Genomic DNA, 288,358 nt, shown 5'->3' on the forward strand with positions numbered 1-288,358 from the left:
TTATTAGAATTTGTATAATGAGCATTCAAACTTAAACTTCTTTAAATGGGATGAAAGCGAGTGAAAATCAAGAAGTTGGAGGTGTTCATCTCTAATGCATAGCTAAAGATCCTTTGTAAGAACATACTGCTAAAGACAAAAGTGTGTGTGTGTGTGTGTGTATAACAGAGAAATTGTCGATAATAGCAATCATTTTCTTTGTCTCTTGTGTCATATCTTCCAAAAATCTTAAAGTAATTGATGAAAAAGTGGATATACCACTTTATCTTCTTTATAGCACTACTGGCCAATATGAGTTAAAGCATTAAAAGGTCGTGAACGCGGATGCTTGACGAGCGAGTGTTTACTTGTTAATTTTTTTAGAAGGAATCTGGAAAAGAATAAAGTCATCTATTTCACTTTGGGACACCATTCCTCACCTCTCCCCGCCCGAGCTCTCTCCCTCGCTCCCTCTTCCGCCTCTCGGAAACCGCCGCATCCATTAAGGCTTCAGATTTCTGCCAGGTGCTTCCTTTTCTATCATGCTTTTGTTTTTAAAATTTATGGGTGTTTTCATTTATTTTATTGTAATTATTATTCAGAGACAGAAATCCATTTTAATAAGTAAATAAAAAAAAACAAATAATCGATCCGATGAAATCTCTGCTAGTGAACGCAATTCGATTTTAATAAGTAAATTAAAAAAGTATATAATCGGATCCGATGAAATCGCTGCTCGTGAACGCAATTCAAAGAAACGCACAATCAGCCGATTCTAATATTTTCTTTTTCAACCCCACCCTAATTTACATGATATTATCCGATTTTTCTCACAGTTATTGTTGTAATAATCAAGCCCTGAATTCTTGAACCCAAATTTATTTTATTTTATTTTTTAGTTTTATTTTTAAGTGGAGAATAGAAATCAATTCAAATCTTTTAGGCTCGATCGATAATTTGTTAATTAGTTTATGCAGCAGCTGGAGTGGAAGGGATATTACTGCCGGAATGGCCGAAAAATGAGCTGTTTGGTTGATTCTTCTTTTTTGGAATTTACTGAATTCTTCAAAATTATTGTGTTTTTAACAACAATACGATATCCTTGGGTTTCATGCTCGCTCACACATGGAAAAAAGAAAGAAAGAAAAGAACATCCTAGACAATCTCTTTGGGATGGGTTATTGTTTGTGGCCTCTTCATGTTCTATTTGCTGGGGTATTTAGACTGCTGATATTCATCGGGGGATTGAAAAGCCTTGTTTTATGACTTTGTTTTGTTTTCTTCTTCTTTCTTTATTCTTTTGGGGATGTGGTGTTCTCGGCTTTCTATTTACACTATTTGCTCCCTACAACATTTAGTCTTTCAGAAAAGTTAATACATGCATAAATAACAAGAACAGGAGGGGAGGGGGAGTGGGTTTGACTGTATGTATTTGCTTGCGAGTAAAAATTGGTAAGCACCTGAAAAAGGTCCTGTGCTGAATCTAAATTGGTAAGATGTGATATACTGATATCTAGAAAGATAACTTAATCTATCTATTGAAGTAAAGCATTTAAATGCGTATACAATGTTTTTGGAACATTAAATATCTATTTGATCAGAATCTGTGAACCTAAAACCACAATGAATACATATGCATCAATGATGCATCACGAGTGTTGCTAGAAAACGTCAAGTTAAAATTGAAGCACCATGAGTTTCTCTATGGCTTGGTTTACCAACACTCACCATCTGTTGGTGCGGCAAGTTATGAACTAGCTGGCTAGTTTTTTGCTTCCTTGGTTTTAGAAGCACCATGAAGATTCAGGCCCAAATCTTGCTTATAATACCTGAATACCCGAATACCCAAGATCCTAGCACCTTGCCCTGAATGGTCGTGTATATTTGTTATGGCTGTTCAGATTTTATGCATCCATATTTGGTAGAATTCTTTAATAAAGTACATGCTATTAGATGGAAGTTCTTTTTTAAATCTATTCAAGTCTTGAATAAACTGATACTCTAATTTTCATGACTTTGATGTGCTCTTGCTCTTCTGCTGTTCCTGACTTTCTTTTTAGGGTCTATTCTAACGTGCAATATAATTAATTTTTTTTGTGGTGATAGAAGTGATTTTTTTTGGTTGGCCAAAACCCCATGGATGCCAATAATTGGAGGCCCACTGCCCCAGGCGGAGAACCTGTGATGGACACAGGTGATTGGAGAACTCAATTGCAGCCTGACTCACGGCAAAGAATAGTCAACAAAATGTAAGTATCTGTTTCCTAATATGTGCTAGTGCTGCAAAATAGTATATCTTGTATTTAAATGAAAGAAAAAGAGAAGGGCAAAAGGTTAATTAAAATCAACAGGACTGCCATGAGGCAACCTCAAGTATCATACACCTCTGTTTTTGTCTTTTTCATTTTTCGCTTGTTTCTCACAAGAAGTGAACTTGAGGGAATAAAAAGTGCTGGGAAGTAATTTTTGTTGGAACTTCTTGTGTAACATCTTCTTTTGATGATGACCTATTGGATGGCTGCATGAAGCTTGTTCCGCTTTAAATTTCAAGGTTAATCTATTGCTATGAGCATTGGTGTTTCAATTTCAACCTTGAGTTGCAACTGAACTTAAATGAATAGTGTTGGATTTGGGCCTTCTATTTGCTTTAACTTCTACAGGATTGAAATGATAGTGATCTTAAAGTAGAAAAGCAGTAGACAAAAATCAATTAGCCACAATAGTGTATGGTTTCCTAGTTTCTCAATATAAAGTTGAATGTTTTGGTGATATCTCCACATCCAAAATCTTATAGACAGCTACTGGTGGCACTTGCAGTAGCCAATGAGCACTGTAGAGTATATATATTGCAGCGTGAGATAAGGTTAACTCATTGCATTTTCATAATTAAAGGGATTTCTCTTCTTTTCTTTGTCAATTACAGTGCATGTATAAAAGTTTTCTTACTCAGAGTAAATGCTATTGTAATGTTTTCACAGAGTTCCCCTGGTTTGCAACTAATGCACTTATATATCTTGGAGCATAGCCATAGCCATAAATGGAAGGTTCTTCTGGTTCAAGAAAATTAACCATGAAGCTCGTAACTAGAATTTTAGACAGAAGGGTGGCCAAGTAAACTCTTACCTCTGGAATAATACGGGGAAAGGAAGTAAAAATAGATGTCTGTATTTTGATGCCATATATTACTTGACTAACACTCGGCTATATCATTATTTGTTTTTACTTTTTGCTAATGATTCTGTTGTATACATTTCTGATATTAGTGTGGTGTATGAGTTCACAGTTCTTTCTCACTACTGCTAACTTCTCTATACCTGCCTTGTCATTAAAAATTAAATGCAATGTTTTACATGTGCAGAATGGAGACATTAAAGAGGCATCTTCCGTTTTCTGGTCAGGAGGGATTACAAGAACTCAAGAAAATTGCCGTACGGTTTGAGGAAAAGATTTATACTGCAGCCACCAATCAGGTATTCGGCTAATGCTAGGTTCAATAATTTTGATATTCTCTAGACATGAATATACACATGCATAAGTTTGTGGATTTATGCATGTACATGTGTGTGTAGTGTGTCCACACTTCCTCACTGGTCATTCTGTAGAAGTTCTTATCTTTCCGTTAATTCTCTTGATAAGTGTTTTATTTAGAGTGACCAAGGTCCTTTTCAAGTACAAGGGAAGTGTGCAAAAAGCAAATAACGAATCAATACATAAATAATTAAATAAAAAGAGGGGACACAGAAGTATATCCTCACAGAAGATGCAAATACAGAAAGCCTAGCATATTAGAAAGAGCATATATCTCTTTTCCCCCTCCTCTTGTAACATGGACTGCTCAGAGATCTAATGTTTTGTTATTGATATCTGATTTCAGTCTGATTATCTGCGTAAAATATCTCTGAAGATGCTTACAATGGAGACCAAGTCTCAAAATACCATACCCACTGGCAATGGTAACAAACCCCTGGATCCAGGAGGTAATAATGCAGCCAAGCATTGAATTTCTAAACATCCTTACCTTTTTTGCATTGTTATCAAACTCTTTTACATTTTATTGCTGCATATTGCTATGTACATACCATGCTTTAATAAAAAAATTGAGTAATTGATGAATGTTCAAAAAAATTACAGATTATTTTTGCCCCCCCCAGCCCCAAAATTGTCAAATGGCACTTTTATGCTTTGAGTCAAAACCACCTTAATTATTTCCCTCATAACTTTATGTGTGAACTGTCAATGTTTCATTTGTTTTTCTTGTTCAATGCCTTCTTTTTTTCCTTTGACATGGTTATCCTTTTTGCCTTTTATCTTGAACAGCATCTCATAGTATGCCGCCTCAAGTTCACAACCAAGGGCAATCGCTCCCTATCTCATTGTCCAGTAATCAGCCTCAAGCACGTCAGCAGTTATCACAAAACATGCAGAATAGTATGTCATCTAATGGAGTTCAAAGTTCTGCTGGTTTACAATCAGCAATGCCTTCTGTCTCCAGTTTAACCCAGACTATCGCAAACACTGTTGGACAGAATGCTAACATGCAGAGTATCTCTGGTGTTTCACAGAACCCAGTTGGGAATTTAATGGGACAAGGGACTCCCTCCAATATGTTTGTCAATTCTCAGAGACAAATGCCAGGCAGGCAGCAGGTTGTTCCTCCACAGCAACAGCAGCTGTCCCAAAATCCTCAGCAGTATCTTTATCAGCAGCAGATACAACAACAGCTTTTAAAGCAGAAGCTTCAACAGGGAAATCATCCACACTCACTTGTGCAATCTCACATCCAGCAGCAGCAGCAGCAGCAAAACTTGTTACAGCCAAATCAGTTGCAATCTGGTTTGCAAACATCAACTGTTATGCAGCCTTCAATGATGCAAACCGTCTCTGGTCTTCAACAGAACCAACCATCTTCTGTTCAACAGTCAACACAACCAATGCTCCAGCAACATCCACAATCAGTCCTCAGGCAGCAGCAACAACCTCAACAGTCTGCTGGTATTCATCAGCAGCAAACACCAATGATGCAGCAGCCACTATTGCCTCCACAACAGCAGCTAATGGGGCAACAATCAAATACCACTAACATGTCGCAAAATCAGTTAATTGGACAGCAAAACATTGTTGGGGACTTGCAGCAGCAGCAGCTAGGGCAGCAGAATAACCTTCAAAATCTGCAGCAGCGGCAGTTAATGGCTCAACAAAATAACCTCTCAAGCATGCATCAGCAGCAGTTGGGCCCTCAAAGTAATGTCACTGGTTTACAGCAGCAGCAGTTGCTTGGAGCTCAGCCTGGTAACTCAAGCATGTTATAGGGTCTCTCTGTCTGTTTGAATGATTGCATAACGTCGAGATGGAGTTCCTAGTACTCCAAGTCCAAAAAGGACTTGTATTCCTATGTAGGAAAATACTAATGGTCCTATCTAGGATAGGGAAAACCTAATAACGCTCCTTATTCTTTAGGAACAATAAAATACTAAATAGAAATAAAACCAAGACCTACAGCATTGCATTCCATAATTTTCAGCAAGTGTGAAAATTACAGAAAGACCCTTGTGTGCGGAAAACATTAAAAAAATACATGAATTCTAATCTTTTTTTTGCCTGCATCAAAATTTTTGTAGCATCCCTAGATTCTACAGCAGAGATTGGACATGCAAATGGTGCTGATTGGCAAGAGGAGATCTACCAAAAGGTAATTTCTGTGGTTTACTGTTCATTAGACGAAGTTCATGTATGTCACAGTCTTGCAAGATTTCAATGGAAAAGATCTCCTGGAATTTGGTACAAGGGAGTTTTATTCAGCTATGGTTGCGATTAGTTAGGAAGCATTGTAAGTTCCATGATTGCAGCAACTAAGAAACGATAAATTACTGATAAGATGATTAAAGGTAAAATATTCAGATTTCTAGGTCAAGAGGGTTATTTTCTTGGTACTGAGACAACAATTTTTTCTATTGCAAATCTCTCCCTTTCGATTTTTTCCCTGTATTTCCATACATTTATTGTGTGGTGAATTATTATTTTATTATTTCCAACAAGTCCAATTGACAATACTTCTTACTGTAATAGACAGACTTGAAAACAAGAGTGAACTGTTTCTGAATAGTCATCATTATATTTGGTTAAGTGAACAGTTATTTTCAGGATTACAATCAAATTGTTCTGAAACATGTGACAATGGAAGAAAGGAAAATAAGTGGACCTAATCCATTGAATCATGATCATGTCCAGTATTGTTGAATTTTTTAGAAACCGAGGCTGAAATTCTGAATCGTTTAATGGCTGTAGTTGCAATTCATAACTGCATATTTGATGAAGTCAATTTTTTTGTGTCTGGGAGGGTACTAAAACGGGAATAGGAGTGGTTGTTGATAATTAGGATATAAGGGTTATAAATCGAAAGTTATAAAGCTAAGAAGTGTTTACCAAGGTCGTGGCATCCATTGACTTGAGTTAGAACAATGGAAAACAATGGTGATTGTAGTTTGCCGTGAGACAAAGTAACTGAACTTGACCAACCCCTGAATCTTGTCTGAAGTGGTAACTACACAATCCTTTGCGTCTTTGCATGCAATCAATAACGATATTCTCTTTTGAGTTTTCAGCATTGATTCCACTCTGCTATTTTTATCTCAAACAATATATGCTGTCCTCTGCCATTTTGTTTATTTATTTATTATCAATTCTCTCAAGTTTGCTTATGTTTCTTTCTGACCCTGGCACGTGAAGAAATCAAGCATATGATTGATAATGTCTTGCTGGTTATATGTACTTCCTAGATCAAAGTTATGAAGGAAACGTATTTGCCTGAAATAAATGAAATGTACCAGAGAATTGCTACCAAGTTACAGCAGGTAAATTGTCTCTGTAATTTTCTCCGATTTATTTGCCCACACATGATTCATAAACCCCCACAGTTGAGCTTTTGTATTAATTTGTTTTCCCATCAACATTGCTTGTCACTGTATCATCTGCACTAATTACCTCCCCCACCCCTACCACCCCACAACCATGCATTGACACAGAAGAATTGAAATAGAAACATTTTTTTCACTAATGTTTTACTAGTTTTGCTAGAAAGGGTCAATGCAATTTTTAATTCTCGTGTATGTTAACTTTGCTTTCCAGCATGACCCTCTTCCGCAACAACCAAAGTCAGAACAGCTTGAAAAGCTGAAGGTATTGAAGGTCATGTTGGAGCGCATGATAACATTCTTACAGGTCTCTAAAAACAACATCACACCTAATTTCAAGGAGAAATTGGGTTTCTATGAGAAGCAGATTGTAGGTTTTCTAAACCCAAGCAGATACAGGAAGCCTATTCCTAATCTACAGCAAGGACAACCTCCCCAACCTCGTATTCAACCTATGCAGCAACCCCAATCTCAAGTTCCTCAATTGCAGTCCCATGAAAATCAACTGATTCCCCAGTTGCAATCAATGAATACGCAAGGTTCTGTACCACAGATTCTACAAACACAACAGCTTAAACGATTGCAGCAACGCCAGAATTTAATGCAGAATCAACAGATGCAGCAGCAGCAATTACACCAGCAAGCTCCATCTCCTATGCCAGGAGATTCTGACAAACCAGTTTCTGGTATTTCCTCACTCTTAAATACTGGAAATATTGTACACCAACCATCTGTTGCACAAGCACTGGCTCCATCCCTTGCAATTGGCACTCCTGGGATATCTGCATCACCTTTGCTTGCAGAGTTTACCAGTCCTGATGGTGCTCATGGCGGTGCTTTGACAACTGTTTCTGGAAAGTCAAATGTTACAGAGCAATCACTTGAGTGCTTGATTAAAGCGGTTAGTGATGCTCTCCTTTTGGTTTTACTCCACCCCACCCTTATTTTGGAGGTTTCTGAAAAAGAAAGAAACTTCTTTGTGAATGAGATGGTGATGCTGCAATTTTTTTTCCCAGGTGAAATCTCTGTCTCCCAAAGCACTTAGTGCATCTGTCGGTGACATTGGCTCCGTTGTCAGTATGATTGACAGAATTGCTGGTTCTGCAGCTGGTAATGGATCTAGAGCTGCAGCTGGTGAGGATTTGGTAGCAATGACAGGATGTCATCTTCTTTCGTTTTTGTCTTTTTTATTTTTCACGTGTTTCTCACAAGAAGGGAACTCGAGGGAATAAAAAGTGCTGGGAAGTAATTTTTGTTGGAACTTCTTGTGTAACATCTTCGTTCGATGATGACCTCTTGGATTGCTGCATGAAGCTTGTTCCGCTTTAAATTTCAAGGTAATCTATTGCTATGAGCACTGGTGTTTCATATGTTCGATGATGACCTCTTGTAATGTTTTCACAGAGACTCCCCTGTTTTGCAACTAATTCACTTATATATATAAACAAAGAGTAAGGCATCTTCTGAAGAAACAAAGAAATTTAATACCCCAAACTAAGCAGCAGGTAGAAGGCAAAAACTGAGCACAAATTTTCAGGAAGGGACAAGCGAAAAAAACCAAAAAAGAAAGTAGAGAAAATACAGACTCAAATTCACAACACCCATTTTCTTTCCAGTGGAACACTTTAAATTTATAATGATCTGATTTCTACGCATATAAAAAAATCAACTTAATGATCAATTCTCTATAATTTAAAAACATCCAAACTAATAAACTATTAGTTATTTTAGTCATTTTAATAAACATTTTAATTATGAATTCACAAAATATTTTCAACAATTCATATTGATGAATTAACATTTAAATTTTAGATTTTGTGGCTTATTAGTTTCTTCGTGAATTACTTCTAAAGCATTCTATATATCTCTAAACTAATAAATTATTAGTTATTTTAGTCATTTTAATAAACATTTTAGTTATGAATTTACTAAATATTTTAGTCAATTTTAGATTTTTTGACTTATCAGTTCCTTCATAAGATACTTGTAAAGCATTCTATATATTTCTAAGCATTTTTATAGAATATATTCTATCAAATTCACTTTTACCCAATGCATAATATAAAATATTCATGGCTTTAACATCTATAAAAAATAACTTTTTATCATTGTCCGTATATTCACTTCTAATTTTAGAAATCTCAATACCATTTTTAATTTGATAGGTCTAAGAGATCTATTTTGTATGGATAGCCACAAATTAAAATCAATAGATTAACAATAAATTATCATAAAACGATTTATTACTTGCTTTTTGGTAATAGCAGTATGATTGTAATATTATTTTGTATGGATAGTTTTATCCATCTATTATCTCAATAACAAGATTAACTTTGCACTTATATATCACACTTATATAATCTCAAATAATATTAATTAAAATGAATCACAAAAATTTAACACACTAATTCTGCCAAAAAAAAAAAAACAATTTAATAAACAATTTAACTTTGCAATTATGTTTTTATTTATTTGTTTTTCTATGAGACACAATGGAATTTTCAATAGAAACTATAACTATACAAATAATTACAAATATTTTTCTTTTGACATCAACATAAAAAACATTATGCACTTATCTAAAGTTATGATAAAAACAAATTTGATTGATACTTACGTAATTCTAGGATTAAAGCAACAATAGCATCTAAGGGAGTTAATTAGGTGTTGCACTAATTATGTCAAATAATGCAAATAAACACACTAAACACATATAATACAATAATCAACAATATAATTAAAGTGTTTAAAGTAAATAGATAAGGAAATAGATATTGCAAACTCGTTTTTTAATGTGATTCGGTAAGCTTACATCCACACTTCAAGTACTAACCGTACTTGAATATTGTACTCTTTTACTAATCCAAGTGAAATATACAATGCCTTGATGATCACCGAGAAATTATACCACTTGAAGATTTTTTTCTTGGTAACAATAGATCACTAATACACACAACAAATATATTAAGAAATAAATTGTTTTAAGATTGATAGAACACCTTAAATAGTTCATAAAATTATTGTTCCATTTTACTATAATAATCAAGTTTCCACATAATATAAAACATGCATATAAATTAATAACCGAAATAAAAATTAAATTAAGGCAACAATCAATTCTTTAGCTTTAAATCGATTTATTTTTTGCTTTCTAGTGATAGAATTGAGAAGGCCCGCCACAGACCAAGAGGACAGCTTCAATGAAGCCATCCCAGCCGATGCAGGTGATTACCCGTCGGCTGACATCTCCTCGCGCGCCTAGCACCAGCCAAACCGCATCAATCTGAACATGCACCAGACAAAGTCGATGAAAAGACGCCAGGGAGCCTCAGCAGCCGAGAAGAAAGCGCGGGAACACCCACCGCGCGAGAAGAAACGTGAAAAACAAACGGAGCACGGTAAAGACTGTGAAGCCACAGGATTCACACACAGTGCACCGTGTTTTAATGAGCACTCTTATATATATATATATATATATATATATATATATATATATATATATAATTCCTTTAGTTTTAGTTTGTCAGTTATGAACAGCGAAGCAGCACAAGAATACAGTTCTTTTAGTTCGTTAGCGAATCTGGAAAAGAATAAAGTCATCTGTCAAGCTCTGTTCACTTTGGTTCGACATTCCTCACCTCTCCCACTTGAGCTCTCTCTCTTTCCCTCCTCCGCTTTAGGAAACCGCCGGCTCCGCCGCCACCTCAACCAATAAGGCTTCAAATCTCCACCAGGTGCTTCCTTTTCTATCATGTTTTTTATTTTAAAAATTTACGTCTGCGTTTTCATTTATTTAATTGAAAAGCCTTGTTTTATGACTTTGTTTTGTTTTCTTCTTCTTTCTTTATTCTTTTGGGGATGTGGTGTTCTCGGCTTTCTATTTACACTATTTGCTCCCTACAACATTTATTCTTTCAGAAAAGTTAATACATACATAAATAACAAGAACAGCAGGGGAGGGGGAGGGGTTTGACAGTGAAAGAAATGATAGTGATGTTAATGGACCCATGAAAGGGATATCTTGCAGAAACATTGGATCTTTAATGCCTATTAGGTTCTGATTCAATCGAATTGGAGCCGATCAAAATTGTAATGACCCAGTTTCTTTTATGACCTGGACTGGGCTTTACATGCCCTTGATTATGCCCAAGAAGAAAACTAAAGAAATATTTCTTCTGGTATGTAAGAAGAAATATTATGTATTTTCAGCATATTACATAGATTGGGTATAGAGTGTATCCTCTGGGATCGCTAGGGATACAAGATTTGCAGCCAAAAATATGACCTGACATGTTGAGGAAACAGAAAGGAGGTGTTTCTTTAAACACAAGGCAGATTTTTATGATTTTCTTCCTTTTGGTCATTAAATTTTTTTAAAAGCGGCTTTGGTTCGATTCTTACAAGCTACGGGCAAATCTTCAGCGTTTCGACAAGCAGCCTCATGAGCAAAGGAAAGACAATCTGCGACCACTCCAAGCTTCTCGTTGCTCCCCTGTTCCGATTAGAAACAGAGATTCAAGAAGCTATGCCACTGTCTTGAGACAGGAGTTCGAATGAAATCTACTGTAAGTTCCCAAGACACTCTTTTTCCAGAAAATCATTCATCTGCTTTGCATAAAGTGATCCATGAATCTATAGAAGAGGAATCTGTATGGTTAGGATATAGTCTTGTTGGGTCAATTAAAGAGGGTGTGAATTAACGTAGGCCCTGTTTCACTGTGCAATAGAGACATTGAAGATAAATCAGGAAGAGGAAAAGAAGCCTCAATCACTCTCAACATGAGTGTTTGAAGTGGCTCGACTCAAAGAAACCAAATTCAGTTGTTTATATTTGCTTTGGAAGCATGGCAAACTTCACTGCCTCTCAGCTTAAGGAGATTGTAGCAGGTCTCGAAGCTTTTGGGCATCAATTTATCTGGGTAGTTAGAAGAAACGAAAAGAGTCAGGAAGACAAGGGAGATTGTTACCTGAAGGATTTGAGGAAAGAATGGAAGGCAAAGGGCACTCCAAGTTTTGATTCTTGATCATAAAGCAATAGGTGCATTTGTGACTCATTGAGGATGGAACTCAACTCTTGAAGGCATAAGGCCAATATTTGCTGAGCAATTCTACAATGAAATGTTGGTGACTGATGCTTTAAAAACTGGAGTTAAGGAATGGCTTAGAGTGCATGGAGATCATGTTAAAAGGGAAGCTGTAGAGAAGGCAATCACTCAAATTATGATGGGTGAAGAAGCAGAGGAAATGAGGAATCCTGAGCTCTTTCATAGTCTTAAAAGGTAATATATAGATAGTTGAACCATCATCAACCAAAATATAATTCATCATCTTTTCATCAACATATCTTTTAATTAAAAAGGCTGATTATAAGGTTTTAATCTAAGTAATAGGTCTTCATCGTTAAAGGATATCTTCATGGTGCATACATCATGAGACAAGTTTGAAGAGTTATCATAACTTTCCTTCATGACATGCTCAATAAGAGTTTTCTCTTCATCAACATAATATCAAACAACAAATATATTTTTCATCTTTCTCACCTCTTTTGGTATGTATTCATTCAGATTAACAGGCTTTCTTGAACTTTGAGCTAGAAAAACCTCTTTTCTAAATAGTATGGACTTCCATTGAATCTTTCGGTGTATTGACTCATTAATTAGATTTCTCACCATCGAAGATTCTTATTATAGTTGGCTTTGTCATCTGCATGCTCTTCTTCCTACCTCTTGATTGTCCTATAGAATGATTTGCTTCAATCCCAGAGGCCATTGAGGATATTCGTTAAGGAAAGATTCATCCTCTTGATTTATTATGTAATTTTGTGGGTCTAGCTAGTATGCTTAGGCATAACGGTCATGTATTGGTATTTTTTTAACAAAATATATTAAATTTAAATAACTACTTGGTGATATAATATCATGAATGATGATGATAAGAAAAAAAAGAAGAAAAGAAATCTAATATAGATCAAATAGTATAAAACAATATTCATGGTTAATGCTCGTCGTTTTCTTCTTCATTTTCCTAGATTAAAACATCCTAGACAATCTCATTGGGATGGGTTATTGTTTGTGGCGTCTTCATGTTCTATTTGCTGGGGTATTTAGAGTACTGCTGATTGAAAAGCCTTGTTTTATGACTTTGTTTTGTTTTCTTCTTCTCTCTTTATTCTTTTGGGGATGTGGTGTTCTCCTCTTTCTATTTACACTATTTGCTCCCTACAACATTTATTTTTGCAGAAAAGATAATACATACATAAATAACAAGAACAGCAGGGGAGGGGGAGGGGGTTTGTCAGTGAAAGAAATGATAGTGATGTTAATGGACCCATGAAAGGGATATCTTGCAGAAACATTGGATCTTTAATCTTGCTTTCTTTTTTGGTTCTTAAAATAACCGATCAAACGAATGTTGATTATTTCTATTCTTTTCTTTTCTTATTTCGATCACAATTCACAGTGAGTCAGAAGGATGAACATGAAGCATATTTGAAGTTTAAAGACGAGGATGGCCAAGTGTGGACATTTCGTTGTAGAGTCCCACCAGGAGGGCGTTCGAAACCAGCCCTTTCTGGGGATTGGTTTTCATTTGTTCGTTCAATCACAATACACAATCAAGATCAAGAAAACAACTTCAACAACTCGGAACTAGTCCGTTCCATTTACATGCAGAATCTTGTGAGCCCATGAAAGAATAAATTTTAAATCAATTGCAGGTCTCTTGAAAAATTAGTGTCAGTTACAGTTGTGCGTTCGAGTTTTCATCTTCAAATTGATTGCCTGGAAAATAGATGTTCTTGGCAGTTAACAGGTCCAGATGGTATTCAGTGCATCAAAACAATGGACACCAAAATGGTTTAATTTCTTCTGATAGTAATGATTGTCCCCATAACGGGAACAGTATATTAGTTAGTTCCACACCATGATGAGTGGTCTTCGTTTTCATTTTAGTTGCTGCGGAAACACACGTTGACAGAGAAGATGCAACTAAACACGTCTTCTTCAAATTCAAACATGCCCTAATCTATCTATTGAAGATGTGATATACTGATATCTAGAGAGATAACTTAATCTATCTATTGAAGTAATGCATTTAAATGCGTATACAATGTTTTTGGAACATTAAATATCTTTTATATAAAATTCATTAGAGTTATATATATATATATATATATATACAAATACATATTCATACAATAAAAATAACAAACATCAACTGTTAAAGATTCACAACACAACACTTTATCTTATCCTTCTTAAACCCATTTTCTCCCTTGTTCTACTACTCTGATGGGGGCAATAGGCGATGCAGGCATAAACTAGAAAGTCAGCAAACAAACACAAAGAAAATAGATTTATTAAACTCTAAATTTGCAATTTATTATTTTTTAAAAAAATCTAATGATGTTTGCCTCTCAAAGAGGTTTCTAAAACATTTAAATATACTAGAAAACCTATCCCTATTGGAAAACAAAATCAGAACCCAAAAGCATAAACAAAAATATATAAAATCTTAAATAAAACAATACATTCAAAAAAATCAAGAAAAAATAACAAAATTAAATCAAACAGGATCTTATGAACCTAATTTCAGAGGATCCGAACATCGGGTGATTAACAAAATATGTTTTCATTTAGATGGGTCTCGAGAATTTTCAATAAAAATTTAAGATGGATCCAATAGTTAATTTTTTTTTATAGCCTCTTTTAGTCACTACTCTAGTATAGCATATCCAAGAGGACCTCAACTTATTATAATAATTCATAAAAAAAAATCTACTAAATCATCCACACAAAAAATCTTCAGTAATAAATTCTCATACTCTGTACCTTTAGTTTTCACAAGTGTAATTGCATCAATAGGCCTCTAAAAGTCAGTTTATTACTATGTAATAGTGTAACATGGACATACTATGTATTTTTTAATAATTTATTTTGGTTCTTGAAATTTTATTTTGTGTGATTTAATCCTAATTAAAAGTCAAATACATCTTAATTCTTAGTCAATAGTGAAATTGAAAGAAGGAAGATCAAAATGAAAAAGACACTAAACATGGATGGCGTGCTAGAGATTACATAAAAAATACACTTAGATATTCGATCTTTAAAAATAATGCAATGTATAAAATTTAGATCTTCTTAGATTTTAAAAAATAAATTTTGGTATAAAAATTGATTTTTTTTTAATCCCTAGTTAGATATAAGGGTTGCTACATTCTAGTGATGAGAAAGAAAGTTATCAGTCATTCTAGTTTTGGCCACCAAAATAGGTTTTATTGGTGTCCATGGATTCCATGAGATGAGAAGGGCTTCATGATGGTTGTTTAGAGCCTTGATGTTGCATAAAAAACTAGATATGAGCCGAGAGAGCCAAAATAAAACTGATTTGATTTTGGATTTTCTGACCATTTTTTGGGTATTTGGAGTTTGTGAGATGGTTTGTGAGAGAGAAGTTGTTGGATTCCAGTGTTGAGAGAAAGGCGTCGATCATTTCATTTTCAGCCACCAAAATAAGTTCTATTGATGTCCACAGGTTCCATGAGATAAGAGAGGCTTCATGGTGGTTGTTTAGAATGTCCATGTTACATGAAAAACCATACATGAGATTTGAGAGCTAAAACTATACCGATTTGATTTTGGATTTTTGGACCACTTTTTAGGTATTTGGAGTTGATGGAATGATTTGTGGGTGTTATAAAGGTATTTATGAGGTTTTCTTGGGTTGAAATAGTTGAAATTATATTTTTAACTATATGAGAAAAAAATAGATGATAAAAAAGTCAAGTTTAATTAAAAAAAAAGAGACATCCTCATCAAACTCGTAAACCAGGGCAACTTAGGTTACCCTAGTAAACCCATAAACCATGTTAACCTTATAGAAATGTAAAATAAAAATAAACAAATTAGAAAGCTAAATTCCTAATCATCTCAATATTAAAAAATAAAATCGACAAAAATAAATTTGAAAAAAAAATCATAATAAAAATTCAAAAACAAAAAGAAGAATGAAAGAAAGTAAAATACTATAGATTACTATTGTCATTAACAGTGCAATGTGTGTAGGTGAACAATGAACTATATAAGAAAAAAATAGACTATAAAAAAAAAATCAAGTTCAGTTTTTTTTTAAATACAACCCACAAAACTCGTAAACCGAGGCAACTTAGATGACTTTAGCAAACCCATAAACTATACTAATCTCATATAAAGTAAAATCAAAAGAAACAAATTATGAATCTCAATTTTAAAAGATAAAATTGACAAAAATAGATTTGAAAAAAAATCATAGCAAAAATTCAAAAAGAAAGCAAAACATGGTGGATTACTATTGTAATCCACAGTGTAATGAGTGTTAGGTGAATAATGATTTCCACCACATCCTTTAATTTTTGTTATTTCATAAAATTTAATAACATGGTTTTTCTATAAAATTGTTTTTTTTTAACAATATGAGAACAAAAATATACTATAAAAAACCAAGTTCAATTTAAAAAACCTTATCAAATTCATAAATTAAGGCAACTCGAATTACTCAATAAACTCACAAACACATAAAAGGAAAAAAAATATAAAGTTAAATTCTCAACCATCTTAATATTAAAAATAAAATCGAAAAAAATCATAAATAAAAAAAATAAATAAAATAAAAAATCATGTGTTTTAAAAAAAATAATGTAAGAAAATATTGTAGCAATAGTGTTTTTTGTGAGAAAAATTGCAAGTATCTGTTCCCTAATATGTGCAAGTGCTGCAAAATATTAAATATTGTATTTAAATGAAAGAAAAAGAGAAGGCAAAAGACTGCCATGAGGCAACCTCAAGTAGCATACACCTCTGTTTTTGTCTTTTTCATTTTTCACGTGTTTCTCACAAGAAGTGAACTTGAGGGAATAAAAAGCGCTGGGAAGTAATTTTTTGTTGCAGCGCGAGTTGAGGTTAACTCATTGCATTTTCATAAATTAAAAGGGATTTCTCTTCTTTTCTTTGTCAATTAAAGTGCATGATGTATAAAAGTTTTCTTACTCAGAGTAAATGCTATCGTAATGTTTTCACTTGTATATCTTGGAGCATAGCCATAGCCATAAATGGAAGGTTCTTCCAGTTCAAGAAAATTAACCATGAAGCTCTGGTAACTAGAATTTAGTGTGACCTCTGGTAACTAGAATTTAGTGTGACCAAGGTCTTTTTCAAGAACAAGGGAAGTGTGCAAAATGCAAATAACGAATCAATACATAAATAATTAAATAAAAAGAGAGGACACAGAAGTATATCCTCAGACGATGAAAATACAGAAAGCCTAGCATATTAGAAAGAGCATTTATCGCTCTCCCCCCTTCTCTTGTAACTTGGACTGCTAAGAGATATAATGTTTTGTTATTGATATCTGATTTCAGTCTGATCAAGTCTCAAAATACCATACCCACTGGCAATGGTAACAAACCCCTGGATCGAGAATTGACAAATTAATACAATGCTGTAGCCAAATTAATACAATCACCAACGACCCATCAAAAGGGAAATGATGTTTGCTAGAGTAATGGATGTCTGGTGCAGCAGCTGCTCCAGATGGTCCTAGCAGTTTATCGAGATTGTTTTCAGGGACATTTTTAAAGACATTGGAAACGACAATATGGCAGCGATTAATGCCAAGTATGAACACGTCAAATCTAAGCTAAGAAATCATGGTTTTGTTGAGCTTTGCTATCATCAGAGGCTTGATGATGGAAGGATTAATGTACTCTCTTACAAACATATAATGCTGTGCTGATGAGCCAGAGAAGTTCTCCATAGACTTCCTAACTAAGAGGAAGTTGCCATCTATTTCTAACTCAACAAGGAAAAGAGTCTGGGGCAAGTGAAACATGAATTTTGACCAGTTAGGAAACCAATGGCTGCCCATGTTGTAGCTCAAATCAAAACCGTGGGGGCTGGCATGTTTTTGGGTGTTTTCTTTTTGGTTTTCTGAGAGCCATAACTGGCATTTTTGTTCTCTCATCAAGAGCAGACGACACCAAAGGCAGAATACTCTGGTGTTCTTGAAAATTCGAAACATTTTTTTTCTGAGGATTAGGTGAATGTGGTTCATTCTATGCCATAAGTACGTCAAGCTACCATTATTTTTTTTTATTCTTTTTTAAACAGTAACAAAATACATTAATTTAGGAAAGGGCAAAGCCCAGATAACAAATAACATCCACAGTTGCAAGGATTTATTTGTCAGGGATATTGATTTGTTTGTATCCTATCTCTTTGAAAAAAAATGTGGATTAATTAATCTATGCTCAGTATAGTATTTCCAGGACTATTCTTTCTTTAATATGTTAATTAACACCTCGAGCCTGCCCAGTTATTTTTTTTTTTTTTTGTAGTTTGCTAATGTGATGTAGAATTATATATAAATCAATCTCATCAGAAGATGCAAATATGGGCATAAAAGATATGGTGGGAACTTCAATTTAGTCTCTGAAATATACATAACTTCATAAAAATTGAATTCGCGAATGTAAAGAAAGAAATACAATACAAAATAGCAGACGATACATTACATTCAGGTAAGAATTCACATCCATGCCCATATATATTAAAGCACTACTATCTTTGTGCTAAGCTGCCATCTGCATTCATTTTCTTTCTTTCTGACAAATATACTTATTAAGTTACATTGCATACAAGTAAGAATTCATATCCATTCCCATATTAAGCTCTATTATTTTTGTGATAAGCTGCCAGCTTCGTCCATTTTCTTGATTTCTGACGAGTATATTTATCTGCGAAAGACAACAGAAAACTGTGCAGGTCACACGTTTATCCACAATCCAGCAAGACAATTACTATTCTGCAGAAGCTTTAAATGACCAATCCATGGCTTTCTTCAGTGCTCTTGGAGGTTCTACTGCATGTACAATTGTTAAAAGAGCCAATTTGTTATTAGTCTTGGAAAGAAAAACAATACTAAACTACAAAATGCAGAATGGAATCGTTGAAAATTAGTGCACAAATCAAGTGTTCAGGGGTTCAAACATGAGCCATTGTGAGCTGGAGACTTGGATTATCGACATTTAGTTTCAACCATCCTTGAGTTATTATTAAATGTATACAATAAATTATTAGGCGATTTTTCCCCAACAATTAAAGTAAAAGTCTAATAACATTTTAAATCTCGATTTCATGATTATAATTTTTTAATTTTAACTAATTATCATTAAATACGTATTTATATGAAAGCAAGTTTTATTAATTGGTTAATCTTAAGATTTAGCGATTTGTTTTAAGTATCATAATTGTAAAAGGTGCACATAAAGTTGATGATTTTAAAATAAATAATAGTAAATAGATAAAGCAAATATTTGTAATGTATGGAAACAATCTTTATAAATATAAGTTAAATTATTTTGTAAAAAAGATATTAGAATGATGATTGAAAAGATGTTGGATGGCTATTGATTTTATCATTGATAAGAATATATTTTGATACATAGTAAAAGCTAATTAATAATGTCATGTGATAGTGTCCGTCCTATACCACATAATCAAATTAATTTAGGTTGTAATAGAAAAAGCAAATAAGCATCTCTTTTATTGCAATAATAATCTCTTTTAATTATCATAATAATAAAATAATTGATTAAATTATTTTATGCATAGAAAAGTAATTCAATCATGAAAAAATATATATATTTTTTATTAACATGAGTGTCCAAGCCAGCTTGCGCACCTCGACTAATCCTACGGGCTTTAAAGTTAATGACTATGTAAGCCTCCAGTGGCCCTAAAATTTATGAAATTCAAACTGTTGATCTCTAGAAAACAAACCTAAAGCATGATTAACTGAGCTATACCTCTCAAAATTATGAAAATGTAATTTTGGTGGGTAATAATGTGAGGTGATAGTGTACAGAATCGAATTTAGGTTAAAATAGGAAAAACAAATAATCATTTATTTTATAAAATGTTTTAAATTAAATAAAATAAACCATTTTAAAAGAATGAAGTGTAATTGTTTTCATTAATTTGAAAACATTAATTGGTTCTCCTCCTCTGCATACAAAGTACCATAAAAATTTAATCTTAATCCCAACTTACCTGTACACGTGTACCCTCTACGATGATTGATGGGATATGAGAAATCTTGGGCCACTCGGAGCCATTCTCCTTTCTACAATTTTCTGATAGAAGTGGGCATTCTGAAATCCCCAATTCCTTTAATTTGGAGAGGCGTTGAATGGCTGTTGAGCTTGGCATATACTTGAGATTCTTGCAATCCCAAATCCAGAGAGATCGAAGAGAAGAAAGGTTGGCCAACCATTCTGGCAATGCTTCCTCAAATTCCTCTCCCCTGAAATCACATATCCACAGTGACTCAAGGGCAGTGAGGTGTTGTAGTTCGTGTGGTACACTCTTCAGTTTATCCCATCCCCGTATCCATAGTCTTTCAAGGGACCCACTGAAGTTGAGGTGTTGGATTGAGTTTAAAACTCCGGCAGGAAAAGCCTCCAGCTTCTCTGAGTAGCCACCGATGCTCAATTCCTTCAGTTGGGTGAAGCCGCCCAAGCAATCCTCCTCTGGGAAATGACTCAAACTCCGACACCCACTGATTTCTAAAAGAACAAGAGAAGGTAATTGTCGTAAGCCATGCCAATCAAAACTGATGAGCTTATCACAACCTCTAATCACTAATCTTCGAAGCGAAGACAATTCTTGCAAATCACTGATATGGATAAGCTCTTTGCAATACTCTATCCGCAATTCCTCTAGAGATGCGCAACATTGTAGTCCGCTTGGAAGAGCTCCCATTTTACATCTATAAATAAACAATTTCTTCAAAGAATATTTCAATTGTCGGAAATCACCAGGAATTGAGATCAACTCAGGGCAGTTCCATATGATCAATTCCACCAGAGCTGTGGAGTGTTGTACGCTTGGAATGGATGCCAGCTTCTCACAATTAATTATCATCAAAATTCGAAGAGATGTGAAGCCATGAAATTCACCACATAAATATCTCAGTTCATCACATTTTCGAATTACAAATTGCACAAGAGATGAAGGGTGACATATCGGAATGCTTTTCAACTTGCTACACCCCTCAATGCACAACTTTTCAAGACAAGGGAATACTTGATCACCTTCTCCACCTGGTACCATCCATTCTTCAAGACCATCCATACTGGATAGAGTGAGTTCTTCCAGTGCTGGAAACAGTACTGCTGCACTGCCACTACTACTATAGAACTCATTGCCTAGACATTTCACGCTAGGCATTCCAGTTATGTGAAGAATCTTAAGGCGAGGAAGACATCCAAGTGTTGGGAGTTGTCTGCTCTTGCTGCAACCGTTCAACGTTAGGACCGTCAGATTATTGAGTTGCAATGTAGACATCCATGATGGGAAATATTCACCACAGTAACCCTTAATTGTCAAGCTTCTTATGTCTGGGTGAGGTTGCAGGCCTTCCAGTGCATCCTCGCTGTTAACACTATTGTTACCATTATCACTCCATTCAAACACCAATTTGTTCATTCTTTTTTCACGCAGTTTTGCCTTCTCAGCTTCTTCTTTGTCTCTAACTTGCTCAAGCTTGCATATCTTCAATGCTCCTCTTAGTTCATTCAAACATCCCAGCTCTTCTACAATATGATTTGGACCCACAACAAAAAAAGGCAGAGTTTGAATGCGTGTTAAGAGTCCCACCTCAGCTGGCACTAACTTTGGATCATCAAAATGAAGATGTCTCAAGCTGACTAAATTTCTCATTTTCTTGGGAAGCTTTTCTAGTGACTTGCAATCAGTGAATCTTAATGTTTCCGAAAGGTAGAGCTTGGTGATGGATTCTGGCAATATTCTAATAGCAGTATCGGAGACATCAAGATATCTCAAATGTCTCAGCTTGCAAATTGAATCTGGTGAATTTGAGAGTTCTCAACCTGTTGAATTTCCAAGACCCATTTAATACATCAATCATTGAGAAAACAGTACGCAATTTTCTAGCATCACCCACTGGAAAAACAGTAAGCAATTTTCTAGCATAACCCGCTTTTAATGCTGACTCAACATCCCCACAAGAAATGAGATTGAGATGACGAATATGAGATGCGCTATCTACAGCCGAATCCGCCTCCAGATTTAACGTTTTGAGACCTCCAATGCAAGGTCATGCACAAGATCATGCATCTTGCAACTTGTTACGATCTCATACGCATTCCTTTCAACATCTTGGAAAAAGGAATTTGCAAGCAAGTCATTGAAACACTTGTTGCCTTCGTCTTCCATCCTCCCATTTGATGGCCTTAGAAAACCTTCAGCCATCCAAAGTTGAATTAGCTCTTCCCTTTCAATTTCAAAATCTTTAGGAAAAATGGAACAGTATGCAAAACATTTTTTCAATATTGGCGATGACAAGTAATCTAAACTTAATCTCAATACGCGGAAAGCTTTATTTCCATCATGAGAATCCCAAATTCTACTGTTTAGAATTGACTTCCACTCCTGTGTCTCCTTTTGCCGCAGCGTTCCTCCCAAAACAGTAGCAAGCAACGGAAGCCCTCCACATTTCTTTGCAATATCTTATCCAATAGACTCCAAGTCTGAAGCTATTGTTTCTCGTCCACCCCTGCTCACCTTTTGCTTGATAATGGACCAACATTGATCAGCTGATAGTCTCCCTGGCTCATGCTGAATCCCAGGAGAAGTCTCCATCATGTCTGCTACTTTCTTACTGCGGGTTGTAACAACAGCATTCCCATTCTTGCTGTTAATTTTTAACAGTTGCTCCTTCAAATCATCCCACTTATCATGGTCTTCATTCCACACATCATCAAGAACAAGAAAAAATGTCTTCTTTTCCAGCTTTTTCTCAAGGTTTTCCATAATTGCATTTAGGTTGCTCAACCCACCCGTAGTTTTGTCAATCATTTGCAACATTGCTCCTAAAATCTTCACTTTATTAAAATCATTAGAAACGCAAACCCATAGAGTCACATCAAAATGTTTTCTCTCCCTCACTGCTTCACAAACGTTTTTTGCTACAGTAGTCTTTCCAAGGCCAACCATCCCCACTATAGGGACAACCGAAAGGACATGGTGTTTGGTCAAGCTAGTCAACATATCCATAACTATAGAGACATCATCCTTCCTTCCTACAATTTCTGAGCTGTCAAGGAAGGAATCTGTCTCTCGATCTGGACCCCAACTAACTTCATGAGCACTATCTACAGGTAGAGATGTCAATCCAAGCCCAAATCCGGATGCATCTTTCCGGATTTCATCCAGGGCTTCATTGATCTTCTTAACTTTTTGACCCATAATTAAACGGAATGCAACGGGGTTGTGAAGTGAAAAGCAGTCACGTACCTTTCCCTTCTTTTGTTCTTTTCGGAGAATCTCATACGCAAACTCGTCTAGAACATCTTCAGCATCATAAGCTACAACCTGTAGGTTCTGCAGCCAACGCTTCACAGACTCCTCTGTTACTGCTCTTCTGGCTGCGTCTTGGAGCACATCTTTGATCATGGTCAAGGACTGGTTGAGCTTTCGCAGCTGGCCCTCCAATCCCCAAGCAAGTCTGATCCCTTCAGCAGCAATGGAACTCAGCCTTTTCAAAGTCTCCTCCATGGCAAACGTAAGAAGAAGCTCTGCTGCCATTTGTTATTTTTTTTGGGGGAATCAAAGAAGATATTTTGAGCAGAAAAGAGAGAGAAGTATGGTGTGAAATAATAAAAGATGAAACGAAGAGTGTTTTGAAATGATGAGATACATTCAATTTTAGAGCATAGTTGCATGAGGGTCCCTTCCTCCCCAATTGATTGATGGTTGCTGGCAGCATCTTCCACGAACCACTACTGTCAAGTTGTCATACCAAATACCATGCCGACAGGAGGAACTGATTCAAAGCTATTAATCATGAACATGAGGAACAGATTCAAAGCTGAATACTAACGTTATCAACAGGAGGATATGACTTCATTAAGTGGGAGAACACCTCCTTCCTAGGATCTCCCCATTCCTGCAGTAAACAAAAAGTGATAAGCAAGTACTAGCATCTAGCCACCGACACCTAATATAGTTGCAGGCGAACCCATAAATGTACCCCACAGTAAACAAAGAAGTGAAAATCAAGTTCCACTGAAAGCCAGATTTAAAGGTGGATACAGTTCAAATTTCATATCTTTACAAGGGAAACAAGGCTTACCTCCCACTCTGAAGTTGTAAGCGGGATGGTTGGATCAAGCATTGTAGTCAAAGCTTCTACAAAAGGTACTCCAGCAAAAGCAACTTTAAACAAATCAGGCCTCATATTAAGGACGGAGCCGATAAGCAACCCCCCTGCATTCCTTCCTTCAATGCACAGTTTTTCCTTTGGACAGAACCTCTGTTCTATTCAATACTCAGCACAAGCAATAATATCTGTGAAAGTATTCTTTTTCTTTAAGTACTTCCGATTCTCGTACCACTGCCTTCCCATTCCATCACCTCCACGAATATAAAACCACGATCTAGTAAAGATAACCTTGATGCCTTGAACGAGGGATCTATGCATACCTACTCCCGATAAAAGATTCGATGATAGCATCAAGCATTTCAAGTTTAACTTTAAAATACAAGTGAGGAATGAGAAATACTTAAATCTTTAGACTCCACATTGTTAATGACATTACTGTTGAAGTCTGTTACCAAAGTTGTAGCAGGATTACTTAGTAGTAATCTACTGCATTGCTATCTATCTGTTAGCTAATAGCATTATCTAAATTAGGATGTTTCTTTCAATTCATTTGTTTAAGTTTATATAGGATTAGACTAGCTTGTTATCCAACTTCTTAGATAAAGGAGATCATAGCTAGCACGTTTTTTCAATTTTTCATAATTCTGTAATGTTTGTTTCTTTCTATAAATAAAACATTGGGGATGACAATAACCTATCGAGACATTTTCTGCTCCTTGTTCTTTCAACTGAAAAGACTTTGTTCTTTGTTTTTTTTCTTAGTTCATCAACAATAATCTATTCTTTATATATCAATTTTACAACAATTAATATCAGAGGTCCTCTGATCGTTGAAGGGTTTGTGAGTGAAAACAAGAGAGAACATAGAGGATAAAACAAAGCTTTCTGCTTTGAAAGTTGGTGAGTGAAAACACAAGAGATTAAGTGAATTTTTTTTTAAATGGATTCTGCAAATTTTCCAATAAAAACACCAGTGTTCACAGGGCAGAACTATGGTGTGTCGGCTGTGAAAATGGTAACCTATCTCAAAGCTTTTGATTTGTAGGAGATAATGGAGAGTGATAGGCAACCTACTCCCATAGGAAACAATCCTACAATTGCACAAATGAAATTTTTCAATGAAGAAAAAGCAAAATGATTCAAAGCTCTTTCTTGTCTTCATAATGCTGTTAGTGAAGACATCTTCACAAGGATCATGACATGTAAATCTGCCAAAGAAACATGGGATAAATTAAAAGCAGAATTTCATGGTGATGAGAAGTCAAGGAAGATGCAGATTTTAAATCTTAGAAGACAGTTTGAAGGTTTGAAGATGAAAGAAACTGAAACCATCAAAGACTTCTCTTCTCAAATTTCAAAACTTGTGAATCAAGTGAGATTTTTGGGAGAAGATTTTCCAGATTCAAGAATAGTAGAGAAAGTTCTGGTAAGTCTACCAGAAAAATTTGAACATAAAATTTGTTTTTTAGAAGATTCTAAAGATTTCTTTGAAATGAGCTTGCAAGAGCTGGTAAATGCATTGCAAGCTGTGGAGCAAAGAAAAGCTTATAGACAAGAAGAATAAAGTGAAGGAGCTCTTGTTGCAGTTTACAAGGAGAAGAGCCGGGCTAAGAATATTTACAGAAACAATCAAGAAGGAGAAAGAGAAAAAGGGAGAGGCTGGCAATCTAATAATTGGGAACAGAACAATAACATCTTCACTAGAGGGAAAAAGAAGAAAGAACATTTTCCTACTTGCAAATTCTGTTAGAAAACAAATCATCTTGAAGCTTGGTGTTGGCTCAAGAATGCACAATGTCGAAACTGCAAGCAATTTGGTCACATCCAAAGATTCTGCAAAAACAAAGCAGAAACTGTAAAACAAGCTCAAGTAGCCGAGAGTTCAGAAGTGGAGGAAGATCTTTTATTCATGGCACAATATAGGAGATGTGTAACATAGCCAAGGCAAACGACTCATCATGGCTTATTGATAGTGGCTGCACAAATCACATGACTGTAGATATGAGCTTATTCAAAGATTTGGATAAAAGCTATCTATCTAGAGTCAGAATTGGGAATGAAGCCTATGTGAAGTGTTGTTACTCAATTTTGGACCCCACGTGCTGGAGACGCTGTATACCTCTTTTGAACAGAGTATAGGAGTTTAGCTCATATTCGCCAGAAGATTGACAAAAGCACAGAAATAAATATTTTGTTTTTTTGAAACCTTGTTTGAGCTATTTTCTGCTCTTTTTATCCTTCCCCTTTGCAACCAAAATCATCAGGTTTTCTTAGGTTGATCAAGAGTCTTCATAATACTAAATTCGTTCCTTTTTATCTGGTCTTCAAGGTTGAATAAATCCCTCAGAATTTGCACTAAAAAAAATGGTTCTGTTGTTGTCGCAATTTTTTGTTCCAACTTAGGCTCCAATTCTGACTCGGTTTCGTACGATATCTCACCATCCTAGGTATATTTTTTCACTCATGACATGTTGAAAAATTGACATACATCTTTATTAGGTCCTAGGGATCATTGTTCTTAGGGCAGATTCTCAGTCAGATTTGGATGCTCGACATTGTCAAATCAAAACTTTTTTGACCAACGAGATTACTGCCAGATTCTGTTCTTTAAAACGATTTTATCTCCTTTCAACTCCTTCATCAAAGTTGTAGTCCTAGACGCGTAGATAAATTTGGGCTTTTGAATCACTTGATTTCGATATTAGAAGCTCAAGATATTCCCGTTTGAATATCTAGTGTGAAAGCAGGGATTCCTGCCACAAGAAGGATTTTTTACCCAAGTTCACGGGACTGATTCGAAGGATTTTTTTTGGACCAAGGACTGAATTGAAAAGTGCTAAAATGAGGGATTTAATTGAAGAAGGATATTAGAAGCTGGAGAGGGGGTTGGATCATCATAAATGACGGGATTTCTATCACACTGAATAAGGAAAATCACGTTTTTGTGCAGCTATAATTCATAGGAAACAGCAGCTTTTGACAGCTGCAAAATGCCATGAAGAGAAGAACCTCACCATCATCTAATGACTGGGATTTTATCCCTAGCATAGATGGCTGGGATGATGACTTAATGTTGGAAAGAAATCATTAGAATCAGCACGTAATAAATGAGGATATTGTAGTTTCCTCGTTTGCATTATTTGGCTGCAAATCAGCTGGGATTTGTATCCAAGATTAATGCATTGAATCTTTCCTAATAAAGAGATGTGATTAGGCTATATAAACCCTCTACTGACCTTGCGAAAAAGAGGAGAGAAAGAGAAGGAAAAAAAGAGAGACGGAGGCAAAACAAGGAGAAAGAAAGGAGGCTTTTCTTTGATACTAAAAAACCTTCACTGGAATGTGAAAGAAAGAAAAAAGGATACAGAGCAGAGAAGAAGAAAAGTGAAAGATGGTAGAAAAGAAAAGAAAAAAAAGACAGAAAAGAGGAGAAAAACGGGAGAGACAGAGAAGACCAAAACAGAGAGAGGAGAAAGGAAAGAGAAGGAGTCTTTCTGTGGTCACCAGAGGCGAGAATGCAGAAGCTTTGCCCATCGCCTGGTACGTCATCTTTGGCATTCAGAACAAGCAGGATTTGCAGGTATAAGTTTTAGTTTCTCCTTCCTTGCAATATTTCAAAGCTGGTGTCTGCTGATTGTTCTTTCAAAAAACCTGTTTCTGCTCTTGTCTGGGACGTACCTTTTTTTTCTGTTTTGGCAACAAGTTGTACGCTTGCTCATTTGTTTTTTCATACATGCTGAGTTTAGATAGTTTGTCTATATTAGAGTTATGCGTCTCTTCCCCCTCCCTTGTTTTTTGTAAGAGACTGTGAGGCTTAAAGGCCTTCACCAGCTCTAGTCCCCTTTGTCCAGTACCTCTCGGTCTTATAATGCTGCATAAGAGAAGTTCTGTTTCTAAACAAAGCTTTGGCCAAAGGAGAAAGTAAATAACGCAAGAGAATGTTCCATGGAGAAAGTAAAAGGCATGAGAAGAGTCCCTTTACAGTCAAGGTAGTCTTTTGGCAGACTTTTGGTTCACGTTTTCATTTCTGTTATTTTCTTTTGAAAACAAGAGAGAGGTGGCCTTTGGTTTGTGTTGTTAGTTTTTAATTGTTTAATATAAGGGTGCTGCTCAATTTTTTTCTTTATGCATGAAACAAGCATGGCAGTATTAAAAGATTGAAAAAAGGAATTGGTGAGTTATGGTTCCTGTTATGGTTTCGGTCTCCGAATCTTAGTCTTCTGGTGCATAAGGATTTTTTTTATAGGATTTGGGTTTAAGTACCGACTGAATCTTATGTGAGTAAAATTTAGCTTGGGAAAATTTATTTTTATATATATCAGTGTTTTGAGTTCTTTTTTACAAATTTTGGAATGGATGTGTATGGTTTTTTACCAACTGACTCTCATGTTTTTCGTGTTTTTTTTTGAAAAAAGAAAAGTTTTCTTGTGTGTTGCATACGGCCAATACCCTAACATATTTTGAACGTTTTTTTTATATACAAAAAATATTGGAAGTTTTGAAAATGTGTTTTCGCATGGATTTCTTAAACACAACAAAAAAATTGTTTTCTTGCATGTTTGTAAAACTCCAAAGGGTATTGGCCAATATTCCAAAAAATATAAAAATCTTATTTGGGGGGAATTCATCTATTATTCACCGCTAATGTTTGGATAAAGAAATCCTTAAAGGACGAATATCCAAAATATTATTGGGAATAATTTGTTATTATTCACTGTTAATATTTGGATAAAGAAACCCGAAGTGGTAAATATCCAAAATAATTTTCTAGAAATAATAAATCCGCACACATCCTTGAAAAAAGCCTTGATTATAATCGAGGACATTTCAATTTTTTTACTCCACGGTTTACGAGCCGTGAGAGTATAAAACACTAAGGCAAAAATAGGCTTTTAAAGCGCTCTAGATTTCTAAATTTTTTGTCCCTCCTCGCGATTTACGAGTCGCAAACTCTTGAAATACCAAGGGAAAAATGAGCCTTCAAAGCACATGGGATCTCCTTGGATTTCTATCCTAATAAATTTTATTTGAATCAAACCTAGAAAAACTGATGGGATTAGAAAAAACCAACACCATAGCAATTATAAAGCAAACCAAACACCAAGCAGCTTACCTTAGGTAGGGCGTACTAGGGGTGCTAATACCTTCCCTTTACGCAACCAGTCCCTTGCCTTAGAATCTCTGAAAGACCAGTTAGGGTTCCTAGTGACCAAAATACTAGGTGGCGACTCCCTTTTACACAAAAAAAAACAAAAAGACCCCGAAATCAATCGAGGATCGCCACGAAGCCGCGCTCCGCTCGCGAGGGTGCGACAGGATGGCGACTTTGCTAGGGACCCTAGGACTAAGCTTGGTAATTGTTTTTTTATTATGCTATGTGTTGTTGTTTTTTTTTTTCTCTATGAATGATATTTTGTTTAAAAGCTTTAACATGCATCTTTACATTCTGTCATACATGGTATAGTCATGCATCACTTTATTATTATTATCTTTTTTAGGTCACAAGCTTTTAACTTTAAGTTAAGTGGGGAACTAGCAGCTTGCCTTATGACTTGAGTCAAGGTTTAAGTTTGTGTAAACCCCAACTCTTTGCTGAGTGTTTAAACTGATAGTGATTGGTACACGTGCCATCCCACTATCTCCTGAACTCCCATATTGCCTTTACGAGGGTGATCACTAGGATAGCAAGAGACCCTTTTTTAGAGACCAAGTAGTAAACCTACCATATGTCTCACGTAAAGGAACTAGAACCTATCCTTAGGTTGTATGCTCCATCATATCTTTTGCATCAAAACAAGTCTAACCCTAAGGCATTTTGAATTGTAGGACTTGTGAACAAAATGGCCACCATTGCTAAATTTTCCATCATAGAATGGGAAAAATTCTGAACTGTCACAATTGATTGAAGGAGACTGCCTTAGAAGCGATGCTAAAAAGCTGTCACCAATCAAGAACCTGAATTGCATTATGAATGAGGTGAACAAGTTAACGACTCACTTTCAGAATGTAGATAAGGATGCATTTTTTTAGGAAATACGGATGTTTGGTGGAAATTGCGAGGGTAGAAGTTTTAAGCCTAGCTGTGCGAGCCTTAGTTCATTTTTGGGATCCAAACTACTGTTGTTTTTCTTTTGGAAGCATAGACCTATGTCCCACTATGGAGGAATATGGGATGTTGACTGAGTTTCCAAACAATCTGTATAAGATTTATTTTCCTTTAAGATCTGACAAGATCATCCCCGAACTGTCAAAACTGCTCAGAATCTCCAACTTGGAAAAGTTTTTGGAAAAGAATGCTACCGGTTTGAAATGGAGGATGCTAGAAATTGAACAGGAAAAGAAGTCAGGATTAGAAAAAGAGAGATTGATTGCCTTGGGCATATTTGGCCTTGTGTTGTTCCCAAGTCAGACGGGTGTAGTGAGTTTGGAGGTCGCTGCTGCTTATGTAGAGTATGAGAATACACAAATCAATCCAGTGACTGCTATTTTAGCCGAAACCATCTTGACACTTAACCATTGTAGGAGGACCGGAAAAGGAGCAATGATATGTTGCATGCAATTGTTGTATATCTAGATGGTTAGCTATATCGAAAACTTGTCTTCAATAATTTTTGGTGGTTCACCCAAAGACCCCTGAAGTTGGTAGAAGAAGAAGAATGGGGAGATCTAGACAACCAAGGTTGGGTTGACAAATTAGAAGGTTTGCCTAATAGTGATTTCAAGTGGAGAGCCCCATAGGTAACGATAGTGAAAGTCTTAATGAGTTATGGACAGAGATGTTGGGTGCCATTGGTGGGGATTACAGGCTATGTGAGTTATGCTCCTGCCCTGGTCGTAAGGCAACTTGGGGGCATGTAGTTTGTTCAAAGGACTATGGGAATTGCACAGTTCTTTGGTTTGTTCAAAGATCCCATTACACAAGTTTTGGAGATCATCAAACAAGATTGGAAGCATCTGGTTTTGGTTGACATAGAAGGTTTAAAGGATCCAAGTGCAAGTGAAGGATATGCAAGGTGGAGAGACTTAGCAGCTTCAGCCATGCCTTGTGTAGGAGTCAAATCTCCCCAAACTGTAGAAGAGCCTATTAAGAGGAAAAGGGTCAATAATGAAGTGGGGTTGAGAAGACAAGTTGAAAAACTTCGAATAGAGTTGAGCAAAAGCAGAAAAGACAAGGCAATGTTGGAAGAAATGATGCTAAAAGAAGATAAAAGGAGAGCATTTCTAAATGAGCAAATACAATCTAGAGATGCACGAATAACAAAGCTTGAGTTAAAGTTGGGTGAGGAGAAGATTGCTAGGGAAAGAAGTGAGAAGGAGCTAAGAGGGATGAGTTTGGATTGGATGCAAAGTTGCTCTGAACTTGAAGTAATGGAGATTGACTTTAACGATTGCCAAGGAAGTACAAAATATTTCCAAGAAAAATTTGCACAAGGCCAGTTCGAACTGATGGATAGAATTGGGAAGTATGAGGATTTGAACAAGAAATATATGGAGTTGGAAAGCCATTCGATGGGGATTGCAAAAGAAGAAAGTAAAAGGAAAGGTTTTGAGGCTATTGAAACAGAATTAGCCGTTAAGAAGAATGAGATAAAATTTATGAGGATAAACCTTGACAAGGAACGTGAAAAGGTGAAGTATTTGGACGAGAAGCTAGCAGCAATGGAAAAACACAAGGATCAAACTGCTTTAAACAGAACCAATATGTTGCTCATAGAAAAGATGACCAAGATAGATGAGCAAATGGACGAAGCTGCTGCACATGCTCGAATTATTAGAATCAATGCGCGAAATATGGGAGGGGACATCATTCGCTATCGCCGAAGCCTAGCTGAAACCGATGCCTTTCTAGGGAAGATTGAGAACCACGGCTTTGCCTTTTTACCTTTGGCTAGAGAGTTTGTGGAGGAAAGGGATTAATATGTTGTATTTTCTTTTTCATTTATAAATGTAATAAACTTATCAAGCATTAATGAAAAGGGCGTTGACCCATCTTCTTATGCAAAATCTGTCTCTTGGTGAATATGATTCAAGCAAACGACTTGAAAGGCAGTACTCCTAGCAATGTGACAAGAGAATCTATGTTTCTATTTATAAGATGGTGGCTATTATTCGTTCACAAGAAGGCTGCATCCATACCCAATATACAAATGCATTCTTATCACAATCATGCATTATATCATGCATTTTCTTATACATCTATACACGCATATGCATATCTAGAAACATAGGTCCCCCTTCTAGAATCCATAACAATTGACTAAGGAAAATGATGAAAGGTCACACCTAGTGCCAAAAAGAGCTTGAAGGAATTCAGAATGATGATGCACACCTAATCGGTTTGCTCGAACAAATGTTTTGAGACAACTTTTTCCCTTTAATGAGATCATGCATTTTCAAAAGTTCATCTTGATGTTTTTACACATCACTTTCCGTTTTCAAAGTGGATCTTCCAAAATAAACACCTGAACTTTATACTGAGAATGAATGGCCAAACTTTAAAGAATACATAGTAGCTGTAGAAGAGGAAGAATGGGATAAAAATAGGACAACATGAACAAGCTTGGAAACCCACTAAAGAGGAACTTGAAACCATAAATGTGGGTAATGAAGAAATCAAGAGAGAGCTGAAGATGTTTTTGCTCACTCCTAAAGAAACCATAAATGTGGGTAATGAAGAAACCATAATGTGGGTAATGAAGAAACCATAAATGTGGGATTTTGATCACTCCTAAAGAAAGAGAAGAGTTGGTTACTTCGAGATTATATAGATGTTTTTGCTTGGTCCTATGAGGATATGTCTGGCTTAGATACGGATATTGTAGTACAAAGGGTACTGTTGGTAGAAGGATGCAAATCAGTTAAGGAAAAGTTGAGAAGAATCCATTCGGATGTCTTAATCAAAGTAAAGGTAGAAATTGAAAAGCAGTGGAACATCGATTTTCTAGAAGTAGTCAAATATCCACAATGGGTGTCCAATATAGTGGTTGTACCAAAAAAGGAAGATAAAATTAGAGTTTGTCTACCATACATAGATATGTTTGACAAATGCAACATGTATCTCCACATATTCTTTTATGGATGGATTTTCGGGCTATAATCAGATAAAAATAGCGTAAGAGGATAAGAAGAAGACAACATTTGTAACACCATGGGGAACCTTTTGTTACAAGGTCATGCCATTTGGGTCGAAGAATATTGGGGCCACCTACCAAAGGGCCATGGTAACTCTATTTCACGACATGATACACGAATAGTGAAGTATACATGGATGACATGATTGCTAAATCTAGGGAGGGAGAGATTCATGTCCAAATATTGAAGGAATTGTTTGAAAGACCAAGGAAGTACAAGTTGAGGCTTAACCATGCAAGGTGTTCATTCGGGGTGAAATCTGGGAAGTTGTTGGGATTTAGGATGAGTGACAATAGGATAGAAGTGGACCTTGGTTAAGTAAAGGCTATTCAATCTATGCCAACTCCCAAGGATGAGAAGGATGTAAAAAAGTTCTTAGAAAGGTTGAATTACATTGCTCGGTTTATATCCCAATTAACCATGACTTGTGACCCAATCTTCGATTAATAAGGAAGAAGAATCTCAGAATTTGGAATAAGAGTGTGAAGAAGCTTTCGAGAAAACCAAGCAGTACCTCTTGATGAAGATGTGTTTTCAGTTGAGGAGGAAAATTAGATTGGTGGACTATGTACTTTGATGGTGTTAAACGTATGTGGTAATAGAGCTGATGCAATGATAATCTCTCCTAATAAAAAGTAGTATTCGATTTTAGTTAAGTTGCAGTTTGGGTGCAATAACAACATAGGAGTATAAAGCTTGCATTCTTGTTTTAGAGGCGGCATTGGAGTTGAATATTAGAAAGATAGATATGTATGGAGACTCGATTTTGATTAGTGAAAGGAAAATGGCAAATCAAGGATGAGAAGTTGAGACCTTACCAAGAATAACTGTCTAAATTGGCTAGAGAATTTGAGGAAATAAAGTTCACCAATTTAGGAAGGGAAGGAAACCATTTTGTTGATGCTTTGGTCACGTTAGCTTCTATGGCTAGAATAGACTTTGGGCACAAGGTACAGTCGGTACACATTGATATTAGAAATAACCCAGCTCATTATTGCTCAGTTGAGAGAGAAATAGATGGAAACTCTTGGTACTATGATATCAAGAATTTCATCCAAAAAGCAGACATATCCCATGGGGGCATCTAAAATCGACAAGAAGACTTTGAGGAGGTTGGCAATGGATATCTATCTTGATAGGGAAACTTTGTATAAGAAATCATCTGACGGAACTTTGTTTAGATGTTTGGATGACATGGAGGTAAAAAGTGGTGAAGAAATTTATGGAAAGAGATTTGATCTGTCGATATGGTCCACTAGAAAAGATTATGACTAATAATGCCCAGAATTTCAATGGCAAGATGATAATAGAACTCTTCGCTAAATGGAAAATCAAGCATTCCAATTCCTCACCATATAGGCCAAAGATGAATGGTATGGTAGAAGCTGCTAACGAAAATGTCAAGAAGATTATTTAGAAGATGGTAGTCACCTATAAGGATTGACATAAGATGTTGCCATTTGCCCTTCACACATACCGCACTGCAATCCGAACCTCAATAGGAGCCACCCAGTAGACGTTGGTATATGGAATGGAGGCAGTTGCCTTTAGAAATGGAAATCCCCTCATTGAGAGTATTGATAGACTTTAAGCTAGAATGGGCAAAGGTTAGATATGAACAGCTGAATCTGATTAGTGAAAAGAGGATAGCCGCAATCTGTCATCATCAACTTTACCAAAGAAGGATGGCCAAATCATACGACAAAAAGGTTCGACTTGAGGATTCCACGAAGGAGATCTTGTACTGAAGAAAATATTGCCTTTACCAAGAGAAGATCAGAGTAAATGAGCGCCGAACTATAAGGGCCCTTACGTGGTAAAGAAAGCATTCTCGGGAGGAGCTTTGCTGTTATCTAGAATGGATGGAGAAGATCTAGTTAGGCCAGTGAATTCTAACTCTGTAAGGAAATATTACGCTTGATGTATTCTGTAATCTCCCAATCAAAAAAATAAGGTTTGGCCATGAATTTTCTCTATAAAAAACCTTTCTTCATAAAAAGCATGATCTCATAGCATTTGAAATCTTTTACTTAAACAAACTCTTTTCTTACACATGACTAAGGAAATGACTCCATCAATTGGAGGGAACCAAATCAAATCTAAACTTGGCATATTTATGCACACCACACTGGGCAAAAGTGTACAAAGTGCACATAGGGGTCCATAGTGAACCAAAGCCCAAAGGGGTATCATTATAAAAACTTCTAAAAAAGAATCTTTTATAAGAATTGCCAATTGCATTGAAAGTTTCAGTTTTCATGAACAAAACCAAATCTTTTGAGTTTTTCTTTTAAAATAATAATAAAAGACAGTACTCAATGGAGCAAGAAAGGGCCCCATAAGGAACCAAAGATCTCTTCACCAAGAGGATAGGAAGTATAACGCGTGGAGCATATTCTGTTTTGAGAGGACAAGTCAGACAAACAAATGGAAACAAGAGCTCAATAAGTCTACAAAAGAAAGGAGGACATATGTTTCCAAAATAGGTAACAAAAAAAACATGCATGCTATATTGTCATAACACTAACCTGGCAGGAGAAGGTGTGACGAAGGCCAAAATAGTTCCAAGTTTTTGGGAAAACCGCTGAGGTCCAAAATCTCAGGTCAACGGAACTACGGAAAAGGATAGGAATTGTGAACCAGCACTGCTTTATTTCCTCGAGGTAAGATGTTTTCTTTTGAAGTTTTAGATGGGCAGGTCACCCGATATTGAGACCATTCCTTAGAAAAGCATGGAGTTTTCTAAAGAATTTTAAGAGGGGCCGGTTACCTGATATTGAGACCGTTTCTTAGAAAAGTGTGGAGTTTTCTAAGAATTTTAAGATGGGCTGGTCACATGATATTGAGACTGTTTCTTAGAAAAGCGTGGAGTTTTCTAAGAATCTTAAGATGGGCTGGTCACCCGATATTGAGACCATTCCTTAGAAAAGCATGAAGTTTTCTAAAGAATTTTAAGAGGGGCCGGTTACCTGATATTGAAACCGTTTCTTAGAAAAGCGTGGAGTTTTCTAAGAATTTTAAGATGGGCCGGTCACCTGATATTGAGACCGTTTCTTAGAAAAGCATGGAGTTTTCTAAGAATCTTAATATGAGCAGGTCACCCGATATTGAGACCGTTTCTTAGAAGACCGTGGAGTTTTCTAAAGAATTTTAAGAGGGGCCTGTCACCTGATATTGAAACCGTTTCTTAGAAAAGTGTGGAGTTTCTTAGAAAAGCGTGGAGTTTTCTAAGAATCTTAAGATGGGCCGGTCACCTGATATTGAGACCGTTTCTTAGAAAAGCGTGGAGTTTTCTAAGAATTTTAAGATGGGCAGGTCACCCCATATTGAGACCATTCCTTAGAAAAGCGTGGAGTTTTCTAAAGAATCTTAAGATGGGCCGGTCACCTGATATTGAGACCGTTTCTTAGAAAAGCGTGGAGTTTTCTAAGAATTTTAAGATGGGCCGGTCACCTGATATTGAGACCGTTTCTTAGAAGACCGTGGAGTTTTCTAAGAATCTTAAGATGGGCAGGTCACCCCATATTGAGACCATTCCTTAGAAAAGTGTGGAGTTTTCTAAAGAATTTTAAGAGGAGTCGGTCACCTGATATTGAAACCGTTTCTTAGAAAAGTGTGGAGTTTCTTAGAAAAGCGTGGAGTTTTCTAAGAATCTTAAGATGGGCCAGTCACCTGATATTGAGACCGTTTCTTAGAAAAGCGTGGAGTTTTCTAAGAATCTTAAGATGGGCAGGTCACCCCATATTGAGACCATTCCTTAGAAAAGCGTGGAGTTTTCTAAAGAATCTTAAGATGGGCCGGTCACCTGATATTGAGACCATTTCTTAGAAAAGAGTGGAGTTTTCTAAGAATCTTAAAATGGGCAGGTCATCCCATATTGAGACCATTCCTTAGAAAAGCATGGAGTTTTCTAAAGAATTTTAAAAGGGGCCGGTTACCTGATATTGAAACCATTTCTTAGAAAAGCGTGGAGTTTTCTAAGAATTTTAAGATGGGCTGGTCACCTAATATTGAGACTGTTTCTTAGAAAAACGTGGAATTTTCTAAGAATCTTAAGATGAGCAGGTCACCCGATATTGAGGCCATTCCTTAGAAAAGCGTGGAGTTTTCTAAAGAATTTTAAGAGGGGCCGGTTACCTGATATTGAGACCGTTTCTTAGAAAAGCGTGGAGTTTTCTAAGAATTTTAAGATGGGCTGGTCACCTGATATTGAGACTGTTTCTTAGAAAAGCGTGGAGTTTTCTAAGAATCTTAAGATGGGCAGGTCACCCGATATTGAGGCCCTTCCTTAGAAAAGCATGGAGTTTTCTAAAGAATTTTAAGAGGGGCCGGTTACCTGATATTGAAACCGTTTCTTAGAAAAGCGTGGAGTTTTCTAAGAATTTTAAGATGAGCCGGTCACTTGATATTGAGACCATTTCTTAGAAAAGCATGGAGTTTTCTAAGAATCTTAAGATGGGTAGGTCACCCCATATTGAGACCATTCCTTAGAAAAGCATGAAGTTTTCTAAAAAATTTTAAGAGGGGCTGGTTACCTGATATTGAAATCGTTTCTTAGAAAAGCATGGAGTTTTCTAAGAATTTTAAGATGGGCCGGTCACCTGATATTGAGACCATTTCTTAGGAAAGCGTGGAGTTTTCAAAGAATTTTAGGATGAGTAAGTCACCCGATAATCGGACCATTTCAAAAAAAAAAATTCTAGAAATCTTAAATAGGCATCTGATAGGGAGACCATTGTTTAGGAAAAGCAGTGAGATTTAGCAGGATCAAACGATTTATCTTTACAACACTTACTACGCGAAGCGCTTGACAAGTTTTGCTTCGTAAGCATTGTAAAGAGGGGGCAATTGTTGTTACTCAATTTTAGACCCCACGTGCTGGAGACGGTGTATACCTCTTTTGAACAGAGTATAGGAGTTTAGCTCATATTCGCCAGAAGATTGACAAAAGCACAGAAAGAAATATTTTGTTTTTTTGAAACCTTGTTTGAGTTCTTTTCTGCTCTTTTTATCCTTCCCCTTTGCTACTAAAATCATCAGGTTTTCTTAGGTTGATCAGGAGTCTTCATAATACTAAATTCGTTCCTTTTTATCTGGTCTTCAAGGTTGAATAAATCCCTCAGAATTTGCACTAAAAAAATGGTTTTGTTGCTGTCGCAATTTTTTTGTTCCAACTTAGGCTCCGATTCTGACTCGGTTTCGTACGATATCTCACCATCCTAGGTATATTCTGTCACTCATGACATGTTGAAAAATTGACATACACCTTTATTAGGTCCTAGGGATCATTTTTCTTAGGGCAGATTCTCAGTCAGATTTGGATGCTTGGCATTGTCAAATCAAAACCTTTTTGACCAACGAGATTACTGCCAGATTCTGTTCTTTAAAATGATTTTATCTCCCTTCGACTCCTTCATCAAAGTTGTAGTCCGAGACGCGTAGATAAATTTAGGCTTTTGAATCACTTGATTTCGATATTAGAAGCTCAAGATATTCCCGTTTGAATATCTAGTGTGAAAGCAAGGATTCCTGCCGCAAGAAGGATTTTTTACCCAAGTTCGCGAGACTGATTTGAAGGATTTTTTTTGGACCAAGGACTGAATTGAAAAGTGCTAAAATGAGGGATTTAATTGAAGAAGGATATTAGAAGCTGGAGAGGGGGCTGGATCATCATAAATGACGGGATTTCTATCACACTGAATAAGGAAAATCATGTTTTTGTGCAGCTATAATTCATAGGAAACAGCAGCTTTTGACAGCTGCAAAATGCCATGAAGAGAAGAACCTCACCATCATCTAATGACTGGGATTTTATCCCTAGCATAGATGGTTGGGATGATGACTTAATGTTGGAAAGAAATCACTAGAATCAGCACGTAATAAATGAGGATATTGTAGTTTCCTCGTTTGCATTATTTGGCTGCAAATCAGTTGGGATTTGTATCCAAGATTAATGCATTGAATCTTTCCTAATAAAGAGATGTGATTAGGCTATATAAACCCTCGACTGACCTTGCGAAAAAGAGGAGAGAAAGAGGAGAGAAAGAGAAGGAAAAAAAAGAGAGACGGGGGCAAAACAAGGAGAAAGAAAGGAGGCTTTTCTTTGATACTAAAAAACCTTCACTAGAATGTGAAAGAAAGAAAAAAGGATACAAAGCAGAGAAGAAGAAAAGTGAAAGACGGTAGAAAAGAAAAGAAAAAAAAGACAGAAAAGAGGAGAAAAACGGGAGAGACAGAGAAGACCAAAACAGAGAGAGGAGAAAGGAAAGAGAAGGAGTCTTTCTGTGGTCACCAGAGGCGAGAATGCAGAAGCTTTGCCCATCGCCTGGTACGTCATCTTTGGCATTCAGAACAAGCAGGATTTGCAGGTATAAGTTTTAGTTTCTCCTTCCTTGCAATATTTCAAAGCTGGTGTCTGCTGATTGTTCTTTCAAAAAACCTGTTTCTGCTCTTGTCTGGGACGTACCTTTTTTTTCTGTTTTGGCAACAAGTTGTACGCTTGCTCATTTGTTTTTTCATACATGCTGAGTTTAGATAGTTTGTCTATATTAGAGTTATGCGTCTCTTCCCCCTCCCTTGTTTTTTGTAAGAGACTGTGAGGCTTAAAGGCCTTCACCAGCTCTAGTCCCCTTTGTCCAGTACCTCTCGGTCTTACAATGCTGCATAAGAGAAGTTCTGTTTCTACACAAAGCTTTGGCCAAAGGAGAAAGTAAATAACGCAAGAGAATGTTCCATGGAGAAAGTAAAAGGCATGAGAAGAGTCCCTTTACAGTCAAGGTAGTCTTTTGGCAGACTTTTGGTTCACGTTTTCATTTCTGTTATTTTCTTTTGAAAACAAGAGAGAGGTGGCCTTTGGTTTGTGTTGTTAGTTTTTAATTGTTTAATATAAGGGTGCTGCTCAATTTTTTTCTTTATGCATGAAACAAGCATGGCAGTTGATGCAACCATATTATTCAATAGTTTCACCCACATTTAACTAGTGTTTTGCCTATGTTTTATATATAAAATGTCTTGATATTCTTTGTTTTATGTTTTGAAGGCACTTTTGGATGAAAGATGCAAAAAGGAGTAAATTGGAGATAATTGGCAGATTTGACCTTCAGTTGATGTTTTGTGCAGAGCGTGAGCTCTAGAGGTTGAAATGAAGTGATTCCAGTGGAATTAAAAAGGTAACATCCATACCTTTCTGGACATCTAAGGCAAGAAAATAAAATAAGGAAGAGAATGGAAATCGCAGCCTTCAAAGTCAAATCTCGCAATCTGCCAGTGTTGACCTTCGGCCATTCCAACTTGAATATCTAGAGCTACAGAAGTCCAATTGATGCAAACTCAATTGTTTTGGATTCATGACTCAAATTTATATAAACGCTCAACATTTTAGCCAAAAACGATGTCATATGAGGGAGATATGATTTTTCAAAGATGACATCTGAATTGTGCCAGCAAAAAGGTTTCGTGAAGAAACGAGTCCAAATTACGTTCCGAAGCATCTAAACCAATATCCAAGTTTTTATTTCAGCAATTTAGCTCCTCTAAGTCAAAGCTTGAAGATTTCATGCAAGGCTATTTCTTCTTTTTTAGGAAAATAGTTATTGAAGTACTTAAATGTAAACAGTCTACTTAATGGAGGACTATTTTGTAAAATAGAGACCTAGGGTTTCCTAGGATATAAAAAGAATGAGAGAAGAGAAGTGGGGCAACCAGCCAAGGAGAGAAAAACACCCCCTTCCTCTAAGAAACCCTAAATTATGCATTCTTCCTTCTTTTTGATTAGTTGTTCAACAAACATGCAAGGCTAAACACTTTTTCTTGGTTGCAAGGACACGGAAACCTTCGGATTTCAAGAACTGTGAGATTTATTTTACCTTTTCTTTTTAGTTTATATGATGAATATGTTTGTTCTCCTATGCTTATTTTTCCTATGATTGTTTATTTTAATTGCTAAAGCGGACTCTAAGTTATTATTGTAGACAATCTATTGTTAAGTTTGATATCAAAACCGGAGTTGTGGTATATGAACTTATGAAGCAACTGAGTTTAATAATTGTGGCGGATCTACGTTATTAATCTTAGGGAGAACATTCAATCAAATCAAACATAGACTGCAGACAGTTATGTTTTCTTGATTAATCAACTTATCTAGTTCTTAAGGCTGCCATTGAATTAAATTACTAGTGTGGACACTGTGGATGTTTGATGGTTAGGGCTAGTTATACGGCGGATCCGTTAACTAACCAATGTTAAGAAGAGATAAATATTCAGAATATAAACTGATGTTTCGTTTCCATGATCAGTTCTGATTTCTGTAGGTGGATGTGTGCTTGTGACTGCTTGACCGCTTTTTATGTTCGGCTTGTTTTAACTCGCAAGTGCACGAGTGTGCGATGTAGCAATTAACTCGGTAAGATCGAGGTCATATCCACAGAGAGCTAGATCTGGAAATTAAGCTAGGTAACAAAAAAAACTCAAGAGAAATTAAATTAACAATAACTTGGTTGAAAATGATTGATGGATTTGTTTTCAAAGATGAAAAAGTGTAAATAGATTTTAAATGACAAGAAAAAGTAAGTCTTGGTCCAAATCAATTTTAATGGTGATGTATTGGTGATTCCTTCAACATATATAAGATAACTCAACCTAATATCAACGATGGTGATATTAGATCGGAAGATATTACAATGAAGTTTAAAAAGATGAAGATTGATTATTGCTTAAGAATGAACAAGTACTTTCATATTAAGTAAGACATTGAATCAAGCAATCTCTATACCAAAACTAAGGTTTGTGCATAAAAATTCAAGATTATAACATTACCTAAATGATTTCTAAAATTTCTTTGCAATAATAAACATTCATGAAGAAAATGAAAAGATAGACATTAAGATTCATTCATATCTTAAAGAACTCACCTCAACCACCATCATCCTTGATTTGGATCCAAGAAGGAGATTAGCCAACCATGATTATATGTAATAACACTTTAATAAATATGAAATAACTTAAATCAAACTGAAATAATAAGTTTTACAATCTAAAGAATCGAAATCTATAAAGAAGAACACAACACAATTGTAGTAAAAATTCGGACACAAATCTGACTCTAACTTTGGACAGCAATTCGACCCTCTTAGAAGCCTCCTCTGGAGATGGCTATTAGAGACATATTTATTGGCCATTCTGTTAGCTTTCTAGATCATTAAAGAACAGCTCATTTGGACATCTAAGTCAAAAGGTATGGACAAAACACCGAAAGGTGTTCTGGAAAATCAAACCAGGCCAGCTTGGAGAACACTTTGGTGCACGTTTTTCTTCCTCCTTTATGAGTTGTCTCTTTCTTCTTTTGACCCAAAATAATGTCACAATGTCCCCTCCAGCTTTCCATCCATGTGCTTGCCCTCTTGGATCAATGAATTACCCAAATAAATCAAATGTTATTTATTGTGTGGACATGTAGGATCATGGATTGTGTTTGGGCTGATTTGGAGGGTGATTTGGGGCTGAATTTAAGCATCAAATAAGGATACAAATGTACCTATTATTTGGGCTAAGATTGACTTTGAAACCTTGAGTGTTTGATGGTTGAAGTTTGCACACAACATAAGGCATGTTTGGGCTTGAAATAAATCATATGATATTCTTTTCTAGAATTGGACTAGAATTGATTTTTGGGGCAAATTTGGAGCACTTATTTGAACCAAGATTTGCTTCAATCTTCAACTAAATTTCTCTTCAATTCTTTGTTCCGAATTCCGACGTTGAATTTTCTGAAATAATTCATTTAAGCTCCAAAAACCTATCGAGACATTAAAAGAAACTTCATTACTAAAAAGCACATCAATTATTATAAAAAACCCAAATAAAAATAATAAATACATATGTAAAATAAGAGACTTAATGATACTTTTGATGCACAATCACACCCCCCAACTTAGATTTTGCTAGTCCTCAAGCAAAACAAAACATAAAACCTTTGAAATAAAAAGAATAATAATAACATAATTAGGCTTGACTCATCACACTTAAAGGACCTATCATGCAAACATTGATATCTTTAACTTAGTGTACACAATAACAAATAAAGAAAAATAAGCATACTCACATTCTCTAAATCAAACATCCATACAAAATTTCAAATTCAATCGTATTTATCATGCAACCAACATAATTGATTCACGCGAAAACTCAACTTGTACTCTTCCCTTCTCACTACTACAAACAAGGTAGCAAACTAGAGAAATATCTATATATATATTTTTTTCTTTTCTTCTTTTTTTTTGATGATATTATTTATTCTTTTTCTTTAAGTGGTCACTTCCCTTTTGACGCGAATACAAACATTTGTGATGAATGCACCCGGTTACTCACAAAGTCACAAACTTAAAGTGCTTTGCATACTCATATTTCAAGCTGCCGTTTGACGTAAAGATAAACATTTGTGATGAATACCCCTAGTTACTGAGCAACTCAAAACATTGGAGTAGATAGAACTTTGTACACATTTGTGTAATAATGATTACTCTATTTACTTAAACCTTGTTTAGGACTAGATCAAAAGGGATGATCACAAGTAAAGCATCACACTCATCTTTCATGCATAATCACACAACTCACACAACTTTTACAAGGAAAGATGTACTTCAATAATCTTAAGAAAAAAAATATGCTATATCTTGCTTTATAAGATATTATCTATCCCAAATTAAAGCATGCAATGTTCAACACAATAATGAATCCAAAAATGTAATGTTGATCCTAAACAAGTCTCATTCACATACGAATGCAAGTTTTTTTTTTTTTTTAACAAGCATGGTTATCTCAAGCATTCAACATAATCAAATATCTAAAATTAAATTTTTCATTATCCTCAATGTAAAAAAGAAAGAGAAGAAAAGTATAAAGATTAGAAAACTGTTACTCCCCTTTTGTTCTCAACGATGAATGTTTGATTGAATTGGACATGAGAAGTAATGCATGAACAAGAAAATATAAGAGATGGAAGAAAAAGAAAAAAATAAAAATAAAAATGAAAAAATAAAAATAAAAACTCATTACTTCTGATACCACAATGGTATTGGATCTTCAAGATCCAATATCTCAACTTCAGCCACAAAGTTTTCAAGATAAGGTTTCAATCGATGACCATTTACTTTGAAAACATTTCCATTCTTAGGATTTTCTACCTCAAATGCACCATGCTCAGATATGGATTTAATCACAAATGGACCAATCCATTTTGTCCTCAACTTCCCAGGAAAGAGATGTAATCGTGAATTATACAAAAGAACCTTTTGACCAACATGAAAGGATTTTCTAAGAATATGTTTATCATGCAAGGTTTTCATCTTATGTTTTGAAATTTTTGCATTTTCAAATGCATCATTTCTTAGTTCATCTAATTCATCCAATTGAAGCTTTCTATTTTTGCCAACCTCGTTTTCATTATCATTGAATTGCCGGATGGCCCAATATGCACGGTGCTCAATCTCAACAGGGAGATGACAAGGCTTTCCATAAACTAGCCTATAAGGAGACATTCCTAAAGAGGTCTTGTAAGCAGTGCGATATGCCCACAAAGCATCAACTAGTCGTAGGGACCAATCTTTACGGTTTGGATTGACTGTTTTCTCTAGAATGTTCTTGATCTCCCTATTTGCCAACTCAGCTTGGCCACTAGTTTGTGGATGATAGGGGGTACTGACCTTGTGAATTACACCATATTTTCTCATCAAAATCCCAACGGGCTTGTTACAAAAATGCTTACCACCATCACTAATCATAGCCCGGGGCATGCCAAAACGAGAGAAAATGTTTTCTTTCAAGAATTTGACCACAACTCGATGGTCATTAGTTCGAGATGCAATGGCCTCCACCCATTTAGACACATAATCAACAACTACAAGGATGAATTGGTAACCAAATGAACTTGGAAAAGGTCCCATGAAATCAATCCCCCAACAATCAAATATTTCCAAAACAAGAATGGGGTTTAGGGGTATCATGTTACGCCTAGTAAGGTTACCTAGTCGTTGGCATCAGTCACATGCAACACAGAAGGCATGGACATCTTTGAACATGGTGGGCCAATAAAAACCACACTGCAAGATCTTGGCAGTGGTTTTCTTGGAAGAGAAATGCCCACCACAAGCTAATGCATGACAAAAATTAATTACACTTGGAATTTCATGATCAGGGATGCACCGCCTAACAATTTGGTCAGGGCAGTATTTAAATAGGTAGGGGTCATCCCAAAAAAAGGTACGTACGTTGCGCAAGAATTTTTGTTTGTCAAGTTTAGACCAATGAGAAGGAATCTGACTTGTGGCTAGGTAATTTGCTATGTCGGCATACCATGGAGAGCCAATGTAGGAAACAGTACCTGCACAAAACAAATTTTCATCAGCAAAAAATTCATTTATTGGAGATTCATCAATTATGGTCTCATAGCTTGAAAGACGGGACAAATGATCAGCCACTACATTCTCTACTCCCTTTTTATCTCGAATTTCAAGGTTAAACTCTTGGAGTAGGAGGATCCATCGAATCAAACGTGGCTTGGCATCTTGTTTTGTGAGCAAGTATTTCAATGCTGCATGATCAGTGAAAACAATAACAAGAGATCCAACCAAATAAGACCGAAACTTGTCCAATGCAAAGACCACAGCTAAAAGTTCTTTTTCAGTTGTAGTGTAATTCAATTGAGCATCATTCAAAGTCTTGCTAGCATAATAAATGACATGAGGTTTCTTATCTTTTCTTTGCCCTAAAACAGCCCCTACCGCAAAATCGCTAGCATCACACATCAGTTCAAATGGTACAGACCAATCAGGAGCTTGCATGATTGGTGTAGTGGTCAACAACTCTTTAAGCTTTTCAAAAGCTTCTTGACATTTTGATGTCCAATCAAATTGAACATCTTGTGACAACAAGTTACACAATGGTTTGGCAATGGTACTAAAAGAATGAATGAATCTTCGATAAAAACCAGCGTGTCCTAAAAAGGATCTCACATCTTTCACACTCCGAGGGGTAGGTAATTTTTGAATGACTTCAACCTTTGACTTATCTACCTCTATCCCTTTTGAAGAGACAATGTGACCTAAGACAATGCCATGTGTCACCATAAAATGACATTTCTCCCAATTAAGTACAAGATTCCTCTCTTCACACCTTTCAAGAACTTTTTCTAAATGCATTAAACACAACTCATAAGAATCCCCATAAACTGAAAAATCATCCATGAAAACTTCCAAAAAATTTTCCACCATGTCACTAAAGATACTCATCATACACCTTTGAAAAGTTGCTGGTGCATTACACAAGCCAAAAGGCATTCTTCTATAAGCATAGGTACCAAAAGGACAAGTGAAAGTGGTTTTTTCTTGGTCTTCTAAAGAAATCTCAATTTGGTTGTAACCTGAGTATCCATCAAGAAAACAATAGAAAGCTCTTCCGGCTACTCTTTCAAGCACTTGGTCTAAAAATGGAAGTGGAAAATGGTCCTTCCTAGTCACCATGTTCAACTTACGATAATCAATGCACATACGCCATCCAGTTTGGATTCTAGTTGGTACTAGCTCATTATTTTCATTCTTCACTACCGTGACTCCAGATTTTTTAGGGACAACTTGGGTTGGACTAACCCATTTTGAGTTTGCAATGGGGTAAATGATACCCGCATCAAGTAGCTTAAGCACTTCACATCTTACTACTTCCTTCATGTTTGGGTTCAATCGTCTTTGCATTTGCCTCACAGTTTTAGCCTCTTCTTCAAGATAGATTATATATGTGCATAAAAGAGGGCTAATTCCTTTCAAGTCAGTAATAGTCCACCCAATTGCTTTCTTGTGTTTTCTCACCACTCTCAAAAGTTCTTGTTCCTGCTTTATGCTAAGTTTTGATGAAATCACAATAGGATATGATTCATCTTCCCCTAGAAATGCATACTTAATATCACTCGGTAAAGGCTTCCTTTCTGGTTTATAAGGTTGGACAAGAGATGCCTCAGCTTTCACTTGCGGTGAAATCAAAGGCTCAAACGTTGGGGTCCATTGACCTATTGACATAATAGGCATTGGATCTAAATAAGTCTCGAGTTCTTTTACTTCCTCATCAACACATTCCAAAGAACAAAATCTTTCATCATGAATTAAAGTTCTCTCCAATGGATCCTTGATCCACTCTCTCTCAAAGTGTTCTTGACAAACTGTTTGGATCAAATCTACCTCTCTAATGTCCTCATGTTCACCAATTTGTTTAGAGACATTAAATATGTTCATCTCCACAGTCATGTTCCCAAAAGACAATTTCATCACCCCATTCCTACATTTGATTAAAGCATTAGATGTAGCTAGGAAAGGTCTACCTAAGATGACTGGGATGGGAGCATTAGAACCTTCAATAGGTGCGGTGTCTAGCACTACAAAATCAACAGGAAAGTAGAATTTATCTACTTGGACCAACACATCCTCAACAATACCCCTGGGAATCTTGATTGACCTATCAGCTAATTGAAGGGTGATTCGAGTAGGCTTGATTTCTCCTAAACCTAACTGTTCATAAACAGTGTAGGGTATCAAATTCACACTTGCTCCTAAATCCAACAAAGCTTGGTTTATCTTATGACTTCCAATAATGCATGAAACGGTAGGGCAACCAGGATCTTTGTATTTGGGAGGGGTCTTAAACTGGATGATAGCACTAGCATGTTCAGTTAGAAAGGCTTTTTCTTTCACATTCAATCTCCTTTTGACTGTGCATAAGTCCTTGAGGAACTTTGCATAAGAAGGGACTTGTTTAATTGCATCAAGGAGTGGAATGTTGACTTTCACTTGTTTGAACAATTCATAGATTTCTGAGTTCATAAGATCATGTTTAGGTTTCCCTAACCTTTGTGGAAATGGTGCTCTAGGAACAAATTCTAAATCACTCACTTTGACTCCAATTTTTCTTGAATCATCTCCTTTCTCACTCATCTCTTTCTCATTTATCTCACCTTCTTTGTCACTCAAGCTCTCATTTGTCACTTGTGTTTTGATTTCCTCTTCACTTTCCTTAGATTTCTCCTTCACAATACCTCTAAGAATCTCAAAACCTATAGCTTTGTCAACAATCTTTCCATTTCTAAGGGTAGTGATGGCTTGGACTTGTTCATGGTTTGAAGGTTCACTAGATGAGGATTCACTCATGTGTACCTGACCTCTAGGATTTGGCATTGGTTGAGCTGGGATCTTTCCCTTCTCTTGAATGCTTAGTGATTGAGTCAACTTGGTTAGTTGACTTCGAATGTCATCTAAGGTCCTATTGGTCTGGTCTTGAAATTTGTAAGCTTGGTTGTTGATTCCTCCTTGTGTTTGCATGAATTGTTGAAGAGTATCCTCTAGGGATCTCTTATGTGGTGGTTGGTATGTATTATGTGTGGGAGCATGAAATGGTTGGGGTGGAGGTTGAAATGTTTGAGGTACTGAAGGGCCCTCATTTCTCCATCCAAAATTTGGGTGGTTCCTCCATCCAGGATTGTAGGTCTCGGAGTAGGGATTGCCTACTTGGTTTGAAAATGGCTTTCTAGCATTACTTGAATCAGAAGTTTGGCCATATAGCACTTCCTTGAAGGCTGGAATGATAGGACACTCAGTTGTCCTATGCCCTTTGCTCTCACAAACAACACAACTTTCCTCTTGTTGTTCACTCATGACATGCACTTTTTTAATCTCAAGAGACTCTACTTTCCAGGCCAATGAGGCTAATCTAGCATTAAGGTCATCAGTCTCTTTCAATTGGAACTTCCCACTTGAATGAGAAATGGTGTTTCTAGACTCAACATGAAGTGGGAGAGAAGTCTCCCATTGCTTTGTGTTTTCAGCCAATTGATCAAAGAAATCAAAGGCTTCACTTGGTTCTTTGTCATAAAACTCACCATTACACATGGTTGACACTAGCTTTTTAAAATATGCGGTAAGAGAGTCGTAGAAGAAACTCACTAACCTCCACATCTCAAAACCATGGTGAGGGCATGCATTTAACAAGTCCTTGAACCTTTCCCAAGCTTGGTGAAATGACTCATTTGGACTACAAGAAAAATTCATCATTTGACGTTGTAAGGCTGCCGTCCTATGAGTGGGGAAGTATTTTTTCAAAAATTCAGCTTGCATTTCTCTCCATGTACCTATAGACCTAGGACGCAAGGAGTTTAGCCAAAGCTTGGCTTTATCCTTTAGAGAGAATGGGAACAATTTAAGACGAATAGATTCCTCGGTGCATGTTCTATCAATAAAAGTATTACATACCTCTTCAAAGTCCTTAATGTGTATGTATGGATTTTCAGAATCCATACCGTGAAATGTGGGAAGAAGTTGAATCATGCCCGGTTTCAAATTGAAAGCTTGTTGGTTAAGAGGTAAGATAATACACGAAGGTGTACTTTGTCTAGCCGGGTGAAGATACTCTCTAAGAGTTCGAAAATTAGGTTGATCATTGAATTGTGGAGGTCCATTACCTTGAACACTCCCTTCACCCTCTACATCTTCAACATTAGCCATGATAAAAAAATAATAATATAACAATTATATGAATACGAAAGGAAAGGAAAAGAAAAAGAAAAATAATAATAAAAAAAAAATTGCAAATAAAAGTAAATGAAACGTAAAAGATAAAGTAATAGCTCAAAAATAAAAATACAACAAATTAAGAAATTCACTCTCTAACTAATAAGCAATATTAAAAACAATAAATATTAAAAGATAATTATAACAAGCATGAATAAAAAGGCGGTAATACCGGCCAAGCACTTCAAACAATAAATATAAGAAAAATAACAACAATAAACAACAAAATAAAATAAAATGAACAAAAGGCGGTAGTACCGACCAAGCACTTCAGACAATAAATATAAGAAAAATAACAACAATAAACAACAAAATAAAATAAAATAAACAAGAGGCGGTAAAACCAGCCTTATAATATAAACAATAAATATTAGAAACTAATTAGAATAAACAATAAAAGAAAAATGGTTGAACCAACCAAAATCCAACAATTAATAGTCTAGTCCACAGTCCAATATCCAAAAAGTTGAGGTGAATTTTTTTTTTTTTTAGGCGGTAAAACCAGCCATTTGATTTTTTATTTTTATGTATTTTTTTTCCAATAATCAAATAGAAATTTGTTACCTTTGCTTGCTAGCTCCCCGGCAACGGCGCCAAAATTGCTTGACCGCTTTTTATGTTCGGCTTGTTTTAACTCGCAAGTGCACGAGTGTGCGATGTAGCAATTAACTCGGTAAGATCGAGGTCATATCCACAGAGAGCTAGATCTGGAAATTAAGCTAGGTAACAAAAAAAACTCAAGAGAAATTAAATTAACAATAACTTGGTTGAAAATGATTGATGGATTTGTTTTCAAAGATGAAAAAGTGTAAATAGATTTTAAATGACAAGAAAAAGTAAGTTTTGGTCCAAATCAATTTTAATGGTGATGTATTGGTGATTCCTTCAACATATATAAGATAACTCAACCTAATATCAACGATGGTGATATTAGATCGGAAGATATTACAATGAAGTTTAAAAAGATGAAGATTGATTATTGCTTAAGAATGAACAAGTACTTTCATATTAAGTAAGACATTGAATCAAGCAATCTCTATACCAAAACTAAGGTTTGTGCATAAAAATTCAAGATTATAACATTACCTAAATGATTTCTAAAATTTCTTTGCAATAATAAACATTCATGAAGAAAATGAAAAGATAGACATTAAGATTCATTCATATCTTAAAGAACTCACCTCAACCACCATCATCCTTGATTTGGATCCAAGAAGGAGATTAGCCAACCATGATTATATGTAATAACACTTTAATAAATATGAAATAACTTAAATCAAACTGAAATAATAAGTTTTACAATCTAAAGAATCGAAATCTATAAAGAAGAACACAACACAATTGCAGTAAAAATTCGGACACAAATCTGACTCTAACTTTGGACAGCAATTCGACCCTCTTAGAAGCCTCCTCTGGAGATGGCTATTAGAGACATATTTATTGGCCATTCTGTTAGCTTTCCAGATCATTAAAGAACAGCTCATTTGGACATCTAAGTCAAAAGGTATGGACAAAACACCGAAAGGTGTTCTGGAAAATCAAACCAGGCCAGCTTGGAGAACACTTTGGTGCACGTTTTTCTTCCTCCTTTATGAGTTGTCTCTTTCTTCTTTTGACCCAAAATAATGTCACAATGTCCCCTCCAGCTTTCCATCCATGTGCTTGCCCTCTTGGATCAATGAATTACCCAAATAAATCAAATGTTATTTATTGTGTGGACATGTAGGATCATGGATTGTGTTTGGGCTGATTTGGAGGGTGATTTGGGGCTGAATTTAAGCATCAAATAAGGATACAAATGTACCTATTATTTGGGCTAAGATTGACTTTGAAACCTTGAGTGTTTGATGGTTGAAGTTTGCACACAACATAAGGCATGTTTGGGCTTGAAATAAATCATATGATATTCTTTTCTAGAATTGGACTAGAATTGATTTTTGGGGCAAATTTGGAGCACTTATTTGAACCAAGATTTGCTTCAATCTTCAACTAAATTTCTCTTCAATTCTTTGTTCCGAATTCCGACGTTGAATTTTCTGAAATAATTCATTTAAGCTCCAAAAACCTATCGAGACATTAAAAGAAACTTCATTACTAAAAAGCACATCAATTATTATAAAAAACCCAAATAAAAATAATAAATACATATGTAAAATAAGAGACTTAATGATACTTTTGATGCACAATCAGTGACCAAGGTTTGTTCTCTTGATAATTTTCTGATTTTATTAAATTTAGTTTGATAGTTTTCTGTTTTCTTTTGCTTTAGCCTAGATAACGTCCAAACCCCCCCAAATTACATAAAAATCTAACTTGAATCTTCCTCGTGGGATCGACCCCTTGCTTGTTCTATACTATCTTGTGTGTTGTGTTTGAAGCTAGGGTAATTAATTTGTGTGACCGCGATATCGCATCAGCAGTATTAAAAGATTGAAAAAAGGAATTGGTGAGTTATGGTTCCTGTTATGGTTTCGGTCTCCGAATCTTAGTCTTCTGGTGCATAAGGATTTTTTTTATAGGATTTGGGTTTTAGTACCGACTGAATCTTATGTGAGTAAAATTTAGCTTGGGAAAATTTATTTTTATATATATCAGTGTTTTGAGTTCTTTTTTACAAATTTTGGAATGGATGTGTATGGTTTTTTACCAACTGACTCTCATGTTTTTCGTGTTTTTTTTTGAAAAAAAAAAGTTTTCTTGTGTGTTGCATACGGCCAATACCCTAACATATTTTGAATGTTTTTTTTATATACAAAAAATATTGGAAGTTTTGAAAATGTGTTTTCGCATGGATTTCTTAAACACAACAAAAAAATTGTTTTCTTGCATTTATGGATTTTACAACATATTTGTAAAACTCCAAAGGATATTGGCCAACATTCCAAAAAATATAAAAATCTTATTTGGGGGGAATTCATCTATTATTCACCGCTAATGTTTGAATAAAGAAATTCTTAAAGGACGAATATCCAAAATATTATTGGGAATAATTTGTTATTATTCACTGTTAATATTTGGATAAAGAAACCCGGAGTGGTAAATATCCAAAATAATTTTCTAGAAATAATAAATCTGCACACATCCTTGAAAGAAGCCTTGATTATAATCGAGGATATTTCAATTTTTTTACTCCACGGTTTACGAGCTGTGAGAGTATAAAACACTAAGGCAAAAATAGGCTTTTAAAGCGCCCTAGATTTCTAAATTTTTTGTCCCTCCTCGCGATTTACGAGTCGCAAACTCTTGAAATACCAAGGGAAAAATGAGCCTTCAAAGCACATGGAATCTCCTTGGATTTCTATCCTAATAAATTTTATTTGAATCAAACCTAGAAAAACTGATGGGATTAGAAAAAACCAACACCATAGCAATTATAAAGCAAACCAAACACCAAGCAGCTTACCTTAGGTAGAGCGTACTAGGGGTGCTAATACCTTCCCTTTACGCAACCAGTCCCTTGCCTTTGAATCTCTGAAAGACCAGTTAGGGTTCCTAATGACCAAAATACTAGGTGGCGACTCCCTTTTACACAAAAAAACAAAAAGACCCCGAAATCAATCAAGGATCGCTGCGACGTCGCGCTCCACTCGCGAGGGTGCGACATGAAGGTTGAAGGAAAATGAGCAATTGAAGTAGAAACAATGCCAGGTACAAAAACTCTAAAAATTGTGTTTAATATACCTAAGATTAATCAGAATCTAGTTAGTGTGGGACAATTAATTGAATCCGGTTATTCAATATTCTTTAATGATGGAGTGTATGACATTAAAGATAAAAGGAGTGTTATTGCTCTCTGCTAAAATGATGAACATAAGTTTTAATGTTGATTTGAAAGAAGTATGTTTGAGTGCTAACACTTGTGAAGATAATGAGTCTGTTCTTTGGCACAAAAGTTGGGACACTTCAATTATGCAACTTTAAAAAGGATAGCTGACCTGCTTATAACTTACGATTTACAAGATATACAAGAACAAAAGAATATTTGTGAAGCTTGTCAATTAGAAAAGCAGACTAGAGTTGTTTTTCCTGACAATGTATTCAGAGCATTGTCAAAACTACAGCTGATACATACAGATATGTGTGGGTCGATGCATAATGAATCTTTGAATGGTTCAAAGTATTTTCTTCTATTTGTTGATGATTATAGTAGGTTTTGCTGGGTTTACTTTCTAAAATCAAAAACTGATGGGAAAGCTTATAGGAGTTTAGTTGGGAGTTTGTTGTATTTAACTGCCACACGTCCAGATATTTTGTTTGTTGTCAACTACCTCTCCAGGTTCATGCAAGATCCAAGTCAAATATATTTTGTGGAGTCTAGCTCTGTCAATCTTGTTGGTTTTTTTGACAACACTAGGGTGGAAGTGATGAAGGAATAATGAGCACCTCAGGTTATTGTTTTGCTTTGGGAAAGAGTATGTTTTGTTGGAATTCAAAGAAGCAGTCAGTGGTGGCACACTCCACGGTAGAGGCTGAATACATAGCTACATATGTGGCAGCAAAACAATTAATTTGGCTAAGGAAGATGCTAAGTGATCTAGACTACAATCAACAAAATCCCACAGAATTGTTCTGTGACAATACGTCAGCTATAACTATTTCAAAAAATTCTTTCTTTCATGACAGAACCAAGCAAATAAAGATCAAATTTCATGTTGTTAGGCAGTTTAAGTAAGAAGGGTACTAGAGTTACGTTACTGCACCTCTAAAGAACAGCTAGCAGACTTGTTTACCAAGCCGTTAGCCAAAAACAAGTTTGAAGATCTGAGGGGAAGAATTGGAATGTGTAGCTTTAGAACCAAGGAGGAGTGTTGAAGCCTGGTACCAAAGCTGGAACATGATTATCTATTAGCTAATAGCATTATCTAGATTAAGATGTTTCTTTCAATTCATTTGTTTAAGTTTATCTATGATTAAACTAGCTTGTTATACAACTCCTTAAATAAAGGAGATCATAGTTGGTATGTTTCTTCAGTTTTTCATAATTCTATAATATTTGTTTCCTTCTATAAATAAAACATTGGGGATGACAGTAACCTATCAAGACATTTTTTGCTCCTTGTTTTTTCAACTGAAAAGAAGGTAGAGTAAAATGCAGACTCAAATTCACAACACCCATTTTCTTTCCATTAGAACACTTTAAATAGTTTATTAAATTTATAATGATCTGATTACTATGTGTCGCGGGGTGCGCGACGTCGCGGCGATCGTCCACCCTCGAATGTGTGATGGGGGGTATATATCTAGTAAATATGGTGAGACAAGGAGTTCTTTGTCTCTTAGCAGTAAAAAAAGGTGTGGGAGTCGCCACCTAGTATCTTGGTCACTAGGAACCCTAACTGGTCTCAGAGATCGGGCACGGGGACTGGTTGCGTAAAGGGAAGGTATTAGCACCCCAAATATGCCCTACCTAAGGTAAGCTGCATTGTTTATTTGTCTGATAAAATTCAAGGTCTCGTTGTGTTTCCTAGTTGTTGGGTCGTCCATGGTTCAAGAAAAGTCCTCCTCAATAAGGAGGTCCTTATCTTATCGGGTAAAAACCTAACCGTTCTAATGTCTATGTATGTTGGTCCGTCTATGGTTCAAGAAAAGTCCTCCTCAATAAGGAGGTCCTTATCTTATCGGGTAAAACCTAACCGTCCTAATGTCTATGTAAAAAAGCTATATTTTTAATATCAGGAATACATTTTACATATAAATTCTTAATCCCAAATACTAAAAGAAGACAAAAAGATTTTTTTAGAATTTTTGAAATATTGACCTAGTTCTCATGGCTTGAATAAACTGGTTATTAAAGCCAAAATGCATGCTAATACATATATTGATTTTTGAAATTTCCTTTGTTGTGTGAAAATATGTTGTTATAATATTTATATATATATATTGGAGAGACTAGGCCGTATGCATGAAAACAAAACATTTTTTTTTTTGTAATTATGTATTTTTTGATGTTTTGACGCAAATCGGGTATTTTAATACTGGGTTTGTATTCTTACAGTATAAAAATATAACCAAATATTAATCCACTTTGATAAAACAAATGCAGAAAAATCAACAATATTTTTAAAGATATTTTTTTAGAAAATTTTTGAAAGCAAAAGACATTTTTTGCTTTGAAAATCTTTGATGTTTTGATGAAAACCGGGTATTTTAAAACTGGATTTTGTATCTTTACGGTATAAAAATACAAACCAACATTAAACCACTTTGATAAAAATATGCAAAAAAATCAACCATATTTTTTTTTAGATTTTTCCAAATATATATATATTTTTAATTATCATATTTTATATATATATATATATATATACACATATATACACATAACATATTATAATATATAATATATAATATAAAAACAAATCGGGCTGGGACGGACCAAATAAATGGGCCGGACTCAGCCCAACAAAGAAAGGTTGGGCCGATCTCGGCCCAGACTGGTTGGGCCGATCTCGGCCCAACAGGCCATCATGCTTCTTTTGTGACGGGATACTGTACACAACAGTGACTGAGATACTGTGCACAAATAGTGACCGGGTACTGTGCACAAATAGTGACCGAGGTACTGTGCATAAGCACAGTAACCCGTTAATTAAGTAGGTGGCTACTGTGCACCTGTTAATTAATTAGACCTGCATAGTAACCGGGGGAATTAATTAGCCGGTTACTGTGCCCCTGCACAGTAACCAGCTAATTAATTTCTTGCTTGCAGAACGTGCACAGTGCACGTTCTGCATGCAAGAAGATGAACAGGGGAAGAGTTACCTGCGACGATGAGCTTGGGTAGAGGAGCTGACAGTGGTGCTGGTGGTGGTTTTGCTGGTGGTTGCTGACCGAAGGTTGGCTCTTCTTCTTCTCTACTGCTTCTGTGTTATTTCTCCTCTCCTCTCTCTCTTCTTTTTTTTTTTTTTTCTCCTTTGTGTCTGTTCTCTTCTCTATTTATAGGAAAAAATGGAGCAGGTGCGCCTTCAATCACGCAACGGCTGGTCGGCCAGTGACCCGTTCGGTGGTCTAAAGGTGTGGGGCTTCGGTGGGGACGAGGAGAGAGAGGCGGGATGGTTTTTTTGAAAATGGTTTTTGTCTTCTGTTGTTGTTTGACGGGGGAAGGAGGAAGATGAACAGTGTCGTTCAAAACGACACCGTTCTGGCCTTCCTCTTTTTTTTTTTTTTTTTTTTTTGTTTTTTTTTTGTTTTTTTTTTTTTTTTTTTTTAATGAAACGATGTCGTTTTGGATAAAACGCGTCGTTTCATTTAAATGAGCCAAACTTCAAATCAGTCCTCTATCATTTCTTGTTCATTTCAATTGTATCCCTACCAAATTCGATCTCCGCCCCCATAGTTGGCCGCGTTTTTCACTTTAGTCCTTGGCCTCTGATTTATGCAATTAAGCCCTCAATTGATCAATAAACTTCCAAATAAAACAGCCCCCTCTATTTACCCGGTTTTTCCAAATTGGTCCCTGGTTTCGGTTTTTTCAATTAAACCCCTAATTGATCATTAAACTTCAATATTTATTCAATTAAACCCCTGATTTGACCCAATAAATTCCTAAAAAATATATTTTGGCCCCAGAACTTAAATTTCTTTCAATTAAAGCCTAAATTGACTTAAAAAACAATTTTCTTGCAATCAAATCCCCTATAAAATTAATTAAAAATCCAATTAAGTCTATAAACATCCAAACTTGGGCTTTTTTTCCTCAAAATTCAAATTTCCTTCTTAACATGGCTCTCATCCTTCAAGAATATACTGTCAAAAATCCAATCTTTGTATTTTTAACCTCCTTGACCGATTTTTCTGACCATCTGCTGAGCGCTTCTGCCTCCTGTTATTTTTCTAACCTCCTTTGGCTATTTATTTTATTTCATTTATTTGGGGACCCAAAAATGGGTTACAACAGATGCCCCCTCTTTATAAAGCTTACGGAGCAGAGGTTCTGCGCAGTAAGTTTTATAAAGATAAACCAAAACTGAGCTCCCGAAACTGATTTAGTCGGAGCTCGATTGCTCTAAAACTTTGTCCTTACAACAATCCTCCTTAACCCAAAAACTATGATCAAAATTTAGTCATCTCGAGATCCCTTCTGGTGATCTCCTTTAACCCCAAAAACTTGGAATCTCATCTGGCGATTCCTTTACCCATAACCAAATACAAAAACACGTATGTGGTCTCATTATGACGGGTGACCTGCCCGAATGGGAAAAGGAAAGAGTGGTCTCATTATTATGGGTGACCTACCCAGGAAAAAATGATGGTCTCATTGTATGGGTGACCTACCCAAGAAAAATGATGGTCTCATTGTATGGGTGACGAACCCAAGAAAATGATGGTCTCATTGTATGGGTGACGAACCCAAGAAAAATGATGGTCTCATTGTATGGGTGACGAACCCAAGAAAATGATGGTCTCATTGTATGGGTGACGAACCCAAGAAAAATGATGGTCTCATTGTATGGGTGACGAACCCAAGAAAAATGATGGTCTCATTGTATGGGTGACCTACCCAAGAAAAATAATGGTCTCATTGTATGGGTGACCTACCCAAGAAAAATAATGGTCTCATTGTATGGGTGACCTACCCAAGGGGAAGAATTCTTAGTAAACTCCATGCTTTTCTAAGAAATAGTTTCAATACGAGGTCCCTTCTAGCGACCTTCCTTGATGAATGTTGAAGTACGAGATCCTTTCTGGTGATCTCAAATAACTTGAAATCCCATCGGGCAATTCCTTTTACCAAAGCTAAAACATGAAGTTCCTTCTGGCGACCTTCATCGAAATACAAAATCCCTTCTTGCGATCTCCTTTATCCAAACAACTTGGAATCCCATCTGGCGATTCCTTTTATACAAAAGCTGAAATTTAAGGTCCCTTCTGGCGACCTCCATCGAAATACGAGATCCCTTCTGGCGATCTCAACAACTTGGAATCCCATTTGGCGATTCCTTTTTACCGAATGCTATCGATGTCTTTCTTCCTGCTGGCATGGTTTGAAAACCATTATCTTCTCTTCTTATTGTTCTAGAATCAACTCAATGATTCTTTCTTCGTCCATAATCTTGTTGGAATGCGCTAAGATCTCCTTCTGTAACGATCCAAAAAAAAACATACATGTAATGATTTATGATTAGATGCAATGCATGCATTCGTACCTGGTTTTGAAACATAGGCCCCATCCTCTTCTTCTAGTTCATGAGACTCCCTCTTAACATGAACTTTACTTTTGAAGTCGTATGCTGAATTCATCTCTCGTGTTGCCTATCATATTCTTGGAGAAGAAGTCTTTGACTTTCTTCAAGTAGTCCTTTTCTCAAAATGTATGACTTGTATTTGCCTCTTTGTCATGCTTTTGTCAAATGCTTTAGCTTGATTTTCAAAACTATGGGCTTCCCACCAATTTTAAACACGTAAAACTTTTCAAAAAACAACTCGTTTTGCCCCCAGTGTAGGGGTGTGATCCTAGTCTGGGCTTTTATTCATTCAGCCAATGATAAACTTTTTTAGTGCGTGAAGGGATAATGATGATTTTTTTTTCAAAATGCACATTGTTATGGTTGATAAAGACAATTACAGATGATTATAAAGTGACCACTTAATCATTTATCCATTCATTACGCTATCAGAGGTAGGGATGTACTTCAGGGTTAGCTTTTCTTAAATTTCATATTAAACCATTTTATGATATAACCACTCAAACTTGTTCAAAAAGTGCATAATCTCATCATTTATTAAAAAAGGTAGGCTCAAAGACAAACATAAAATCTGGCTGAAAACATGAGCCCTGATTGCTAAATAGAGAAAATAAAAGCAATGACAAAAGCAAATGACAAAAACATGCTAAGGCAAATAAAGTTGTTTTACATTTTGAAAACTACGAGAAGTTATTGGGTCAACCCGTTCTGGAAAGTCAACCGAGGCAATGCTTCATCTTCCTTCCCCACTTGCGTTTCCTTGTCTTCTCCTTCGATCTCGCCTTCTTCATTATTGACGATTCTTGACCAAGGTTTTCCAACCCTTTATCCCCTATTACTTTTGTCATGACCAGGCAATGGATTTGAATTGATATTGGGTGTGTCTTCAAACGACACCCATCCTATCTTGATGAGCTTCAACAACATGTTCTTGAAAGCGTAGCACGTTTCAAGACAATGTCCGGGAATACCAGCATGGTACTCGCAAGTCAACTCGGGCTTATACCAGATGGGGAATGGTGGTTGTAGTGGTAATGTAGGGATAGGAGCTATTTGTCCAATGCTCAGTAGTTTGGCATACATTTCCTTCAAAGGCATGGGTAATGGCGGTAGTTGTTCTGCAATGTACCTTGTATTTGGTCTTTGGTAGTTGTTTTGGTTGTTTGACTGGTTATTTGCTCGATTAGAGGAAAATGGTTTGTTAAAGTTTATGTGGGCAACATGAGAGGTAGGTATTTGTGGGTTGAGTGAATCCACTATATTGCCCTTGGACCCACCTTCAAAGTCGTAAATGTGACCTTCCATTTTTCTTCCAATAAAACCCTTCGCCTCCAATGGCTCAACTATACGTCCAGCTTTAATCCCTTGCTCTATTCTTTCAGCTATGCGTACTGCATCGTAGAAATGCTGAGATGAGCTACCCATTAGGTGCTCATAATATGGTGTTTTAAAGGTATTGGCAAACAAGGTCACCATCTCCGTTTCTATCAAAGGGGGTTGGACATGCATTGCCTCATCCCTCCACCTTTGCGCATAGGCCCTTACCGACTCTTGGCTCCTTTTCTCCATTGACATTAGACTTGTTCGATCAGGAGCGATTTCCATGTTAAACTTGTACTGCTTAAGGAAAGCCTCCATCAAGTCTCTCTAGCTCCTGATCCTGACACTGTCTAACCTCATGTACCAGCTCAAAGCGGATCCTGTTAGGCTATCTTGAAAGAAATAGATTAGCAATTTATCGTTATGGATTACTTCTGCCATTTTATTGCAGTAGGAACGAAGGTGGGTGTTTGGACATTCCAAACCAGTGTACTTAATGAACTCTGGTATCCTGAAATCTTTTGGTACCACGATGTTTGGTACCAGACACACTTCAGCTGCTCGCATAGGGTCAAACCAATCATTACCCTCAACTGCCCTTAATCTTTCTTCCAAAGCAAATAACTTGTTCTGGTCCATCAGACTGGGAGACCTATTATCTGGGGTTCCTTCCGCTGTTAAGTCAACAGTGACTGGAGCATGAGTTGGTAGAATAGGAGTAATAGGTACAAACTGCTGCCCATTGGCCGAGTTTGCCCCCTGATTTTGAGATGTTTGAGGAATGTGAACTGCTGGTACTCCTTCAAGCTGTTGTGCTGATGTTCCCTCCCCATTCTTAGCTCTTAGAAGTTGCTCCAGTAAGTCGGTTAGCCGAGAAACTTCATTCTTTACGGACTCCAACTCGGTCTGATAATGTGACTCTAAGTGAGCTCTCTCTTCGTTCTCCATTCTTGCTCGAGACCGGGTGTTGTGGATTTTGGATGTGGGACCTATGTTTCACGGTCTGGGATGTATGGAGAAATGTAAATGAATGTATGATAAAGAAACAATGTATGAATGCATATGAATTTTTTTCAAAAAAAACGATCGATGGCCAACATTCCTCTTGTATAATGGGCATGGACTCTTTTTGTCGCATTCCTTATCAGGAGTAATTTCTGCTATAGCTGCTGCTTTGGTAGGCTTATATATTTTTTTACAAAAGATGGGTCAAAGCCCCTTTTCATTAATATTGGCTAATACATCTCTTAAAAAGATGGTACAAAATAACAAAGAAAAATACATCAATCTTCCTCTTCATTCATATCTCTAGCCACTGGTAGAAAAGCGAGACCTCGATTCTCAATTTTCTCTAAGAAGGTGTCCGTCTCAGCCAAGCTTCGTCGATAACGAAAAATGTCCCTTCCTACCCTTCGAGCATTGGCTCTAATAATCCGTGCGTGAATGGCAGCTTCATCCATTTGCTCATCTACTTTGGCCATCTTCTCTATAAGTAACATGTTGTTACGATTCAAGGTATGGTTGTTGGTGTCGATCTGTTCTTTATGTTTTTCTGAAACTTCCAACTTTTTGGTCAACTGTTTCACCTTTTCTCGTTCTTTGTCAAACTTCATCTTCAGCGTTCTAATTTCAATTTTCTTAGCTGCCAAATCTGCCTTCAAAACCTCCTCTTCATTCCCCTTTCTTCCGAACTCTTGTAATTCAGCTAGGTGACTCTCTCTCATCACGTATTTCTTGTTTAACTCATCATACTTCTCAATTCGGTCCAACAACTCTGCTTGAACATGCAAGAATTTGTCCTCAACATTCTCTTGATATCCGTTGAAGTCGGCTTTCAATGCTTCTAATTCAGAGCTACTTTGCATCCAATCTAAAATCAGTTTTCCTTTTTCTTTCTCAGATTCTTCTATTACAGCCTTTCTTTTGCTCAATTGCAACTCCAACACCCCTATTTTCGCATCTCTGGATTCGAGCTGTTCGTTTAGAAACACTCTGCTTTTATCTCCTTCCATCATCATCCTTTCTAATGCTGCTTTATCTCCCTTGCTCTTTCCCAATTCTATTTGGAGCCTTTCTAATTGCTCCATAAGGTCTTCCTCATTACTGACCTTTTTTCTTTTCAATGTCCCTTCTTCAATTCGTGAAGACCCATCTTCTGGACATGGCTTTTTCGGAGCGGCAATCGGGGTCAAATTCCTCCACCTTTCATATCCTTCACTTGAGCTCGGGTCTCTCAAACTTTCTGACTCCTTTTGAATCATAGTCAAATGGCACCAATCTTGTTTGATGGTTTCAAGAACTTCTCTCGCGGATTGATCCTTGAAAAACCCACAAAATTCAGCAAGTCCCACAGTTCTTGGGATGTGTTGTATGCCACCTAACTGTCTTATTACCAGAGCCGGAGCGTAGCTGACATAACCTGTGATCCCAATTAAAGGTACCCAACATTTTTGTCCACAACTTACTATGACATCAACTGATTTAACCCAAGGGGCCTTCCAACTAAAGCTGCTACTAGGTAACTCTTGCAGTTTTTCCATCCAACCTTGATCACCCAGGATTCCCCATTCTTCTTCCTCCACTATCTTCAAGGGTTTTTGGTTAAACCACCAAAAATTATTAAAGATCGGCTTCTTGGTTTCAACATGGCTCACCATCCAGATGTATAATAACTGAGTACAACATCTTACTGCGCCTTTCCCTGTCTTTCTAAAATGGTTGAGGGTCAGCAAAGTCTCAGCTAATATGGCAGTTGTAGGGTTGACATGAGTATTTTCATATTCCACGAATGCAGCAGCAGCTTCTAGACTTATAACCCCTTTTAAGCTTGGAAACAAACACAAGACCATAGATCCCCAGAGCGATTAACCTGTCTCTTTCCAGCACTGAGTCGTATTGTTCTTTTTTCCTTTCTAATTCAACTTCCAAAAATTTCCACTTTAAACCGCTGCCATTCTTCTCTAAAAATCTGCTCATATGTGGAATCTTCAATAATTTCGACAATTCAGGAATCACCTTGTCATTTCTCAAAGGAAAGTAAACCCGGTGTAGGTGTTTGGGAAACTCCATCAACATTCCATACTCCTCTATAGTGGGACATAAATCCACATTTCCAAAGGAAAAACATCTGTAATCGGGATCCCAAAAATTAATCAAGGCTTTGATTGCTGGGTTCAATACTTCTATCCTTGCAATTTCTAACAATCGCCCATACTTCCCAAAAAATGCTGCCTCATCAATGTTCTGACTATGGCCTAGTATTTTCTTCATCTCATATGCTATGCAATTCAGATCTTTGACTACTGGAAGCTTCCTTGCATCATATCTAGAGCAGTTTCCTTCTGATAGTTGTGACAATTCAGAATTCTGCCCATATTCCACAGTAGAAAATTTGGTAATGATGGCCATCTTTTCGTTTCAAAAGACCTGAAAACCAAATGCTTTATGGTTTAGATGGTTTTATGCAAAATGCATTTTGTGGAGCATACACCCTATAGTCAGTTCTAAAATTTTTTTTTTTTTTTTTTTTGTGCTTTGACGAGGGTAGGTTGGCTATTCAGTCTCTAAAAAGGGTCTCTTGCTGTCCCAGTGATTGCCCTCGTGGAGGCAATATGGGGGCTTGTAGGCAATGAGATGGCACATGTACCAACCATTACCAGTCTAAGCACTCAGCGAAGAGTTGGGGTTTACACAAACTTAAACCTTTACTAAAAGTCGTAAGGTAAGCTGCTAGTCCCCCACTTAACTTAAAGTTTGTGTGTGCTCTCAATAATCAAAATATGTGATGCATGTGACAGTTCTATACAAATGCATGAAACAGTTCTATACAAATGTATGAACAATATTGCGTAAAAATATTTAAAGCATATAAGCAAATAACCAAAGGAAAGGTAAATTAACAATAACACATGAAGACACAAATAAATCAGACAAAAAAACAAAGCTTAGTCCACTTTGTCCCCAGTGGAGTCGCCATTCTGTCGCGGGGTGCGCGACGTCGCGGCGATCGTCCACCCTCGAATGTGTGATGGGGGGTATATATCTAGTAAATATGGTGAGACAAGGAGTTCTTTGTCTCTTAGCAGTAAAAAAAGGTGTGGGAGTCGCCACCTAGTATCTTGGTCACTAGGAACCCTAACTGGTCTCAGAGATCGGGCACGGGGACTGGTTGCGTAAAGGGAAGGTATTAGCACCCCAAATACGCCCTACCTAAGGTAAGCTGCATTGTTTATTTGTCTGATAAAATTCAAGGTCTCGTTGTGTTTCCTAGTTGTTGGGTCGTCCATGGTTCAAGAAAAGTCCTCCTCAATAAGGAGGTCCTTATCTTATCGGGTAAAAACCTAACCGTTCTAATGTCTATGTATGTTGGTCCGTCTATGGTTCAAGAAAAGTCCTCCTCAATAAGGAGGTCCTTATCTTATCGGGTAAAACCTAACCGTCCTAATGTCTATGTAAAAAAGCTATATTTTTAATATCAGGAATACATTTTACATATAAATTCTTAATCCCAAATACTAAAAGAAGACAAAAAGATTTTTTTAGAATTTTTGAAATATTGACCTAGTTCTCATGGCTTGAATAAACTGGTTATTAAAGCCAAAATGCATGCTAATACATATATTGATTTTTGAAATTTCCTTTGTTGTGTGAAAATATGTTGTTATAATATTTATATATATATATTGGAGAGACTAGGCCGTATGCATGAAAACAAAACATTTTTTTTTTTGTAATTATGTATTTTTTGATGTTTTGACGCAAATCGGGTATTTTAATACTGGGTTTGTATTCTTACAGTATAAAAATATAACCAAATATTAATCCACTTTGATAAAACAAATGCAGAAAAATCAACAATATTTTTAAAGATATTTTTTTAGAAAATTTTTGAAAGCAAAAGACATTTTTTGCTTTGAAAATCTTTGATGTTTTGATGAAAACCGGGTATTTTAAAACTGGATTTTGTATCTTTACGGTATAAAAATACAAACCAACATTAAACCACTTTGATAAAAATATGCAAAAAAATCAACCATATTTTTTTTTAGATTTTTCCAAATATATATATATTTTTAATTATCATATTTTATATATATATATATATATACACATATATACACATAACATATTATAATATATAATATATAATATAAAAACAAATCGGGCTGGGACGGACCAAATAAATGGGCCGGACTCAGCCCAACAAAGAAAGGTTGGGCCGATCTCGGCCCAGACTGGTTGGGCCGATCTCGGCCCAACAGGCCATCATGCTTCTTTTGTGACGGGATACTGTACACAACAGTGACTGAGATACTGTGCACAAATAGTGACCGGGTACTGTGCACAAATAGTGACCGAGGTACTGTGCATAAGCACAGTAACCCGTTAATTAAGTAGGTGGCTACTGTGCACCTGTTAATTAATTAGACCTGCATAGTAACCGGGGGAATTAATTAGCCGGTTACTGTGCCCCTGCACAGTAACCAGCTAATTAATTTCTTGCTTGCAGAACGTGCACAGTGCACGTTCTGCATGCAAGAAGATGAACAGGGGAAGAGTTACCTGCGACGATGAGCTTGGGTAGAGGAGCTGACAGTGGTGCTGGTGGTGGTTTTGCTGGTGGTTGCTGACCGAAGGTTGGCTCTTCTTCTTCTCTACTGCTTCTGTGTTATTTCTCCTCTCCTCTCTCTCTTCTTTTTTTTTTTTTTTCTCCTTTGTGTCTGTTCTCTTCTCTATTTATAGGAAAAAATGGAGCAGGTGCGCCTTCAATCACGCAACGGCTGGTCGGCCAGTGACCCGTTCGGTGGTCTAAAGGTGTGGGGCTTCGGTGGGGACGAGGAGAGAGAGGCGGGATGGTTTTTTTGAAAATGGTTTTTGTCTTCTGTTGTTGTTTGACGGGGGAAGGAGGAAGATGAACAGTGTCGTTCAAAACGACACCGTTCTGGCCTTCCTCTTTTTTTTTTTTTTTTTTGTTTTTTTTTTGTTTTTTTTTTTTTTTTTTTTTTAATGAAACGATGTCGTTTTGGATAAAACGCGTCGTTTCATTTAAATGAGCCAAACTTCAAATCAGTCCTCTATCATTTCTTGTTCATTTCAATTGTATCCCTACCAAATTCGATCTCCGCCCCCATAGTTGGCCGCGTTTTTCACTTTAGTCCTTGGCCTCTGATTTATGCAATTAAGCCCTCAATTGATCAATAAACTTCCAAATAAAACAGCCCCCTCTATTTACCCGGTTTTTCCAAATTGGTCCCTGGTTTCGGTTTTTTCAATTAAACCCCTAATTGATCATTAAACTTCAATATTTATTCAATTAAACCCCTGATTTGACCCAATAAATTCCTAAAAAATATATTTTGGCCCCAGAACTTAAATTTCTTTCAATTAAAGCCTAAATTGACTTAAAAAACAATTTTCTTGCAATCAAATCCCCTATAAAATCAATTAAAAATCCAATTAAGTCTATAAACATCCAAACTTGGGCTTTTTTTTCTCAAAATTCAAATTTCCTTCTTAACATGGCTCTCATCCTTCAAGAATATACTGTCAAAAATCCAATCTTTGTATTTTTAACCTCCTTGACCGATTTTTCTGACCATCTGCTGAGCGCTTCTGCCTCCTGTTATTTTTCTAACCTCCTTTGGCTATTTATTTTATTTCATTTATTTGGGGACCCAAAAATGGGTTACAACACTATGCATATATAAAAATCAAGTTAATGATCAATTCTCTATAATTTCAGCATGACTAAAAACATCCAAACTAATAAACTATTAATTATTTTAGTCATTTTAATAAACATTTTAGTTATGAAGTCACCAAACATTTTGAACAATTCATATTGATGAATTACCATGTAATTTTAGATTTTTTAACTTATTAGTTTCTTTATGAGTTACTTATTGTAAAGCATGCTATATATCTCTAAGAATTTTTATTTAATATAATTATGTCAAATTCATTTTTGCCTAATGTATAATATAAAATATTCATGGCTTTAACATCTATAAAAGTAACTTTTTATTGTTATCCGCATATTTACTTATAGTTTTAGAAATTTCAATACCATTTTCAATTTTTATAGGTCTATGAGATCTATTTTGTATGGATAGCTACAAATTAAAATAAATAGATTCATGATAAATTATCATAAAACAATTTATTAACTACTCCTTGGTGCTAGCAATGTAATTGTAATAGTATTTTTCAAGGTTACTCAATCTCTGATTCTTGATAGCACAACCAAGAATAAATGACGAACTAAAATTTTTATGTTACTCTCTGTAAGAATTTTGAGTTAAGAAATGTAAAAGAGAAGAGTTTTAAAAATATTAGAAGTTTTCTTCATTATCAAAACCATGTCAAAATTGTCTCTTTTTATAAGTAATTTTGACATTTAATTTTAACATAACTTTTAAGACAAAAGATTACAACTTTTTAGTTTAAAGTATACGATTATATTTCAAGTAGAGTTTTAACAAACACAACTTTTTATTCACACCCTAACAATCCCTCCACATGATAAAATAAAATATGAAGTAGACACGAAAATAAAGTACAAAGTAGATACGAAAATAGAAAGTAGGAGCGAAAAGTCATTGCATTGAGCAAAGTCATTGGATTCACTCGGCTAACCAGCAATTATGATGTCTTGAGTTGTTTAGCCGTTTGTGTGAAACCAAATAATAAAGATTACACAATTCATTTTCTTACAATTTTGGTTCTCACGGTTGTATTCATTTTGGCCTTGAATGCGTCTTGATTTCAAAGAGCATTAGCGAATTTGCATTTTCAATTCTCATAGAAGTGGCCTCGTTTAAAACTCACATATGTGATTCTTATTAAGAGTATCATGTAATATCTCACTTGAATTTCTCAAGCTATAAAAGTCATTAAAAGCTTAGTTTATCCTATTTTTGCTGCTAATAGCACTTTATATAATATAAAATGGGTAAGAGGGATACTATTTAATTGATATATGATTTGGTTGTCTATTTAAACCTAGAACTTGGAATCTCCAGTAAACTAGGTTGGGTTACTATCATGACAATTCATTGAACTGTATCTTAATCTCATTCTCCTTAATGATTATCGACTTGCTCTATTGTTAAGTATTTTATTAGCGAATCCATGATATTATCATTTAACTTTACAATATTGGTCAATAAAAATAATCTTATTTTAGATCAACTATCTTACAATATTGACAATTGTGTCAATATATATATATATTATGCCCTTTCAATTTCAAATTAGCTATTGAAAAATTACAATATTATTTCTTGATTTACTCAATATTTTATTTTTAATATTACATCCAAAAATAAATAATAAACCAGAATTTATCTGATATTTTCTATAAAAAATTGGATTAAAAAAATATAATATAAAAGAGTTTATAAAAACAAAAACAATGTCTCCGTTAGAATATTTTTTTCATTAATGAGAAGGCCCGCCACAGATCAAAGGACATCTTCAATGAAGCCATCCCAGCCGATGCAGGTGATTACCCGTCGGCCGACATCTCCTCGCGCGCCTAGCACCAGCCAAACCGCCTTAATCTGAACATGCACCAGACAAAGTCGATGAAAAGATGCCAATGAGCCTCAGCAGCCGAGAACAAAACGCGGGAACACCTACTGCACAAGAAGAAACGCGAAAAACAGAGACGGAGCGCGGTAAAGACTGTGAAGCCACAGGATTCACACACAGTGCGCCGTGTTTTAATGAGTACTCTTAGTTTATTATATATATATATATATATATATATATATATATATATATATATAATTCTCTTAGTTTTGTTTTAGTTTGTTAGTTATGAACAGTGAAGTAGCACCAAAATACAATTCTTTTAGTTTGTTTTAGTTTGTTAGTTATGAACAGTGAAGCAGCACCAGAATACAATTCTTTTAGTTTGTTAGTGAATTTGGAAAAGAATAAAGTCATTTGTCAAGCTCTGTTCACTTTGGTTCGACATTCTTCACCTCTCCCCACCTGAGCTCTCTCTCTTTCCCTTCTCCGCTCTAGGAAGCCGTCGCCTCAACCAATAAGGCTTCAAATCTCCACCAGGTGCTTCCCTTTCTATCATGTTTTTTATTTTTAAAATTTACGTCTGCGTTTTCATTTATTTAACTGAAATTCTTATCCAGACAGATAAATTCGATTTTAATAAGTAATTTAAAAAGATATATAATCGGATTGATGAAATCGCTGCTCGTGAACGCAACTCGAAGAAAGGCACGATCAGCCGATTCTACTGTGGGTGGAGCACTTAGTATGGTCAGGGTTATTGTGTTGTATATTCAAAGAAAGACGTGCTTGTAAATTTGTTAAGTTGATTCTTATCAGTCTGCTTTTTAGAGTTGATGATAACATGAAATATTCATTGTTAATGCTCGTTGTTTTCTTCTTCTTTTTCCTAGATTAAAACATCCTAGACAATCTCTTTGGGATGGTTTAGTGTTTCTGGTCTCTTCATCTTCTATTTGTGCTGTGGTATTTAGTCTGCTGATATTCATTGGGGATTGAAAGGCCTCGTTTTATGAATTTGTTTTGTATTCTTCTTATTTCTTTTAAAAAAAATCCATTGCTGATATTTTGTATTTTCCTCTTTCTATTTACACTATTTGCTTTGAATGGCCGAATACCAGGATCCTAGCACCTTGGCCTGAATGTTTGTGTATATTTGTTATGCATCCATATTTGGCTGAATTCTTTAATAAAGTACATGATATTAGACTGAATAAACTGATATTCTATTTTTCATGTTCTTGATGTGCTTTTGTCGTTCCTGACTTTCTTTTTAGGGTTTATTCTAACATGCATTGGTTGGCCCACTGTCCTAGGCAGAGAACCTGTCATGGACACGAGTGATTGGAGAATTCAATTGCGGCCTGACTCACGGAAAAGAATAGTCGACAAAATGTATGTGCAAGTGCTGCAAAATAGTAAATTTTTTGTTTATGTTGCTATTCAATTTTTTACTCACATTTTAATAAATTTTTTAAAAATTAAAAAATTAAATAACTAAATAATAATAATAATAAAAATAAAAATTTACATGTAATGATAACATAAAAAATTAAAATTAATATTAAAAAAGCAATGTATAAAGGACATAATTATTGAATCATATATAATTACTGCTGCAATATATAAGTAACCCTTGGCTTCTTCTCCCTCAGCCGCCAGCCACAACCTTTCCTTTCCTTGCTCACCAGCCTTTCCCCCCCGAGCCAAGGAGAAGCTGCCCCCTTCCTTTGAAAGCCGACCACAACACCACCCTCTCCTGGCCGCTCTCTCCTGTTTCGCCAAGAGGAGCGGCCTCCTTCTCTGAAACAAAACGCGATCTCCCCCCACAAAACAGTCGCACTTCCCAGCTGGCCACATACCCATCGGTCCCCGTCTCTTCCACCATCGTCAACCACAACAGGTCTTCCCTCATCTGCCCCGACCAGCCTCCACCAAAACCAACTCCGTGTGAAGCCACCACTTAATTAATTGGTGGAAGACAAATATTAGTGGAGTTGTTGGCATAATTAGGTGCCATGATTTATGGCATAATTTGTGGCATAATTGGTGCCATGATTTATGGCATTTGTCCCCTCACTCTTGCCTATAAATAGGCAATGCCTTCAAGCTTATTTTACACACCAAGTTAGAGAAGAAGAAGAGAGAGTGAAGAGAGAGTAATCCCACAAAGTTGTGAGGTATTTGTGAGAGAGTAAGTGAGGTGTTTTCTCCTAGTAATAGAGAGATTCTTAGTTGTTCTCCTATTATTTGAGAGAGGTTGTAATTCCCACATTACTTAGTAAAATCCTTCTATACTTGCCCGTGGACGTAGCCAAATTGGGTGAACCACGTAAATTCTTGTGTGTCTCATTTCTCATTTTATCCTATCTCTTGCCTTTTATCTTGTCGGGTTTGCATGCCAGTATCCTAACAGTGGTATCAGAGCCTTCTTGGTTGGTGTTGTTAATACACAAAAGTCATTCGTGTATACGGTTACTATTCACGTCTACGACACTATTCACCTATACAGCACTATTCATCCATACGATACTGTTTACATACGATACTGTTGGCGCTATAGAAAATCAGTGCGGTAAATAAATACAGGCTAGGAAGTTCTGTCTAAGGAGATTGGGTTTTAAGCGGGACCATTTGTGACCCCTCCAATCTTTCCTGGGAACTTACTTAGTGAAGTATTATTTACACGATACTAGTTCTATATACGTTACAGATCGGTGAAACGGTGATAGCTGAATAGATCACGGTGAATAAAATGGCAGCAAAGTACGAGATTGAGAGGTTCAAGGGGAGCAATTTTTCATTGTGGAAAATGAGAATCAAGGCAATCTTAAGGAAAGACAATTGCTTGGCAGCAATTGGGGATCGACCCGCGGAGATCACTGATAATGCAAAATGGAATGAGATGGATGGCAATGCTATTGCTAACATACATTTAGCATTAGCTGATGAAGTATTATCAAGTGTGGCGGAGAAGAAAACAGCTAAGGAGATATGGGAGACTCTAACAAAGCTATGTGAGTCCAAGTCTTTGCACAATAAGATTTTCTTAAAGCGGAGACTTTATACCCTTCGAATGGCAGAAACCACGGCGGTGACTGACCACATCAACACAATAAGGACTCTATTTTCACAACTCACTACGTTGGGTCAACAAATAGAGGAAAGTGAACGTGCAGAGCTTCTACTTCAAAGTCTTCCAGATTCGTATGATCAGCTCATTATCAACTTGACCAATAATATCCTCACAGACTATTTAGTCTTTGATGATGTTGCAGCCGCCATCTTGGAAGAAGAAAATAGGCGCAAAAATAAAGGAGACAGAAATAGTTCAAACCAAGGAGAGGCATTATTGGTGTCAAGAGGGAGATCAACGGAGCGTGGCTCCAGTGGGAGTCAAAGGCAAGGGAGGTCCAAATCAAGAAGTAAGAAGACTGTGAAATGCTACAACTGTGGCAGAAAAGGGCACTTCAAAAGGGATTGTTGGTTTAAAAAGGGTATAGAGAACACTGCAGAGTCATCAAAACCTCAAGGATGTGTTGCGAGCACCTCAGAAGATGGGGAGGTTTTATATAGTGAAGCAGCGACAATCTCTACAGATAAAGAAGAGCTTACTGACGTCTGGCTAATGGATTCAGGAGCAACATGGCATATGACTCCTAATCGAGATTGGTTCCATACATATGAACCCATCTCTGGAGGCAAAGTGTTCATGGGTGATAATCATGCTGTAGAGATTGATGGCATTGGCACCATCAAATTGAAGATGTATGATGGCTTGATTCGCACTATTTCAGGAGTGCGGCATGTGAAAGACTTGAAGAAGAATCTTTTGTCCGTAGGACAATTTGATAGTCTTGGCTGTAAGATCCGAACAGACAATGGAATAATGAAAATTGTCAAAGGAGCGCTGGTGGTTTTAAAGGCAAGAAAAACAGTTGCAAACATGTTTGTATTAATGGGAGAAACACATCATGGGGCAGAAGCGTCAATCGCATCAGCCAGTCCTGCAGAAGAGAAGACGATGATGTGGCATAAAAAACTAGGCCATATGTCAGAGAAAGGTTTGAAAGTTCTCTCTGATCAGAAATTACTCCCTGGGCTTACAAAGGTTACTTTACCCTTTTGTGAGCATTGTGTTACAAGCAAACAGCACAGGTTGAAGTTTGGCACATCAACAACTAAGAGCAAATGCATCTTAGACCTGATTCACTCTGATGTTTGGCAAGCACCGGTTGTATCCTTGGGAGGAGCAAGATACTTTGTATCATTCATAGATGACTTCTCCAGGAGATGTTGGGTGTATCCAATTAGAAGGAAGGCAGATGTGTTCGCAATCTTTAAAACTTTCAAAGCGCGGGTGGAACTTGAATCTGAAAAGAAGATCAAGTGTTTGAGGACTGACAATGGAGGAGAATATACCAGTGATGAATTTGATAACTTCTGTCAACATGAAGGTATCAAAAGGCAGTTCACAACAGCATACACTCCACAACAAAATGGAGTGGCAGAGCGGATGAACAGAACTCTATTAGAAAGAACAAGAGCAATGTTGAAGGCTGCAGGTCTAGGAAAGTCATTCTGGGCAGAAGCAGTCAATACCGCCTGTTATGTGATAAATCGATCTCCATCAACTGCAATTGAGCTGAAGACACCGATGGAGATGTGGACTGGGAAGCCAGCTGATTATTCTCGATTGCATATATTTGGAAGTCCTGTGTACGTGATGTACAATACACAAGAAGTTAGCAAGCTGGATTCAAAATCCAGAAAATGTGTATTCTTGGGATATGCTGATGGAGTGAAGGGGTATCGCTTGTGGGATCCCACTGCCCACAAAGTAGTCATCAGCAGAGATGTCATATTTGCAGAAGGTAAAATGCAAATGGAAGAACATAATAGCATTTTAAAGGAGACTACAGCAGTCCAGATTGAAAATACTCAGAATCATACTTCTTCTGAAGATGCACCAGAGCATGAAGAGCAAGAACAAATAGAGTCTGAAACTCCTGAAGTTCGGCGGTCGACTCGTGAAAGAAGACCACCGGCTTGGCACTCAGAATATAGTACTGAGAGCAATATTGCATATTGTCTTCTAACAGAGGATGGAGAGCCATCAACTTTCCATGAGGCTATCAAAAGCACAGATGTATCTATGTGGATGACAGCAATGCAAGAGGAGATTGAAGCTCTGCACAAGAATAACACTTGGGATCTTGTTCCGCTACCACAAGGAAGAAAGGCCATTGGCAACAAATGGGTTTACAAGATAAAACGTGATGGCAATGATCAAGTGGAGCGGTATCGTGCAAGATTGGTGGTGAAAGGATATGCTCAGAAAGAAGGAATAGACTTCAATGAGATATTTTCTCCGGTGGTACGACTTACTACAATCAGAGTAGTCTTGGCAATGTGTGCTATATTTGATCTTCACCTAGAGCAGTTAGATGTGAAAACTGCATTTCTTCATGGAGAACTTGAAGAAGAAATTTATATGCTCCAACCAGAGGGTTTTGCTGAAACAGGCAAGGAGAACTTGGTTTGCAGGTTGAACAAATCTCTATACGGTCTCAAACAGGCGCCGAGGTGTTGGTACAAGAGATTTGATTCCTTCATAATTAGCCTTGGGTACAACAGACTCAGTTCAGACCATTGTACGTATTACAAGAGGTTTGAAGAAGATGATGTTTTCATCATTCTGTTGTTGTACGTGGATGACATGTTGGTGATAGGCCCCAACAAAGATCGAGTCCAAGAATTAAAGGCACAATTGGCTATGGAGTTTGATATGAAGGACTTGGGACCAGCAAACAAGATTCTAGGGATGCAAATTCACCGAGACAGAAGTAAAAGGAAGATTTGGCTTTCTCAGAAGAATTATTTGAAGAAGATCTTGCGTCGCTTCAACATGCAAGATTGTAAGCCAATTTCCACCCCACTTCCTATTAACTTCAAATTATCCTCAAGTATGTCTCCTAGCAATGAAGCAGAGAGGATGGAGATGTCTCGAGTACCGTATGCATCAGCAGTGGGAAGTTTAATGTTTGCCATGATATGTACAAGACCAGACATTGCACAAGCAGTGGGAGCAGCTAGTCGATACATGGCAAATCCTGGTAGAGAGCATTGGAATACTATTAAGAGGATCTTGAGATACATCAAGGGTACCTCAGATGTTGCATTATGTTATGGAGGATCAGAATTTACTGTCAGAGGTTATGTTGACTCAGATTTTGCTGGTGACCTTGAGAAAAGAAAATCCACTACAGGCTATGTGTTCATAATTGCAGGAGGAGCTGTGAGCTGGATCTCTAAACTTTAGACTGTTGTAGCATTGTCCACAACAGAAGCTGAGTACATGGCAGCTACACAAGCTTGTAAAGAAGCAATATGGATGAAGAAACTTATGGAGGAGCTCGGGCACAAACAAGAGAAGATTCCTTTGTATTGTGATAGTCAGAGTGCCTTGCATATTGCAAGGAATCCAGCGTTTCATTCAAGAACAAAACACATAGATGTTCAGTATCACTTTGTTTGCGAAGTGGTGGAAGATGGAAGTGTGGACTTTCAAAAGATTCACACAAAGGAAAACCCAGCAGATGCTTTGACCAAACCAGTCAACACTGATAAGTATATATGGTGTAGATCCTCTTCTGGCCTAGCAGAAACGTAAGCAGCATGAAGATGGCAAGTATAGAAAGGATAGAAGAATCACAGATGATCAAGTGTGAAGACTTGATTAAATCATCAAAGTCTTCAAGTGGGAGAATGTGAAGCCACCACTTAATTAATTGGTGGAAGACAAATATTAGTGGAGTTGTTGGCATAATTAGGTGCCATGATTTATGGCATAATTTGTGGCATAATTGGTGCCATGATTTATGGCATTTGTCCCCTCACTCTTGCCTATAAATAGGCAATGCCTTCAAGCTTATTTTACACACCAAGTTAGAGAAGAAGAAGAGAGAGTGAAGAGAGAGTAATCCCACAAAGTTGTGAGGTATTTGTGAGAGAGTAAGTGAGGTGTTTTCTCCTAGTAATAGAGAGATTCTTAGTTGTTCTCCTATTATTTGAGAGAGGTTGTAATTCCCACATTACTTAGTAAAATCCTTCTATACTTGCCCGTGGACGTAGCCAAATTGGGTGAACCACGTAAATTCTTGTGTGTCTCATTTCTCATTTTATCCTATCTCTTGCCTTTTATCTTGTCGGGTTTGCATGCCAGTATCCTAACACTCCGGAGCAGCCCTCAACACAGTGGCTCCCATAGTCCCAGCTACCGGAAGCAGGGGAGAACAAGGCAAAACCCAAAAACAAATCTGTACTGAAACAGATCTGGAAGAAAGGAAAGAAGGTCGAGAGCAAATCTAAAAAAGAAAGAAAAATTAAAACCGACTGTGTTGTGTATTTTTCTACTTTTATAGGTGACAGTGTTTGTCACTGCCGGTGAGGAAGGGAGGAAGCTGTTCAGATCCTCTGGTTTTTCTTGCGGCGGCGCGTGAACCAATGCGCTGCCAGTGGGGTGGCGCGTGAGAACCACACGCCACCACTATTCCTGCATTTGCCAGAAGCCTTCCTAGCAGTTTTCCTGGATTTTTAGGGTCTATTATGTAATTTTTTATTTGTGTGATGTGTTGTTTGATTTATTTTGAATTTTGATGATTGGTAACATGTAAATGTAAATGTGGGTGTACGAGGAAAACATAATAAAAAAGGATGTGTGTGTGTTTGTATTTTATTTTATCTATGTTTTGTAAATGTTAAAAAAGAAAAAAAGTGTTTTAATTTGTATATAATCAAATATCTCGAGGACAAATAAAGTTATGTTGTATTTCCCGTGAAAATATAAAAAAAAATTTCTACATATTTTTTGGGACTTAATAACTGATTTATTAAAGCCTTAAGAATTTGACTAATATGTGGTTTTTTTTACTTTAATTACACAGAAAATATACAAAAAAAAAAATGTTTTTGTGTGTTGCATACGGCCAATACCCTAACATGTTTTGAACGTTTTTTTTATATATAAAAAAATAAATATTTGAAGTTTTGAAAATGTCTTTTAGCATGGATTTCTTAAACACAACAAAAAATTTATTTTCTTGCATTTTATAACATGTTTGTAAAACTCCAAAGGGTATTGACCAATATTCCAAAAAATACAAAAATCTTTTTTTGGGGGAATTCATCTATTATTCACCATTAATGTTTGTATAAAGAAATCTTAAAGGGATGAATATCTAAAATATTATTGGGAATAACTTGTTATTATTCACCGTTAATGTTTGGATAAAGAAATTCTAAAGGGATGAATATCCAAAATATTATTGGGAATAACTTGTTATTATTCGTGTCGCATCCTCGCGAGTGGAGGGCGGCGTCGCTCGATTGGTTTCGGGGTCTCTTTGTTTTATTGACTAAGGGAGTCGCCACCTAGTATTATGGTCACTAGGAAACCTAACTGGTCTTTCAGAGATTCTAAGGTAAGGGACTGGTTGCGTAAAGGGAAGGTATTAGCACCCCTAGTATGCCCTACCTAAGGTAAGCTGCTTGGTGTTTGGTTTGCTTTATAATCTGCTATGGTGTTGGTGTTTTCTAATCCCATCAGTTTTTCTAGGTTTGATTCAAACTAAATTTATTAAGATAAAAATCCAAGGAAGTTCCATGTGCTTTAAAAGCTCATTTTCCCCTTAGTTTTTCAAGAGTTTGCGACTCGTAAATCGCAAGGAGGAGGGATAAAAATTTAGAAATCTAGGGTGCTTTAAAAAACCTATTTTTTTTTGTCTTAGTGTTTTATACTCTCACAGCTCGTAAACCGTGGAGTAAAAAATTGAAATGTTCTCGATTATAATCAAGGCTTCTTTCAAGGATTTGTGCGGATTTATTATTCCTAGAAAATTAGTTTGGATATTTACCACTCCGGGTTTCTTTATCCAAATATTAACAGTGAATAATAACAAATTATTCTCAATAATATTTTGGATATTCGTCCTTTAAGGATTTCTTTATCCAAACATTAGCGGTGAATAATAGATGAATTCCCCCCCTCAAAATAAGATTTTTTATATTTTTTGGAATATTGGCCAATACCCTTTGGAGTTTTACAAACATGTTGTAAAATCCAGAAATGCAAGAAAATAATTTTTGTTGTGTTTAAAAAATCCATGCGAAAACACATTTTCAAAACTTCCAATATTTTTTGTATGAAAAAGAACGTTCAAAACATGTTAGGGTATTGACCGTATGCAACACACAAGAAAACATTTTTTTTAAAAAAACCACAAGCATAGCAACTAAATACAAGAATCGCAATAAAAGGTAACCAATCCTCACATATATTCTAAAATTTACAAGAAAGCTTAAAGCAATTAAAAAAAAATCATAACTGGAGAGAAATAAAACTGAATTTAGTGACAGTGTTCATCCCCGTAAACCCATTTTAGTGACAGTGTTCATACCCACAAATCCCTTTCTTTGACAAAACTAAAACCTGCTTTAAATCCCCCATGCAGACAGCAAGAAAGAAAGAAAGAAAAAAAAGCATGCTCTATTCATGTATATAGAAAAAACAAAACCATGGCCGGCTAATCTCTCAAGAAGCAGGAAAAAAAAACGAACATAAAAGGGAGCTGATGATGAAGAAACAACAGCCCCCCTCCCACGGTTCCTTATGAACCAGAAAGAAAAAATGAAACAAGGAACCCGCAACTCTAACACAAAAAAATCTAAACTCACAGACACGGGAAGAAACAGAAGACAAGCATTCATTTTATGGCAAAAAGAAAATAGAAAACGAAAGTGAAAAGCCAGAAGGCAAAACAGTTGTTTAAACATCAAAACAAATACCTGCAGGTCTCGCTGAAATGGTTTCCTGCAACAACTGAAATAAAAACCAAGTGCACGTTGCTTTCAAAGTTTATAGCAAAACCCCCTCTCCGTCTTGTCTTTTTTTCTCCTCTTCCTTCACAGTAACTCAAGAATGCAAGAAAGAAACTCTCTCTGTTTTTCTGCGTTTTTTTCTACGGCCTCTCTCTTGCATTTTTCTTGTCTTTCTTTTCCTATCCTCTCTCTCGTTCCCTCTTTTTCTCTTATTTTTCTACTCCCTTTTTTTGCTATTTTTCTGCTCTCCTTTCTGCCGCCCCCATGGTAGGTCATTAGAGGGGTTTATATATAGTCTAACATATCTCTATTTAGAAAAAATTCAATGCATTAATTCTAGGATGCAAATCCCTGCTGATGTGCAGTAAAAAAATGCAAGAAGGAAACTGAAATATCCTTATTCCTATTCTGATTTTTAGCACTTAATTTTCATTGATCAAAGGGTGGTACAGCTCCTTTCTTTCCTTCCATAGCTGGGACTATGAGGCACCAGCTGTTTCCTTTGAAATGAATCAATAAAAACGTGGTCTCAAGCTCTCCAATCAGCAAGACAAACATGGAAACCAGCAGGAAATTTTCAGAGGAAGAAAAGGAAAGAAATCAAATGGGTAAGGGTGCATGCAAGGTCTTATTTTTCTTATTCGGTGTGGTAAAAATCCTGTCATTTATGATGATCCAACCCCCCTTTCCAGCTTTCAATATCATTCTTCAATTCAATCTCTCATTTTAACACTTTTCGATTCAGTCCTTGGTCAAAAAAAAATCCTTCGAATCAGTCCCGCGAACTTGGGCTATATCCTTCTCGCGGCAAAATTTTATACCCTCACGTTAGATATTCAAATGGGAATATCTTGAGCTTGTGATATTGAAATCAAGTGATTCAAAAGCCAAAATTCATCTACGCGTCTAGGACTAAAACTTTGATGAAGAAGTCGAAGTGAGATAAAATCTTTTTACAGAACAGAATCTAGCAGTAATTTGGTTGGTCGAAAGGGATCTCCGGGTCTAACTCAAAAACTGACGAATGCCGAGAGTCCTGATATGGCTGAGAGTATGAACTAAGAACAAAAATCACAAAAACTAGACCAAAAATAGAGTTTTTTAGTGCAGACTCGGGTCAATATCCTTCTCGCGGCAGAGTTCTCTACCTTCACGTTAAATATTCAAATGGGAACATCTTAGGCCTCTGATATCGAAATCAAGTGATTCAAAAGCTCAAATTCATCTACGCGTCTGGGACTACAACTTTGATGAAGGAGTCGTAGTGAGATAAAATCTTTTTACAAAACAGAAACTGGCAATAATCTAGTTGGTCAAAAGGTTCTTGATCTGACAATACTGAGCATCCAAATCTGACTGAGAATTTGCTCTAAGAAAAATGATCCCTAGGACCTAATAAAGGTGTACATCAATTTTTCAACATGTAATGAGTGACAGGATATACCTAGGATGGTCAGATATGGTACGAAACTGAGTCAGAATCAGAGCTTAAGTTGCAACCAAAAAATTGCGACAGCAGCAGAACTATTTTTTTAGTGCAAATTCTGAGGGATTTATTCAACCTTAAAGACCAGATAAAAAAGAACGAATTTAGCATTATGAAGACTCCTGATCAACCTAATAAAACCTGATGATTTTGGTAGTAAAGGGGAAGGATAAAAAGAGCAGAAAACAGCTCAAACAAGGTTTGAAAAAACAATATATTTCTTTCTGTGCTTTTGTCAATCTTTTGGCGAATATGAGCTAAACTCCTACACTGTGTTCAAAAGAGGTATACACCGTCTCCAGCACGTGGGGTCCAAAATTGCGTAACAACAGTTGCCCCCTCTTTACAATGCTTACGAAGCAAAACTTGTCGAGCGCTTCGCATAGTAAGTGTTGTAAAGATAAACCGTCTGATCCTGCTAAATCTCACTGCTTTTCCTAAACAATGGTCTCCCTATCAGATGACCTGCCTATTTAAGATTCTAGAAAAATTTAATTTTTTTTTTGAAATGGTCCGATTATCGGGTGACCTACTCATCCTAAAATTCTTGGAAAACTCCATGTTATCCTAAGAAATGGTCTCAATATTAGGTGACCGGCACATCTTAAAATTCTTAGAAAACTGCACGCTTTTCTAAGAAACGGTTTCAATATCAAGTAACCGGCCCCTCTTAAAATTCTTTAGAAAACTCCACGCTTTTCTAAGGAATGGTCTCAATATTGGGTGACCTGCCCATCTTAAGATTCTTAGAAAACTCCACACTTTTCTAAGAAACGGTCTCAATATCAGGTAACCGGCCCCTCTTAAAATTCTTTAGAAAACTCCATGCTTTTCTAAGGAATGGTCTCAATATCGGGTGACCTGCCCATCTAAAACTTCAAAAGAAAACATCTTACCTCGAGGAAATAAAGCAGTGCTGGTTCACAATTCCTATCCTTTTCCGTAGTTTCGTTGACCTGAGATTTTGGACCTTAGCGGTTTTCCCAAAAACTTGGAACTATTTTGGCCTTCGTCACACCTTCTCCTGCCAGGTTAGTGTTATGACAATATAGCATGCATGTTTTTTTGTTACCTATTTTGGAAACATAGGTCCCCCTTTCTGTTGTAGACTTATTGAGCTCTTGTTTCCATTTGTTTGTCCGACTTATCCTCTTGAAACATAATATGCTCCACGCGCTATACTTCTTATCCTCTTGGTGAAGAGAGATCTTTGGTTCCTTATGGGGCCCTTTCTTGCTCCATTGAGTATTGTCTTTTATTATTATTTTAAAAGGAAAACTCAAAAGATTTGGTTTTGATCATGAAAACTGAAACTTTCAATGTGATTGGCAATTCTCATAAAAGATGCTTTTTTAGAAGTTTTTATGATGATACCCCTTTGGGCTTTGGTTCACTATAGACCCCTATGTGCACTTCGTACACTTCTTGCCCCCAGTGTGGTGTGCATAAATATGCCAAGTTTAGATTTGATTTGGTTCCCTCCAATTGATGGAGTCATTTCCTTAGTCATGTGTAAGAAAAGAGTTTGTTTAAGTAAAAGATTTCAAATGCTTCTTTGGTAAAGTTGATGATGACAGATTGCGGCTATCCTCTTTTCACTTATCAGATTCAGCGACTCATATCTAACTTTTGCCCATTCTACCTCTTCCAGCTCAGAGTCTACCAGTACTCTCAATGAGGGGATTTCCACTTCTAAAGGCATAACCGCCTCTATTCCATATACCAATGTGTACGGGGTGGCTCCTGTTAAGGTTCGGACTGCGGTGCGATACGCATAAAGGGCAAATGGCAACATCTCATGCCAATCCTTATAGGTGACTACCATCTTCTGAATAATCTTTTTGACATTCTTGTTAGCAGCTTCTACCGCACCATTCATCTTTGGTCTATACGGCGAAGAAATGGAATGCTTGATTTTCCATTTAGCGCAGAGTTCTATTATCATCTTGCCATTGAAATTCTAGGCATTATCGGTTATAATCTTTTCTAAGGGACCATATCAATAGATCAAATCTCTTTCCATAAATTTCTTTACCATATTTTGCCTCCACGTCATCGAAACATCTCAACAAAGTTTTGTCAGATGATTTCTTATACAAAGTTTCCCTATCAAGATAGAAATCCATTGCCAACCTCCTCAAAGTCTTCTTGTTGATTTTTGGATGCCCCCATGGGATATGTCTGGTTTTGGATGAAATTCTTGATATCATAGTACCAAGGGTTTCCATCTATTTCTTTTTCAAACTGAGCAACAATGAGCTAAGTTATTTCTTATATCAATGTGTATCGGTTGTACCTTGTGCCCAAAGTCTATTCTAGCCATAGAAGCTGGCGTGACCAAAACATCAGAATGGTTTCCTTCCCTTCCTAGATGGGTGAACTTTATTTCCTCAAATTCTCTAGCCAATTTAGACAGGTATTCTTGGTAAGGTCTCAACTTCTCGTCCTTGGTTTGCCCTTTTCTATTCACTTGACAAATAATCAAAATCAAGTCTCCAATACACATCTATCTTTTTGATGTTGAGCTCCAATACAGCCTCTAAAATCGAGAATGCAAGCTTCATACTCAGCTGTGTTGTTAGTGCACCCAAATTGCGACTTAACTGAAACCGGATACTATTTCTTATCAGGAGAGATTAGCACTGCCCCCACTCCGTTACCAAAGCACCATCAAAGTACATAATCCACCAATCTGATTTCCCTTCCTCGACTGAAAGCAACATCTTCGTCAGAAAAATCAAATTTTAACGGCTCATAATCTTCCACAGTATGGTTAGCTAAATGATCGGCAATGACATTCATGGCTTTCCTTATCATATATACTATGTCATACTCAGCTAGTAGAACTTGTCATTTTGCAATTCAGCTTGATAGATAGGGTGGATTTAGTAGGTACTGCTTGATTTTCTTGAAAGCTTCTTCACACTCTTATTCCAAATTCCAAGATTCTTCTTCCTTAACAATTGAAGATGAGGTCATAAGTCGTGGTTAATTGAGATATAAACCGAGCAATGTGATTCAACCTTCCCAAGAACCTCCTTGCATCCTTCTTAGTCTTGGGAGTTGGCATGGATTGAATAGCCTTTACTTAACCAGGGTCCACTTCTATCCTTTTGTCACTCATCATAAATCCCAATAACTTCCTAGATTCCACTCTGAATGAACACCTTGCATGGCTAAGCCTTAACTTGCCTTTCAAATAATTCCTTTAATATTTGGACATGATTCTCTCCCTCTCTAGATTTAGCAATCATGTCATCCACATATACTTCAATCTATTTGTGCATCATGTTGTGAAATAAAGTTACCATGGCCTTTTGGTAGGTGGCCCCAACGTTCTTTAACCCAAATGGCATGACTTTATAGCAAAAGGTTCCTCATGGTGTTATAAAGGTTTCTTCTCATTATCCTCAAGTCATTTTTATCTGACTGTAGCCCAAAAATCCATCCATAAAGGAATATGTGGAGCTACATGCTACATTGTCAAACATATCTATGTGTGGTAGACAAAATTGTCTTTAGGGCTAGTCCGATTTAAATCCCTAAAGTCCACATAAAATCTGATTTTATCTTCCTTTTTAGATACTACAACTATGTCGGACACACATTGTGGATACTTGACTATTTCTAAAAAACCAGCATTCCACTGCTTTTCAATTTTTGTCTTTACCTTGATCAAGACATTCAGATTGGTCCTTCTCAATCCTTGCTTAACCGATTTGCATCCTTCTACTAGTGGTACCCTATACAAACCAAGCATATCTTTGTAGGACCAGACAAAAACATCTACATAATCTTGGAGTAGTGTAATCAACTCTTCTCTTTCTTTAGGGGTGATTGAAGTCCCTATCTTCAGTTTTTCTCTTATTTTTTTTTCGTTGCCCGCATCTATGGTTTCAAGTTCCTCTTTAGCGGGCCTCCAAGCTTGTTCATGTTGTCCTATTTTTATCCCATTCTTCCTCTTCTACAGCTACTATGTATTCTTTAAAGTTTGACCATTCATTCTCAATGTAAAATGCAGGTGTTTGTTTTGGAAGATCCACTTTGAAAATGAAAAGTGATGTGTAAAAACATCAAGATGAACTTTTAAAAATGCACGATCTCATTAAAGGGAAAAATTTGTCTCAAAACATTTGCTCGAGCAAACCGATTAGGTGCGCATCATCATTCTAAATTCCTTCAAGCTCTTTTTAGTACTAGGTGTGACCTTTCATCATTTTTCTTAGTCAAGCGTTGTGGATTCTAGAAAGGGGACCTATGTTTCTAGGTCTGCAGATGCGTGTATAGATGCATAAGAAAATGCATGATATAATGCATGATTGTGATAAGAACGTATTTGTATATTGGGTATGGATGCAGTCTTCTTGTGAACGAATAATAGCCATCACCTTATAAACATAGATTCTCTTGTCACATTGCTAGGAGTACTGCCTTTCAAGTCATTTGCTTGAATCATATTCACGAAGAGACAGATTTTGCATGAGAAGATGGGTCAACGCCCTTTTCATTAATGCTTGATAAGTTTGTTACATTTATAAAAAGGAAATACAAAATATATTAATCCCTTTCCTCCACCAACTCTCTAGCCAAAGTTAAAAAGGCAAAGTCGCGGTTCTCAATCTTCCCTAGAAAGGCATCGGTTTCAGCTAGGCTTCGGCGATAGCAAATGATGTCCCCTCTCACATTTCGCGCATTGATTCTAATAATCCGAGCATGTGCAACAGCTTCATCCATTTGCTCATCTCTCTTGGTCATCTTTTTTATTAGCAATATATTGGTTCTGTTTAAAGCAGCATTGTTGGCGTCGATTTGATCTTTGTGTTTTTCCATTGCTACTAGCTTCTTGTCCAAATACTTTACCTTTTCACGTTCCTTGTCAAGTTTTATCCTCATAACTTTTATCTCATTCTTCTTAACCGCTAATTCTGTTTCAACAGCCTCAAAGCCTTTCCTTTTACTTTCTTCTTTTGCAATCCCTATCGAACGACTTTCCAACTCCATATATTTCTTGTTCAAATCTTCATACTTCCCAATCCTATCCATCAGTTTGAACTGGACTTGTGTAAATTTTTCTTGGTAATATTCTGCACTTCCTTGACAATCGTTAAAGTCAATCTCCACTGCTTCAAGTTCAGAGCAACTTTGCATCCAATCCAAACTCATCCCTCTTAGCTCCTTCTCACTTCTTTCCCTAGCAATCTTCTCCTCACCTAGCTTTAACTCAAGCTTTGTTATTCTCGCATCTCTAGATTATATTTGCTCATCTAGAAATGCTCTCCTTTTATCCCCTTCCAGCATCATTTTTTCCAACATTGTCTTGTCTTTTCTACTTTTGCTCAACTCTATCCGAAGTTTTTCCACTTGTCTTCTCAACTCCTCTTCATTATTGACCCTTTTCCTCTTGATAGGCTCTTCTATAGTTTGGGGAGATTTGACTCCTACACAAGGCATGGTTGAAGCTGCTAAGTCTCTCCATCTTGCATATCCTTCACTTTCACTTGGATCCTTTAAACCTTTTATCTCAATCAAAACCAGATGCTTCTAATCTTGTTTGGTGATCCCAAAACTTCTTGTGCAATGGGATCTTTGAACAAACCAAAGAATTAAGCAATTCCCAAAGTCCTTGGAACAAACTGCATGCCCCCAAGTTGCCTTACCAAAAGGGCAGGAGCATAACTCACATAACCTGTAATACCTACCAATGGCACCCAATGTCTTTGTCCACAATTCATCAGGACTTTCATTGTCCTTACCCATGGGGCTCTCCACTTGAAATCACTATTAGGCAAACCTTTTAATTTGTCAACCCAACCTTGGTTGTCCAGATTTCCCTATTCTTCTTCTTCTACTAACTTCAAGGGTCTTTGGGTGAACCATAAAAAATTATTGAAAACAAGCTTTTGTTTTGATATGGCTAACCATCCAGATATACAATAATTTCGTACGGCATCTCATTGCTTAAAACTTCTACCCTTGCAATTTCCACCAAACATCCGTATTTCCTAAAAAATGCATCCTTATCTACATTCTGAAAGTGAGTCATTAACTTGTTCACCATATTCATAATGCAATTCAGGTTCTTGGTTGGTGACAGTTTCTTAGCATCGCTTCTAAGGCAATCTCCTTTAGTCAATTGTGACAGTTCAGAATTTTTCCCATATTCTATGATGGAAAATTTTAGCAATGGTGGCCATTTCGTTCACAAGTTCTGGAATTCAAAATGCCTTGGGTTTAGACTTGTTTTGATGCAAAAGATATTATGGAGCATACAACCTAAAGATAGGTTCTAGTTCCTTTACGTGAGAGATAGGGCAGGTTTACTACTTGGTCTCTAAAAAAGGGTCTCTTGTTGTCCCAGTGATCGCCCTCGTAAAGGCAATATGGGGGTTCAGCAGATAGTGGGATGGCACATGTAACAATTACTATCAGTCTAAACACTCAACAAAGAGTTGGGGTTTACACAAACTTAAACCTTGACTCAAGTCATAGGTAAGCTGCTAGTCCCCCACTTAACTTAAAGTTTAATGTGTGTGCCCTCAAGAAGAATAATAATGAAGTGATGCGTGACCATACCATGTATGACAAAATATAAAGATGCATGCTAAAACTTTTAAACAAAGTATCATTCATAATAAAAAAAACAACAACACATGGCATAATAAAAAAACAATTACCAAGCTTAGTCCAAGGGTCCCCAGTGGAGTCGCCATCCTGTCGCACCCTCGCGAGCAGAGCGCGGCGTCGCTCGATTGGTTTCGGGGTCTCTTTGTTTTATTGACTAAGGGAGTCGCCACCTAGTATTATGGTCACTGGGAAACCTAACTAGTCTTTTAGAGATTCTAAGGTAAGGGACTGGTTGCGTAAAGGGAAGGTATTAGCACCCCTAGTATGCCCTACCTAAGGTAAGCTGCTTGGTGTTTGGTTTGCTTTATAATCTGCTATGGTGTTGATGTTTTCTAATCTCATCAGTTTTTCTAGGTTTGATTCAAACTAAATTTATTAAGATAGAAATCCAAGGAAGTTCCATGTGCTTTAAAAGCTCATTTTCCCCTTAATTTTTCAAGAGTTTGCGACTCGTAAATCGCAAGGAGGAGGGATAAAAATTTAGAAATCTAGGGTGCTTTAAAAAACCTATTTTTTTGTCTTAGTGTTTTATACTCTCACGGCTCGTAAACCGTGGAGTAAAAAAATGAAATGTTCTCGATTATAATCAAGGCTTCTTTCAAGGATTTGTGCGGATTTATTATTCCTAGAAAATTATTTTGGATATTTACCACTCCGGGTTTCTTTATCCAAATATTAACAGTGAATAATAACAAATTATTCTCAATAATATTTTGAATATTCATCCTTTAAGGATTTCTTTATCCAAACATTAGCGGTGAATAATAGATGAATTCCCCCCCTCAAAATAAGATTTTTTATATTTTTTGGAATATTGGCCAATACCCTTTGGAGTTTTACAAACATGTTGTAAAATCCAGAAATGCAAGAAAATAATTTTTGTTGTGTTTAAAAAATCCATGCGAAAACACATTTTCAAAACTTCCAATATTTTTTGTATGAAAAAGGAACGTTCAAAACATGTTAGGGTATTGACCGTATGCAACACACAAGAAAACATTTTTTTAAAAAAAACCACAAGCATCGCAACTAAATACAAGAATCGCAATAAAAGGTAACCAATCGTCACATATATTCTAAAATTTACAAGAAAGCTTAAAGCAATTAAAAAAAAATCATAACTGGAGAGAAATAAAACTGAATTTAGTGACAGTGTTCATCCCCATAAACCCATTTTAGTGACAGTGTTCATACCCACAAATCCCTTTCTTTGACAAAACTAAAACCTGCTTTAAATCCCCCAAGCAGACAGCAAGAAAGAAAGAAAGAAAAAAAAGCATGCTCTATTCATGTATATAGAAAAAACAAAACCATGGCCGGCTAATCTCTCAAGAAGCAGGAAAAAAAACGAACATAAAAGGGAGCTGATGATGAAGAAACAACAGCCCCCCTCCCACGGTTCCTTATGAACTAGAAAGAAAAAATGAAACAAGGAACCCGCAACTCTAACACAAAAAAATCTAAACTCACAGACACGGGAAGAAACAGAAGACAAGCATTCATTTTATGGCAAAAAGGAAATAGAAAACGAAAGTGAAAAGCCAGAAGGCAAAACAGTTGTTTAAACATCAAAACAAATACCTGCAGGTCTCGCTGAAATGGTTTCCTGCAACAACTGAAATAAAAACCAAGTGCACGTTGCTTTCAAAGTTTATAGCAAAACCCCCTCTCCGTCTTGTCTTTTTTTCTCCTCTTCCCTCATAGTAACTCAAGAATGCAAGAAAGAAACTCTCTCTGTTTTTCTGTGTTTTTTTCTACTGCCTCTCTCTTGTGTTTTTCTTGTCTTTCTTTTCCTATCCTCTCTCCCGTTCTCTCTTTTTCTCTTATTTTTCTGCTCCCTTTTTTTGCTATTTTTCTGCTCTCCTTTCTGCCGCCCCCATGCTAGGTCATTAGAGGGGTATTGTTGGGGATTTCGGCTCCCCCATGCGCGGACCGATGGTGTACTGATATTTGCTCATAGGAGGGTAAGCATATTGAGACATAATATTTACGTGGTTCGGCAAAACCGCCTACATCCACGGGAGAGTCAATATTATTAGAGATAGATAGAGAAAGGGTTACAACACACATGAAGGAGGAGGCTCACTTCACTCAAACTCAACTCCCATTGCTCTCACACACTGCTGCACAAGGCAGCAGGGCTGCTGCCCTTGGCAGCTACTCCCTCTTTCTCTCCTCACGTATCTCTCTCTTGTTCTCTACATCCCTCTCATTTGCTCTCACAAAATCATGCCTCTTTTATAGGCATCCAAGACATCTCTTCAACAATGGCTGCACATGAGTTGATACATTTGTCAATGGTGGGTGCAACTACCATTGACAAATGGTAATCCTACTTCTTAGGGTAGGTTGCTCATTTATTGCCCATTAATGGCAAATCCTAACATATATATAGTCTAACATATCTCTATTTAGGAAAAATTCAATGCATTAATTCTAGGATGCAAATCCCTGCTGATGTGCAGTAAAAAAACACAAGAAAGAAACTGAAATATTCTTATTCCTATCCTAGATTTTCAGCACTTAATTTCCATTGATCAAAGGGTGGTACAACTCCTTTCTTTCCTTCCATAGCTGGGACCATGAGGCACCAACTGTTTCCTTTGAAATGAATCAATAAAAACATGGTCTCAAGCTCTCCAATCAGCAAGACAAACATGGAAACCAGCAGGAAATTTGCAGAGGAAAAAAAGGAAAGAAATCAAATGGATAAGGGTGCATGCAAGGTCTTATTTTCCTTATTTGGTGTGGTAAAAATCCTGTCATTTATGATGATCCAACCCCCCTTTTCAGCTTTCAATATCATTCTTCAATTCAATCCCTCATTTTAACACTTTTCGATTCAGTCCTTGGTCCAAAAAAAATCCTTTGAATCAGTCCCGCGAACTTGGGCTATATCCTTCCCACGACAAAATTTTTTGCCCTCACGTTATATATTCAAATGGGAATATCTTGAGCTTTCGATATTGAAATCAAGTGATTCAAAAGCCAAAATTCATCTACGCATCTAGGACTAAAACTTTGATGAAGAAGTCGAAGTGAGATAAAATCTTTTTACAGAACAGAATCTAGCAGTAATTTGGTTGGTATGGCTGCGAGTATGAACTAAGAACAAAAATCACAAAAATTAGACCAAAAATAGAGTTTTTTAGTGCAGACTCGGGTCAATATCCTTCTCGCGGCAGAATTCTCTACCTTCACGTTAAATATTCAAACGGGAACATCTTAGGCCTCTAATATCGAAATCAAGTGATTCAAAAACTCAAATTTATCTACGTGTCTGGGACTACAACTTTGATGAAGGAGTCGAAGTGAGATAAAATCTTTTTACAAAACAGAAACTGGCAGTAATCTAGTTGGTCAAAAGGTTCTTGATCTGACAATACTGAGCATCCAAATCTGACTGAGAATCTGCTCTAAGAAAAATGATCCCTAGGACCTAATAAAGGTGTACATCAATTTTCAACATGTAATGAGTGACAGGATATACCTAGGATGGTCAGATATCATACGAAACTGAGTCAGAATCAGAGCCTAAGTTGGAACCAAAAAATTGCGACAGCAGCAGAACTATTTTTTAGTGCAAATTCTGAGGGATTTATTCAACCTTAAAGACCAGATAAAAAAGAACGAATTTAGCATTATGAAGACTCCTGATCAACCTAATAAAACCTGATGATTTTGGTAGTAAAGGGGAAGGATAAAAAGAGCAGAAAACAACTCAAACAAGGTTTCAAAAAACAATATATTTCTTTCTGTGCTTTTGTCAATCTTCTGGTGAATATGAGCTAAACTCCTACACTCTGTTCAAAAGAGGTATACACCGTCTCCAGCACGTGGGGTCCAAAATTGAGTAACAACAATTCGCTGTTAATGTTTGGATAAAGAAACCTTAAGTGGTGAATATCCAAAATAATTTTCTAGGAATAATAAGTCATCACATATCCTTGAAAGAAGCCTCGATTAGAATCGAGGACATTTTAATTTTTGACTTCACAGTTTATGAGCCATGAGTATGAAACACTAAGGTAAAAAGAGGCTTTTAAAGCGCTCTGAATTTCCTTAGATTTCTGAATCTTTGTCCCTCCTCCTTGTGATTTACAAGTCGCAAACTCTTGAAATAGTAAGGGAAAATGAGCTTTTAAAGCACATGGAATCTCCTTGGATTTCTACTTATCTCATAAATCATAGGTTATAAATTTAGTCTAAATCAAACACAGATTTCAAGAGATCTGCATTGGTTCTCCTTGGTACTTTGTAGACATATCTAAGGGTGTGATCCACATTGACCAAGGGTTCTTTCTTTTTAGACCTCGAGTCCAAGTTTGTTCATCATAGTAAACTTGTCCTAGGAAAACTGATGGGATTAGAAAACACCAACACCATAGCAATTATAAGGCAAACCAAATACCAAGCAGCTTACCTTAGGTAGGGCGTACTAGGGGTGTTAATACCTTCCCTTTACGCAACCAGTCCCTTACCTTAAAATCTCTAAAAGACTAGTTTAGGTTTCCTAGTAACCATAATATTAGGTAGTGACTCCAAAGAACCAATCAAGCAAACAAACGAAAAATCGCCATCGGACGCCGCGCGGGGGACGTGCGACAATTTATATGAAAGAAAAGGAGAATGGCAAAGGGTGAATTAAAATCAGCAGGATTGCCGTTAGGCAACCTCAAGTATCACACACCTCTTTTTTTTCTTTAGTTTTGTTTCATCTTTTCATGTGTTTCTCACGAGAAGCAAACTTGAGGTAACATAAAGTGCTGGGAAGTAATTTTTGTTGGAATTTCTTGTGTAATCTCTTCTTTTGATGATGACCTCTTGGATGGCTGCATGAAGCTTGTTCCGCTTTTAATTTCAAGGTTAATCTATTGCTATGAGCATATGCGTTTCAATTTAAAACTCGAGTTGCAACTGAACTTAAATGAATGGTGTTGGATTTGGGCCTTCCATTTATTTTAACTTCTACAGGGTTGAAATTATAGTGATCTTAAAGTTGAAAAGCAGCAGACAAAAATCAATTAGCCACAATGGTGCATGGTTTCCTAGTTTCTCAGCATAAAGTTGAATGTTTTGTTGACCTCTCTACATCCAAAATCATATAGACAGCTACTGCTTGCACTTGCATTGGTCAATGAATACTGTAGAGTATATATTGCAGTGTGAGATAAGGTTAACTCGTTGCATTTTCATATATTGAAAGGATTTCTCTTCTTTTCTTTGTCAATTACAGCACATGCATAGAAGTTACTCAGAGTAAATGCTATTGTAATGTTTTCACAGAGACTCCTCTGCTTTGCAGCTAAGTCACTAATATATGAAGCTCGTAGCTAGAATTTTTAGATAGAAGGGTGGCCAAGTAAAACTTCTATACTCTATACCTCTAGAATATTACGGGGAAAGGATGTCTATGTATTTTGATGTCTTATAATACTTGACCAACTCTTGCTTATCTCATTATTTGTTTTTACTTTTTGCTAATGATTCCACACATTTCTTATATTGGTGTGGTTTATGAATTCAGGGTTCTTGCTCGCTGTTGCTAACTTCTCTATACTTGCCTGGTCATTAAAAATGAAAAGTAATGATTTGCATGTGCAGAATGGAAACAATAAAGAGGCATCTTTTGTTTTCTGGTCAGGAGGGATTACAAGAACTCAAGAAATTTGCCATACGTTTTGAGGAAAAGATTTATACTGCCGCCACCAATCAGGTATTTGCCTAATGCGAGGTTCAATAATTATGATATTCTCTTGACATGAATATACACATGCATTTATGCATGTACAAATGTGTGTGTAGTGTGCTTACACTTCCTCACCGTTCACTCTGTATGCAAGGCTGATTGGGAGCTCGCATCTTTTTGTTAATTCTCTTGACAAGTGTTTTATTTAGAGTGAACAAGTTCAAGTACAAGGGAAGTGTGCAAAAAGAAAATAGCAAATCAATACATAAATAATTAAATAAAAAGAGAGGAAACAGAAGTATATCCTCACAAAAGATGAAATGATAGAGCATATATCCATTTTCCTCCTCTTGTAACATGGATTGCTCTGAGATCTAATGTTTTGTTATTAATATCTGATTTCAGTATGATTATCTGCGTAAAATATCTCTAGAGATGCTTTCAATGGAGATCCAGCAGGTTATAATACAGCCGAGCATTGAATTTCTAAACATCTTACCTTTTGTTTTTCTTCTCACATTGTTATCAAACTCTTTTACATTTTATTGCTGCATATTGCTATGTATATCGCCTTGCTAGAAAAATCTCATGATCACCTCCACGATGCTAATTCTGTAATGCATGTGAAGTGTTTCATCCTTAACTTGTTAAGGAACAAGGACTGTGATGCATGGCTATTTTATATTCTATGATTGAGATGGTAGATTTTAAAGATTTTCCTGTTTAGGAGGTAAGACGTCACTTTCTTGCTTTTCTTCCGAGAGAAAATATTTGATCCTTTTTTCATATATAATAATGCTGCCGAGCATTGAATTTCTAAACATCTTACCTTTTGTTTTGTGTGTCGCATTGTTATCAAACTCTTTTGCATTTTATTGCAACATATTGCTATGTGTATGGCATGCTTTAATAAAAAAGTTGAGTAATTGATGAATGTTATGCAAGAATATTACAGATTGTTTTTTTTTTCTGCCTCCTCCTTTTCTTTCCCCCACCCTGAAAATTGTCATATTATTTTTGTTTTCTTCCCCCATCCCCGAAAATTGTCGATGACTTTATGTGTGAACTGTCGATGTTTCATTTGTCTTCCTTGTTCAGTGCCTTGTTTTTTTCTGTGACATGGTTTTCCCTTTTGCCTTTTATCTTGAACAACATCCCATAGTATGCCCCCTGAAGTTCAGAATCAAGGATTGTTTCTCCCTATCCTATAGTCCACTGATCAGTCTCAAGCACGTCAGCAGTTGGTATCACAGAACATGCAGAATTGCATGGCATCTAATGGAGTTCAAAGTTATGCTGGTTTACAAGCGGCACTGCCTCCTGTCTCTGGTGTAACCCAGACTATCCCCAACACTGTTGTCCAGAATCCTAACATGCAGAGTATCCCTGGTGTTTCACAGAACTCAGTGGGGAATTCAATGGGACAAGGGATTCCCTCCACTATGTTTGTCAATTCTCAGAGACAAATGCTAGGTAATGCTTCCCCTTATGGCATCCACTGGTATTGGAACTATTGCAATCACACATGCATTTGTAACCACACGATGCCCTACAGTGCATTGCACCAACTGTTCACCTCTCATAATGGTTCAAGTCAGCAATACTCTTTTAGGTAGCTTTATGTGCCACTGCTGCCACTTGTGGCATTAGTAGTGCCACTGCTATCGAAACCATTGCAATCACACACGCATTTGTTACCACATCATACCCTCCAGTGCATTGCACCAGCTGTTCGCCCTCTCATTCCACATTTATATGATTACATAACATTTAGATGAAGTTCCTAATACAAAAAGGACTTGTATTCCTATATAGGAAAATACTAATAGTCCTATCTAGAATAGGAAAAACCTAATGAAGCTCGCTATACTTTGGGAATAATTAAATACTAAATGGAAAATAAAACTGAGACTTGCAATATTTCATAATTTTTAGCAAGTGTTAAAATTACAGAAATACCCTTGTATATGGAAAACACACAAAAATACATGAATTCTAACATTTTGTTGTCTGCATTGAAATTTTTGTAGCATCCCTAGATTCTACAGCACAGACTGGACATGCAAAAGGCGCTGATTGGCAAGAGGAGATCTATCAGAAGGTAATTTCTTTGATTTACTGTTCATTAGATGGAGTTCATGTATGCCATAGTCTTGCAAGATTTCAGTTGAAAACGGTCTCAAGAAAATAAGTGGGACTTATTCCATTGAATCATGACCATATCCAGTATTGTTGAATTTTATAGAAAATGATGTTGAAATTCTGAATGTCTCAAGTCATAGCTGCATGTTTGATAAGGACAATTTTTTTTTGTGCTTAGGAGAGTATTAAAACGGGAATAAGAATGGTTGTTGATAAGGACAATTTTTTTTTTTGGTGCTTCGGAGACCAATATTTGCTGAGCAATTCTATAATGAAAAGTTGGTGACTGATGTTTTAAAAACTGGAGTTAAGGAATGGCTTAGAGTGCATGGAGATCATGTTAAAAGTGAAGCTGTAGAGAAGGCAATAACTCAAATTATGATGGGTGAAGAAGCAGAGGAAATGAGTAGTAGAGCAAAGTTGGTGATCTTCTTGCTCCGATTTCAATGCTTTGATTGAATAACTGAGGTGGGCTCGCGCTTGAAACAAAGGCATAGAATATTTTGTTTATACTTTAGTAGTGGTTTTGGCAATTTATTTTCAGACAAGTCTTGAGAGTTGAAAGAGTAATCACACCCGAGTCAATGACCAATCCAAATCAGTTTCCTTCCTAATGATTCAGGAATGAGAAGTCCAGCTTATATATATAGCCAAAATAACTAATCAAATAGAAAGGCTGAGCTTAGAAAAAGTACACTACAAATTACCAATAGCTAGACAAACAATCATATCACAAACTAGGAGCGACCGTCTCCCCAGTAACAAATTCACCTTCTGAAGTTGGAGAACTTGCGAAAACTAGCCACCATAAAATAATAGCAAGTATCTATGCAGTCTTCAATGAAGTACAACCACCTGCGTCGCCAATATGGATTGATGTAGAGAACTGCTGCAATCGTTATCACCACAACTGTGTAACATACACCGAAACTGATGTAGAAAAACTCCATGTCTATGAAACCATCATCTCCTTGTTTATCATTAGGCACTGGCTGTGGCAGCACTACTTCCTCACTACAATTGTTTCGTAATGGAGGTCCACACAAGAAAGGATTTCCTTCGTAACAGCTTTCATCAAAGGTCGCAAACTGATATTTTCTCTCGGGTGTCCTACCTGACAAGTTATTGTGCGCCACACTAAAAACTTCCAGTGTTGTAATTCCAGTAAGTTGTGGAGGGATGACACCATTCAAGTTGTTGTAAGAAAGATCCAAACTCTCAATATGCTTTAGGTTTGAGAAAGTTGCAGGGACAGATCTAATGAGATTGTTGTGTGATAAGTTCAATGACAGTATCTCACTTAAGTTTCCAAATTCTGGTGGGATTGCTCCTACGAAGTTGTTATTGGAGAGATCAATACCAGACATGTAGCTGAGAATTTTCCCCTTGTAACTATAAGACATTTTTTTAGTTGTAAATTCTATCACTTCTTCTATACGGTTAAGCAAAAAATAATTTCTGAAGTTGTTAAGCCGAATAGCCTTTCTCAAGATGTACATAATATCCACTAGTGGTGGACCCATTATTTTATAATAAACACTTTCCATAGGGGTCCAGAACCAAATAAAAAATTCGCGAACGCTTCCTGGGAACTTTTCTTGAATGTAAGATTGCCCAAACATGAGAGTAGTGGACCAGAGAGCTGATTTTGTGAAACATCCAAAATGCTTAATTGTTCTAATAAGCATAATTGAATAGGGAGCTCACCATCAAAGTGATTAGCTCTCAAAAGAAGAATACTCAATGATGAAAGATTGCCAACCCAATTTGGAATGGAGCTGGTGAAACTGTTATCTTGAAGATCCATCGTAACCAGGAAAGAGCTATTATAAAATCCATATGTTAATGGACCGCTTAATCTATTTTTGGATAGATGCACATGGGTTATTTGTGGTGGACAGAAACAAGATGGTATATATCCAGATAAGTTGTTCTCAGAAAGGTCCAAATATTCAAGCTGGTCAAACTTACAACAAAAATCTCTCGGGATCGGACCCTTAAAATGGTTTTTGGACAAATCAATTGCTCTAAGGTCCGTAGAATTGACGAACCACCTTGGAAGCATGCCTGAAAATTGATTGTTACTCAAATCTAATGCATCCAATACAATCCATATTTTCCACCTATATAATGGAAAATCTGATATCTGACCCCAAAAGTTGTTACCACCTAGATAGAGATATTCTAAGGTAGAAGAATTGAACACCGAGGTCGGTATTTGCCCACCCAAATTGTTGTTTGACAGCCTGAGAAACATTAATGTTGTTAGTAGTTCTAGTTTTACTGTGGACAATTGATTGTTTGATAAATCTAAAATTCTCAAAGAGCTATTATTTCCTAAACAAGAAGGAATACAACCTGTGAATCCATTCTTAGCCATCCTTAGGATCCACAGTTTTGGAAAGATCAAACAAAAAGCTTTTGGAATTTGACCGCTCATGTTGTTGTTGGAAATATCTAATTCGGTCATATTCGAATATAGGTGATCTTGCAACTGTAAAGTATCAACAAAGTAGTTGTCGCTCAGATATAGTTGCTCCAATCGTGTATTGTTCTTAAGCAACCACGATGGAAACATTCCAGTGATGTTGTTGTTGGAGAGATCAAGGGCTCTTAAGTCGTATTGGTAATAGAGGAAGTCGGGAATATCTACATTGAGTGCTTCTGATGTTGGACTACTTGACAAGCGGAAAAAGACTAGTTGGAACTTTGGAATCAAATTATCAAAGGCAGCAGATTCCGTTACTAGTCTGTTGTTCTCACTGGAGAAGAACTTGAGGCTTGAGTGGTTCATAAAAGGCTTCATTGAAATGGGAACTTCAAAGAGGTTATTTGATAGTGAGAGGAATTCAAGGGATATGAGGTTGGTAAGAGGACCAAATGCAATATTTCTAGTAAAGTGGTTATCAGAAACATCTAATAGTTGTAGAGATGACAAGTTCCCCAAACAATCTGGGAGTGCACCTCCAAAATTATTTCTAGCAAGATCTAACTGCTTCAGATTCTTCAATTCACACCAACCTATACAATTTATCTTGAAACAATCAAAACAATGTTGAAAGAATCTTTTATTGATGATGTAATTATAGGCGGATGGAGAGTTGTTAATTTACCTTGTGCAGGTAGGGTGCCATGGAGGTCACATTCAGCAACAGACAAAACTTTCAGAGCAGGCAATGCTCCAGTGTTCTGGAGAAAGTTTATTGGGAGAGAAGTATTATCTAGATGCAATTCTTCAAGGGTGCTAGAATTGAAGAAAGTCCCTGTGAAAAAGAAAGAAGAAGAGATATGATGAAAATAGTGGTGGTACAGAATAGCCATTCCATTCAATATTATTAATTAAGATTTTAAGAAACTAAACTATGATTGCAGGAAGTCCAGCTTCCTTAAACCTATGATGTGTAGAATTGAAAACAGGCAATCAAGAAAGTAGTGAAATTAAGTGTTATCTTGATCGAGTTTTAAAACTTGTGATAAAGAACTGATACTTTTGCAGTGAGATGATTCTTGGATAGAAACAACAAATTGCCAGAAAAATCTAGAGATTTCAAAAAGGTATTGTTAAATAATAGAAGATGCCAAGAGATATTCACAAGTTTACCATTGACAGTCGTCGATCCTAGCAACATATTGTATGATAGATCTAAAGACTTGAGAGAAGAAAGTCCACGCAGATTTGATAAAATGCTGTCGTTGAATATATTATTATGGCTCAGGTCCAGGTTCTCGAGTTTCCCCAAATGTGATAATTTGATCTCAAAACCTGCAAGAGTAAGTCGTTAAAGTTGTTATATAAAATATCATTCTAATTTTGATCTTATTGGAAATATTACGAAACAATTTTTAAATATCATGAACGCATATTTAATATATATTAAATAAAATATTAAGAAACAATTTTTAAATATCATTCTAATTTTGATCTTATTGGAAAAAAAAACAATTTATGGATATAAAGTCGTTAAAGATGGAAGCTATGTCAAATATAATAAAATGCTATCATTAAATTATTGATGAGAAGTTTTGGATAATTATTTGGTTTTATTAGTTTTGAAAAATATATTATTTTTGAAGATTACGAAATCCTATGTATTTTCAAATAACTTATTTTTTTGATGGGTTTGTTATGAGACTTAACATAGATGGGATATCTTTTCGACACAGCTCCTACATTACTAATCATGAACTTGGGACTCGGGTTGTGATAAAATTGATCTTTACATAGATATAAAGTTCTCATTTTTGTTGATAAAGAAACAATATAATTAAGAGAATGTCATGTGAAGCATTTAGGTCGGTAGAAACTGTGTATTATACCTGATCCTGTCAACATATTGTTTGACAGATCCAAAGACTTGAGGGATGAAAATCCAGTTAGGTTTCGAAGCTAAATAATTAAAAGGTTTCCATAGAAGCTACCTGATCCAGCTGTCAACCCATTGGCTGATAGATCCAAAGACTTGAGAGTGGAAAAGTTACCATTGAAACATGACAAAATGCTTTTATCATTATTAAATCGGTTTTCACTTAGGCCAAGTTCCCTCAGTTTTGATGATAGGACTTCGAAGCCTGGAAGAGAATCATCAAAGCAAGATAATTGACATTAAACACCAACCAACCAACCTTCATTTATTTTATGATTATAATTAAGTGCAGAAACATTGAACTAACCTTCATTCTCCAAGCAACCAACCAATCCATTATATCCCAAATCAAGACTTTGCAATTCTTTAAAAGGCAGAAACAAAGATGCGTTGAGAACCCAATCGCCTAACCCCCAATCCCTTGCATCGAAAAGAGAGAGTTGGATCACTCGCCTTGTAGTGTTATCACACTCGATCCCATCCCACACACAACAATTACTACTGTCCACCCAATCTCCCAAGGAAAGGTGATTTGGGTCGATCGAAGATTGGATCTCCAAGAGACCAATCCTCTCTTCCTCCAAACACCCATAACAACGACCATACCATTCGCCAACCATAGTCAATAATGCTAGCAACATGATCCAAGTCCCCATTTTTTTCAACATCATCATAGATAATTCTATGAACTACTACGTAGAATATTGTTGTTTGTTATGTGCCTATGGGCAACCATAGAGGTCCTATTAATACTACAGTCTGGTCATTTCCATTACTTACTTTATCTGCATATCTTGTGCAGATTCTATGTTTTGAGATTTGAATATTATTTCATTTCTTTTTAGAATATTCTTGAATTTGAATATTATTTTATTTTATTGTTTAGCACTTAGTCTATTTGCATTTAATTATATTTTGGTTACTAATTATCCAATTTATATAAAATAAAAAAATAAAAAAAATATTACAGTACTTCAACATTGTTATCAATATTCGTGTGATTCCGTATAAGATCTTTTCGACTTTATAATTGTACTTCTCTCATCATAATCTAGAATAATTTAGGACTCTACTTGCATTACATGGTATCATCACTATCATATATATAATTAAATACATAAATTATCAATAATAATAAACTCGAAATAATTATTAATCTTATCCTTTTGGATTGTGTGGCTACAGTATTATATACAAAAACTTCAAATGCATAACATATATATATATATAAGTTAGAGACACTTTTGTTTTTATATTCTTGACTTGTTTTTATTACATTTCTGTCGCGGGGTGCGCGACGTCGCGGCGATCGTCCACCCTCAGGGTGTGTAGTGGGGGATATATATCTGGTAAGTATAGGGAGACAAGGAATTCTTTGTCTCTTAGCAGTAAAAAAAAATGGTGTGGGAGTCGCCACCTAGTATTTTGGTCACTAGGAACCCTAACTGGTCTCAGAGATCGGGCACGGGGACTGGTTACGTAAAGGGAAGGTATTAGCACCCCAAATACGCCCTACCTAAGGTAAGCTGCTTTGTTTATTTGTCTGATAAAATCAAGGTCCCGTTGTGTTTCCTAGTTGTTGGTCCGTCTATGGTTCAAGAAAAGTCCTCCTCAATAAGGAGGTCCTTATCTTATCGGGTAAAACCTAACCGTTCTAATGTCTATGTAAAAAAACCATATTTAAAATCAGGAATACGTTTTATGTTTAACTTCGTAATCCCATATACTAAAACAAAACAAAAAAAGATTTTTGGAATTTTTGAAATATTGGCCTAGTTCTCATGGCTTGAATAAACTGGTTATTAAAGCCAAAATGCATGCTAATACATATATCGTTTTGAAATTTTCTTTGTTGTATGAAAAATATGATGTTGTAATATTTATATATATATATATATATTGGAGAGACTAGGCCGTATTTTAAAACAAAACATTTTTTTAATTATGTATTTTTTTGATGTTTTGACGCAAATCGGGTACTTTAATACTGGGTTGATATTCTTACGGTATAAAAATATAACCAAATATTAATCCACTTTGATAAAAAAAAATGCAGAAAAATCAACAATATTTTTAAAAATATTTAGGAAATTTTTGAAAGCAAAAGACATTTTTATTTTGAAAATCTTTGATGTTTTGACGAAAACCGGGTATTTTAAAACCGAATTTGTATTTCTATAACATAAAAATACAAACCAAAATTGATCAAAATACAATAATAAAATTACAGAAAAATCACATATTTTCTGAAATAATTTTTGAAGAATTTTGGTAAATTTTTTTATATATATATCTATATATAAATAATCTAAAACAAAATAATATATAATATATAATATTAAATGGGCTGGGCTGGTCCGGCCCAACCTACTGGGTTGGGCCGGACTCAGCCTCAAAATGGATTGGGCCGATTTCAGCCCAAAATGGATTGGGCCGATCTCGGCCCGAACAATTATCCTCTTCTAGGCCAGGCCCGACCCAGAAGAGATGGCTGGGCCAGGATCCGCCTGGCCCAGCAGCCTAAACCGGGCGGGGGGAATTAATTTCCCCCCACCCCTGCATGCAGAACGCTATTCGTTATGCATGCAGAGAAGGAAAAAAAACGCTGGAGATATAGGGGAAGAAAGGTCACCTGGCGGGGCTGTGGCGGAGCGTTGCTGGTCTGTCAGCTTCGCTGGCGGTGCTGCAGCGGCTCCAGGCGGCGCTGCGGCTGTTCCGAACGTCCGGCGGTGCTACTGTTCCTTTTCCAGCCTTCTACCCGTTTCCAGCTTTCCCCTCCCTTTTCCTATGGTTCGGTCTTCTTCTTTTTTTTCTTTTCTTCCCTTCCCTCTCTTCTCTCGGTCTGTCTTTTCTTTCCTCTGTTTTTTTTTTATGTTTTTCTCTCCTCTCGGTTTCTCTCTTCTTTCGGTTCTTCCTCCCTTTCTCTCCTCTGTTTTTTCGTTTTCTCCTCTCCCCCGTTACCTCTCCCTTTTCTCCCCCTTGTTGCAGCTGTGTTGGTGTTATTTATAGAGCCAAGTGAGTGGCTTTTTTTTTCGGCTCTCATGGGTAGCAGCCGGTCGGTCGGCCATTGGGCGCGACTGCCAAGGTTCGGTGGGTGGTGCGCGGTGGGTGGTCGGCCATTGTGTTCGGTCGGTGGGCTCCAGGCGAGAGAGAGAGGGGACCGGCCAAAAATTCAAAAAAAAGCAACCTTTTTCCTTCTTCCCCGCTGCCTGTTCGGGGGGAAGAAGGAAGATGAACAGTGTCGTTCAAAACGACACCGTTCTGCTCTCTTTTTTTTTTTTTTAATATATGGAACGGCGTCGTTTTGGAGAAAACGCGCCGTTTCATTTAAAAGTGGCGCCAGAACGCGCCAAAGTCCAAATCAGCCCTCAATCATCTTTTGTCCCTTCAATTGCATCCCTGCCGAATTCGAACCCCGTCCCTATATTTGGCAGCGTTTTTCACTTTGGTCCTTGGCCTCTGATTTATGCAATTGAGCCCTTAATTGATCAATAAACTTCCAATTTCTTCAATTAGGCCCCTGAATCAATTAATTCCAGCCCCCCTACTTGCGCGCCTTCTCCAATTTGGTCCCTGGTTTCGGATTTCTTCAATTAAGTCCCTAATTGGCTCTTAAACTTCAATATTTATGCAATTAAGCCCCTGATTTGACTTAATAACTTCCTAAAAAATATATTTTGGCCCCAGAACTTAAATTTCTTCCAATTAAAGCCCAAATTGACTTAAAAATCAATTTTTCTTGCAATCAAATCCCCTATGAAATCATTTAAAAAACCAATTAAGTCCATAAACATCCAAATTTGGGCTTTTCTCCTCAAATCCAAATTTTCCTTCTCAACAGGGCTCTCCTCCTTCAAGAATATACTGTCAAAAGTCCAATCTTTTTATTTTTAACCTCATTGAACAATTTTCCGACAATTTTCTGAGCGCTTCTGCCTCCTGTTATTTTTTCTTAACCTCCTTTGGCTATATATATTTATATATATATATATATATATATATATATTTTGTGTGGGGACCCAAAAATGGGTTACAACAATTTCAATATTAAATATATTTTTTTTCAATCGAGTCAAAGGTATACCATTTATATTAGAACAATAAAACTAATCAATTTTTCTAGTTTTCTCTCTAATTATAAAATACATCTGGTTTTTCAAGTCCAGATTTTAAGATAAAATGAATTTATTTCTTGAAATTAATGCATTAAACAATATAAAAATATTTTTTAAAATTAAAATAGTAGTAAAAGTAAATTTAGTTTTCGATTGAAGTGTAAACTAGTGGTAAATGAACAAAAAAAAACTTTATTGATTATCTAATAATTTACTTCTCCAAAAATAATATATACATTATTGATTATCTAATGGAAACTCCGCAGAGAAATTGTGGATAATAGCAATTAATTATTTTCTTATCTCTTGTATTATATCTTCCACAAATCTTAAGTAATTGATGAGAGTGGATATTGCAAAAAAAAAAAAAATTGAATTGCATAAAAATAATTAACCAAAAACTTGTATTCCTTCTTATAAAGTTGAACCCATGTCAGTTTTTTTGAAGGAAAAATATGAATCAAAGGTTAACGCGAGGTAGCTCGCTCTGCATGACAATGACAGATAAGGAAGACTTGCTACTTTTTTTATGGAAATAATGTGTGGAAAATCATGTCTTAAATAGTAAAATCAAACAGTATCGATAAAATGAACCACAAATGATATTATTTCTAAAATACTTCTTGTCATTGTCATGACAAGAAGTCTTCTTTCTTTTTCTTTCTAAAGAGTCTATTAATCAATAAGTAAGATGGATAGGAATTTGCAATGTCAAATGGGTCTCTGAGACCATGTATTGTCATCTGCATTTTTAATTTCCACGATATAGGCCAGTGGGATGGTCCATGAGACCATTGCTATCAATCATTTTTTCTACGAGATGGGTCCTTGAGATCATTGCCCCGTAAGCTCGGGAATGGATAATATGTTGGGTATACAACCAAAGTCCCACATTGGCTAGAAATGGGGAGGATCATGGGTATATAAGGATGGACAAATATCTCCATTGGTATGAGGCCTTTTGGGTATAGCCCAAGAGCAAATCCATGAGGGCTTAGGCCCAAAGTGGACAATATCATACCAATGTGGAGATAAGTGGTGTCCATAGTCCTTACAAGTGGTATCAGAGCCAGGCCCCGGAGTTAGCCATGATGGATGAATCCTCGGAATGCCGAACAGAAGGTGGTGGGCCCCCAATCACGATGTAATCCATGGATCAGCTCTATTGGATAGGCGGTGTGCTCCCTTCATGGACGTGTCCTGATCCCAACACGGTGAAGAGGAGTTGACCTAGAAAGAGCAAACTCTCAAGTCAGGTAGTGCTCTCCGGATGCTTCATGGACGTGTCCTAACCCCAACACGGTGAAGTAGAGAATGAAGAATCCTGGTTGGTTGAGAGTGGACGGATGAATGATCGGTTTGAGGGGAGGCTTGGTGGTCCTTTGTTTGAGGGGAGGATTGTTGGGTATACAACCAAAGTCCCACATTGGCTAGAAATGGGGAGGATCATGGGTATATAAGGATGGACAAATATCTCCATTGGTATGAGGCCTTTTGGGTATAGCCCAAGAGCAAATCCATGAGGGCTTAGGCCCAAAGTGGACAATATCATACTAATGTGGAGATAAGTGGTGTCCATAGTCCTTACATAATATGCTTTAATTTCAATTTAGTTCACAAAAAAAAATTTAAATGCTTAAGCATACAAATTAAATCTCAAGTGTTAGAATATTGCAACCTTTGATTAATTAATATATGACACATCTTTCAATGGAAATGTAAATGCTTTACTAGAATATTATTTTTTTTGTATTTCTTTTCTTATATTTTATTTGTCATTAATATTCCTAACTTAAATTGCTACATAATTTGAATCTTGAAGAATTGAAAGATGAAAAACAGAAAAACAAAAGAAAAACAAGACAGTTCAAAAAAAATAGAAAAGAGAGCAATAGTGAAAGAAAGAGAAGAGAACAAAAGTGGATCCATGAAACTCCGCCTAATATTTATATATATATATATAACAGAGAAATTGTCGATAATAGCAATCATTTTCTTATCTCTTGTATCATTCATATCTTCCACAAATCTTAAGTAATTGGCTTTTCTAGTGTGTGGCATTTTGATGTTTAAACACAACCAATTACCTTATCTAAAAGAATGCTAAAAGTGACATTCTCTTGGGTGACCACCACAAGCCCATCTAAAACACACAAGCCAACCATCTAGGTGGTGGTCTAGTGGTAAGAGCTTGGGACCAAGAGGTTTGCTCTCTCTGTGGTCTCAGGTTCGAGCTCTAGGTTGCTCATATGATGGCCACTGGAGGCTTACATGGTCGTTAACTTCAGGGCCCGTGAGATTAGTCAAGGTGCGCGCAAGCTGACCCGGACACCTACGTTAAACTAAAAAAAAAACACACAAGCCATATAAGAATCACACGACAGCCAATTACCTTATCTTGACCGTATTGACTGGGAGTCAACTATTGTCGCAGTGCTTTTATGCACTATCTGTGTGCGTGAATGGAAAGAAAAGCAGGTGGCAACTGGGGTGTGAAAATGAATAGAAAACTACAGCAAGGGTGTGAAAATGAGTTACTTCTCCAAAAAGAATATATAAATTATTGAATATCTAATGGAAACTGTCGTGAACGCGGATGCTTGACTTGCTGTGTCCCATTTTGATTTTTAAAAACAACCATGCAGTAATTTCCTGGTGATTTCCTTATGCATACTGGTGGTCTTCCAGAATCTTTTTCCAAACAACCCTCATATTGTTTGATGAATTATTTTCTTTATTCCGGTTTAAATGTTTTCATACTTCAATACTGTAGAGTATATATTGCAGTGTGAGATAAGGTTTAAACACAACCAATTACCTTATCTAAAAGAATGCTAAAAGTCAAACCACACAAGCCATATAAAACTCACACGACAGCCAATTACCTTATCTTGACCGTATTGACTGGGAGTCAACTATTGTCGCAGTGCTTTTATGCACTATCTGTGTGCGTGAATGGAAAGAAAAGCAGGGTGGCAACTGGGGTGTGAAAATGAATGCTTATAAAAGGCGTCAGTAATTCTTCTATTAAAATTGCTATGATCTAAGAAACAAAAAAACGATACTTCACTAACAATTGGGGGGTGAATAGACTAACTCACTAACAATTTAGGAGTTCTTCATAAGCTTCAATTGAATTGATATAGGGTTGAAACAAAAAAGAGATGAAGAGAGAGTAGGGAATGGAAAGAAGGGAAAAGAGTACTCGTGCGATCTGCTGTTTGTGAGTTTTTGACATATTATATAGGAAGGTATTTTAATTATTTTGTTCAAATTAAAAATTTTCATTGACTATAAAGCGTAATTTTCTAAAACATAAAAGCAAAGTAAAAAACTCAAATGCTTGATGAATTTTTTTCTTTATTTTCTTTTACTTCTTTTTGGGTTTTTACCATTGTTATTGTCGCACTTGACATCGTGACGGCCTTAAATTTTATATGTTTAATGAAAAAAACGGATTTTTGGCATCCTATTCTTTGATGGTGAATGGTCTTGTTCAGGAATCGCCACCTAACATTATGGTCACTAGAAATCCTAACTGGTCACTAGGAACCCTAAAAGGCGCCAGTAATTCTTCTATTAAAATTGCTATGATCTAAGTAACTGGACCACGACGAAGACATATACAAGAAACAAAAAAAGATACTTCACTAACAACTGGGGGGTGAATTGACTAACTCACTAACAATTTAGGAGTTCTTCATAAGCTTCAATTGAATTGATCTGTTGTTTGTGAGTTTTTGACATATTATATAGGAAGGTATTTTAATTATTTTGTTCAAATTAAAAATTTTCATTGACTAAAAGGCGTAATTTTTCTAAAACATAAAAGCAAAGTAAAAAACTCAAATGCATTGGTTTGGAAAGCACTTGGTATTAGTTTCTATATAAAATACTTATAAAAAATTTATGTAGTTACATCTAGATGATTCTGATTCGGTGCTTTATTAGTTTCTATATATATTGATATATATATATATATATATATATATATATATATATATATATATATATATATATTAAAAAAAACTCAAGTTAGCCCGTTAAGTCTTCGACTTGGATTATGAGATCGGGATAAGCAAACTCAATCTTAAAAAATAAAATTAAAGAAAAAAACTATAAAAACATATATGGTTTAACAATATTAATCAATTATTAAAATCTTTCATTTTATATATATTAAAAATAAATATTAATAACTATTATATCAATTTGTGAATGTTTCAATTTGAATGCGAATAGATGTTTTATATATGACATTTTTCTTAAGAAACCAAAGTTATTAACCATGGTTAGATTTAATTACCGGATGAGGGTGAGGGTTTAGGTCATAGATTGGCCTAATTAATACTCGGATCAAGATTTAGGTTATAGATCAAACAAATTAGTTTATTGACTAGTGTTAATAAAAAATTGCATCATTTTATGATTGTTTTTAGAAAAAATAAAAATCGTGTTATTAAAAAAAATAAAACTAGTTTTTGACTGAGTTGATTAGGTTAAGGGTTGATTTATCCGGTCAACTAGGCTTGATTGAATCAATTATCACTTAGTTTTTTCTAAACCTAAATAGGGTTAGATTCCAGATTAAAATGTTAGGCTTGAATTAAATTTAATAAGGTTGATTAAAACCACAATGTTGAATTGCAAAAAAGTAATTAACCGAAAACTTGTATTCCTTCTTATAAAGTTGAACCCATGTCGGTTTTTTTTAAGGAAAAGTATGAATCAAAGGTTAACGCTAGGCAGCTCACTTTGCATGACAATGACGGATATGGAAGGCTTGCTACTTTCTTTATGGAAATAACGTGTGGAAAATCATGCCTTAATTTTGATGGTGATGGCAAAATCAAATAATATCGTTGACAAAATGAACCACAACTGATATTATTTTTAAAATACTTCTTGTCATTGTCATGACAACAAGTCTTCTTCTTTTTCTTTGTAAAAACTTGTCAGTCTATTTTTATACAGTGGCGGAACAAGGGGGAGGCTGGCAGGGGCCCGGGCCCCTGCAAGGAAATTTTTCCCAGCCTCTCCCTTTGTAAAATAATTAAAGTTTTACTCTTTTTAAAATATATTTTTTAATTTGGCCCCCTTATTTTTTTTCTTCTTGCTCCGCCCCTGTTTTTATGGAACCCAATCAACAAGTAAGATGGATAGGAATTTGCAGTGCCAAATGGCTCTGTAAGACTATGTATTACTATCTGCATTTTTTCCACGATATAGGCCGGTGGGAGGATCCATGAGACCATTGCTATCAAGTATTTTTTGTACGAGATGGGTCCATGAGACCATTGCCCCGTAAGCTTGAGAATGGATAATTAATATGCTTTAATTTCAATTTAGTTTGTAAAAAAAATAATTAAATGCTTATGCATGAAAAATAAATCTCAAGTGTTAGAATATTGCAACCACCGATTATAATTAATGGACAATGGACCTTAGATTAATACATGACGCAACTTTCAATGGTATTATATTTCTATTTTTTTATTTTAAAAAATTCTATATACTACAAGTAGCTTAAGAAAGTCACGTTCATCTAAAAAAAGAAAAAATTCTATTTACTCGGATGTGTTTTTTCTACGAGATGGGTCCCTGAGAACATTTCCATCTGCACATTGGTCCCTGAGACCATTGCCATCATGCATTTTTCCTCGAGGAGAGGCCGTGAGACGTCCTCTTCCAACCATCATGCATTTTTTCCACGAGATGGGTTCGTGGAAATACTGTGGTTTAATTATTAGGAATGCTGTTATTGATTGGAAACTTTTTAATTAAAATAAATTTGATAATTTGATTGGAAGAAATCTTTAAATGTTATTAACACATGACATCACTTTATTTTCTTAAGAAAAAAAATATTGTAACCATATAATAAAATATTTAACAAAAATTAAATTGTTTTAAATAGATAACTTTTAAATTATCGAGTCGTGAAACACAAGAAAAGTGAAGAAAGTGAAGAATAATAAAAGTGGTGCGGGTCCACATCAATTTTTGTTTTTTTTTTTGGTATTAATCCCTTCATCCTAGTACATGGACTTAGTTATTTGATCAAATCTTCATCACAAGTTAAATTTGTTTAATTAAAAAAATTATATATAGATTTCTTTAATATATTTTTTATTTAAAAAATATTTAAGTGAAAATTAAAAAATTTATATACAAATATAGTCAAATAAATCGAGAATTATGTGTATTAATAAATGAAAAAACCATAAACGATGAATCAAAATAAAAAATAAAAAAATTAAGAAACAAGTGTATATCAAAATATTTAATTTCAAAAGACATTTACGCAATTGTATTTTCTAAAAATTTAAATTAAAATAATTTTTTTATTCGATCAAACGATAATAAAAACAACACACACAAATAGAATAATTTTTTTATCAGCGACTAAAGTAGTTTCCATCTTATATATAGTTAGAATCTCCCATATTTGTCAACATGCCAGAAAAGCTATTCGCAAAGAAACTCTCAAAAACTCACATTAAATATATATATAGAATGGCAGTTCCAATGGAAAGCCTCTACGCTTTCCAAATCCTAGAAGGAGAAAAATTATCTTATCATAGATAGATGCTGGTTTTTAGGGAATGAGGGAGACTCCTTGTATAGCAGAATAACCTTCTATGTACACTCCTTGTGTAGCAAAATAACCTTCCATGTATAAGAGACCTTTTCTGCTGACTGCAGGGGAGAACATTCTGAAAAGTTAATGAATTAATTAACTCTCTTGGTATTCTAGTTTTGGCTTCAATGTATTAACACTGACATCCATGACAAGAGGTGGAGGTTGTTGGGGGATTCCGGCTCCTCATGCGCGGACCGGTGGTATATTGATAGTTGCTCAAAGGAGGGCTTAAGCACACTATGACGCAACATTTTACGTGGTTCGACAAATCGCCTACATCCACGGGAGAGAGTCCATATTATTTAGGGATAGAGAAAGGATACAATAAATACATGGAGGAGGATCACTCAACTCCCAGCTCACACACTCTGCTGCATATGGCAGTAGGGCTGCTGCCCATGGCAGCAGCTCCTCTTTCTCTTCACTTCACGTTTTCCCTCACTCTCACAACTCTCACAAAATATGCCTCTTTTATAGGCATTTCATGGCAACCTTCTCCAGCACTTCTTCAACAAAGGTGGCTGCCAACTCCAGCTCTTCTTCAACAATGGTGGCTGCCAACCTTTGACATCTTGGATGGGTGCACATGGTTGGTGCAACTCCAGCTGCAGCTGCTGCAATTGTCAATGGTTGTTGCACATTAATGGCAACCAACCTAACAATCACCCCTTTTGCCATTCATGTGGGGCAACTGTCCTCTTGCTTCTTCAGCACAGGCTTGCATCTTGCAGCTCTTCCAAACTTACCATTCTGAGAGCATCTGTGGCTGAGTTTACAGGTACTCGCCAAACTTTTTAATCACCAGAGTTACCAAAGCACACCTTTTCTCACACAAAAGGATCACTACAACCAGATGGTCTGCCACTTCACATCTGAAGAGTGTTAACGCTTGTATCTGGGAAAACATTCCCCTTCGAGCGTATCAACCATGCTCGGTTCGGAATGATTCATCAAGCCTTACACCAAGGCTTACAACACCCCCTTAAACGGAAATTTCTTTTTCCAAGTGCGACAGTTATTATTTGAGTATCTCAATATGATCACGAGCCCACCACTCTTCCAAGAGTCTACTCATCCAAGAGTTGCGCCCGCCCTCTATTCCACCCTAGGAACCACGCCTTACTTCTCCGTGAGTCTCTCGCTCTTAGTTGTAAGAGTCCAGGTAGCTCTCCACCTTTAACCATGGGGGCAGCCCATTAAAGGTTGATCCATATCTATCTTCATACTCTGAGTATTACAATGCCATTACCGAGCTCACCACCTTGACAAGAGTCAACTCGTTCCCGGAACCTGCGCATGCCCTCTGCTCCTTCATAGCAGCCGCGTCTTAATGCTCCACAAGTCACACACTTATTGTCTAAGGCAAATGTCTTCTAGCTCATTGATCTTTAGCATAGGGGCAATATCCATGAAAGTCAATCCTGCATTTGTCTCCATACTCATCATAGCCACTTCATTGGCTATACATCTATCCACTCATATCTAGCCATCATATTGGCTCTAGGGCGTTCTGAACTGGACTCATATCACGGCCCTCACACCTTTTCTAAGGCGTCTTCGCCCGTTGTCATTGGGCGATCTGAACTGGGGCTCCTCTCATGGCCCTCACACCTTCTCTAAGGTGTCTTCGCCTGTTGTCATGAGGCGGTCTGAACTGGGGCTTCTATCATAGCCCTCACACACCTTCCATTTAAGGTGTCTTCACCTTTCATAGGTGGTCGCATCCTCCTTCAGCTGAGATGCTTCAAAGTGGCTCCAGAATTCTCTACCACCATGTGCACTATGGGAGAGATAACTGCCACTAATCACATAGAAAGAGAAACTTGCAGTATACTCCTCGCAATCCTCCACCTCGATTTCTATGTTTGGAGCTTCTGTGCCTTTCTGCTTGACAGCTCCACCTACACCAACTCTCTTTGGTGTCTTCGCCTTTCATCATAGGCAGTTGCCTTATATCACAGGCATTTGCACCCCCTCAATTAAGTGCCTCTGCAACAACTCTCTTTCCATCCTTGCATGCATTGGAAAGGTCTTCGCATGTTGTCTTCATCAAGAACATAAGAGACTTTCTGTTATACAAACTTTAACAGTCTCTGCTCTGAGCTTTATCTGGGAACACTTCTTCTCCTTGCACCTGTTGTCTCATTATAGTACCTCGTTGGATCCTACGGGTACTCCTGCACAATCTCCGTGTGCCTTCGTGCAATTTCTGTTCTCCAGATTTCTCCCTATTCCTTGCTTATGTTTGACAGCAGCTCATCCTGTCACAACACCTGTCAAAGTCAAAATAGGGTGCCAATCTTTATCCCCTTACTGTATTTCTCTTCCATTATCAAGGTCTTCATCAATTCTCCCTCGAGAAATCACAGTCATCGAATCTAACTTCATTGGAGAAATCACCACTTCATCAAATCCTTGAACATACAGAACCCAACTGTTTCCTTGTGTCGTCGTCTTACTAGTCTTCAACCGTTTCATTACAAACTGCTATATATACGAAAATAGTACCGTATGGATAATCCTTCCACTAAGCAAGTTCCCAGGAAAGATTGGAGGGGTCACACTGGTCCCGCTTAAAACCCAATCTCCTAGACAGAACTTCTCAGGCCATATCTATCCATTGTACTGCCTTTCCGTATATACAACCATTTGCTAGCTTTGTTGTGGCTTTTCTTTACAAGTGATCTGGAATATACTGGTTTAATACATGATTTCTCAACATCTGGCGAGACTACCAGTTCTTAGATTCGTCAAGATTGGTTTTCATCAATTTTCACTCTTCACCTCAAATTGTCCACATAACCAGGTGTCTAGAGTGTCCCAATTTTGCCTTCCCTCAAGGCAATTAAAATTCTCCCCACTTAGCAGTTCAGCACATGTAATTGGGCAAACATATGTGATTTCTTCTTCTCCATCTCCATCGACCACCATGAAGACCATCGAATGCCTCCTGATCGGGCAATCTCTTTTGTTAATTCACCATCGCCACTTTCGGTCTCAAATCTCAACGTTCGGACCATACCATTGCATCCGGAACGATCAAATTAGCTAGAAACAAGTCTGAAATCGTCCAAATCGCATTTCAGACGGCTAAGATTTGATCAAAACAATTCTGGCCTGATGAACGGCCCAGATTCAATCTCAGATCCGGTTGCACGTAGACTCTGCTGCACAAAATCTTATCCCGCGGCTCGCGGCTCGACTCAGCTCCATAAACGGCTCGGCTCATCTCGGCTCTGCTCGCGGCTGATGACGTGGCAGGTGGGTCCCGTTGTGATGACATGGCAGATGACTGGTCGCTGACATGGCATGCCAACTGTGCATACTGACATCACAATTACATCATGCTGATGTCATCCCTGGCATGCCTGCTGTGCATGCTGACATCATCCTTTGCATGCTTACTGTAGACTGCCACCTCGTCGGCGCGTGGGGGCACGTGCGGGCATGTCCGACGTCTGTTTTTGACGCCGTTTTCACCAGTGGGTTCGTATCGGCCTCCTCTACACAGTGGTATGGTCAAAACACCATTTTGAGAACTTTCATTTTTGAGCAAAAATCAAACACCACTTAAACCATCAGCTCTGATACCAATTGTTGGGAATTACGGCTCCCCATGCGCGGACCGGTGGTGTACTGATAGTTGCTTAAAGGAGGGCTTAAGCACACTGTGACACAATATTTTACGTGGTTCGGCAAATCGCCTACATCCACGGGAGAGAGTCCATATTATTTAGGGATAGAGAAAGGATACAATAAATACATGGAGGAGGATCACTCAACTCCCAGCTCACACACTCTGCTGCATATGGCAGCAGGGCTGCTGCCCATGGCAGCAGCTCCTCTTTCTCTTCACTTCACGTTTTCCCTCACTCTCACAACTCTCACAAAATATGCCTCTTTTATAGGCATTTCATGGCAACCTTCTCCAACACTTCTTCAACAAAGGTGGCTGCCAACTCCAGCTCTTCTTCAACAATGGTGGCTGCCAACCTTTGACATCTTGGATGGGTGCACATGGTTGGTGCAACTTCAGCTGCAGCTGCTGCAGTTGTCAATGGTTGTTGCACATTAATGGCAACCAACCTAACAGAGGTTCCGATGTTGTACAAGAAAAACTGAGTTGATCACCTTAAACCAATCCTGTCTTCAGGCTGGATTGAGTTCGTTAAAAAAAAGGGTTCTCAAAAAAGGTGATGAAGTCACCTTCTCTCTGATGGACATGAAGGGAGCTGAGGATCTGGAATTGGGAATTCAAGCTCGGAAAAAATCAAGCTATTCGGCCAAGATTTTTGGAGTAATCCTTTGTGAAGAAGAAGAAGCTACTCCTCGCATAAAATATAGGTGTTGATCGATGTAGCTTTATCTTCTATCTTCTAGTATCAGTTCTTTCTTTCTTGCTTGCCTTTTTTTTTTTTCCTCCTGGGAAGGAAGGCTTGGGGGTGTTTGAAGCTAGCTATCTCTTAAAATGTCTATCGTAGAACTTAGAATCATGTGAATAAAAGTGTGAATCTTCTAACCAAATATATATATGTATAATATATCCTTACAAGAAATATTCCATACTTTTTCTTAAATTATAAATTAAAAAGAAATTGGTTATAACATGGTTAACGAACAAACGAAAATAAACAGGTGTATTTCTTGCACAAATTCTCTTTTTTTTTTCTTACAAGTTTTTTTTACCAGTCAAAATATACTCTTATTATTTTGTTTTTCCATTGGTAGTATATCAGTCCTTAAGGCGAGGGTTATACTATGTTTCCCATTTGTAAGTGGTGGAGATATTGGAGGCCACTCTCCCTGGAATCAATTTATTGCTGTTGATATTTCTTCACCGTCGATCTTGGAAAGCCCAACATCGAATTCCAGTTCGTGGAAAAGGCATGCACCAAGGACCATATGTTCTTTGCACAGAAGATTGTGTCTGTGAGTAATAGAGCTGGTTTCCTATGTACAATTAGTATGCTTTGGCAGGAAGACCCCGTGACTGGTCCTTGGATAGCTGAGAAAGCCAAGTCTCTGGCAACTTCAGAGGAATCCAGGAGCAGGAAAAAAATCAAGGTGAAAGGATATGAATTTGCTAGTGCAACTGCTGCAAAGGATCTAGGAGACATAAATTTGCGAACTAGAGGAGAGTTAATTTTGAGCTCTGCATTCTTCTTGCATGTTCATCTGTTTCCTGTTGTGGCTGATCTTAGCAGTTCTCAGTATAGTAATTTGCATTTCCTTCTAGATCAGATGATTAATGGATTATCAGGCATGGCCTGCGATGTGGTCGGTGCTAGGGAATCAACAAAGTTAACACATTGTATTTTCATAAATTAAAGGGATTTCTCTTCTTTTCTCTGTCAATTACAGTGCATGATGTATAAAAGTTTTCTTACTCAGAGTAAATGCTATTGTAATGTTTTTACAGAGACTCCCCTGTTTTGCAACTAATTCACTTCTGAATATATCTAGGAAACAGAAAGGCAATCAACAAAGAGTAAGGCATCTTCTGAAGAAATAAAGAAATTTAATACCCTAAACTAAGCAGAAGGTAGAAGGCAAAAACTGAGCACAAATTTTCAGAAAGGGACAAGCGAAAAAAACAAAAAAGAAAGCAGAGAACAATACAGACTCAAATTCACAACACCCATTTTCTTTCCAGTGGAACACTTTAAATAGTTTATTAAATTTATAATGATCTGATTTCTACGCATATAAAAAAATCAACTTAATGATCAATTCTCTATAATTTCAGCATTACTAAAAACATCCAAACTAATAAACTATTAGTCTCTAAGCATTTTGAACAATTCATATTGATAAATTAACATCTCAATTTTAAATTTTTTAACTTATTAGTTACTTGTAAAGCATGCTATATATATCTCTAAGCATTTTTATAATATTTTCCATCATTCTCTTCTCTTTTGGCATGTATTTATTTAATGCAACGAGTTTTCTTAAGCTTTGAGTTAGAGAATCCCCGTTTCTAACAAGTATGGACTTCTGTTGAATCTTTCTATGTACATTTCTCGTTTTCCGAATACAATTTTTCCTTAAAGAGTTTGCGGCCAATATCTTTGCTTCTGGATAGTGTTTAGATTAAGGACAGCATCTCATGATCACCTAACTCAGTTTGGCTTGCCATCCGGCGGGGGTTTCCCTAGCTAGACTTTGGAGTTCGATTGTCAACTTTAAAGTCGTGGATGAGAATGATTGGTCCGTTCAAATTAAATGTTACGGTTTAATTCAATTCAATTTTTTTTTATTAAAAAACCCAATTTCATCCTTGGGTTTTTTAGTTAATCTTTTTAGATAGACTCTGATGCAATGGACATGGTTTTTTAAAAAAAAAAATTTAGTTTTTTATTTTAAAAAATCAATTGTTTGGTTACATTCGGTTTATTTTTTTTTATCTTTTAAATCTAAAATCAATTTAAGATCTTTTAAAACTTTCTAATCGGATTTTTTCAAATTTATATTGGTTAGTTTTTTCAATTAATTTTATGTTGATTTTTTAAACTTTTTTGGTTATTTTATTCACTCATGGATATAAGTATCTCGTTATAAAAACTGAAAAGAAAAGAAAAAATTACAGGTCGCAACCATGTTTTCACATGGCCTATGTAAAGTTCGAACATTGAAATGGTCTATAGACAATAAGAACCTTTTTGTAAGTTTAGCAAACTTGTTTTCAGTTATAAAATATATTATAATAATATATATTTTTTATTTTAAAAAAATTATTTTTAATATCAATACATCAAAACAGTCTAAAATAATTAAAAAATTAATACGATCCAAGAAAGGTCAAATTCGGATTTTGACGTAAAAAGTGCAACTATCCAGTTTTACGGCAACAGTCATAATTCTCAATCCGACCGTTGGATCAGGCTGAAATTGTATGTGGAGTCTTCTAATATGGTGTTCTACCTTGGAGTAAAATTTCAGGTCAATCGGAGTTCGGAAAGACATCTCAATATGGGTCAATAGAGGCCGTATGAATTTTGTTATTTACTTCCTTTTGACTTGTGGACTTCCTATTTGGCTAGGATTCTTTTCCTAAAAGGATGTGGCAGCTTATTTGGGAATATCCTAATTCTCCAAAGATCTTTAATGGACTTATTCATCCTAGCTACCAAAAGGAAAGAAGACTTCAAAATAAATTCTACTTTCATATCAGATTTCCTAATCTATTTGGGACATCTTAATGGTGACAAATCTGGTTCTAGCATATTTAGGATATTAATTTTGGATTTATTATTGTTACTATTATTTTCTTCTTAGTTTAAGGTTTATTTATATTATTTGGGTTTAATTGTAACTGGACATCATATAAGTCCATATAAGGGGTCCATTAGGGTTTATTTTAGTGTGGAGTCACTATAAATAAGGGCATAAGCAAACATGTAAGGCTTGACAATTCATATTAATAAAACTTCTTGTTTGCCGCACTTTGTGTGTGTGTGTTGGTGAGATAATCTCCTTTCCATGGTTCTCTAATGAACTGAAAAACGACTTATCGAAGAACAACTGTCTTCGTGGCGTAATCCTTATACTTCTCGTTCGCAAATCAATATTCGTTGGGTGGGGGTTTTTGTTTCCAATAGTGCTAGTGCCTAGGTACAAGTTATCTTTGTGTCACACTCCTATCAAACCTGATTTACTTGGCTTTCCAGGAATTGGTGTCTTTGCGTGTAGGTTGCGTGACCACGTGATCACGAGGTTCGCATCAAAAATAATAATTAAATTTTTTTATAAAAAACTGGTTCAACTGTTAAGCTAAGAAAGTGTTTGGAAGTATGGTAGTGGTAGCTTTTCAAAGTAATTTTTAATCGGAAATGTATAAAATAATATTTTTTTTATTTTAAAAAAATCATTTTGATACAAGCACATCAAAACAATTTAAAAACATCAAAAAAATAATAATTTAAAGTATATCAATGTTTTTTTCAAAAGTAAAAATACTTGAATTGGGTTAAAAACACAGAATGTATTTGCACCATCAACATCTTTAAATAAAGTATTTTTTACAGTAGCACCATGAATAGCACACAGCTAAGCAACGCCCAATACACTGACAACAAATTTCTTTCCCTTTAATTTTTTTTCTTTTAAGATATTTCCAATTTTATTTTTTTACCTCTTTAAATTTCTTTTCTTTTCTCTTATTGATTTTTTTTTCATATTGTAAAGAGGAAATAAATTGATGTAACCTTTTTATATTGTAAAAAAATTGGGTGATAATAATTTTTTTTTCATTTCAAGTTAGGTTGGATTTTCTTATTAAAACATGCTTGTTTTTTACTTTTCAAAAATGCTTTTAAAAAAGTAACTTTTTTTTATTTTTTTCTTTACTTCCAATTAATATTTTTTGATATTTTTGTATTATTTTGATGTTATGATATAAAAAATAAAATGTAGAAAATAAAAAAATTATTATCTCAATATTTTTTTCATTCTTTACATGAAGTCTTAATTTATTTATTTTTTTATATAAGTGGTTATGAACTACTGAGATTGAGCAATTTAGAGCACCTTGACTTGTGATATAATCACTTTGGTAACATTATTTTATTATCTGTGGAGGGGTTTTCATCTCTTAAATCACTATATTTAAATTATAATAGATTGAAGAGGTTAATAGATTTAAAAGGTTATTTTTTTTATGCACTTCTCTTTTCTCTATTAAATTTAATTTCAAAAAACATAATTTTTATGTTGTAGTGATTTAATTAACTATTATTTTTATAAAGATCAAGAATCTTTAAACAGCTTGAAGGACTTGGATTTGAGCGGCAATAATATTACCAAATTGGTAGGTAAGGAGCACATTCACTTTGGATGGTGCTGGGCCCATCAAAGCTTGATCTGTTTTTTGTTCGTTGTTCAATTGAGGATTTGTAGATTGTTCCGTTCGATCCTCTGTCCTTGGATCATGTATGGGTGTTTTGACATGTACTTTTTTCATTCATAATAAAGTTCTTTCCATTATTAGTGCTTTATTTTTCAATCCAAACCTTGGTTTTTTACCTGGATCAATTTGAATCTGAAAGAAGTACCAAAATCTAGTGTTTCAGGTTCTGTGACATCTTGCCTGTTCTTGTGGAGCGTTGCCATTAATTTTTTTTTATCTTGTAATGAAGTCTTGGGAAACATTTTTCATGCTTAACTTTATATATTTCCATTTTCAGATTGCTATAGTTGAAGTTTTGCATGAAATTCGTTTATTTAGTGGAAAGAGCTTTTGGAACTATGGATGCAAATGAAGATGGTTTGTTAGATCTTTGAATTGGTGTGTGGATTCTGGAAAGCTTTGAATCCTAGACATTGAGGTAATTAACATCTTTGACTCTTGATTTTGAATCAATCTAGATTACAATTCTTCCTGTTGCCATTGTAATTTGCCAGGGAAAGAAAGAATATGCTCTTTCACTCGTCTGTGTCAGATAAATTCTACTTGTGATGTATGTTTCATTATGAGTCTACTTGTACAGAAATATGATGATATTCTATGACACTGACTCAGGGTTGAAGAAGAAAGCTATGCACTATCTAGAGAGAGTTAAGCTACTACTACCAGCCGAGGAGGCTGCTGATAGACTTGCAGGTAAGTCACGTATTGCGTATAGAATATCCTGAGCGGTAACATGCTTTTATAAGCAGAAATGACCGATTTATTCTAGATTATAGGATATTGATAATTTGCTTATTATTTGATATGCTTCACCAATAATCCCCATCATGGGTGCAAAACTTGCAATTTTATCCTTGTAGGTTATGCTCAATCGTTGTCGCAATTATTGCATGGAGCCTGTAGATCATTTTAGGCCTACAGGCTCCCACATGGTGCGGCGCTACACTGCCATCAACATACCTCACAATCCCCCATCATCGTACCTTTACTGCCACAGCCACTATTACTGGTCTGTCACCTTCTAGATTCACCACCGTAACCATTTCTTACATACTGTTATTTATATATATATCATGACAAAAGGCCTTTCGTTAGCTATTCCTTATGATCCACAATCCATGTTTGATATTATTATTACAATTATAAATTATTATTAAGAATTGAAGCTGCAAAGCGGGGGAAAGAGAAAGAAAGACTTACCTGGAGCTGCTACTTAAAGACGAAGACGATGGTGATGGAGGGCTGGCTAACCAATGTTACTTTCTTCCCTCTACTTCTGTTTTTCGTTCAGTTCACCTCTGTTCTTGCTTTTCTCTGCTTGTTTTCTCTTTTCTTTTTTTTAATTTCTCTTGTTCCCTTTGTCTCTCTCTGTTCTTATTCCTCTTGGTCTCTCTCTGTATCATCTGTGTTTGTTCATTTTTCGTCTATGTTTTTTTGTATTATCTGTTTGTGGTTCTCCCCTTCTTTGTGGCTTTTCTCTGTTCGTCCTGGTTTCTCTGGGTTTGTATTTGGTTAGTTGGATCAACAAACTACGGTGAGGGGAAGTTGAAGTTCCCTTTTGTTGGAGGAAGGTCACAAGTCTCTCTGTCTTCTCTCTCTTTCTGTTTTTCTTCCCCCCTGCCTCTTCGTCTCTGTGTGTTGTGGTCTTTATAGGGCAAGAGAATGCCCCATTACTGGACTGTTAGTGTCACATCGTGGGAGAGAGATACTGGATAGAGACGGGACCATGATCTGCTGCCGTTTCCTCTGAATCGGTGGAATGAAGGAGATGAATAGTTAGTTTTGAGACGGCGCTGTTTTCACCTGAAATGGCTATTTTAATTTTGCCTCTGGATTAGCTTTCGTGTCATTTACAAAACCGGTTTTCAATATAATTAATTTAGTTTTTAATTGGCTATTTTATTTTTAATTCTTTCAAAATTATTTCTAGAAAAATCAATTAACTTTTCAATGATATCACCATTTATTTACTTAATTTTTCTTTGGTTTTTTAACTTTAATTTCTTATAATATTAACTTAAATCAGCCCCAAACTTTGTTATTTCTTCATTAAACCCAAAATTTCATTAATTAAACTAATTCAAAACTTATTTAAATCTCTAAACTTATCAATTCTTCTAATTTTTTATTAAATTAACTTCTAAATTTATAATCTCATCTTTATTGGTCCTCAAATTCCCTATTTGTGTTATTTTAATCAAATTCTCAAATTATTATTATTTTCATTTATTTTAAAAGAAAATTAAAAAATTAGATTATAACACATGATATATCGTTAGTTTAAAGGAACCGATTGATTTACATATGGGATTACAAATCGAGAGGAATCATGGTTATTTTATAGCACTGCCAAAAACTTTCAAAACCAAAGTTATTCCATAGATGTATTCATGCGTGTTTGAAAAGTGAATCATAGTTTATTCTTAATAGGATATAAAGGCTTTTTACCTGTTCCGGAAGCTCTGTTAGCAATCTTTCTGTTACCAATATATATATTTCAATTCAATTTTTCCTTCTCCAGGAAAATTTTGAAATTCCTCTACATCCTTAGGCTTTGATTCTATTGAATGCCACCTTCCATAATCGACTAGCGCAGCTGCCATTGGATGATTTGATTTACTCTCGATGCTTGATACCAGAAACTTGCATAAACATTACTTGCCAGTGAAGAGTAAAGGTCGCCATAATTGAAGAATTATAGACCTAGTCTTCACCAATAAAGCAATGTGTATAAGCTGATATCATCGCAGTGATGTTGGAAATCCGTGACAACAAATTCATCTCTTGTTATGGTACCGGTTTTGTCGAAAGCCATTGCCTTAATCTGTGTTTCAAGATAGTACCCCCCCTTTGATCAGAAGACCAGCTGTTGCTGCCCTTGTAAGTGCACAAAAAGTTGCAACTGGTGTAGACAGGATAAGAGCACATGGACATGCACTGACTAAAACAACCAGTGCTAAGTAAAACCAGTGATCACGGTTAAGAACTCGAGGAATCACTGCTACGCCAGCCGTCATGAATATCACCGCTGCAAATCTGAACATGAATTAAAATGAAAACTTTCCCACAAAATGAAAGGTAGGATTGTCTAGCAATGGAGCTGACGATTCATTCTAAACGAATGATGTGAAGGGCTGTCCAAATACTCGTTCTCGGTACTCTACTTCAGTGAAAGCCCATAAAACTGGATGAGTAATTGGACTGCAGTGTGCCTAACTTGGAGTATAGTTTGTCTATGAATCTTAGAGTTTTAGACTTGCTGTTTGGAGCTTCTTCCACAAGCTTTGCCATTTTAGCCACCACCCAGTCTTCAGCTAAAGCAGTAGTTCTAACACTGACATTAATTACCTGAAAGTGATAAATACCCATTAATTACCACCAAAGCCAAAATGCATTCAAAAACAATTCATAGAGTGTCAGAGAGAAGTATTGACACTATTTAAGTTAATAGTTACAACCCACACTACGGAATCCACTTGTTTGGCAACCGGAAATGACTCTCTAGTTAAACCCTAGATATTTGTCACGCAACAATTAGGTCATCTAATTACAACCTGAGCATGTCACCCGAATACAAACCTTTCATGAAGAATCCTATATATTCTTCGCACAACATGTATTTGGCGGCCCAATAACAACATAATTTTTTAAAACAAAAGGAAAATCCTTGATTCTCAAAATACTTGAGTTTTGAAATATCTACTAGGATAACCACCTCATACTTTGTTAATATCAAAACTTCTTAGTGGATTTCTCTCTTAACCTGAGAAGGCTTTCACACTTTCTTTTTTCTTTACAAACTTACTTTTTAAAGTTCATTATAAGACTTTATACAATGAATGTTGTAAAAATATAACAATTGTCATAATTCAATTTTAATCCCCTTTTCAAAATACCTTTTTTTTTAAATCTAGATATAGCAAAAAAAAATTAGCAAAAAACCCTAAAAATATATTTTTGATGCATTTTTGTCGTTTTCAATGTCTTTTCGAAAGAATTTAAAATTTACAAATTTCTTTTAATGCGTTCAACTATTAACATGTTCATTTCAATATCTTTGATTAATTTTTCTCATGAAGTTGGCGTTGCTATTTTTAAAAAAAAAAAGTCAAAATACAAAAATAAATAGGAAAAAACAAAAAGGGAAAATGAAAAAAAAGAAGAAGATCAAAGGCATAAAAGAAGAAAGTAAAGGATTAAAGTGAATTTAAATTGCTTGTGGAACAAGTAATTAGAAAAGAAAAGGACAAAAAAATTACTTATAAATATTAAAAAATTCTGGCCAAGAGAGGAGGCCATAAAAAAAAATAACCTCAGACTAGGGGAGCCACTAAAAATTACATAACAGAAAAATACCTAAATAATACACCCTCTCTCCCACACAAACAAACCAACCCTTTATTCCTAACCCAGCCACCACTCACACAAAAAGCACCTGACCCTTCGTCTCCTAACCCATTCCAAGCTATCTTCATTACCATCATCAACCTATTTCTCACCAACAAAAATCATCCCTTACTCCATTATTGTCAAAAACATAAAACTCAAAAATAAAAATATATCTCTCTCACAGTCTTATCCCTATCACTGTCGACAGCATTTCTTCCTCCTGGCCAACAGCAATACCAGTGGCAGCCAACACTCCCACCGAGGTAGCTTCTCTTAGAACCAATTACACCAGCCACAGTAGCTCCGCCATAAACCGTTTCCCCTCATTTTTTTCATTGTAAAAGACCAAAAGCCACATGAAAACTTCATCTTCATCTTCCCTAAATTTTCTTCTTTCCTACCGTGATTGCCACTGCCATGGCGGTGGAAAAGAAACAGCAGTGCCACGTTGTCCTTCCACTTCCAGCCTCATTCCGAAGGCTAGACAAAAATGATTTTGCATCCTGAAATTTAAACAAAAAAAAACATACATCCAAGGCTTTAAGTCTTTTCAATTTTTCTAGCACACTAAAATTAATCTACGTACAAGCTTTATCATCCTTTCATAAATTCAATATGTTTTTTTAGTTAATGTAAAGTTGGTTTAAAATATTTTTATATTTAAATAAATATTAAATATTATTAAAAAAAAATATTGGTGTATAAATCCACATGCTAGCAAGTGGATGACTTATATGCCTTTCTAGTGTTATTTGCAGGGCTGTTAAGTGAACAAACACTACCTTTCATTAAAGCATTTGAATTATCCTAGTTTTCTTTTTTGTGATGCAACAACGCGTGTAGTCAATATTTTAGTTTGGTGTTGATAGGCTTTTTTTTCTTTTTATCTATCCTTTTTTATTTTCAATCATGCCTTATAAAATTTTAAAGCATCTCTTTGATTTTATTTATTCATATTTGGTTCCTATTCTTTTTATTATTTATTTATTTTATTTGAAGTAATTTATAAATTTGAAATTCTTTTTTTATTTTTATCCCCCTATAAATTTTTTGTCTTTCAATTTTGATCTTTATTCTTTTGACTTCAATTTGTTTTATTTTAAATAATTTCTTAAATTTTTTTCTTTTTTTTTTACAATTTATCCTTCTTAGGTTTTCTTTCCTAGCAAATTTGATCTTAATTCTTTTAATTGTTTTTTTTTTTCACTTTGGCAATTTTTTTTAAATTGATTTTTTCTCTGATTTTATTCTTCAACATTAAATTAGTTAAAAATTAAGTTCTCATTCTTTTGATTTCTATTTGTTTTATTTTAGATAATTTTTTAAATTGATTTTTTTAAATATAGTTTCATCCTCATTTTGTTTTCCTATCAAATTTGACCATCATTCTTTTGATTACTACCTTTTCACTTTGATTGTTTTTTTTTTGAAGTTTTTTTTTAATTCACGGTCGACATTAAATTGATTGGAAATTGATCTTATTGATTGAATCCATGTTTAGGATTTCACGGTTGCATGTTTTAAAGATTAACTTAAGGTTCACCTGGGTTTGCTTAATTTTTTTTTTCTAAACTCATGTTTTTTCAGTTTCATCCTTCAATATTTATTCAATTGGATATCGAACTCTATTATTTTTATTTATTTTCTTTCTATATAATTTTTTGCTAATTTTGAAAATAGCCTGAGTTATCTTAGTTCTTTTTATTTATCTTTCTATATTGAATTTATTTTGGCAATTTTTTTAAATTAATTTTTTTTTCTAATTTCATCTTTCAATATTAGACTTGTTGGTAATTAATTTTTTTCAGTTTTACATCCTTCAAGAGTTAAGTTTTTTTTTTTATATTGGGCTTCGTTATTTTCTTCTCTCCTTTATATTTCTTTATCCTGGTCCTATCACATAGACCATAAGTTTGGCAGGTTAGTCTAAGTTGGCTCGGGTTTTTTTTTGGAAATTTTTTCAATTTAATATTTATTACATTTCATCATTTAACATTAAGTTGTTTTAGAATTAAGCTTCGTAATCTTTTCTAATTTGCTGATTTTTTTTGTTCTTTTATTTTTCAATTTCATCCCTTTATGTTTGATTTGTTTAGAATCAGACTTTAGATTTTTTTTAATTTGAGTTTTATTGTCTTATCTCAGTCTCATGATATGATTTGTATATTTGACATGCTCATTTAAGTTGACTTGAGTTAATTGTTTTGCTTTTTTTTAATCTTTTTTTTTAATTTGATTGATTAGGATCCTAGCTTCTTCGTCTTTTTTTGTTTCAGTGACCTTTTTTCTTGAAGGTTCCCATGATTTTTTTTTTAAAATTGTACCATTAACTATCATTATTTTTTTATTATTTAATTAGATTATACTTGTTTTTTTCTCAGTCAGGTCTTTGTCCCAAGTCATATTTTTTTTACTTTTTTAAAACACACTTGTATTCAATGTTTTTTTGCTAATTTTGGATTTTTCTGAAAATTTACCGAAGCATGGATAAAAAATTGGGTAACAACATGGATTATTAATTATTATGGATAATGAATTATAATTTACTTTAGCATGTTAAATTTCCTTCAATGTTGATGTAATACAAAGTATATTGTTACATGATACAAAAGTTAACTCTTAAACCAATAAAAACGAATTAAAAATGATTAAGTCAAAAGCACATGCGTTTATATATATATATATATATATATATATATATATATATATATATATATATATATATATATTAGAACATATACTAAAATTGCTCAGTGTTTCACTGTGCAGTCCACTGTTAAACGCTGAGCAATTGTTTTTTGTTTTTTTTGTTTTTTTTTCATTTTTTATGCCTTTAAGGTTTATTTTTTCTTTTTTCTTTGTGTTTTTTTCTTTTAATGATTTTTTTTAATTTAGTTTTTTAATGTTAATTTTTTTTATTTAGTTATCAGACTTTCATAACACGGATCCCGGGTTTAATGGGTTAACCTGGTTTGACGAGTGAACCCGGAATTTTATTTTTGCTTTTTTTCTTTTTAATTAATTTTTTTTGTTTAGTTTAGTTTGATAATGTTAAATTTTTTTCTATTTAATTATTAGACTTTCATGACACGTATTGTGAAACCCTAGAAAATTTATGATTTAAATATGCGGATGTATAACCTGCCATGTAAACGTAAGAATGAAAGTGATATATAATGGAGGGGATGACCTCCATAAAATGAATTTTGTTTTAGAAATTATAAAGACAGAGAAACTGGTAACGTGTTTTGATGGATAAAATAATGAGAGAAATGACAAAATGTTTCTAAGAAATAAGTGAGGTAATAAAAAATACATTATAATAAAGGATAATTCAATGAAAATGGCAGGACTGAAGGTGCAAGCATCAATTAAAAAATCAGTGAGGTTACTTTGAAACGATAATAATACCCGATAAATAAATAAAGACATAAATTTTAAAATGAATATATTCCAAAATAATAAAATGACCTAAAAGGTTTAGAAGGATAATTGATATTATTTTATGTGAAGATTGAACAAGAAAATTTGGATCGTTGAGGAAAAGTCATGAACTGACCAATTTTACATTAGAAAGCAGAGCTCTCAATCCAATCGTCGGATCGGGATGAAATTTTGCATGAAGTCTATTAATATGTTTTCCTACCTTGGTGAAAGATATTATCCCAATGGAAATTTGGTAAAGACTAGCGATTTAAGCAGAAACAAACCGGATAGTTTACATGAAAAACAAAATAAAATACATAAATATATAAATAAGGGACATAAATGTAATTAGGGGAAAGTGTGCCTTTAAAACAGCAAAAGGCCAGCAGTTCAAAAAAAAAAGAGTGTGTGAGAGACAATAGAGAATTCGGCTAGAGAGAGATGCAGAATTGAGAGGAACCAATAATGCTCCGGTAGCCATATCTTTGGAATCCACCGTTGGATCATGTTGATTGTTGGATATGTTGTTCTTCTCAAACTCCTCTACTAACTGACCGGAGGGATTTGAAGGCACATAATACGTTTAACAGAAAGCATCATCGGAAGTTTCCTGGAAAACAAAAGGAAATACACCTGCAGGGCAGTTTTGGTCGCTGGCCGATTTCTCTCTCTTCCACCGTTGGATCATGCTTATTTTTGGATATGTGGTGCGCCTAGATGTTGTCTTAATTCTGGACGGTGGAGGTCGGAAATACACTCTCCGGAAAGGCGTTGTTCATGTTGAACAGTAGCTCGTCCATTTTCAGGTCAGTTCGGTGTTATTCAGATCTATGGAGATCAAACCGTTGGATCATTCTAATTTGGAGATATATTGTACACAACTCAATTATCTACATTCTGACCGTTGGGTTCAAACAAATAATTAGAGGTGGATGACTTATTACTTTTTGAATATATTGCTAGTCTTAGTAAAAATTTAGGAAGCTTGATTTAATTACATGTTTTGATGAAATTAGAATTGTGTGGGTGTTGGGTTTATGTAAGGTGTAATGGTAAAATATGTTCTTGTTATTATTTTTGTTATAGATTAATTGTGTTGTAAAATGTGTTAGGGAAGTTTTGAGGACATTAAGTTTGTTGATTTAATGGATATATGTTTTTAGGCATTAAAAAGGATTGGGTCTAGTAATAATTGAAAGAAAACTTGAAGAAAATTGTATCCTCCATTTAATGCAAAGATTCGGCCTAGACATATAAATGAGAGGATGATCGTAATTGTTTTAATTGCTATGGAATTTGAGTTGAATGAGGTTATAATAGATATGAAATGAATGGGCAAATGTGTAAGGCCCGACCCACTCTCCTTTGCAGAATATTGTTCGCTATGGCTCAGCCCAACCCGGCTTCCACGCCTCACGGTTTTGTTCTTGGCAGCCCACAAGCCCCAAAACGCTTTCTTCAGAGTAGCGCAGCACACTCACCCTGTAAGATACTGTCCCTTTTGGGCCTCCTAGTCCACCCATTCCCCAGGCTTCCACCCAGGTCCCCCTCAGGGTTTTAAATGCGTCTTTCAGAGTAGCGCAACACACTCACCCTGTAAGATAATATCCCCTTTGGGCCTCCCAGTCCACCCATTCCCCGGGCTTCCACCCAGGTCCCCCTCAGGGTTTTAAACGCGTCTTGCAAGGTTAGGTACCAACTGCCTTACTATGCCCTAGCTCTGGACACTCTTCTTTCGATGTGGGATGTTACAATCCCCCCATCTTAAGAACAAGCCGTCCTCGGCTCTCATACCATATGTAAGGCCCGACCCACTCTCCCTTGCAGAATATTGTCCGCTATGGCTCAGCCCAACCCGGCTTCCACGCCTCACGGTTTTGTTCTTGGCAGCCCACAGGCCCCAAAACTCGTCCTTCAGAGTAGCGCAGCACACTCACCTTGTAAGATACTGTCCCCTTTGGGCCTCCCAGTCCACCCATTCCTCGGGCTTCCACCCAGGTCCCCCTCAGGATTTTAAACACGTCTTTCAGAGTAGCGCAGCACACTCACCCTGTAAGATATTGTCCCCTTTGGGCCTCCCAGTCCACCCATTCCCCGGGCTTCCACCCAGGTCCCCCTCAGGGTTTTAAACGCGTCTTGTAAGGTTAGGTACCAACTGCCTTACTATGCCCTGGCTCTGGACACTCTTCTTTCATTGTGGGATGTTACAATGTTTATCTGGAATAATTAAAAAGGGAATCAACCCTCACCATGAATAAAGGCATTCGGCCAAATGAAGAAGAAATAAGGAGATAAGACTTTGATTCATTTTCTATGTAAATTAGGTATGGATGCATTTATGTGTATAAAGAAAATTTGGTAGAGTGTCAATGGGAAGAATTTTAAAAGGATCCAAATTCTCATCATAATATGGAATTCAACCAAAAAATGGAAATCTTGAACTTGAGTTTATTCGACCTAATGTTATGGGGATTTTTATGGGATTGTGGTTTGTTGAATGCCAAATGAATTGTGTTATGTTTGAAATAATAGATTAATGTGAGGAAAATTTCATTTTTGTGGAATTTTAAGGTTGTCCAAATGGATAATATAAGAGGAGAAAAAGGTTAAATTAAGGCGTGCATGGAATTATGATGAAAAATATGTTGTTAAATTTACTTAAGATGAAGTAAAGTGAACTTATGAAAAAGAATTGAAAAACTCATCATGAAAATAAATAAATAAAAAATAAGGTCATTCGGCCAAGAATTGGTTTGATTAGGAAAATGAATTAGCTTCAATGGTATGAATAAATGTAAGGATGTGAAGTTACTAAGTCTGTACATGATGGGTTGAGTAGACAAAAATAAAATAAAATAAAATTGTTAGGTCATGTTTAAAGATATTCAGCCTGGAAAGACAAGTCATGAAAGGAAAGGAAATAAATAAATAAATATGCGAAAGTATGTGTCATGCGATTTTAAATTTAAATGAATTTTAGAATGGAATTTTCAATTATGATGGAGCCACATTTGATATGTATCTTTAATGATACAGGAGAGATTGCAGAATCTGTTCAGTAGCATGGGACTTTTGCGCGAGTTCAAGCAATAGGTAGGTGTCTTACACCTCAAACTTTTGTTTTTACAATACTTGTTAGAGTTAAATAAATTGTATTTTATATAAATATACTTGTGCTTGTGTAATTATGAATGTTTATGTCAAGGAAAATATAGTGGACTAGCTGGCTTGAATAGAGTTAGTGGCGCTATTGTACTGACTGTCGAATTAGATGTGTAATAATAAAAATGAGGTATACCGACTTTAGGGTGATAAATTAATTGTATATTATGATTAAATTATTGATGCTCGATTTATATATGTATACTGATGATGTGTATGTGTTTAAATAATTTATGTGAAGGAAGCAGGTATATCGCACCTTGTCTTTTTAAGTTGTGTAAACTTATTGATAAATTTCAGAATTTATTGTTTTATTGCTTCGATGATATTGAAATGAGTAAGAGTACCTTATGTGCAACGGTATACCTCTATTAGTTAGGATAATGTTTAAACGAATAGGGGTGACTTGCGTGCATTGTTATGTATCGAATTAATTATGTTATTATGGTCATAGTGTCAATAACTAAGTTTGTGTGTGAATGATACTTAGCAACAGTTATTATAATGCATATGATATTAAAAAAAAAAGGAAGAAAGAAGAAGAAGAAGAAGAAGAAGAAGAAGAAAAGAAAGAAAGGGGATCGATACGAATGGAAATTTCAAGTGACATTGATTAGCTATCCGGGTTTGGATAGCTAATGGTATCAATGAGGTTTCATTGGTACCGGCATTTAGGGTGACATTGATTAGCTATCCGGGTTTGGATAGCTAATGGTATCAGTGAGGTTTCAGTGGTACCGGCATTTAGGGTGATATTGATTAGCTATCCGGATTGGGATAGCTAATGGTATCAATGAGGTTTCATTGGTATCGGCATTTCAAACGACATTGATTAGAAATTCAGGTTTGGATTGCTAATGGTATCAATGAGGTTTCATTGGTGCCGACATTTCTTAAATTGATTAGTCGATCCCGAGCAATTGGGTGACTAATGATGTTAGTAAAGATTACTAACATCGGCATGGTTACTCCTGGTTCAGTGAGAAAGATAAGTTTATTAACTATTTCGGGTCAAGAATAGTTAATGATATCAATGGGTCATATTGGTATCGACAACCATTTCTGGTGTGATTAGTACTCCAGGTAAGGAGGCTAATAATGTCAAGGGTTCTTGACATCGACAACTTTGATGGTAAATCAGATATGAATAAGATTTAATACTCTAGATATGAATAGTTAATGATACTAATCGGTTGTGTTAATATCGGTACGTGAATGTAAGTGATTAGTCTAACCCAATATTAAAAGACTCATGATACTAATGAGATTTATTAATGTCGGCAATTACTTTCTAGAAAATAAAAGGGAAAATATTGATTAGTTATTCCAAGGGAATGAGATAAGCTAATGATACCAAGAGATAAATGTCTGGGTATAATTGAGAATTGATTTATAAGGAGATGGTGTTCGAAAATCGTTGAGTTGTGTTGAGATTTCCAAGATGAAATTATTCTCAACAAATGGGATAGGATATTAGATGGATATTGGTAATAGATTGAAAATGCTTGTAAAAGAGGTTTATACCTAATTTTATCTCTCAAAAGAAATTCTATGAAGGTTATTACCTATCATTGTTATTGTTTGTTACTACTTTTTTATATTTATGTGTAGACGTTAATTTCTATTTTCAGGTCCATCAGGGTCGCGTCCAAAATGATATTGGTTTAGTTACCTTTTGCTTTTGACCATGTAATTATTTGTAAATTAAGAGTCTTATCTCCTAAAACTTGAAATGTAATATTAATTTGTAAATTTGAATGTATGACTTTAATCTAATGTTTGAAACTTTAAGTACCTATTTAACCATGCATGTTTACAGTTGGAAATCGAATCTTTAACTTGAATTACATTATATGACGTTATTGAATAACATGTGTTGCGTTGATGATGTTGAGTTGGGTTGAGATCCAGGATGATTGGATCAGGATGTGAATTAAAATTGGAAGTGTAATATGGTTTTGTCGATAACTTGGGACCTTCTAGTATAGGGGAGACTCTGCCGAAATTTTGGTAGAAATTTGGTGGAACCGGTATATATAAAAAAATTTACCTAAAAATTTTCAATGTATCGCGAAAAAGGATGTGGGAAATCGAGGTTGTTACACGTATCCCTGGCTTGACGGGTTAACCTGGTTTGATGGGTTAACCTAGTTAATTATAGGTTAACCCGTCAATTTTTTTTTCTATTTAGTTATCAAACTTTCATGACGCAAATCTCAAGTTTGATGGGTTAACCGAGTTTGAAGGGTTAACCTAGTTAATTCAGATTTTTTTTCTTTTCCTTCATTAGTTTTTTTCTTCCTGTTAGTTTTTTTCTTTGTTTCTTTCTTTTTAATTAATCTATTTAATTATCATATTTTTATGACACGACCTTGCAGCCAGACCTACATTCAAGGCTCTTGGGTCCGGTGTTACAACCAGACTCACTTAAACTTGAGTAATGTAAGTTTAATATTATTATTAATATTATAAATATTACTCTCGGTTCAATCGTTGCAGCTAGACCCAAGACTCTTGAGTATATCTTTGCATAAAGACCTAACACTCTTAAATCTTAGCCTTTTTGATATTTTTTATGAAAGAAAAAAATTAACCCGTGACGTATGCCTTTGTTTTTTTTCTTTTTCTTTTCCTTTTTGAGCTTTTTACTGTGGACTGCACAGTTCAGTCCACAATGAAAAAGCTGATGCATTTATTTATTTATTTTTCTTTTTTCATTGTTTTTTTTATTTTTTATTTTTTTATTTTAGTTTGTTGGTATTGACTTTCTTTCTATTTAGTTATCAGACTTTCATGACACGGATCCCAGGTTTGACGGGTTAACCCAGTTGATTCAAATTTTTTTCTTTTTCTTCATTAGTTTTTTTCTTCTTGTAGGTTTTTTTCTCTTTGCTTTTTCCATTTTAAATAATCTTTTTTTTTAATTTAGTTCATTAATAATAAATCTTTTTTCTATTTAATTATCACACTTTCATGACACGAATCCCAGGTCTGACGGGTTAACCTAGTTGATTCAGATTTTTTTTCTTTTTCCTCATTAGTTTTTTTTTCTGATTTCATCTTTTAATATTGTATGCAATCCACAATTAAAAAACCGATGCCTTTAGTTTTTTTTTTGCTTTTTCTTTTCTTTTTATGCCTTTCACTATAGACTGCACAATGCAGTTCACGGTGAAAAGGTTGATGCTTTTTTTTCTTTTTAATTAATTTTTTTATTTAATTTGTTGATGTTAATTTTTTTTCCTATTTAGTTATCAGACTTTCATGACACGGATCTCAGGTTTGACGGGTTAACCCAGTTAGTTTAGATTTTTTTTCTTTTTCTTCATTAGTTTTTTTCTTCTTATAAGTTTTTTTTCTTTTATTTTTTTCTTTTTAATTAATAATTTTTTTTATTTAATTTCATTCATCAATATTAAATTTTTTTCTATTGAATTATTGGCTGATGCCTTCAGTTTTTTTTAGTTTTTTTGTTGTTTTTATACCTTTGATTGTGGACTGCACATTGTCGCGGGTATAACTTCATAAAAAAACTTAACATTTTTAGATCTTAGTTTTTTTGATATTTTTTATATAAAAAAATTAACCCGCAGCATCACGCGGCTATGTAATGACTATAAACTAAGAGTGTGTTTGGCAGTGTGGTTGCAGATGCTTTTCAAATAACTTTTCATGCCAATGATGTTTTTTCATTTTTTTAAAAAATCATTTTTGACATTAGCACATCAAAACGATTCAAAACATACAAACCATATTAAATTTTAGTAAAAAAAAAATTAAATTTTTTGGGATCGCAGCCGCAGCCGCGTTCCCAAACGTGCCCTAAATCATGTGGTTAAATTACTGTTTATCAAGACTGACGTGGATTAGAACAGTCCTTGATACAGCAGTGCTTTTTATCTTCTTTTTCCTCTGCTCAACTCCTGCCATGCTCAGGCATCTCAAATTTGACACGGGTGGGTTGGCTGTTGCAGCTGCTTGGCTGGCCTTTCATCACCTGTTTTTCTAAGGATTGATGGGGTGTGGAGAGAGTTTTTGTATGGCTGTGGCTCAACTTTTGTTGTCAATGCAGAATCAAGCCCTTTTCCCCTGCTTTGTTTCTGCTATGCTCAGCTCTGTCACGACTGAGTTGGCTGTTGCAGCTTTGGGATCCTTGGGCTGCATTTCTGCTGGGTCTATTGCAGGTTGTCTTGGCTTCTCTGGTGGTCTTTTTGTTTGCGTCAAGTCTGGCTTGGCTCAACTTCCTTATAGAAAGAGTTGCTCTTTGGCTGTGGCTCAGCTTTTGATGTCAATGCAGAATCATTGTGTATTAAATGAGTGGGGCAGCAAGGACTTTTCTTGAGGTTGGGTCTTGAATTTCCAATTAGCTCTTCATTTTTTTGTTTTCTTTTGCTTTCAAGTCTGGGCATCACTCTCAGGCCATTTGTTGCTACGACATCAGTGTAGTCTTCTTTTTTTTTCCTCCATTGCTTCTTCTCTTATCTTTGGGTTTCCCATGCTTTCACAAAATTTTTGTGGGTTGGAGTAGATAGATTCATTTGCATTTTGTTTTGGTTTTCTTTCATGCCTCTCTCTTGGGCTTTTTTTGCTTTCTTTTCTGTTCATATGGTTTTCTACCATTGGTACTCATTTTTCTAGAGCTCCTCTTCCTTTATTTTGATTAACTTGCTTTTGTTTTTTATTTTTTTTCTGTTGATTTCATTGAGTTTATCTTCCAGATTTTTTAGTTTCTTTTCTTTTAATGTAGGTTTGTGTTGTTATCACTATCTCTGCAGGATCTTTTTTCGGTTGGTTTGCTGGAGCTTTTCATTCCTTAGTGGATGTTCTTCTTTCCCAGGTTCTTCGTCTTTTCATTGCCTTTTGGTTGTCGTCGTATTCATTATGTCATTCTGCCAGTGGTTTTGAGTTTTAGAGGTGTGACATTATCTTTGTTCATCCATATTGTACTTCATGTGGATTAGAACAGTTCTTCATTCGTTTCTCATTTTAGGTGTCGATGGTCCACTTTTGGGCGTGGCTTACGTGGCTTCTTTGATTATTTTTTTGGTGTCGTTGTTGGTTTGTTTCTGTCTAATTAGCGCGGGTTATTGGCTGCTCTTCTTGCCAACCATTTGCTTGCTTTTGGGTCTGGAAGGATGGCTGAGCTTTGTGTGGATTGGTCAAGCTGCTTTCTCCCTGGATCATTGTCGACTCTGGCGCTCATGAGAGGTGGTTGTAATTTCCAGCTTTTGTGGATTGCTAAGCTTTGGGGGAGAGGTGATCCCTGGGTCTGACTCAGCTTCTTCTCTAAATTGAGCTAATGTGGTGGCTCCTTTCTATGATTGGGACAACAGCATCATTATGTATTTAATGTTACAATGATATATTCTTCTTATTATTTCTGTTCTGAATATGAGCAAGTTCTTATAGCATATACACGGCTGCTAAGTATGGAAAGTAATAACTATTTACATAGATTTTGGCTAGGATCATGGTGATACATATTTTGTGGAGCTAATGGATTCTATCCTCGTGATTTCAGCTATTAATCTCAATGACAGTTCATGCCAACACTCCCCCTCAAGTTGGTGCATAGATGTCTTCAATGCCCAACTTGTCTAGCGAGTTATGGAACACCTTGCTTGAAACAGCTTTTGTGAGAATGTCCGCTAGTTGGGTTTCTGATTTTACAAATGGGAATTGAACTATTTTGGCCTCGAGCTTTTCTTTGATAAAATGTCGATCTATTTCAACATGTTTTGTCCTGTCATGTTGAACTGGATTTTGTGCGATTTGTATAGCTACTTTATTGTCACAAAACAGTCTCATAGGTGGCCTAGATGAGTAGCCAATTTCTTCCACTAACTCCCTTAGCCAAAGAAGCTCGCAAAGTCCTTTGGCCATGCCACGAAACTCAGCCTCTGCACTAGATAATGCCACAACTTTCTGTTTCTTACTTCTCCAAGTGACTAAGTTTCCTCCAACAAAGGTGAAATACCCAGAAGTAGACTTTCTATCAACAATGTTTCCGGCCCAATCTGCATCTGTATACCCATCAATGTTTAGGTGGTTATACTTCCTGAACATAAACCCTTTTCCTGGAGATGCCTTCAAATATCGTAAGATCCGGAATACAGCTTCCATGTGCCCTTCACTTGGGCTATGCATAAATTGACTCACCAAGCTCACAGCATAGGCAATGTCTGGTCGAGTATGAGATAGATAAATCAACTTCCCAACTAGCCGCTGATACCTTTCTCTGTTAGTGGGTATTTGATTTGGATGCTCACCTAGTTTGTGGTTTTGGACTGTTGGTGTGTCTGCTGGTTTACAATCGAGCATACCTGTCTCAGCTAGTAGGTCAAGTACATACTTTCTTTGTGAGAGAAATATCCCTTTACTTGATCGAGCCACTTCAATCCCCAAAAAATATTTTAGTCCTCCAAGGTTTTTCATTTCGAACTCAGTCGCCAAATGTTCTTGCAAGCTCGAGATCTCCTCCTCATCATTTCCTGTAATTATCATATCATCAACATAAATTAAAAGGGTAGTTACCATTTTCCCCCGATGTTTTAGGAATAAAGTGTGATCTGAATTGCTTTGTTTGAAGCCATACTTCTTCATGGCCAAACTAAACCGTCCAAACCATGCCCTTGGAGATTGTTTCAGACCATATAGTGCCTTCTGTAGCTTGCACACTACTCCAGCATGTGAGGTAGCAAAGCCTGGTAGGACATCCATATACACTTCTTCTTCAAGGTTCCCATAAAGAAATGCATTTTTTACGTCGAGCTGGTGGAGTGGCCAATCTAAATTTGCAGAGATTGACAGCAATACCCTGACCGTATTTAATTTTGCCACTGGTGAAAACGTCTCTTGATAGTCGATGCCATATGATTGTGTATATCCTTTTGCGACAAGCCTTGCCTTGTATCGATCTATTGTTCCATCTGCCTTATATTTAATAGAGAATATCCATTTACATCCTACTGCTTTCTTCCCTTCTGGTAGCGGCATGAGCTCCCATGTTTCATTCTTTTGTAAAGCTGCCATCTCTTCGGTTATTGCTTGATTCCATTTTGGATTTCCCAAGGCTTCTTGCACTGTGTTTGGGATGTGTTCAGAAGACAGTTTGTGCACAAAGGTCTTGAGTGGCTGTGACAGTCTTTGGGTACTGACATGATTAGCAATTGGATATTTAGTTTTCTCCTCTCTATGGTCTGGTGAGTATCGACTTGGTGGCTTGCCGCGGTTATACCTGGGGGGTAATTTGTAGCCAACAAAACTATCTTCAATATTATTAAGAGAGAGATTTGGGAACTGTACCTCAGGATTATTCTTAGGAGAATGATTGGTTGATACTGAACCGAGAGGGGGCTGTTCTTGTTCTTGTTCATTCTCTGTCTCGTTGTTCTGTCCAACTCTACCATCTTCTATGTCAGTGGGCTGTCCTTGTTCTTGTTCATTCTCTGTCTCGTTATTCTGCCCAACTCTTGTATTTGTGCCACCTTCTGTGTTAGTGAGCTGTTCTTGTTCTTGTTCATTCTCTGTGCCATTATTCTGCCCAACTCTTGTATTTGTGTCTCTAAACCATGGCCAGTTCTCCCAATTATAACCATGGTCTATGTTCTGCTCTTCACTAATCATCTCCCCCTGAAGAGAAGAATGGGAACCTGGCTCTTGAAAGAAGCATTCAGTTTCTAGAAATGTAACATCCATTGTGACGTAAAGACGTCTTGTTGCAGGATCATAGCATCGGTAGCCCTTCTTATGTTGTGCATAGCCCAGGAAGATGCAGCGGACTGCACATGGATCAAGTTTGGTTCTTTGATTTTTATGAAGATGGACATAAGCTACACATCCAAATATTTTTGGTGGAAGCATAAGTATAGACGGGAGAGACACATGATGGGCGAGAGCTTGTAATGGAGTGTTGAAGTTTAACACCCTAGACGGCATTCGGTTCAGCAAATAGACAGCGGCTGTGACTGCATCTGTCCAATACCGTGGAGGTGCATTTGCTGCTGTTAAGAGGGCTCGAGTTGTTTCTAGAATATGTCTGTTCTTCCTCTCTACAACACCATTTTGTTGTGGTGTTTGGGAGCATGTTGTCTCATGGTATAGCCCACATGCTTGGAAGTACTCCTGCAGCTCTTTATTGTCATACTCCCCACCATTGTCAGAACGGAGGATCTGAAGTTTGGCAAAGAATTGAGTCTTGATCATAGTATGGAAAGAGCGAAAAATCCTTGCTACCTCATTCTTACTTTTCATCAAATATAGCCATGTCATGCGTGTGCAGTCATCCACAAAAATCACAAACCATCTGATGCCTGAAGAAACTGAAATGGGGGCTGGTCCCCATACGTCCGAGTGAATTAACATAAATGGTGTCTCACACCTTTTTGAATTTATTGGATAGGAAACTCGATGACTTTTAGCTAAAATGCAGGTTTTACATTTTAACATTGTATTGTCTGAGTTGGAAAACAAACTAGGAAATAAATGTCTTAAGTAGGAGAATGACGGGTGTCCCAAGCGGTGATGCCACAACCAGATATCACGTTCTTTGTTACCAAGATGATGAGCATTGTTTGCCTGACCAATTCTGAAGTCATCAATGTAGTATAGCCCCCCTCGTTTAGTACCACGACCAATAATCTCCTTGGTTAGAATATCCTGAAACAAGCAAATTTTTGGATAGATTAGTGCGCAGCAGTTCAAATCCTCAGTAACTTGTCCCACCGACAATAATTTATTGGAAAGAGTTGGAACAAGTAAAGTGTTTGATAAAGAGAAAGAGGATGACAGTGCTACTTCTCCAGCCCCTGTAACTGGATATTTTTCACCGTTTGCATTGGTTATGCATGTCCGTTTTGGTTGAGTCGTTTCAATAAAGTCTTGTGGATCGTATGTCATGTGATCAGTTGCCCCAGAATCAATAATCCAGTCGTGGTTACCTGATTCATTCTGGGCCAGGGAACAATTTGCTGCTGCTGGTAAAAAATCCTCTTGAGATATAAGAGAAAGGTGAGGTTTGATTGATGAAGAAGTAGTTCTCTCAGAGCTGACAAGTGCAGCACGACCACTTTCACGCTTTTTCTTTGTCTTGAGTTCATGCCACCAGTCTGGATATCCATGGAGCTTGAAACAGGTTTCCTTAGTGTGTTTCATATTCCCACAGTGTGTACAACCACCTCCCTCAACTTGTGTTTTTGATTTCATGCCTGGTTTCCCATCCATTACCATCTGAAGAGAAGGTTGTTGTTGCGATTTCTGTCCTCCTTTTGATATCATGGCCATGCTGGAACTGGTATCTGCTTTTGATAACATCACAATTTGTCTCAGATCTTCTCGTCGGACATGGGCATATGCCTGTTCAATTGTTGGAAAAGGGTGAAGTTGAAGCACATCAGCTCGAATCTTGTCCAAGCGATCATCAAGTCCGTCCAAGAAAGTATAAACTCTATCTTCCTGTATAATAGAGTTATATTTCTGTATATCAACTTCACATTTCATGGGATTTGGACGTCGAAAATCAATCTCTCTCCAAAGACTTTGAAGAGTGTTGTAATATGTCTCGATTGATCCTTCCCCCTGTTTGAGTCTTGTCACGCTTCTCTTGAGATCATAGACTTGTGAGGTGTCGGAGCCATCAAAATACGTTGTGGCAATAGTATCCCATACTGCCTTAGCCGTTGGAAATCTGATGTAATTTCCAATTAGTTTTGGTTCCATGGAGTTGATTAGCCATCCTTTTACCACTGCATTTTCAGTTCTCCACTTTCTGAAAGCAGGATCTATCTCTGTAGGTTGTGGAAGATCTCCATTTATGTATCCCAACTTGTCTTTACCAGAGATATACATCTCAACAACTTGGGACCAGAGTCCATAGTTCGTATCATTCAACTTGATACCGATTGGTGCAGCAACAGATTCATGAGTTGCTGCAGTTGTTGTCTGACTCAACATCTGTGATATTCTGGATGTTAAGTCAGCAAGGGTTGAGGGATCTGCTTGGGAGTTTTCTGTTGAGGAGGTAGGATCTCTCATTTTCTCAATCTTCCAGAATTCTATCTTCTTTCCCTTTCTTTCTGTTGGCTCATAGAAAGAATCAGACAGATCCTAGAGTTGACGCTCTGATACCATGTTACAATGATATATTCTTCTTATTATTTCTGTTCTGAATATGAGCAAGTTCTTATAGCATATACACGGCTGCTAAGTATGGAAAGTAATAACTATTTACATAGATTTTGGCTAGGATCATGGTGATACATATTTTGTGGAGCTAATGGATTCTATCCTCGTGATTTCAGCAATTAATCTCAATGACAGTTCATGCCAACATTTAATGCATAAACCCACATGGCCTCACCTTGGGTTTCTTCCCAACATTGGCCTCACCTCCTTCTCTCTATTTAGTTTAGGACTGTTGTTATGTTTGGTTCTCCCTTGGTATTTCTTCATTAGGTTATTTGCCTGACTGAATGGAACAAGATGAGTGTCTCTTCCTGTTGATTTTTCATTTGGTTTCAGTTTTTTTTGGCAGTTATGGATTTTTTACTTCTATTGTCAACTCATGTTGGGCTTTTTCTATTTTGATTTAGAAAACAAGAAAAATATTAAAATTTGTGTTTGTTCATTTTGTGAATTTTCACCTCGGATTTGTTGTTACTTGGATATAATGGATTCTTCTCTTTCTCTTGGTTGTTGAATTTTGCAGCGGTGTCAGCACTTCAGGTCATTCAGCAGTCTACTAGCTTGGATCTCGGGCGGGAGGATAACTCACCGATAATATGGGAACCTATTGATTTTCTTAGAGAGCTTTCAGACATTAATTTGAAGTTAATTAGTCCTCCTTTGGGTGCCTTATTGGATCTTAAAACACTGTAAACTTAACTCTGACTTTTCCTGTTGTTTTCATTTGATTTCACTTTTTTTTTTCCTTCATTTCTCATTCCATTGCAATTTGCTTTAGAGATTTGCACAACACATCACTTGCTGGAGAGATACAGAACTTGGAAAGCCTTCAACATCTCGAGAAACTGCATGCACGCATCACTTGCTGGCAACAATTTTCAACTGAAAACAAAGTCCTGAGTAGCTTATGTTGTTCCCAGTAATGATATGGAAGAAAAGGAGGTCTAACTTCCATAATTTTGGTTAATATATGCTGCCTATTAGATGGTAGACTAACCAATCCTGCTGGTGAACCTGTTATTAAGAGTGTTTGGACTAAAGAAGAAGAGAGAGACAATGGGGAGGCTCTTCTTTCTCCTCTACAAATTTTAGCTACTGTTTCCAGTGAAAAAGCCATAGGTAGTATCCAGCTTTCCTATGCAAAAATCTGTTGATTCTTTAGCGTTCATGAGATGTCATGTGATGGCGACAAATTCTGCAAGTCCCAGTGGAGCTGTAGGCTTGGTATGTTTATCTTTCATATATTCTTGAGAAATTCCTTGCTCTTATAAGCTCTAGATATTACTTTGTTAAACAAGTGAATCATATGTCAACGTTTATCTCTTATTGCAGTTTGTTGTTCAATGATCTCTCGTGTTTTAGATATGACTGTAATGTTTTGAATATAAATAGATAGGAAAAGGCTATAGAGCCCTTGGTGGTTTAGAAGTGGGTATAATTAAATGAAGGGTATTGTAGTAATTGTATAAATACATAATATATATAAATAGAAAAAAAAAAAAACAAGAGATCAGAAAATTTAGAGTAAAAACTGACGGGAGAGAGAAGGGAGAAAGAAGAAGAAGAAGAGAAAAGAGGGGAAAATAAGGGAAAAAGAAAAGGAGTTGGAGGAAATAAGTTTAAAGGTAAGATTTAAGTTGTTAAATATATAAATTTGTATTATTGAGCTTTTAATTTTGGTTTTGATAAATGTTAGGGTTTTGAAAATTTGTGTTTTGGGTTAATTGATGAATTAAGTTGAATGTTATAGAGTTAATTGTTGTGGGTATTTGATTATTTGGTTGATTTTGAGAGATTGAATTGAAAGATGATGATTTTGAGTTATGAATTGTGTAAATGGTGAATGTTGAGTTAGAAATTTGGCAAGAACAGTAGGTAACCTGTGAGAATTCTGAGTTGGAGGTTGAAGATGATGAAAATTCAATTTGGTCCCTCAATTTTGGAAAATTACAGTTTAGTCCCCAAACTTTGGAAAATTTGCAGAATGGTCCCTGGAGCCTATTCCGAGATTCTGAACAGAATAACATATGAATTATGGACAGAATTACTGTATAGATAAGAGAATTTAACACTTTCAATTTGGTCCTCCAATTTGACAAAAATTACAATTTGATCCTAAAAATTTGGTAAAATTCCAGAATGGTCCCTGGAGTATAATGAGATGATCTGGACAGAAATGAGGATGAATTATGGACATAATTTCAGTATATTCATGGATTTATGATAAATTTTAGTTTGGTCCTCCAATTTGACAAAAGTTGCAATTTAACCCTTAAGAATATGATAAATTACAGATTAGTCCCTAGCTGTAATATTACTTTTTTCAGATTATTTTGATGAATAATTGAGGGTTATTTAGTGAATTATTACCAATTTTATTAATTGTTTTATTATGGATTAGATTTCGGGAAAACCGTTAAATGTTGGGTTTTTAGGAAAGATAACTAGTTAGTTCAAAAACATTTAGGGTTATGGAATACACCCTTAGATAAGTGTATTAAATAGGTTATATATATTCTTTTGAGTCATTCTTAAATATGTCTCCTTTATATTCAGATAATCCTGATATTCTACCGGCGGGACGTCAGTAGGATTTTCTTCGATATCAGCTTTGAGTTTTGTTGCTTTCGAGTCAGGTGAGTGGATAATTTTCCATATGCATGAGAAATATTATAAATATTTGATTTGCTAATATGAATTGGATCATGCTTCTTGATAATATATATGTTAATTATTATCCTTGTTTTGATAAAGCATGATCAATTATTGAATCTGAATTCTTGATATGAACCAACATATATTTTGAATTGACTTCTGAATTGATAGCTCCTCATTTGATTGATGTCATGAGTTGAGTTTTGAGATATGAATATGTTTGTTAGATTATGATTATGAACCTATGGTATGTCAGTCAGAATACCCATGCTAACAGGGTAGTGTTAGTCTTTGTGCACATCGTATCTGAACCCTAGTTGGTCGGGGGAGTCACCAACCTGTGTGGACTGATCATCCCACAGTACGGAGCCTCATGCTCATTGCATTTTGATTTTCTGACGAGTTTTACCATATGATCTTCTTGTTATGGCCAATTTGAGAACACTTCCATAAGAACCTAAATCCATACTTGTATATATATTTCTCATTGCTGTATTACCTCGTGTGTGTATATTGAACGTTATCTACTCACTGAGTTGTTGAACTCACTATCTCATTATTTATCCTTTTCAGGCTTATAGCTTGATAGCAGGTCATTTTGTTGGACCTTCAGAACCTGCTTTTTTGGTAGTAATTTGTACCTTTTCTTTATGTCTAGTTAGTGCTCCAAAACTCTGAACTTTTATAAACTTTTGTATTAAGACAATTCAATTATATTATGAAGTTGATTTTGTTATTAATGCTGCGTTGAACTCTGATTGAGTTAGGATAAGTTGTGTGTAAGTTTGGGTTCGCATAGGTATGGAACCTTGGAGGGGAACCTTGTCTATGTGCCGGTCATGGATCCGGGACTCGGGTCGTGACAATGACTGAGGAAAAAATGACTACAGTAATGATTGATTCTGCAACCTTTCCCTGCTTATTAAATCCCAATTGTAAAGAGTTGGACCAACAACTCACATTATAGCAGTTGTATCATTCCATTCTCAGAATGTTTTTGAAAGAAACAAACCAGATAAAGAATCAGCAGTACAAGAATCGATCTTACACTGTAAAATATCAGCACTAAATACTATTTTCTCTTTGCCATTAAAAGAAGTCGTGTCATGGCAACCTTGACAATAAAAATCACGCTATAAAAAAAAAAACATGAATGGTATTAAACTTTAAGTTTGTGTGGGATATCATTATCAATTAACATTAATAACATTACTAAAAGATGATAGGTAATTAAATAAAAGAAAATTTTAAACAATGTCAAGAAGATCAAATATTTTTATGTGTATTTATTATTAAGCTTTTCTCTTTATTTTTAGTTAGTATTAATAACTATTTTGTTTTTTACAATTTTAATATTTTTTAACAAATTTTTATCGTATATTTTAATAGAATGTGATTTAATATTTACTTATTTTATAGTGAATGTCTTATCATTGTTTTTTGGTTAGGAGACATTTTTTTAGACCTATTTGTTTTCATTTTTTTCAATTGTTTTTCTATCTTCTTTTTTTATTTTATTAAATAAAACATTGATTCCAAGATACAATATTATTAAATATATAGTCCGTGTTTTGAGATCAGATATTACAGCTATATATATATATATATTTATTTTATTTAGTCTTTGATTAAATATTATTTATTTTTTCCTTGATTTTCACATATTATAACATGAGTAGCAACTAAAATACAAATATTTCATAATTTTTCTTTTTGATTATCAATTTTGATTATTTATATTTAGCCATTTCTAAAATCGAAAAATCTTTAAAAAAATCCAAGGAAATAGAAATTGATATAGCATTGGATCTCATATACAAATATTTATATTTTATTATTAAAATATCTTCTCCTACTACTATAGCTATTATATTAAGATATTTATGAATTACTTCAAATCAAGTAATATTATTATATTGGCATTATAATTTCTACAGATCCTTCTATTTTAGAGAGTTTTTTTTAACATATGTTAAACACATATTAAAGTCGATATAGATACGAATAAAAACTTTATATTTATTTTTTGCTAAATATCTAATAATTTCATATAAAAAAGTTAAAGATAACATAACACAATAACCTAGAGTCTCCTATGAAAAAAATTCTAATTTAATAATTTATTTAATTTTATTATTTTTAAATTTTAATTATATGGGGGATGAATAAAAAGTAAAAGTACACAAATCATTTTGCTTAAAGGAGTCTTCTTTTAATATTAATAATAAATTTAAAAATATTTCAAAGATAACATAAAAATAATAATCAACGATCTGATTTAATAATTTGATAAAATTTTATTATTTTAGCTTTTAATTATTAAGCATTTTTAGAGTTCTGCTAATCAAAATAAAATACCCATGAGATAATGTATAAATTTAGGGTGATTTAAAAAATTTTATTTTATATTATTTATATTTTTATATGATGTATTGAAAGTTCATTTTTCTATTTACTACTTGTTAATAGGTGATTTGATAACACTTTGCAAACATTAATCAGTATCCACATAAATAAAAAATGAAGAAAACTCAAATGCACAAGGTATTTAGTTACGAAAAGAAAACATTTTAAAGAACTCTTTAAAAAAAAACCCATTCAGGGAAGCCGAACCCAAGATAAATATTTTTTTTATTAGTTTGAATGATTACAAAAGGAGTACTTATGAACACAATCCTTTGTGTTTGTACTACCAATAGCTTGTCAGTACATCTGACGATCCATGTTATATCTCCTAACGCAATAGCTTGTCAGTACATCTGACGATCTTTAAATTGTCGTTATCCTAACTAGAACTTCTAGTTGTTAACAATTCACATAGGAACTCCTCTCTAGGACTTTGCAAGCTCTCCAACTCTTCAGGAACCGATTCTCCTCGAGAATTTCCTACATCCTCCTTGTATTTCAAGAGTATGTGTTGCGAATCTTTGCATAAACTCAGCTGATTGACACACTTGCTTCAATGTGATTGATGCTTTTATGTTATGAAACTCTCCTCTGAAGCACACAACCCACTTCTTTCTTCAAACTTAACATTTCTTATATATATGTTTTATGTGATAAAGATAAGGATAATTTTCAAGTTTTCTAGTATATAATGTTGGTAACAGATTGCTAATATATTTTACAAAAACACTGATAAAGTTATCTTCATATAACTTTTTCTACTCTATTTGAACTTATCTTTTAGATAATCTAAACTAATCTTGATAAACTTTTATCTTAGCTAAATTATATTTTCATCAATCGTAAAAAAATCTTCACTAATTTAAGCCAATAAAATGTCAATTACATGAATAAATTGTCATATGTTGGAAAAAGGGATTAGATTATATTTTAGGGAATATATTAACGTGTTAGTATCCATATTAGTATTTTTGTATTGTGGTTTAAAAAAATAAATATTTTCCTTATATGGAATTAAGTGTTTTTAATTTTATCATGTAAAATTTATATATTTTTAAAAAAATGAATACAATATACAGTTAAACATCTATAAATTAATATCATTGGGACCATGAAATTTATTAATTAATCAAGATATTATTATTAAATAAATTTATACATTAATCAATAAAAAAAATTTATCAAGGTATTTTTTTAAAAAAAACATTGAACCTAATACATGCACCATGTATTCTTATTATACGAATATTATTTAATTATCAAATTATGAATTATCGTTTTAAATAAAACAAGTTTATGAATGTAATCAATTTTATTAAATAAAAGTCATTCATATATTTATTTTTGCAACAAACTAAAATTACATTGGATGCATACTTAATTAACATACTTATGGAATATTAAGTCATGCAAAACATCTATGAAAAGAATATACAATAAAATTCAAAGGGAGACACTGAACAGTGAAATAGCAATAAACTTTTTATCTTTCACATAACTAACATTAAACTTCCATAGAATTACAAAGAACCATTTCTACAGTGAGACACTACACTGAACAGTGAAATCGTTTTTCGTTTGTCAAATATAGAGATGTCAGCAATATTTTCACTTTAATATTTTATTGATTATAAAATCAATTAATTATTTAAAAAAACTTGAGGGATTTATTTGTTTGTTTCATAAAAATACAGACATTGGTTAAATAAAATTTTTATCATAATATGCACGAGTGTTTACTTGTAAATATTTTGGAAGGAACTAGTATATGTTTTGCGCAACATAAAAAAATCATTTAGGCTTAAGAAACTACCTCCATCTAATGGATTAATTTTAAATTCTTTTGATTTGACTCTTTATCTATATCAAGTTTAAAATTAACTAATATAAAAGTTATTCTAACATGATCTAGTTAACATGGTAGGTCCAAACTAAAATTTTAAAATGACGTCTTTTTTTAACATTGATATGATGACATATTATATTGATTCTGGTTTCGTGACTTAACTCTCCAAACCCATGACTTGAATAATGAACTCCACCTGGTTTAACAACTTTAATTATTTTTAATTATTTTTTGCTTAATGATATGATAACAAAAATAGATGCTCGTAAAATTAAACACCAACCAAATGTTAGGACATTTGTTTGAGACTGCAATAATATCATAGAATGCAAACTAAAATAAGACTAATTCAAAATCAACAAAATATTAAAGGATGAAATTAAAAAAAAAAAGCCAAAAAGGATTCAATTGAAAGAAAGAAAAAAAATGGAAGGTAGAGTTTAAAAACAAAGGAACAATATGACATTGTTATTAAACCTGATCCCGTTAACAACCTTGAAACCTCTCCACTTGACTTCTTACCTAACATAGGTTTAAAATTAATTCGCAAGGGAGCTGTACGTACATGACCTAGTTGGCTTGACATGTACAAATTAAGGCAACTCAAATAACCAATACAAACATGGTTTGAATTTTAAGAAAGAAAATCAAGATGATATCTTTTTTTTTTACATTGAAATGATGATATACTAGATCAGCTCGAGCTTCGCAGTTTAACTCATCAAATGCACAACCTAAATCATGAACTCTTTGGTTTAAAAACTATTTTTATATAATGATGTGAGAACTAAAATAGACACTTACAAAATTAAGCACTAAACAAATTTAAAGATGTCTGTTTGAGACTGCGATAATTACATATAAAGAAAACAAAAACAAATTAAGATGACCAATTCAAAATCAATAAAATATTAAAGTGAAATTGAAAGAAAAAAAACAACAAAAATCATTCAATCAAAAGAAGAAAAAATTAGAAGATAGATTTTTTTTTTAAAAAAAAAGAGAGGATATGAATAATGAAGTAGGAGGGAAAACCCTAACTATTTTAGTATAATAAATAATTTTTTAATTAAATTAAAATCTTTATCTCATACAATTAGACCAAAAAAAAAAAGTTAAATAAAAAAGGGAAGAAAATGTCTAAAGACCGATTTGTAAAAAAATGAAAAGAAATAAAATGAAAAAAACACTAAATCAAGAAGCAAAAAAAATATAAGGACCACTTAAAAAAACAAAAAATATATATAAAGAGAAGCATAACTTGTTAGTATAGTGGTTTATTTCTAATTAAATTGAAAGCTTTATCTTATATAATGAGGCCAAAAAAAGAATTAAATAAAAAATAAGGATTAATTTGTAAAAAAGAAAACAAAACAAAACCAAATAAAAAAGAAAGAAAAAATTTTAAAAAATAAAGTATTTCACTATTTATATAAAAATGAAACACTATTATAGTACCTAACTAGACAAGTGGCCCACATTACCGGCTATCCTAATTTTTTTAATGCAAAAACATTGTCAAATATGAAAAAAATATATTTTAAAAACAATTATATGCGTGCAAGAGATTAGAAATTTGATTTGAAAATGCATGCTAAAAATGTAAACATGAACTAAAAAAAAATAGAATTATATATATATAACCCTTAAAAGAGATCAATAATTCAAGTGATTCATTATAGACTGTGAGGTAAAATATCGTGGATTAGTACAATATATTTATCTTTTGCCCTTCTCTACACAAAACAATTGACTTGCTAACGAGGTAAAGTTATCTTTTTCAGGTGATCTAAAGGTTATTTGTAAATTGATTGGGGATAATTTAATAGTTTTACTCCTTTTTCGCACACTAAAACTACATCGTTGTCCTTGCAAGCAAAAAAACTATTGATCTTTTGGTTAGAGTCTATTTTTGTCTATTCTATTTTATTTGCACAGTAAAATGACATCAATACCCTTGAGAGTTCAAAAATATTGACCTTGACAAGAGGTATTTTTTAGTCTTTTCCATGTTTTGTGTACTGCAAAATGATAAAGTTAACCTTAGAATAAAAAAATCTAAAATTGGCTTGGGATAACGTTTTCATCCTTGCAATATAGCTTTTTTTGTAATATTTATATGCTTTTAGTAGCGATTTAGTAATTTAAAATATTAAAATATTAATAAATTAATAAAAAAACACGTGTCAGCACATGATAAGCCACCATGTTATCAAGGAGATGTGTGATAGTTCAACGTGTAATGTAAAGGTGTAGTTGATGGTGTGACGTGTGTTGTCATATTCGAGGTGGTTCGGTGGCGACAAAGTTTTTTTTTCCTCTTCATCTTCTCTCTTTTATGCTTTAGTATTCCAGCTGAGCCTTTAAAAATTTAATTATATATTTCGGATTATATCTATATTAATGCAACTTTTTTTTCCCATAACAACACAACAACAAAGGAAAATACCATGCAACATAAACTTTTTTTCCCCGTACAATGAATGCAACAAGTACACAAATAACAAAAGATAAGGAATTTAACATAGCCATGGAATTTAAAAGAAGATATATACACTTTACTTTCCCTACTAAAATTAAACTATATTTTTTAATCCATGTCAACATATAATTAATTTATTCTTGATAGATTATCTATTTCATATGTAACTGAATCATCATACACACACACACACACAACAAATATTTTAGAAAATAAATTGTTTTAAGATTGTTAGAATACCTTAAATAGTTCATAAAATTATTGTTCTTTTTTACTACAAGTTTCCACATAACATAAAACATGTATATAAATTAATAACAAAAATAAAAATTAGATATTTTCTGCATTTTAGTATTAGTAGTATAATTGCAATATTATTTCGTGATTTATTTAATATTTTATTTTGATATTACAACCAAGAATTTATATGATATTTTCTATAAAAGATTTGATAAAAAAAATATAATAGAAAAGAGTTTATAAACAAAAACAATGTCTCAGTTAGAAAAAAAAAATCATTAATAAAAATGAGTTAGAATTGTCTCAGTTAATAAGAAGGCCCGCCACAGACCAAGAGGACAGCTTCAATGAAGCCATCCCAGCCGATGCAGGTGATTACCCGTGGGCTGACATCTCCTCGCGCACCTAGCACCAGCCAAACCGCCTCAATCTGAACATGCACCAGACAAAGTCGATGAAAAGACGCCAGGGAGCCTCAGCAGCCGAGAAGAAAGCGCGGCAACACCCACCGCGCGAGAAGAAACGCGAAAACAGAGACGGACCGCGGTACAGACTGTGAATCCACAGGATTCACACACAGTGCACCGTGTTTTAATGAGCACTCTTAGTTTATATATATATATATATATATATATAATTCCTTTAGTTTTAGTTTGTCGGTTATGAACAGTGATGCAGCACCAGAATACAGTTCTTTTAGTTTGTTAGCGAATCTGGAAAAGAATAAAGTCATCTGTCAAGCTCTGTTCACTTTGGTCCGACATGCCTCACCTCTCCCCACCTGAGCTCTCTCTCTTTCCCTCCTCCGCTCTAGGGAACCGCCACCTCCGCCGCCACCTCAACCAATAAGGCTTCAAATCTCCACCCGGTGGTTCCTTTTCTATCATGTTTTTTATTTTTAAAATTTATGTTTGCGTTTTCATTTATTTAACTAAAATTCTTATCCAGAGAGAGAAATTCGATTTTAATAACTAAATTAAAAAGATATATAATCGGATCCGATGAAATCGCTGCTCGTGAACGCAACTTGAAGAAAGGCGCAATCAGCCGATTCTACTATGGGTGGAGCATTTAGTATGGTCAGGGTTATTGTGTTGTCTATTCAAAGAAAGATGTGCCTGTAAATTTGTTAAGTTGATTCTTATCAGTCTGCTCTTTAGGGTTGATGATAGCATGAAATATTCATTGTTAATGCTCGTCGTTTTCTTCTTCTTTTTCCTAGACTAAAACATCCTAGACATCTTCTATTTTTGCTGTGGTATTTTCCTCTTTCTATTTACACTATTTGCTCCCTACAATGTTTATTCTTTCAGAGAAGTAAATGTATACATATATAACAAGAATAGGAGGGGAGGGGGAGGGGGGTTTGACAGTAAGTATTTGCTTAGAAGGGAATGCTTCTTTGGTTTTAGAAGCACCATGAAGATTCAGGCCCAAATCTTTGCTTAGAATGCCGAATACCCAGGATCCTAGCACCATATTTGGCTGTGTATATTTGTTATGCATCCATATTTGGCTGAAGCAAACTTGAGGGAACATAAAGTGCTGGGAAGTAATTTTTGTTGGAATTTATTGTGTCATCTCTTCTTTTGATGATGACCTCTTGGATGGCTGCATGAAGCTTGTTCCGCTTTTAATTTCAAGGTTAATCTATTGCTATGAGCATACGTGTTTCATTTTAAAACTCGAGTTGTAACTGAACTTAAATGAATGGTGTTGGATTTGGGCCTTCTATTTGTTTTAACTTCTACAGGGTTGAAATGATAGTGATCTTAAAGTTGAAAAGCAGCAGACAAAAATCAATTTGCCACAATGGTGCATGGTTTCCTAGATTCTTAGCATAGAGTTGAATGTTTTGTTGACCTCTCTACATCCAAAATCATATAGACAGCTACTGCTGGCACTTGCATTGGTCAATGAATACTGTAGAGTATATATTGCAGTGTGAGATAAGGTTAACTCGTTGCATTTTCATATATTGAAAGGATTTCTCTTCTTTTCTTTGTCAATTACAGCACATGCATAGAAGTTACTCAGAGTAAATGCTATTATAATGTTTTCACAGAGACTCCCCTGCTTTGCAACTAAGTCACTAATATATGAAGCTCATAGCTAGTATCATTATCTGCGTAAAATGCGTAAAATATCTCTGGAGATGCTTTCAATGGAGATCAGGTCTCAAAACGCTATGCCCACTGCCCCCATGGATCCAGTAGGTTATAATGCAGCCGAGCATTGAATTTCTAAACATCTAACCTTTTGTTTTTCTTCTTGCATTGTTATCAAACTCTTTTACATTTTATTGCTGCATATTGCTATGTATATCACCTTGCTGGAAAAATCTCATGATCACCTCCACGATGCATGGCTATTTTATATTTTATGATTGAGATGGTAGATTTTAAAGATTTTCCTGTTTAGGAGGACAGGTAAGACGTCACTTTCTTGCTTTTCTTTCGAGAGAAAGTATTTGATCCTTCTTTCATATATAATAATAATGCCGAGCATTGAATTTCTAAACATCTTACCTTTTGTTTTGTTTGTCGCATTGTTATCAAACTCTTTTGCATTTTATTGCAGTATATTGCTATGTGTATGGCATGCTTTGATCAAAAAGTTGAGTAATTGATGAATGTTAGGCAAGAATATTACATATTGTTTTTGTTTTTTGCCTCCTTTTCTTTCCCCCACCATGAAAATTGTCATATTATTTTTGTTTTCAGCCGCTTGTTCTTCCCCCATCCCCGAAAATTGTCAGAGGACACTTTTATGCTTTGAATCAAATCCATCCCAATTCTTTCGCTCGTAACTTTATGTGTGAACTGCCGATGTTTCATTTGTCTTCCTTGTTGAGTGCCTTCTTTTTTTCTGTGACATGGTTTTCCCTTTTGCCTTTTATCTTGAACAGCATCCCATAGTATGCCCCCTGAAGTTTAGAATCAAGGGCTGTTTCTCCCTATCCTATTGTCCACTGATCAGTCTCAAGCACGTCAGCAGTTGGTATCACAGAACATGCAGAATTGCATGGCATCTAATGGAGTTCAAAGTTATGCTGGTTAACAAGCAGCACTGCCTCCTGTCTCTAGTGTAACCCAGACTATCCCCAACACTGTTGTCCAGAATCCTAACATGCAGAGTATCCCTGGTGTTTCACAGAACTCAGTGGGGAATTCAATGGGACAAGGGATTCCTTCCACTATGTTTGCCAATTCTCAGAGACAAATGCCAGGTTATGCTCTTTTTGGTAGCTTTATGTGCCACTGCTTCCCCTTATGGCATTAGAAATGCCACTGCTATTGGAACTATTGCAATCACACATGCATTTGTAACCACACGATGCCCTACAGTGCGGTGCACCAACTGTTCACCTCTCATAATGGTTCAAGTCAGCAATGCTCTTTTAGGTAGCTTTATGTGCCACTGCTGCCACTTATGGCATTAGTAATGCCACTGCTATTGAAACCATTGCAATCACACACGCATTTGTTACCACATCATACCATCCAGTGCATTGCACCAGCTTTTCACCCTCCCATTCTGCATCTATAGGATTACATAACATTTAGATGAAGTTCCTAATACAAAAAGGACTTGTATTTCTATATAGGAAAATACTAATAGTCCTATCTAGAATAGGAAAAACCTAATGAAGCTCGCTATACTTTGGGAATAATTAAATACTAAATGGAAAATAAAACTGAGACGTGCAATATTTTGTAATTTTCAGCAAGTGTTAAAATTACAGAAATACCCTTGTATATGGAAAACACACAAAAATACATGAATTCTAATATTTTGTTGTCCGCATTGAAATTTTTGTAGCATCCCTAGATTCTACAGCACAGACTGGACATGCAAAAGGCGCTGATTGGCAAGAGGAGATCTATCAGAAAGTAATTTATGTGATTTACTGTTCATTAGATGGAGTTCATGAATGCCATAGTCTTGCAAGATTTCAATGGAAAAAGGTCTCAAGAAAATAAGTGGGACTTATTCCATTGAATCATGACCATATCCAGTATTGTTGAATTTTTTAGAAAATGAGGTTGAAATTCTGAATGTCTCAAGTCATAGCTGCATGTTTGATAAGGACAATTTTTTTTGTGCTTAGGAGAGTAGTAAAACGGGAATAAGAATGGTTGTTGATAAGGATAATTTTTTTTTTGTGCTTAGGAAACCAATATTTTGCTGAGCAATTCTATAATGAAAAGTTGGTGACTGATGTTTTAAAAACTGGAGTTAAGGAATGGCTTAGAGTGCATGGAGATCATGTTAAAAGTGAAGCTGTAGAGAAGGCAATCACTCAAATTATGATGGGTGAAGAAGCAGAGGAAATGAGGAGTAGAGCAAAGCTAGGAGAAACAGCCAGGAAGGCTGTTGAAGATGGTTGATCTTCTTGCTCCGATTTCAATGCTTTGATTGAATAACTGAGGTAACTGTTGAAGATGGTCGCCCTTGAAACAAAGGTAGATGTAAGCGTTATCACACATGCATAGAATATTTTGTTTCTAGTTAGTAGTGGTTTTGGCAATTTATTTTCAGTTGAGAGTTGAAAGAGTAATCACAACCGATTCAATGACCAATCCAAATCAGTTCCCTTCCTAATGGTTCTGGAATGACAAGTCGTGGCTGTTACATATTTAGCCCAAATAACTAATCAAATAGAAAGGCTGAGCTTAGAGACAGTACACTACAAATGAAGCACCCAATAGCTAGACATACAATCATAGCAAATTCATGTTCTGAAGTTGGAGAACTTGCAAAAACTAGCCACCACAAAATAGTAGTAAGTATCTATGCAGTCTTCGATGAAGAACAACCACCTGCGTCGCCAAAATGGATTGATGTAGAGAACTGCTGCAATTGTCATCACCACAACTGTGTAACATACACCGAAACTGATGTAGAAAAACTCCATGTCTATGAAACCATCATCTCCTTGTTCATCCTTAGGCCCTGGCTGTGACGACACTGCTTCCTCACTACAATTGTTTCGCAATGGGGGTCCACACATGAAAGGATTTCCTTTGTAACAGCTTTCATCGAAGGTCCCAAACTGATATTTTCTCTCAGGTGTCTTACCTGACAAGTTATTATATGCCACACTAAAAACTTCCAGTGTGGTAACTTCAGTAAGTTGTGGAGGGATGACACCATTCAAATTGTTGTAAGAAAGATCCAAACTCTCAATCTGCTTTAGGTTTGAGAATGTTGCAGGGATAGATCCAGTGAGATTGTTATGTGATAAGTTTAAGGACAGTATCTCACTTAAGTTTCCAAATTCTGGTGGGATTGCTCCTATGAAGTTGTTGTTGGAGAGATCAATACCAGACATGTAGCTGAGAACTTTCCCCTTGTATCCATAATACATATTTTTAGTTGTAAATTCTGTCACTTCTTCTGTAAAGTTAAGCAAAACAAAATTTCTCAGGTTGTACACACTATCCACTAGTGGTGGGCCTATTGTTTCATAATAAGCTTTTTCTGGCGTTGATACAATACCATATCCGACTCCCAATATCGCTTTCTGGTAACTTTCCTTGAAAGTAAGATTGCCTAAACAGGAGGGTAGTGGACCAGAGAGCTGGTTGTGTGAAACATCCAAAATGCTTAATTGTTCTAACAAGCATAACTGAATAGGGAGCTCACCATCAAAATGATTAGCCCTCAGAAGAAGAACACTCAATGATGAAAGATTGCGAATCCAATTTGGAATGGAGCCGGTGAAGCTGTTTTCTTGAAGATCCATTGTAACCAGGGAAGAGCTGTTATAAAATCCATATGTTAATGGACCACTCAATCCATTTTTGGATAGATGCACATGGGTTATTTGTGGTGGACTAAAACAAGATGGTATATATCCAGACAAGTTGTTCTCAGAAAAGTCCAAATATTCAAGCTGGTCAAACTTACAAAAGTCTCTTGGGATCGGACCCTTAAAATGGTTTCTGGACAAATCAATTACTCCAAGGTTCGAAAAATTAACGAAGCTCCTTGGAAGCATGCCTGAAAATTGATTGTTACTCAAATCTAATACATTCCATACTTTCCACCCATGTAATGGAAAATCTGATATCTTACCCCAAAAGTTGTTACCACTTAGGTAAAGAAAATTCAGGCGAGAATAATTGAACACCGAGGTCGGTATTTGCCCACCCAAATTGTTGTTTGACAGCTTGAGAACCCATATTGTTGTTAGTTGTTCTAGTTGTACTGTAGACAATTGATTGTTGGATAAATCTAAAAATGAAAGAGAGCTAATATTTCCTAAACAAGAAGGAATACAACCTGTGAATCCATTCTTAGCCATCCTTAAGGTCCATAGATTTTGAAAGATTAAACAAATATCTTTTGAAATTTGACCGTTCATGTTATTGTTGGAAATATCTAATTCGGCCAAATTCAAATATGGGTGATCTTGCAACTGTAAAGTACCAACAAAGGAGTTGTCGCTCAGATATAGTTGCTCCAATCGTGTATTGTTCTTAAGCAACCACGAAGGAAACATTCCGGTGATGTTGTTGTGGGAGAGATCAAGGGTTATTAAGTCGTATTGGTAATAGAGAAAGTCAGGAATATCTACATTGAATGCTTCTGATGTTGGCCTACTTGACAAGCGGAAAAAGACTAGTTGGAACTTGGGAATCAAATTATCAAAGGCAGCGGGTTCTGTTACTAGTCTGTTGTTCTCACTAGAGAAGAACTTGAGGCTTGAGTGGTTCAAGAAAGGCTTTATTGAAATGGGAACTTCAAAGAGGTTATTTGATAGTGAGAGGAATTCAAGGGATATGAGGTTGGTAAGAGGACCGGAGGCAATATTTCCAGTAAACTGGTTTTCAGAAACATCTAATAGTTGTAAAGATGACAAGTTCCCCAAACAATCTGGGAGTGAACCTCCTAAATTATTTCTAAAGAGATCTAACTGCTTCAGATTCTTCAATTCACACCAACCTGTACAATTTATCTTGAAACAGTCAAAATAGTGTTGGAAGAATCTTTTGTTGATGATGTAATTATAGGCGGATGGAGAGTTGTTAATTTACCTTGAGCAGGTAGGGTGCCATGGAGGTCACATTCACCAACAGACAAAACTTTAAGAGCAGGCAATGCTCCAATGTTCTGGAGAAAGTTTATTGGGAGAGAAGTATTATCTAGATGCAATTCTTCAAGGGTGCTTAAATTGAAGAAAGTTCCTGTGAAAAAGAAAGAAGAAGAGATATGATGAAAATTGTGGTAGTACAGAATAGCCATTCCATTCAATATTATTAATTAAGAATTTAAGAAACTAAACTATGATTAACCTTGACTTAAATTAGTATCCTTGAGAGAAAGGGTCTTCAGGGATGGCAATGAACGCAATGACTGCAGGAAGTCCAGCTTCCTTGAACCTATGATGTGTAGAATTGAAAACAGGCAATCAAGTAAGTAGTGAAATTAAGTGTTATCTTGATCGAGTTCTTAAAGCTATGATAAAGAACTGATACTTTTGTAGTGAGATGATTTTTTGATAGAAACAACAAATTGCCCAAATAATAGAAGATGCCAAGAGATATTCACAACTTTACCATTGACAGCCGTCGATCCTAGCAACATATTGCCTGATAAATTTAAAGACTTGAGGGATGAAAGTCCACTCAGATGTGATAAAATGCTGTCGTTGAATATATTATAGCTCAGGTCCAGGTTCTCGAGTTTCCCCAAATGTGATGATATGATCTCAAAACCTGCAAGGAGTTGTTTCTAAGAGTAAGTCATAATTATGAGCTCACGATATGCATAATATATAGAAACTAAAGATAATTAGAATTGATGAGATGTTGTTCAATTGATATATGATTCTCAAATTATACATAAAAAGAATGATATATGAACGCATATTTAATTATATAATAGATTAAGAAATAATTTATGGATAAGATCAAGAAACAATTTATGGATAAGATCAAAGCTCCATAGATATTAATCTTCATAGATGAAATTAAAGCGCAATCAAACATGATGAAATGCTATCGTTGATTTTTAAATATATATAAAGTCCTCAATTTTCTTGATTAAACAGAATGTAACTTACTATTGATAGATCCTGTCAGCTGATTGTTTGACAGATCCAAAGACTTGAGGGATGAAAATCCAGTTAGAGATGGAAAAATGCTATCGTTGCATTGATTCTCACTCAGGTCAAGGTTCTCCAGCTTTTTCAACCTTGATGACAAGACTTTGAAACCTGCATGATGTTCCTCAAAAGCATAGAAATGATAATTATAAAATAGGTTGTGCACGCTTCAAAGATTAAGATACAATTTTTAAATATCATTCTAATTTTGATCATTGGAAAAAAACAAAAAACAATTTACGGATATAAAGTCGCTAAAGATGGAAGCTAAGTTATGATAGACTTACAAAACAAGAATAATAATCGATCCATGTAAGTTTTAGAAACTTTTTCACGTTTTATTTCTTCTATGTCCAAATAATCCATTACCATTCACCACGACCATAAGGCAATATATCTTCCACCACAGAATAATATTTTGATTAAAAAAAGGTCCAAAATAATATAAAACCATGATTAAAAAGGAGAGGAAATAATAAATGGCTACAAACAAGAATTAAATATCAAATATGTGGGTTTTATGTTGTTCTCTTTATTGATAAAACAGTCGAGAGTTTTTCTAATAAAGAAATTGGCTGTCGAGAGTGATTTGTATTGGATAGTTTTTTTGATAGTTGTTATTAAATAGATATAAAGTCCTCATTTTTGTTGATAAAGAAACAATATAATTAAGAGAATGTCATGTGAAGCATTTAGGTAGGTAGAAACTGTGTATTATACAGTTGGAAAGGATCACAAGCAAGCTAATCGAGTTGGAAAATTATACAGTTGGAAAATTTTTCACCAATATATATAACTTGGAAAGGATCACAAGCAAGCTATAAAATATCATTTATATATGAATAAATAAGGTTAAGTTTATTTTCTAAAAAGAAAATTTAAAATTTTCTACCTTTTTGACTAAATAAATATTACTGGATAAACAAGGTCTAATCAGGTGAATATTTTTACCCGATCTAATCGAGTGATTTGTATGTTCTAAGTTTTCTTACCCATCATCCATTAATTGTTTTACCTAAAATGCTAAATAAAGTGATCATAATCTGGTCAAAGTCAGGTCCAATAAAAGCTTTGCTTAATAAAAAAGAGATAAAAATAAAATAAATTATATTTTTAGACCCAAACAACCATCTAATATTTCTGAAATTCACATATTACCTTTTTAATTTGCATGATTTGTTCGCATATACTAGTATTTATTTTTTTATAAAATAAACTCCTATATATCTATGGAATTTGGAAATAAATTTTTTTCTATCATTTATAAAAAAATCATTTAGTAAAACTCATTAACATGGTTACTAAACTTGGACTACCCCATAATTCTCAATTCGGGAGTAAATCTATTTTTTTTTTTTTACCATAGAACAATATTATTTCGGACCAAACATTGAATACGGGTTGACCACTAACATGTAAATTGATCTAACAACTTCATAACCGGGTTGATTCAACAACTATTAACATAAATAATAAAGGGCCTAGGCTCAACACAATAGAGAATACCTGATCCTGTCAACTCATTGTACGACAGATCCAAAGACTTGAGGGATGAAAATCCAGTTAGAGATGGAAAAACGGTATCGTTGTATTGATTCCCCCTTAGATGAAGGTTCTCCAGCTTTTTCAACCTTGATGACAAGACTTTGAGACCTGCATGATGTTCCTCAATAGCATATTGGAAGGAAATAATTAAATGCGTAGAAAGAAATGATATGAGAAGGAGAAAAGAAAAGGTTTCGAAGCTAAATAATTAAAAGGTTACCATAGAAGCTACCTCCTGATCCAGCTGTCAACTCATTATATGATAGATCTAAAGACCTGAGAATGGAAAGCCCATTGAAACATGACAAAATGCTTTTATCATTTTTATCAAATCGGTTATCACTCAGGTCAAGATTCCTCAGTTTTGATGATAGGACTTCGAAGCCTGCAAAAGAATCATCAAAGCATGATAATTGACATTAAACACCAACCAACCAACCTTCATTTATTTTATTATTATAATTAAGTGCACAAACATTCAACTAACCTTCATTCTCCAAGCAACCAACCAATCCATTAAATTCCAATTCAAGACTTTGCAATTCTTTAAAAGGCTGAAAGAAAGATGCGTTGAGAACCCAATCGCCCAAGCGGAAATCCCTTGCGTCCCAAAGAGAGAGTCGGACCACTCGCCTTGTAGTGTTATCACACTCGATCCTATGCCACTCACAACAATTACTACTGTCCACCCAATCTCTCAAGGAAACGCCATCTGGGTCCATCAAAGCTTTGATCTCCAAGAGACCAATCCTCTCTTCCTCCAAACACCCATAACAACTACCAGACCATTCGCCAACGAAAGCCAATAATGCTAGCAACATCCAAGCCCCCACTCTTTTCATCATCATCTACGTAGAATATTGTTGTTTGTTATGTGTCTTTGGGCAACCATAGAGGTCCTATTTATACTACAATTTTGGCCATTTCCATGATTTTATCTGCATATCTTATGCAGGTTCTATGTTTTGAGATTTGAATATTATTTTATTTCTTTTTGGAATATTCTTGGATTCGAATATTATTTTATTTTACTGTTTAGCACTTAGTCTATTTGCATTTAATTATATTTTGGTTACTAATTATCCAATTTTTAAAAAAATAAAAAATAAAAATTGTTGCAGCACTTCAATTTTTTTTATCGATATTCATGTTTAATTTCACGTAAGATCTTTTTGAATTTATAATTGTACTTTTCTCGTTATAATTTAGAATCATTTAGGACCTACTTGCATGGTGTCATCACTATCATATATATATATATATATATATATATATATATATATATATATATATATATATATATATATATATATAATTAAATACATAAATTATCAATAATAATAAACTCGGAATAATTATAAATTTTATCCTTGTGGATTGTGTGGATACAGTATTAATTATATACAAAAACTTCAAATATATATCTAAAAGAATGCTAAAAGTGACATTCTCTTGGGTGATCACTAGGGGTGTTCATTTTCAGTTCGGTTCGGTTTTTATCAAAAAAAATAACCAAATCTAAAAAAAAAATTTGAAAAAAAAAACCGAAACCTGGTCAAACCGACCGGGTTCGGTTCGGTTCGGTTTTTTAAGGGAAAAAACCGGTTCAAACTGATTTGGCTCGGTTTTCTTGGTTTTGGCTCGGTTTTTTCCGGTTTTGGCTCGGTTTTTTCCGGTTTGGCTCTGTTTCGGCTCGGTTTTTCCGGTTTTTTGGTTATAAAACCGAAACCGAACCGAACCGGCTGGTTTTTTTAAAATTTTAATCGGTTTAATCGGTTTTTTTTCACGGTTCGGTTTTTTCGGTTATTTTTTTTCCGGTTTTCTCGGTTTAATCGGTTTTTCAGTTTTTTTGAACACTCCTAGTGACCACCACAAGCCCATCTAAAACTCACAAGCCATATAAAAATCACACGACAGCCAATTACCTTATCTTGTGAGAAAAAAGATTTAAAAAAAAATGCATTTTCTTGGGTGTGCAGTGACTGCCAATCTTTCTCGTTATGACATTGAATGCTCTGTTAGAAGTTGCATGATGCTCTTCTCATGGGGAGCAAAAAATCAGTAGCCTCCGATGGAATCCTCATAAACCTTTCTGTGTGCTCTTCTAAGATATTAAAAATGTCAAACATACATCAATATTAAGAAAAACAATAAAAAAAGAATGCTATACAAATGGAGCTTCCAACAAAAAGATATGGGAAAAAAATGATTAGTTAATTCAAAACAGCAGCAGTAAGTAATAATTGCAAAACACGATACCGAAACCAAATTGAAAAGTGAGCAAAATACAAAACTGGTTACATGTATCAAAAGGAACTGGATCCAATTTCTACACCACTGTATGTCCCTTTTGTTCAGTCTATGTTTGGTGCAATCACCTAAGGCTAGAAACAAAAACAGCGCCTTAGTCTATGTTTGGTGCATTTTTTCCACGAGATGGGTTCGTGGAAAAACTTTGGTTTAATTGGGAATGCTGTTATTGGTTAGAAACTTTTTAATTAAAATAAATTTGATTATTTGATTGGAAAAATCCTTAAATATTATTAACACATGAAATCAATTTATTCTCTTAAGAAAAAAATATTGTAACCATATAGGTAATTTATTTATATATTTTATTGAAATATTAAATAGTTTTAAATCTTGTGGTATATTGCCGTCATGCATTTTTTTCCCTCAAGATGGGTTCGATAGACAATCACCATCATGCATTTATGAGTCCCAGAGACCATTGGCATCTGTAGCGTTGCCTTTCCTCAAGACCATTTCCATCATGCATTTATGAGTTGGTGAGACCATTTCCATCTGCCCATTGGTCCCTGAGGCCGTTGCCATCATGCATTTTTCCACAAGATGGGTTCGTGGAAAAACTTTTGTTTAATTGGGAATGCTGTTATTGTAACCATATAAGTAATTTATTTATTTATTTTAATGAAATATAAAATAGTTTTAAATCTTGTGGTATATTTCTTGTCTTTAAGAGCTATGAACTTATATCTCAAAACTTCAAAACTAATATAAAGATATTAAGTGATCATTGAGTGTGTGTATGTGTGTGTGTATAATCCTTTTGAAAACGAAAAGGATTTTGATGGAGATCAGGACATTGCACCAAATTATCCACAAGATGGGTCGGTGATACCATTGTCATCATGTAATTTTTCCCACGAGATGGGGCCGTACGCTTGGGGCTCTAAAAGCTATGGTTTTTAATTTCATTATGCACATATCTAGAATGGCAGGTATCTTTTATTTCAATTTAGAAAATGGAATAAATTAGAAGATATTTCATCTAACTTAAAATCTTATCTTATATGAATTTCACCTAAATTCTGGCTGGAATGTTTAGGTTATATTCTAACTATCCTATTATGGGCAAATAATATTTTGTTTTGCTTTTATAAAAAATTAAAATATAGTTTAGTTTTATAGTATCAATCATGTCTCTCAATCCGATAGTTGGATTAAAGTAAAATTTTACGAGGAATCTCTTGACATATATATATTTATATCGCAAATTAAAATTTTAGGGCAATTAAATTTAGAAAGACTTTGTAAGATTGTCGATGACATTTTCATAGTTTTATTCAAATTCATAATTTTGTTTTGAAAGGTCATTTTTTATGTCTTTTTTATATTGATTTTTTTAAAATTTCATTATTCAACAATAGGTTTATTGAAAATTGAGATTCATAATTTGTTTTGATTTATTTTATTTGGGGTTATTATAGTCTCATGACCCGGGTCACAGATTTAAAGGTTAATCCAGATTGTCCCGGATTGATCGATCCAATATGTTGTTGTTTCGATACTTTTTAAAAAAAATATGTCATCTTGAATTTTTTGAAGTAAAACTATATTTTTACCAACCGTCCAGACAATCTTTAAGCCCATCGAATCGATCAAGTTATATCGATTAACTCTTATTTTTTTACTTATATTTGAAATTTAAATTGCATAATTTCAAGTTAGCTTATCTTGAAATTTGAATTGAAATTATGTTTGTTAAAAGATTAATGCTAGGCAGCTCATTTCCTGCCCTAATAAAGCTCAAGGTCTATTTAGAATTAGGCTTGTTTGAGATTGTGATAGCGGTTGCGGTTTAAAGTATTTTTCGTTTAGAAATGCATCAAGATGATTTTTTTATTTTTTTAAAATTATTTTTGATATCTGCGCATCAAAACGATCTAAAAATACTAAAAATATTAATTTAAAATAAAAAACAAATTTCAAAATGTTTGGGAACACGGGTTGGACTGCGTTCCCAAACATGTACGTAGGCATATACCCAATCCAAGCACCGTAAATCATTTTTTATACGTGGGGATGGGTTTGTTAGCTTGATATGATAGATAAAAAAATTGAAAGATGATGAAATTAAAAAAAATATATAATTTTATAAATTATTTTAAATAAAATAAATATCAATTAAAAGAATAAAAATCAAATCCGATAGATAAAAAATTTCAATTAAAAAAAATAAAATAAAAGTAAATGAGGATCAAAATTGATATAAAAATCAAATTATAAGATATAAAATTCAAAACAAAATAAAAATAATTTTTTTCTAAAAGATATTCAGATTAAAAGCATTACAAAAAGAATGCCTCCTTGTTTCTTCCTTTTCAACAACTTGATTAGTTTAATTAGTATCATATTGGTTCTACATCGAAGAAAATAGAAAACATATTTAGTAATAATCATACCACCACAACATATATTATTACATTACCAATATTATTATAATCATTACATCATCATCACTGGAACAATTACTCTTCTTACTTACACTTTCATCGCTTCAACCTCTTTATATGAAGTCACCGTAGCAATTAAATGCCTCTTGATCAATCATAATTAAATTACTCCAATAATATCGTTTTTTATTCTTTTACATGAAGTCTTAATTAATTAATTTATTTATATAGGTGGTTATGAGTTACAGAAATTGAGCAATTTGGAGTATATTGGAGCATGAGAATTAATCGTTTCGATAACAGTATTGTATCATTTATAGAGGGATTTCCACCTCTTAAATCACTATATTTAGATTATAATAGACCGGAAGGGTTAATAGATTTAAAATGTTAGTTTTTTTATATACGTATTTTTTCTCTATTAAATTTAATTTCAAAAGAACACAATTTTTGTTTTGTAATTAATTAATTAATAATATTTTTATAAATATCAAGAATTTTTAGCAACTTGAAGGCCTTGAGTTTGAGCAGCAACAATATTAACGAATTGGTAGCCTCAAGAGGTAATTAGTAACACATTCACATTACCTATCTAGTAGCGAATATAATATTTGAGCCCATCCATACAATATTAATTATTTTTGCTTTTGAAATTAATTATTTTTGTTCTCTAGATGAAAACTTTCTTCAAAACTTTTGATCACTGTCTTCTCTAAAACAACTGTTTTTGCAAAGACTAGTAACATTGTATATTTTGGAGGTAAATTAGCAAATTTAAACTCTACTATTACTTATCATTGACCATTCTACTTTTTTAAATTCATAACATCAATTAAATCTCAAATTTAAAAATCAACTCATGAATTGAAATCTTTATTATTCTAATTAAAAGTCTACCATCCATTTAATATGAATAATATTCCAATTCAATTTTGGCCCTCTCTCAACACCATTTCGGTATAATGTAAATAGAATAATAATAACCATGAGGGGTGTAGCTCAACTGGTGAGGTTCTGAGAGTGCTCTCTAGAGATCACTAATTTGAATGCCACAAACCTCAGATCATGGGATTTGAAGAAGAAATGTTCAGAGTTAGCATTGCTTTCTCAGTAAAATACACAACATGAGCTTCAGGTAAGGGCTCTACCCTTACCTTTTTGATATGTTTTTGGCATTCTTGTAAATGTTATATTGCGAATTGTTTATATATAAGGGCTCGTTATTGGAAATTCAATATTAAATGAAAAATGCATTCAAAGGCAGAAAAATTGAGATCAAATCAGGTTAGGATGTTTATATCTATATGTCTTTGGGGTAGGATTATTATATGCATTATATATGCCTTCGAGGAAAGAGAAAGATATGATACATATTATGCTTTCACGGCAAGACTATTACATGTATTATGCCTCCAGGATAGTGAAGAATATATCTTAATTACAAGCTATGCTTTCAGGGAGGGAGAAAAGTATCATATAAAATATATGCTTTTAGGGTGGAAAAGATGATATGACAATATATATAAGCTTTAATAACAAAATGTAGTGGTCAGGGTTTGAAAGTAATAATAAACATAACAAAATGTAAAAGACTAAATGAATGGTTTAGAATATGGGATAAAACCAATAATTTTATAAAATTATATGTCTTCTAGGTTCCTCTTATTTCGACACCAAACTCTAGCTTTTCTAGTTTATTATAATAGGTTGTTATTTTGTAAAACTTTAACTATGTTTATTTTCTACACTTTAATTAAAAATAAAATTTGGATTGTAAGAGAGACATTATCTCTTTTTATATATATATATATATGTATATGATAATTAAATATGTTATTGATAAAATTAATGGATAGTGAGTTTGAGGACACATTTATGTGAGTATTGGTTGCATAAAAAAACAAATCATAAAACTTGATAATAATTCACTAAATAACTCTTAATTATTCATCAAACCAATCTGAAAAGGATAGCATAATGAAATCCTTTCTCAATAGCGCTATCCATTGCCCACCATATTCAATTGAACCTAGAATTTACTAAAATACCACCCGCATTATTTACCGAATCAACTGTAAACCAGTTAACTGTTGGTGTATTCCATAATGCACAAACAAATCTATCTGCAGTTGCAGCAGAACTGTAAGTTATAATATAACGAAGAATCCCTTTTCTGATTCTAGAATCCAGCGAACCTGGTGATTCCACCTCACGTTCATCCTCCACCCGCTGAAGACTGCCATTGAAAGAGAAAAGCTCCACCTTTGGGTGTAAACTGGATTGATTGCATCCCATCTGAATCACGTGGGCTTAATTAATGGAAGGAACGAACAATTGTCGGTTTTAAAAGTTTGGTTTGTAACAATCATTGTAATTTCAAATTTCCATGCTCCTTCCATTTAAGCAAGTAATAACAACAAAGAATTTGTTTAAATCTCAGTATTGTTTTAAATTTTATGTAAGATAGTACAGTTTCATTTAAAAAATGAGAAAGAACAATAAAAATCCTCAAATTCTACCACCTTCAATTCTCATTCATCAACAATCATCAATCTATGGTGCTAGTTGGAAATGGAAAGAGGATTAAATTCTGGCTTGATGATTGGACATCTTCTGGTAGCTTGGCAGATCAGTTTCCTGCACTTTTCCGGTTAACCAATGATAAAGACGCAAGCCTTGATAAGATGGGGATGTGGGATGGTCATGCTTGGTTCTGGTTATTCACCTGGATTAGACCCTTGCGAGGTAGAAACTCTGGACTTCTAGACCAAATGACTGTTATTCTTTCGAGAGTGCATCTGGACAAAGATGCAGAAGATAGACTAGTTTGGAAAGCAAACCCCTCTGGTAGATTCTCGGTCAAATCTCTATGTGGGTTGTTAAGTCCCAAACCCCTTATAGACACTAGCTTCTCTTTTGCTGGGATTTGGAGAGGAATCGTCCCTCCTAAAGTTGAAGTATTCTGCTGGATGGCTATCATAAAAAAAATTAACACTCGTAGTATGTTGGTCAGAAGAGGTATATTGGACATCTCCGCTGCTGCTTGTCCCATTTGCTTAGATGAGGAAGAATCAGTAGATCATATCCTTCTACATTGTCACAAACATTGGATAATTTGGTCTAAAATAATCAATTGGTGGGGCTTATCGTGGTGTTGCCCACAGAACTTGGCAACCCTTTTCTCTCAGTGGGATTCTATGGTTTATGGAAAATTTCAGAAAAAAGCTTGGTTGATGCTGTTCTTTTCAGTGACATGGTCTCTTTGGCTTCACCGTAATGATGTGATATTCAAGCAGACAAAACCGAATTATGATACTTTGTTTTTCCTTATTATTACTCGTCTCTGCTTATGGCTAAAGGCTATAGAACCTGAGTTCTCTTATTCAGCTTCAGATTTAATAAGGTCGGCGGAAAGGCTGTTACGATGGACTAATTATAAAAAACAAAGGGCAGTTGTTGTGTGGTCTCCCCCTATCACTAATAGCTTAAAATGGAATGTGGATGGCTCCTCTCTTGGGAAGCCGGGCCCCTCAGGTATAGGCGGAGTTTTGCGTAATCATAATGGGATTCTTCTTGGTATTTTCTCGATGTCAGCTGGGATTTTAGACTCCAATGTAGCCGAACTGAAAGCGGTTGTCAAAGCTATTGAATTATCGGCCACTAATTGCCATCTGCACCATAAACACATTATTATTGAATCTGACTCTGCCAATGTCATTAGATGGATGAATAATCCTTATAATAGGCCTTGGCTACATCATAATCTTTTCTCCTCTATTCAGAGATTAGCTTCATGCTTTGGTTCAATCACTTTCACTCATTCTTTTCGTGAGAGTAATCACATGGCAGATCACATGGCTAAACAGGGAGTGTTTAGAAACACTGAATTTGTCGCTTGGCTCTAAACTTTGCTGCATATGCGGGTTTCGTTTTCTTTCAACTCTGGATCAAGGTGAAATTCTCTTAGCAATGCTTCCTGGTGTGGCATCAATTCCGCGTATTTAGCTATTTTTGTGTTGTTTTTGCTTCAATTCTGCTTCTTTTAGCTGCTATTTGTATTTTTGTTTCTTGGTTTGTGGACAATTTTTCATAGTTCTGCTAATCTTGACCTGTAAGCAGATTTTTGTATGTTTTCTATGTCCTCCCCGCCAGATCTTGGCATTTTCTAATACAATATTATACTTCTCAAAAAAAAACAACAGCATACGTTCAAACAAGTGATCAATAGTGTTGATGAAAAATAAATCAATAGTGATCAAGTGACGAGGACTAGAGTAAGATTGGCGCCATTGTAAGCTTGACAAGCTTTGCCTACTCTAACTGCAACGAAAGATTCAGTGCCTAATCTCTGGACGGAGAAGGGGACGCCCTTGTTATGTACACGGTTGCTCTGAATGGTTCGATGATGCTCATTTTAAACATATCATGTCAAGGTTATCAATTTCATTCCAGTTAGTGTTTCATTTTTTTAATTGAAACGGTATGTTTTGGTTTTAGAACATTTCAGTGTGTTGTTTTAGGGTTATATTGTTCACACACACACACACACACACACACACACACACACACACATATATATATATATATATATATATATATTAACTCAATAAACATAATTTAAATTTAAATTTAAAGATAAATCAACTTGAAATTATACAATTTAAATTTCAAACACAAATAAAAAAGTGAGAGTTATACCGATATGATTCGATCGACTATACGGGTCCAAAGACAACCTAAACGACTGAAAAGAATATAGTTTGACTCAAAAAAGTCTAAGATGACATTTAAAAAAAAATATTGAGATGACAATATATTGGATCAACCCGAATCAACTCGATCGGGTTAACCTTCTAAATTCATAATCCAGATTATACAAGACAGGGGGAGGCTAGTGGGATGGTCCATGAGACCATTGCCCCGTAAGCTTGGGAATGGATAATATGCTTTAATTTCAATTTAGTTTAGAAAAATAAATAAATTAAAAGCTTAAGCATAAAAAAACAAATCTCAAGTGTAAGAATGCAACCACCGATTAATTAATGGACAAAGAACCTTAGATTAATATATGACGCATCTTTCAATGGAAATGTAAATTCTTTACTAGAATATCATATATTTTTTTGTATTTGTTTTCTGGTTATATTTAATTTTTCATCAGTATTCCTAACATAAATTGCTACGTATTTCAAATCTTGAAGGATTGAAAGATGGAAAACAGGAAAGAAAGAGAGATAAGGCAATTCAAAAATAGAAGAAGAAAGAGCAATAGTGAAAAAAAGGGAAGAGAACAAAAGTAGAGCAGTTTTTATTAACTATATAAGTTAATTTTATAATTACTAATATTAAATTCAAAATATGTACATATTGCAAATATGTAAACATATCAATTGGTTTAAAAGAAACGACTTTTATAAACATATATGGCTTAACAATATTAATCAACTGATCTTAATATTTTTCATTTTATATATATTAACTCTTAATATCTTTCATTTTATATATATTAAAAGTAAATATTAAAACCTATTAATTATATTAATTTGTGAAGGTATTTATTCGGATGCGAAATATATTTCTAATTTTTTATGCAACAGTACACGAAATAATGTCAGAATAAATTTGTATGATGTAATAATATCTGTTTATTTTTGTATTTTTAAAAAGATATTTTTTTAAATAGATAACTTTTGAATTATCAAGTAGTGAAACACAAAAAAAAAATGAAGAAAATGAAGAATAATCAAAGTGGTGCGGGTCCACATCAATTTTTGTTCATGTTTTTGGTAATATTAATCTCTTTATCTATTTATAGCCGTAGAAAAGAACATCACCTACTGTGTTTCTTGTCTCTTTTTATCTGGAAGATAAGGTTTGTGAACCTTCGAGTGCCACTCATTTTAGTACACAGACTAGATATTTGACCATAGCTTCACTGCCAGTTAATTGTTTTTTCAATTAAAAAAATTTATATATAGATTTCTTCAACATATTTTTTATTTAAAACTTTTTTAAGTAAAAATCAAAAACTTTATACACAAATGTAGTCAAATAAATCAAGAATTATGTGTGTTGATAAGTGAAAAAAACCATAAACAATGACTCAAAATAAAAACTGGAAAAATCAAAAGACAGGTATAAATCAAGATATTTTTTTTTATCAAATGAAAATTAAGATATTTAATTTTACAAGACGTGACATTTACGCAGTTGTGTTTTCTAAATTTTCTAATTAAAATAATTATTTTATTCGATCAAATGATAATAAAAATAGACAAACAAATTATAAATTGATTAAATAAAATAAAAGGAGAAAAAATAATATATAAGGCTACACATATTAGAAATATTTTTTGAAAATATTTTTTTTTAAAAAATAAAATTCTTCCATACAAAAGATTTTTATAAGTATAAAAAAGAATTTTTTAATTTATTCAGTTTTTTAAATAAAGTTAATCTATCGCAAGAGTACACGAAATAAGTATTTTGCCGTCATGCATTTTTTTCCTCAAGACCATTTCCATCATGCATTTATGAGTTGGTGAGACCATTTCCATCTGCACTTTGGTCCCTGAGACCGTTGCCATCATGCATTTTTCCTCGAGGAGAGGCCGTGAGACCTCTTCCAACCATCATGCATTTTTTCCACGAGATGGGGCCGTACGCTCGGGGCTCTAAAAGCTATGGTTTTTAATTTTATTATGTCACGTCTATTATTTCAATTTAAAAAACTGAATAAATTTAAAGATGTTTCATCTAGTTTAAAATCTTATCTCTAAATTTAAAGATATTTCATCTAGTTTATATAACAACTTAAAATTTTAGAACAATCAGAGTTTAAAAAGACTTTACGAAATTGCTGATGATATTTTTATAATTTAATTTAAATTCAGAATTTTTTTCCATCAATATTCCTAACATAAATTGCTACGCATTTTGAATCTTAAAGAATTGAAAGATGGAAAAAAGATAAGAAAGAGAGACCCAACAGTTCAAAAGAAAAAAAAAAAAACAAAAGATAAAGAAAGAAAAGAGAACAAAAATGGAGCAGTTTTTATTAACTATATAAATTTTATAATTACTAATATTAAATTTAAAATATGTACATATTGCAAATATGTAAACATATCATGTGGTTTAAAAGAAATGACTTTTATAAACATATATGGCTTAACAATATTAATCAACTCTTAATATCTTTCATTTTATATATATTAAAAGTAAATATTAAAACCTATTATATTAATTTGTGAAGGTATTTACTTGGATGAGAATTATATTTCTAATTTTTTATTAAAAAAGTTCTATATACTACACCTAGCTTAAGAAAATCATGTTCATTAGGATCATAGAGTAAAAGAAAGAAAAAATTGAATTGCATAAAAGTATCACTATAAGTGTTATTCTCTGAAAATATCTTCATATCTTCGTTCCTTGATAAAAGTCCCTAAACTACTATATGTCTCTAACATAGCTATTAAACACGACTCGGTGAGGGTTGTTTGTTTGTTTAGATGAGGGTTTAGGTCATAGATTAGCTTAATATTTGGAGAAAGATTTGGGTTATAGATCAAACACTATATGTCTCTAACATAGTTATTAAACCCGACTCGGTGAGGGTTGTTTATTTGTTTAGATGAGGGTTTAGGTCATAAATTGGCTTAATACTCGGAGAAAGATTTGGATTATAGATCGAACAAGTTAGCTTATTGACTGATGTTAATAAAAGATTGTATCATTTTAAGATTTTTTTTAGAAAAATCAAAATTGCGTAGTTAAAAAAAGTAAAATTAATTTTTGACTGAGTTGACTAGGTTGTGAGTTGATTTATTTAGTTGATTAGGTTTTATTGGGTCAACTCTCACTTAGTTTTTTCTAAACCTAAATCAGGTTAGGTTTCAGATTAAAATGTTAGGCTTAAATTAAATTTAACAACACTAATTAAAACCACATTGTAGAAAAAAAATTTTGAATTGCATAAAAGTAATTAACCAAAAACTTGTATTCCTTCTTATAAAGTTGAACCCATGTCATTTATTTTAAGGAAAAATATGAACCATAGGTTAACGCTAGGCAGCTCACTTTGCGTGATAATGACGGATATAGAAGACTTGCTATTTTTTTTATGAAAATAACGTGTGGAAAATCATGCTTTAATTTTGATGGCCATGGCAAAATCAAACCATTCTCGTTGATAAAATGAACCACAAATGATATTATTTTTGAAAGACTTCTTGTCATTGTCAAGACATTAAGTCTTCTCTTTTTTTTTTTCTAAAGAGTTTATTTTTTATTACACAATCAACAAGTAAGATAGATAGAAATTTACTGTGTGAGATGGGTCTGTAAGACTATATATTGCCATCTGTATTTTTTCTATGCTCATAAACCTTTCTCTATGCTCTTCTTAGATATTAAAAATGTCGAACATACATCACTAATAAAAAGACATAGGAACAGTTACGCAAAATTCCAAATGCATTTATGAGTTCGTGAGACCATTTCCATCTGCACATTGGTCTCTGAGACCATTGCTGTCATGCATTTATGAGTCCGGGAGACCAATTTCATCTGCACATTGGTCCCTGAGACCGTTGCCATCATGCATTTTTTCCACGAGATGGGTTTGTGGAAAAACTTTGGTTTAATTGGGAATGCTGTTATTGATTGGAAACTTTTTAATTAAAATAAATTCGATTATTTAATTGGAAAAAATCCTTAAATGTTATTAACACATGAAATCAATTTATTTTCTTAAGAAAAAAAATACTGTAACCATATATGTAATTTATTTATTTATTTTATTGAAATATAAATTAGTTTTAACTCTTGTGGTATATTGCTGTCATGCATTTTTTTCCCTCAAGATACAAATTTTTTTCCCTCAAAATAGCATTAAGTCTTCTCCTTTTGTTTTTTTTTTTTCTAAAGAGTCTATTTTTTATTACACAATCATCAAGTAAGATAGATAGAAATTTGCGGTGTGAGATAGGTACGTAAGACTATATATTGCCATCTGTATTTTTTCCATGATAAAGGCCAGGGGATGGTCCTATCAAGCAATTTTTCTACAAGATGGGTCCATGAGAACACTTCCATCTGCACATTGGTCCCTGAGACCTTTGCCATCATGCATTTTTTCCATGATAAAGGCCAGTGGGATGGTCCTATCAAGCAATTTTTCTACAAGATGGGTCCATGAGAACACTTCCATCTGCACATTGGTCCCTGAGACCTTTGCCATCATGCATTTTTTCTCGAGGAGAGGCTGTGAGACGTCCTCTTCCAACCATCATGTATTTTTTCCACGAGATGGGTTCGTGGAAAAACTTTGATTTAATTGGGAATGCTTTACTGTATTTGTTTTCTGGTTAAATTTAATTTTTCATCAATATTCCTAAACACGTATTTTGAATCCTGAAAAGCACGTGGAAAAGAGAGGGATGGTGAAAATGACATGTAAAGGGACTGTTTGGCAGTGCGCATAGAAAAGGGAAAATGTCATTGCCATTTTGAGCGGTGTGTTTGCATTTGATTTGTTAATTTCGAGTTTTGTCAAAGAGTGATTACTGGTCAACAAACTTTTTATTAATTTAATTTATCCTGTCATGTGAAGGGCCAAACCTGTCATTGCCAGTCATAGTCACAAGTCTTGGTCTTACCATTTTACTATTTATTTATTGATTAATTGTTTGATTAATCAACGAAACGGTTTTAAAAGTTTGGTTTGTAACAATCATTGTAATTTCAAATTTCCATACTCCTTCCATTTAAGCAAGTAATAATAACAGAGAATATGTATAGATCTCAGTGTTGTTTTAAATTTTATGTAAGATAGTGCAGTTTCATTCAAAAAATGAGAAAGAACAATAAAAATCCTCAAATTCTCATTCATCAACAACAGCATACGTTCAAACAAGTGATCAATAGTGTTGATGAAAAATAAATCAATAGTGATCAAGTGACGAGGACTAGAGTAAGATTGGCGCCATTGTAAGCTTGACAAGCTTTGCCTACTCTAACTGCAACGAAAGATTCAGTGCCTAATCTCTGGACGGAGAAGGGGACGCCCTTGTTATGTACACGGTTGCTCTGAATGGTTCGATGATGCTCATTTTAAACGTATCATGTCAAGGTTGTCAATTTTATTCTGGTTAGTGTTTCATTTTTTTAATTGAAACGGTATGTTTTGATTTTAGAACATTTCAGTGTTGTTTTGGGATTATATTGTTCATATATATATATATATATATATATATATATATATATAAACATAATTTAAATTTAAATTTAAAGATAAATTAACTTGAAATTACGCAATTTAAATTTTAAACACAAGTAAAAAAGTGAGAGTTATACCGATATGACCCAATCGACAAGACGGGTCCAAAGACAACCTAAATGACTGATAAGAATATAGTTTGACTAAAAAAAGTCTAAGATGATATTTTTTTAAAAAAATATTGAGATAACAATATATTAGATCGATTCGGGTTAACTTGATCGGGTTAACCTTCTAAATTTGTAATCCAGGTTATACAAGACGGGGGGAGGCTAGTGGGATGGTCCTTGAGACCATTGCCCCGTAAGCTTGGGAATGGATATATGCTTTAATTTCAATTTAGTTTACAAAAATAAATAAATTAAAAGCTTAAGCATAAAAAATAAATCTCAAGTGTAAGAATGCAACCACCGAATTAATTAATGGACAAAGGACCTTAGATTAATATATGACGCTTCTTTCAATGGAAATGTAAATTCTTTACTAGAATTTCATATATATTTTTGTATTTGTTTTCCGGTTATATTTAATTTTTCATCAGTATTCCTAACGTAAATTGCTACGTATTTCGAATCTTGAAGGATTGAAAGATGGAAAACAGAAAAGAAAGAGAGATAAGGCAGTTCAAAAAAAAGAAGAAGAAAGAGCAATAGTGAAAAAAAGAGAAGAGAACAAAAGTGGAGCAGTTTTTATTAACTATATAAATTAATTTTATAATTACTAATATTAAATTCAAAATATGTACATATTGCAAATTTGTAAACATATCATGTGGTTTAAAAGAAACGACTTTATAAACATATATGGCTTAACAATATTAATCAACTCTTAATATCTTTCATTTTATATATATTAAAAGTAAATATTAAAACCTATTATATTAATTTGTGAAGGTATTTACTCGGATGCGAAATATATTTCTAATTTTTTATTAAAAAAGTTCTATATACTACAACTAGCTTAAGAAAGTCATGTTCATAAGGATCATAGACTAAAAAAAGAAAAAATTGAATTGCATAAAAGTATCACTATAAATGTTATTCTCCGAAAATATCTTTGTTCCTTGATAAAACTCCCTAAACTACTGTCTCTAACAGTGAAAATATCACTATAGCAACAGTACACGAAATAATGTCAGAATAAATTTGTATGATGTAATAATATCTGTTTATTTTTGTATTTTTAAAAAGATATTTTTTTTAAATAGATAACTTTTGAATCATCAAGTAGTGAACACAAAAAGAGTGAAGAAAGTGAAGAATAATCAAAGTGGTGCGGATCCACATCAATTTTTGTCCATGTTTTTGGTAATATTCATCTCTTTATCCAGTTAATTGTTTTTTCAATTAAAAAAATTTATATATGGATTTCTTCAACATAATTTTTTATTTAAAATTTTTTTAAGTAAAAATTAAAAATTTTATACACAAATATAGTTAAATAAATCAAGAATTATGTGTGTTGATAAGTGAAAAAAACCATAAACAATGACTCAAAATAAAAATTGAAAAAATAAAAGAACAGGTGTAAATCAAGATATTTTGTTTTACAAGACGTCACATTTACGCAGTTGTGTTTTCTAATTAAAATAATTTTTTATTCGATCAAATGATAATAAAAACAGACAAACATATTGGATTGAATAAAATAAAAAGAGAAAAAATAATATGCAAGGCTGCACATATTAGAAATATTATTTGAAAATAATTTTTTTTAATTTTTAAAAATAATTTTTTTCTATACAAAAGATTTTTATAAGTATTTTTTTAAGTATAAAAAAGAATTTTTTAATTTATTCGGTTTTTAAAATAAAGTTCATCTATCGCAAGAGTACATAAAATAAGTATTTTGCCGTCATGCATTTTTTTTCCTCAAGACCGTTTCCATCATGCATTTATGAGTTGGTGAGACCATTTCCATCTGCACATTGGTCCCTGAGACCGTTGCCATCATGCATTTTTCCTCGAGGAGAGGCCGTGAGACGTCCTCTTCCAACTATCATGCATTTTTCCACGAGATGGGGCCGTACGCTCGGGGCTCTAAAAGCTATAGTTTTTAATTTTATTATGTCACGTGGTATATTTTATTTCAATTTAAAAAACTGAATAAATTTAAAGATATTTCATCTAGTTTAAAATCTTATCTCTTAATTTCATCTAAATTCTGGCTGGAATGTTTGGGTTCTATTTTAGTCATTTTATTATGACCAAATAATATTTTGTTTTGTTTTCATAAAAAAAAATATAGTCTATTTTTACGATATCAATCATATCTCTCAATTTGACTGTTGGATTAGATAAAATTTTACAAGGAATCTCCTAACATATATTTAGATAGCAAGTTGAAATTTTAAAGCAATCAGAGTTTAGAAAAACTTTATTAGATTACCAATGATATTTTCATAATTTTATTCAAATTCATAATTTTTTTTCATCAATATTCCTAACATGAATTGCTATGTATTTTGAATCTTAAAGAATTGAAAGATGGAAGAAAAATAAGAAAGAGAGACACAACAGTTCAAAAGAAAAAAGAAAAGAGAACAAAAGTGGAGCAGTTTTTATTAACTATATAAATTTTATAATTACTAATATTAAATTTAAAATATGTACATATTTAAAATATGTAAACATATCATGTGGTTTAAAAGAAATGACTTTTATAAACATATATGGCTTAACAATATTAATCAACTCTTAATATCTTTCATTTTATATATATTAAAAGTAAATATTAAAACCTATTATATTAATTTGTGAAGGTATTTACTTGGATGCGAATTATATTTCTAATTTTTTAGTAAAAAAGTTCTATATACTACACCTAGCTTAAGAAAGTCATGTTCATCAGGATCATAGAGTAAAAGAAAGAAAAAATTGAATTGCATAAAAGTATCACTATAAGTGTTATTCTCCGAAAATATCTTGGTTCCTGGATAAAACTCCCTAAACTACTATATGTCTCTAACATAGTTATTAAACCCGGCTTGGGGGTTGACTCGGCCAAGGGGCCGGGTTTCGGGTTTTATAGGTCAACTTGGGTCAACCCGGATCAATTCGGAAAAGTTAAAAAAAAATTAAAGTTTTAATATTTTATATGAAAAAATCCATGTAAATATAGGCTATACATATTGTAAATAATGAATTTTAAAAGAATATTTTAAAAAGTCTTTTTATCTCACATTAAAAAGATATTATGTTAAGCTTTTAAGTTGAAGTATTTAAAACAAAAAAGTTTTTTTAACCCACATTGAAAAAACATAACTTTTTTCTTGGGAACATAGAGTATATATACTAATAGGGGTGTTTAAAAAATCCGACCAACCGATTAAACCGAAAAAACAGAGAAACAATTAACCAAAAAAACCAAACCGATAGAAAAAACCAAATAAACCGATTAAAAAAAAAAACCACCCAGTCCGGTTTGGTTCCGGTTTAAAAAGGCTTAAACCAGTTGAACCGGACTAAACCGAACCGGTGTAATTGAATCTAAAAAAAAGTATAAAAGAAAACATCCTAAACCTAAATAGTAAATACCCTAACCCTACCTTTCCAGCCGCCCCCCTTCCCTTTCCCTTTCCCTTTTCCCCCTTCTCCTTTTCCATTCCAGTCGCCCCACCCATCCCTCCCTCCCTGCTCTCTCTCTCCCCTCTTCCCCTTCCCCTTCTTCTTCCCCTTTCCAGTCGCCCCACCCCTCCCTCTCTCCCGCTCCTTCTCCTCTATGCTCTTTTCTCTCATTTTCTCTCATATTATTGCCTTTCTACTCTCTACTTTAGTTTTTGGCAGAAAACTTGGATAAAATCCTTGTTTCTGGTTTTATTAACATGTAGGTGTGCTAGCGAGGTCTCGGTAGATTGCGAGACGCTATTGAAATCTTTGTTAACATGTAGTTGTGCTAATTTGGATAAATCTAGTCATTGTGATTCGGCTAAGGGAGATCTTTCAGATCTCAACCGAAAGGCCCGAATTCAAAGTTTTCAATAAGGATTTTTCTGAATGTGATTCAGCCAAGTTTATCCAGTGATTGTGATTCGACCAAGTTTTCTCTTATTTAATTGGTTTCGGTTTTTCTGGTTTTTCAGGATAAAAAACCGACCTGAACTGAACAAAACCGGTTTGGTTTGAACCGGTTCTTGTTTCGGTCCGGGTTATATTAACAAGGAATAGTATTTTCCGTTTCGGTTAAATTTTTAGGTTAAAATCGGAATGAACCGGACTATGAACACCCCTACATACTAATGAGTTTCAAATCCCACATTGAAAAAAGATAATTTTTTTCTGGGGAACATAAAGTATATATACTAATGGGTTTCAAATCGCACATTGAGAAAACATAGCTTTTTTCTTGTGAACATAGAGTATATATACTAATGGGTTTCAAATCCCACATTAAAAAGATACTATATTATCTTTTTAAATTGAAGTAATTAAACCAAAAAATTTTTTATCCCACATTGAAAAAACATAACTTTTTTCTTGGGAACATAAAGTATATATATTGATGGGTTTCAAATCCCACATTTGAGAAAAAAAAAACACCGGGTCCCACCTAGGTCGCTCGGGTCATGGGTTGACCTGCCGGGTCAACCGAGTTTGGCCTAGTCATTGCACCGGCCGGTCTTTTGATAAACCCGGACTGGTCCAGCCCCTAGGTCAACCTGATCCCGGGTCGACCTACCAGGTCGGTCCAGGTTTAAAAACTATGTTCTCTAACAGTGAAAATATCACCATAGCAAGAGCACACGAAATAAGTATTTTGCCGTCATGCATTTTTTTTCTTCCTCAAGATGGGTTCGACAGACCATTTCCATGAGACCATTTCCATCATGCATTTATGAGTCCGTGAGACCATTTCCATGAGACCATTTCCATCATGCATTTATGAGTCTCACGTCATGCATTTATGAGTTCCTGAGACCATTTCCAACATGCATTTATGAGTCCATCTGTCCATGAGACCATTGCCATCTGCACATTGGTCCATTTTTCCTCGAGGAGAGGCCGTGAGACGTCCTCTTCCAACCATCATGCATTTTTTGCACGAGATGGGGCCGTACGCTTGGGGCTCTAAAAGCTATGGTTTTTAATTTCATTATGTTATGTCTAGAATGGCAGGTATATTTTATTTAATTTAAAAACTGAATAAATTAAAAGATATTTCATTTCATTTAGAATCTTATCTCCATCCATGAATTTCACCTAAATTCTAGCTGAAATGTTTCGGTTCTATTCCAGCCATTCCAAATAATGTTTTGTTTTGCTTTTATCAAAAAAAATATAGTCTATTTTACGATATCAATTATATTTCTCAATCTAACTGTTGGATTAAACTAAAATTTTACGAGGAATTTCCTGATATATATTTATATCGCAAGTTAAAATTTTAGGTCAATCAGAATTTAGAAAGACTTTGCGAGATTATCGATGATATTTTCATAATTTTATTCAAATTCATAATTTTGTTTCAAAAGGTTATTTTTTGTGTCTTTTTTTAGATTGATTTTTTTTTCAATTTCATAATTCAACAATAGGTTTATTGAAAATTGAGATTCATAATTTGTTTTGATTTGTTTTATTTGAGGTTTTTATGGTCTCATGACCTGTGTCGCACGTATGCGGCGTCGCGGTGAATATTCCACTTCAATTTAAATATATCTATCTGGCAAATATGGAAAGACAAGAAATTTCTGTCTTTTATCGGTGGAAAATAGAATGGGAGTCGCCACCTAGTATTTTGGTCACTAGAAACCCTAATTGGTCTCAGAGATCGGGTATGGGGACTGATTGCATAAAGGGAAGGTATTAGCACCCCAAATACGCCTTACCTAAGGTAAGCTGCATTGTTTGATTGTCTGATAAAAAGCTAAGGTATTATTATATTTCTAATTGTTGGTCTGTTTATGGTTCAAGAAAAGTCCTCCTCAATAAGGAGGTCCTTATCTTATCGGGTAAAATCCTAACCGTTCTAACGTCTATCTAAAAAAACTATATTTTTAATATCAGGAATACGTTTTATATATAAATTCGTAATCTCATATACTAAAAGAAGACAAAAATATTTTTTAAGAATTTTTGAAATATTGGCCTAGTTCACATGGCTCTAACAAACTTGTTATTAAAGCCAAAGTGCATGCTAAAATCTTTTTTGAATTTTTTTGTATAAAAAAACAATATGATTTTTTTTGTTGTATGAAAATACGATATGATGATTTTTCTTATTTTTGAGAGTCTTGGCCGTATGCATGAAAAACAAAATATTTTTTATTTTTTTTGTTTTAAAATTGTTTTTGCAATGTTTTGACAAAAACCAGATATTTTAATACTGGATTTGTATCTTTATGATATAAATATACAAACAAGTATTAAACAAATTAGATAAAAATATGCCGGAAAATCAACAAATTTTTTAAAGATTTTTCAGATTTTTTATTTTTTTTTGTTTTTTCATATATATATATATATATAATATTACAATTATGTGGGCTAGGCCGGCCTAGCTAACTGGGCCAGAACCGGCGTGGCCCAGAAAGTAAAAATAGGGAGGGGAATTATTTTCCCCCTCCCATCCTCCTGCATGCAAAACGATATTCATTCTGCATGCAGGGGAAACTTATACCGAAAATGAAGTAAAAGTGGAGGGGAAGAAGAGTTACCTGGCGCGGAGGAGGCGATGCCTTGCTGGTCTGGCTGCTTCGCTGGTGGTGGAGGCCGTTGGCGGTGTCGTGGCTCACAAACGCCAGCTCCAAGTAGCGGTGTTGTTGTTTCAAGCGGCGGAGAGAGATGTTACTGCTCTTCCCCTCTCCTCTAGTGTTTCGTTTTTCTTTCTCTTCTTTCATTGTCAAGTGGTTTCCCTCTTTGTACTCCCTGCTCTCTTGTTTGTTCTCTCTCAAACCCTCCCCTGTTTCAAACTTACTCGTATTCTTTCCTTTCTCTATTTCGTTTCCTCTCTTTTCTATTCTCTCCGTCATCTCTTTTTTCCCCCGTCCCCTGTGCTGGTGTTGAGAGCAGTATTTATAGGTAAAAGGGGAGCGGGGGCGTCCTTATCGCTGCCCAATTGCTGCGCATGGGGAGCAGGGCTTTCCTGCCCTGCCACGGCGCCGGGTTACTTGGCTAGTGGGTGTGGCTGGCAGAGCGCGGCTCCCCCGGTTTCTCATCATGAGGAGGCGTTGGGCTTCGGGCTTTGGCAAAGCACGCGACAGGAAGGAGTAAAGAAGAAAAAAACAAAAGCTTATATCTTCCCCTGCTGCACGTCTAGGGGAAGAAGAAGGAGGAAGAGTGTCGCTCAAAACGACACTGTTCTGTTCAATTTTTTTTTAACATGAAACGGCGTCGTTTTGGACAAAACACGTCGTTTCATTTAAATATGGTGCCAGCGCGTTCACTTCCAAATCAGTCCTTAATTTATCCTTTGTTCATTTAAGTCCTCAAATGTAATTTTGATTTTAAGAATCAATTCAATTGCATCCCTGCCAACTTCAATCGCCGCCCCTATAGTTGGCCGCCTTTTCACTTTAGTCCTTGGTTTTGAATTTGTGCATTTTGACCCTCAATTGATTAATAAACTTCAAATTTCTTCAATTTGGTCCTTGATTCGATCAATTTCAGTCCCTATATTTACGCGCCATTTACAGTTTGGTCCTTGGTTTTGGATTTATGCCATGAAGTCCCTAATTGGCCACCAAACTTTAATATTTATGCAATTAAGCTCCTGATTTGACCAAATCAACTCTCAAAAATTATAATTTGATCCCAGAACTTTAATTTCTTCCAATTAAAGCCCAAATTGACTTAAAACCCAAATTTTCTTGCAATCAAACCCTCTATAAATTCAATTAAACCTTCAATAAAATCAAATTAAGTCTATAAACATCTAATTTTGAACTTTTCTCCTCAAATTGAATTTTCTTTTCTAACATGGCTCTCATCATTCAAGTATATACTGTCAAAATTTCAATCTTTGTATTTTTTTAACCTCTTTAATCAATTGTTCTTATCATTTTCTGTGCGCTCTAGCATCCTAATGCTATTATTATTTTTTCCAATTTCTTCCGAATATATATTTAGATATATTTTTTCTTTTTTTGTGCGGGGACCCAAAAATGGGTTAAACAACCTTGGTCATGAATTTCAAAGGTTAACCCAGATTGACTCGAATCGATCCAATATGTTGTTGTCTCAATACTTTTTTAAAAAAAATATGTCATCTTGAGCTTTTTTTTTAAATAAAACTATATTTTTACCAGTCATCCAAATAATCTTTGGGCCCATCGAAACGATCGGGTTATATCGATTCATCTCTTATTTTTTTACTTATATTTGAAATTTAAATTGCATAATTTCAAGTTAGTTTATCTTTAAATTTGAATTGAAATTATATATAAATAGAACAACCCAAAATGACACATCAAAATACTCAAAAACCAAAATATATTGTTACAATTAAAAAAATAGAACACCAATTAAAACAGAATTGACAATCTTTCTTGGTATAAGCCTGAAACTCCTCGCTACCATCTGCAAGAGATAGGTTACTTATACCAGTAGCAATTTAGTAATGATTGATCAGCATTTATATTAAGCTGGGCCTATTAATTCAAATGTTGATGGCGTTAGTAACAATGATTTTCTTGGAAGGATGGCTGCCTCTTGGTTGCTTGAAAATATACGGTTTTTTTAGTTCAAATCTATTCATAAAAATATAGTTTTATTGAATTTTTTTATATACTTTATTAGAGAAATCAATGTAAGCAAATTGATGGACAAACACTAGATTATCAAGTACTTCAATAGAAAAATAAAATCAATTAGAGTACTGAATAAAAAAAATATAAATTATAAGTATTTTACATACTTTATTGTTCATGAATTAAAAATAAAATAAAATAAATCTTGACTAACGTAAAAAGAGTTAACTATGACATCATCATTTTGATAATAAAACTAATAAAGATATTTTATTGATTAAATTCTTTGAATATAAGTATTCGAATTGAAAAAAAAAATTGATACAAGCTTTTAAATAAAAAAAATTTATAAAATACATATAATTTGTACTTATCATTGTCTCTTTTGCATTGCTAATACTTAACTAATTGAATATATAATTCTCATGTAAATAATGTCAGAATAAATTCAGTTGCATGAATAATACCTATTTTTTTTTGTATTTTAAAAATATTTAAAAAAAATTAAAATTTTTTAAATAGATAACTTTTGAATCATCGAAACACGGTAAGAGTGAAGAAAGTGAAGAATAATCAAAGTGGTGTGGGTCCACATCAATTTGTGTCCATGTTTTTTTTCACATTTTTGGTATGTGAACCTTCGAGTGCCACTCAATTTAGTACACATACTTAGATATTTGACCACAGCTTCACCACAAGTTAAAAAAAAAAATTCAATTAAATATATATATATATATATATATAGATTTCTTCAACATATTTTTTATTTAAAAAAATTTGAAGTGAAAATTAAAAAATATATACACAAATATAGTCAAATAAGTAGAGAATTATGTGTGTTAATAAGTGAAAAAAAAACCATAAATGATGACTCAAAATAAAAACTAGAAAAATCAAAATACAAATATAGATCAAAATATTTAATTTCATTAGACGTGACATTTACGCAGTTGTGTTTTCTAAATTTTCTAATTAAAATAATTTTTTTATTCGATCAAACAACAATAAAAACAGACACACACATTATAAATTGATTGAATAAAATAACAAGAGAAAAAATAATATGCAAGGCTGCACATATTAGAAATATTTTTTGAAAATATTTTTTTTTTATTTTTAAAAATAAATTTCATCCATACAAAAGATTTTTTAAAAAATATAGATTAATCAGAAGAACCTCCTAAAAAATTAAAAAATAATCATCATTTCAAATAGGCTTTCTAAATAACATAAAAGAGAGAAGCGATATAAATATAACTATAAATAAGATTAAGATTAATTTAAAAAAATAGAAACAAAAAAAATGAAAATATTTTTTCTTAAACAAAAAAAAGTGAACAGTGTCGTCATAGTAAAACTTGTGGGGTGAACCCGAACCATGAACTCAACCTGATTTAATAGTTTTATAGCAAACCTATAAAAAAGTAAACAATGTCGTCGAAGGTAAAACATGAGAGGGTGAACAGTGTAAGTGCACAGTGTTCACCTCACGTATTTTCTCTTAAATTTATAGCAAAACCATAAAAAAAAAAGTAACCAATGTCGTTCATAGTAACACGTGAGGGGGTGAACAATGTGTCTGCACAGTGTTCACCCCGTACGCTTTAGCTTATTTAGGGTGAACCTGAACCATAAACTCAACCAGGTTTAATATTTCCCCCCTTAAATTTATAGCAAACCTAAAAAAAGGTGAACAATGTCGTCTACAATAAAAATATGAGGGGATAAACAGTATGGTTGCATAGTGTTCACTTCACATATCTTCCCCTTAAATTTATAGCAAAACCTAATAAAAAACAATAGTGAACAGTGTGTCCACTATAAAACGTGAGGGGGTGAATAGTGCAGCTACACAGTGTTCACCCCACACGCTTTATATTATAAGTAACTAGTTTTGTATTGGCGCTCCGCGGTGGGGTGGTTATTTTTTAAGTAAAAAAAAATTAATAAGCAAGCTCTTACAATGCGCTTTTTAATATATATTTTTTTCAATCACAAATCAAAATGCGTATACATGTATTTAGTAATTAGATCGATATTTGATAAAGAGATAACTAAGATTAAGATATTTGATATCACGACATGGGTCATGTGCTTAGTTGTGTTTGTACAACCATATGCTCCGATAAAAGGTAACAAAAAAGTCATACCCAATGCTGAATGAAGAAACTGGAAAAAAAAACAATGAAAAAAAAGACACGGGTCAAACTGTGTAAATACGCTAACCCTGTGACCATGAGAACATGATTGAGATTGTAACAGCCCGACCCAACCTGTCATATATTGTCAGCTTTGAGCCTTAATTACCGCCCTCACGGTTTTGTTCCTGGTGACGCGAGCTCACTTCTGAGCCTGACGCCTCAAAACGTGTATAACAAGTTAGCACCAGCACTACTAATAAGGCTAGCAACTAACTCCTCACCTGCCGATGTGGGATCTTACAATCCACCCCCCTTAAGGAGCCCGACGACCCCGTTGGTATCATCGGACAACCAGTGAGGTTAGCTTTGATATCAAATATAACAGCCTGGCCCAACCTGCCATATATTGTCCGTTTTGGGCCTTACCGCCCTCACGATTTTGTTCCTGGTGACACGAGCTCACTTTTGAGCCTAACGCCCCAAAACGCATATGACAAGTTAGCACCAGCACTACTAATAAGGCCAACAACTAACTGCTCACCCGCCGATGTGGGATCTTACAGAGATAATCATATAGAAAGGAAAGTGAAAAAAAAAGCACAAATACCAATTCTAAAAAAGATTAATGTTGAAGGATGAAATTAAAGAAAGTATAAGGATACATGATTTCACAAATAGATTCATGCACTAAGTTGTGTTTAATAGCTTTGTTTTTGAGAATATATTTTTTATTTAATCAAACAATTATCTATGCAAATAAAAGGTAAAAAACCACAAATAAAAGCAAACTGAATCAAATCATGAAGCTCGATTATAAAATAACCTAATGTTGAATGATGAAACTTTTAAAAAATTAATTAAGAAAAACAAAAAAATATAGGCCAACCCGTGTTAACCCGATAACTTGCAATTATCGGCACATGATTGAGATAACCTCATAGAAAAGAAAGTGAAATAAAAAAAATATGAAAACCAACTTCCGGAAAAATTAAATGTTGAAGGATGAAATATATATATATATATATTAAAAAATATCAAAGTTAATCCGTGTTAACATTTGAAACTCATGATTGTGATCATAAGACCAAGACTACCAAGCATAATTCAAACCCCAAAAAACAATGAAGCTGATTTTTCAATAAAAGAACATCGAGGCATGAAACTTTCAATAAAAAAATAGGAAAAAAAATATGAATCAACTAAGATTAACTTGTTAACTCCACGATTATGGAAACATGATTGGGATAACCCTTTTAAAAAAAAAGTGATAGAGAGAGAACAAAAGTGGAACAATTTTTATTAACTAAATAAACTTTATAACTATTAATATTAAATTCAAAATATGTACATATTGCAAATATTTAAACATATCATGTGGTTTAATAGAAATGATTTTCATAAACATGTATGGCTTAACAATATTAATCAACTCTTAATATCTTTCATATTATATATATTAAAAATAAATATTAAAATCTATAATATTAATTTGTGAATTTATCAATTCAGATGTGAATTATATTTCTAAAATGTTATAAGAAATTTCTATATACTACAACTAGCTTAAGAAAGTCATGTTCATCGAAACTATAGAGTACAGAAAAAAAAAAAGAATTAATTGCATAAAATTAAGTAATTAACCGAAACTTATATTACTTCTTAAAACGTTGACCCCAAGTCAAGTTTATTTATTTATTTATTTTTGGAAAAAACATGAAATAAAAGGTTTTAATGCTAGGCACATGACGATGATGGATATAGAAGACTTGCTACTTTCTTTATAGAAATTACGTGTTGTAATCCATTTTTGGGTATCCCACAAATAAAATAATATATATATATATACAAAAAAAACAAAAAAAACAAAACAAAAACAAAAACGGAACACTGTCGTGTTGAGAAACACTGTTCCCCTCTCTCTCTCCCCGCTCGCTGCCAAAACCCCAAAGCCCCGCGCCCCCTTGTAACGACAAGCCAGCAAAGGCGTGCCCGTTGGAGATCTCACCCAGTGTCGTGGGAGGGACACCTCTGCTCCCTATGCGTGACAGCAGGGACGCGCCCCCTGCTCCTCTTTGCCCTATAAATACTGCGCCCAACCAACACCAGCAGGAGGGGGGAAGTTTTTTTGAACGGGAGGAAGTTTTTTGAACGAGGGGAGGATTTCGAGCGTAGAGAAGAGAGAAATCGAGAGAGGGGGACGAGAAAAAAGAGGAGGAAGATTTGTTTGAGAAACAGAGGAGAGAAAGCCAAACGGTAGAGAGGAGAGAAAAAACAAAGATTGGGGCCTCTGCCAGATAAGAAGAAGAACCGTGCCTCACCCCCCTGGAACCACTGTCATTCCTCCATCATCATCACCGCCAGCTGCCACTGGCCTCCCAGTCGACAACAGCACCGTGAGAAGCAAAAGGAAGAAACAGACACAGAGGAGAACACAGCAGGAAAAAAACACAGAGAAGAAAAAGAAGAAAAGTCGTCCACCGTCCCAGCCATCCTCTGGTCAGCAACCGCCAGCAGAACCGCCTTCAAAGCCACCGCAGGTCAGCACGCTTCCCCTTATCTCTTTTTTTCTGTTCATCTTCTTGCATGCAGAACGTGCACTGTGCACGTTCTGCACGTAAGAAAATAATTACCCGGTTACTATGCAGATGCACAGTATACAATAACCAGTCCATGTTGTTTCGGGCCGGGCTAAGTCCAGCCCTGTAGAAACCAGGCCTCAATTTATTTTGGGCTGATTTCGGCCCAGTTTTCTTTTGGGCCGGGTCTGGCCCATTCGAACAAAAATTCTTCAAAAACTATTTCAAAAAATCTGTGATTTTCCGCAATTTTATTACTGCATTTTGATCAATGTCGGTTTGTATTTTTATATTGTAAAGATACAAATCCGGTATTAAAATACCCGGTTTTTGTCAAGTCATTAAAAAAGAATAAAATAAAAAATGTTTTGTTTTCATGCATACGACCTCGTCTCTTCAAAATAAAGAACAAATCATCACATCATATTTTCATACAACAGAGAAAAATTTCAAAAATATATATATGTATTAGCATGCAATTTGGCTCTAATAACCAGTTTATTAAAGCCATGAGAACTAGGCTAATATTTCAAAAATTCCAAAAAAATTATTTTGTTTTCTTTTACTATCTGGGTTTACGACCTTATACGTAAGACGTATTCCGGATATTAAATTCTTGTGTTGAGGTCAGAATTACCCGATAAGATAAGGATCTTCTTACCGAGGAGGACTTTTCTTAAACCATACCAACAACTAGGAAACACGAAAAGATCTTAGATTTTATCAGACAATAAAACAATGCAGCTTACCTTAGGTCAAGGGGTGCTAATATCGTCCCTTTACGCAACCAGTCCCCGTACCCAATCCCTAAGACCAGTTAGGGTTCATAGTGACCAAAATACTAGGTGTCGACTCCCATTCCATTTTCCAGCGATAAAAGACTAGATTTTCTTGTCTCCTCATATTTGCCAGATATACACATTCGCGGAAAACTCGCCGCACACGTGCGACATTACGTTTGGAAAATTTAGGCCTTGAAAAAAATTGAAAATAAAATACTATATATCATAATTATTAAACCCAGACTGGCCTAACAGGTTGACCCGGGACTCAGTCAACTTGGTGGCTGGACCGATCAGGTTAAGGCAAAAGACCGGGGTAAGCAAAACCCAGTTGACTCGCTGGGTTGACCTGTGACCTGGGCGACCCAGCAAAACTCGGTGGAGACCTGATTTTTTTTTCAAATGTTTTTTTTTCCTAGTCAGAGACCCCTCTTTTTAATATATATATATATATATATATATATATATATATATATATATATATATATATATATATTGTTTTTATTTTTTTGACCCGTTGGGTTGACCCATGAGCCGGCGACCCGGTTGAGACCCGATTTTTTTCTTCAAATGTTTTTTTTCTCCTAGTTAGAGACCCCTCTTTTTTATATATTTTTTAGTTGGTTATTGACCCTTTTCAAAGTTCACTATAAAAATACTAGAAGAATGTTTTATTTTTTCAATGTGGGATTTGAAAAAAATTATTCCATTAGACACTCAGAGTTTCATTTTTTTTTCTCTAAATTATAATGTGATCAGGCCTATCTGACTTAAATCATCTCCATATGCTATATATGAGTGAAAATGATCTTAGTGGTTTCTTTTCTCCGTGTCTGGCAAATTTGACTTCACTTCAACTACTAGATCTCTCTTCCAATCACTTGAAGATCCCTATGTCATTAAACCCATTATACAACCTTGCAAAACTCAAGTCTTTTTATGGTTCAGGTAATGAAATATACGTAGAAGAAGATGATCATAATCTAAACCCAAAGTTCCAGTTAGAGTTCCTTGATTTAAGAGGTTGTGGACAAGGTGCGAGAGCATTTTCCAAGTTCCTTTACCATCAGGTGAACCTAAAATTTGGGGATCTTACAAACATCCAAATGAAGGGAAAGTTTCCAAATTGGTTGATTGAGAACAACATATACCTACATTATCTTTATTTAGAAAACTGTTCTCTTTTAGGTCCATTCTTATTACCAAAGAATTCTCATGTGAATTTGCCAATCTTAAGTATATCAATGAATTACTTCCAAGGACAAATCCCTTCAGAAATCGAAGATCATTTGCCAGGGTTAGAAGTTCTATTGTTGTCTGATAATGGTTTGAATGGAAGTATTCCTTCCTCGTTGGGTAACATTACCTCGTTGCAAGTGTTAGACCTATCCAACAATAGTTTGCAAGGGCAGATCCTTGGATGGATAAGGAATATACCTTATCTTGAATTCTTAGACTTATCAGGGAACAATTTCTCTGGTCCTTTACCGCCTAGATTCGACACTTCTTCAAAATTGAGATATATTTATTTGTCTAGAAATAAGTTGCAAGGATCGATCGCAATGAAATTTTATGACTCCTCTGAGATATTGGCCTTAGATCTTTTCCATAATGATTTAACCGGTAGAATTTCAGAATGGATTGACAGGATATCTAACTTGAGATATATATGGTGTGACTATGCCACCATCACCAACGCCAACTTCAACAAAAAATAAAGATGTTCATGGCTTCATGGATATGGAGGTTTTCTATATGAGTTTTGGGGTTGCATATATCATGATATTGCAGGTGATAGGTGTAGTTCTGTACATAAATTTATATTGGCAACAAGCTTGGTTTCACTTTATTAAGGTGAGCATCAACAATTGCTATTATTTTCTGGTGGACAATCTTCCCATTTTATCTAAGTTTGGATTTTCATAGCCTTTTATCTTGATGGTTCTAAGCCTTGGCGCATCGTTTTGGACTTTAGTTTCAAGATTTAAATAAGTTTATATTGATTTTCATTTGAGTTTTGTTTTTGTTTTTAGCTTTTGTGTGATATAGAATAATGAAGTTTCTTCACTAATTGCTCTATGATTGGATTTATAAACTTAGGACTGGTAGTTTCTACGTGAATTAATAAGGGATGGCTTGGTATTCTGGATTGGGTTTGGCAGACTGCATGTTTCAATAAAATAGATTACTAAAGGGGATCGATTTTGATTATGATTTGATGTGGGACATTCTCTGCGTGCCTACATAGAGCGTGGCTTCTTGAAACTCCAAAAAATATATATAGGTTAGTTCGAAAGAATTTATATAATCAACCCTAATCAGAATTTCCCAAGAAAGAATTAACTAAAGACTTTAGTTAATGCTGATGAACACGAGTAAATGATTTGTTAAAGAGAAAACCATGTATTTAAGAACCATTGCTAAGCTACAGGTTCTGGAGCCATAAACCACTTATATTTACTGGGGCTATCCCAAATTCAGACAAATCCATTTGTCCAGTTCGGAGAACCTTCAAACAAAAAGAAGAATTAAACCTTGTAAAATTGGCTATCATCAAAAGGACAAGAAACAGAACAAAAAGGATATGGTCAATTTCACTATCTGAGCATAACACACCTCCAGCACCAATATTACTCAGAATTCATTGCAAGTCTTGCAATTTCACTGGTTCTGATGAAGAGTTTACATCACTCATTACTTCTGCACCAAGGTTTGGGACAACTATTCTAGGTATGTGTTGTTCTCTATCACCAATTTGGAAACTCTCCCTTTATTTGGATGTTTATAAGATCTAAAGATTGTAGGTTCAACTGATGGTAAAGGAACTTGGGAAATGCTCCACCTTGTCCATGACACCTCAAACCAAGAGACTCTAACCGGAACTTTGGGCTTAAATTATGTCCATCTTTTTCTGCATATATTTCATTATCCAAACCATGAAAAGATGAGTTTTGAAGAGCCTGCCACATTCAATTAAACAAGAAATTATATTCATTAAAAAAAACTATTTGGATGTCTTTCTCTGTTTGTTTTTTTTTTCTTTTTTTTTTTGTCAAAGTTGTGGTATGAATTCAAATACTAATAGATTTGAGAATTCTCCAAGACTATACTATTTGGCAATCTATAAAATAGACCCACGGAATGCTAGGCCAGCAAAGTCAAAATGGAGTAGTAGTACCTCATCATATCCAAGAGAAGACTATCAAGGAACGAATATTTTCGGAGAATAACAGAAAATAGATCAAACAAAAGCATTTCCAAAATTTGTCTTTACAGTGAACCATCTTACTGGTGGGGCAAAAACCTGATGGACAAATTGTTTAATAGAAAAGGAGGACATTTAAAAGAGGAAAAGAGGAATTCTTTACAGGGCACAGTCACAGATAAGTAGTATGGAGTTAAAATTTATTAATTTACCTCGAGAAGATACAGTGCCACTGACTTAAAAGTTGTTGAAAAGGAAGGCATTTAAGTACCTTGTGCCATCAAGATAGAGTCCGGTGACTGCTGTCGCAGATAATACTTTCCCAAGAACTACAGTGGGCGTGGCCTTTTAAAAATCCACGAGGGTAGGGATCTGCGATCAAGGTTGTCAAAAATATTTTTTTGACACGATATGAAAAATACAATATAAACTTGGATCGTAAACTCGAATCGTAAAATAACAAGAAAAATACTTTAACTAATTTTATATTAACAATTTCAATCAAGTAGTAAATAATAATATAACATAATTAAAATAAAAGTTAAATAAACAATACAAATATCTAAACACCTTAAAATATATAATTCAAATAAAAATTCATACATGGTTTAAATAACTTAAAAATACGAAAAGAAAAAAATAAGATTGAACAACTATGTTTTATTGATAGAGTTTCAAAACATTTTCTAGAGGACAGGTCTTGAAACACACTACAAGCAACTAGTGAGATGATACAACATTCTAAGGTATGTCACCAACTTCAAAAAAAAATTAACAGAGACCAATACAGTGAACCTGTGACAACAAGAACAAAAACGTACAAAATGACATCAATTTAATCTCATGTCACCTCACCTTCCACTTTTTTTATGTTAGTAACAAGTCCTAAAAATAATGTCCAAATATCCCACCAAGCAAGACATGTATTTCAAGTTCTCTTTGAGTCTTTGTCGTCTCTCTTTGTACTTAACAAAAGGTTAGTCTAAAACACAGTATTTCTCTATATATAAGTATTCCTATACTTATTTTACTCCTTTGATTCCTCATTATCTACCTCTGTCTTCCCATGGTTTCGATCCTCCGATCATGCCTTCCCGGCCTAAAATACAGTATAAGGCTTTCCCATAACCAAGATCCTCTAATGCTGGTGTTAGTCTGCTAAGATTGAAAATTTGAGATTTGGGCAACGGGGAAAGGGGAGACTGGGGAGTGGGGACTATGTAGTGGAGTGTCAGGGGACTCGGACAGAGAGGCAGTAATTTTTTTTAACTTTTGGGGGTTAAAATTCAAAATCGGTCAAACTCGGTCAAACTCGTAAAATCGGTCCGATTTTAGCAATTTTAACCGAGTTTAACCGATTTTGACCGATTTCGAGTTTTAACCTAATTTGACACATTATATACATGTTGACTCGTAAAATTGTAAGATTTTAAGAGTCAACTCGCGATTTTAACAACCTTGATTGAGATAGTTAAGAGAATCTTTGAGGAGCAAGAGAGCGATTCTCTCTTCCTCCAAGCAACCAAGAGGCAGCCATCCTTGCAAGGAAACCATTATTACAAACACCATCAACATCTGAAGGAACAGCCCCATCTTAATCAAATATAAGAATTTAAGAGATGAAAGCCTCTCCATTAATGATAAAATACTGTTATTAAAGTGATTTAATTCCAAGTCAAGGTGTTCCAAATGGTTAATTTTGATAGTTCATAAACACCTATATAAAAAAATAATGCAGTGAGACAAAAAAAAACTGAACTCAACCCTTTGCATCTTTCCATTCCATCAATATCGACAAAGTAACCTGAATCTAGTCTGAAGGTGTACTTACACAGCCCTTTGCATGTTTCCATTCCATCAATATCGACATCCTCTTGAGTTTCCAGCATTAATTCCACTCTGCTATTTTTATCTCAACTAATTTATGCTGTCCTCTGCCCCATTTTTTTTTTTATCAATTCTCCGAAGTTTGTTTGTGTTACTTTCTTTCTGACTGGCACCTGAAGAAATCAAGCATATGACCGATAATGTTTTGCTGGTTACTTGTACTTCCTAGATCAAAGTCATGAAGGAGACTTATTTCCCTGAAATAAATGAAATGTATCAGAGAATTGCTGCCAAGTTACAGCAGGTAAATTGTCTCCGCAATTTCTTCCAGGTTATCTGTCCACGCATGATTATCTGCAATTTCCCCAGGTTGAGCTTTTGTATTAATTTGTTTTCCTCATCAGCATTGCCTGTCACTGTATCATCTGCGCTAATCACCTACCCCTCCCCCCATTCCTCCCCCACAACCATGTATCGACACAGAAGAATTGGAATAGAAACATTTTTTTTCACCGTATCATGCAATTTTTAATTCTCGTGTATGTTAACTTTGCTTTCCAGCATGACTCTCATCCGCAACAACCGAAGTCAGAACAGCTTGAAAAGCTGGAGGTATTCAAGGCCATGTTGGAGCGCTTGATAACATTCTTACAGGTCTCTAAAAACAACGTCACACCTAGTTTCAAGGAGAAATTGGGTTCCTGTGAGAAGCAGTTGTAAGTTTTCTAAACCCAAGCAGATTCAGGAGGCCTATTCCTAATCTACAGCTCGGACAACTTCCCCAGCCTCCAGTTCATCAATTGCAGTCCCATGAAAATCAACTAAATCCCCAGTTGCAATCATTGAATGTGCAAGGTTCTATACCAACGATGCAGCAGAACAATATGTCAAGCTTGCAGCATGGGTTTCGATGTCACAACCATACATGATGATGCGGGACGAGAGGTTTTAAGAAAAGAAAAGGGGGGAAGAGAGAATGATGAGGATATTGTAGCAAAAATTTCACAGGATTTACTACAAATCCAAGCCAATTATACTTGATTTGTATGTATATGATATGATGAGAAAATAAACATGTATGGAAAGTACAATATGTATAATGAATGAATATAGAGTTAATATAACATAAGGCTTGAAGGAAACCAAAGTTTTGAAACACGACCCGACTTGGTGGGTCGACCCGGGACCCGGGATTGGAACCAGGCCGGGTTTTAGAAAAAATAGGGGAAGTCACAACCCGGGGTGACCTGGCTAACCCGGCAAAACCCAGTAAAAAACCTGGTAGTAACCTGTTAATTATTTTTTTACCAAAACGACACTGTTTTGATTTATAAAAAAAAAAGTTACGGTTGACCCGGTGACCTGGGCAAAACAAGTGACCCAGGCTGGGTTTAAAAACATTAAAGGAAACATGACCAAAGATTTTCTTATGATTTAGGAGGAGCGACCAGGATTGGATCTTTTGTTGGAGGAAGTCACGAGACAGGCAGAGCAGGTGCGTGGTTTTCCCTTCCCTTTGCACTGATGTAATTTAATTATTTAGGAGGAATGCAATTATATATATATATATATATATATATATATATATATATATATATATATATATATAATGCTCAATGTAAATAAAGTCTGGTATATTTATGAGAATAGCTTTGGCTAACAGCATTCGTGGTAGGATTTGCCGGGAAAGTAATTATGAGATTAGCTTCGGCTAATGGTATCCGTGATAGGATCGCTGAGAAGTGAATTATGAGATTAGTTTTGGCTAATGACATTTGTGGTAGGATTTGCCGGAAAATGAATTATAAGATTAGCCTTAGCTAATGACATTCGTGTTAGGACTGCCGGGAACGATTAATAAGATTAGCTTCGGCTAATGATATTTGCATTAGGATTGCCGGGAAATGATCAATAAGAGTAACTACAGCTAATGGTGTCCATGTTGGGACGCTCAGGAACGATCAATAAGACTCAATTTGTAAAGTGTATTGTGTTTGGACAACCTGGAGGAAATTGATAAGTACAATTGCTCAAAATTATTCAGATTGGACTATGCAAAGTTGAAGACTTAGTGAATCCAATTAAACAAAGTTATGAGTTCATGTAAGAAGATAAGAGTATCCAATTAAAGATATGTAAATGGTGTTAAATTGGGTTTTAAATGATTCCAATAAATTTATAAGTTAATTACTAAGATTCCCATGTAACTAATAGAAAACTTATGCCTCATTTGTATTTGTTGCATGATCATTTATATTTCTTGTACCAATATAATTGCATCCATATGAAGTTTTTGTAACAGGTCTATCTAATATCTAGGGAGCTCATTAGTTTTAGGACTCTGTTTTTGTTAAACTTATGTACAAATTAACCTTAAGCATATTAGTATTAACTAGTACATGTTATAAGCTATTTTGTGTAATCTTCTATGTGTATAAAAACTCTTAGCTAAGACTTGAAGCATATTATTTTGTGTAAACTTGATGTGTATAAAAACTCTCAGCTAGACTTGAAGCATGTTATTTTGTGTAAACACTATTGCATATATTTCCATTTGATTTACCTTTAAAACATGAATAGTTTCTTATAACCATCTACTAATTGTTAATTCATGAATGATATGATTTAATTAGACCTTTATTCGCATAAAATGGAGTCCATTTTAATTCTTCGAGTAAATGGCAATCTTTGCGGGACCTAAAAAAACATTACCCTAAATTTAAGAGCATATATTGGGATCTTTTTACATTGATGGAACAAAATAATTGGGATTGTTACATACACTCATACCTATTCTTACAGTGTAATTTTATACCGCAAAGGAATAAAGTCTATAAGTAATTCCTAACATTTATTGCTATTAATTCCACTACCAGAAATTCGCTTAATACCAACGGAATTGCCGATAGAATACTTCTGTCGGTAATTTGAGGTCGCCATTACCGATTGACTTTATTCCATCAGTAAACTCGTTGGTATATACCGACGGCCACATTCCGTCGGTATCTACCGACGAGATTACAGACGGGATGTTAAGAATAAAAAAAAAGGGTGGTTCGCTGACGTGGAGGTATTTTTTACCGATGGAATCACTGAGGGATTAAAAACGTCAGCTCTGTACGGTGACGTGTCCGCTTCACCGATGAACATGCCAACGGAATCACCGCGGGATTCAAACATCAGCTCCGTATGGTGACGTGTCCTGTGTTACTGTCAGAATCACCGACAAAATCATAGACGGTATGCGTCCGTCAATGAATCCGTCGGCAAAAGTTAATATATCCCCACTCTGCCGACCCTCTCCTCCCGTATTTCTCCTTCTTCTTCCCCATCCCAACTCTCCCCAACTGCAAACAACCAGCCCCCCTAAAAAAAATCTCCCTTTTCTCACCACAACAAGTCATATTTCTTGAAGTCTTCCCGTCACAGCATCCGTGTTCTGATTTACCGACGACTTTTTATCAGTTGTTGTAGGTAATTCTATCTTTTAAAATTTTAACATTTAAATGTCAATTTTATTATTTTTTTAGTATATGTATTTTTTTAGTAGATGTACATGTTTTATTGTTATTTCTCAAACAAACTTGTAGTATATGAATGTATAGTTTTATACTAGTTGTGGTTTGTTTTAGATTTTGTAAGATTGTATTTGTTTGTAAATTATTGAAACTTTATTGAATTACCAAATTACATGTGTTGTTTTGAAATAATTAATAGCTTGTTTAATGGGTCCGTTTTAATTTTTATCAATGGTATTGCGGAGTTGTAATTTATATATATATATGTATTAATTTGTATGGACGTTGATAATTGATAATGAACAGTTAATATTTATGAGAAGTTGTAATTGGTTTGTTGGATAATCTCGAGGTAAACCAATATTTTTGCAAATTTATTTGCCTAACATAGTTAATTAATACATGTTGTCATCATAATTTTATAAAAGTTCGATAGAAGTCATGGATGATCGTTCATGGATGTATCGAGATTCACCCCAAGGATTGCAGAGGATGGATTATTGTAACGGGGTTCAGGGTTTTATTAATTTCGCTACATCTATTCCCAGAAATTTTACTGGAGGCGGTATTAGGTGTCCATGCAGGAAGTGTCAAAATAAAAAGTATCTGCATTCAGATGTTGTAACGATGGATTTTGTAAGATTGTATTTGTTTGTAAATTATTGAAACTTTATTGAATTACCAAATTACATGTGTTGTTTTGAAATAATTAATAGCTTGTTTAATGGGTCCGTTTTAATTTTTATCAATGGTATTGCGGAGTTGTAATTTATATATATATATGTATTAATTTGTATGGACGTTGATAATTGATAATGAACAGTTAATATTTATGAGAAGTTGTAATTGGTTTGTTGGATAATCTCGAGGTAAACCAATATTTTTGCAAATTTATTTGCCTAACATAGTTAATTAATACATGTTGTCATCATAATTTTATAAAAGTTCGATAGAAGTCATGGATGATCGTTCATGGATGTATCGAGATTCACCCCAAGGATTGCAGAGGATGGATTATTGTAACGGGGTTCAGGGTTTTATTAATTTCGCTACATCTATTCCCAGAAATTTTACTGGAGGCGGTATTAGGTGTCCATGCAGGAAGTGTCAAAATAAAAAGTATCTGCATTCAGATGTTGTAACGATGCATCTTCTACACAAAGGGTTTATGGAGAATTACCAGTGTTGGTATGCACACGGAAAAGTATTTGTTAGTAAGAGGAGAATGGGAGAAAGGGTGGTTGGGTTAACTTCTAGTGCTAGCAACGTGCATGAAGCGGCAAATGACAACACTAATCCTTACAGGAATATGGTTATGGATGCAATGAGAATGAATCAAGGTAATGTCAGTCAATGTCTAATTGTAGAAGAAGAACCTAATGCAGATGCAGCTAGGTTTTTTGATTTGTTGAAAGACTCTGACGAACCATTATAGGATGGATGCACGAACCATAGTAAATTATCGGTCGTAGCACAGGTGTTCCCCATCAAGTCAGATCACGGGTTGAGTGAGGTCGGGTATGACAAGATTATTGAATGGGCGAGAAGCATTTTACCTGAAGGGAACAGGCTGAAAGAGAACTTCTATGCTGCGAAGTCCATGATGAAACCCCTCGGTTTAGGATACCAGAAAATTGAGATGTGCCCTAACTTCTGCATGTTATACTACATTGTAAATGCTGAGATGACCGAATGCATGACATGCGGGCATTCCCGTTACAAACCTAGAACTAGCACATGACATGGCACCAATCACATGATGCGGTTGATGGAGTGATGGTGCATCCTTCTGACGGCGAAGTGCGGAAACACTTTAACAGTATGCATCCTCACTTTTTAGTTGAATCAAGGAACGTGCATCTTGGGTTGTGTACAGACGGATTCAACCCATTTGGGTCATTTGCTGCTCCTTATTCTTGTTGGCCAGTCATACTAACGGTTTATAACTTGCCACTAGGGATGTGTATGAGGCCGGAGTTCATGTTTTTATCTATGGTCATACCAAGTCCGAGCAGCCCAGGCCGGAATATAGATGTTTGTCTTCGACCGTTAATTGATGAGTTGGCGCAATTGTGGTCCTCCGGAGCTTTGATTTATGATATATTAAGGAAACAAAATTTCGTTATAAGGACGGCTTTGATGTGGACTATCAATGATTTTCCAACTTATGGAATGCTTTCTGGTTGGAGCACACATGGGAAACTAGCATGTCCATACTGCATGGAAAACAACAAGGCATTCACGCTAACAAACTGAGGTAAAGCTTCTTTTTTTTACTGTCACCGTCGTTTCTTGCCACATGATCACAGGTACAGAAAGAATAGAAAAGATTTCTTTGTTGGCATATTTGAAAAGGATGTTGCACCCCCGCGTCTTTCTGGTGAAGAATTGCATGATGTTGTATCAGAGTACGGTGACATTGTGTTTGCTCTCCAATCAGGTAAGTAGAAGTTCCCTGGTTTTGGTTTGACTTATAATTGAGTAAAGTGAAGTATCTTTTGGGAGCTTCCTTATTGGAAGACCAATCTTCTCCGCCATAACATTGATGTCATGCACATTGAAAAAAACATGTTTGAGAACATTTTCAACACCGTCATGGATGTCAAGGGAAGACAAAGAACAACATCAAGGCTAGATTGGATGTAGCGTTGTTCTGTAACCGTAAAAATATAAAGTTGGTTTGTGATGAGTCACGGGTCGTAAAACCAAGAGCAAGCTTCGTGTTAGAGAAAAACGCACAACTACTAGTCTACAAATGGCTTAAGAGTCTGCGTTTTCTGGATGGACATGCCTCGAACATAACAAGGCTGATTAATATGGAGGAATGCAGTTTGTATGGAATGAAGAGTCATGACTGCCATGTGTTTATGCAAACACTCATCCCATTAGCTTTTCGTGATTTGTTGCCAAAAAGGATATGGGATGCACTCATGGAGATCAGTCATTTCTTTAGAGATTTATGCTCCAGCAAGTTGAATGTTGATCATATTGAGAGGCTTGAAATGAATATCACCGAGACACTATGCAAACTTGAGATGATATTCCCTCCATCATTTTTTGACTTAATGGAGCATCTCCCCATACATCTACCGTTCATGGAAAAAGTTGGAGGACCGTTCCAGTATAGATGGATGTACCTATTCGAACGGTTAGATATTACAGTTGCAATGTAATTCATATGTAAAAGTATTTTCTTTGTTTTTCTTCATTGAAAATATTTGATTAATTCAATGTAGGTACTTGTTCAATCTCAAGAAAAAGGTTAAGAACAAGGCACATGTTAAGGCTTCCATATGTGAGGCCTATATTGTTGAGGAGATCTAAACATTTATCTCATACTATTTCGAACCTCGTCTGAGAACGAGAATCAATCGCGTTCCACGACATGATGATGGTGGTGAAGTGTCTTCTAGTGGAAACTTGTCAATATTCTCTAATCCTGGACGACCCACACCTAAAAATGCTGTAAGAGGAAGATATTTGTCAGAAATAGAGTTCAAACAAGCACACAATTATGTTCAATTTAACTGTGATGAACTGAGACCTTTTATTCAGTAAGTGTATATATGTGTAATACTAATTAAACTTTGCCAATAATATACTGTTAATTATATAATGTAATATAATACACTCATTACCACTTGCAGGGAACATCGAAAATATTTGTTGTCCAATAACTCACAGCTGACCGAATCCCAGATCTTTCAATTACAAGATGAACAATTTGCCACATGGTTTAGTAAGTGTAGGTTGCGTGATTTTTGGTATGAAGCACAAAAAAGGGGGAAAAAAAACCACAAGAGATAGGGGTTTCCAAGGCTGGAATGATGTTGCGGCTTGGAGGTATTTCAAACCGATATACATCCCGGAAGATATATGGCCGCACTATCTTGAGTTCGTGACGTCTGAGCAGCTCACACGACGCTCACAGTCCGGTGCTGGAAACCGGAATCGGCCATTTCATGGCTCGGTGACAACGCACACTGGCGGCTCCGTTCCGTTTGCTGCACAAGCGAAATGGATGGTAAGATTAATTTAAATGAAATATATCGTTAAATTAAGTTGTTGTTAATAAATCTTTTTTCATTGTAGGCTATGTCTCTTGGACGTGAGCCGAGCCCGATGGAGCTGTTTGTGGAGACGCACGTGCGGAGTCAAGATCGCCAAAAAAGGGCGCAACAGTTCGTTGACAACCGTGCTCAACATTTCGTGGTATGTTTGTTCAACCATTTTATTTTGTAAGTTATTATGTTTATTGAATTGAATATGATGATTACTTTTTTTATTTTCAGGAGACCTATAATAATCGGTTGAGGGAGAGATACGGGGATGATATTTTGACCCATCCGAAATTCGATCTGGATTTGTGGATGGAGGTTGGATCATCAGGTGGACCCGATAAAAATCAGGTTTACGGGCTCTCCAACACTACGGCCGACAACTTGCGGTCGACCCGTAGTGTTTCAACCGTTGGGAGCTCCCAATCAATATCGAGCTCCCAATCTAAGGAGTTCGTGACCTTGTAGCAACACACGGCTCATCTCACCGAAAAATACGACCACCTATCAGTGGAGTACGCACAACTCAAAGCGTCTCATGCACAACAAAGAGCGGAGTCTGAACAACAAAAAGCGGCTTATGAACAGCTTCGTGAAATGATCATGAACATGGCAACACAGAGTGGAACATGTGCGCCTAATCCTTTTTGGTCGTATAACCACCAGCCTCCTTTATATTAATTTGTAATAAACATTATTTACCTTTAAAATTTCATTTTAAATTTTTTTTGAAACACATTTAGTTTGTAATGAATATTAGTTAACTTTGATTTTTTGTTTTTGATGTTTAATATAATTTTTTTGTTTTTGATGTTTAATATAAATTTTATTTGCATAATTGGTTTTTATTACCATTAATTTATATAATTTTATATTATGTATTCTAAATAATTTTTTAAAAACAAATTTAGAAAAAACTATTACAAAGGGTTTTACCGACGGAATGAATCCGTTGGCATTTGACAGTAGCTGCCACATTCACCGACGCATTTACAGACAGATATATTCGGTCGGTATTTCATACACTCACCTACAGCTTTACTGACAGAATTAATCCGTCGGCATTTGACAGTAGCTGCCACAATTATCGACGAATTTACAGATGGATATATTCGGTCGGTATTTCAAACACTCACCGACAAATTTACCAACGGTACGTAGCCGTCGGTAAATCACGATATCACCGACGGAGTAAAATCCTTCGGTATATTTCAAGCGGGAAACTTTTTTTTTGGCGCGCAAATTCTATTTGTAAAACCATCGGCAAATGATTTTTTTGTGTTTCCGATCGATATAGCGACGAAATGTGGAATTACAGATGAAAGGAAAGCCGACGGACATAATCTGTCGGTGAAGATGTCGGTAAATAAATCACCGACGAACTGGTAATCACACACCGACAGAATATTTCCATCGGTAAAACTGTGAAATCTTGTAGTGTATACTTTGTTTTTTTGTGTTCAATTTTAATGTTATCACATTTATAATAGTTTTCATCGTGATTCCATCAGGTAACGCAATACAGGGCTCAGCTATGCTAAAGGCAAGGACATGTAGTTATTCGCTACTTCTACCATTGAAGGTGATTACTATCAAATCAGCGGATTCCATACATTTTTTTTCATAATCTAAGAAATTAATTTTTTGTCTTTATATATTTTTCTAACCTAGCTATCATGCCTTCTCCCATTATCATTTAGCTTATTTTCAAAAAAATTTAATCAATTTACTTCCTTTTACTCCTAGGAAAACCAAACCTCGCTAGCACTGTTGCCTCCTTATGGTATTTCCACCCAGAAATTCTTGAGGTTCTTCCATATAATCATTAGTAAGCTAGCTCTTTATCTTCTTTTTTGTCTCACTTATGTTCTTAAATTATGTATCTCACTTCTAAACATTTTATCAAGTTTAAAGTTGATTGTATTGTGACTGATGGTAATGATATTGCAACATTTCTAATAATGGGAAAAACTGCTAAAAACTTCTTTGGCTCCTCTGCCCACTACTATCTCTATGACAAGGGGGTTTATTGATTGCATCCCACCTCCCATGATTGAAAAATTAAACAAGGACAAGATTTTCCAGCTGAGATTTGGAGTTTTTGGCTCAGTTGTCAACCATTGTGACATCATTGTTATTAATATCTTTGATGACATTGTAACTAATGAAGCTTCACACCAGCCTGTTGAACCAGAGCTACATGTTGTTGATATTCCTCTTAATGATCAAGCAACTTCATCATCCTCTAAAGTTGCCTCTCCATTGGACCCAACAACACCATCACCTCTTCCATTGTCTAAAACTAATGCTAATTTCTCACAACAGCCACAAGTGTCCCCAAGGCAACCATATATGGTTGGTCCTTTGCCATCACAAACCAAAAGACAGCTGCTGTTTGAAGATTAAACGCCTAATGAAAGGTGACTTATTAATTTATTTTGGATTCACAGCTCCTATCTCTTATTTAAAAGTTGTTGCCTTTCAATTTCATCAATGTCAGTTGTTTCTTTTTGTTTGAAGAGTAGCAGATACATAACTTATTAATTTATTTTGGATTCACAGCTCTACAATAGCTGCTGCAGCTGATCCTCGAGGTGGATTTGCATCACTTGACCGTGATACATCAGCCATCACTAAGGCAAATGATCCACCAAGCAAACGCCAATGCCCTTAGCTTACACGCAGCGTTTAAATAAAACCACGGCCACGCTAGTCTTGTTTTTCATTTCTGTTAGTTGTTACTATTGCGAAAGACTCCTGTAACTAAGCTAATAAATTCTCTAGAATCTACTCCCTACTACTATATTTGTAACTACTTATAGAACAGAAGGAGAATATAGAATGCAATACAATTATCGTGTTTTCTCCTTTGTTCCCTCTACTCTTTCTCTCGTCTTCTTCCCACCACCCCTCTGTTATTCTACGTACTCTTTATGTTAGTTGGGAAGGCCACTGCCACACTAGCTCATCAATTGGATTCTCTTCTAATTGGTTCTCTCAAGAATCAACTTGCAACAGATTCCTACAAGCTGCGGGCAAATCTTCAGTGTTTCGACAGGCAACCTCATGAGCAGAAGAAAGACAATCTGCGACCACTCCAAGCTTCTCGTTGCTCCCCTGTTCCGATTAGAAACAGAGATTCAAGAAGCTATGCCACTGTCCTGAAACCATCATCTCCTTGTTCATCATTAGGCACTGGCTGGGACGACACTGCTTCCTCACTACAATTGTTTCGCAATGGAGGTCCACACAAGTTACCTGTGGTTACCTGACAAGTTACAAACGTCAATTACAGAATTATTTTTCCAAACAACCATCATACTGGTGGTCTTCCATAATCTTTTTCCAAACAACCCTCAGATAGTTAACCTCTATGCAGTGTGAGAAAAGGTTAACTCATTGCATTTTCATAAATTGAAAGGATTTCTCTTCTTTTCTTTATCAATTACAGCACATGCATAGAGGTGTTCATACTAAGAGTAAATTCTATTGTAATGTTTTCACAGAGACTCCCCTGGTTTGCAACTAATTCACTTATATATCTTGGAACATAGCCATAAATGAAGGGTTCTTCCAGTTCAAGAAAATTAACCATGAAGCTCGTAGCTACAATTTTTAGACAGAAGGGTGGCCAAGTAAACTCCTATACTCTGGAGGAAGTAAAAATAGATGTCTATGTATTTTGATGTCGTATATTACTTGACCGACACTTGCTTATGTCATTATTTATTTTTACTTTTTGCTAATGATTCCATACATTTCTCATATTGGTGTGGTTTGTGAGTTCAGGGTTCTTGCTCGTTGCTACTAACTTTACTTGCCCAAACATCATGGCTTGGCCAGAACCAGCCTGGCCCAAAAAAAAAAACAAAACAGGGGGGGGATTATTTTCCCCCTCTCGTCCTCCTGCATTCTACATGTAGGAGAAACTTATACCAAAAATAAAGTAAAAGTGGAGGGGAAAGAAGAGTTACCTGGCACGGAAGAGGCGGTGCCTTGCTGGTCTGGCTGCTTCACTGGTGGTGCTGTGGTGGAGGCCAGTGGCGGTGTCGTGGTTCACGGACGGCAACTCCAAGCAATGGTGCTACTGTTTCAAGCGACGGAGAGAGAGGTTCTTGCTCTTCTGTTTATTTCTCTCGCAAACCCTCCCCTGTTTCAAACTCGTCTTCTTTCCTCTCTCTCTCTCTCCCATCTGCTTTCCTTTTCTTTTCTTCCCATTTCCTTTTTGTTTCTCTGTGTTTTTTCTTTTCATTTCTCTGTGTTTTTCCTCCTCCTGTAACTGGTGTTGAGAGCAGTATTTATAGGGTAAAGGGCAGAGGGGGCATCCCTATCGCCGCCCTATCGCTACGCATAAGGAGAGGGGCCTTCCTGCCCTGCCACGACGCCAAATGAGGTGGCCAATGGGTGTGATTTGCACGGACGGCGCCGGACGAGGTGGCTAATAGGTGTGGTTTACAGGGACGGCTTCGTTGGCTTCCAATTATGAGGGGGAGTGTGCATGCGGGGAAGAAATAAATGAGAAACACAAATTTCTATCTTCCCCTGTTGCACGTCCAGGGGAAGAAGAAGGAGGAACAGTGTCACTCTAAACGACACCGTTCTGTTCTTTTTTTTTTTAACATGAAACGACATTGTTCTTATCACAACACATCTAGTTGGGTAATTCATACTACAAGTTTCAATAATTTACAAACAAATACAATTTCACAAAATCTAAAACAAATCATAACAAGTACAAAATTATACATTCATACTGCAAGTTTGTTTGAGAAAAAACAATAAAATATATACATACCCTAACAAAATACATATATTAAAAAAATTCAATAATAATAAAATTCACATTTTAATGTTAAAATTAAAAAAGATAGATTTACTTACAAAAATGACAAAATCCACAATAAATGAGGACACAAATGTTGTGACTACAAAAAATAAAGAAGGATGATTTGTGTTGAGAAGTGAGGGATGTTTTTGGGGGGGAGGGGTTATTTACAGTTTGGGAGGGGAGAGTTTGTTTAGATGCAGGGATGGGGGAAGAAGAAGGAGAAATAGGGGAGAGGAGGGGAGGCGACGTGGTAATATATTAACGTTTACCGATGGAATCATCAACGGAAATCTTCTGTCGGTGATTGCATCGACAATTTTGCCGGTGAAGGGGACACATCACTGTACGAAGATCCCAGTTTGAATCCCTCTGCAATTTCATCAGTAAAATCGCCCACAAAAACTTCCACGTCATTGCACTGCTTTGTTTTTCAAAATTCTTTATACTCCATCTGGGATTCTATTGGTATATACCGATAGAATAATTATGTCAGTATATACCGATGATTTTAGCAACGGATTTAAATTGGTCGGTAAATATCACCACAAATTACCGACAGAAAAATTCTGTTGGTTTTAGTCCAAATGGTGAATAAACTATCCCAAATAAAAATTAGGATATTATATTTGTTTTCATTTACACGTCAACGGAAAGCCAACCAGTTCTCGGAGTGATCAAATCATGCCAAACAGCTGAGAATCTTTACAAGAACTCAAGAAAATGTTAGGATACTGACATGCAAACCTGACAAGATAAAAGGCAAGGGATAGGATAAAATGAGAAATGAGACACACAAGAATTTACGTGGTTCACCTAATTAGGCTACGTCCACGGGCAAGTATAGAAGGATTTTACTAAGTAATGTGGGAATTACAACCTCTCTCATGTAATAGGAGAACAACTAAGAATCTCTCTATTACTAGGAGAAAACACCTCACTTACTCTCTCACAAATACCTCACAACTTTGTGGGATTACTCTCTCTTCACTCTCCTCTTCTTCTTCTCTAACTTGGTGTGCAAAATAAGCTTGAAGGCATTGCCTATTTATAGGCAAGAGTGAGGGGACAAAAGCCATAAATCATGGCACCAATTATGCCACAAATTATGCCATAAATCATGGCACCTATTTATGCCAACAACTCCACTAATATTTGTCTTCCACCAATTAATTAAGTGGTGGCTTCACATTCTCCCACTTGAAGACTTTGATGATTTAATCAAGCCTTCACACTTGATCATCTGTGATTCTTCTATCTTTTCTATACTTGCCATCTTCATGCTGCTTACGTTTCTACACCATATATACTTATCAGTGTTGACTGGTTTGGTCAAAGCATCTGCTGGTTTTTCCTTTGTGTGAATCTTTTGAAAGTCCACACTTCCATCTTCCACCACTTCACGAACAAAGTGATACTGAACATCTATGTGTTTTGTTCTTGAATGAAACGCTGGATTCCTTGCAATATGCAAGGCACTCTGACTATCACAATACAAAGGAATCTTTTCTTGTTTGTGTCCGAGCTCCTCCATAAGTTTCTTCATCCATATTGCTTCTTTACAAGCTTGTGTAGCTGCCATGTACTCAGCTTTTGTTGTGGATAAAGCTACAACAGTCTGAAGTTTAGAGACCCAGCTCACAGCTCCTCCTGCAATTATGAACACATAGCCTGTAGTGGATTTTCTTTTCTCAAGGTCGCCAGCAAAATCTGAATCAACATAACCTCTGACAGTAAATTCTGATCCTCCATAACATAATGCGGCATCTGAGGTACCGTTGATATATCTCAAGATCCTCTTAATAGTATTCCAATGCTCTCTACCAGGATTTGCCATGTATCGACTAGCTGCTCCCATTGCTTGTGCAATGTCTGGTCTTGTTCATATCATGGCAAACATTAAACTTCCCACTGCTGATGCATACGGTACTCGAGACATCTCCATCCTCTCTGCTTCATTGCTAGGAGACATACTTGAAGATAATTTGAAGTTAATAGGAAGTGGGGTGGAAATTGGCTTACAATCTTGCATGTTGAAGCGACATAAGATATTCTTCAAATAATTCTTCTGAGAAAGCCAAATCTTCCTCTTACTTCTGTCTCGGTGAATTTGCATCCCTAGAATCTTGTTTGCTGGTCCCAAGTCCTTCATATCAAACGCCAACTATGCCTTCAATTCTTGGACTCGATCTTTGTTGGGGCCTATCACCAACATGTCATCCACGTACAACAACAGAATGATGAAAACATCATCTTCTTCAAACCTCTTGTAATACGTACAATGGTCTGAACTGAGTCTGTTGTACCCAAGGCTAATTATGAAGGAATCAAATCTCTTGTACCAACACCTCGACGCCTGTTTGAGACCGTATAGAGATTTGTTCAACCTGCAAACCAAGTTCTCCTTGCCTGTTTCAGCAAAACCCTCTGATTGGAGCATATAAATTTCTTCTTCAAGTTCTCCATGAAGAAATGCAGTTTTCACATCTAACTGCTCTAGGTGAAGATCAAATATAGCACACATTGCCAAGACTACTCTGATTGTAGTAAGTCGTACCACCGGAGAAAATATCTTATTGAAGTCTATTCCTTCTTTCTGAGCATATCCTTTCACTACCAATCTTGCACGATACCGCTCCACTTGATCATTGCCATCACGTTTTATCTTGTAAACCCATTTGTTGCCAATGGCCTTTCTTCCTTGTGGTAGCGGAACAAGATCTCAAGTGTTATTCTTGTGCAGAGCTTCAATCTCCTCTTGCATTGCTGTCATCCACATAGATATTGTTGATACACGATGTCGGGCGACGGCTCCCGCTTTTTTTGTTTATTTAACAAAAAGGGTTTTTTCTCAATTGGTCGAATAAAGATTTTATTGGAGTCGCCATCTAGTAATTTGAGGGAACTAGAAATTCCAAATTAGACACTGGTCCCAGAGATTCGGGTACGGGGTTAGTTATGATTAAGGGAAGGTAGACACCACCCTTAAAACATCCTTTCAAAAGAAAGGTTACCCTTACTTGTGTGTTTTTTATTTGATTCAAATACGATTATATTTTGGGCTTATTTGTAATTATTTTTAAATGATTTACGTCGGTCCCTAAAAATAGGAGACATGTTAAAAATGACATCAGTCCCTAAAAATTAGGAGACTCGTCTAAAAACTGACGTTTTAACCCTAAAAAGGAGAATTACGTCTGGGTTACCAAAAGAAATAATGGAAATAATCCATATTTGGTATTTACATTTTTGACATCGGTCCTTTAAAAAAAGAGACGTGTCGACTTTGGTTTTTGTATTTTTTTTACAACATGCAAGAAAATTTACAAGCATTTATATATAAAAAATATCAAAAATACCAGTTGAAACCCAAAAAATTACCTGAGTGTCACTGTATAGGTAAAATACTGAAATACCCTCGAAGTTCTCCGAAAATTAAGAAAATGCCACTGGCGGCGCGTGTGGCACACGCGCGGCTACTGTTGGCGGCGGGGAGATTTTCCGGCGAGATTTCTGGCCAACCGATGGTCCATCCTGGTAGATCTGATGTCGAGGATTCTGATGGTGGTGGTTTTGACGGTCGTTGATGGCTGATGAGTGAGAATCGACGACTTGAAGCTTCGGTGGCCGCCGACAATCGCGGCCCTTTTCCGGCCAGATGAGGCCGTGAAAACGATGAAAACCACCGGGGTTTTTCTTTACAGCAGGGGAGAAACCTTTCTGTGGTGGTGCGGAGGCTGGAGACGGCCGGAAAGTGGAGATCGGATGGGAGAGAGAGCGTCGTCGGCGAGAGGAGAGAGAGGCTCTGAGATGTGCTATGGTGTAAACGCGTGCACGGTGCACCAGTGCAGCTGAAGGCTGTGAATCGTTGGATTGCCGTTGAACTGATCCTGCGGCTGCGATTGGCTGGATCTGCAAGTTGATCGGACGGTCTGGATGAGCGGAGCTTCGATCTGGTGTGGCGCGGTGCTCCGAAAGCTCGGTACACCGGATGACGTGGCGCAACGGGATCAAATCTTGGAATATTTAAAAGGCTGAGATGTGTCGGGATATATTTGCTATTTATAGCCACTCACAGGGGACATGCAAATCTTTAAATTTCTACAAATCTTATTTTTTAAATCACCGTTTGCTTTCGGCATTTGTTTAATCACCGTTTGCTTTCGGCGCAACGCGTTGCGCCGTTTGACAATTTTTTTATTTTATTTTATTTTATTTTTTATTATGTATAATAATATATATTTATATAGGTAAAATTAAAAACTCTATTTAGTATTAGAAAAAACCTGATTCAACCACTAAAAATCCATTTTAATGACTGAAACTTATGTTGAAACACTGGGAAAAAAACTTTTGATGGGTATCAACCTAGTGAACCGGGTTTTGGTCGAAAATGATGGTTTTTGACCCGAAACAGCTCGAAACTCATTTTTTACCCTGGTCGACATGGTTTGACCCGTATTGACCCAGTGGACTCAGTTTTGGTTGGAATTGACAGTTTTGGCCCGAAACTCATTTTTTACCCTGGTCGACACGGTTTGACCCGTATTGACCCGGTGGACTCGGTTTTGGTCAAAAATGACGGTTTTGACCCGAAACGGCCCGAAACTTTTTTTTTACCCTGGTCGACACGGTTTGACCCGTATTGACCCGGTGGACTCGGTTTTGACCAAAAATGACGGTTTTGACCCGAAACGGCCCGAAACTCATTTTTTACCCTGGTCGACATGGTTTGACCCGTATTGACCCGGTGGACTCAGTTTTGATGGAAAGATGCGGTTGACTCGAGAAAAGTATATTTTTGAATTTTTAAACTTTTTTCTTAATTTTTTTTGGATTTTTATAAATAATAATAGAAATAAAATAACATTCGAGAAAATCTTCGTGGATCCAAAATTGGGTTACAACAGTTGCCCCCTCTTTACAATGCTTACGGTGCAAAGGCATTGGAAAATTCATTTTCTTTTGACTTTGCATAGTAAGTTTTGTAAAGAAAAACGATGGAAGTGTTGCAAAATGCACAGATTTTCAGTTGGTCTAATTCTTATGGGCGACCTGCCCAAGTGAAAAACATGAAAGTGTTTTCATTATTGATCTTGTGAAATACATGAAAGTGATTTCAGATTAATGTTGTGAAATACATGAAAGTGATTTCAGATTAGCATTGTGAAATACATGAATGTGATTTCAACAATGGTTTTGTGAAATACATGAAAGTGATTTCAACCTTAGTCTTGTGAAATACATGAAAGTGATTTCAAAATTGATTTTTTTTGTGAAATACATGAAAGTGATTTCAACCTTAGTCTTGTGAAATACATGAAAGTGATTTCAACATTTGTTTTATGAAACACATGAAAGTGATTCCAACAATGATTTTGTAAAATACATGAAAGTGATTTCAACATTGGTCCTATTTTCCAGGCGACCTGCCCGATGATAAAATGCGAGGAAACTCGCAAGTGCTCTAATTGTTCCAGGCGACCTGCCCGATGATAAAATGCGAGGAAACTCGCAAGTGGTCTAATTGTTCCAGGAGACCTGCCCGATAGTGAAATGCGAGGAAACTCGCAAGTGGTCTATGTCATCACCCAATTTTGGGTGATTCCCCAAAATTCATTTTTTTCCAAAAAAAATCAAAATAAAAAAAATAAATTAAAGGTCTAAGTGTACGCTGTTATGCCCAAAAGTAGAAAAATGCACATTCAAGGTCAAATTAAATGAGTATTGGACGAATTTGCATAAAAATTAAGTCTAATGACATAATTAAATTTTTAATGGGTCAATTTGATTTAATCATGGGCCAAATTGAATTTTAATTATGTTTAAGAATTAATTTGGGTCCAATTGAAGGAGTTAATTAAGTGCAAGGACTTAATTATACTTTAAGCAGGTCAAATTAATTGGAGGACTTAATTGGTGAAAAATTAAGTTTGGGAGCTTAATTTGGACTTAATTGAAAAATTAGGATTTTAAGAGACCCAATTTAATTTTTACCAAGTGAATTGATTGAAATCAGGGGCCAAACACAAAACTTGAGGGACCAATTTTGAAGCCCAAAAAATACTCTACCTATAAATAGCAACCTACAACTCAAAACAAAGGGGGGGTATTTTTGACAAAAAAAAGAAGAAAAAACCTAAACCTAACCCTAAAGAAACCCTTAATCTTCTTCTACCCGGCCGCCCCCCCTTCCCCTTGGTTTATGGAAGAATTTTCCCCTCTCTTGCCGGCCAAGAGCCTCCATCTCCCCGTCATCTTCCCTAACAACCAGAGAAGACTCCCCATCTAAAGAACCAGTCGGCGGTGCCCCCCTGGATTTGTTTCCTCTTCCCCACGCACGGCTGCTCCCACTCGGTTTTCTCCTCTCCAGCCGGTTCTCACATCTTCTTCGTTCCTCTCCCACCGAACCAGCGATCATTCCCCCTTGCCCAACGACAGCTTCTCTTCTCTTTCGGCCAAAAAAAACAGACCCGGCTCACTCCAACGAGCACCGCCTCCAGCAGCGCTGATCCACCCTCTCCACTGCCTTCAACCGACCCGAACGCAGCCACACCAAACCGAGACCCAGCTCCTCCATATCAATGGATCCTCTTCTCCTCCGGTCTCCTCGTCGCCTCCTTCAACCAGCGTCGCCGACCGGAGCAAACCATAACTTAAAAAAGGAGATTAAGAACATATCCGAAACAAGGGAGGAAGGGATTAAAACCAACTGCTTTTTGCTGTGATTGTGTGTTTTTGTTTCCTGTGCAGGTGACGGTGGGTGTCACCACCAACAGAGGAGAGGAGGAGGTACCCGATCCACTGGTTTTGGTCTCCATCTGCGGCGGCGCGCGCGCGGCCAGTGATGGTGGCGCGTTGGAACACGTGCCGCCAGTGTTCCTATGCACTGTTTCCGGCTGCAGAAGGGTTCCCTTGCAATTTTGGAGTTTTAAGGACCATCTTGTAAATTTGAAATTATTTTATGTAATTTTTATTTATTTTTGAATATTGTAATTTGTATTGTGGATGTAAAAAAACAAAAAAGCAAAAACAAAAAAAATAAAAAAAAATGCATGTTTGTATTTATTTCAGGGATCTTTTTACAAGAAGATGGCAAAAGAATAAAGAAGGATTTAATATTTTGATTGGATCACGGTGTAGAAGTACAAACTTGTACGGAAGTTGTATTTCTAAAATCTGATAAAAAGACAAAATTTTTAGAACTTTTTTAACACATCAAAGCCACGAAGCAGCTTACCTCAGGTAAGGTGCGTTAGGGGTGCTAATACCTTCCCTGACCACAATCAGTCCCTTACCCGCGAATCTCTGATAAGACCAGTCAACTTGGGTTTCCTAGTAACCCTCAATTAAATACTAGGTGGCGACTCCTAAAAAATCAATTCTAATTAACAGAGAGAGCGAAAACCGCCATCGCCAGGACGGGGACGCCGCGCGCAGGGGTGTTTTCCGACGTGCGACAGTCTAATTGAAAATACTTGAAAGTGATTTCAATATAATTTTGTGAAATACATGAAAGTGATTTCAGCAATGAGCTTCAGGGTTGATGAAAAATTCTAAAGGAAGTCATACATGTATGGTTGAAATCTGATTTGTAAATCGATCTCAGAGATGATGAAATCTTCTCAAGAAAGTCTTGTATGTACGGTTGGGATTTGATTTGTAATTGGATCCCAAAGATGAGGAAAGCTTCTCAAGAAAGTCTTGTATGTACGGTTGAGATTCGATTTGTGGATCCCAAAAATGAGGAAAGCTTCTCAAGAAAGTCTTGTATGTACGGTTGAGATCTGATTTGTAAATCCCAAAAATGAGGAAAGCTTCTCAAGGAAGTCATGTATGTATGGTTGGGATTTGATTTGTGGATCCCAAAAATAAGGAAAGCTTCTCAAGGAAGTCATGTATGTATGGTTGGGATTTGATTTGTGGATCCCAAAAATAAGGAAAGCTTCTCAAGGAAGTCATGTATGTATGGTTGGGATTCGATTTGTGGATCCCAAAAATGAGGAAAGCTTTCCAAGGAAGTACTGTATGTACAGTTGAGATTTGAGCTACCGTTCAAAACGATGGTAGGAGTAAATTCCTTATAAATCACGCAGTATTTGGCAAAAGACATCATCAACTTCTTGCATTTTCAATACTCTCAAAGTTCTTAACTTTTGAAGCTTTAACCATGTCTTCCTCTTCTTCCAATGCTAACCCAAACCCTGTTCCTACAGTAGAGCCTGCAGTTTGGCGTACTACCTTTGAAGTGAATGGTCGTCCGGTTACAATAGAGGATACTGTAATGGACAATGAAGATATTGTTGTAGCCGTGGCTAGAGACATGATCCTTCCTCGTGATGAAATAATGCTAGCTGCCAGGACCGATATTGAAGCAGTGAATCAGTCACTTGCTCTCAGTATCAGAGCTACTTCATCTTTGGTGAACGTTGCAGAGCGTCTTCATGCCAGAAGACTTGAGTTGAATACTCAGGTTCTTGATCTCCATCATCAGATTGAGAATTTAAGGAATAGACTCCGTGATAAAAGACGTCACAGAAACAACTTGGAGAGGAGAAACCAAGAGCTGAATACATGTGTTGACTTTTGGCGGGACTATGTTAACACACGACACCTTGAGTTCGAGGAAGAGATGGAGCGTATGCATAAACAATTTGAGGAATTCCGAGGCATAATTAACCATCAAGATGAAAATATCCCTGATCGTCCTTGCACTGTTTAGCATTTGTACTTGTAAACCCCTTTTCCATGAATAAAAATCCATCTTTCTTGTCTTCATTTATGAATTTTGCTTTTGTGGAATTGCCATATTTGATGTGATTTACAAGAACTTCAATTCATGTGAGTCTCGTTGGATCCTAATGGGAATATTGTTTCATGAAATATCTGCAAAATAATTATGCAATGCATGTGAAGTTAGATGATATGCAATGCATCTTACCTGTTTTTGAAATATAGGTTCCCCCCTCTTTGATGCTTCATCGTCATAGGGTGGCTTTGTTTGCATTCCAAAGCCTTCTTTGTTCTTTCGACGCATTGGCTCATTCATGTGCTAGCCATCCGCTCAGCTGTAAATGCAGTGCCCATCTTGGGCTGTTCGTGATAATTACTACTCTCGCTGTTTATCAAGCTTGACAATGCCCCCAAGTGTAGTGTTGCTTGATTCATCATTAAGAAGTTTAACAAATCGTTCATCTCTTGGATTCTTTCAAGAATTGTTCTCTGATTGATTGTGCGCATCGTGTCAACACCCATCAAGATTGTCAATCAGTTATGAACTCACCTCCAGTTGAAACATACCCTTCAAGTATATGCAGTCATCCACTTTCATGGAACTGTCATGTCATTCAGACCTGCATTTCATACTTTGTAGTAAAAAGCTCATCGTTGTATGCTCAGTTTCTTTCTCAATAAGTTCTTCTCAACTCATCTAACTAGATTGTGAAAGAAATGCCTCAACCTCATTAATGATGTCGTTTTTATCACCCATACTCATGTGGTGCAGTGCACATTGACTTCAAATCAGATGGTCCCACGGTCAGTCTAGGTGGGTGCGGTGCATCCTTCCAACATTCATGCAAAAGCAATCATGTGATAACATCTTTCAATAGTCATAGCCATATTGGAGATGATAAACCAAGATGAAGATATGAAGATGTCCTTCAGGTACATCTTTGCTCTCAATTGTTGTCGGGGTTTACTGGATCATAAATTGTTCTTGAACATCATTGCCCTTAATTGATCTGAATGTGCTCATTCACTGATTATCATTCTTTGATTCATCATTTGATCATCTTTACCCCCCAGCTGATTTAAATACTGTTTGTTTTCCTTCTTGAAGGTCCATTGTATTGCCCCCAGCAGTGTCGAGGAGAATGATGTCATTTCTGTCAGGAATTTGCAAACTCGGTCGATGTTTTTCTTGTTTGAAAATCTTTCTTATTTTGGAATCAAATCTCACATTTCAAAGGTCATGTCTATTCAAGTCTGATTGTTGAAATGAAATCAAAGAGATGTCAATTTTTGAAAGTATTTTTAGAAATCAAGCTTTATTGGTCAAAGATCCAACACACGCTATTGAATGTAGTCCTTTGCTTGTCTTGTACTTTTGAGAGAGAAAAAATTGACTCGTTGTAAGATTAAAATGGCTTTTTCCATGGTTCTTTGTATCCATTTTAAACTCTAATTTTGGGTATATCTTTTGATTATCTGTGATGAGGTGACCTTTTATGAATTTCAAGAAAAACAAGGTACCTGAGTCAAAACTTGAGGCTTAATCAAGAAAGATTGTTTCTTTTTCTTAGCACCAATTTTATCAGCATGCATAATAATCAGTAGCTTGATTCATGAAGTCACGACCTGTATGAAACAACTCTTCAAGTTTTGAGATCGCCATTTATCGGTTCAGATTGCTTACTTGATTAAAAAGGACTTTCTAAAGCACGTAATGTAGGCTATGGTTCCTGACTATGAAAGAAAAGAATTTCACAAGCTTAAAAGGTGTTTGAGGGTTTCATGAACCTAGGATCACCATCAATTACTCATCAATCTCTTTTCCTCACGTTGTCTTTGTAGAGACAGTGACATATAACCTTTTTAATCTCAAAAATCAAAATTTGTTTAATATAGGTCATAACGCAAATCCAACTTTTCTTTGATGAATAGCCAATCTAATCTTTTGAAGATCATATGGAGGCTTTACCATAAACACACCAAAAGACATAACGCTTGATTTTTCGTGTTAACTTTTGGTATTTGTTGTGTCTTTATCAATCTTTGGCTTTCTTCTTCTAGCCCTTTCTCAATTATTGGACTTTTGTTCTAAGTCTTCCCTTTATCCATCGACTCTAACATTGTCTTCGTCTTTTCTAGGAAAAGACTCTCATTGCCCCCAGTGTGGGGTGTGATCCTAGTCAGGGTTTTTTTATAAAAGAAATATTCTATCAGCTCAAAATGGGACTGCAAGGGATATATATTTCAAGAATTGTGAAAGGATGAAACAAAAATGGCCTTTTCTCATTTCAAGCTAGGTCGGTTAGAACCGATAAATTTTGACCTCATCCAATGTAATGATTTAGACTTGTACGAATCATAATTCATGAGTCCATAACTACTAAATCCACTACATGTCATTATGCATACTACTTAAACTTAGCTACATGGTGTATGGTTCAATTTCATGTGTGAGCTCAAAAGTTTCTTGGTCACCTCATGTCATTTCAACAAGCATCGAGTCATTCAAGCAAAATAATTTTAATCTTCAGGATTGACTAATCTTAAACGCATGTTGGAGCTTGATAAAAATATTTTGTCAAAATAACCTTTGAAAGAAATATCTCATGCGTTCAGAACAACAAAGGGACAAAGAAAAGACATATTTCGTTAAAAGATGAGATGTGATCCCAAAATAAAATGCAGAATGACAAAACTCATAACAAAAAGGATCGACAGTTTAACACTCTTCTTGGATCAGCTTTTCTGGCGATATCTGTGTTTTGCCAAGCATTTCGATCACTTGTCATTCTGAGGATGTTGAGGTGACAATATGGCCGATGACGTCATTTTGCAAAAACTCAACTTGATTCTTGAAATTCTTGCAACTGTTCAACTGAATGGCACAAAATCCCCCAATAATATTCATGTATCTTTTACTAAGGGATGAGGGCTCAAAGGCGCACTCAAAAGGAGTTGAGGGCGCAAAGGCGCACTCAAAATGGAGGTAGGGTTAGAAAACGCACTACCTAAGGGATGAGGGCTCAAAGGCGTACTCAAAATGAGTTGAGGGCTCAAAGGTGCGCTCAAAAGGAGGTAGGGTTAGAAAACGCACTACCAAAGGGATGAGGGCTCAAAGGCGCACCCAAAAAATAGAGGTGAGGGCTCAAAGGCACACTCAAAAGGAGTTGAGGGCTCAAAGGCGCACTCAAAAGGAGGTAGGGTTAGAAAACGCACTACCTAAGGGATGAGGGCTCAAGGGCGTACTCAAAATGAGTTGAGGGCTCAAAGGCGCACTCAAAATGAGTTGAGGGCTCAAAGGCGCACTCAAAATGAGGTAAATTGGCGGAGTCAGGGTAATAAGTCCAGAGTCTAACAGATACTGGTAGACAAACTCGAGTGGTCGAGGTATGTCAATCTTAGCAAAGATATTTGAGCAATTGATGCTACAGTGAGACCTGGTTGGACCACATAATTAAGGCTTCCCATCATCAGGGTCATCCTTTGATTCATCTCTCATTACTGTTCTAGAATTCTTGGTAGAATCTTCAATCATTCCCCTCTTCATAGCTTGTTCAATTCTTTCTACAATCCTCACAACATCATGTCAATCTTCCCATGTTGTTGTGGTTATTTGTGGATTGGTAGAAACTTTCCAACAGCCAGTGATCTTAGTAACGCATAGAAACATGTAGCACCACCACTGCCGATGTGTGGAATCACGTGTTGTCTTAACTGGAAGAGAAAATGATGAATCTGAAACCCTTTTGTCTCCTCTTTGATTCCTCACTGGCAGTACAGCAAACAAACACCTATAGTGGGAATTCTGCTTTGTTAAAGTTTCAATGTCCGCTCTTGTTTTTTTCAGAGCAGCATCCGATACTGCTGGACCGGAATGGTGTTGACAATAGAGATGTCTGGAAAAAAAGGTCAATGCACTAGGAACAGAAAGCTAGCAGCTATTATGTGCTCTTGGAATATGCAAAGGCTTTGAATGACTATCAGTGCAATTGAACGAGAACAAGGGTTGTCGTCATTAATTGATGACTGAAGGCATTGCTGTCATTGTTCATGACAAAAAAAGAGAGGTGCAACTTCAATGGAACGTGGGCAAGTAGTGTTCCCAGCAAGAGACTGTGCAAACGTTCCCTTTCCATTATTGAAGCTCAACACTTATTCAAACAGATTTGTGAGTTGAGCTACTTCACCTTTACTGCTCTCAACTTCCTTTTGATAACAAGCCTCTAGCTAACCCTTGTCTTGATTTTCCATCTTCATCAGTCCATTAGACCTCAAGTAGGGGAACGTATGTTTCAACCGTGTGCATGCTTGATAAATGAATGAAATGCACAAATGGATGTAAAATGCCATATGTTTTATGCATGCTTGTTATTTGTTTCAAGGTTTCCTTATGACTAGGAATAGACCAGATCAGATTCTCTTAAGAAAGTTCTCACTGAGGACTCCAAACCTACAGGAACTTGAACCGATTTGGGGGAGAAATTTGATGCCATAAATCAGAATCAAAATAAACATTTCTCATAACAAAAAGATGATGAAATTGCCTTTTATTAATTGATAATATTAAAAGTACAATAAGTCAATCTTTCCAAAGCCTTGGACCGTCATATGCTGAGATCTCATTAATTCCATCTCTGATCAACCCAAAAAACTGATGGAATTCATTTCTGGTCATTGGCTCACCATCTGCTATTTGTTGGGCTAGGCCTTTTAATCCTAAAGCATAATTCTTGGCATCATCTGCTTGTACATGATAGCGCATAGTTTCAGAAGCCCAACGTTCTGCTTCTCTTTCTGCATTTTCTTTTTCTAATGATAAGGTTTGCTCAACAAAAAGCAAATGGTCGACATGCTCATCTAAATTGGCAATGACTAAATCTTGATTTTGATGTTGCTCTTGAAGTGATTCATTTTTCTCTTCCAATTTTAATACCATTTCCCCAGCTTTTGATGCTTTTCTAACCCATCTCTTCATGTTGACATCTTGCTTCCTCTTATCTTCTAACAAAAGTACATATTTTTCTTGTAATTGCTGGAACTGAAGTTGTTGATGTTGTAGCTGAGCTGACAAGTCATCCTTTTCTTGTTTTATGATAGCCAAAGTTTTCTCTCGAGTGGCTAAATTAGATTCTAACTTTCTTTTTTTAGCCCATAACTCTTCTACTTCAGCATTCAAACTTAGGTTATAAGATTCTTGTTGGGCGCGGACTTCTTCGTGTATGTCTTCAGTAGACTGAATCAAAGACCTGAGTGGCCCTTCAAAAGGAGGAACTTTGTACCCTTTCCCTCTCTTCTTTTGCCATATTGGATATCCTTCAGTTGTTTTTCCTTCTACTCTCTTAGCAGAAGTAACCCTACCAGGATGTTTCCATGCCTTCTTCACTAACTCCAATAATTTATTCGAGGTCTTGAAATCTTCATAAAATGTTCCCAGTTTGGTAGTCCTTGGAATAAACTGCTCAAATCCAAACTGTCGTAAGACCATGTTGGGACAGTAACTAATACAGCAGCGGGCTCCTATCAACGGGACCCATGGGTACTCACCACAGTATGTCAGATAACATTTGAAATAAAAGTATCGACTTCTCCAATGAAATGGAGATTTACTTAGACTCAAGAACATTGATTCCCATGTGGTTCTTCCTACTTCATGCAAGTGTTTTTCAGCAAAATTCTCCAGCTGAGAATAAAGATGCCATGGGGTACCAACCAAACCTGAAATCTTCCCCTCAATCATATGACTCACGGTCCAGACAAACAACAACTGCAAGCAACATCTTAAATGACCATTTCCGGCTTTTCTACAATAATTTAAGGATGAGAAAGTTTCTGCCAATATTGATGTAGCCGGGTTAATTTTAAGGGTCACCACATTTTTTAATACATTAACAGCCTCAAAATCGATCATTCCTTCGGTAGATGGGAAAAGAACCAAACCATATATCCCTAAGGCCAAAATTCTCAATCGAATTTCATTGCTTTCATCATGTAATCTCCTCTTGAATATGGCCTCTAATTCATTCCAAAACCAACCCTGGCTATTTCCTCGTTTAGTTGCATTTGATTTTGCTAGTTGACAGTCTGTCTGGGTAATCCAAGCAAAGTTAGAAAGTGCATGCTCTATAGGTGTGTAAAAGTACACCTTTTCTGACTTGGGACAATTTAGCAGGGATTCATACTCCTCGATAGTAGGAGTCATATCCACAGTATCAAATGTGAAGCACCGATATTCTGGATCCCAAAACCCTATCATGGCCTGAAAACAAGCATGTTGGACCCTGATCTTCAGTAAATATGATAGATCCCCATATTGTTTCTGAAAAGTGATTTGATCATGAGAGGATAACTTTTCCCAGCAGTCTAGCAGTTGTCCTGTACCAAGTGGTCTGTCATCTAATTTAACATGCTCTGGCAACTGAGACTCAAATTCTGATGGCAAACAATCCCCTTCATCATGTTGGCTCAATTCTGATCTGGTCAAAAATTCCTCAATAGTAATGGGTTTTTCCATCTCACACTTCCTGTAAGGATCGGTGGAGATTTAATGAGCACATGAAATGTATATGAACATGTATGTTCATGCATTTACATTTGTTCGTGTCCTAATGGGTATATCCTACTTGATAGGATCTAGCTCATAAGGTTTGGCTGAGTTTAGTCTATCCTTAAAGATATTTTTTGGTTCTTAGATTGCCCGAATTACTGGTGAAGTAATCGGCCTCTTAACCTTATACAACATGAGTAGGGGAGAAAGACTCCACAGTACTAGTTGCATAGGGTGAGTTACAATCCAAGCGAAAGTCCAAATGAGCATCAGTGGACATAAGTCACACTTGCCACTTGAATCTCTCTTTTCTAACCTTAAACAGGACAAGCTCGGGTCCAGAGCTTTTATGGGTTCACCGTGAAGTGTGTGAATACACAAATAAATAACATGTATGCATGTGACAATATGGAAAATTAAAAAGAATCACAGCATAAAATAAATAATGCAAATAAAAATAAATACCCAAAAATAAATAGCAATAAGAAAAAGCAAATGAAAAGCAAACACAAGCAGTTGGCTCAACCCTAAGTCCCTAGTGGAGTCACCATTCTGTCGATACACGACGTCGGGCGACGGCTCCCGCTTTTTTTGTTTATTTAACAAAAAGGGTTTTTTCTCAATTGGGGGAATAAAGATTTTATTGGAGTCGCCATCTAGTAATTTGAGGGAACTAGAAATCCCAAATTAGACACTGGTCCCAGAGATTCGGGTACGGGGTTAGTTATGATTAAGGGAAGGTAGACACCACCCTTAAAACATCCTTTCAAAAGAAAGGTTACCCTTACTTGTGTGTTTTTTATTTGATTCAAATGCGATTATATTTTGGGCTTATTTGTAATTATTTTTAAATGATTTACGTCGGTCCCTAAAAATAGGAGACACGTTAAAAATGACATCAGTCCCTAAAAATTAGGAGACTCGTCTAAAAACTGACGTTTTAACCCTAAAAAGGAGAATTACGTTTGGGTTACCAAAAGAAATAATGGAAATAATCCATATTTGGTATTTACATTTTTGACATCGGTCCTTTAAAAAAAGAGACGTGTCGACTTTGGTTTTTGTATTTTTTTTACAACATGCAAGAAAATTTACAAGCATTTATATATAAAAAAGATCAAAAATACCAGTTGAAACCCAAAAAATTACCTGAGTGTCACTGTATAGGTAAAATACTGAAATACCCTCGAAGTTCTCCGAAAATTAAGAAAATACCACTGGCGGCGAGTGTGGCACACGCGCGGCTACTGTTGGCGGCGGGGAGATTTTCCAGCGAGATTTCTGGCCAACCGATGGTCCATCCTGGTGGATCTGATGTCGAGGATTCTGATGGTAGTGGTTTTGACGGTCGTTGATGGCTGATGAGTGAGAATCGACGACTTGAAGCTTCGGTGGCCGCCGACAATCACGGCCCTTTTTCGGCCAGATGAGGCCGTGAAAACGATGAAAACCACCGGGGTTTTTCTTTACAGCAGGGGAGAAACCTTTCTGTGGTGGTGCGGAGGCTGGAGACGGCCGGAAAGTGGAGATCGGATGGGAGAGAGAGCGTCGCCGGCGAGAGGAGAGAGAGGCTCTAAGATGTGCTATGGTGTAAACGCGTGCACGGTGCACCGATGCAGCTGAAGGCTGTGAATCGTTGGATTGCCGTTGAACTGATCCTGCGGCTGCGATTGGCTGGATCTGCAAGTTGATCGGACGGTTTGGATGAGCGGAGCTTTGATCTGGTGTGGCGCGGTGCTCTGAAAGCTCGGTACACCGGATGACGTGGCGCAACGGGATCAAATCTTGGAATATTTCAAAGGCTGAGATGTGTCGGGATATATTTGGTATTTTTCAAATTGTTTTTTTGTTAAACAATATCCTACTCTCGTGAAGAAAAACTAAAAAAAATATAACAGTTATTTCTTTCTTTTCTTTTCTTTTTCTCTTTGTTTTTCTTTGTTTTTCTTTCTTTTTCTTTCCCTCCCCCTCTGGCGAACTGTCACTGGCTATTTATAGCCACTCACAGGGGACATGCAAATCTTTAAATTTCTACAAATCTTATTTTTTAAATCACCGTTTGCTTTCGGCATTTGTTTAATCACTGTTTGCTTTCGGCGCAACGCATTGCGCCGTTTGACAATTTTTTTATTTTATTTTATTTTATTTTTTATTATGTATAATAATATATATTTATATAGGTAAAATTAAAAACTCTATTTAGTATTAGAAAAAACCTGATTCAACCACTAAAAATCCATTTTAATGACCGAAAATTATGTTGAAACACTAGGAAAAAAACTTTTGATGGGTATCAACCTAGTGAACCGGGTTTTGGTCGAAAATGATGGTTTTTGACCCGAAACAGCTCGAAACTCATTTTTTACCCTGGACGACATGGTTTGACCCGTATTGACCCAGTGGACTCAATTTTGGTTGGAAATGACAGTTTTGACCCGAAACAGCCCGAAACTCATGTTTTACCCTGGTCGACACGGTTTGACCCGTATTGACCCGGTGGACTCGGTTTTGGTAAAAAATGACGGTTTTGACCCGAAACGGCCCAAAACTCATTTTTTACCCTGGTCGACACGGTTTGACCCGTATTGACCCGGTGGACTCGGTTTTAACCAAAAATGACGGTTTTGACCTGAAACGGCCCGAAACGCATTTTTTACCCTGGTCGACATGGTTTGACCCGTATTGACCCGGTGGACTCGGTTTTGATGGAAAGATGCGGTTGACTCGAGAAAAGTATATTTTTGAATTTTTAAACTTTTTTCTTAATTTTTTTGGATTTTTATAAATAATAATAGAAATAAAATAACATTCGAGAAAATCTTGGTGGATCCAAAATTGGGTTACAACAGATACATCTGTGCTTTTGATAGCCTCATGGAAAGTTAATGGCTCTCCATCCTCTGTTGGAAGACAATATGCAATATTGCTCTCAGTACTATATTCTGAGTGCCAAGCCGGTGGTCTTCTTTCACGAGTCGATCGCCGAACTTCAGGAGTTTCAGACTCTATTTGTTCTTGCTCTTCATGCTCTGTGTAGCTTCAGAAGAAGTATGATTCTGAGTATTTTAAATCAGGACTGCTGTAGTCTCCTTTAGAATGCTATTATGTTCTTCCATTTGCATTTTACCTTCTGCAAATATGACATCTCTGTTGATGACTACTTTATGGGCAGTGGGATCCCACAAGCGATACCCCTTTCACTCCATCAACATATCCCAAGAATACACATTTTCTGGATTTTGAATCCAGCTTGCTAACTTCTTGTGTATTGTACATCACGTACACAGGACTTCCAAATATATGTAATCGAGAATAATCAGCTGGCTTCCCAGTCCACATCTCCATCGGTGTCTTCAACTCAATTGCAGTTGATGGAGATCGATTTATCACATAACAGGTGGTATTGACTGCTTCTGCCCAGAATGACTTTCCTAGACCTGCAGCCTTCAACATTGCTCTTGTTCTTTCTAATAGAGTTTTGTTCATCCGCTCTGCCACTCCATTTTGTTGTGGAGTGTATGCCGTTGTGAACTGCCTTTTGATACCTTCATGTTGACAGAAGTTATCAAATTCATCACTGGTATATTCTCCTCCATTGTCAGTCCTCAAACATTTGATCTTCTTTTCAGATTCAAGTTCCACCCGCGCTTTGAAAGTTTTAAAGACTGTGAACACATCTGCCTTCCTTCTAATTGGATACACCCAACATCTCCGGGAGAAGTCATCTATGAATGATACAAAGTATCTTGCTCCTCCCAAGGATACAACCGGTGATTGCCAAACATCAGAGTGAATCAGGTCTAAGATGCATTTGCTCTTAGTTGTTGATGTGCCAAACTTCAACCTGTGATGTTTGCTTGTAACACAATGCTCACAAAAGGGTAAAGTAACCTTTGTAAGCCCATGGAGTAACTTCTGATCAGAGAGAACTTTCAAACCTTTCTCTGACATGTGGCCTAGTTTTTGATGCCACATCATCGTCTTCTCTTTGCAGGACTGGCTGATGCAATTGATGCATCTGCCCCATGATGTGTTTCTCCCATTAATACAAACATGTTTGCAGCTGTCTTTCTCGCCTTTAAAACCACCAGCGCTCCTTTGACAATTTTCATTATTCCATTGTCTGTTCGAATCTTACAACCAAGACTATCAAATTGTCCTACGGACAAAAGATTCTTCTTTAAGTCTTTCACATGTCGCACTCCTGAAATAGTGCGAATTAAGCCATCATACATCTTCAATTTGATGGTGCCAATACCAGCAATCTCTACAGCATGATTATCACCCATGAACACTTTGCCTCCAGAGATGGGTTCATATGTATGGAACCAATCTCGATTAGGAGTCATATGCCATGTTGCTCCTGAATCCATTAGCCAGACCTCAGTAAGCTCTTCTTTATCTATAAAGATTGTCGCTGCTTCACTATATAAAACCTCCCCATCTTCTGAGGTGCTTGCAACACATCCTTGAGGTTTTGATGACTCTACAGTGTTCTATATACCCTTTTTAAACCAACAATCCTTTTTGAAGTGCCCTTTTCTGCCACAGTTGTAGCATTTCACAGTCTTCTTGCTTCTTGATTTGTACCTCCCTTGCCTTTGACTCCCACTGGAGCCACGCTCCGTTGATCTCCCTCTTGACACCAATAATGCCTCTGCTTGGTTTGAACTATTTCTGTCTCCTTTATTTTTGCGCCTATTTTCTTCTTCCAAGATGACGGCTGCAACATCATCAAAGACTAAATAGTCTGTGAGGATATTATTGGTTAAGTTGATAATGAGCTGATCATACGAATCTGGAAGACTTTGAAGTAGAAGCTCTGCACGTTCACTTTCCTCTATTTGTTGACCCAACGTAGTGAGTTGTGAAAATAGAGTTCTTATTGTGTTGATGTGGTTAGTCACCGCTATGGTTTCTGCCATTCGAAGGGTATAAAGTCTCCGCTTTAAGAAAATCTTATTGTGCAAAGACTTGGACTCATATAGCTTTGTTAGAGTCTCTCATATCTCCTTAGCTGTTTTCTTCTCCGCCACACTTGATAATACTTCATCAGCTAATGCTAAATGTATGTTAGCAATAGCATTGCCATCCATCTCATTCCATTTTGCATTATCAGTGATCTCCGCGGGTCGATCCCCAATTGCTGCCAAGCAATTGTCTTTCCTTAAGATTGCCTTGATTCTCATTTTCCACAATGAAAAATTGCTCCCCTTGAACCTCTCAATCTCGTACTTTGCTGCCATTTTATTCACCGTGATCTATTCAGCTATCACCGTTTCACCGATCTGTAACGTATATAGAACTAGTATCGTGTAAATAATACTTCACCAAGTAAGTTCTCAGGAAAGATTGGAGGGGTCATAAACGGTCCCGCTTAAAACCCAATCTCCTTAGACAGAACTTCCTAGCCTGTATTTATTCACCGCACTGATTTTCTATAGACGCCAACAGTATCGTATGTAAACAGTATCGTATGGATGAATAGTGCCGTATAGGTGAATAGTGTCGTAGACGTGAATAGTAGCCGTATACGCGAATGACTTTTGTGTATTGACAACACCAACCAAGAAGGCTCTGATACCACTGTTAGGATACTGACATGCAAACCTGACAAGATAAAAGGCAAGGGATAGGATAAAATGAGAAATGAGACACACAAGAATTTACGTGGTTCACCCAATTAGGCTACGTCCACGGGCAAGTATAGAAGAATTTTACTAAGTAATGTGGGAATTACAACCTCTCTCATGTAATAGAAGAACAACTAAGAATCTCTCTATTACTAAGAGAAAACACCTCACTTACTCTCTCACAAATACCTCACAACTTTGTGGGATTACTCTCTCTTCACTCTCCTCTTCTTCTTCTCTAACTTGGTGTGCAAAATAAACTTGAAGGCATTGCCTATTTATAAGCAAGAGTGAGGGGACAAATGTCATAAATCATGGCACCAATTATGCCACAAATTATGCCATAAATCATGGCACCTAATTATGCCAACAACTCCACTAATATTTGTCTTCCACCAATTAATTAAGTGGTGGCTTCATAGAAAATTACCATATGGCTTGAGGAAAAGATTTATACTACCGCCACCAATCAAGTATTTGCCTAATGCAAGGTTTGATAATTACGATATTCTCTAGAGATGAATATAGACATGCATTTATACATGTACAAATGTGTGTGTAGTGTGCCTATACTTCCTCACCGTTCATTCGATATGCAAGGCTGATTGGGAGTGACCATGTTCAAGTACAAGGGAAGTGTGCAAAAAGAAAATTGTGAATCAATACATAAAATAATTAAATTAAAAGAGAGGAGAAAGAAGTATATCCTCACAAAAGATGAAATGATAGAGCATATATCAATTTTCCCCCTTCTCTTGTAACATGGATTGCTCCAAGAGCTAATGTTTTGTTATTGATATTTGATTTCAATCTGATTATCTATATAAAATATGTCTAGAGATTCTTTCGATGGAGATCAAGTCTCAAAACGCCATGCCCACTGCCCCCATGGATCCAGTAGGTAATAATGCTGCTGAGCATTGAATTTCTAGACATCTTACCTTTTATTTTTCTTCTCGATTTGTTATCAAACTCTTTTACATTTTGTTGTTGCATATTGCTATGTATATCGCCTTGCTGAAAAAATCTTATGATCACCTCCACGATGCTAATTTTTTAATGCATGTGAAGTGTTTCATCTTTAACTTGTTAAGGGACAAGGACTCTGATGCATGACTATTTTATATTTTATGACTGAGATGGTAGATTTTAAAGATTTTCTTGTTTAGGAGGTAAGACGTCACTTTCTTGCCTTTCTTCCGAGAGAAAGTATTTGATCCTTTTTTAATATATAATAGTGTTTTCGAGCATTGAACTTTTGTTTTCAGCCGCCTTTTCTTCCCCCAACCCTGAAAATTGTTAGAGGACACTTTTATCCATCCTAATTCTGTTGCTCTTAACTTTATATGTGAACTGCCGATGTTTCATTTGTCTTCCTTGTTCAATGCCTTCTTTTTTTCTTTGACATGGTTTTCCTTTTTGCCTTTTATCTTGAACAACATCCCATAACATGTTGTTCAGCCTCGAGCATGCAAAATTGCATGGCATTTAATGGAGTTCAAAGTTCTGCCTCCTATCTCCAGTGTAACCTAGACTATCCCCAACAATGTTGTCCACATGCAGAGTATCCCTGGTGTTTCACAGAGAACTCAGTGGAAAATTCAACAGGGAATCCCTCCACTATGTTTGCCCGGGTATGAGCTTGTCATGTTGAATCATCTCTTCTAGAATTTTGTCGAACATAACCTTCTAATGACTACCACTTATGTTTGTGCAATAAAACATCAACTTTGACAATCGCCCTTTCTTGACGTGGTAAATGGAGACAATTTTCTCTTAACCTAGCCTGTCTGTAAGCATGGTTGATGGCTTGTTTTTTTTACTGATGGTTCCACATAACGTCAAGAAAAACCACCCTTGAAGCAGCAAAATATGTATTCCTTCATAACAAGTCTTGGTTGATACGAACAGCACTTTTGTCTTGCTACTTGCATTGTTAAAATGCTTCATCAATGTTTAACTTTCATCTACTTTAAGCTTTCTCTGAATATATAATTTATTCTCTTTGGATCCAACTAGATTTTAACTCAAGCTACTTGATTACTATGAAGATGATGATTCTGATTAAAAGGTGTTAAATTAATTTGGATGTAATTTTCATTCTGTAATAAAATTGAAATTATGTAAGAAATTTGTTGGTGCTTCGTTATACATTATATTTACATTTTTTGGATAATATTTTATGTGTTTTAGAGATTTATTCATTGTTTGAATAATTCCACAGATGTTATTTTTTTAATTGTGGTTGTGGATTTAATGTAAGCAATTATTGGCTTGAAGATACTTAGTATTGTTATTATTATTGTTGTTGTATGTTTAGGTTGGATTGATTATAAAAAATAACCAAAAGTAGTAAAAACACCATCAGAATCGCCAAAAGACAGCTCCATTCTGTTAACATTTTCATCGGTAATTTTGTACCCTTCTCATTGAAAAGTTACAGAAGGTTTGGGTATTCATAACGGAATCAACAACTAAAAATTATGTTAAAAATTAATTTTCAATGGACTTGCTCATGCAAAATGGGCAATAAAATCTAATTTTTTAGTGCGAATAATCCATCAATATTTTTGTCAGCAACAAAAATTACCAATAGAAATGTTGATAAAATGACAATTCTTGACGAGTAACTTGTTAACAATAGGTTTTCATAAAAAATTCTATTGGAAATTAAAATACTGGCAAAAATTTCCTTGTCACTGACAGAATATTCTATTATTGTTTTCTAATTTTTTGATGGTGCTTAAATTCATTATAGTGTAAATTAGTTTGAAGTTTGTATGCTACTTGCTTGAATATATTTAATAATCTCAATATGCAAATCCTAATTTTTTTGTAAAAACAACTCGGTCGCCTCAAACACCCTTGCATGAAGAGACATGCATGAAGAGGCATTAAAAAAGATCTAGACTTTCTAGGTTTATAACCATGGTAGACTTCAAATGTACTCATGTCTATTAAACAATTGATCGAGCTATTATAAAAAAAATTGGGTTATCAAAAGAACTCAATTTTTATTTTTATTATGATCACTCACTAAACATCTTAAAATAATGCTTAAACCTCAATTGATCATATTAGTTCGGCCACTTTTTTGTGGGTTGTAGGTACTGAAGAATTTTAACTTAGGATCAATCATGTTCTAAAAGGTTTACCAAAAGTAACTCATAAAATGCACACTCTTATAAGAGATTATGGTTTTGTAAAAGACTATACAACTTGACAATCTCATCAAAATAGAATTTGGATTTTAAAAAATCAAGGTAATATTTTTTTTTAATATTAAGACAACAACATATTAGATCAATCAAGGCTTTGTGACTTAACTTGTCAAACCTGTGACTCAGGTCATAAACTCTACTAGGTTTAATAACTCTTTAAAAAAAACTATTTTTATTTAATTATATTATAATAAAAATAGACACTCATAAAATTAAGCACTAACCAAATACCAGAATGTTTGTTTGAAACTAGGATAATCTTATAAAAATTAAATCAAAATAAATCATGAAAGTCAATTCAAAATTAATTAATTATTAAAGAATAAAATTTTAAAAAATATAGCAAAAAGGTGATTCCCTATCAAATATTTTAGTGTTTGATTCTTTTAGTGATGTTGGTAAATTTTCTTTAAAAAAAAACTTTTTTCATATCATTTGTTTAGATCTACTTAAAATTGTATTAAACTAGTATTTTAGATATGGATCGACAATGATGGAAAGTTACTACATCATTGGTTTGATGATAAAAAAGGTAACACAATTATATTACTTTTCTAAAAAAACTAGAATGTTTTTTTATATTGTTCATATTATTTAATTCATATGATAACAACATTATGTCGTAGCTCAATTGGTTGACATACCTGTGTAAACCTAGGAATTGTGGGTTCGAGAGATTGAAGAGGCAACTAAAAACAAACAATATGTCGTCTATGTTTTCCTTTTTTAAAAAAAGGCTTAATAAAAAATATAAAGTGAGCCTTGCTTTATAAATTTTTATTTGAATTTTAAAAATTGTTTTCAATTATTATATATGTGACATAAAATGTTTTTTCATGAAAGTTCAATCCAAATCACATTTTTATTCTTAGAATTTTTAAATATATTTTGAACATGATTTTATCATATTTATAATTTTTTAACTTTCAATCACACATAAAAATATAAACATACTATTTTGATATTTTTTTTAATTTGTTGTGACAATTATAGAATATTTTTTTCATAGAAACAATGATTCTAGTTAAGAAAAAAAAACTTGCATTCACTAAGATAAATAAAAAATATGTTAATAAAAAAAATTATCTTGATAGAGAACAATTCACTGTATTTTCAGATTTAATAATAATGTCAAAAAATTTCCTTAGACTTTGATATTTTGTTTTTCTTTTAAAGTTTTTTGATCTCCACAATGTAGCACTAGCATACAAACTTGTATATTTTTAAAGTAGTATTTAGTTACTATTCGAGACAATAAAGACAAAGATAGAGGAGACAAGACATAAAACAAGATGGAGATAAAATTGTGTTCAGTAATGATGTATAAAACAAAGTGACTATTTTTGTATACTGTTTGATTATGGTGGACAAGAAAGAATAAAATATAAAAAAATATTTTACATTTAATATGTATTGTTGTCAAACTTATATATGTCTTAGTTGAGTTTTAAAATTATGACAATAATCATTTTTTTACCTTTATATGTCTTAGTTGGACAATTTGGAATTGAGTGTTTTTTATAAGGATATTTTAGGAATAAAAAATAAAAAATATTAACTTTAGAGACATGTCCCCTTTATACCTCATGTTTTAAAAATATAAAAATTCATTTCAAAATTATTTCAGAAACAAATTTATTTTATGTTTATCTTTATATTTATCTTTTTAACCAAACATATTTATGTTTGTATTGTTTCCATCCTTTTAGGATAATGACCGAACACTAACTAAAAGATCTACAACTGTCAAGGACAAACTTGGCTTTATTTTATCTTTAATTTCTTCTCAGTGATGTCTCACCTATTTGTAGAGGCACTTGATCAAAACTTAGTTGATTCAAATGTAGACTTTGAGAGAAAAAAAAAATCATAGAGTAATGTTTGAATCTTGGTGTTTTTTATTGGCTTAAAAAAATTACCAACCCACCAAAACCTGTTAATTTAAAATTTTAGTTGAATCAAGCTTTAAACTGGATATAATATCTATGATTTTATAAAATTACTATGAACTTCCCTTCTATGTCTTCTTATTTACTCATTTGATTTTATGATGTTAAGATGTTCACATTTATATCATGATTAAACTCTAGGGTATTATTGAGTTATTGTCTTAGGATAAAAAGGATGAAGACAATAGAGATAAAATTGTGTTTGGTTGAAAAGATAGAGATATAAAAATAATTTATTCATAGGATAATTTTAGAGTAAATTTATGTACTTTCAAAATAGAAGGTAGAAATAAAATATATCTTCATAAGAAATATGTATTATTTTTATTTGTAAAATATCATTGTAAAAAAATTTTAATTTCAAAATTATCCGATTAAGACATGTGAGAATAAAAAAAGTTATTATTGTAGTTTTAAAACCCAACGTGAGAGTTGGCTTGGAATAAGATATGTGATCTTTGTTAATCTAAGTTAAAATAAGAATAAAAATAATTATTATCATAATTGTAAAATTCAACTTAAAGGTTTTGGGTTGATCATTGACTTGTATCAATAAAATAATATAAATGTTTTTGCCTTCTTTCATTTGTATTCATAGTTTTCGTCTTTTTTTTTATCCATAACAGAAACGAAATTCCATCTGGTTGATAACATATAGAAACTTCATGTTCAAGCCTTTCTCTTGTCATTTATTTTAAATAAATTGAAACACAATTGCGAGAAGAAAAGGAAGAAGATGACATGTGATCCTGGTGCCATGCAACATTTTGACATTAACAATATTTTGATATTTCCATTAATTTATAATATACAAATATATTTCCACGTTTCTTTTATTTGGATATAACATTTTTCCAATCGAATTTGTTTTTTTTTGAAATTCTATGTTCATGATATTTTTTAACAATAAAAATAGCATTGAATGAGTTTATACTTCAATTAAAACTAAAAATGTGTTAAGTACAATGGACTGTACATGATAATATAAATACTAAACAATGTGTAATTAGACTGAATTGAAGTTTTTTTGATATTTAATAACTAACAAGTTTTTCGATATTCTAGGTAAATAATTCATTTTGCTAAAATAATAATAATAATAATAATCACCTTAAAACATTCTAATTAAAAAAGAATATTTCAAGTTTATTTTTAATGATTACTTATACAATGAATTTTTCAATATTTCAAGTTTTTCGTATAATAATTTTTGTACAAATTTTTTATCCGGGGAAACTATGGAGTATGGACAAGTAAAAGATCAATCCTTATCATGTCCAAAGTGTATATCAAACATTTTACAACTTGCCATCTGCAACAAATATATCACAACTTGTTTTTATTGTAGAAAAAAAAAAAAAAAAAAAGAAATAGGAATCTGGAAAAGAATAGTCATCTACTTCACTTGAGTCCAGCATTCCTTACCTCTCCCGGCCTTCCCTCCCTCCCTCCCTCCTCCGCCTATCGGAAACCGCCGCCGCCAATAAGGCTTCAGATTTCTGCCAGGTGCTTCCTTTGCTATCATGTTTTTGTTTTTAAAATTTATGGGTGTTTTCATTTATTTCATTGTAATTATTATTCAGAGACAGAAATTCTATTTTAATAATTAAATTAAAAAAACAAATAATCGATCCGATGAAATCTCTGCTAGTGAACGCAATTCGATTTTAATAAGTAAATTAAAAAAATATATAACCGGATCGGATGAAATCGCTGCTCGTGAACGCAATTCAAAGAAACGCACAATCAGCTGATTCTAATATTTTCTTTTTCAACCCCCCCCCCCCCATAATTTACATGATATTATCCGATTTTTCTCACAGTTATTGTTGTAATAATCAAGCCCTAAATTCTTGAACCCAAATTTATTTTATTTTATTTTTAAGTTGAGAATAGAAATCAATTCAAATCTTTTAGGCTCGATCGATAATTTGTTAATTAGTTTATGCAGCAGCTGGAGTGGAAGGGATATTACTGCCGGAATGGCCGAAAAATGAGCTGTTTGGTTGATTCTTCTTTTTTGGAATTTACTGAATTCTTCAAAATTATTGTGTTTTTAACAACAAATCGATATCCTTGGGTTTTATGCTCGCTCACACATGGAAAAAAGAAAGAAAGAAAAGAACTTTAAATTTTATAATTTGGTCATGTTAACGTTAAAAAAATAAAAATAACAGGTCTGCCTTGATAACCCTACATGATATATCTTTCTTTTTAGGACTGCTCAGCTGGTCTTGAGTATGAGGTGAAAGCTTGAGAGCATGTGGAAGTGTAAAACAAATGACTTCGTTCACTTCACCCCAAAGGCGTACCTGTGCGTCTAGTTAGGAAGAACATTTTATAACTTACCTCAAGGTCGAGCATGGTCAGGGTTATTGTGTTGTCTATTCCAAGAAAGATGTGCCTGTAAATTTAATCTTATTTCAACAAGAGTTGTTAAGTTGATTCTTATCAGTCTGCTCATTAGAGTTGATGATAACATGAAATATTCATGGTTAATGCTTGTTGTTTTCTTCTTCATTTTCCTAGCTTAAAACATCCTAGACAATCTCTTTGGGATGGGTTATTGTTTGTGGCCTCTTCATGTTCTATTTGCTGGGGTATTTAGACTACTGATATTCATCGGGATTTGAAAAGCCTTGTTTTATGACTTTGTTTTGTTTTCTTCTTCTTTCTTTATTCTTTTGGGGATGTGGTATTCTCTTTGTTCTATTTACACTATATGCTCCCTACAACATTTAGTCTTTCAGAAAAGTTAATACATGCATAAATAACAAGAACAGGAGGGGAGGGGGAGGGGGTTTGACTGTATGTATTTGCTTGCGAGTAAAAATTGGTAAGCACCTGAAAAAGGTCCTGTGCCGAATCTAAATTGGTAAGATGTGATATACTGATATCTAGAAAGATAACTTAATCTATCTATTGAAGTAAAGCATTTAAATGCGTATACAGTGTTTTTGGAACATTAAATATCTTATTTGATCAGAATCTGTGAACCTAAAACCACAATGAATACTGCAAGTTTGTCATTGTAAACATTGCATCGATGATGTATCACAAGTGTTGCTCGAAAACATCAAGTTAAAATTGAAGCACCATGAGTTTCTCTATGGCTTGGTTTACCAACACTCACCATCTGTTGGTGCGGCAAGTTATGAACTAGCTGGCTAGTTTTTTGCTTCCTTGGTTTTAGAAGCACCATGAAGATTCAGGCCCAAATCTTGCTTATAATACCTGAATACCCGAATACCCAAGATCCTAGCACCTTGCCCTGAATGGTCGTGTGTGTTTGTTATGGCTGTTCAGATTTTATGCATCCATATTTGGTAGAATTCTTTAATAAAGTACATGCTATTAGATGGAAGTTCTTTTTAAATCTATTCAAGTCTGAATAAACTGATATTCCAATTTTCATGACTTTGATGTGCTCTTACTCTTCTGCTGTTCCTGACTTTCGTTTTAGGGTCTATTCTAACGTGCAATATAATTTTTTTTTTTTTGTGGTGATAGAAGTGATTTTTTTTTGTTGGCCAAAACCCCATGGATGCCAATAATTGGAGGCCCACTGCCCCAGGCAGAGAACCTGTGATGGACACAGGTGATTGGAGAACTCAATTGCAGCCTGACTCACGGCAAAGAATAGTCAACAAAATGTAAGTATCTGTTTGCTAATATGTGCAAGTGCTGCAAAATAGTATATCTTGTATTTAAATGAAAGAAAAAGAGAAGGGCGAAAGGTTAATTAAAATCAACAGGACTGCCATGAGGCAACCTCAAGTATCATACACCTCTGTTTTTGTCTTTTTCATTTTTCACTTGTTTCTCACAAGAAGTGAACTTGAGGGAATAAAAAGTGCTGGGAAGTAATTTTTGTTGGAACTTCTTGTGTAACATCTTCTTTTGATGATGACCTCTTGGATGGCTGCATGAAGCTTGTTCCGCTTTAAATTTCAAGGTTAATCTATTGCCATGAGCATTGCTGTTTCAATGTCAACCTTGAGTTGCAACTGAACTTAAATGAATAGTGTTGGATTTGGGCCTTCTATTTGCTTTAACTTCTACAAGATTGAAATGATAGTGATCTTAAAGTACAAAAGCAGCAGACAAAAATCAATTAGCCACAATAGTGTATGGTTTCCTAGTTTCTCAGTATAAAGTTGAGTGTTTCGGTGATATCTCTACATCCAAAATCATATAGACAGCTACTGTTGGCACTTGCAGTAGCCAATGAGCACTGTAGAGTATATATTGCAGCGTGAGATAAGGTTAACTCATTGTATTTTCATAAATTAAAAGGATTTCTCTTCTTTTCTTTGTCAATTACAGTGCATGTATATAAGTTTTCTTACTCAGAGTAAATGCTATTGTAATGTTTTTACAGAGTTCCCCTGGTTTGCAACTAATGCACTTATATATCTTGGAGCATAGCCATAGCCATAAATGGAAGGTTCTTCCAGTTCAAGAAAATTAACCATGAAGCTCGTAACTAAAATTTTAGACAGAAGGGTGGCCAAGTAAACTCCTACCTCTGGAATAATACGGGGAAAGGAAGTAAAAATAGATGTCTGTATTTTGATGCCATATATTACTTGACTGACACTCGGCTATATTGTTATTTGTTTTTACTTTTTGCTAATAATTCTGTTGTACATATTTCTGATATTGGTGTGGTGTATGAGTTCACGGTTCTTTCTCACTACTGCTAACTTCTCTATACCTGCCTTGTCATTAAAAATTAAATGCAATGTTTTACATGTACAGAATGGAGACATTAAAGAGGCATCTTCCGTTTTCTGGTCAGGAGGGATTACAAGAACTCAAGAAAATTGCCATACGGTTTGAGGAAAAGATTTATACTTCCGCCACCAATCAGGTATTCAGCTAATGCTAGGTTCAATAATTTGGATATTCTCTAGACACGAATATACACATGCATAAGTTTGTGGATTCATGCTTGTACACATGTGTGTGTAGTGTGTCCACACTTCCTCACTGGTCATTCTGTAGAAGTTCTCATCTTTTCGTTAATTCTCTTGACAAGTGTTTTATTTATCGTGACCAAGGTCCTTTTCAAGTACAAGGGAAGTGTGTAAAATGCAAATAATGAATCAATTCATAAATAATTAAATAAAAAGAGGGGACACAGAAGTATATCCTCACAAAAGATGCAAATACAGAAAGCCTAGCATATTAGAAAGAGCATATATCTCTTTTCCCCCTTCTCTTGTAACATGGACTGCTCAGAGATCTAATGTTTTGTTATTGATATCTGATTTCAGTTTGATTATCTGCGTAAAATATCTCTGAAGATGCTTACAATGGAGACCAAGTCTCAAAATACCATACCCGCTGGCAATGGTAACAAACCCCTGGATCCAGGAGGTAATAATGCTATCCAGCCTTCAATGATGCAAACCGTCTCTGGTCTTCAACAGAACCAACCATCTTCTGTTCAACAGTTAACACAACCAATGCTCCAGCAACATCCACAATCAGTCCTCAGGCAGCAGCAACAACCTCAACAGTTTGCTGGTATTCATCAGCAGCAAACACCAATGATGCAGCAGCCACTATTGCCTCCACAACAGCAGCTAATGGGGCAACAATCAAATACCACTAACATGTTGCTAAATCAGTTAATTGGACAGCAAAACATTGTTGGGGACTTGCAGCAGCAGCAGCAGCAGAGATTGCTAGGGCAGCAGAATAACCTTCAAAATCTGCAGCAGCAGCAGTTAATGGCTCAACAAAATAACCTCTCAAGCATGCATCAGCAACAGTTGGGCCCTCAAAGTAATGTCACTGGTTTACAGCAACAGCCGTTGCTTGGAGCTCAGCCTAGTAACTCAAGCATGCAATCTAATCAGCCCTGTCTACACATGCTGCAACAGCCCAAGGTTACGCTGCAGCAGCAAGCACAACAAAGTGGAAGTGCTTTGTTGCCGAATCAAGGGCTGCAGTCCCACTCACAGCTGCCACAGCAGCAATTGATGGCACAGATTCAATCACAGCCTGGACAGCTGCAACAGCAATCAAATCCATCACAACATGATCTGCAGCAAAGGCTTCAAGCATCAGGCTCCTTGCTTCAACAGTCAAATGTGATTGATCAGCAAAAGCAGTTATATCAACCTCAAAGAGCCCTTCCAGAAACGTCCTCAAGTAAGTTTTTCTCATCCTTGCAGCTTTCTAACCTTGCTTTTGCAGCTTTGTGCTTTCATGTTAGATTATAACATATTTATTTAAATTTCTTGAAAATACAATAATGGTTCAAGTCAGTAATGCTCTTTTTGGTAGCTTTATGAGCTACGGCTACCACTTATGGCATCAGAAATGCCACTGCTATTGGAACCATTGCAATCACACATACATTTGTTACGACATCATGCCATCCAGTGCATTGCACCAACTGTTCACCTCTCATAATGGTTCAAGTCAGCAATGGTCTTTTGGTAGTTCTATGTGCTACTGATGCCACTGCTATTGAAACCATTGCAATCACACTCATTTGTTACCACATCATGCCCTCCAGCTCGTTGCACCAACTGTTCACCTCTCATTTTGAATTAAACGGATGTGAATTTTAAAAATATATGTATAACTGGACAATGCATTTGACGCTAGGGTAACTAATCATCAGCCAATTGATTTTTATGGGAAGAAAGAAATTGGCAAGTGGATTAACTCTGAGGCACTTAAGGTTTGGTGTGCTGATAAATCATCACCTTGCTGGAAAAATCTCATGATCACCTCCTCGGTGCTAATTCTGCAAGGCATGTGAAGTGTTTCATCCTTAACTTGTTAAGGAACAAGGACTGTGATGCATGACTATCTATATTTTATGATTGAGATGGTTTTTAAAGATTTTCCTGGTTAGGAGGTAAAGTGTCACTTTCAAGCTTTTCTTCCATGATAAGTTTTTTGAGCCGTTTTTTGTTAATATATAATGATCACTTGTTTTTTTTAATATATAAAGAATAAGGAGCTTTATTAGGTTTTCCCTATCCTAGATAGGACCATTCATTTTTATTTTTTTTACTAATGGTCCTATCTAGGATAGGGAAAACCTAATAAAGCTCCTTATTCTTTAGGAACAATAAAATACTAAATAGAAATAAAACCAAGACCTACAACATTCCATAATTTTCAGCAAGTGTGAAAATTACAGAAATGCCCTTGTGTGCAGAAAACATTAAAAAAATACATGAATTCTAATCTTTTTTTTGCCTGCATCAAAATTTTTGTAGCGTCCCTAGATTCTACAGATCAGCAATGCTTTTTTGGTAGTTTTATGTGCTACTGATGCCACTGCTATTGAAACCTTTGCAATCATACTCATTTGTTAACACATCATGCCCTCCAGCTCGTTGCACCAACTGTTCACCTCTCATTTTGAATTTAACGGATGTGAATTTTAAAAATAAATGTATGACTGGACAATGCATTTGACGCTAGGGTAACTAATCATCAGCCAATTGATTTTTATGGGAAGAAAGAAGTGGATTAACTCTGAGGCACTTATGGTTTGGTGTGCTGATAAATCATCACCTTGCTGGAAAAATCTCATGATCACCTCCTCAATGCTAATTCTGTAAGGCATGTGATGTATTTCATCCTTAACTTGTTAAGGAACAAGGACTATGATGCATGACTATCTATATTTTATGATTGAGATGGTTTTAAAAGATTTTCCTGGTTAGGAGGTAAAGTGTCACTTTCGAGCTTTTCTTCCATGATAAGTTTTTTGAGCCTTTTTTTTTTTTAATATATAATGATCACTTGTTTTTTTTTTTTTTTTTTTTTGGGGGGGGGGGGGCGGTTTCTCTGTCTGTTTGAATGATTACATAACGTTGAGATGGAGTTCCTAGTACTCCAAGCTCCAAGTCCAAAAAGGACTTGTATTTCTATTTAGGAAAATACTAATGGTCCTATCTAGGATAGGGAAAACCTAATAAAGCTCCTTATTCTTTAGGAACAATAAAATACTAAATAGAAATAAAACCAAGACCTACAACATTCCATAATTTTCAGCAAGTGTGAAAATTACAGAAATAGCCTTGTGTGCGGAAAACATTAAAAAAAATACATGAATTCTAATCTTTTTTTTGCCTGCATCAAAATTTTTGTAGCGTCCCTAGATTCTACAGCAGAGACTGGACATGCAAATGGTGCTGATTGGCAAGAGGAGATCTACCAAAAGGTAATTTCTGTGGTTTACTGTTCATTAGATGAAGTTCATGTATGTCACAGTCTTGCAAGATTTCAATGGGAAAGGTCTCCTGGAATTTGGTACAAGGGAGTTTTATTCAGCTATGGTTGCGATTAGTTAGGAAGCATTGTAAGTTCCATGATTGCAGCAACTAAGAAACGATAAATTACTGATAAGATGATTAAGGGTAAAATATTCAGATTTCTAGGTCAAGAGGGTTATTTTCTTGGTACTGACACAACAATTTTTTCTATTGCAAATCTCTCCCTTTCGATTTTTTCCCTGTATTTCCATACATTTATTGTGTGGTGAGTTATTATTTTATTATTTCCAACAAGTCCAATTGACAATACTTCTTACTGTAATAGACAGACTTGAAAACAAGAGTGAACTGCTTCAGAATAGTCATCGTTATATTTGGTTAAGTGAACAGTTATTTTCAGGATTACAATCAAATTTGCTCTGAAACATGTGACCATGGAAGAAAGGAAAATAAGTGGACCTAATCCATTGAATCATGACCATGTCCAGTATTGTTGAATTTTTTAGAAAACGGGGTTGAAATTCTGAATCGTTTAATGGCTGTAGTTGCAATTCATAACTGCATATTCGATGAGGTCAATTTTTTTGTGCCTGGGAGGGTACTAAAACGGGAATAGGAGTGGTTGTTGATAATTAGGATATAAGGGTTATAAATCCAATGTTATAAAGCTAAGAAGTGTTTACCAAAGTCGTGGCATCCATTGACTTGAGTTAGAACAATAGAAAACAATGGTGACTGTAGTTTGCCGTGAGACAAAGTAACTGAACTTGACCAACCCCTGAATCTTGTCTGAAGTGGTAACTACACAATCCTTTGCATCTTTGCATGCAATCAATAACGATATTCTCTTTCGAGTTTTCAGCATTGATTCCACTCTGCTATTTTTATCTCAAACAATAAAAGCTGTCCTCTGCCATTTTATTTATTTATTTATTATCAATTCTCTCAAGTTTGCTTATGTTTCTTTCTGACTCTGGCATGTGAAGAAATCAAGCATATGATTGATAATGTCTTGCTGGTTATATGTACTTCCTAGATCAAAGTTATGAAGGAAACGTATTTGCCTGAAATAAATGAAATGTACCAGAGAATTGCTACCAAGTTACAGCAGGTAAATTGTCTCTGTAATTTTTTCCTATTTATTTGCCCACACATGATTCATAAACCCCCACAGTTGAGCTTTTGTATTAATTTGTTTTCCCCATCAGCATTGCTTGTCACTGTATCATCTGCACTAATTACCTCCCCCACCCCAACCACCCCACAACCATGCATTGACACAGAAGAATTGGAATAGAAACATTTTTTTCACTAATGTTTTACTAGTTTTGCTAGAAAGGGTCAATGCAATTTTTAATTCTCGTGTATGTTAACTTTGCTTTCCAGCATGACTCTCTTCCGCAACAACCAAAGTCAGAACAGCTTGAAAAGCTGAAGGTATTCAAGGTCATGTTGGAGCGCTTGATAACATTCTTACAGGTCTCTAAAAACAACATCACACCTAATTTCAAGGAGAAATTGGGTTTCTATGAGAAGCAGATTGTAGGTTTTCTAAACCCAAGCAGATACAGGAAGCCTATTCCTAATCTACAGCAAGGACAACCTCCCCAACCTCGTATTCAACCTATGCAGCAACCCCAATCTCAAGTTCCTCAATTGCAGTCCCATGAAAATCAACTGATTCCCCAGTTGCAATCAATGAATACGCAAGGTTCTGTACCACAGATGCAGCAGAACAATATGTCAAGCTTGCTGCATAATTCCCTTTCAACTTTATCTGGGGATTCGAAGTCACAATCAAACATGATGAATCCAATACAACCAGGCTCCAATTTAGATTCTGGACAAGGAAATGGACTGAGCTCATTGCAGCAGGCACCTGTAGGATCTGTACATCAGAATCTCGTGAGCATTTCCCAACCAACCAAAGTTAACACATTGTCAACACAAAGTGGGGCGAGTATGCTGCAGCCAAATATTCCTCTTCAGTCGAATTCCAATATGATTCAACACGAGCATCTAAAACAGCAGCAGCAGCAGCATGAACAACAGATGCTACAAACACAACAGCTTAAACGATTGCAGCAACGCCAGAATTTAATGCAGAATCAACAGATGCTGCAGCAGCAGCAGCAGCAATTACACCAGCAAGCTCCATCTCCTATGCCAGGAGATTCTGACAAACCAGTTTCTGGTATTTCCTCACTCTTAAATACTGGAAATACTGTACACCAACCATTTGTTGCACAAGCACTGGCTCCATCCCTTGCAATTGGCACTCCTGGGATATCTGCATCACCTTTGCTTGCAGAGTTTACCAGTCCTGATGGTGCTCATGGCGGTGCTTTGACAACTGTTTCTGGCAAGTCAAATGTTACAGAGCAACCACTTGAGTGCTTGATTAAAGCGGTTAGTGATGCTCTCCTTTTGGTTTTACTCCACCCCACCCTTATTTTGGAGGTTTCTGAAAAAGAAGAAACTTCTTTGTGAATGAGATGGTGATGCTGTAATTTTTTTTCCCAGGTGAAATCTCTGTCTCCCAAAGCACTTAGTGCATCTGTCGGTGACATTGGCTCCGTTGTCAGTATGATTGACAGAATTGCTGGTTCTGCAGCTGGTAATGGATCTAGAGCTGCAGCTGGTGAGGATTTGGTAGCAATGACAGGATGTCATCTTCTTTCGTTTTTGTCTTTTTTATTTTTCACGTGTTTCCCACAAGATGGGAACTCGAGGGAATAAAAAGTGCTGGAAGTAATTTTTGTTGGAACGTTTGGATGGCTGCATGAAGCTTGTTCCGCTTTAAATTTCTATGTTAATCTATTGCTATGAGCACTGGTATTTCAATTTGAAACTTGAGTTGCAACTGAACTTAAATGAAAAGTGTTGGATTTGGGGCCTTCTGAATATACAGTACCTGTGTAAAAGTTTTCTTACTCGGTGTAAATGCTGTTGTAATGTTTTCACAGAGACTCCCCTGTTTTGCAACTAATTCACTTCTGAATATATCTGGGAAACAGAAAGGCAATCAACAAAGAGTAAGGCATCTTCTGAAGAAACAAAGAAATTTAATACCCTAAACTAAGCAGCAGGTAGAAGGCAAAAACTGAGCACAAATATTCGGGAAGGGACAAACGAAAAAAACCAAAAAGAAAGCAGAGAAAAATACAGACTCAAATTCACAACACCCATTTTCTTTCCATTGGAACACTTTAAATAGTTTATTAAATTTATAATGATCTGATTTCTACGCATATGAAAAAATCAACTTAATGATCAATTCTCTATAATTTCAGCATTACTAAAAACATCCAAACTAATAAACTATTAGTTATTATAGTCATTTTAATAAACATTTTAGTTATGAATTCACCAAACATTTTGAACCATTCATATTGATGAATTAACATGTAAATTTTAGATTTTTTTGACTTGTTAGTTCCTTAATGAATTACTTCTAAAGCATATATCTCTAAGCATTTTTTATAGAATATAATTCTATCAAATTCACTTTTACCCAATCCATAATATAAAATATTCATGGCTTTAACATCCATAAAAAATAACTTTTTATCATTGTCTGTATATTCACTTCTAGTTTTAGAAATCTCAATACCATTTTTTAATTTTATATTTGTTGGTTTTTTCAATTAATTTTATGTTGATTTTGTAACTTATTTGTTTATTTTATTCACTCATGGATTCGACTGTTGGGGCTAACGATAACTTGGACAGTGGACGGTCCAAGGCATGTGAGGCAGTTACGCTTGCAGCATGTGTGCTGGCAGTGGGCAGTTGGCTTGTGGGAGAACATGCCGATGCAGTTGCAGCAGTTTTGGGAGCAGTTGTTGGCAGTTTGCGGCAGTTTCTTATGTGGGGAAGAAAGTGGCCAGAACATGGGATAATGGGTGCTCCAGTTGTGCAGGAAGTTAGAGGTAGTTTATACTTGTAATTTCCATTATCTTGTAATTAGATAGACTGTAAAATGTGTAGCATGCAGAACGTGAATGGGCATAGCACACAAGAAGGACTTTGTGTAATTCTTTAATTGAGTTAATGAAAAGGTTGGGACTTGTTCTTGTAATCAGCTATGTTGTGCATTTTGTTTATATTCCTTTGTGTAATTCTGCTTGCTTGTGACATTGAAAGAGTGTGGGAATCTCTTGGGTTTGTGGGACAAACTAGTCGTAGGCAAAACACGAGTGAATAGATGAGGGAAAGGCTGAGTCTAGCGGGACTAGACTGTCGCGCGAGGTCTGTTTTTGGGATGAAAAATTAACCCATGTCAAGTGTTATCAAAGCCAGGTTTGCGTTCTTGGTAGGGCAACGAGACAGTTCTGTGGCAGATCAAAGGATTGATTTGTCGAAGCCATTGTTGGGATAATTTGTGAAATTGGTGGCTTGAAGTCTTATGCCAGCAGGTATGAAGACTATTCGGGAAAGGTTACTTCGTCTAGAGGGCTTGATGGGGGATATTCCTGATCATGAGGATCGTTCAGTTCAGGATCGACTTGAATTGGCTATGGATATCGCTGAAAAGGCTACTGCACAGTATGTTGAGCTCGCGGCAGAATCAGGTAGCAAGTGGCAGGCTGAAGCGATTTCTGTCTTGAAGAAGGCAGTCGCAAATGCTGCTGGGGGCGTTGGCTCTTCCAAGCTGAAAGTTCCAGAACCGAAAACCTTTGTTGGAGCGAGGAGTTCAAAGGATCTTGAGAAATTTGTGTGGGATATGGAGCACTACTTAAGTCTGGCCAAGACCGGTGTGGACGATCAAGTGGACATCGCGGTGATGTATCTATCGGGTGATACGAAGTTATGGTGGCGAACAAGGACCAAGGAGGACTTAAACGCTGGTAGGCCAAAGATGGAGACATGAGAGAGTCTGAAACGAGAATTGAAGGAGCAGTTTTTGCCCAACAATACCTCTTGGATTGCGAGAGAGGACTTGAAAAAGTTGTGGCAAGACGGGTCGGTAAGGGATTATGTTAAGAAATTCAGCTCTTTAATTCTTGACGTTGATAACATGTCCGAGGAGGAAAAAATGTTCAATTTTCTGTTGAGACTTCAGTCGTGGGCACAATTGGAGTTGAGGAGGCAGAAGATTTCAGACTTGTCTTCCGTCATTGCTGCTGCCAACGGATTGGCAGACTTTAGAGCAGAGTCCAACGAAGGGGCTGCTAGAGTTTCTAGGGTTTCATTGAGGCCTAAAGATATGGGCGAGATGAAAAGGAAGAAGAGATTCAGTGGGGGAGAACCTAGACAGGTTGCTGGTGTGGGAAGATCAGATGTGAAGGCGAAGGAAAAAGGTATGAATCCGAATGTAAGCTGCTTTATATGTGAGGGTAATCACTTTGCTAGGGAATGCCCGGAGCGGGAGAAACTCAATGCTATTGTTGTGGAAGATGGCGCTGAGGACATGGCATACGTGAATCCTATACGTGTGCTTAGTGGCTGAGATGGGAATTCAGCCATGTTGGGACCAACTTGGAGGAGGTAGGCAATGGCTCGGTGAGTTTGCCTGTGATGGGGCAGATTCGAAGTTTGTTTTGTGCACTTCGATAGTGGACAGTGGGGTGATGGGAGCAAGACAGTATGCTGGGTTTCTTGGCTGATGGACAAGCTAGGAAATAGCGTGCTTTGGGAGTTTGCATGTCTTGATAATGGGCTGATCAGGATGACAAATTCGGCAGCCGATACAGTGAGTTTGGTTGAGGAGACAGAATCGTTGACGAGGATGGTTTGGTGCACTGCTTTGGGGGGAGGCAGTAGGGGCATTTCTGTGCATCTTGAGGATGAACGAATCAGGGTGACGAAGACAAATTGCTTGGCCGTTGCTGGAAAAACATTGTTTTAGATTTTCGGTGGACGAAACATGTGACAGGGGCTGAAACAGTGTGGTGCTGTTGCGTCAACAAAATTTTGTGGGGGCTGATAAAGTGTCTTGGGTACGACAGTAGTCTATGGAGAATAGGTCAGACGGGATTTTGATGTTGGTTGCTATGTGTTGTATGCTTGGGCAGGTTTAGTTTGGAACTTGACGAAAGAACTTCGACGCAAGACTTTGTTGATCACCGAATGTGTTGTCTCATTGAATTCTTGCAAGTTTTGCATACTAAACGGTTGAGGGATTGTAGGTTCATATGGGAGTTCATATGGTGCTCTGAAGTGGTTTAGTATGTGGTGTTGTTCGTGAGGAAAGGGAAGGAAGCCTTGGATGCTGGAGGAAGTGTCTAAACTTCATGAAAACAGGCTTGTGGTGGACGAATTAGCATGTGGGAGTGCTAACGAATGAGGACAGCTTATGTGTGACTTGGGGAAGTTGCATATGAATTCTGGAGGAGCATGGCAGAATGTGACATTGGGGTGTTATAGCTTTGTTGGTGTCCAGACGAGATTGAGGGCATAGATCTCGTAAGCTTTGGGTGGGACTCAAAGTTTGGCTTAACCTATGGGGATACAAACTGGAACCGAGAGAAGACTTGATCACAGCTTGGGTTTTGGGTAGGAGCTGACGAAGAGAATGTTAGCTTGGCATCACAAAATCGGTGGACGACATTCTGGATGAAAATATGGACAAGGCCGAGAGGTTGTGTGTGGGCAATCTTGAACTGTGAACAATGGTGCAGACTTGGGGCAGAGGTGCTTCAGACTTGGTTTGACGAGGACATCGACTTCCTTTTGGCGGGGGAGGTTTGTCACAAGGTTAAAATCCGTCAAGGTGTAGGCTGACGAAAAGCATTGCTGGATAGTAGCTATGGGGTGGCAGCTCGCGTGATAGTAGCGAAAATCTGCAGAGTGTGTGCGTGGCAGCACACAACAGCTAACGCAACAGTATGTTGACGAGAGTTGGGGCTTGGGCGAGGATTGTCCAAGGCTTGACGAAACACTGCTAGGATGACACAATGGGACAATGGGGAATTCGGCAACACTGATGAAATCGGCAACGTCGAGGAATTTGACAACGTCGACAAAATCGGCAGTTGGGGCTGACGATAACTTGGACAGTGGACTGTCTAAGGCATGCGAGGCAGTTATGCTGACAGCATGTGTGCTAGTAGTGGGCAGTTGGCTTGTGGGAGAACATGTCAATGCAGTTGCAGCAGTTTTGGAAGTAGTTGTTGGCAGTTTGCGGCAGTTTCTTATGTGGGGAAGAAAGTGGCCAGAACATGGGATAATGGGTGCTCCAGCTGTGCAGGAAGTTAGAGGCAGTTTATACTTGTAATTTCCATTATCTTGTAATTAGATAAGCTGTAAAATGTGTAGCATGCAGAATGTGAATGGGCATAGCACACAAGGACTTTGAGTAATCCTTTAATTAAGTTAATGAAAAGGTTGGGACTTGTTCCTGTAATCAGCTGTGTTGTGCATTTTGTTTATATTCGTTTGTGTTATTCTGCTTGCTTGTGACATTGAAAGAGTGTGGGGATCTCTTGGGTTTGTGGGACAAACTAGTCATAGGCAAAACACGAGTGAATAGGTGAGGGAAATGCTGAGTCTAGCGGGACTAGACTGCCGCGCGAGGTCTGTTTTGGGGACAAAAATTGACCCGTGTCAAGTGGTGTGTGTGTGTGTGTGTGTGTGTGTGTATGACTATTAAGTATGTTTTTGATATTATAGTGTAAAATATTTTTAAAAAATGTTGAGATTTTTTCCAGAATTTTTTTTTCTTTGCTTAAGAAAGTCATGAACATTGAATTATACATATTTATTCTCCACGGGGAGATGGGTCCGTGAGATGGGAGACCGTTGCCATCATGCAGTGTTAACAAATTGGTAACCTCAAGAGGTAAGGAGCACATTCACATCATGATTGATGAGAATTTCTTCAGCTAAGTAATTGGTATAGCAACTTCACTTTCAGAGATTATTCTGTATGTTCTACTGTTTTGATTCATGAATATTTTCATGGCAATAATTGCTATGAAACAATGCACCATCTCTTCAACTACTGAGCTTTCCTTTATATTTACAGCTCTAATTTGGGATAGCAATGTCTCTGACATGAAGTTTGGATGGCTTGATCTCTTTGCATCAAGAATGTCAAGTTACTTAAATGTATTATTACACATTGGATGGTGCTGGGCCCATCAAAGCTTGATCTGTTTTTTGTTTGTTGTTCAGTTGAGGATTTGTAGATTGTTCCGTTCGATCCTCTGTCCTTGGATCATGTATGGGTGTTTTGACATGTACTTATTTCACTCATAATAAAGTACTTCCCATTATTAGTGCTTTATTTTTCAATCCAAACCTTGGTTTTTTACCTGGATCAATTCGAATCTGAAAGAAGTACCAAAATCTAGTGTTTCAGGTACTGACGTACTGTGTCATCTTGCCTGTTCTTGTGGAGCTTTCTCAGTTGCCATTATTTTTTTTATCTTGTAATGAAGTCTTGGGAAGCATTTTTCATGCTTAACTTTATATATTTCCATTTTCAGATTGCTATAGTTAAAGTTTTGTATGAAATTCGTTTATTGAGTATGGATGCAAATGAAGATGGTTTGTTGGATCTTTGAATTGGTGTGTGGATTCTGGAAAGCTTTGAATCCTAGACATTGAGGTAATTAACATCTTTGACTCTTGATTTTGAATCAATCTAGATTACAATTCTTCCTGTTGCCATTATAATTTGCCAGGGAAAGAAAGAATATGCTCTTTCACTCGTCTGTGTCAGATAAATTCTACTTGTGGTGTATGTTTCATTATGAGTCTACTTCTACAGAAATATGATGATATTCTATGACACTGACTCAGGGTTGAAGAAGAAAGCTATGCAGGCATGCACTATCTAGAGAGGTTATGCTCAATCATTGTCATGGAGCCTGTAGATCATTTTAGGCCTACAGAATCCCACATGGTGCGGCGCTACACTGCCATCAACATGCTACCTCACGATCCTCCATCATAGTACCTTTACTGCCACAGGCACTGTTACTGGTCTGTCACCTTCTAGATTCGCCACCGTAACCATTTCTTACATACTGTTATTTATATATATATCATGACAAAAGGCCTTTCGTTAGCTGTTCCTTACGATCCACAATCCATGTTTGTTATCATTATTACAATTATTATTAAGAATTGAAGCTGCAAAGCGGGGGAAAGAGAAAGAAGGACTTACCTGGAGCTGCTACTTAAAGACGAAGACGATGGTGATGGAGGGCTGGCTAACCAATGTTACTTTCTTCCCCTCTACTTCTGTTTTTCGTTCACTTCACCTCTGTTCTTGTTTTTCACTGCTTGTTTTCTCTCTCTTTTTTTTTGTTTCTCTTGTTCCCTCTATCTCTCTCTGTTCTTGTTCCTCTTGGCCTCTCTCTGTTTTATCTGTGTTTGTTCATTTTTCGTCTGTGTTTTTTTGTATTATCTGTTTGTGGTTCTCCCCTTCTTTGAGGCTTTTGTCTGTTCGTCCTGGTTTCTCTGAGTTTGTATTTGGTTGGTTGGATCAACAACCTAGGGTGAGGGGAAGTTGAAGTTCCCTTTGGCTGGAGGAAGGTCACAAGTCTCTATGTCTCTGTTTTTCTTCCCCCCTGCCTCTTCGTCTCTGTGTGTTGTGGTCTTTATAGGGCAAGAGAATGCCCCTTCATCTCTCCCAGGATAGTGTGGAGATTAGCACGGTTCAGTCGTGCTTGATAAAAAAAAAAAAGGATACCCATTACTGGACTGTTAGTGTCACATCGTTGAGGAGAGATACTGGATAGAGACGTGACAATGATCTGCTGCCGTTTCCTTTGAATCGATGGGATGAAGGAGATGAATAGCTTGTTTTGAGATGGCGCTGTTTTCACCTGAAATGGCTATTTTAATTTTGCCTCTGGATTAGCTTTCGGTGTCATTTACAAAACCGTTATTGATTTTCAATTTAATTAATTTAGTTTTTAATTGCTATTCAACTTTTAATTAGTTTAAAATTATTTTTGAAAAAATTAATTCATCCTCTTATAGTATTACAATCTATTCATTTTGATCCTTAGATTTTAATTTCTTGCAATGTTGATTCATCAGCCCCAAACTTTATTATTTCTTCAATTACACCCTAACTTTCATTAATTAAACTAATTCAAAGCTTATTTAAGTCTCCAAACTAATCAATTCTTCTAATATCTGACCAAATTAACTTTTAAATTTATAATCACATCTTTATTGGTCCTTAAATTCCCAATTTGTGTTATCTTGATCCAATTCTCAAATTATTATTATTATTATTATTATTATTTATTTTTATTTATTTAAAAAAAATAAAAAAATTAGGTTGTAACACATGATATATCGTTGGTTTAAAGGAACCGATTGATTTACACATATCGGATTAAAAATCGAGAGGAATCATGGTTATTTTATAAAACTGCCAAAAACTTTCAAGACCAAAGTTATTCCATAGATGTTGTATTCATGCGTGTTTGAAATCTGAATCACAGTGTTTATTCTTACTGGAATATAAAGGCTTTTTACCTGTTCCGGAAATTCTGTGAGCAATCTTCCTTTGCCAATATATATATATATATATATATATATATATATATATATATATATATATATATACTGGGATATAAAGGATTGTCTAGCAATGGAGCTGACGATTCATTCTAAACGAATGATGTGAAGGGCTGTCCAAATACTCATTCTCGATCGGTACTCTACTTTTTTAAAACATACTTGCATCACCCAAGCTTTTTCTGAACAAATAAAAAGGAACCTGGCTTGCACGGTAGCGCGGAACCACAAATCTGGCCATTTTGTGTGTTGATTTCCTTGCATTATTTTGTTTTCTTTTTCTTAAAAAAGCTGGGAAAGGTTTATTGGAAATCCAAAGGATGAGAGAAATTGTTGTAGATCAGAGTCCTTATGAGGTTGAAGCAATTAGCATGTGGCCATTTTGTGTTCCAACTTCTGGTGTTGTGTTTGTTCATTACTTTAATGCTTTTTCTATTTTGATTTAGAAAACAAGAAAAATATTAAAATTTGGGTCCACGTGAATTACTTGGATATAATTGATTCTTCTTTCTCTCTTGGTTGTTGAATTTTGCAGCGGTGTCAGCACTTCAGGTCATTCAGCAGTCTACTAGCTTGGATCTCGGGTGGGAGGATAGCTCACCGATAATATGGGAACCTATTGATTTTCTTAGAGAGCTTTCAGACATTAATTTGAGGTTAATTAGTTCTCCTTTGGGTGACTTATTGGATCTTAAAACACTGTAAACTTAACTCTGACTTTTCCTGTTGTTTTCATTTGATTTCACTTTTTCTTTTTTTTACTTCATTTCTCATTCCATTGCAATTTGCTTTAGGGATTTGCACAACACATCACTTGCTGGAGAGATACAGAACTGGGAAAGCCTTCAACATCTCGAGAAACTGTATGCACGCATCACTTGCTGGCAACAATTTTCAACTGAAGACAAAGTCCTGAGTAGCTTATGTTGTTCCCAGTAATGATATGGGAAAAAGGAGGTCTAACTTCCATAATTTTGGTTAATATGCTGCCCTATTAGATGGTAGACTAACCAATCCTGCTGGTGAACCTGTTATTAAGAGTGTTAGGACTAAAGAAGAAGGGAGAAACAATGGGGAGGCTCTTCTTTCTCCTCTACAAATTTTAGCTACTGTTTCCAGTGAAAAAGCCAGAGGTAGCATCCAGCTTTCCTATGCAAAAATCGGTTGATTCTTCAGCATTCATGAGATGTCATGTGATGCCGACAAATTCTGCAAGTCGCAGTGGAGCTGTAGGCTTGGTATGTTTATATTTCATATATTCTTGCTCTTATAAGCTCTAGATATTACCTTGTGAAACAAGTGAATCATATGTCAACGTTTATCTCTGTAGGAGTGTAATTTGCAATTCAATTGGCTCTAAAACTGCCCTTTTTTTTTTCAAGTTTCTTGGAGAAATTTTATCCTGCAAACATCTTAGAAATTAATCCTCTGCAAAGTAAGATAGGGATGCAGATATTCTCCATCCATTGCGCAGATATAAAATTCAATTTAAAAAAAAAAATTATATTTAGGTCTATTTTTTTGATGTTAGGTTTCCTGTTTGTTGTTCAATGATCTCTCATGTTTTAGATATAACTGAGGAAAAATTGACTACAGTAATGATTGATATCTGCAACCGTTCCCTGCTTATTGAATCCCAGTTCCCTGCTTATTTATCTGCAACCTTGACAATAAAAATCATGCTATAAAAAAAACATGAGTGGTATTAAACTTAAAGTTTGTATGGGATATCATTATCAATTAACATTAATAACATTTTTGAAATTAAATAAAAGAAAATTTTAAACAATGTCAAGATAAAATATTTTTATGTTTATTTATTATTAAGCTTTTCTCTTTACTTTTTAGTTAGTATTAACAACTATTTTGTGTTTTACAATTTTAATATTTTTTTAACAAATTTTTATCATATATTTTGATAAAATATGATTTAAATTTTACTTATTTTATAGAAAAGATCTTATTATTTTTGTATGTTGGGAGACATTTTTTTTCATTTTTATTCTAATGTTATCCTATCCGTGTTTTTTATTATCATTTTATTAAATAAAATATTTGTTCTAAGATACAATGTTATTAAATATATGATTTGTATTTCGAGATCAGATATTTAAAGTCATATATATATCTCTCAATTTTTTTTATTTAGTCTTTGATTAAATATCATTTATTTTTTACTTGACTTTCACATAAAATTATAATATATTTTTTTAATATGTGCAACCTTGCATAATATTTTTTTTCTTTGATTTTATTTAATTATTTTCATGTGTGTCTGCTTTTATTATTGTTTGATTAAATAAATAGTTTATTCTTAAAAACAAAGTTATAAGACAACTTAGTACATGATCCATGTTTCGAGATCAAATTTCTTGATTTAAATCTATTTCTTTATTTTTTTAAGTTTAATCTATGGTTTTTTTACTAGGAATTTTTTTATGATAAAAAAATATTAAAAAAACTTGTATGTTTATTTTATTACTTAAAAATAAAATTAGTCAACTCACAGCAAAGCGCAGGTCAAATAGTTAGTGTGTGTATATAATGTATTTTATTGTACTAGTTTTTTGGGCAACGTGTATTATTAAAATTTTATTTAATATTTTTTTTATGAATTGCTTTAATAATTTGAAAGTAAGAAATTATGTATATGTGTTTGTGAATTTATTATATGGACTTCGAGAAATAAGCTTTAAAAATTTTGTTTAATTTTCTTATCAGCATTGTTAAAAATTAAAACACAATTATTTATATTATATTATCATAATTTTTATCCTTTTTTTCAAAACTAAAAAAAAAAAGAGAGCGACATTTTTGCTTGCCACAAACATAAATAAATAATTTTTTTTCAATTAGAAAAATATAGCTTGTCGTTTTAAAAAAATAAAGTTAGTTTGGTAACATGATAAAAATAAGAAATCATTGGATTTTCTTTTAATCACATATAATTATCAATATATAAAATTAAAAACTCTTGAAAAAAACTACAAAAAAAAAAGAAAAATTGGATTTTTTTAATATCTATATTTTAATATTATAAAATTAAAATGTTTTCCCCTACAAAAATAACTATTATATTATAAAATTTTTTATTTACTTTTGTTTAAAAGATTTTTTTATTTAGATAAAATCTGTATTACTCAAACACATAAAGTGTACATGTGAATAAAATTTTATTCAAAAGTTATATTTTTATGAATTATTTTATTTTAAAGAGTTTATTTTTATTAAATGTGGGAATAATATTAAAGATATAGGCATGGATAAAAATTTTATGTTATCTTTCAATTAAGAAATCCTTTTATATATTAGTAAAATCTATCAAAAAGTATAAATATTTTTATCTAAAGTAGTCAAGATAATGTACGATAAGAACCAAGCTACCTTTATAAAAAAAAAACAATGAGGACTAATTCAATAATTTTCTAAATTTTTAATTTTAATTATATGTGAAGTGAATAGAAATTAAGAATACAGGCATGAAGATAAATTTTATGAATCATTATGTTTAAGGGGGCTTTTTAATACGAGTAACAATTAAAAAAATAAAAAAAATACTATATTTCATAATCTTTCTTTTTAATTATCAATTTTTATTATTTATATTTAGCAATTTCTAAATTCGAAAAATCTTTAAAAAATTCAAGGAAATAGAAATTGATATAGCATTGGATCTCATATACTAATATTTATATTTTATTATTAAAATATCTTCTCCTGCTACATTTACTATTATATTAAGATATTTATGAATTACTTCAGATAAAGTCTACATATAATAACAGAAATACATAGTTATATGATGTGACTTCTAACATTATTATATTGGCATTATAGTTTCTATAGATCCTTCTATTTTAGAGAGTTTTTTTTTTTAACATATGTTAAACACATATTAAAGATATAGATACGAATAAAATCTTTATATTTATTTTTTTCCTAAATATCAAATAATTTCATATAAAAAAGTTAAAGATAACATAACACAATAACCTAGAGTCTCCTGTAAAAAAATTATAATTTAATAATTTATTTATTTTTATTATTTTTAAATTTTAATTATATGGGGATGAATAAAAAGTAGAAGTACATGAATATTTTGCTTAAAGGAGTCTTCTTTTAATTTTAGTAATAATTATAAAATGATTTCAAAGATAACATAAAAATAATAATCAAGGATCTGATTTAATAATTTGATAAAATTTTATTATTTTAGCTTTTAATTATTTAAGCATTTTTAGAGTTTTGATAATCAAAATAAAATGCTCATGAAATAATGTATAAATTTAGGGTGATTTAAAAAGTTTATTTATATTATTTATATTTTTATATGATGTATTGAAAACCTTTTAAAGAACTCTTTAAAAGATTAAAACAAAATTCATCCAGGGCAGCCAAACCCAAGATAAATAATTTTTTTATTAGTTTGTGTGAAAACCCTGGAAATGTATAATTTAAATATGTAGATGTGTAAACCCTCATGTAAACGTAAGATTGAAAGTGGTAATATTTCAATGAGTGATGGAATTAGAAATAATAGATAAATAATGATATATAATGGAAGAGATGACCTCTATAAAATGAATTTTGGTTTAGAATTCATAAGGACAGAGAAACTGATGGATAAAATAATTTTGTTTTGATGGATAAGATAATGAGAAAAATAACATAATATTTTTAGGAAACAAGTGAGGTAATAAAGAATGCATTATAATAAAGGATAGTACAATGAAAAAGGGTAGGGCTAAAGGTGCAAGCACCGATTAAAAATCAGTGATGTTATTTTGAAACGGTAATAAGCCCGATAAATAAATAAAGGTGGAAATCCTAAAATTAATACATTTCAAAATAATAAAATGACCGTACAGGTTTAGAAGGATAATTGATATGATTTTTGTTTGTGAAGATTGAACAAGAAAAATCTAGATTGTTTATGAAAAGTCATGAACTAAACAAGTTTATATTAGGAAGCAGAATTCTAAATCTAATCGTAGGATCGGGATGAAATTTTGCATGAAGTCTATTAATATGTTTTCCTACCTTGGTTAAATATCTCATCCCAATCGGAGTTTGGTAAAGACTAACGATTTAGACAGAAATAAACCAGATAGTTTACATGAAAAATAAAATAAAATACATAAAGGCATGAATGAGGGACAAAATTATAATTATGGAAAAAGATGCCTATAAAACTGCAAAGGCCACCAGTTAAAAAAAAGAAAAAGAAAAAGAAAATAAAATAGAGAAAAGCGGATAGAGAGAGCTGCAGATTTTGGAGTAAAACCAATAATACTCCGGTGGCTATATCTCTGTAATAAACCGTTGGATCATGCTAAGTTTTGGATATGTTGTTCGTATTACACTTATCTACTAACTGACCAGAGGGATTGGAAGGAACACAATCCATTTGACATCAATCATCATCGGCAATTTCCTGAAAAACAAAAAGGAAATGCACCTGCAGGGCAATTTCTTCGCCGGCCGATTGCACTCTCTTCCACCGTTGGATCATGCTCATTCTTGGTTATGTGGTGCACCTAGATGTTGCCTTCATTCCGAACGGTGGAGATCGGAAACTCATTCTCCGACAAGGTTTCGTGCATGTTGAAAAGTAGCTCGTCCATTTTCAGGTAAGCTCGGTGTTATGCAGATCTAGGAAGATCTAACCGTTGGATCGTTATGATTTTGATATATAGTATGCAAAACTATATGATATGTAGTCTGACCATGGGGTTTAAAGAAATAATCAGAATTTGATGAGTTATTGCCTTTTGAATCTGTTGCTAGTTTTGGCAAAATGTAGCAAGCTTGATTAAATACATGTTTTGATGAAATTAGAATTATATGGGTGTAGGTTTTATGAAATATGTAATGGTAAAATATATTATTGTTATTAATATTATTATAGATTAATTGTGTATTCTTTATACGAGGGGAAGTATGATTATTGTGTAAGAATAGTAAGGAACATTGCTATATGAACATGTTGATTGAATACAAAGCTAACTTGTTGATTATGTGGATATAAATGGGGTGGAACCATGAAGAAATTGAAATGAAAGAAATATGGAAAATAAAACATATTTAAAGCTAGCCATAAGTATTTTTGGCAAATTGATTAGTTAATGAAGATTGTCATGGATTCCAACTAGTAGGGTGAAATTGTTGTTGTGATAATGATCTAAGAATATTAATTGTTAAGGTTTGCCGCATATGTTTAATCGCACGAGGAGAGAGCGAAAGAAAATGAACAGTTCATCATTTTGTTGTATTAATAATAATAATAATAATAATAATAATAATAATAATAGGAGAAATCCCAAAAGGAATGAGTTTCCTTATTTTTGGTCTAATCTTTGCTATATTGTAAAGGTAGGGAAATTGTTTGAATGTTTTGCTGTAGAATTGGTTTGAATTTGTGATTTAATGATGCCAAATGACCTTGGATGATGTTGTTTTTGCAATGAAAATAAGTTGGAAGTTGAAAAGGATTTCCAAGGAATGAAAATCCTCGTTGTCCAAAATTTTAGCTATAAAGGAGGAGCTATTGTGATTGTTGATTTTAAGCCTTAAAACAAAATAATTTAGAGTTGGTTTCTTCATAAAAGTTGTATTTCTATGTTTTAGCCTTTCATAGAGATAAATCACGCTCAAAACTGAGTTTTACAGCTTTAGTTAGGATTAAGACACTAGATAGTGTTCTGGGGTGGTTACGCTAAATTGATTGGAATCAGACAATTTTTAATCTTTGCTTGGAATTTGTTGTTGAGTGATGGTTTTGATAACAAAATTATAAGAATGAATATAAACATGAAAATGAGGAAGAGTATGAGATCTTAAAGAAAATTCCTTGTGATTGGTTTGAGAATACTAGTTGAATGAGAATTAAATGAAGATGTGATGTTGGTTGTATTGTTGATAAAAATTGAATCCCTGGTGGTACAGGGGAAGCTGTGGGGATTGGACAATTGCATGGAGTGGCAGCACGTGCACCTATTCTAGGTAGGTGATTCATCACCTTATTTTGTAATTATTAGTTTTTCTTAAATATTTGTGTTGTGTGTTTAATTGATGTTAAAAGAATGAAACAAATGAATAAGTTGAGTGATTATTACAAATGAGAATTATTGGTAACTTAAGAGAAATTACCGAAATTATTTGGCTAACAAAAGAGGTTAGCCGAGCGCTGGGTAATTCGTATGGAATTATCGGATTGATTGGCTAACAAAAGAGGTTAGCCGGATGTTGGGTAATTCGTTTGGAATTACCGGATTGATTGTAGCAATCAAGATGGGTTAGCCAGATTTCTTGGGTAATTAAGAGAATTACCGGGTTTATTGGTTAACAAGGAAGTTAACTGGATATGGGGTAATTCGTATGGAATTACCGGATTGATTGTGGTAACCAAGATGGGTTAGCCAGATTTCTTGGGTAATTAAAAGAATTACCGGGTTTATTTCTTAACAAGGAAGTTAACTGGATATGGGGTAATTCGTATGGAATTACCGGATTAATTGGCTAACAAAAGAGGTTAGCCGGATATTGGGTAATTTGTATGGAATTACCTGATTAATTGGCTAACAAAAGAGGTTAGTCGGATGCTAGGTAATTCATATAGAATTACCGAGTTGACTTTGGCAACCAAGATGGGGTTGCCAGATTTCTTGGGTAATTAAAAAAATTACCGGGTTTATTGGCTAACAAGGAAGTTAACTGGATATGGGGTAATTCGTATGGAATTATAGGATTGATTGACTAACAAAAGAAGTTAGCTGGAGGTTGAGTAATTCGTATGGAATTACCAGATGTACTGGTAACCAAGGAAGGTTAACCAAATGTGTGGGTAATTATATGAAATTACCAGAATTATTGGCAATTGAGATGAGTTAGCCGGATAGTTAAGTTTTGAAAAGGTTATGTGAATTAATTGATTGAAGTTAGAAGTAGTAAATTCTAAATCTTATGAGTAAAATAATTAATATATGACTAAGATATTGAGTAAATTAATTAATGTGGTTATTGGGTAGACACAATGATTTGGAGAGTGGAGGGGAATTGATAGATAATTGATTACCATAGTGTTAGTGGCTAAGGATACATTACAGTGATACTTAACACCATAATGATGGTGGCTAAGGGCATAAATTGATACTTGGCACTGTGACGAGGGTGACCAGGGTTATATGAAGGATGCTTAGTGACCGTAGTGTCGATATCTAAGATTTTGTGTAAATGATACTTGGCAACCGTGGTTACAATGCATATGATGTTAATAAGAAAAATGAAAGGGATTCGGTACGAATGGAAGAATCAAATGGCATGGATTAGCTATCCAGGATTGGATTGCTAATGGTATCGATGAAGTTTCATCGGTACCGGTATTTTTTTAAAATTGATTAGTCTAGCCCAATATTAGAAGACTAATGATACTAATGAGATTTATTAGTTTCGGCGATTACCTTCTAGCAACAGATTTAGAAAAGGGAAAATATTGATTAATTAATCCAAAAGAATGAGATAAGCTAATGATACCAAGAGAGGAATATCTTGGTATCAAGTGAGAATTGGTTTATAAAGAGATGGTGTTCGCAAACTGTTGAGTTGTGTTGAGATTTCCAAGATGGAATTATTCTTGGCAAATGAGATAGGATATTAGATGGATATTGGTAATAGATGGAAAATATATGTTGTAAAAGAGGTTTATGCCTAATTTTATATATAAAAAGAAATTCCGTAGAGATTATTGTCTGCCATTGTTATTGCTTGTTACTATCTTTTATATTTATGTGTACATGTTAATTTCTATTTTCAGGTTCATCAGGGTCGCGTCAAGGGTAATACTAGTTTAGTTATCTTTTGCTTTTAACCATGTAAATTAATTGTAAATTAAAAGACTTATCTCCTAAAACTTGAGATGTAATATTAATCCGTAAATTTGAACGCATGTCTTTAATCTAATGGATGAAACTCTTAGTACCTTTTTGACCATCCATGTTTATAGTTGAAATTGAATCTTTTATTTGAACTACATTATATGATGTTATTGAATAAGATGTGTTGTGTTGATGAGAATGAGTTGGATTGAGACCCAGGATGAGTGGGTCGTGATTTTGAGTTATGAGATGTGAGATATTAGAAGTGTAAACAGGGTATATGTCGATAACTTGGAACCTACCAGTATAGGAGAGACTTTGTCGAAATTTTGGTAAAAATTTTGGTGGAGCCTGTATATCAAAAAAAAAATTACCAGAAAATTTTCAATATATTGTGAAAAAGAATGTAGAAAAATCGGGGTTGTTACAGTTTGAATGATTACAAGAAAAATATCTTTAAACACAACCTTTTGTGTCTGTACAACCTTACCTAATGAGATAGCGAACCATGTTATGTCTCCTAATGCAATAAAACTATTGTTATCCTAACTAGAACTTCTAGTTGCTAACAGTTCACACAAGAACTCTTCTTAGAAGTCTATAGGCTCTCCAACTCTTCAGAGACCAATTCTCCTCGAGAATTTCCTACATCCTTCTCGTGTGTCAAGAGCATGTGTTGAGAAACTCTGTGTAAATTGTCAATACATCTGACGATCTTTAAACTATTGTTATCCTAACTAGAACTTCTAGTTGCTAACAATTCACACAAGAACTCCTCTTAGAAATTTATAAGCTCTCCAACTCTCCAGAGACCAATTCTCCTCGAGAATTACCTACATCCTTCTTGTGTGTCAAGAGTATGTGTTGAGAAACTCTGCGTAAACTCCTTAGCTGGTTGACACACTTGCTTCAATGTAATTGATGCTTTTATGTTATGAAACTCTCATATGAAGCACACAACCCACTCATTTCTTCAAACTTAACTTTTCTTATATACATGTCTTATGTGATAAAGATAAAGATAATCTTTATGTTTTCTAGTATGTAACGTTGGTAACAAATTGCTAATGTGTTTTACAAAAACATTAATAAAGTTATCTTCATATAATTTTTTCTACTCTATGTGAAATTATCTCTTAAATCATCTAAACTAATCAAATATTACAAACAAGATAATATTAACTAATCTTGATAAACTTTTATCTTAGCTAAATTATTTTTTTACTAATCATAAATTATTTTTCACTAATTTAAACCAGCAAAATGACAATTACATGAATAAATTGTCATATGTTGGAAAAAGGGATTAGATTACATGTTAGGGATTATATTAACGTGTTAGCATCTTGCCTAATTAGAGATAGAATTGAATATACATATTAGTATTTTTGTATTGTGGTTTAAAAATATAAATATTTTCCTTACATGGAATTAAGTGTTTTTAATTTTATCATGTAAAATTTATACATTTTTTAAAAAATTAATACAATATATAGTTAAACATCTATAAATTAATATCATTGGGACCATGAAATATATTAATTAATCAAGATATTATTTATTAAAAAAATTTATGCATTAATCAATAAAAAAATTTATCAAGGTATTTTTTTTTCAAAAACATTGAACTTAATACATGCATCATGTATTCTTATTATACAAATATTAATTAATCATCAAATTATGAATTATTATTATTCTGTATGTTTATTTAAATAAAACAAGTTTATGAATGTAATCAATTTTATTAAATAAAAGTCATGCATGTATCTATTTTTGCAACAAACTAAAATTACATTGAATGCACACTTAATTAACATACTTATTGAATATTAAGTCAACCAAAAAATCTATGAAAAGAATATACAATAAAATTCAACATGGAAAATTCAAAGTGAGACACTGAACACTGAGATAGCATTAAACTTTTTATCTTTCTGAAACCACAAAGTGCTCTTTCCATATAACTAACATTAAACTTCCTTAACCATCTAGTAGGTGGTTCAGTAGTAACAGCTTAAGATCAAGGGGTTTACTCTTCATGTGGTCTTAGGTTCGAGTCATGTGATTGTTAATATTGATGGCTATTAAAGGCTTACCTGGTCGTTTAATTCAGGACCCGTGACGATTAGTCGAGGTGCGTACAAACTAGCCTGAACACTCCATGTGAATAAAAAAAAACTCGGACACCCCACGTGAATAATAATAATAAAAAAGACATTAAACTTCCCTAGAATTACAAAATGCCATTTCTACATTGAGACACTGAACAGTGAAATAGCTTTTTGTTTTGGCTGTTTTGTTGATGATAAACTGGTCCCTTCATTAGTTTTTTGTTAGTAAAATGTTGAGCTGTCAGCAGTATTTCCTTAGATTGTTCCACTAACTTGACGGTAAAATGTGATTAAAGAATCAATTAATTATTTAAAAAACTTGAGGGATTAATTTGTTTGTTTCACAAAATACAGAAACTGGTTAAATAAAATTTTACTCAAATTTTTATCATCATATGCGTTAGTGTTTACTTGTAAATATTTGGAAGGAACTAGTTTATGTTTTGCGCAACACAAAAAAAATCATCTAGGCTTAAGAAACTAGCTAGATATAGTGGATTAATTTTAAATTCTTCTTATTTGACTCTTTATTTATATCAAATTTAAAATTAACCAATGTAAAAGTTATTCTAACATGATCTAGTCAACGTGATGGGTCCAAACTAAAATTTCAAGATGATATTTTTTTTTAACATTGATATGATGACATATTAAGTTGACTTTGGTTTCGTGGCTTAACTCTTCAAACTCACGACCCGAATAATGGACTCCACTTGGTTTAACAACTTTAATTTTTGTTTTTTAATTATTTTTTACTTAATGATATGATAACAAAAATAGATGCTCGTAAAATTGAGCTCCAATCAAATATCAAGACATTTGTTTGAGTGGAATAATATCATAAAAATCAAACTGAAACAAGACTAATTCAAAATCAACCAAAAGTTAAAAGATGAAATAAAAAAAAAAGCTAAAAAGGATTCAATTGAAAGAAAGAAAAAAATGGAAGGTAGAGTTTAAAAACGAAGGAACAATATGACATTGTTATTAAATCTAATCCCGTTGACAACCTTAAAACCTCTCGACTTAACTTCTTACCTAGCATATGTTTAAAATTAATTTGCAAGGGAGTTGTCCGTACAAGACCTAGTTGGTTTGACGTGTGCAAATTAAGGCAACTCAAATGACCGATAAAAACATGGTTTGAATTTTAAAAAAGAAAATCAAGATGACATCTTTTTTTTTTAACATTGAGATGATGATATACTAGATCAACTCGAACTTCGCGATTTAACTCGTTAAATACACAACCTAGATCATGAACTCCACTGGGTTGTAGGAGGGAAAACCCTAACTTTTTTAGTATAATAAATAATTTTTTAATTAAATTAAAATCTTTATCTCATATAATTAGACCCAAAAAAGTTAAATAAAAAAGGGAAGAAAATGTCTTAAGACCAATTTGTAAAAAAACTGAAAGGAAACAAAATGAAAAAAACACCAAATCAAGAAGCCAAAAAAAAAAATATAAGGACCACTTTAAAAAAACCAAAAAACATATATATAAAGAGAAGCATAACTTTTTAGTATAATAGTTTCTTTCTAATTAAATTGAAAACTTTATGTCATATAATGAGGCCAAAAAAAGAATTAAAAAAAATAAGGACTAATTTGTAGAAAAAACAAGAAAAAGAAAACCAAATAAAAAAGAAAGAAAATTTTTTCAAAAATAAAGTGTTTCAGTATTCATATAAAAATAAAATACCATTATAGTATCCAACTAGACAAGTGGTCCACACTACCGGCTATCCTAATTTTTTTAACACAAAAAAGGTTTCGGCATTATCAAATGTAAAAAAAAAAATTTAAAAAACAATTATATGCATGCAAGAGAAGAGAGATTTGGTTTGAGAATGCATTCTAAAAATCTAAACATGAACTAAAACAAAGTGGAATTATATATATATATAAAAATTTAAAAGAGATCAATGATTCAAGTCGTTCAAGATATATTTATCTTTTGCCCTTCTCTATACAAAAGAATTGACTTGCTAACGAGGTAAAGTTATCTTTTTCAAGTGATCTAAAGGTTATTTGTAAATTGATTGGGGATAATTTAATAGGTTTACTTCCTTTTCAAGATATACTTTTTAGTCTTTTCCATGTTTTTGTGTATTGTAAAATGACAAAGTTAACCTTAGAATAAAAAAAATCTATAGCTGGCTTGGGATAACGTTTTCATCCTTGCAATATAGCTTCTTCTTTTTTGTAATATTTAGATGCTCTTAAAAGCTATTTAGTAATTTAAAGTATAAAAATATTAATAAATTAATAAAAAAGCTGACATGTGCATAGCACGTGTCAACACGTGATACTCCACCACGTTATTCAGTAGGCGTGTGATAGTCCAACATGTAATGTGAAGGTATAGATAGTGTGGCGTGTGTTGTCATATTCGCGGTGGTTTTGGCGGCGACAAAGTTTTTGTCTCCTTCTTATTTTCTCTCTCTCTTGGGCTTTATAATATCTATGTTGAGCCTTTAAAAATTTAATTATATCATTTGGATTATATTTATATAATGCAATTTTTTTCCATGTTTTTTTTCATATCAACACAACAACGAAGAAAAATACCGTGCAACATAAAATTTATTTCCCCGTAGAATCAATGCAATAAGTACACAGATAACAGACGACAAGGAATTTAACATAGTCATGGAATTTAACAGAAGATATACACTCTTTACTTTTTCCTATTAAAATTAAACTATTTTTTTAATCTATGTCAACATATAATCACTTTGTTCTTGATAGATTATCTATTCTATTTATAACCGGATCATCATACATGTACATAGAATAAATAAATTGTTTTAAATAATTCATAAAATTGTCGTTCCTTTTAACTATAATGATCAAGTTTCCACATAATATAAAACACGCATATAAATCAATCATCAAAATAAAAATTAAATTGAGATAATAATTAATTCTTTAGTTTTAAAACAATTTATTATCTACTCTTAGCACAACCAAAAATAAATATCACACCAGAATTTATATGATATTTTCTATAAAAGTTTTGATAAAAAAAATATAATAGAAAAGAGTTTATAAAAACAAAAACAATGTCTCAGATAGAATAATTTTTTCATTAATGAGTTGGCCCGCCACAGACTAAGAGGACAACTTCAAAGAAGCCATCCCAGCCGATGCAGGTGATTTCCCGTCGGCTGACATCTCCTCGCACGCCTAGCACCCTGCCTCAATCTGAACATGCACCAAACAAAGTTGATGAAAAGACGCTAGAGAGCCTCAGTAGCCGAGATGAAAGCTTGGGAACACCCACCGCGCAAGAAGAAACGCGAAAAACAGAGAGGGAGAGCGGTAAAGACTGTGAAGCCACAGGATTCACACATAGTGTCCAATAAACAATGTGTTTGGATCCGTTTATTTATTAAAAAGTAATTTTTTTTTAAATTAAATTTCAGGAAAGTAAATTATTTTCTGATATTTGATAGTATAATAGAAAATAAGTTGGAAAATACTTTCCAGTATTTGGTTATGTCATAGAAAATGAGCTGGAAAATAACTTATTAATGTTTTATTTTTCTCAAGTTTATTAAAATAATGAGGAACAAATCTTACAAATTAAAAAGTTGAATAAGAATGAAATTGAAAAAAAAATAATTTCATAAATTATCTCAAATAAAATAAATAATAATCAAAATAATAGAGATCAAATCTAAAAAATAAAAAAAATAAAAGATGAATAAATTAAAATAATAATAATTAATATTTCATAAATTATTTCAAATAAAATAAGTAACAATTAAAAGAATAAGGATCAAATTTGATAGATAAAAAATTTCGATAAAAAAATGATAAGAAAAAAGCAAATAATAATTATAAAAATAAGGACCAAAGTTAATATAAAAATTAAATTTTAAGAGATGAAATTGAAAAATAAATATTCAAAACAAAATTATATAGCAATCAAAAGTTTGAGGACCAAATTTGATATAATCAGCAAATAATATGATATTTCTAAATTTTTCACAACTTTCAAAAAGTGTTTTCTGCCCAAATTTTTCAGGAAAACACTTTCCTGAAAACTAAGCCAAATTTTTCTTTGACCGGAAAGTGTTTTCCGTTGACCAACTTTTTTAATAGAAAATAAACACATGAAAATTTAGAAAATAGTTTTTCGGAAACAAACATGGCCTTAATACATTTCATTTATATATATATATATAATTTTTTTAGTTTTAGTTTTAGTTTGATGGTTATGAACAGTAAAGCAGCGCAAGAATACATTTCTTTTAGTTTGTTAGCATATCACTAATTTCAGTCTTAAAAAATTCACTAATTTCAGTCTTAAAAAATTTTAGATTCACCAAATACTTATACAATCATTTTAAAACTTAAAGAATTAAATTTTAAAGTTTATAGAATTATTAAGTATACGCAAGCTAACAATATTCATATTTAAAAAAAAAAAGTCATGTCAAGCTCTCTTTCCCTCCTTCGCTCTAGGAAACCGCCGCCTCCGCCGCCACCTCAACCAAGAAGGCTTCAAATCTCCACCAGGTGCTTCCTTTTCTATCATGTTTTTTATTTTTAAAATTTATGTCTTTGTTTTCATTTATTTAACTGAAATTATTATCCAGAGAGATAAATTCGATTTTAATAAGTAAATTAAAAAGATATATAATCGGATCGATGAATTCGCTGCTCGTGAACGCAACTCGAAAAAAGGCGCAATCAGCCGATTCTACTGTGGGTGGAGCATTTAGTCTGGTCAGGGTTATTGTGTTGTCTGTTCAAAGAAAGATGTGCCTGTAAATTTGTTAAGTTGATTCTTATCTCTTTAGAGTTGATGATAACATGAAATATTCATTGTTAATGCTCGTTGTTTTCTTCGTCTTTTTCCAAGACTAAAACATCCTAGACAATCTCTTTGGGATGGTTTAGTGTTTCTGGCCTCTTCATCATCTATTTGTGCTGTGGTATTTAGTCTGCTGATATTCATTGGGGATTGAAAAGCCTCGTTTTATGACTTTGTTTTGTCTTTTTCTTTTTTCTTTTTTCTTTTGGGGATGTGGTATTTTCCTCTTTCTTTTTACACTATTTGCTCCCTACAATATTTATTCTTTCAGAGAAGTAAATATATGCATAAATAACAAGAACAGGAGGTGAAGGGGAGTGGGTTTGACAGTAAGTATTTGCTTAGAAGGGAATGCTTCTTTAGTTTAGAAGCACCATGAAGATTCTTTGCTTTGTATGGCCGAATACCCAGGATCCTAGCATCTTGGCCTGAATGGTTGTGTATATTTGTTATGCATCCATATTTGGCTGAACTCTTTAATAAAGTACATGATATTAGACGGAAGTTCTTTTTAAATCTATTCAAGTCCGAATAAACTGATATTCCATTTTTCATGTTCTTGATGTGCTTTTGCTCTTCTTGTCGTTCCTGACTTTCTTTTTAGGGTCTATTCTAACATGCAATATGATTTTTTTTTCTTTCTTTTTGGTTGGCCCACTGTCCCAGGCGGAGAACCTGTCATGGACACGGGTGATTGGAGAATTCAATTGCGGCCTGACTCACGGAAAAGAATAGAAGACAAAATGTATGTGCAAGTGCTGCAAAATAGTAAATTTTTTATTTACATGAAAGAAAAGGAGAATGACAAAGGGTTAATTAAAATCAGCAGGATTGCCATGAGGCAACCTCAAGTATCACACACCTCTTTTTTTTTTTCCATCTTTTCATGTGTTTCTCACGAGAAGCAAACTTGAGGGAACATAATGTGCTGGGAAGTAATTTTTGTTGGAATTTCTTGTGTCATCTCTTCTTTTGATGATGACCTCTTGGATGGCTGCATGAAGCTTGTTCTGCTTTTAATTTCAAGGTTAATCTATTGCTATGAGCATACGTGTTTCAATTTAAAACTCGAGTTGCAACTGAACTTAAATGAATGGTGTTGGATTTGGGCCTTCTATTTGTTTTAACTTCTACAGGGTTGAAATGATAGTGATCTTAAAGTTGAAAAGCAGCAGACAAAAATCAATTAGCCACAATGGTGCATGGTTTCCTAGATTCTCAGCATAAAGTTGAATGTTTTGTTGACCTCTCTACATCCAAAATCAGATAGACAGCTACTGCTGGCTCTTGCATTGGTCAATGAATACTGTAGAGTATATATTGTAGTGTGAGATAAGGTTAAGTCGTTGCATTTTCATATATTGAAAGGATTTCTCTTCTTTTCTTTGTCAATTACAGCACATGCATAGAAGTTACTAAGAGTAAATGCTATTGTAATGTTTTCACAGAGACTCCCCTGCTTTGCAACTAAGTCACTAATATATGAAGCTCGTAGCTAGAATTTTAAAACGAAGGGTGGCCAAGTAAACTCCTATAATCTGTACCTCTGGAATAATACAGGGAAAGGATGTCTATGTATTTTGATGTCTTATAATACCCAACTCTAGCTTATCTCATTATTTGTGTTTTACTTTTTGCTAATGATTCCACACATTTCTGATATTGGTGTGGTTTATGAATTCAGGGTTCTTGCTCGCTGCTGCTAACTTCTCTATACTTGCCTGGTCATTAAAAATGAAACGTAATGATTTGCATGTGCAGAATGGAGACATTAAAGAGGCATCTTTTGTTTTCTGGTCAGGAGGGATTACAAGAACTTAAGAAATTTGCCATACGTTTTGAGGAAAAGATTCATACTACCGCCACCAATCAGGTATTTGCCTAATGCGAGGTTCAATAATTATGATATTCTCTTGACATGAATATACACATGCATTTATGCATGTACAAATGTGTGTGTAGTGTGCTTACACTTCCTCACCGTTCATTCTGTATGCAAGGCTGATTGGGAGTTCGCATCTTTTTTGTTAATTCTCTTGACAAGTGTTTTATTTAGAGTGACCAAGTTCAAGTACAAGGGAAGTGTGCAAAAAGAAAATAGCAATTCAATACATAAATAATTAATAAAAAGAGAGGAAACAGAAGTATATCCTCACAAAAGATGAAATGATAGAGCATATATCCATTTTCCTCCTCTTGTAACATGGATTGCTCTGAGATCTAATGTTTTGTTATTAATATCTGATTTCAGTATGATTATCTGCGTAAAATATCTCTGGAGATGCTTTCAATGGAGATCAGGTCTCAAAACACCATGCCCACTGCCCCCATGGATCCAGCAGGTTATAATGCAGCCGAACATTAAATTTCTAAACATCTTACCTTTTGTTTTTCTTCTCGCATTGTTATCAAACTGTTTTACATTTTATTGCTGCATATTGCTATGTATATTGCCTTGCTGGAAAAATCTCATGATCACCTCCACGATGCTAATTCTGTAATGCATGTGAAGTTTTTCATCCTTAACTTGTTAAGGAACAAGGACTGTGATGCATGGCTATTTTATATTTTATGATTGAGATGGTAGATTTTAAAGATTTTCCTGTTTAGGAGGTAAGACTTCACTTTCTTGGTTTTCTTCCGAGAGAAAGTATTTGATCCTTTTTTTCATATATAATAATGCTACTGAGCATTGAATTTCTAGACATCTTACCTTTTTTTTTGTTTGTCGCATTGTTATCAAACTCTTTTGCATTTTATGGCAGCATATTGCTATGTGTATGGCATGCTTTAATCAAAAAGTTGAGTAATTGATGAATGTTAGGCAAGAATATTACAGATTGTTTTTATTTTCTGCCTCCTCCTTTTCTTTCCCCCACCCTGAAAATTGTCATGTTATTTTTGTTTTCAGCCGCCTCTTCTTCCCCCATCCTCGAAAATTGTCAGAGGACACTTTTATGCTTTGAATCAAATCCATCCCAATTCTTTCGCTCATAACTTTATGTGTGAACTGCCGATGTTTCATTTGTCTTCCTTGTTCAGTGCCTTCTTTTTTTCTGTGACATAGTTTTCTCTTTTGCCTTTTATCTTGAACAGCATCCCATAGTATGCCCCCTGAAGTTCAGAATCAAGGGCTGTTTCTCCCTATCCTATTGTCCACTGATCAGTCTCAAGCACGTCAGCAGTTGGTATCACATAACATGCAGAATTGCATGGCATGTAATGGAGTTCAGAGTTATGCTGGTTTACAAGCGGCACTGCCTCCTGTCTCTGGTGTAACCCAGACTATCCCCAACACTGTTGTCCAGAATCCTAACATGCAGAGTATCCCTGGTGTTTCACAGAACTCAGTGGGGAATTCAATGGGACAAGGGATTCCCTCCACTATGTTTGCCAATTCTCAGAGACAAATGCCAGGTAATGCTCTTTTTGGTAGCTTTATGTGCCACTGCTTCCCCTTATGGCATCAGAAATGCCACTGCTATTGGAACTATTGCAATCACACATGCATTTGTAACCACATGATGCCCTACAGTGCGGTGCACCAACTGTTCACCTCTCATAATGGTTCAAGTCAGCAATGCTCTTTTAGGTAGCTTTATGTGCCACTGCTGCCACTTGTGGCATTAGTAATGCCACTGCTATTGAAACCATTGCAACACACACTCATTTGTTGCCACATCATACCCTCCAGTGCATTGCACCAGCTGTTCACCCTCTCATTCTGCATTTATCTGATTCCTATATAGATGAAGTTCCTAATACAAAAAGGACTTGTATTCCTATATAGGAAAATACTAATAGTCCTATGTAGAATAGGAAAAACCTAATGAAGCTCGCTATACTTTGGGTAAATGGAAAATAAAACTGAGACTTGCAATATTTCATAATTTCAGCAAGTGTTAAAGTTACAGAAATACCCTTGTATATGGAAAACACACAAAAATTCAAGAATTCTAATATTTTGTTGTCCACATTGAAATTTTTGTAGCATCCCTAGATTCTACAGCACAGACTGGACATGCAAAAGGCATTGATTGGCAAGAGGAGTTCTATCAGAAGGTAATTTCTGTGATTTACTATTAGATGGAGTTCATGTATGCCATAGTCTTGCAAGATTTCAATGGAAAAAGGTCTCAAGAAAATAAGTGGGACTTATTCCATTGAATCGTGACCATATCCAGTATTGTTGACTTTTATAGAAAATGAGGTTGAAATTCTGAATGTCTCAAGTCATAGCTGCATGTTTGATAAGGACAATTTTTTTTTGTGCTTAGGAGAGTATTAAAACGGGAATAAGAATGGTTGTTGATAAGGACAATTTTTTTTTGTGCTTAGGAGACCAATATTTGCTGAGCAATTCTATAATAAAAAGTTGGTGACTGATGTTTTAAAAACTGGATTTAAGGAATGGCTTAGAGTGCATGGAGATCATGTTAAAAGTGAAGCTGTAGAGAAGGCAATCACTCAAATTATGATGGGTGAAGAAGCAGAGGAAATTAGTAGCAGAGCAAAGAAACGGCCAGGAAGGCTGTTGAAGAAGGTGGATCTTCTTGCTCCGATTTCAATGCTTTGATTGAATAACTGAGGTGGGGTCGCCCTTGAAACAAAGGCATGGAATATTTTGTTTATACTTTAGTAGTGGTTTTGTCAATTTATTCTCAGACAAGTCTTGAGAGTTGAAAGAGTAATCACAGCCGAGTCAATGACCAGTCCAAATTAGTTCCCTTCCTACTAGTTCAGGAATGACAAGTCCAGCTTATATATTTAGCCGAAATAACTAATCAAATAGAAAGGCTGAGCTTAGAGACAGTACACTATAAATTACCAATAGCTAGACAAAACAATCATCACAAACGAGGAACGGCCGTCTCCCCAGTAACAAATTCACCTTCTGAAGTTGGAGAACTTGCGAAAACTAGCCACCATAAAATATCTATGCAGTTTTCGATGAAGAACAACCACCTGTGTCGCCAATATGGATTGATGTAGAGAACTGCTGCAATTGTCATCACCACAACTGTGTAACATACACCAAAACTGATGTAGAAAAACTCCATATCTATAAAACCATCATCTCCTTGTTCATCATTAGGCACTGGCTGTGACGGCACTGCTTCCTCACTACAATTGTTTCGCAATGGAGGTCCACACAAGAAAGGATTTCCTTCGTAACAGTTTTCATCATCGAAGGTCCCAAACTGATATTTTCTCTCGGGTGTCCTACCTGACAAGTTATTATGCGCCACACTAAAAACTTCCAGTGTGATAATTTCAGTAAGTTGTGGAGGGATGACACCATTCAAGTTGTTGTAAGAAAGATCCAAACTCTCAATATGCTTTAGGTTTGAGAATGTTGCAGGGATAGATCCATTGAGATTGTTGTGTGATAAGTTTAATGACAATATCTTACTTAAGTTTCCAAATTCTGATGGGATTGCTCCTATGAAGTTGTTATTGGAGAGATCAATACCAGACATGTAGCTGAGAACTTTCCCCTTGTATCCATAATACATATTTTTAGTTGTAAATTCTGTCACTTCTTCTGTAAAGTTAAGGAAAACATATTTTCCCAAGTTGTACACACTATCCACTAGTGGTGGGCCCATTGTTTCATAATAAGCTTCTTCTGACGTTGATATAAAAACATATCCGACTCCCAATATCGCTTTCTGGTAACTTTCCTTGAAAGTAAGATTGCCTAAACAGGAGGGTAATGGACCAGAGAGCTGGTTGTGTGAAACATCCAAAATGCTTAATTGTTCTAACAAGCATAACTGAATAGGGAGCTCACCATCAAAGTGATTAGCCCTCAGAAGAAGAACACTCAATGATGAAAGATTGCCAATCCAATTTGGAATGGAGCCGGTGAAGCTGTTTTCTCGAAGATCCATTGTAACCAGGAAAGAGCTGTTATAAAATCCATTTGGTAATGGACCGCTCAATCTATTTTTGGATAGATGCACATGGGTTATTTGTGGTGGACTAAAACAAGATGGTATATATCCAGACAAGTTGTTCTCAGAAAGGTCCAAATATTCAAGCTGGTCAAACTTACAAAAGTCTCTTGGGATCGGACCCTTAAAATGGTTTCTGGACAAATCAATTACTCCAAGGTTCGAAAAATTAACGAAGCTCCTTGGAAGCATGCCTGAAAATTGATTGTTACTCAAATCTAATACATTCCATACTTTCCACCTATATAATGGAAAATCTGATATCTGACCCCAAAAGTTGTTACCACTTAGGTAAAGAAAATTCAGGCGAGAAGAATTGAACACCGAGGTCGATATTTGCCCACCCAAATTGTTGTTTGACAGCTTGAGAACCCATATTGTTGTTAGTGGTTGTAGTTGTACTGTAGACAATTGATTGTTGGATAAATCTAAAAATAAAAGAGAGCTAATATTTCCTAAACAAGAAGGAATACAACCTGTGAATCCATTCTTAGCCATCCTTAAGGTCCATAGATTTTGAAAGATTAAACAAATATCTTTTGAAATTTGACCGTTCATGTTATTGTTGGAAATATCTAATTCGGCCAAATTCAAATATGGGTGATCTTGCAACTGTAAAGTACCAACAAAGGAGTTGTCGCTCAGATATAGTTGCTCCAATCGTGTATTGTTCTTAAGCAACCACGAAGGAAACATTCCGGTGATGTTGTTGTGGGAGAGATCAAGGGTTATTAAGTCGTATTGGTAATAGAGAAAGTCAGGAATATCTACATTGAGTGCTTCTGATGTTGGCCTACTTGACAAGCGGAAAAAGACTAGTTGGAACTTTGGAATCAAATTATCAAAGGCAGCAGGTTCTGTTACTAGTCTGTTGTTCTCACTAGAAAAGAACTTGAGGCTTGAGTGGTTCAAGAAAGGCTTTATTGAAATGGGAACTTCAAAGAGGTTATTTGATAGTGAGAGGAATTCAAGGGATATGAGGTTGGTAAGAGGACCGGAGGCAATATTTCCAGTAAACTGGTTTTCAGAAACATCTAATAGTTGTAAAGATGACAAGTTCCCCAAACAATCTGGGAGTGAACCTCCTAAATTATTTCTAGAGAGATCTAACTGCTTCAGATTCTTCAATTCACACCAACCTGTACAATTTATCTTGAAACAGTCAAAATAGTGTTGGAAGAATCTTTTGTTGATGATGTAATTATAGGCGGATGGAGAGTTGTTAATTTACCTTGAGCAGGTAGGGTGCCATGGAGGTCACATTCACCAACAGACAAAACTTTAAGAGCAGGCAATGCTCCAATGTTCTGGAGAAAGTTTATTGGGAGAGAAGTATTATCTAGATGCAATTCTTCAAGGGTGCTTGAATTGAAGAAAGTCCCTGTGAAAAAGAAAGAAGAAGAGATATGATGAAAATAGTGGTGGTACAGAATAGCCATATTCCATTCAATATTATTAATTAAGAATTTAAGAAACTAATCTATGATTAACCTTGACTTAAATTAGTATCCTTGAGAGAAAGGGTCTTCAGGGATGGCAATGAACGCAATGACTGCAGGAAGTCCAGCTTCCTTGAACCTATGATGTGTAGAATTGAAAACAGGCAATCAAGTAAGTAGTGAAATTAAGTGTTATCTTGATCGAGTTCTTAAAGCTATGATAAAGAACTGATACTTTTGTAGTGAGATGATTTTTTGATAGAAACAACAAATTGCCCAAATAATAGAAGATGCCAAGAGATATTCACAACTTTACCATTGACAGCCGTCGATCCTAGCAACATATTGCCTGATAAATTTAAAGACTTGAGGGATGAAAGTCCACTCAGATGTGATAAAATGTTGTCGTTGAATATATTATAGCTCAGGTCCAGGTTCTCGAGTTTCCCCAAAAGTGATGATATGATCTCAAAACCTACAAGGAGTTGTTTATAAGAGTAAGTCATAATTATGAGCTCACGATATGCATAATAAATAGAAACTAAAGATAATTAGAATTGATGAGATGTTGTTCAATTGATATATGATTCTCAAATTATACATAAAAAGAATGATATATGAACGCATATTTAATTATATAATAGATTAAGAAATAATTTATGGATAAGATCAAGAAACAATTTATGGATAAGATCAAAGCTCCATAGATATTAATCTTCATAGATGAAATTAAAGCGCAATCAAACATGATGAAATGCTATCGTTGATTTTTAAATATATATAAAGTCCTCAATTTTCTTGATAAACAGAATGCAACTTACTATTGATAGATCCTGTCAGCTGATTGTTTGACAGATCCAAAGACTTGAGGGATGAAAATCCAGTTAGAGATGGAAAAACGGTATCGTTGTATTGATTCCCACTTAGATGAAGGTTCTCCAGCTTTTTCAACCTTGATGACAAGACTTTGAGACCTGCATGATGTTCCTCAAGAGCATATTGGAAGGAAATAATTAAATGCGTAGAAAGAAATGATATATATGAGAAGGAGAAAAGAAAAGGTTTCGGAGCTAAATAATTAAAAGGTTTCCATAGAAGCTACCTCCTGATCCAGCTGTCAACCCATTGAATGATAGATCCAAAAACTTGAGAGTGGAAAGGTTACCAGTGAAACATGACAAAATGCTTTTATCATTATTAAATCGGTTATGACTTAGGCCAAGTTCCCTCAGTTTTGATGATAGGACTTCGAAGCCTGGAAGAGAATCATCAAAGCAAGATAATTGACATTAAACACCAACCAACCAACCTTCATTTATTTTATTATTATAATTAAGTGCACAAACATTAAACACCAACCTTCATTCTCCAAGCAACCAACAATTCTATTCACTCCCAATTTAAGACTTTGCAATTCTTTAAAAGGCTGAAACAAAGATGCGTTGAGAACCCAATCGCCCAAGCGGAAATCCCTTGCGTCCCAAAAAGAGAGTCGGACCACTCGCCTTGTAGTGTTATCACACTCGATCCTATGCCACTCACAACAATTACTACTGTCCACCCAATCTCTCAAGGAAACGCCATCTGGGTCCATCAAAGCTTTGATCTCCAAGAGACCAATCCTCTCTTCCTCCAAACACCCATAACAACTACCAGACCATTCGCCAACGAAAGCCAATAATGCTAGCAACATCCAAGCCCCCACTCTTTTCATCATCATCTACGTAGAATATTGTTGTTTGTTATGTGTCTTTGGGCAACCATAGAGGTCCTATTTATACTACAATTTTGGCCATTTCCATGATTTTATCTGCATATCTTATGCAGGTTCTATGTTTTGAGATTTGAATATTATTTTATTTCTTTTTGGAATATTCTTGGATTCGAATATTATTTTATTTTACTGTTTAGCACTTAGTCTATTTGCATTTAATTATATTTTGGTTACTAATTATCCAATTTTAAAAAAAATAAAAAATAAAAATTGTTGCAGCACTTCAATTTTTTTATCGATATTCATGTTTAATTTCACGTAAGATCTTTTTGAATTTATAATTGTACTTTTCTCGTTATAATTTAGAATCATTTAGGACCTACTTGCATGGTGTCATCACTATCATATATATATATATATATATATATATATATATAATTAAATACATAAATTATCAATAATAATAAACTCGGAATAATTATAAATTTTATCCTTGTGGATTGTGTGGATACAGTATTAATTATATACAAAAACTTCAAATATATATCTAAAAGAATGCTAAAAGTGACATTCTCTTGGGTGATCACTAGGGGTGTTCATTTTCAGTTCGGTTCGGTTTTTATCAAAAAAAATAACCAAATCTAAAAAAAAAATTTGAAAAAAAAAACCGAAACCTGGTCAAACCGACCGGGTTCGGTTCGGTTCGGTTTTTTAAGGGAAAAAACCGGTTCAAACTGATTTGGCTCGGTTTTCTTGGTTTTGGCTCGGTTTTTTCCGGTTTTGGCTCGGTTTTTTCCGGTTTGGCTCTGTTTCGGCTCGGTTTTTCCGGTTTTTTGGTTATAAAACCGAAACCGAACCGAACCGACTGGTTTTTTTAAAATTTTAATCGGTTTAATCGGTTTTTTTTCACGGTTCGGTTTTTTCGGTTATTTTTTTTCCGGTTTTCTCGGTTTAATCGGTTTTTCAGTTTTTTTGAACACTCCTAGTGACCACCACAAGCCCATCTAAAACTCACAAGCCATATAAAAATCACACGACAGCCAATTACCTTATCTTGTGAGAAAAAAGATTTAAAAAAAATGCATTTTCTTGGGTGTGCAGTGACTGCCAATCTTTCTCGTTATGACATTGAATGCTCTGTTAGAAGTTGCATGATGCTCTTCTCATGGGGAGCAAAAAATCAGTAGCCTCCGATGGAATCCTCATAAACCTTTCTGTGTGCTCTTCTAAGATATTAAAAATGTCAAACATACATCAATATTAAGAAAAACAATAAAAAAAGAATGCTATACAAATGGAGCTTCCAACAAAAAGATATGGGAAAAAAATGATTAGTTAATTCAAAACAGCAGCAGTAAGTAATAATTGCAAAACACGATACCGAAACCAAATTGAAAAGTGAGCAAAATACAAAACTGGTTACATGTATCAAAAGGAACTGGATCCAATTTCTACACCACTGTATGTCCCTTTTGTTCAGTCTATGTTTGGTGCAATCACCTAAGGCTAGAAACAAAAACAGCGCCTTAGTCTATGTTTGGTGCATTTTTTCCACGAGATGGGTTCGTGGAAAAACTTTGGTTTAATTGGGAATGCTGTTATTGGTTAGAAACTTTTTAATTAAAATAAATTTGATTATTTGATTGGAAAAATCCTTAAATATTATTAACACATGAAATCAATTTATTCTCTTAAGAAAAAAATATTGTAACCATATAGGTAATTTATTTATATATTTTATTGAAATATTAAATAGTTTTAAATCTTGTGGTATATTGCCGTCATGCATTTTTTTCCCTCAAGATGGGTTCGATAGACAATCACCATCATGCATTTATGAGTCCCAGAGACCATTGGCATCTGTAGCGTTGCCTTTCCTCAAGACCATTTCCATCATGCATTTATGAGTTGGTGAGACCATTTCCATCTGCCCATTGGTCCCTGAGGCCGTTGCCATCATGCATTTTTCCACAAGATGGGTTCGTGGAAAAACTTTTGTTTAATTGGGAATGCTGTTATTGTAACCATATAAGTAATTTATTTATTTATTTTAATGAAATATAAAATAGTTTTAAATCTTGTGGTATATTTCTTGTCTTTAAGAGCTATGAACTTATATCTCAAAACTTCAAAACTAATATAAAGATATTAAGTGATCATTGAGTGTGTGTATGTGTGTGTGTATAATCCTTTTGAAAACGAAAAGGATTTTGATGGAGATCAGGACATTGCACCAAATTATCCACAAGATGGGTCGGTGATACCATTGTCATCATGTAATTTTTCCCACGAGATGGGGCCGTACGCTTGGGGCTCTAAAAGCTATGGTTTTTAATTTCATTATGCACATATCTAGAATGGCAGGTATCTTTTATTTCAATTTAGAAAATGGAATAAATTAGAAGATATTTCATCTAACTTAAAATCTTATCTTATATGAATTTCACCTAAATTCTGGCTGGAATGTTTAGGTTATATTCTAACTATCCTATTATGGGCAAATAATATTTTGTTTTGCTTTTATAAAAAATTAAAATATAGTTTAGTTTTATAGTATCAATCATGTCTCTCAATCCGATAGTTGGATTAAAGTAAAATTTTACGAGGAATCTCTTGACATATATATATTTATATCGCAAATTAAAATTTTAGGGCAATTAAATTTAGAAAGACTTTGTAAGATTGTCGATGACATTTTCATAGTTTTATTCAAATTCATAATTTTGTTTTGAAAGGTCATTTTTTATGTCTTTTTTATATTGATTTTTTTAAAATTTCATTATTCAACAATAGGTTTATTGAAAATTGAGATTCATAATTTGTTTTGATTTATTTTATTTGGGGTTATTATAGTCTCATGACCCGGGTCACAGATTTAAAGGTTAATCCAGATTGTCCCGGATTGATCGATCCAATATGTTGTTGTTTCGATACTTTTTAAAAAAAATATGTCATCTTGAATTTTTTGAAGTAAAACTATATTTTTACCAACCGTCCAGACAATCTTTAAGCCCATCGAATCGATCAAGTTATATCGATTAACTCTTATTTTTTTACTTATATTTGAAATTTAAATTGCATAATTTCAAGTTAGCTTATCTTGAAATTTGAATTGAAATTATGTTTGTTAAAAGATTAATGCTAGGCAGCTCATTTCCTGCCCTAATAAAGCTCAAGGTCTATTTAGAATTAGGCTTGTTTGAGATTGTGATAGCGGTTGCGGTTTAAAGTATTTTTCGTTTAGAAATGCATCAAGATGATTTTTTTATTTTTTTAAAATTATTTTTGATATCTGCGCATCAAAACGATCTAAAAATACTAAAAATATTAATTTAAAATAAAAAACAAATTTCAAAATGTTTGGGAACACGGGTTGGACTGCGTTCCCAAACATGTACGTAGGCATATACCCAATCCAAGCACCGTAAATCATTTTTTATACATGGGGATGGGTTTGTTAGCTTGATATGATAGATAAAAAAATTGAAAGATGATGAAATTAAAAAAAAAATATAATTTTATAAATTATTTTAAATAAAATAAATATCAATTAAAGAATAAAAATCAAATCCGATAGATAAAAAATTTCAATTAAAAAAAATAAAATAAAAGTAAATGAGGATCAAAATTGATATAAAAATCAAATTATAAGATATAAAATTCAAAACAAAATAAAATAATTTTTTTCTAAAAGATATTCAGATTAAAAGCATTACAAAAAGAATGCCTCCTTGTTTCTTCCTTTTCAACAACTTGATTAGTTTAATTAGTATCATATTGGTTCTACATCGAAGAAAATAGAAAACATATTTAGTAATAATCATAGCACCACAACATATATTATTACATTACCAATATTATTATAATCATTACATCATCATCACTGGAACAATTACTCTTCTTACTTACACTTTCATCGCTTCAACCTCTTTATATGAAGTCACCGTAGCAATTAAATGCCTCTTGATCAATCATAATTAAATTACTCCAATAATATCGTTTTTTATTCTTTTACATGAAGTCTTAATTAATTAATTTATTTATATAGGTGGTTATGAGTTACAGAAATTGAGCAATTTGGAGTATATTGGAGCATGAAAATTAATCGTTTCGATAACAGTATTGTATCATTTATAGAGGGATTTCCACCTCTTAAATCACTATATTTAGATTATAATAGACAGGAAGGGTTAATAGATTTAAAATGTTAGTTTTTTTATATACTTATTTTTTCTCTATTAAATTTAATTTCAAAAGAACACAATTTTTGTTTTGTAATTAATTAATTAATAATATTTTTATAAATATCAAGAATTTTTAGCAACTTGGAGGCCTTGAGTTTGAGCAGCAACAATATTAACGAATTGGTAGCCTCAAGAGGTAATTAGTAACACATTCACATTACCTATCTAGTAGCGAATATAATATTTGAGCCCATCCATACAATATTAATTATTTTTGCTTTTGAAATTAATTATTTTTGTTCTCTAGATGAAAACTTTCTTCAAAACTTGTGATCACTGTCTTCTCTAAAACAATTGTTTTTGCAAAGACTCAGTAACATTGTATATTTTGGAGGTAAATTAGCAAATTTAAACTCTACTATTACTTATCATTGACCATTCTACTTTTTTAAATTCATAACATTAATTAAATCTCAAATTTAAAAATCAACTCATGAATTGAAATCTTTATTATTCTAATTAAAAGTCTACCATCCATTTAATATGAATAATATTCCAATTCAATTTTGGCCCTCTCTCAACACCATTTCGGTATAATGTAAATAGAATAATAATAACCATGAGGGGTGTAGCTCAACTGGTAAGGTCCTGAAAGTGCTCTCTAGAGATCACTAATTTGAATACCACAAACCTCAGATCATGGGATTTGGAGAAGAAATGTTCAGAGTTAGCATTGCTTTCTCAGTAAAATACACAACATGAGCTTCAGGTAAGGGCTCTACCCTTACCTTTTTGATATGTTTTTGTCATTCTTGTAAATGTTATATTGCGAATTGTTTATATATAAGGGCTCGTTATTGGAAATTCAATATTAAATGAAAAATGCATTCAAAGGCAGAAAAATTGAGATCAAATCAGGTTACGATGTTTATATCTATATGTCTTTGGGGTAGGATTATTATATGCATTATATATGCCTTCGAGGAAAGAGAAAGATATGATACATATTATGCTTTCACGGCAAGACTATTACATGTATTATGCCTCCAGGATAGTGAAGAATATATCTTAATTACAAGCTATGCTTTCAGGGAGGGAGAAAAGTATCATATAAAATATATGCTTTTAGGGTGGAAAAGATGATATGACAATATATATAAGCTTTAATAACAAAATGTAGTGGTCAGGGTTTGAAAGTAATAATAAACATAACAAAATGTAAAAGACTAAATGAATGGTTTAGAATATGGGATAAAACCAATAATTTTATAAAATTATATGTCTTCTAGGTTCCTCTTATTTCGACACCAAACTCTAGCTTTCTTAGTTTATTATAATAGGTTGTTATTTTGTAAAACTTTAACTATGTTTATTTTCTACACTTTAATTAAAAATAAATTTTGGATTGTAAGAGAGACATTATCTCTTTTTTTATATATATATGTATATGATAATTAAATATGTTATTGATAAAATTAATGGATAGTGAGTTTGAGAACATATTTATGTGAGTATTGGTTGCATAAAAAAACAAATCATAAAACTTGATAATAATTCACTAAATAACTCTTAATTATTCATCAAACCAATCTGAAAAGGATAGCACAATGAAATCCTTTCTCAATAGCGCTATCCATTGCCCACCATATTCAATTGAACCTAGAATTTACTAAAATACCACCCGCATTATTTACCGAATCAACTGTAAACCAGTTAACTGTTGGTGTATTCCATAATGCACAAACAAATCTATCTGCAGTTGCAGCAGAACTGTAAGTTATAATATAACGAAGAATCCCTTTTCTGATTCTAGAATCCAGTGAACCTGGTGATTCCACCTCACGTTCATCCTCCACCCGCTGAAGACTGCCATTGAAAGAGAAAAGCTCCACCTTTGGGTGTAAACTGGATTGATTGCATCCCATCTGAATCACGTGGGCTTAATTAATGGAAGGAACGAACAATTGTCGGTTTTAAAAGTTTGGTTTGTAACAATCATTGTAATTTCAAATTTCCATACTCCTTCCATTTAAGCAAGTAATAATAACAGAGAATATGTATAAATCTCAGTGTTGTTTTAAATTTTATGTAAGATAGTACAGTTTCATTCAAAAAATGAGAAAGAACAATAAAAATCCTCAAATTCTCATTCATCAACAACAGCATACATTCAAACAAGTGATCAATAGTGTTGATGAAAAATAAATCATTAGTGATCAAGTGACGAGGACTAGAGTAAGATTGGCGCCATTGTAAGCTTGACAAGCTTTGCCTACTCTAACTGCAACGAAAGATTCAGTGCCTAATCTCTGGACGGAGAAGGGGACGCCCTTGTTATGTACACGGTTGCTCTGAATGGTTCGATGATGCTCATTTTAAACATATCATGTCAAGGTTATCAATTTCATTCTAGTTTGTTTCATTTTTTTAATTGAAACAGTATGTTTTGGTTTTAGAACATTTCAGTGTATTGTTTTAGGATTATATTGTTCACACACACACACACACACACACACACACACATATATATATATATATATATATATATATATATATTAACTCAATAAACATAATTTAAATTTAAATTTAAATTTAAAGATAAATTAACTTGAAATTATGTAATTTAAATTTCAAACACAAGTAAAAAAGTGAGAGTTATACTGATATGACCCAATCAACTAGACGGGTCCAAAAACAACATAAACAACTGATAAGAATATAGTTTGATTTTAAAAAGTTTAAGATAACATTTAAAAACAATAAAATTAAGATAACAACATATTAAATTAATCTAGGTCAACTCGATTAAATTAACTTTTTAAATTCATAACTTAAGTTATAAAAGACAGGGGGAGGCTAGGGGATGGTCCATGAGACCATTGCCCCGTAAGCTTGGGAATGGATAATATGCTTTAATTTCAATTTAGTTTACAAAAATAAATAAATTAAAAGCTTAAGCATAAAAATAATAAATCTCAAGTGTAAGAACGCAACCACCGATTAATTAATGGACAAAGGACCTTAGATTAATTAATGGATAATATATGACGCTTCTTTCAATGGAAATGTAAATTCTTTATTAGAATATCATATATTTTTTTGTATTTGTTTTTTGGTTATATTTAATTTTTCACCAGTATTTCTAACATAAATTGCTACGTATTTCGAATCTTGAAGGATTGAAAGATGGAAAACATAAAAGAAAGAGAGATAAGGCAATTCAAAAAAAGAAAAAGAAAGAGCAATAGTGAAAAAAGAAGACAAAAGTGGAGAACAAAAGTGGAGCAGTTTTTATTAACTATATAAATTAATTTTATAATTACTAATATTAAATTCAAAATATGTACATATTGCAAATATGTAAACATATTATGTGGTTTAAAAGAAACGACTTTTATAAACATATATGGCTTAACAATATTAATCAACTCTTAATATCTTTCATTCTATATATATTAAAAGTAAATATTAAAACCTATTATATTAATTTGTGAAGGTATTTATTCGGATGTGAATTATATTTCTAATTTTTTATTAAAAAAGTTCTATATACTACAACTAGCTCAAGAAAGTCATATTCATCATGATCATAGACTAAAAAAAAAAAAAAATTGAATTGCATAAAAGTATCACTATAAATGTTATTCTCCGAAAATATCTTCGTTCCTTGATAAAACTCCCTAAACTACTGTCTCTAACAGTGAAAATATCACTATAGCAACAGTACACGAAATAATATCAGAATAAATTTGTATGACGTAATAATATCTGTTTATTTTTGTATTTTTAAAAATATTTTTTTTATATAGATAACTTTTGAATCATCAAGTAGTGAACACAAAAAGAGTGAAGAATAATCAAAGTGGTGCATATCCACATCAATTTTTGTCCATGTTTTTGGTAATATTAATCTCTTTATCCAGTTAATTGTTTTTTCAATTAAATTTTTTTTTATATAGATTTCTTCAACATATTTTTTATTTAAAATTTTTTTAAGTAAAAATCAAAAACTTTATACAAAAATGTAGTCAAATAAATCGAGAATTATGTGTATTGATAAGTGAAAAAAACCATAAATAATGACTCAAAATAAAAACTGGAAAAATCAAAAGACAGGTATAAATTAAGATATTTTTTTTATCAAATATAAATCAAGATATTTAATTTTACAAGACGTGATCACATTTACGCAGTTGCGTTTTCTAAATTTTCTAATTAAAATAATTTTTTTATTCGATCAAACGATAATAAAAACATACAAACAAATTATAAATTAATTGAATAAAATAAAAAGAGAAAAAATAAAATATAAAGCTATACATATTAGAAATATTATTTGAAAATAATTTTTTTAATTTTCAAAAATAAAATTCTTCTATACAAAAATTTTTTATAAGTATAAAAAAGAATTTTTTAATTTATTCATTTTTTTAAATAAAGTTAATCTATCGCAAGAGTACACGAAATAAATATTTTGCCGTCATGCATTTTTTTTCCTCAAGACCATTTCCATCATGCATTTATGAGTTGGTGAGACCATTTCCATCTGCACATTGGTTCCTCAAGACCGTTGCCATCTTGCATTTTTCCATCATGCATTTATGAGTCTCACGTCATGCATTTATGAGCTCCAGAGACCATTTCCAACATAGTTATTAAACCCGGCTTGGGGTTGACTCGGCTAAGGAGCCGGGTTTCGGGTTTTATAGGGCAACTTGGGTTAACCCGGATCAACTCGGAAAAGTTAAAAAAAAATTAAAGTTTTAATATTTTATATGAAAAAATTAAAAAAAAATTCATGTAAATATAGGCTATACATATTGTAAATAATGAATTTTAAAAGAATATTTTAAAAAGTTTTTTTATCTCACATTAAAAAGATATTATGTTAAGCTTTTAAGTTGAAGTATTTAAAACAAAAAAGTTTTTTTATCCCACATTGAAAAAACATAACTTTTTTCTTGGAAACATAGAGTATATATACTAATAGGGGTGTTCAAAAAAACTGACCAACCGATTAAACCGAAAAAACCGAGAAACAATTAACTAAAAAAACCAAACCGAGAAACAATTAAAAAAAAACCACCCAGTCCGGTTCGGTTCCGGTTTAAAAAGGCTTAAACCGGTTGCACCGGACTAAACCGAACCGGTTTAATTGAATCTAAAAAAAGGTATAAAAGAAAACACCCGAACCCCCCCAACACCTTTCAACCCCCCCCCCCCCCCCCAACACCTTTCCAGCCGCCCCCCTTCCCTTTCCCTTTCCCTTTTCCTTTTCCCCCTTCCCCTTTCCCATTCCAGCCGCCCCACCCATCCCTCCCTCCATGCTCTCTCTCCTCCCCTTCCCCTTCCCCTTCCTCTTCCCCTTTCCAGTCGCCCCACCCCTCCCTCTCTCCCGCTCCTTCTCCTCTATGCTCTTTTCTCTCATTCTCTCATATTGTTGCCTTTCTACTCTCTACTTTAGTTTCTGGTAGAAAACTTGGATAAAATCCTTGTTTCTGGTTTTATTAACATGTAGGTGTGCTAGCGAGGTCCCGGTAGTTTGTGAGACGCTATTGAAATCTTTGTTAACATGTAGTTGTGTTAACTTGGATAAATCCAGTGATTGTGAATTGGCTAAGGGAGATCTTTCAGATCTCAATCGAAAGGCCCAAATTCAAAGTTTTCAATAAGGATTTTTCTGAATGTGATTCGGTCAAGTTTATCCAGTGATTGTGATTCGACCAAGTTTTCTCTTATTTAATTGGTTTCGGTTTTTCTGGTTTTTCAAGATAAAAAACCGACCTGAACTGAACAAAACCGGTTTGGTTTGAACAGGTTCTTGTTTCGGTCTGGGTTATATTAACAAGAAATAGTATTTTCCGGTTCGGTTCAGATTTTAGGTTAAAATCGGAACGAACCGGACTGTGAACACCCCTATATACTAATGAGTTTCAAATCCCACATTGAAAAAATATAATTTTTTTCTGGGGAACATAGAGTATATATACTAATGGGTTTCAAATCCCACATTAAAAAGATACTATATTATCTTTTTAAGTTGAAGTAATTAAACCAAAAAGTTTTTTATCCCGCATTGAAAAAACATAACTTTTTTCCTAGGAACATAAAGTATATATACTGATGGGTTTCAAATCCCACATTTGAGAAAAAAAAACACCGGGTCTCACTTAGGTCGCCCGGGTCAACCGGGTTTGGCCTAGTCATTGCACCGGCCGGTCTTTTGATAAACCCGGACTGGTTCAGCCCCTAGATCAACCTAGTCCCGGGTCGACCTGCCGAGTCGGTCCAGGTTTAAAAATTATGGTCTCTAACAGTGAAAATATCACTATAGCAAGAGCACACGAAAGAAGTATTTTGCCGTCATGCCTTTTCTTTCCCCTCAAGATGGGTTCGACAGACCATTTCCATCATGCATTTATGAGTCCGTGAGACCATTTCCATGAGACCATTTCCATCATGCATTTATGAGTCTCACGTCATGCATTTATGAGTTCCTGAGACCATTTCCAACATGCATTTATGAGTCCATCTGTCCATGAGACCATTGCCATCTGCACATTGGTCCATTTTTCCTCAAGGAGAGGCCGTGAGACGTCCTCTTCCAACCATCATGCATTTTTTCCACGAGATGGGCCGTACGCTTGGGGCTCTAAAAGCTATGGTTTTTAATTTCATTATGTTATGTCTAGAATGGCAGGTATATTTTATTTTAATTTAAAAACTGAATAAATTAAAAGATATTTCATTTCATTTAGAATCTTATCTCCATCCATGAATTTCACCTAAATTCTAGCTGAAATGTTTGGGTTCTATTCCAGCCATTCCAAATAATGTTTTGTTTTGCTTTTATAAAAAAAAATATAGTCTATTTTTACGATATCAATTATATTTCTCAATCTAACTTTTAGATTAAACTAAAGTTTTACAAGGAATCTCTTGATATATATTTATATCGCAAGTTAAAATTTTAGGTCAATCAGAATTTAGAAAGACTTTGCAAGATTACCGATGATATTTTCATAATTTTATTCAAATTCATAATTTTGTTTCAAAAGGTTATTTTTTGTGTCTTTTTTTAGATTGATTTTTTTTTCAATTTCATAATTCAACAATAGGTTTATTGAAAATTGAGATTCATAATTTGTTTTGATTTGTTTTATTTGGGGTTATTATGGTCTCATGACCTGTGTCGCACGTATGCGGCGTCGCGGTGAATATTCCACTTCAATTTAAATGTATCTATCTAGCAAATATAGGAAGACAGTACATGAAATAATGTCAGAATAAAATTTGTATGAGGTAATAATATCTGTTTATTTTTGTATTTTTAAAATATTTTTAAAAAGATTTTTTTAAATAGATAACATTTGAACCATCAAGTAATGAACACAAAAAGAGTGAAGAAAAGAAAAATAATCAAAGTGGTGCGGATCCACATCAATTTTTGTCCATGTTTTTGGTAATATTAATCTCTTTATCCAGTTAATTGTTTTTTCAATTAAAAAAATTTATACATAGATTTCTACAACATATTTTTTATTTAAAATGTTTTTAAGTAAAAATCTAAAACTTTATACACAAATATAGTCAAATAAATCGAGAATTATGTGTGTTGATAAGTGAAAAAAACCATAAACAATGACTCAAAATAAAAACTGGAAAAATCAAAAGACAGGTATAAATCAAGATATTTTTTTATCAAATATAAATCAAAATATTTAATTTCATAAGACGTGACATTTATCCAGTTGTGTTTTCAAAATTTTCTAATTAAAATAATTTTTTTATTCGATCAAACGATAATAAAAACATACAAACAAATTATACATTGATTGAATAAAATAAAAAGAGAAAAAATAATATATAAAGCTACACATATTAGAAATATTATTTGAAAATAATTTTTTTTTTATTTTCAAAAATAAAATTCTTCTATACAAAAGATTTTTATAAGTATAAAAAAGAATTTTTTAATTTAATTAGTTTTTTAAATAAAGTTAATCTATCGCAAGAGTACAAGAAATAAGTATTTTGCCGCCATGCATTTTTTTTCCTCAAGACCATTTCCATCATGCATTTATGAGTTGGTGAGACCATTTCCATCTGCACATTGGTCCCTAAGACCGTTGCCATCATGCATTTTTCCTCGAGGAGAGGCCGTGAGATGTCCTCTTCCAACCATCATGCATTTTTTCCACGAGATGGGGTCATACGCTCGGGGCTCTAAAAGTTATGGTTTTTAATTTTATTATGTCACGTCTATAATAGTAGGTATATTTTATTTCAATTTAAAAAACTGAATAAATTTAAAGATATTTCATCTAGTTTAAAATCTTATCTCTAAATTTAAAGATATTTCATCTAGTTTGTATAATAAGTTAAAATTTCAGAGCAATCAGAATTTAGAAAAATTTTGCGAGATTACCAATGATATTTTTATAATTTTATTAAAATTCATAATTTTTTTTCATCAATATTCCTAACGTAAATTGTTATGTATTTTAAATCTTAAATTCAAAGATGGAAAAAAGATAAGAATGAGAGACACAACAGTTCAAAAGAAAAAAAAGAAATAACAAAAGTGAAAGAAAAAAAGAAATAACAAAAGTGAACGAAAGAAAAGAAATAAAAGTGAAGCAGTTTTTATTAACTATATAAATTT

The 288,358-nt window shown here is 34.8% G+C and overlaps 10 protein-coding genes, 3 long non-coding RNA genes and 2 pseudogenes across 30 annotated transcripts; 9 read left to right on the top strand and 6 right to left on the bottom strand.

Moving 5' to 3' along the window:
- The first annotated feature begins 244 nt into the window (after positions 1 to 244).
- LOC133701737 (mediator of RNA polymerase II transcription subunit 15a-like) lies at positions 245 to 8,244 on the top strand. 5 transcript variants are annotated; one of them, XM_062125796.1, is made up of 10 exons: positions 246 to 504; positions 2,086 to 2,228; positions 3,338 to 3,449; positions 3,854 to 3,956; positions 4,297 to 5,268; positions 5,598 to 5,668; positions 6,756 to 6,830; positions 7,105 to 7,576; positions 7,694 to 7,791; positions 7,907 to 8,244. In XM_062125796.1, the coding sequence occupies exons 2-10, from the start codon at positions 2,116 to 2,118 to the stop codon at positions 8,120 to 8,122; spliced, it is 2,232 nt and encodes a 743-aa protein (XP_061981780.1). In that variant the 5' UTR covers positions 246 to 504; positions 2,086 to 2,115; the 3' UTR covers positions 8,123 to 8,244. The 5 variants fall into 5 exon arrangements, with proteins under 5 accessions (XP_061981778.1, XP_061981780.1, XP_061981776.1 ...); XM_062125794.1 differs by having other exon boundaries at positions 245 to 504; positions 2,150 to 2,228; positions 7,105 to 7,791; XM_062125792.1 differs by having other exon boundaries at positions 248 to 504; positions 7,105 to 7,791.
- A 2,169-nt stretch (positions 8,245 to 10,413) lies between these two features.
- LOC133701358 (uncharacterized) lies at positions 10,414 to 13,807 on the top strand. Of its 2 annotated transcripts, XR_009843554.1 has the most exons (4): positions 10,414 to 10,624; positions 10,809 to 11,455; positions 11,618 to 12,169; positions 13,350 to 13,807. It is a non-coding gene; the product is annotated as an uncharacterized LOC133701358 (long non-coding RNA). The 2 variants fall into 2 exon arrangements; XR_009843553.1 differs by lacking the exon at positions 10,414 to 10,624 and having other exon boundaries at positions 10,658 to 11,455; positions 13,350 to 13,627.
- A 4,530-nt stretch (positions 13,808 to 18,337) lies between these two features.
- LOC133701733 (putative disease resistance protein RGA1) lies at positions 18,338 to 23,608 on the bottom strand (annotated as a pseudogene).
- Positions 23,609 to 31,145: 7,537 nt separating this feature from the next.
- On the top strand, positions 31,146 to 32,024 carry LOC133701522 (uncharacterized). Its single transcript, XM_062125461.1, has one exon. It carries the CDS (start codon positions 31,146 to 31,148, stop codon positions 32,022 to 32,024), a length of 879 nt encoding a protein of 292 aa, XP_061981445.1.
- Positions 32,025 to 70,198: 38,174 nt separating this feature from the next.
- LOC133701741 (mediator of RNA polymerase II transcription subunit 15a) lies at positions 70,199 to 194,522 on the top strand. 3 transcript variants are annotated; one of them, XM_062125804.1, is made up of 5 exons: positions 70,199 to 70,272; positions 152,424 to 152,744; positions 153,338 to 153,408; positions 193,596 to 193,670; positions 193,928 to 194,522. In XM_062125804.1, the coding sequence occupies exons 2-5, from the start codon at positions 152,645 to 152,647 to the stop codon at positions 194,084 to 194,086; spliced, it is 405 nt and encodes a 134-aa protein (XP_061981788.1). In that variant the 5' UTR covers positions 70,199 to 70,272; positions 152,424 to 152,644; the 3' UTR covers positions 194,087 to 194,522. The 3 variants fall into 3 exon arrangements, with proteins under 3 accessions (XP_061981788.1, XP_061981789.1, XP_061981787.1); XM_062125805.1 differs by lacking the exon at positions 70,199 to 70,272 and adding an exon at positions 150,391 to 151,727; XM_062125803.1 differs by lacking the exon at positions 70,199 to 70,272 and having other exon boundaries at positions 150,391 to 152,744.
- Positions 93,630 to 95,176, top strand: LOC133701742 (mediator of RNA polymerase II transcription subunit 15a-like). 2 transcript variants are annotated; one of them, XM_062125807.1, is made up of 3 exons: positions 93,630 to 94,028; positions 94,586 to 94,656; positions 94,943 to 95,176. In XM_062125807.1, exons 1-3 carry the CDS (start codon positions 93,812 to 93,814, stop codon positions 94,955 to 94,957), a joined length of 303 nt encoding a protein of 100 aa, XP_061981791.1. In that variant the 5' UTR covers positions 93,630 to 93,811; the 3' UTR covers positions 94,958 to 95,176. The 2 variants fall into 2 exon arrangements, with proteins under 2 accessions (XP_061981791.1, XP_061981790.1); XM_062125806.1 differs by having other exon boundaries at positions 94,586 to 94,655; positions 94,939 to 95,176.
- LOC133701740 (cuscuta receptor 1-like) lies at positions 95,173 to 96,137 on the bottom strand. The gene has a single exon (XM_062125802.1). It carries the CDS (start codon positions 96,098 to 96,100, stop codon positions 95,465 to 95,467), a length of 636 nt encoding a protein of 211 aa, XP_061981786.1. The 5' UTR covers positions 96,101 to 96,137; the 3' UTR covers positions 95,173 to 95,464.
- On the bottom strand, positions 99,085 to 99,765 carry LOC133701523 (cuscuta receptor 1-like). Its single transcript, XM_062125462.1, has 2 exons — positions 99,369 to 99,765; positions 99,085 to 99,266 (listed from the first exon to the last, which is right to left on the bottom strand). The coding sequence occupies exons 1-2, from the start codon at positions 99,733 to 99,735 to the stop codon at positions 99,085 to 99,087; spliced, it is 549 nt and encodes a 182-aa protein (XP_061981446.1). The 5' UTR covers positions 99,736 to 99,765.
- Positions 121,256 to 128,737, bottom strand: LOC133701525 (putative inactive cadmium/zinc-transporting ATPase HMA3; annotated as a pseudogene).
- Positions 154,087 to 160,081, bottom strand: LOC133701734 (cuscuta receptor 1-like). 3 transcript variants are annotated; one of them, XM_062125783.1, is made up of 8 exons: positions 159,661 to 160,081; positions 159,406 to 159,558; positions 159,135 to 159,281; positions 157,587 to 157,739; positions 157,081 to 157,239; positions 156,817 to 156,903; positions 156,559 to 156,708; positions 154,087 to 156,466 (listed from the first exon to the last, which is right to left on the bottom strand). In XM_062125783.1, exons 1-8 carry the CDS (start codon positions 160,019 to 160,021, stop codon positions 154,251 to 154,253), a joined length of 3,426 nt encoding a protein of 1,141 aa, XP_061981767.1. In that variant the 5' UTR covers positions 160,022 to 160,081; the 3' UTR covers positions 154,087 to 154,250. The 3 variants fall into 3 exon arrangements, with proteins under 3 accessions (XP_061981767.1, XP_061981766.1, XP_061981768.1); XM_062125782.1 differs by having other exon boundaries at positions 159,394 to 159,558; XM_062125784.1 differs by lacking the exon at positions 159,661 to 160,081 and adding an exon at positions 157,916 to 158,025 and having other exon boundaries at positions 159,135 to 159,533.
- Positions 194,523 to 233,250: 38,728 nt separating the features above from the next.
- Positions 233,251 to 243,005, top strand: LOC133701736 (mediator of RNA polymerase II transcription subunit 15a-like). 5 transcript variants are annotated; one of them, XM_062125791.1, is made up of 9 exons: positions 233,266 to 233,353; positions 235,361 to 235,500; positions 236,609 to 236,720; positions 237,127 to 238,009; positions 239,977 to 240,047; positions 241,136 to 241,210; positions 241,486 to 242,293; positions 242,411 to 242,508; positions 242,623 to 243,005. In XM_062125791.1, exons 2-9 carry the CDS (start codon positions 235,388 to 235,390, stop codon positions 242,836 to 242,838), a joined length of 2,376 nt encoding a protein of 791 aa, XP_061981775.1. In that variant the 5' UTR covers positions 233,266 to 233,353; positions 235,361 to 235,387; the 3' UTR covers positions 242,839 to 243,005. The 5 variants fall into 5 exon arrangements, with proteins under 5 accessions (XP_061981772.1, XP_061981775.1, XP_061981771.1 ...); XM_062125788.1 differs by having other exon boundaries at positions 233,251 to 233,353; positions 235,358 to 235,500; positions 241,486 to 242,508; XM_062125787.1 differs by having other exon boundaries at positions 241,486 to 242,508.
- Positions 243,006 to 251,074: 8,069 nt separating this feature from the next.
- On the top strand, positions 251,075 to 251,744 carry LOC133701743 (uncharacterized). Its single transcript, XR_009843614.1, has 2 exons — positions 251,075 to 251,240; positions 251,379 to 251,744. It is a non-coding gene; the product is annotated as an uncharacterized LOC133701743 (long non-coding RNA).
- Positions 251,745 to 255,834: 4,090 nt separating this feature from the next.
- Positions 255,835 to 259,508, top strand: LOC133701745 (uncharacterized). The gene is made up of 3 exons (XR_009843615.1): positions 255,835 to 256,214; positions 257,530 to 257,586; positions 259,397 to 259,508. It is a non-coding gene; the product is annotated as an uncharacterized LOC133701745 (long non-coding RNA).
- Positions 259,509 to 265,987: 6,479 nt separating this feature from the next.
- Positions 265,988 to 271,930, top strand: LOC133701739 (mediator of RNA polymerase II transcription subunit 15a-like). Of its 4 annotated transcripts, XM_062125798.1 has the most exons (8): positions 265,988 to 266,101; positions 267,066 to 267,144; positions 268,161 to 268,272; positions 268,651 to 268,741; positions 269,496 to 269,816; positions 270,391 to 270,461; positions 270,808 to 270,988; positions 271,143 to 271,930. In XM_062125798.1, exons 2-7 carry the CDS (start codon positions 267,080 to 267,082, stop codon positions 270,973 to 270,975), a joined length of 828 nt encoding a protein of 275 aa, XP_061981782.1. In that variant the 5' UTR covers positions 265,988 to 266,101; positions 267,066 to 267,079; the 3' UTR covers positions 270,976 to 270,988; positions 271,143 to 271,930. The 4 variants fall into 4 exon arrangements, with proteins under 4 accessions (XP_061981782.1, XP_061981781.1, XP_061981785.1 ...); XM_062125797.1 differs by lacking the exon at positions 271,143 to 271,930 and having other exon boundaries at positions 270,808 to 271,136; XM_062125801.1 differs by lacking the exon at positions 271,143 to 271,930 and having other exon boundaries at positions 270,738 to 270,950.
- Positions 271,106 to 275,544, bottom strand: LOC133701735 (cuscuta receptor 1-like). Its single transcript, XM_062125786.1, has 7 exons — positions 275,155 to 275,544; positions 274,898 to 275,050; positions 274,617 to 274,769; positions 274,112 to 274,270; positions 273,848 to 273,934; positions 273,588 to 273,737; positions 271,106 to 273,495 (listed from the first exon to the last, which is right to left on the bottom strand). Exons 1-7 carry the CDS (start codon positions 275,513 to 275,515, stop codon positions 271,250 to 271,252), a joined length of 3,309 nt encoding a protein of 1,102 aa, XP_061981770.1. The 5' UTR covers positions 275,516 to 275,544; the 3' UTR covers positions 271,106 to 271,249.
- Between the last annotated feature and the right edge of the window lie 12,814 nt (positions 275,545 to 288,358).

The sequence above is a fragment of the Populus nigra genome, chromosome 8, assembly GCF_951802175.1.
Source record: "Populus nigra chromosome 8, ddPopNigr1.1, whole genome shotgun sequence".
NCBI lineage: Eukaryota > Viridiplantae > Streptophyta > Magnoliopsida > Malpighiales > Salicaceae > Populus > Populus nigra.

Bases quoted from the DNA above. Each gene is read 5' to 3' on its own strand.
- LOC133701737 (XM_062125792.1), top strand. From the start codon at position 2,116: ATGGATGCCAATAATTGGAGGCCCACTGCCCCAGGCGGAGAACCTGTG. The intron at 5,269-5,597 runs GTAACTCAAGCA...AAATTTTTGTAG, and splicing joins GTTGCTTGGAGCTCAGCCTG to CATCCCTAGATTCTACAGCA. The intron at 5,669-6,755 runs GTAATTTCTGTG...TGTACTTCCTAG, and splicing joins AAGAGGAGATCTACCAAAAG to ATCAAAGTTATGAAGGAAAC.
- LOC133701522 (XM_062125461.1), top strand. From the start codon at position 31,146: ATGCCTTGTGTAGGAGTCAAATCTCCCCAAACTGTAGAAGAGCCTATT.
- LOC133701742 (XM_062125806.1), top strand. From the start codon at position 93,812: ATGCAGAATTGCATGGCATCTAATGGAGTTCAAAGTTATGCTGGTTTA. The intron at 94,029-94,585 runs GTAATGCTTCCC...AAATTTTTGTAG, and splicing joins TTCTCAGAGACAAATGCTAG to CATCCCTAGATTCTACAGCA.
- LOC133701740 (XM_062125802.1), bottom strand. From the start codon at position 96,100: ATGTCTTATAGTTACAAGGGGAAAATTCTCAGCTACATGTCTGGTATT.
- LOC133701523 (XM_062125462.1), bottom strand. From the start codon at position 99,735: ATGATGATGTTGAAAAAAATGGGGACTTGGATCATGTTGCTAGCATTA. The intron at 99,267-99,368 runs GTTAGTTCAATG...ATTCTCTTCCAG, and splicing joins TGGTTGCTTGGAGAATGAAG to GCTTCGAAGTCCTATCATCA.
- LOC133701741 (XM_062125804.1), top strand. From the start codon at position 152,645: ATGCAGAGTATCCCTGGTGTTTCACAGAACTCAGTGGGGAATTCAATG. The intron at 153,409-193,595 runs GTAATTTATGTG...TGTACTTCCTAG, and splicing joins AAGAGGAGATCTATCAGAAA to ATCAAAGTCATGAAGGAGAC. The intron at 193,671-193,927 runs GTAAATTGTCTC...TTTGCTTTCCAG, and splicing joins TTGCTGCCAAGTTACAGCAG to CATGACTCTCATCCGCAACA.
- LOC133701734 (XM_062125782.1), bottom strand. From the start codon at position 160,021: ATGATGATGAAAAGAGTGGGGGCTTGGATGTTGCTAGCATTATTGGCT. The intron at 157,740-159,134 runs GTATTCTCTATT...AACATCATGCAG, and splicing joins CAATGAGTTGACAGGATCAG to GTTTCAAAGTCTTGTCATCA. The intron at 156,709-156,816 runs GTTAATCATAGT...TCTTTTTCACAG, and splicing joins GGATACTAATTTAAGTCAAG to GAACTTTCTTCAATTTAAGC.
- LOC133701736 (XM_062125788.1), top strand. From the start codon at position 235,388: ATGGATGCCAATAATTGGAGGCCCACTGCCCCAGGCAGAGAACCTGTG. The intron at 235,501-236,608 runs GTAAGTATCTGT...TTACATGTACAG, and splicing joins CAAAGAATAGTCAACAAAAT to AATGGAGACATTAAAGAGGC. The intron at 240,048-241,135 runs GTAATTTCTGTG...TGTACTTCCTAG, and splicing joins AAGAGGAGATCTACCAAAAG to ATCAAAGTTATGAAGGAAAC.
- LOC133701739 (XM_062125798.1), top strand. From the start codon at position 267,080: ATGGACACGGGTGATTGGAGAATTCAATTGCGGCCTGACTCACGGAAA. The intron at 268,273-268,650 runs GTATTTGCCTAA...ATCTGATTTCAG, and splicing joins ATACTACCGCCACCAATCAG to TATGATTATCTGCGTAAAAT. The intron at 270,462-270,807 runs GTAATTTCTGTG...ACTGGATTTAAG, and splicing joins AAGAGGAGTTCTATCAGAAG to GAATGGCTTAGAGTGCATGG.
- LOC133701735 (XM_062125786.1), bottom strand. From the start codon at position 275,515: ATGATGATGAAAAGAGTGGGGGCTTGGATGTTGCTAGCATTATTGGCT. The intron at 274,770-274,897 runs GTAGCTTCTATG...AACATCATGCAG, and splicing joins GTTGACAGCTGGATCAGGAG to GTCTCAAAGTCTTGTCATCA. The intron at 274,271-274,616 runs GTAAGTTGCATT...AACTCCTTGTAG, and splicing joins GCTGACAGGATCTATCAATA to GTTTTGAGATCATATCATCA.